The sequence below is a fragment of the Microplitis mediator genome, chromosome 9 (assembly GCF_029852145.1).
Source record: "Microplitis mediator isolate UGA2020A chromosome 9, iyMicMedi2.1, whole genome shotgun sequence".
In the NCBI taxonomy this organism is placed as follows: domain Eukaryota; kingdom Metazoa; phylum Arthropoda; class Insecta; order Hymenoptera; family Braconidae; genus Microplitis; species Microplitis mediator.
Genome location: NC_079977.1, coordinates 643,856 through 900,331, shown reverse-complemented (window position 1 = coordinate 900,331; position 256,476 = coordinate 643,856). Strand labels below are relative to the sequence as shown.

Below are 256,476 nucleotides of genomic sequence, written 5' to 3'. Positions count from 1 at the left end.
GACACCGTGGTGGGGGAAATTTTTTTGTTGCTCCACAAAAATGCTTATAACTTTGTAACAACATGATATTTTTAAATGAAAATTTATGAGAATTATCTTCAATGTATACTTTATAAAACAAAAAAAACCCGATCCCCAAATTCCTTTATTATTCCAGTCAAAAAAATTCCCGAAAATCACCTATTTTTTCGATCCTCAGTGGCTATCCCCCTCTACTGACCTTTTAATTTTAATTGACAAATTTTCTAATTTTTATATCGAAATTTAATAATCGATTCATTGATTTTGATAATTGGTATTCGATAATTCGATATACTGAATTTTTTTTATTAATCAAAAATATGAGCAGAAATAAAATGACATTTAAATTTAGAAAAATAACAAGCGCATTGTACCTGACATATTTGCCGCATAATTGTCCCAGATTTAAGTCCAGCCTATAGGACATACTTGTATATGTGTATATAAATTTATATGTATGTACATACCTCATACCTTGAACATTGCAATACTCGAGCAAGAATGGATCGAAGCAGCTGTTTGCACTACTCACCTCTTATTTACGTGACCTTGCATGACCTATAGGCGCATCCAACTTCCAAGTTCCTGTCGATTATTTTCCCAATGACGTATATATTTTTTATTACTCATTGCTGAAATATTTCGTCACTCATATGACGTATTAAAATCATACATCAGTAGTACCATCGATAATTGGCGGTATCAGAAATTCAAATTTGAATATTTGAATTTTTTTGAAGCTCCGTAAAATGGGAAAAATTAAAGTCTTGTCGGTAGAATGGATTTCTTTGCCGGTAATAAACACTCTATAGTTACGCGAAAACTCAAATAGATATTTAAGTTTTCGAGTTTTCCAAGTCCGCGGTGGCCGAGCGGTCTAAGGCGTCAAGACAGTGACGGTTTCCGTGGTCTTCAAACCTCATATAGAAGTCATCTTTGGAAGGAAAGCTTCCAAAGATTGTCCAATGGTATGATTACGTTTGCTATAGTATATATATACATAAAATATTAATTTATTTAAAGCCGTAAGATGGACGGTGGAGAATACGGTCCGCCAAGGTCACGGAAGTCACCGGCAACTTGAAGGTCCCTGGTTCGAATCCAGGCCGCGGTATTTTTTTTTTTTTAAATTAAATTTTTCTAAGCGTTTTCCTGGTGGAAATTTTTCGGAATTTAAAATCCACCGGGGTTGGATTCTATAACATACATAAATTTAATTTTACAATAGAGCGCGCGCATTAAATTATTACAATTAAATTTGAAATGCTAATTTTTATTAACGTCAATGGCCACTCGGTGATTTTAAAAGGAAGTATTAAATCCGTATGTATAATTCCCTTGTTATATTAATTCAAGTCTTAGCTTCTATATACATATATGTATACATATAAATATTAGACTGATTCAAAGAAATCGACTAATTTTTTTTTCTTCATTATATCGAAAATATTGTTGGAAATGACGAAAAAAAAATACTGCGAAAGTTTGAGCTCTTAATATTAATATTAACAACTGCCGCATCGCGATTTTCTATTTCCCGTTTAAATAACGTGGGAAAATTTATTTTTTAAGCTTTGGAATTTTGTAGCTCTCGGTGGAACCAATACTTTTGAATGTTCAAGACATAATCTTATGGGAAATTTGACGCTCTACAAAAAAAGTCTCTTATAATTTTTCGATATTTTTATTTCTTCAAAAGTAATTCGAAGTTAAAATTAGATTGACGATAAATTTTCACATTTTTTAAATTTTTTGACGCAACCATCAACTTTATACGAAAATTTTAGAGGACATTTTTTGTAGAGCATTTTATTTCCTACAACTTATCTCAGAGAAAATTTTCGATATTTCACTTAAGTCGTATGTTATTTGCAATTAACTGAAAATTTTCTTAAATAATCTAAATTTTGTTGCTTAAAATTAATTATATTAAATTTTCAGTTAATTGCGAATAACTTACGACTTATGAGAAATATCGAAAATTTTCTCTGAGATAAGTTGTAGGAAATAAAATGCTCTACAAAAAATGTCCTCTAAAATTTTCGGATAAAGTTGATGGTTGCGTCAAAAAATTTAAAAAATGTGAAAATTTCGATATAATGAAGAAAAAAAAAATTAGTCGATTTTTTTGAATCAGTCTAATATACATATATGTATACATGTAAATATATATATTTTCATAGATTCCACTAAAAACTTTTACTCGCTCCATGAAATTTTTTGAACTACGAATTAAATTTTTTTTGGCGCGAAAAAAAATTTTTTTCAAATAAGGATTTTTTTTTTTGATTTTTTCTGTCTAATTTCTCATCATGCCCTACCCTAAAAAATAAATGTATTAAAAAAGGTAAATAATTAACAAAGAATTGATTTATAGATGAATTTTTATTACTCATCAATAGTTTACTTTTTTTTTCATTTTTTTAGTGGCTTACAATAATTATTAAATCACTCATACAATTTTATTCAATAAACGAATCAACACACGTCACTTTTGGAATCTCAAAATTTTTTTTCTTCATATTATATATATTATATATATTACATAATACATTGTTACTTATTACACCTATCAATTATTATTATTATCGTAATAATAGTAATATTTTTTTTTTTTACATAGCATTCAGCATCAGGTGTCATATTTTCATATCATTCATATTTATTCATTTTTTTTTATTTTTTATTTAACTATAATAACGAGTTTTACCATGAACACAAATTAAAACTTATTATCACAGACACGTATGCGAACGTTTTATTTTTTATTTTTTTTTTTTTTTTTATTATTATTACATATTTTTTTGTTTTATGAGATATTGCAAAGCTACAGTCAGAACCTTTTTTTATTATTTTTATTAATATAAATTTTTTTATTTAATTACAAGTCAATTTTTATATGATTGTGAAGTTAGCAGACAATTCTAAAATTTTAGAATTTTTTTTTTTTCAACGAATTTGCAAAAAAAATAAAACTAAAAAAATGCACATGTAGGAAATTTAAAAATCTACAAGTGCAATTTTTCCAAATTTTTTTTTTTTTAAATTTATCGTCTAAAAGAAAATCCAAAAATTATTAGTCGATTAATTTCCGTATCTCGAATTAGTAGACTTAAAAATTTTGGATTTCTGTTTTCAGCAAATCGATTGCAAAAAAAAAAAAACTAAAAAAATGCACATGTAGGAAATTTTCCAAACTACAGGTGCAATTTTTCCAAATTTTTTTTTTTTTTAAATTTACCATCTAAAAGAAAATCCAAAAATTATTAGTCGGTTAATTTCAGTATCTCGAATTAGTAGACTTAAAAATTTTGGATTTCTGTTTTCTACAAATCAATTGCAAAAAAAAAAAAAATAAAAAAATGCACATGTAGGAAATTTTCCAAACTACAGGTGCAATTTTTCCAATTTTTTTTTTTTTAAATTTACCGTGTAAAAAAAAATCCAAAAATTATTAGTCGATTAATTTCAGTATCTCGAATTAGTAGACTTAAAAATTTTGAATTTCTGTTTTTAGCAAATCTATTGCAAAAAAAAAAAAACTAAAAAAATGCACATGTAGGAAATTTTCCAAACTACAGGTGCAACTTTCCCAATTTTTTTTTTTTTAAATTTACCGTGTAAAAAAAAATCCAAAAATTATTAGTCGATTAATTTCAGTATCTCGAATTAGTAGACTTAAAAATTTTGGATTTCTGTTTTCAGCAAATCTATTGCAAAAAAAAAAAAACTAAAAAAATGCACATGTAGGAAATTTTCCAAACTACAGGTGCAATTTTTCCAATTTTTTTTTTTTTAAATTTACCGTGTAAAAAAAAATCCAAAAATTATTAGTCGATTAATTTCAGTATCTCGAATTAGTAGACTTAAAAATTTTGAATTTCTGTTTTTAGCAAATCTATTGCAAAAAAAAAAAAACTAAAAAAATGCACATGTAGGAAATTTTCCAAACTACAGGTGCAATTTTTTCAAATTTTTTTTTTTTTAAATTTACCATCTAAAAGAACATCCAAAAATTATTAGTCGGCTAACTTCAGTATCGTATTTTTATTTACTAAAAATAACAATTTTTTTTTTAAGAAAAAATAAATTTGATAATAAATTGACCCAGATAAATTTAAGTTGAATTATTTCTGTAGCAAAATAAATATATACATATATACTTTGATAAAAAATAAAATTAAAATTAAATTATAAATTACTAATCACTTGTAAGTAAAAAAAAAATCTTTACCAGTAATGATTTACAAAATAACCAGATAAAAATGTTTGCACAATTTTTTTTTTTTTTTTTCAAACTACAATAAAAATTAAACAAACCGATAAGATTTATTTAACGTTCGTTAAATTATCTGATTAAATATATTTTTTTATGATAAAAAAAAGTTTTAATTATTTTTGTAATGGAGTGTATTTATGAGGAGCAATAATATGGAATGCACAGAAAATATTTTTATCACACTAGTAAAGTAGTTTTGTATTTTTTAAATGCAAAAATTTTAAATTTACGTAACATTCAAAATTTTTTTTGTGATTTAAATTTACCCCTTGCTCGCTTTGATTTAAATAAATAAGCAAAATTTTAAATTCATGGAATTAAATTTAAAAAAAAATTACATTACATAATTGAGAGATCAATTATTGACCTTGCAAGTCATTGCTCTAGAAAAAAATAATAAAAAATTAATTTGTTTTTTTTTTTTCATACACAAAAAAAAATAATTTTTTGGCACAAGAAATTTTTTGCATTTTGAATTGAATGCAAAAATTTTCTTGCATTAAGAAAATTTTTTATCATCTCAAGAAAATTTTTCTTATCAATTTATGATGCAAAAAATTTCTTAGGTCAAGTAAAAATTTTTTTGGAGCGAATGAATTTTTTTTGCACCAAGAAATTCGATGATACCAAAGTCAGCCGGTCTAATAATTTTTGGATTCTCTTTAAAACGATAAATTATAAAAAAAAAAATATTTGAAAAAATTGCACTTGTAGTTTTTTGAATTTTCTACATGTGCATTTAAAAAAATTTTTTTTTTTTTGTAATTTATCTGTTGAAAAAAAAATTCCAAACTTTTTAATCGTCTGCTAACTTCAGGATCATCAATTACCCGACTAATAATTTTTGAATTCTTTTTCTTAAGATAAATTCAAAAAAAAAAATATTCAAAAAAATTGCACTTGTAGTTTTTAAAATTTTCTACAAGTGTATTTTTTTAATTTTTTTTTTTTCGTAATTGATCTGTTTAAAAAAAAATTCCAAACTTTTTAATCGTCTGCTAACTTCAGGATCATCAGTTAGCCGACTAATAATTTTTGAATTCTTTTTCTCAAGATAAATTCAAAAAAAAAATATTCAAAAAAATTGCACTTGTAGTTTTTTAAATTTTCTACATGTGCATTTTTTTTTTTTTTTTTTTTTTCGTAATTAATCTATTGAAAAAAATTCCAAAAACTTAATCTGCTCACTAGAGGACCGCAAAATTCTTTATATTCCAGTGTGTATTCATTTATTCAATATATGATTTAATGTTTAGTTCCAAAGGTTTATCCAGGCCATCAAATAAAATATTTCATACGACACGCTATGACTCGATTCATACTCTTCTCTATATACATATACCCATATATGTATATTATATATTTATCCTCCCTGACTACTGTTATTGATCAACCGAAACACTTAATTTTTAAAAAATAAAACATCAACCCACGGCAAATAAATCCTTTAGTTAATAAATTATTTGGCCCCACGGTAAAAGTACTTTAATTTAATTAAAAAAAAAAAATATTTAATTAAGGCTCGAGTACTTAAACCTTTAGTCAGTCTTACCATCGTAAATTTATTGAAAAAAAAAAAAATAATAAAAGTTCCCTGAACTTGTGAGTCATTTTGAACTGAAATTACAACAAAGAAATTTAATCTTTACTCCAGACTATCAGTGACAATATTTGTCACGTGTAATCGCGACATGTAATGTATAGAAAAAAAATAAATAAAAGTAAAAGGTGTCAAGTGTTTAAGATAAATGGCTAAAAGGTTTGTAAAGTTAAAAATACACATGTAATGTACGAGTGGAGTAGAGTAGATTTAAGTATGACTAATACCACTTAACTTAACAATCCATTTAAACCTTATTCATATGAATATCACATATGTTGACATAACGTTTACTTTTCAAATCGATCAAGTGTTGCAGTTGTTTCCACGTATATATTATTTTATGTTATACGCAAACTTAACTCGGATTTAAACTACACCGTGTGTGGTTCGTTATCGGTGCAATCTGACGGCTGATAAAATCTAAGCTTTATTGTCATGTCATTATTTAACATCGGCGTTACTTTTTTTTTCACCTAATCAGATAATCAGATGTGATAATGGATTCTTATCTATCGGCTAATCCGTTTTTTTGAAATCATTTTTTAGAAGTTAAAAAAAAATTAATTTCTGGATTTTTGGTTCAAGTTCTCAGTTTTTAATTTACTTATGATTTAATGCAATTGGATTTTTGTATGCAGGAAAAAAATTAACGAAGTAGGGAATTTTTTTTTTATTTGGGAAATTCAGTTTTTTTTTTTAATTAAAAAAAATTTTTTGGCCGAGAATTTTATGTCTAAAAAGTTTTTTTTTGGGGAATAAAATTATTCAAATTTTTAATTTTTTGCCGCGAATTTTAAAACTTAAATTTTAAATTCTTGTACTGAGAAAAATTTCAGAATTTAGAAAAAAGAAATCGAATTTCGCGCCACTTAATTTTACGGCAACTTCACTAACTCAGAAAAAAATTAACGAAGTGGAGAAATTTTTTTTTTGGGGAATGAAATTATTCAAATTTTAAATTTTTTGCCGCGAATTTTAAAACTAAAATTTTTAATTCTTGTACTGAGAAAAATTTCAGAATTTAGAAAAAAAAAATCGAATTTCGCGCCACTTAATTTTACAGCAACTTCACTAACTCAGAAAAAAATCAACGAAGTAGGAAAATTTTTTTTTTTATCTGAAATATTCCGATTTTTTTAGTTAGTAAAATTATTCAAATTTTAAATTTTTTGCCGCGAATTTTAAAACTAAAATTTTAACTTCTTGTACTGAGAAAAATTTCAGCATTTAGAAAAAAATAATTGAATTTCGCGCCACTTAATTTCACTGCAAGTTCACTAACTCAGAAAAAAATTAACGAAGTGGGAATTTTTTATTTAATTTAAAAAAATTATTTGGCCAAGAGTTTAATTTTTAAAAAAATTTGATTTAATGACAAATTAATTTTCTTGGATCAATAAAAATTAATTAATTTTTTGTACAGTAAAATTATTCAAATAAATTTTTTTACCGCGAATTTTAAATCCAAAATTTAAAATTCTTGTACTGAAATAAAAATTTCAATATTTAAAAAAAATTTACCAATTTCGCGCCACTTAATTTCACTGCAAGTTCACTGACAAAAAAAAATTTTCATATAAACTAAAATAGTTTGAATGCCAAGTGTATGAGTATATTTTCCCACGTTTATATATTTCCTTTGTCCTACTTGGCTACTTATTTTATATTCTCTATATTCAGCCTCATCTTTATTTCATATGTTTATTTAATAGTATAACATTTGATTCATACAAAAAAAAAAAAAACTACAATTTTCATTTCCGCAATAAATAATAAAAATAAAAATAAATATTTATAATAATGACCTTGATTACATCGTTCTTAATTCAAATAAAGGTCACTGTCTTAGCCAAAAATTTTAAATAAACTTTATTACCCTCATTTTATTTCACACCTCATTTAATTAATTAAATTTTTTTAAAAATAAATTTTCATTCCAATAATAAAACAAAAAAAAATAATTTCCATGTAAAAAAAAAATCACATTTATTAAATCAGAACATATTTTATAATTGAACGTAATACACACATGTAATGTAACGAGTAATTGGTCATGCACATATTCCTACATATATAACATATATATATATATATCTATTACTACATTATGCAATTGATATTACGACCTTCTATATCATATAATTTAATTTTTTTATTATTTAAAATTCAAATTTAAATTTTCGCGCCAAAGATAAAAAATAAATTTGAATTTAAATTTCCGCGGCAAAGATAAAAAATTAATTAAAATTAAAAATAATGCGAATAAATAAATAAATAAATGATTATGATTATTATATATATGTAAAAATTGACTTGTAATTATTTACAAATTAATAATAATTAATTAATAAAAAAAGGTAACATACGCATACATTGATATTTCGTGTGTTCAATTTAATCTGTCGTACACAGGCCACAATAATCAATACCTCTTGTCTCTGAGGCACTAGATTCTAAATTAAACGACATATATATAATACATATATATATATATATGTAGATGTTAAATATAGCCAAGTTATTATTAGTTGTATTTTTTTAAATAATGATTTATTTTTATTTAAATTTTTATTATTTTGTACACGAGTGATTCGCAGGTGATATATTTACATTATGCTATTATTCGTTTTTATTAAATAGTAATCTTATTAGTCTTACGAAGTAATTAACATTAAGTACTTCGCATATGCACTACATGATTATGCGTTAATACAATAAATGAAAGATATTTATACAGATGAATTATAATTTAAAAAAAAATAAAGTATGTTATTGATAATAAATTAATTGATATTTTTTTTGAGATTCAATTTTTTATAAGCGTAAAAAAAAATTATGCAACAGTCTATGTGCGCATATTTGTAATTACTAGTTATTATATTTTTTTTTTTGTTTTAATTCTAATACTTAATTTTTCCTAATTATTTTTACTTAATGTCTAAGCGATTAAGCGCTTTATTGGCCATACAATACTTATATATTTAATTAACACGTTAAATTAAATGTGAGAAATATAAAATAATTGATTTTTTTTATTAAAAAAAATTTATTTATTTTTTAAATTAAACAAATTCGGAATTCTGAAGTTAGAAGGCAATTATAAAATTTTAGGATTTTTTTTTTCAATGAAATTGCAAAAAAAAAAAAAAATAAAAAAATGCACATGTAGGAAATTTAAAAAACTATATGTGCAATTTTTTTAAATATTTTTTTTTTTTTAATTTATCGTTTGAAAAAAAATCCAAAAATTATTAGTCGGTTAATTTCAGTCTCAAATTAGTACTTAAAAATTTTTGGATTTCTGTTTTCGACCAATCAATTTCGAAAAAAAAAAAACTAAAAAAATGCACATGTAGGAAATTTAAAAAACTATAAGTGCAATTTTTCAAAATATTTTTTTTTTTTAATTTATCGTTTGTAAAAAAATCCAAAAGTTATCAGACGGTTAATTTCAGTGTAAAATTAGTAGACTTTAAAATTTTAGGATTTTTTTTTTTTAAGAAATTGCAAAGAAAAAAAAAAAATAAAAAAATGCACATGTAGGAAATTTTAAAAACTATATGTGCAATTTTTTTAAATATTTTTTTTTTTTAATTTATCGTTTGAAAAAAAATCCAAAAGTTATCGGAGGGTAATTTCAGTCTCAAATTAGTAGACTTAAAAATTTTTGAATTTTTTTTTTTCAACGAAATTGCAACAAAAAAAAAAACTAAAAAAATGCACATGTAGGAAATTTGAAAATCTACAGGTGCAATTTTTCAAAATATTTTTTTTTTTTTAGTTTAACGTTTTTAAAAAAATCCAAAAGTTATCAGACGGTTAATTTCAGTTTCAAATTAGTACTTAAACATTTTTGGATTTTTTTTTTCAACGAAATTGCAACAAAAAAAAAAAACTAAAAAAATGCACATGTAGGAAATTTAAAAATCTATATGTGCAATTTTTTGAAATATTTTTTTTTTTTAGTTTAAGGTTTTTAAAAAAATCCAAAAGTTATCAGACGATTAATTTCAGTCTCAAATTAGTAGACTTAAAAATTTTTGGAATTTTTTTTTTCAACGAAATTGCAACAAAAAAAAAAAACTAAAAAAATGCACATGTAGGAAATTAAAAAAACTATATGTGCATTTTTTTATTTTATTTTTTTTTAAAGTTGTTTTTAACAAATTTCAAAATTATTGAACGCCCGCTAACTTTAGTATCATAAATTTAAATATTTAAAAAATTGAAAAATAAAATAAAATAAAGTTATAGACCTTGAATTTGATTTTTATATTAAAACAGGTTTTTATAACAAACTTTAAGCCTTGAATATGTTTTGTCAAGTACAACTTAATCTATCCTAGTAAATAATACTTTTGTCAATATTATTTTATTTTATTATTTAGCAATTAAATTATTTATTATTATTTTTCTTAGCCTTACTCACAATTGCTTTATTTTTATTTTTTTTTTCTTTAATTAGTCGTCTTATAAATAATATTTTATTTTTAATTATTGCAACATTAATTAGTAATACTTTTAATTGTTGATTTTTATTTTCGACTAAACAATTATCGCATTAAAAATAAAATTATAGACAAATTTAAAAATTTCCTTAATTAAGAAATCAAATTTTTTTTTTTTAATTTTCATAAAAAAGTGCGCGAATTTTAATTGAAATTTTCAATTTTTCTTTTATACAAAAATTATCAGTAATTTTTAATTATACGCAGACTACTCAAAAAAAAAAAAAAAATTGAATTGCCATGAAAAAATAATTATTTCTCACATTAAATATAAGGGTGTAAAGACAAAAAAAAGTAATACCCGTGACCGTATTTTCTCATTTCTTTTACCCCGTTACCTTGGAACGAGGATTTTATTGCTATCGTAAGTCCACCAAGACCAAGACTGCTATTTTCACTCTCGTTGACATTATCAACCAACGAGGACAGACAATATATATGTACACATACATTTTCTATCCTTATTTATTTAGTTACTACCTCCCACTCTTTACAACTTCTTACTCTAGACATTTTTACTCACTAGATTATACAATACAACAATGGAGTAATACATGTCAAAGTAACACTCGCATATATATAGATATATGTATATATATATACAGAAATTTATGATAGAGCTAGAAATTTTTGGCATCACGAATTGAAAACAAAAATTTTTTTATAGAGAAAATTTCTTCCGTCAAGAATTTTAATCGAGGGCGAAGAAAATTTTTTACGAGAAAATTTCTTGCGCAGATTTTTTTATCACGAATTGAAAATAAAAATTTTCTGATTTCAATTCATAATACAAAAAATTTTCTCTCGCCCTAAAAACTTTTCTTGACTCAAGAAAAAATTTTTTTTTTTCAATTTGTTGTACAAAATTTTACTTGAGTCAAGAAATTTTTGGTTCGTGAATTGAAATAAAAAATTTCTTTGAATCAAGAAAAGTTTTTTTACCGCGAGAGAAAATTTTTTGTATTATGAATTGAAAAAAAAAATTTTCTTGAGTCAAGAAAAAATTTTTTTTGGGCAAGAGAAAATTTTTTGGGCAGATTTTTTTCATCATGAATTGAAAATAAAAATTTTCTGTTTTCAATTCATAATACAAAAAATTTTCTTTCGCCCTGAAAAACTTTTCTTGACTCAAGAAAAAAATTTTTTTTCAATTCATTATACAAAATTTTACTTGAGTCAAGAAATTTTTAGTTCATGAATTGAAATAAAAAATTTTCTTGAGTCAAGAAAAGTTTCTAAAGCGAGAGAAAATTTTTTTGTCATACGAATTGAAAACAAAAATTTTCTTGAGTCAAGAAAAAATTTTTTGAGCCAAAATTTTTTTATTTAATTCATAATACAAAAACTTTGCGTTAAAAATTTTCTCTCGCCCTAAAAAAACTTTTCTCGACAAGAAAATTTTTTTTAATTCATTATACAAAATTTTACTTGTGTCAAGAAATTTTTGATTTATGAATTGAAATAAAAAATTTTCTTGAGTCAATAAAAGTTATTTTTAGGCGAGAGAAAATTTTTTGTAATACGAATTGAAAACAAAAATTTTCTTAAGTCAAGAAAAGTTTTTTTAGAACGAGAGAAAATTTTGAACCCAAATTTTTTTCATCATGAATTGAAAATAAAAATTTTCTTGAGTCAAGAAAAGTTTTTTTTAGGCGAGAGAAAATTTTTTGTATAATGAATTGAAAAAAAAAAATTTTCTTGAATCAAAAAAAAATTTCTTGCTGCAATTAGTCAGAAAAATAATTGTTTTCAATTCATAATTAAAAATTAAACTTGCGTCAAGAAATTTTTTGTTTCTGTATTCTCATATATATGCATACATATATATATTTATTAATTAGTAGTATGAGAAAATATTAATCACCGTGTTAATTAAATATTAATGATAAATGAAATAAACGTGTTTATTTGGATTCATAAATTTTAAAAATCGAAAAAAATCGTTAATTAAACTATTAATTAATCTAATATAAATATACTTAATTATTATAAATTAACTAATCATCAATTTAATTATTTATAAATTACACTAATAACTGGTTGTACTGCGTATGAAGACATTATGCGAGTTAATTGTATAAATCAGTCATAATATATATTTATATTTATTTATATATATATATTACAATTAGCGTCTAAAATTTAATGCAATTAGCTGCGAGGAAATAAATTATTTGGTAGCAAGACATTAATACTTTAGTTTATTATTATTAATTTGTTCATTTAATTGATCGATTTAAATTATTCATTATTTTTATCTTAAATAATTAAATGCAGTAAAAAAAAATTTGTCATTTTTATAAACATTTTTGTTCTGCAATAGAGTAATTAAAAGTCTAATAGCTCAATAATTTATTACTCATGTAGAAGCTATTAAACTTCAAATTACTTTTTTTTTTTTTGAGGACTCGATTTATTTTTGGTCATAAAAAATTTAAAAATAATTTTTTTTTTTATGGAAACGAAAATAAAAAAAATATGAGGAATTTTTTTTTGAATTTGAATTTAAAAAAAAAAAAAATACTAGAGTACTTTCACTTGACGTCAAATTTTTAACGCCGGACAATTTTGAACTAAAAAAAATAATTGTCCGTTTTTTTATGACCAACAAACCCAGCCCACATCCAAATTACTGAGTAATTATCAGTAAAAATAGGCGGAGTAACTGAAAAATAGATAAATTTTTATCACAACAGTTAATTACAAGTCTTGCTACCCAATGAACTTGAGTAATTAAATCAATGATCCTGAAGTTAGTAGACAATTAGCAGCTTTGTTCAAAATCAACTCCAAAAAAAAAACTAAAAATATGCACGTAGAAAATTAAAAAACAAGTGCAATTTTTAATTTTTTTTCAAAATTCAAAAATTATCTCCAACTTCAGTATCATTAAAAAAAAATTTTTGTGAATGCAGCAGATGTCAAAATAAAAAATGCGCACTGAAATTCCCAAATTTCCATGCGCACTTTTATTTTTTTTTTTTTTATAATCAAAAATTTTTCTCATGCACAAAAAATTTTAATTCTCCCAATTTTTCGTTAAAAAATTTTTTTTTCTCTGCTGCATTCCCACTAAAAAAAATGATCCTGGTTAGCAGACATCAAAAATTTTTGAATTTTCGTTTTTCAATAAATCAACTGCAAAAAAAAAATATAAAAATATGCACATGTAGAAAATTTAAAAAACTACAGGTGCAATTTTTCAAAATATTTTTTTAAATTTTTTATCGTCTAAAAAAAAATCAAAAATTATTAAACGTCTGCTAACTTCAGTATCATAAAAAAAAATGATCCTGAAGTTAGAAGACAATTAAAAGTTTTCGAATTTTTTTTAACAAATGAATTTCCGAAATTAAAAATATGCACTCGTAGAAACTTTAAAAAACTACAGGTGCAATTTTTCAAAATATTTTTTTTAAATTTTTTATCATCTAAAAAAAAATCAAAAATTATTAGACGTCTGCTAACTTCAGTATCATAAAAAAAAATGATCCTGAAGTTAGAAGACAATTAAAAGTTTTCGAATTTTTTTTACCAAATGAATTACAGAAATTAAAAATATGCACTCGTAGAAAATTTAAAAAACTACAGGTGCAATTTTTCAAATATTTTTTTTAAATTTTTTATCGTCTAAAAAAAAATCCAAAATTATTAAACGTCTGCTAACTTCAGTATCATAAAAAAAAATGATCCTGAAGTTAGAAGACAATTAAAAGTTTTCGAATTTTTTTTAACAAATGAATTTCCGAAATTAAAAATATGCACTCGTAGAAAATTTAAAAAACTACAGGTGCAATTTTTCAAATATTTTTTTTAAATTTTTTATCATCTAAAAAAAAATCAAAAATTATTAGACGGCTGCTAACTTCAGTATCATAAAAAAAAACACAATTAATAAATAAAATAAAACTATAGTCTAGTATTTAACCTTAGCCTTGACTTCCTCAGCCAATCCTCCCCATTTAAGCTTGTAGACCCTCGACCTCCACTGAATAAGCGGGTCCAAGACCGCCTGTACGAACAAGTAGGGTCTTATGGTCTCATTGAGGAACCACCCGAACAAAAACTCCAATTTGTTAAGCGGCAACGGACTATTCTGCACGACACACAACAACGTCCAGTCCAACATGAACCACATGAGGATGTGAATGAGATAAAAAACCAGCGAGTCCCATTCAAACAGTACAGCCGCGGCCCATGACGCACATGCCCCCAAAATGAAGCACTCACTCAAGGGTTCAAGAATGATCGTCGTCGGCAGCATCGCGACCCTCAGCTTCGCCCATCGCCGCAGTCTCTCTTGGAACAGATTCAGCTCGCACTGTCCGCTGTTCTGCATCGCGGGCTGGGAGCAGACCGTGATCTTCCACCCGCGGTCCACCAGGGACTTGGCGTAGAAAAAATCCTCCGCCAAGTAGACTCCGAAGGTCTTCAGTCCGCCGACTTCGTCCAGCGGCGACTTCCTTATCAGCGCAGACATCCCAGTGTGACAGTTTATGTTCAGCAAATCCGCGGCCAAGTACATGCGCGACTGGACGGTCCCGAAGTAAATTTTCTCGTAGGCAGCAGCGAATCCTTCGCGCTGCTCGTAAGTGAACGGCAGCTGGTGGACCAGAGCCACATTGTCGCTCATGTACCTGACCATGTCCAGCAACGTGTCCTCCTTCATTCTGATCCCGCTGTCGCTTATCAGTATCAGCTCGTACTTGGCAGCCTCGTACGCCGGGTACATGTTATTTATTTTCGGGTTCACCCCGACCCTGCATCCCCCGATGAACAGACGCGTCTCGATCTGCGGGTACTTGTCTATCAGTTTACGAATGAGGACCAGGACCGGGTCCTGCTTGTCCTCGACGCAGAACAGCAGCTCGTAGATCGGGTAGTCCAGGGTAAAAAAAGTCTCCAGATTGTTGTAGAGATTTGAGTCGACTCCCATCAAAGGTTTTATTATCGACACCCCCATCAGCGGGACCTCGTAGCTCGAGGGCAGCTGGACCGCAGTCGGCTTACGGTGAAGTTTGCACCGGGCGGTTATCAGCGCCAGTATGTGGACGCACCACATCCCCAACCAGAAGACCATGAAAAATATTGCGAACCCATAGAGGGTGTAGATCATAGAGCTCATTTTTTTTATACACTTATTATAGATTTTTTTTTGCTGTCGGTTTTTTTATTGATCACCACCAGCACCAGCAACACTCGACGTCTAGTCCACGGTTACTTTTAGATCCTTTTAAGCGAACTGGGTTTAATCTGGACATAACCATTTTAGTACTTGGTCCACTTTTTAAATAAACATATCTATACATACGTTAATATATATATTTTATAAATAAATATATATATATATATTGTTGATGGTTAATTAACAAAACTATATATTTTTATCACGTACCCGCCTTTTTCTAAAACGTTGATGTCTCCGCGTGTTTGTAACAAACACCGGGTAATGGCTACTGATGCTACTGATGATGTTGAGCTGATGATGATGATGATCTGATCGATGGATTTTATTTTTAAATCCACTATTTCGTTCCATGGGCAACGAAATTTAATCACTTGGTTATTTATTATTATTGATATTTATTATACTGATATTTTTAATTATTATTTTAATTATTGGATTTGAAAAATACTTTTATTTATTAGCGGAAAGTTGGAGCTATCAGTTGGTTGGATTGATTTTTATTGAGGTATATGAGTGGTTATTTTATAAATAAATTCCATGGTTGATGGAATTACCGAGTATTTTGAGTTTGTTGTTTTAATTGAGATTTTAAGTAACATTGAGCGAAAATAATGATATGACTTTTTAATTTGTGCTGTGGGCACACGCCGATCAACACGGAACTTACACGACGACGCTTAACTGAGAAAGAAACTGGCGTATGACAGCTTCGGGGGCTACAATATACTCCTATACTACACGGATTTCATTATTTTTGCATAGGCGCCACTTTCCGAGCAGATATTGAGTTTAAAAGACTAAATTGACATCGCCATCTACCGCCGAACTGACGCAAGTCGATAACTTTTCCTTACAATGGAAATTTAACTTTCGGATGACAAGATTTTCGGGTCAGAAAATTGCTGTTAATTTGCGGTCAATTGACAATTTTAGCCTTTGGAACTGATAACAACAATTTGTTGCCAATTTCTTAGAAAATTACTGTCAATTTGCGATCAATTGACATCAACTTCAGCTTCTGGGACTAATGACTACAATTTGTTGTCAATTTTTTGAGAAAATTACTGTCAATTTGCGATCAATTGACATCAACTTCAGCTTCTGGGACTAATGACTACAATTTGTTGCCAATTTTCTGAGAAAATTACTGTCAATTTGTGATCAATTGATATCAACTTCAGTCTCTGGGACTAATGACTACAATTTGTTGTCAATTTTTTGAGAAAATTGCTGTCAATTTGCAACAATTTGAGCCTTTGTAAACTGATGCTGCAAGCTGTTGTTAACTTTCTCAGAAAGTTGGCATCCAGTTGCCGTCAACTTTTGCAAATAACATAATTGACGGCAATTGTTTAGAAGAGTAAGAAGTTGTCAACAACTTGACGGGAACTTTATAAAATTGTCTTCATATTGTCTGAAAATTTCTAAGAAAGTTGAAGTCCTGTAGCCACCCGATTCCCAGATTTTGTTAGAAATCAGATGTCAATTATTTGCGATTAAATTGACAACACCTTCAGCTTTTTTAATTGTTGACTGCAAGTTGTCAATTTTTCTAAGAAAATCGAAGTCAACAATTTAATGCCAATTCTAACATTCGTCTGCAATTTTCAACTGGGATTTGATGTCAAAATTCCTACAACTTCGTGACAATTGATAGCAATTTAAATGTAATAAGTCCAGTAATAAGTTGACATCAACTTGATGGGAACTTTGTCTGTCATTGTCTTCATATTGCAGCTGCAAATTGTAAGAAACTTTCTTAGAAAATTGACGTCAACTTATAAAAATCCCAACTCTTGTCTAAATTGACAACAAATTGCAGGATAAAATAAAAATTGAACCATGTGATTAATTTAAACTATTTATTCATTCCAATATATATTTATTGTTTATACATTTTTACTTAAACAATCAAATGAAAAAATAAATGATATCTTGTCCTGTAGATTTGGAATCTTTGACCCGTAAAGAAAAAAATAAGATTAGTGTTAAACAACAAAACGAAAGTAAACAACCTAAATTTGGCCTCTGATATGTTTCAAAAACATAATTATAATTCACTGGGTATATTTTAATTTATCATAAATAAATTAAACCAAATTAAAAATAACAGATTACAATCTACATGTAACACACACTGGTGATTTGTTCGACTTATCATTAAATAGTCACGGCATAAGAACCTGGTGGGCTTCAGCCCGTTCTTCTTCCAGCTCCTTGGAAGTGATGTCTAATTTAGACCTTGCAAACTCGCTTATCTCCAATCCCTGAACGATTTCAAACTTCTTGCCCTTGACATTAACCGGGAATGAGAAGACGATGTCCTTCGGGATTCCATAGCTGCCGTCAGAGACAACGCCCATGGAAACCCACTGCCCGGGTTTTGTTCCGAACCACCAGTCCCTCATGTGGTCCCCGGCGGCCTTGGCAGCAGACATCGCTGATGACATTTTACGCGCGGCGATCACCGCGGCCCCGCGTTTCTGGATCGTCTCCAGGAATTCCCCATTGAGCCACCCGCTGTCATTAACCGCAGCGCTGACACTCACTGACCCCTTTCCTGGCAATTCAGCGACAGCGTGCGCAGCATCCGGGTACTGAGTCGAGCTGTGGTTGCCCCAGATGATGACGTTCTTGACCTTGTCGACCTAGTTCACATCATAATTTAATTAACGGTTCGATAATTCGTCCAAGACGAAGACCTTGAGCTCTAATTTAACTGACCTGGACACCAAGACGTGAAGCCAGAGCTGCCTGTGCTCGATTCTGGTCCAATCGGGTCATAGCAGTGAAGTTTTCCTTGGGAATACTCGGGGCGTAGTGGGAACAGATCAAGGCATTGGTATTTGCCGGGTTACCGACCACCAGGACCTTGATGTCCTTGCGCGCGAACTTGTCCAGAGCCTCGCCCTGGTCTTTGAATATTTTGACATTCGCTGCCAGAAGATCTTTGCGTTCCATTCCCTGTTTCCGTGGCATCGCCCCGACCAGAAATGCTGCCGCGGCATCTTTGAATGCCGCCCCAGCATCAGCGGTCGGTAGGACATCTGGAACAATTATCAGTAAAACCAAAGGCCGAGGTTTCATTGCTACAAATCTATTGGAAAATTTCTACCTCGCAAAAGAGGAAGCGCCAGATCTTCGAGTTCCATAACGACGCCCTGCAGGACATCCATCATTGGCTTAATGTCCAGCAGACGTAAATTTATTGGCTGATCCGGACCAAATACTGATCCCGCTGCTAATTGGTACAGTAGCGAGTAGGCAATTTGACCCGCAGCTCCGGTTACTACGACGTTTATCGGTTCCGCCTGTTGATGTTCAATAAAAATCAGAGATTTTGCGGGTCACGTTGGTCAGGTCGACCACTAGATTCATTTTCTTTAGCGTGTCAGGTTCGTTAGATATAATTAGATGGAAATTCGTTGGACGTAAGCCAGCAAATGGGTCAAAGTCACAAGTCAAGGTCAAGTTAAGGTCATTTTAATGAACTGTTTAATCAATGATCGGACTCGGTGATGTAAGATGGTCGTACTGAGGTTCAGTTTTTGGCTTCTCCATTTTTTAAAATTATTCTAGTATTTATTTAAATATTTTGGGAAATTATCAAATGGATGCTTACCATTTTCAGCTGCCAAAGAGACTTCTTGCTCGACTTTTATTGGACGTTTATCTGTGGAATGTTTGATCCAAGTCCGAGGAGAGACAGTTGACGAATGGAGAATTAAGCAGGAAGTTGTCGAGTGACGAATGATGGCACTGCTGGAAAAATGACGTTTTTTTTTTGGTAGGCAGTTCCTGTTTGCTCGACATTTTGATGGGCTCATTGGCTACGTAGTTGGGATTTTCATTACAAGATGGCGGTCGGTGCACGAACTTTAGGTTATGCTGATCATGCCTGCGTTTGGACGCTACTATTATTCGAGTCATTGCTTATTTTTTTATTTTGAATGAAGCCGCGGAATTATTTTTATTTTTTTTCTTAGGGTGTAGAAAATTATTGAGAGAAAATGACTTCCGGTCGGCAGAATATCAAAAATTGTGAGAAAAAAATTTTCGCTATGATCCGAGTCCTGGATTTTTCGGAATTGATGATATAAAATTTGGCGGGTTTAATTTAAATTTTTGAATTTTTGAATTTATGATGAATTTGAATTATTTAAAAAATTGATTTTTTTTAATTTCTTGTGAAAATGAATAAAGAACGATAAGTAGTCGGTCGAAACAATTAAAAATAAATTACAGGTTTAGTTATCTTTTGAAAACTGTTATCACCAGTCCGCATTTTCGCAGTAAGGAAAAATAATATCAGTCATAAGTTAATAGATATTTAAATAATGCGTTGTTGGTTAATAGTCTACTGAAAAAAATAGAAAATCGAAATAAAAAAACCGAAAAAATGGGCGATAATGGTATTCACTGAAAAAAAAAATGGACGAGACTATTCGATTGTCATTGATCACGGTAATAATTTTGAAATTAAATAAAAATTTTGAATTAGTTAAGTATTAGTCGGAATTTAAATCGTAGGTTGAACGAACTAGACGTTAAAAATGTGAATTCAATTTTTAAAAACGTAAATTACCGCAAAAACGTAAATAAGACTAGTGTAATCGTAGATATAACTTTTCAAAACTTGCCATAAAAAAAAAAATTAACTATTTTGGAAAGGTTTTATTGCCAAAAAAAAACGTCTAGCAACCGGTAACACGACTTAATCTCTCTGGACAAAATTTCCCCACGGCAAAATCTCTCCAGGATAAAATTTCTAAAATTATTTTTATCAGTCCAATCCCTGATGGCCATACAATCACTTCAAAAATTTAACCTTCAGTGATTTTGATTAATTTCACAGTAAGTTTACATCAAATTCTTGCAATTGACGATGATGTCAAATTTGAACTGGGAATTTCCCATGATTTCATACATGTATGTGTAACACATTATATTTATTTACGATATACACAAACTGTGAAAAAAAACCTGAATACGCCCGAGTCAAAAAAAAAATCTTAAATTTGACTTGATTTAACTTAATTTCCTTTGAAGTCGTCGATATGCCGACAACTGTATTCCACATTTTAACTTTTTAAACTTTTTTTGACTTTTTTGCCTTAGATTAGACTTTTTTTGACTTAAATTGTTTAGTTTCCTTTAATTTAACTTTTTTTGGCTTAAATTATTTCATTGCCTTAAATTTGACTTATTTTGTCTTAAAAAAACAACTGGTTATCGATTCGAAATCTAGTTCTATATTTGACTTAATTTTAATTTAAAAATTAAGTCAAATCGAATGTGGTTTATATATTTATTTATTAATTAAACTAATCTAAAATTAAAACTCAATTTTAATTATAGAAAATTTTTTAAAAATGATTTCTGATTAAATTAAAATTACTATTAAATAAATTTTTATTGCAATTATTTTTTTTTATTCTGTTCCTGAAGAATATAACAATTATTTACATTTTCGTACCTCAACTACGTCTAAATACGTTTTTTCGGCAATTTACGTCTTCAAAAGTTGAATTTACGTTTTCAACAGTACGTTCAATCTACGATTCAAATTTCGATTCGGGTAATTTTCCCGCTGTTTTAAAATTAATATGACGATAAATGAATTGTAGATGATAAAATTGAGATAACAAGAAGACTTGGGTTTAAAATAATTTATAAAATCCTCGAGGATCGCGAATCCAAGTGGATCCTGTGCTTAATTACTTACAACATTATAATTATCTACTATCTCAGTAGCTGGGTAACGTCGACCAACAGTGTAGGTCAGTCTCCATCTTTACTCCAGTATTTCTCATACATGTGATACTAATATATATGTGTAACTATTACTATGTGTACATTATTATATGAAAGTTGGCTCATATCAGTAAATCCCCGGAAGCTTATCTCATCTAGCTAACGAGCTGTCCTTTACCTTAAAAGTTACTGACATCTAATTATCTTTTACTGCATTATCCTTATTGTTAATTTATAATCTTTAGTACCAACATTTTACTTTTATTACTTTCATTGGTCTGATATTAACTTTTATTATAATTATAAGTAATACTATTTATCATTTTTCAAATTAACTTTCGGGTAGTCTAGAACTTCAGAGGTTCGGAATATTTAATGTTTGTTATTAAAACTAATTATTTAAACTACGGGATTATGATAATAAATTTTTGCTCATGAATAATCAAGGAGGTTAAGTATAGAATCAATTTTTTTATTTATATTTATAGGGAAGGCTTTAGAAAAAAGTATGGGGTAAGTTAGTCATCGAGTAATGCGACTATTTTAGAATTACAACAAAAAAAAAATTTAATTTCTGAAAAATTCATTAAAACAAAAAATAGTTCATCTTTTTGGTCAAAATTTTGAATAGTCGGACAATTTGGAGTGATCGAATGACCCATGTTTTTTTTCTAGAGGCTGGAGTTGAACATTTATAAGAACACTTTGCCTTTTTGTTAAAAAGTAGTGTCCCATTTTTTTCCACATTTTTCTACACAAAATATTCAAGTTAACTCAGACGGTGGATTGCGAATTAATTTAAAAATTATCTGTAGCCAAAGTATTAAAAAAAAATTTTTTAAATCGCTTATTAATTGCAGAAATTGGCGTAATTTATGTGCATTGATTTTGTACATCAATGCAGTGCTTTTTATTATTTTTCTAATAGTAGTAATAAAGTAATTAATTTTTTTTCAAACCGACTATTAGTCAATTCAATAGTCGCAATCTACACAGCATTGACTACGAGTGTCAATACAGTGTTTATTGTTTTTAACCAGCAGTAAATAGATTCAAAAATTAAAAAAAATTGATAACTAATTACCGAAGTAGCTATACTTTGTATCTGCATTGATTTCACAAGTCAATGCAGTACTTTTTTGTATTTTCTACTACTAGTAACATAATAAACTTTTTTTTTAAACTATTAATGGTTTATTTAAAAATTATAATTTTTTTCAGCATTGAATGCGTATGTCAATACAATAATCTTCAATATATTTGTACTAGTTGTCTGTTTTATATCGATATGCATATCACGCAATAGTTTATTGACCTCTAGTTATCCTAAGAATGAGAATAATTATCGTTCGGGTTCTAGTTGTTTTGTAGACTCGGCGGTTATTAAATTTGTTAATGTGAATTCCAATGCAACCAACAATAACAACAACAACAACAACAACACTCATAATAATAATAGTAATAATGATAATAATGATAATTCAAAAATATCATTGACTTTTGAACAAAAATATGAAGTCCTTGCACTTCTAATATCGACATGCGTCCTTCTAATTCTCCAGGCGTTTGTTTCTATTGAAATAATTATTCGTATTGGTAATCAGCCTCGAATTAATGCGTAAGTTATTTCATATATATTTTGATTTATTTTTAATAAATCATTAAAATTTATATTATTTAAATAAATAAATAAATAAACTTTCTAAAATATATTAAAAATTTCCTTGGTTGATAATAAGTAATAAAGAGCCTCGCGTTAACGAGGGGAAATGAGCATAGTTGATAAATTATAATTACTAAGTCTAAGGTCATCTATTATTCCTTGACTTTAACGTATCAATATATCACGTGGCTATTATTTTTTATCAGCTTCATATTTATTTAGTTAAATATTATGTATTTTATATTTTATATTCAATTATACAGTAGCATTAAATTTGACTTTTATTAATTATATTAATTTTATATATACATAAATATAAATATATCATAATTTTTCAAAACGATTTTTTAGAAATCGATTTCTTGTAAATCTGATTATGGAGAACAAAATTTATTGTAATGAAAAATTTATTTGAAAACAGATAATTTGATCTTTTGAAAAAATTTTGTTATCCAAATTTTGAGTAGAAAATCGCGAATCATTGACAACAGATATATATATATATATATATATATATATATATATATATATATATATATATATATATATTTATTGAATTAATGATTTATGATGATAATAAAAAAGGAGAATGTAAATTTATATTGTTAATTTAATTCAAGTGGGAGAATAGGCTTTGGAGCAATACTCGGATTTTTGGCTCACATTGGAACGATTGTTGCGTATCCAGATGCTGGGTTAAATCACGTTATTTATTGTATACCATGTCCTACTTTCAAAGGATGTAATCCCATTGTTTCTGGGAATATAATCAGTACAATTATCCTTTGTGCTACGCATTTCATTATACATTTTTGGTATGACTGATTTATCTATTTTAATTAAAAAAAAAAAAAAAAAAATTTCAGCAAAATGAGTAGTGCTATGGGATTTGTGGGTAAATTTCCTCTGATTTGAGTACCCACATCGTTATGTTTCCGAAAAAAAAAAAAAATCCAAAATATTAATTTTTTTTTCTTTTTTCAAAAATCAATAATTTCACCGTTCAAATAACGCGGCCGCGAGTCAAATGAGTAGTCACATCAATATTTGTACAGAAAAAAAATCTGAAAGAAAAATTTCCAATTTTCAAAAAAAAAAAAACAATTTTTGACTTTTTCAAAACCTATTGATGTGGGTACTCATCTAACAGGGAATTTCCTTAGCAACCCGAATATGATATAGATTTATTTCTAAAAAATTTATAGAGTTCCCAAAAAATCTGAAATAGCCTCCGCGATATTTAAAACGAGATAAAAATTACTTATCCCTTTAATTAAACTACTCATATTAGTCTATATTATCAAGTGTTAATTAATAATTGGTAATAACAATTAAAGGGAAATTCATATAATCGATACAGCAGCAGCTTTCATTTTAATTGGCCTGACCACTCGGACAATATTACCACTAGGATTTTATACATTAAATGTAATATTACAGGTAATTAAATAATTTGAAATATTTAAATAATTAAAAGCTAAATAATCTAGTATAATTATAGAAAGTCCCTGATTACATTATTGATGAACTAGATAAATGTTTGAAAGAAGCCTTAAACATTGACGGTGTTTTAGAATTTCGAAATGAAAAATTTTGGATTCAGTCCTTTGGTAAATTAGTAAGTAAACAACAGATAAGGTTTTAATTTATAAATTTAATTAATTAGTTTATTAGAATATTTAATTTCAGGCAGGAAGTTTGTCAGTGCGTATTAGACGCAACGCTAATGAGAGCTACGTAATTAATAAAGTGACAAAACATCTTTCTAAAATAGTTTCGTCACTAAAAGTCGAAGAATTTAACGACACGAGATTTGGTAACGCGGCAAACTTTAATGCTGATCATAATAATTCTCTTGATTATTATATAGATGAGATTTTACGTGATAGTAAAATTGACGAGGACGTGAGAGAATGGACCGCTGATGGGAACGTGAAAGTTATGAAGATCAATGAGTTGTTGGGAAATGGATTCAACCTTAATTTTGGGGTGAAGGTCAATTTCGAAAATAATTCCGGCGATGGAAATAATTCAATTAGTAATTCGAGGTCACTCAGAGACGGGACTAGACCTAGGATACGTGACGAAAATTGTTGTTTAGGTCATGAGAAAAGTTTCTTTAATAATAATCATAATGATGATAATAATGATGGACTGATGAGTTTGTATCGAAATGAAAATGTGAAAGTTATCGATCACTTGCATCGTGATAGAAAAGGTAACGTTTTGTTGACGGGATTGAAAGATACTGAAAATTTTTATTATTTTTTTGATAAATAATTTTTGTTAATTTAATTATTTTGTTAATTAAAAATAAATAAAATTTTTTTATTAATTTTTGGTCGATTTTATTCTCGTGTGAAAAAAATTCGTTCTGAAAAGTTTCATAATGAAGTTTAAAATTTAAGACAATTTTGAACTTTGAGTTTATAATTTTTTAAGAAAAAATAATCGAAAATTTTTTTGGTTTAAAGAAAATTAAAGAAAAAAAGAAAAACTGACTTTTCTAAGAACTTTTGAAAAACGAGCTCTGGAAATTAAAAATTTTCCTACAGTGGGTCTTAATTTTAAGTTTTAAAAATGACGATGCAGTAATTTTTTTTTTTTTCTAGTGAAAATAAAAATAAATTTGAAAATTATTTTGACAAAATTTAATTACGAAGAAGAGTAGAATTATTAAATATAAATAATAAATTTTATTATTTACAATTAAAACTAATAACAGTAATTATTTAAATTTAATTAATTGTTAAACAAATTACGTAATTAATTGTCACGTCTGAAAGTACTTAGTCTCGATCTAATGTCATTGTCCGGGGAGAAAGTGTATAAAGCAATTGTTCTGTCGTGCGAATAATTAAATCCCAGACTTTTTCTTCAGTTACAATAAAAATTTCACCTGATCAACACTCGCCAAAAAATATATTAAATAAAACACATTGTAAGTAATCACAATTACTTAATTACGTTAAGAAACGTTGAATAATCTCTCAGAAATGAAGTTACTGCATAAATAATTTCGAAAGAGTCGGACTGAAATCTTGTGTTCATTCATATGCATGAGATTACACCTCACGTTGTACATGTTTATCAACATGCATTGACGATCGATTCCCTTCGTCAATACAATTCGAGAGCTAACTGCGTCCACTCTAAGCTCAAGTGCTTGACCACCAGCTCTGAATACCTAATAAGTACTTCACCCTTCAAAATTGATTGATTTTTTGTTTCAATTAATCAATAGTACAACCACAACTATCACTAATTATTTCAAATTCAATTAGTGAGGTCAGAAGACGTAAAAAATTAACATTCGTTAATTTAATTATTCTAGTCACAGCAAAATTATCAAATTTTTCTTGTCTGCGTTTTTTGACTGAAAAAATACTTATTATTTAGTACGGCATTGATTCTGCCTATCGATGCAGTAATTTCTCAAAATTTAACTCTCTAGCAGCAGTGATATAATTTTTTTAACTGTTTGAATTTTTATAATTGACAGAAGTCGCGTAATTATCATTTATTGCTGCATTGACGTTGGAAATGAATACATTGATTTTAATAATTTAATTCAAGTGAGTTTAGAAGTCGCAAAAAATTAACATTCGTTATTCTAGTCACAGCAAAATTATCAAATTTTTCATCGTTAAGTTTTTTTTATTGAAAAAAGAAATATTATTTAGTACGGCATTGATTCTGCTTATCAATGCAGTAATTTTTTTAAATTTAATTCTGGTAGCAGTGAAATAATTTTTTTAACTGTTTGAATTTTTATAATTGACTGAAGTCAAGTAATTATCATTTATTGCTGCATTGACGATGGATATCAATGCATTGATTTTTCATAATTTAACTCGAGTACTAATAAAATTGTTAGAAATTTTTCTTAATTGTTTATTAAATATTCAAATAATTATCATATATCACTGCATTGGTTCCGCGAGTCAATGCAGTAATTTTAAAATTCGCACCGAGTGGCAGAAAAATAATTAAAAATTTTTTATTGATTATTCAAATAATTATATTCTTTCACAACATTGACTTTGTCCGTCAATGCAGAACTTTTTATGAATTTCCAGCTGTTGGCGGTAATTATTGAAATAGAAACGAAAGCGTACCAATAAAATTTTTAATTTCACGTTCGAGGCGCAAAATAAACTTGAAAAAAAAAAATGTAGAGAAGTGAATCGAGAAAAGTAATATCGCGAAATAGGAGCTACGGGCCGTGCATATATTAAATCTGATCCATCGAATCGACGGCGATTCCTATCAGTTCAATATTCGCCGTCGTGTTCGATGTGTATGAATACACTCGCAGTTTGTTGGTTCCGTTTGTTGTGCTGCCTCCAGCACGGACGTTATACATGATAGATACATCATCGGCATGACAAACAAATAAAAAATAAAAATAAAATTCTAACAAGAGGAATATTTCGCGATAAAACGTGCGTTTATTTACCCGCGTTCATTTTGTGAATATTTGATTTAATGAATTCGAGTTTATATGACAATATGACAATTACGGTTAATAAATATTATTTTTAGCTCATGCTCCGTATACTGAAAATATTTATTCAAATTTCCAAGTGTCAAATTATCATTTTTTGTTTTAACAGGCGTATCAAGTAAATAGTAAGACATAAGACTCGAGATAAAAAGTAATTTGATGGTTGGTTTAGTTTTCTGGTAAAATTAGCCAGGTACTTGTTCTCTCTTTTACTCTTGTCCCCAACGGCAATTCGTTCACAAACCAGCTAAGAGAGACATGATCGAAATCTCATCCTGCTATTTTATATACATATATATCTTCATATATATATGTACATATAATGGTTGGTTACGCATTTCCTCTGGGGAACTGCTGTGATGAGAGTTTGCGAACTAAATTATCTTGTGTTATCCATCTGTCGACTCTTTGAATGGCTCCGGGCATTTCACTTTACGCTTGACTTACTTTTCGATTCACTTTACTTTTTTTTCCTTCAAAAAAAACCACAAACAATTTTCTTTTTTTTTCCTTAATCCTGAATATGAAAATTTTTGGAAAAAAAAAAATTATTCACTTTTGGTAGATTTTGTAGAAATTTTACGACTGCGCATGTCCCCTGCTACAAATTTTGACATCATTTTGTGTCGAGTAAGTTCAAAAGTTCATATATATATAAATATATACCCAATTTATCTCAGAATCAAATCAGCTGATTATTTAAAAAATGGCGGGAATTTAAAATTTCAAAAATTCTTGTTAATTTTATTAATTTTTCTTGAGAAATTAATTTTCCACCACAGATTCAAAGCCATTTTCATTTTCATTAAAGGGCATTTCACTTTACGCTTGACTTACTTTTCGATTCACTTTACTTTTTTTTCCTTAAAAAAAAACCACAAACAATTTTCTTTTTTTTTTCCTTAATCCTGAATATGAATATTTTTGGAAAAAAAAAAAAATTATTCACTTTCGGTAGATTTTATAGAAATTTTACTTCTGCGCATGTCCCCTGCTACAAATTTTGAAAATTTTGACATGTTTTTGTGTCGAGTAAGTTCAAAAGTTCATATATATATAAATATATACCCAATTTATCTCAGAATCAAATCAGCTGATTATTTAAAAAATGGCGGGAATTTAAAATTTCAAAAATTCTTGTTAATTTTATTAAATTTTTCTTGAGAAATTAATTTTCCACCAGAGATTCAAAGCCATTTTTATTTTCATTCCCTAAATTTTCCCTTAAATTTTTTTTTTCATTCCCTGAATTATTTTTTGTTCCAAATATTCACCAAAATAATTTTTCAAACTTTCTATTTACCGCCAAAAATCTAATAGAATTTAAAAAATAAATAATTTAAAAGTCTTAATTTCACGCCCTTCGGGTCACTCCGTTAAAATTCGTGATTTTCCGTCAGCGCCCGGAAGTCTTCAGTTATCCCCGGATGGGTTCGTTCGCACTCGTACTAGTTCGTAAGCTTCCGCTGGGCTTCGTATTGATGCCCGAAGCGTCACCTGCAATGTTACGCGCGCACGACATTCTCACGATCATTTAAATCAGTAGTCAGTAGGGCTTCGGCTGCCGGCTGGTATTCGTCGGTAGTCAGACCACAATAATAAAAATAAATAAACTACAATATTTACTATCACGTTTGTTTATAAATTGCGTGTTGTGTGTGCATGTTAGTGGTCTATCGTGTAGCAAAAACAATTTAAAACTCAACCTCAGTACCAGGTACTAAAAATAAGTGCCCGATAATTCGCGTGTTTGTCATAAGGGTTTGTCGTTCGCGTTCTACGTGGGGAAACGTCAGTTTTACTGGTGGCTACGGTCGATAAACGAGAGAAGAGCTCGCTGGGATTCGCGATTCACTCAGATAAACTACAGATATTTTAAAATACATACGTCTATACATTTTTTAAAATATCAAACAACTATGAGGCGAAATGTTAAAATTGTGCTCCTGCTTTCCTGTGCCTGGATGTTTGTTTTCGTTTATTACTACCACAGCTCCAGAGACAACAAGGTGAGTCAAATTTTCCCGCTTTATTTTTTTATTATTTGAATTTTATTTTCAATTTACTGATAAGTCAATCGAAATATTGTTAGTGCACGCATTTAAATTTAAAATTTTAAAATTTAAAATTTTCCCGCTTTATTTTTTCATTATTTGAATTTTATTGTCAATTCATTAATAAGTCAATCAGAATATCGTCAGTGCACGAATTAAAATTTAAAATTTTTAAATTATAAATTTTCCCGCGAAAATTCAAATTCTGCTGGATAATTTCTTTTTCATTTAAGAAAGCGAATTAATCATGGGGTTTATTATGAGTATTTATGTTTTTTATCATTTGTTTGATATGTTGAGGTTTATTAGGTTGAAAATTCACTTGACAGTTTCTGTTTTCAAGTTGCTGGAGGTTAAAACTTAAACTATTTTCTAATTCAAGTTTGTGTCTGTTTGGAGCTCGTGGATTACTTTAGTGTAGAAGGATATTTAATTGTCTACATATATATATATATATCTTGGCGCAAAAAAAATTTTGCTTACCCTAAGAAATTTTTTGCATTATAAATTAAAAACAAAAATTTCTTGGAGCAAAAAAAAATTTTGATACTGAAGTTAGCCGACGTCTAAAAATTTTTGACTTTTTTTAAAAACGATAAATAAAAAAAAAAACAAATTTGAAAAAATTGCACATATAGATTTTTTAATTTTCTACATGCGCATATTTTTAGTTTTTTTTTTTTTTTTGTTATTGATTTGTTTAAAAAAAATCGAAAAATTGTTGATCGTCTGTTAACTTCAGGATCATAAAAAATTTACTGGAGTAAAAAAAAAATTTTGGGTTTCAATTCATAATGAAAAATTTTTACTGCGTCCAGAAATTATTTTTTTCTGTGTATAAATTTATATATATGTATATATAAATGTATGTCATCAAAAAAAAAAAGTTTGAATTTTTTATGCGGCTACTGTTTAATTTAGTTCGCGACTTCGCGAATGAAATTTTCTGTTGCCAAGTTCGAGACTTCGTACACGTTTTACCCATGTGTTACGTTGCTATTTTTGCAGATGTCATAATGACATAACTAGCCCATCAACAACATGTTTACGGTTATGTTTATTTTTATTTTAATTTTGTTTTATAAAAAAATTTTTGCACGACAGTTTCATTTCCAGTAAATTCTGAAAAAAAAAATTAATTTTTTTTTGTTTGCTTGCAGTTTTTTTGTTCTATTGTTTACAATTATTCAGTGTACAATAAAACTTTCATTCGAGCCTTTAATTAGAAATTCTGATGGTCGACCAAAAAACTTTCAATAGTTTTTTATTTTAAATTTCAAATTTATCAATTCGCGCCATTATACTTTTTTGTTGGCCGTAAAATTATGTATTTAATCCAGCAAAAAAAATATAAAAAAATCAAAAATTTTATAACCGCGAAAAAAAAATTCAGTTAAAATATTGAAGATTAATGAGCTTCAGTTTATTCATAAAGTTCTGAATAATTTTTAAAACTAACCGGAAGTCTCTGGCTGCTCTAGTTTCCGTAAAAAAGGACCGTAAGATTGATTAAAAAAAAAAAATCTCAATTGCCATAAAGTCGGAGCAATTAGCGCCGAACCGCAGTTTGAATAACGCGGAAACGTGAGTCAACGTTCGAGTAATTGATTATTTAATAATTTGAATTATGAAAGGGGTGGCGGGAGTTTTGAACAACGACAATTTAAATTTATTATAGTAATTGTTATTTGTGCGGTTTAAAAGAATTTAAAATTTTCAACAAACAATTAATGTTGAAGAGAATTTACAAAATGTACCAATGAGAGAGAGTTATTTACTTTTGTTGATATTTTCCTTTGTAGAACAGACTCTTTCTCTTTTTTCAACGGCCGCAACCCATCCATATCATCCAGTTGTTTCCTTCTCTGTTCGCTCCTATCTGTCATCTTTTTCCCTCGAGGATACCCGCGGACTTTGACAATGAGATCCGGAAATTTAAAACAATACATTCTCGTGCAGTGAAATTTTATTCACTCTCCCTTTACTCTTTCATTACCGAGCACATTTTCGTGTCGATGGCTCCTGTAACTGAATGTAATCAAGATCTGCTATGCAGTCTTGCCGGTAATTAGTCAGCTCTGGTTCCATAGAAAAATATATATGTTTTTTTTCAACATTCTTAATTTATCTGTCGATAAAAATATTTTATTGTCGCGCATTGACGCACGTATTGTCGCGCTAGACGCCGTTACTTGCGCGCCATTACCATCAAGTTCAATCCAACATACGGCGTTTTAAACTACTCGAGTAATTTTACTTTTTTATTTATGACTTTTTCCAACCAATATAACTTGACTTATGTCTTTTTTACTATTTATTGCTTATAAATAAATAAATATATGAATATATGTTTTTATATTTTAGGAGTATGTCAATAGTATAGCGTTCAAATCGAATATTTATATTTGGTACGAAATTTTTATCAAATTATTAGGGAATTTGAATTATTTGTAAGTTTTCAAATTATTTGGAAATTTTCGAATTATTCGAATTATTTTCAGCATTCGAACTATCTGTAGATTTTCCAATTATTCGAATGATTCATGTATTCAAATTATTTGTAAATTTGAAAATTATTTAAACTATTCGAATTATTTATGAATATTCGAATTATTCGTAAATTTTATAATTATTCGAATTATTCATGTGTTGAAATTATTTGTAAATTTTCAAATTACTCGAACTATTCGAATTATTCGTAAGTGTTCGAATTATTTGCAAATTTTCGAATTATTCATAAGTTTTATAATCATTTGAACTATTCGAATTTTCCAAAGTATTCGTAAGTGTTCGAGTTATTCGTCAGTTTTCGAATTATTTTAAATGTTCGAATGATTCCTCGATTTCTCAATTATTTGAACTATTCGAATTAATCGAGTTATTTGTAAATCTTTGAAGTATTCTTCAATTCTGTATTCAAATTATTCACCTGGTCAAATTACTCAAACGATTAGAATTATTCGAATGATTTGTGTTCGAATAACTCGTAAATTTTCCAATTATTAATATTATTCATGTGTTCAAATCATTTGTAAATTTTATAATTATTTGAACTATTCGAATTATTTATAAATATTCGAATTATTCGTAAGTGTTCGAATTATTAGCAAATGTTCGAATTATTTGTAAATTTTCGAATTGTTCATAAGTTTTATAATCATTTGAACTATTCGAATTATTCAAAGTATTCGTAAGTGTTCGAGTTATTCGTCGGTTTTCGAATTATTTTTAAATGTTCGAACGATTCGTCGATTTCTTAATTATTTGAACTACTCGAATTATTCGAGTTACTTGTAAATCTTTGAGGTATTCTTCAATTCTATAATTATTCGAATTATTTGTGTTCGAATAATTCGTAAATTTTTCAATTATTCGAATTGTTCATGTGTTCAAATCATTCGTAAACTTGAAAATTATTCGAACTATTCGCATTATTAAAATTATTCGTAAATATTCGAATTATTCATGTGTTCAAATCATTTGTAAATTTGATAATTATTTGAACTTTTCGAATTATTTATAAATATTCGAATTATTCGTAAGTGTTCGAATTATTTGCAAATGTTCGAATTATTCGTTAATTCTGTAATTATTCGAATTATTTGTAAATTTGCGAATTGTTCATAAGTTTTATAATCATTTGAACTATTCGAATTATTCAAATTATTCGTAAGTGTTCGAGTTATTCGTCGATTTTCGAATTATTTTTAAATGTTCGAATGATTCGTCGATTTCTCAATTATTCGAATTACTCGAATTATTTGTAAATCCTTCAATTCTATAATTATTCGAATTATTTGTATTCGAATAATTCAAAAATTTTTAAATTATTCGAATTGTTCATGTGTTCAAATCATTCGTAAACTTGAAAATTATTCGAACTATTCGCATTATTAAAATTATTCGTAAATATTCGAATTATTCATGTGTTCAAATCATTCGTTAATTTATTCGAATTATTTGTATTCGAATAATTCAAAAATTTTTTAATTATTCGAATTGTTCATGTGTTCAAATCATTCGTAAACTTGAAAATTATTCGAACTATTCGCATTATTAAAATTATTCGTAAATATTCGAATTATTCATGTGTTTAAATCATTCGTAAATTTGATAATTATTCAACTATTCGAATTATTCATGTGTTAAAATAATTTGTAAGTATTGGAATAATAAGAAAATTTAAAAATAATTACAGTCCATTGAAGTATAAAGTCAGATAATAAAAGTACATTTAATTTTAAACCGCATAAATAATAGCTATGCGTAATAATAAATATTGGAGTACTTGATACAAAGGGGGGAGGGTGGGGAAGAGAGGGGAGAATGGGATGAGAGCAGATGAACCAATATGTAGATATATAAAATTGGATGCATGTGTTTTGTATCAATGCTTGGGTGAATTTGTATTTTATTGAGTTGACATTTTCGTCTCTCACTCCACAACACTTTAACTACTCTCTCGTTTTGTATATTTATTTATATACATGTGTACATATATATACAGATGAATATTTACTCAGTATACTAACACATCTGATAGTGATATAGATTTGAATTCGCGTTTCAACTGATCCAATTCCAAATGTCCGATAATGAATCTTGTAAATTATTAAATACCGTTTTATTTATATTTTTTTTATGTCAATTCGCTAATTAATAACAGTTTTAATTAATTACCGACACGAGCCATTTATTTAAAGACTTCCCATAATTAAATACATTTTTTTCTCTATTTTATTTATTGGAAATCAGCTATAAAAATTTATCATAATTATTAATAATCATCGTGTTGACAATCTCATTACCGGTAATTAATTACATAATTAATTTATAAAAAAAAATTGCATTTATTAAAAATTAATTTTTTACTTAAAATAAATCCTGCAATTTGGTCACTGAATTTGACATCTGGTGAATTTTTCCCGCGCTTCTAATATTCAAAATAAAAAAAGAATTAATGAAATTCAAATATTTGAAAATATGATATATATTTATTAAGGAGTTTCATATTAATATTACTGAGAGAATCGGATATTAAAATATGAAAAAAAAAAAAAATGGAAAAGTAAAGGGCGGGTCGTGAGAATAGATCGATTTATGAGGGTTTAACGTCTCGAGCTCGAGCTGGGTGCACGATACTTGGGGTAGTAGTCTACTAGGGTCAAAGGCTTTGTCACTAGGGAGTGTAGACTAGCAGACTAGGGTATAAGGGTGTCTATATCAGCATTTATGTGCGTTACGTGCGTTGGTTCTCGTTCGACACAAGTTTACGTACCGTGGCATCTATTTCTATCCCTACATTATTGCACACACTACAGAACTCTACTCTCTGTACACTACACACCCAGGGGTAAGGCGGGAAAAACAGACCTTCCAAAAATTTGGTAAAATTTTTTTTTGTCTTTTAGGGGAGGGTGGGGCAGAGCGGCCCCCCTAAGCCAATTATTACTTTTGTGGCTTTCAACTATAAGATCACTTTACTTTTGTCCTATTTCGAACAAATTTATGGACATTTTGCCGAAATTCTAAAAAAAAAAAATTTTTTTGTGGGGCAGAGCGGCCCCCCTCCAAAAAATGATAAAAATTTTTCTTTTCGTTTTTTTTTTTTTTTAAATTGTTTTCATCATTAAGAATGTATTTCTTTCTCTTGACAACTATTTTTGGTTTTATATTACTCGAAAAAAATTTTTAAGGTGTAATAAATCGTTCACTCTCGATTACCTTAATTACTAATTGTTATTTAATAAAAAAAAAAAAAAATAATTCTATAGTTTTACTTTATTTCAAAAATTTGTCAACTAAAAAAAAAAAATTTTATTTTTATAAATTTTTAGTGACCGAATTTGCCTCTTACATCGAGAAACGGCCGAAAAATATGAAAAAATAATTTTTTCGGAAGTTTCGGCTGGTCCATTTTGCCCCAGGTGTTATGCGTAGGGCTAGAAATGTGGAATTATAATAATTTTTTTTTAATTTCACGATAAAAATATGAAAAAATCACTTTTTCAAAATTTTTGGCTTGTTCATTTTGCCCCAAATGTCATGCGTGGGGTAAAAATGCGCAAACACATCGGATTTATAGTAATTAGTCAAAAAAAAATTTTTTTTGATCAAAATTTCAGGGGGGCCGCTCTGCCCCACCCTCCCCTATGACTCTCGTCATTTTTGTAAATTTTTTTACTTTTTGGGAGATGGCCCGTTTTGCCCACGTCAAAAAATTTTTCTATGGCTCTGGAAATTTTGTTCGATTTTTAAATTCAAGTAGAAAAAAAGAAAATTTACCGCATTTCCATGCAGAAAAATCCATTATTTCCTTAGCTGTCCCATTTTGCCCGACTTCCCCCATGTATTTATCTTCAGTAGTTGGTACTCTATCGTTATATACTGGAAAAGGTACTCCAGTACCCTTTACATTTACACATAACACATACCTCAAGAGCTGCTAGCTGTTTGAAGTAACTTTAGTTTTACTGTTAAATCATTAGATCTATTGCGATAGAAACGCGCTCGATACTTTTCCTCCCTGTCCTATTTCTCCTCTGAGGTAAAATAAATTTGTACGACAAACTTTGCTTTTATTGCACTAAGAATTTTATTTTTAAATAATACACATCTTGTTTTTTGTTCGGATTACGGTAAATAATTTTTTGTTTATTAATAAAAAAACACTGGGGTTAAATATTTAAAAAATATCGCGGCTTTGTAAATTTTAACGGATGAATATTTATTATTATTTTTTTATATGAATATTATTTATTCATGTCACTAAATATGAGATAAATTTATTTTATATAAAAAAAGTCGCGTGTTATCCGTGTGTAATCGTGATTAACGCGTGTGTAGAGCATAAAAATAATAAAAATATTTTTTTGGAGATAAAGGAAAGCTGTGAAATAAAATTTAAACGAATAAATACGACGCACTGCGGTATTTTGAATCCTATATTCGAGATACACATGACGGTAACTAAATTCGCTAACGTTACACTGGAGACAAGGAAGGCCGAGGAGTGGGGGGAGGTCCAGAGGGTGGAAAAAAAAAAATAACTGAGTCAACCACTCGTTTACCCCGGATATCAGACAGGTATTTCGTTTGAAAAATCTGGTGGAAACTGAGCGTTAAATTCCCCCAGGTCCAAGTCCTGCTTTCGGACAAATTTTTTTTCCAAATAATTATTTTACTTTTTTTAAATATTTGCTATTTTTTACCCACAATAAATATTTTTATTTATTTAGTTTTCATTTTTAAATCCAATACACGGAAAGAAAATTATGGGAAGTTTTGCTATGCATTATGGGAATGGTTCCCATAATGGTATGGGAATAGTACCTATACTACTATACGGATGGTTCCTATATATTATGGGAACCATCCCCATAATAGTATGAGAATAGTTCCCATACCATTATGAGAATGGTTCCCATACCATTATGGGAATGGTTCCCATACCATTATGGGAATGGTTCCCATACCATTATGGGAATGGTTCCCATAACATTATGGTAATGGTTCCATCATGATAATATGGGAACCATTCCCATAATATTATAGGAATGGTTCCTATAATTATGGGAATGGTTCGTATAATTATAGGAATGGTTCCTATAATTTATAGGAATACTTTCTATAATAGTATGGGAACTATTCCCATAATGGTATACGAACCATTCCAATTGCATTATGGGAATCATTCCCATAATATTATGGGAATAGTTTCCATACTATTATAAGAACCATTCCTATAATATTATGGGAATGGTTCCTATAATATTATAAAAAGTATTCCTATAAATTATAGGAACCATTCCTATAATTATAGGAACCATTCCCATAATTATAGGAACTATTCCTATAATTATGGGAACCATCCCCATAATAGTATGAGAATAGTTTCCGTACCATCATGGGAATGGTTCCCATACCATTATGGGAATGGTTCCATCATGATAATATGGGAACCATTCCCATAATATTATAGGAATGGTTCCTATAATTTATAGGAATACTTTTTATAATAGTATGGGAACTATTCCCATAATGGTATACGAACCATTCCAATTGCATTATGGGAATCATTCCCATAATATTATGGGAATAGTTCCCATACTATTATAAGAACCATTCCTATAATATTATGGGAATGGTTCCTATAATTTATGGAAATGGTTCCTATAAATTATAGGAACCATTCCCATAAATTATAGGAATGATTCCCATAATATTATAGAAAGTATTCCTATAAATTATAGGAACCATTCCTATAATTATAGGAACCATTCCCATAATTATAGGAACTATTCCTATAATTATGGGAATCATTCCTATAATTATAGGAATCGCTCCCATAATTTATGGTCGTAATTCCTATGATGGTATAGGAAAAATTTTCACAAAATTATGGGAACCGCTGCCATAATTTTCTTTCCGTGTAGATTTTTTTTTGCAACAAAAAAAATTTTAAATTAAACCGCGAAAATTTCCCGCGTTAATTGAGAATGCAAACGTCCCTTCCAATTATATTTTTACATGAATTTTTAATTCTCATATCACATTTACGAAAAAAAAATTTATCCCAAAAATTAACTGTGTAATTAAAAAAAAATTTTTTTTTACTTTTATTTAAAATAGCGAGTGGGTAAACAAAAGTAAAATTTTTTCATGCAAATGAATTTATTTTCCCGCAATTCTTGATATAACAATGCATGTTTACTTGTTTTTAATATAAAACCCTCTTCTATTTATTTAAAATTTAATTATTACAAATAAAATTACATTTATATATTTATTACAATCCTCACAAATAATAATAATAATAATAATAATAATAATAATAATAATAATAATAATAATAATAATAATAATAATAATAATAATAAATTTTAAAGCAACATTAAAACCACTCACACCAAAAATTTATTTTCGCATTTATGAAAGCTCAAATATTTATTAGTAGAGACTGAAATAACTTTTTTATGATTTAATAATAATTTTAATTTAAATATTTAATATTTAATTTGCTTGAGGTCATAAATTTTATTATTTTTTTTTTTTTTTGGAAATTAAAAATTAAGTTCCAGACGATTTTATAATAAGTTATGTAATTAATTACAGTCGCATTGTTTTCCAACTTGCAGTGTTAGGAACATAATATACATATACATATATATATATATATATATATATATATATATATATATATATATATATATATATATATATATATATATATAATATATATATAAAGTGAAGCATTAGTAAAGTCGACCAGTGAGAGATAATATTGATGGCGGTACTTTTCGTCTAGGCAATGCTAATGTTCAAATATATATTTATATATATATATATATATATATATATATATATATATATATATATATATATATATATATATATATAGAAACTTTTATATACTGAGCTTTAAGTTGGCATCGTCAGCAATTTAAAAAATCTTTTCAACTATATTATGTTATTAAGTTTTTTATTATTATTTTTCAAAAGATGTCTAAAGATCCCGATCTTTCAAAAAAGAAAAAAATTTTAGTAGGTCAAAAATCATAAAAATTTTTATTGCAAATTGGGCAGGATATAAATTACAAAAATATTTAAATAAATATTTAAAATCTATAATTTAAATTTTTTTAAAAATAATATTAAATTTTTTTAATTAAAAATAAAATGAGCTGACAATGGTAGTTAATTTTTGACCTCGTGGCAAGTGAAAAAATATAGCGAAGGTAGTGAACAAAAAAAAAGAGAGAGGTAAAGAGTGGGAGGAAGAAGAGTAAAGTTCGAGTGAGATTTATTGCAGTGAAATCCTTTGTTAAGCTTTGCCGTATATATATTATATATATATATGTATATATATGTCGTTTTATGCCAGTCTAGTGTCACGGGAAATGTCACGGAATCTCCAAGTTCCACCACAAAAACCCTTTTCATTTTGTTCATAATCCAAATAAATATATACTTATTCATTTACACATATATTTAATAAATATACGGGAGTTCATACTAATTTGGAGAAAAAGAGTGGGGCAGTATCTAATTATGAATTTTATTTTAAAAAACATTTTGACGGAAATAAATCATCAGTATTAATTAAGGGAGGGTGGGGCAGAGCGACCCCCCTGAAATTTTGATCAAAAAAAAATTTTTTGTTTTTTTGAGTAATTACTATAAATCTGATGTGTTTGCGCATTTTTACCCCTACGCATGACATTTGGGGCAAAATGAACAAGCCCAAAATTTTGAAAAAGTGATTTTTTCATATTTTTATTGTCAAATTAAAAAAAAATTATTATAATTCCACATTTCTAGCCCTACGCATAACACCTGGGGCAAAATGGACCAGCCGAAACTTCCGAAAAAATTATTTTTTCATATTTTTCGGCCGTTTCTCGATGTAAGAGGCAAATATGGTCACTAAAAATTTATAAAAATAAAATTTTTTTTTTTAGTTGATAAATTTTTGAAATAAAGTAAAACTATAGAATTGTTTTTTTTTTTTATTAAATAACAATTAGTAATTAAGGTAATCGAGAGTGAACGATTTATTACACCTTAAAAAATTTTTTTCGAGTAACATAAAACCAAAAATAGTTGTCAAGAGAAAGAAATACATTCTTAATGATGAAAACAATTAAAAAAAAAAAAAACGAAAAAAAAAATTTTTTATCATTTTTTGGAGGGGCGGCCGCTCTGCCCCACAAAAAAAAATTTTTTTTCAGAATTTCGGCAAAATGTCCATAAATTTGTTCAAAATAGGACAAAAGTAAAGTGATCTTATGGTTGAATGCCACAAAAAGTAATAATTGGCTTAGGGGGGCCGCTCTGCCCCACCCTCCCTATTAATTATAGGGGAGAGGGTGAAAATATTTAAAAAGTCATGATTCATTTTACGGGATAGAAATCGGTGAAGAAAAGCGCGAGTCATGTTAACTCGATTAGCGTCTTTATTTTATATTTTTTTTATTCGTTAAATGCAAATTTTTTTTTCTTCATTCTACTTATTCTCTTTTCCTTGCATCCTTTGTACTGTGTACTGGTGTAGTGTACACCACACCCGCAGTCTAATTACGTTGGATTAGTCGAGCCCGCTAAAAAGAAGCAATGACGAGCCAGCGGCCATGAAACCAAACGAGATGGTATAGCCGCCGTAAAGTAAAAAAAAATAAATAAAATAAAATAAAAAAAAAAAAGTAGATATAAAAAAGATTCTACTATCGTGCCCTCAACGTGCTTTGCACTCACGATGTTACCGAGACTGATTAACTTACGGTTTCATAGGCAAAAAATACAGACACGCCATTGTTCAGTACTCATTTTTTTTTTTTTTTAATAGATAAAAATAATTGATTTTTTTTAATTAATTTATAATAGAAATTTTTATTTTCTCCTGTCATTAAAATCATTTTTTTAATTTTAAGTCAAAATCCTTCTCTTAAAAAAAAAATTTCATTTCTTTCTCAAATAATTTTTCCACTCCATCAAAACTCAGATCTAAAAAAAAAAAAATTCCGGCTCCGTTAAGTATAACGTCAAGTAGAAATTGAGTAATTAAATAAATTGAATTTAACAATAAAACAAAATAATTACCCGCTTTTGGCATAAAACAAAAAAAAAATAAAAAAGCGATTTATATATTACCGCATCAATAACGTACGATAATGATGATAAAGCGCGCACTAAATGTCAGGGATTATTGCAGCCAGTGCATGAAATCCGTGATGAAAGATGTTCCATAAGATTAGACACTAGACCAGACTGCTCTTACACCTTCCACCTAACCGGGAGTGATAAAGATAAAAAATCAAAGAGTGAAAGAAAGGTCTCGTTCCCATTCTCCACTCGTCCTTGACGATCTGGAATTTATATGTTGACTCTTCCTATCTCTTTCTTTCACTTATCCACATTTAATGTCCGTGAATATTTTTTTTTTATCATACATTCGTATATTACGTTATAGCGATCGTGATTACGGTAAAAGTTTATTTTTCAATTTTATTTCGACCAGAAGTTAAATCTACGTCATGAGACCTAACTCACCTGTAATTTTATTTATTTCATAAATTATTTAATTAAAAATAATGTTTCGCTCCATTTTGCCCCGCGTAGTCAAGCAAAAATTTTTTCGCTCAATTTTGTCCCACGTATCTATGTAACAAATTGTTTTCGCTCTATTTTGCCCCGCATATTTAAACAATAATTTGTCCACTCCATTTTGCCCCACGCATTTATTTAAAAAATTGTTTTCGCTCCATTTTGCCCCGCGTAGTTGAGCAATAATTTTTTCGCTTAATTTTGGCCCACGTATTTATTTAAAAAATTGTTTTCGCTCTATTTTGCCCCGCATATTTAAACAATAATTTGTCCACTCCATTTTGCCCCACGCATTTATTTAAAAAATTGTTTTCGCTCCATTTTGCCCCGCGTAGTTAAGCAATAATTTTTTCGCTTAATTTTGGCCCACGTATTTATTTAAAAAATTGTTTTCACTCCATTTTGCCCCACGCATTTATTTAAAAAATTTTTTTCGCTCCATTTTGCCACGCGTAGTCAAGCAATAATTTTTTCGCTTAATTTTGGCCCACGTATTTATTTAAAAAATTTTTTTCGCTCCATTTTGCCCCACGCATTTATTTAAAAAATTTTTTTCGCTCCATTTTGCCCCGCATAGTCAAACAAAAATTTGTCCGCTCCATTTTGCCTCGCGTAGTCAAACAAAAATTTGTCCGCTCAATTTTGCCCCACGTATTTATTAAAAAAATTGTTTTCGCTCCATTTTGCTCAGCGTATTTAAACAAAAATTTTTTTTTAACTCGCGATAAATGATTAGATTTTGTTAAACTGTCCAACTTGGAACATTAACCGCTTAACGCATCCGCATACCCAATCTGCTATTATATAAAAATTTATATTTACTCACTTTTATTTACAATACCGCGCTCACAAGTTATAAAATATAAATTAAAATTCAAGTAATTATCAAGTATTTATTATTATATTGACTTGTCTTAATCTCCGGTATCTATACCTGTCTACTTAAATTTTTATTTAGTCATATCAAATATTTAAAAGTAATTATTTAAATTACGAATTTGCAGTAACGAGTGAATAAATATTTATGAGTATGCATATTATTAATATATTATTTTATCAAGAGCTATTTATAAATTTAAAAATAATAAAATAAAAAAACTATAAATGGGTATGGGTGGACGGGTGTTGAGATCACTAGTTTGTAACGGTACTAAATGCTACGTGATTTTTATTGCCGACGGCTGGTTGCTCCAAATTCGTCGAAACCGGTCTGCGGAAATTTCTTATTATTATATATAAATAATATCCTACTAGCATTCACCAGTTTCTGATGCTTGATGTACGTTAATTTGAAGTCATCATGCGTATCGCCTCCTTTGCCCATATGGACTTTCTTTTAGTCCCGCACAATCTACCTCCACAAATTTACATCATTATCATCATTATTATCATTGGGCTGTATTGTACAGCCTCAGTGACCTTTAACACTTGAGTCTTCATTGTTTTAATCTGCCCGCCCTCAATATCTGCCTTTTCCTATTGCCTGCCTTTTTACGGAATTTTCCTAACCCCTGCCTATCCGGCTCGAAGGACCAAAATGTAAAATGAGCGAATAAAAGAGGATCTGGTTTAGGCGTGAGGATTTTTAAACAATTAACAATTACACAGATTTTATCAATAAATAATTTGGTTATTTACTCAAACTAATTACACTTAAAATTGTAAGAACTTAATAGTTATAGCGAATGCGACTTAATTGATACGCGATAGCGATTAGACGGATAGCTGTTTTTGTACATACAAAAAAAAAAGAATCGGCCCATTACTGGGTCGTGAATGGCTGCCAATTTTCAAGCATCGGCCGAAGATCGGCTAAATCGTGGCAATCAATCATCAGCCAAAGCTTGGTATCAAGAGCACTCGATTAAACCGTTGGCCAACAAACGGCGGTTAATTGTGCGCCGTTTTTATAAGCAAAAAGACGACTGCCAATCATTGACCATGCACGGGCCAGTAGTTATATTTAAATATAGTGGAAACCTAAACATGCAAATAACCTTTTCAATAAGACAATTTATAGATAAATTGAGAAAAATATAGATAGCCCGAACTGGGAATCGAACCCAGACCAATTCGGTATCGCGCCGAGTGCTCTACCAGTTGAGCTATCCGGCACTATACTATATTCCGTTCAATTTGATCTATAACTTATTGTTAGCCATTTATTGGCCAATCATTGCAAACCAGGCATCGGCCGATCTATGGAAAAATTTCGAAGCTCGGTGACTTTGTATGGATAGACAAGGACAAGAAAAACCCTAGAAAACCTGGTAGTGTACAGACCGCCTCCTGTGGCCACTTCCTGAAGCAGAGACCTGGGACATGGGGGTAAAAATTCTGTTCTTGGGACTCGAACCCACGTACTCTGCGTCCAAAGCATCAATGAGTCGGTTATTATTGATATTATCACTGCTATTGATACTTACACTGGTTTCAAAAAGTTTTCCTTTTACTTTGACTAAAAAAATATTATCCCGTAGAATTTACCCTGATTTAGCAGCAGTATCGAGGTTAGAAAGTAAGGATCAGAAAATGATAGCCAAGGAAATCCTGTAGAATGAGGGATAAAGAAAGAGAGGCTGCCAATTGAGCTTAAACTCTGGTGTAGTCTGAGACTGGGTTTAGGTCTAGGTCCGGGTCTGTAAGGTCTAGGCGCTGATGCTTTTGTAGTTTGTATAGAGTAGCTCGGCAGCTTACTCTAGGGGTAGTTTCTAGTTGAGTAAAGGGTATAAAGTTGAGAATGAAGGGAGGGTAAGAAGGGTTACCCAGGATTTCGTAAGCTAGTTCGTCTATGAGCAACTCAACGTTGCGCTTTTGTGAAGGCTCCTTTGACCAAACTCTCTCCTTGTCCTTTAAAACTCAACTTCGCTTCCGTTATTCGTTCAATTTATGTTTAGAGTCATCCCTTTTATACTTACCCGTATATATATAAATATATAGAGGATAGATAGCAATGAAAATAGTTTGGCACGATTTCTCGTGGGCAGAGTATTGGCAGATCCGTGATGTCGAAATAAAGAGAAATCTTTCGAGGCGTTTGGATAAAATTCTTTTATTGCCATACGTGCACTTTTTCTGCTAGAATTCAATTTGTTTTTTTGCTACAATTTTTTTTGGTCGGTGGATTCGAAGCTGTGGTCGTTTTTAAAAATGTTTGAGAGTTTGTTTGATTGTTTGGATGTTGCGATAGGGTGGGATAGGGGGAAATGGGTTGAGCTGGGCTGGGTTGGGTTTTTATTTTGAGCTGTTTTATAAATAAAGTGGATGAAAAGTCATTGAGATTGAGGGAGTTGGAGTCGGTGAGTGTAAAATATGACAAAGCGATGTGCTGCAGCTTCTATTGGTGGGCAACGTGCCGTTAAAAAACGTAAGACAACTTGGAGATGACGGAGTTGTGGAAATGGGGTGGGATAGTTGGTAAGAAAAGAAGAGAAAAGGATTGTGGGTTGAAACGCGTGGAAAATCAAATCAAAGGATTTTTATTGAACACTGCATTACGTGGTTTTACGCTACAGTACATTTATTGTTGAATCGGTTTATCTATTTATTTATTTATTTTTTAACTTTTATTCGTGACAAAATAAATCTAATAGAATTCTTAACTTGGAATCCTTCTTACAATTTATTTTTATTTATTTTTCCTTATTGTTAATTCAGAAATAAGTTGAAAAATTATTTTTGGCAATTTTTTGACTCCAGAGTATAGAAAGTTTTTTCTTTGTTGTTTATTTAGAGTGGAAATCCTTTGATAAAAATTTCTTTTGATATTTTGATAGGGAAATATTTTGAAAATTTAAATTTATTGAGATTTTCACTGAAAAACCGTCCGGGATTTTTTTTTAAACTTTTGCGTGGGAAATATTTGAAAAATCAATTTCTGATCCGTTTTTTTAGCAGTAAATCTTCAAAATTTCTTTTTTTTTTGTGATTTTCATTCGAAAAACTTTCGGAAAATCTTAAATTATCATTTTCTCTTCATGAAAATATTAATTTTTAAAATATTTCTACTTGAAAACTATAGAAAATTCATTTCTATCTATTTTCCACCTCGAAAACTTTTGGAAAATGAAATTTATTGAGATTTTCACTGCAAAACCGTCCGGAATTTTTTTGTTAAACTTTTGCGTGGGTAATATTTGAAAAATCAATTTTTGATCCGTTTTTTCAGCAACAAATCTTCGAAATTTTTTTTTTTTTTGTAATTTTCGTCCGAAAAACTTTCAGAAAATCTTAAATTATCATTTTCTCTTCATAAAGATATTACTTATTAAAATATTTGTTCTTGAAAACTATAGAAAATTCATTTATATAAATTTTCCACCTCGAAAACTTTTGGAAAATGAAATTTATTGAGATTTTCACGGAAAAACCGTGCGAAAATTTTTTTTAAACTTTTGCGCGGGAAATATTTGAAAAATCAATTTCTGATTCGTTTTTTTATCAGTAAATCTTCGAAATTTTTGTTTTTTGTAATTTTCGTTCGAAAAACTTTCAGAAAATCTAAAATTATCATTTTCTCTTCATGAAAATATTACCTTTTAAAATATTTCTACTTGAAAACTATAGAAAATTCATTTCTATAAATTTTCCACCTCGAAAACTTTTGGAAAATGAAATTCTTATTAATATCGTGATAAAAAAAGTTTTTAAAAAAAATTTCAAATACTTTTCCGTGTTGAAACTTGAAATTTTTATTAACCGGTTCCATATTAAAAAATAACGAATTTAAATAAAAATAAAATGAATTTATTGAAATTGAAATGAGGTATTTTTTGAATAAAATTATTCAACTCTCGTGATACCCGATCGCAAAGTGACGAGGGAAATTTAAAACTCATAATCTTCTAGTTCGTGTCATCATATCTATATCAATACCTATATCTATATATATCTATATATATTCAAAGACTTTAGATGAAAAGAGCTTGAGGGTGAGAAGTTTCTTACTGATCTCCCATTGGCCCTCCTCCTTAAGTACTCATCTCATCTCGTCTATCAATCACCCGCAAGTTTTCCCTCAGACTCCGTCAGTCTTGGGGAAGACGTCGCTTCCAAAGACTAGACATAAAAAATATGAGGGGAATAAACATGAGAAAGCGGAAGGAGAGAAAAAAAATACGTAACGGAGTAAAAATGATTTTTTATTAAAGTTATGATATTGCCCTGAACTCGGTGGTCCATTCATGAGCTCGATGATTGATAACGCGACTGACCTGGATGAACTTCCTACGTTCCTCACATCGCTATTGCATACTTGTCATATATATAACTCCATATATAGTGTGTATATCAATCTATATCAATTATGTTCATGTTCATCACTATTTGTACTACCTCCAGCTTTGTCTCTAGTGTTTGCTTATGATTGGAATGTAATTACTCGAGTATTATCACTCATATCAATTCTCTTCTATTCATTATTTAATAAATAAATAATTAATTAACACCCATCAGATTTATCTTCAAAATACCAAATTTTTAATTATCAATATCTCGGTAGCTATTCGAAATAAACAGACATCATAGGTGGTTTCTGGAAAGGAAATCCAATTTCCTACAACTTTGGTCTTTATAAAAAAAATTCTAGGACCACTGGTTCAAAAGTTACAGCCACGTAAAGTCTGACCACATAAATTTTTGGAAAAACAAAATTTTCCTATTGTTCAAATGGCTGTATCTTGAAAAATATTGATCCTAGAGTATTTTTTGTCAGGACCAAAGTTGTAGATAACTAAATTTCCTTTCCAAAAACCACCCATGAAGTCCATTTATTTTGAACGGTTACCGTAATAAGGCTGGGTTAAATCAATAGTGAGGATTTTTGAAATAATTTAAAAATCCGAGATTAAAATCTAACAAAGGGAGCCATTGTCATGGACTGGTCATAACGCCGTAATGACACGGTCAGTATAATGCGGGGATTAACTACGTATGTCTGTGGGAATAGTGTGAAACGATAAAAGTACATTGAGTTTAATTTTACACCGTCCTCACGTAGAAACTGCTCTCGTTCATGGTCTTTTAATCGGATTTAAAAATTTCTTCACGTTTATTACTCTATATAATTTAAATTACCGATTTTTTTTATTTATTTAAACTGTATTCAGTTCTATTGTTACTGTTATTATCATCAGTGCGCTAATAATAATAGTAATTTAAATTTATTAACAGAAATAATCGATAATATTGCCGCTAAAATGCCAGCACTTCCGGTTTCAGTTTACCCAGCATTAGTTCCTAAGTCATGACATCTTTGTTTGCCGAATAATTGCCAAACCTAAAGTGACTTTACCCACTTGGCTTTACCTCAACGTTCATTACATCTTCGCCTTAAATTTCCGGTTTTACTGAAAATTGAACTCTGGTTCGTTAGTCGATTACAATTTAAACACAAAACATAAATGAAAACTCTTTTATTTCAATTACTCGGCTAACAATAAATTAAAATTTATAAACTCTGATTACAATGGAAATTTAAAAAATTTATTTATCAGCACTTTCGTGTGCCATTGACACCTGATACTATTAATATCTTACGTCAACATTTATATTTATTTTTACTTTCCATTCATTACTATTTACTACTAAATAGCACAAGTTCATTAGCGTGACATAATCTCTGCATTATTATTAATTATTGTAAATATTAATATTAATATTAATGAATCGTCACCTTCACTTTTTTTGAAATAATTAACATTAATATAAAATAATGACAATAATTTACAATTACTGTCACATCTTAACGTCACGAAAAGAAAGTTTTTCTTTATATATTTTATATTTTTTTCATATAAAAGTTATATTTATAATTTGTTTGTGTCTTCTCGAGTGTTAATGGACGGGCTAGTCCTCTTGGTCATTTTTTATTCATGTCACGAAATCGTCGTTGTAATTTATGACTCAGCAAATATATATGTAGAGGAAAGCCGGGACAAAACGGGCCACTCAAAAAATTTCGTAAAGAATTTTAATTCCCAAATGTCATCATTTTTGGAAATTTCGTGTCCCAAAATTTTTTTTCAGCGATTTTTTAGTGGACTCAATGTATTGATGGCCATAAAAATTATAGGGGAGGGTGGGCAGAGCGGCCCCCCTAAGCCAATTATTACTTTTTGTGGCTTTCAACCATAAGATCACTTTACTTTTGTCCTATTTCGAACAAATTTATGGACATTTTGCCAAAATTCTGAAAAAAAAAAATTTTTTTTGTGGGGCAGAGCGGCCCCCCTCTAAAAAGTGATAAAAAATTTTTTTTTTCGTTTTTTTTTTTTTTTAAATTGTTTTCATCATTAAGAATGTATTTCTTTCTCTTGACAACTATTTTTGGTTTTATATTACTCGAAAAAAATTTTTTAAGGTGTAATAAATCGTTCACTCTCGATTACCTTAATTACTAATTGTTATTTAATAAAAAAAAAAAAAACAATTCTATAGTTTTACTTTATTTCAAAAATTTATCAACTAAAAAAAAAAATTTCATTTTTATAAATTTTTAGTGACCAAATTTGCCTCTTACATCGAGAAACGGCCGAAAAATATGAAAAAATAATTTTTTCGGAAGTTTCGGCTGGTCCATTTTGCCCCAGGTATTGTGCGTAGGGCTAGAAATGTGGAATTATAATAATTTTTTTTTAATTTGACGATAAAAATATGAAAAAATCACTTTTTCAAAATTTTTGGCTTGTTCATTTTGCCCCAAATTTCATGCGTAGGGGTAAAAATACGCAAACATATCGGATTTATAGTAATTACTCAAAAAAACAAAAAATTTTTTTTTGATCAAAATTTCAGGGGGGCCGCTCTGCCCCACCCTCCCCTAAGATATAAATAATTTTTTAGTCAGGTTTTTTTTGGGTGGTCCGTTTTCCCCACAGAAAAAAAGGATTTCTTGCCCCAAAATTTTTTCCGCCATAAATTGGCAACAAATATTTTCTCAGGACTACAATAAATTTTGTTTCCAATTCATAATACAAAAATTTCTCGGGACAAATAGAAATTTTTTCGCGCGCTTTTTAAAAAAATTTAAATGATTATTATTTGAAATAAAATAAAAAGATTAAGTGAGAGTAATTAAAAGTGTATTTAACAGATTTAAAGTCTCGAGATATTTTAAGTGACGTGTATAATAACAATATTAGGTTCCGCTTGACATTACATTTGCGTAGTTGTCGTACTGGTGACACTTGATGCAGTACAGGAGCAGTAAGTTGAGTTGAGCTAACAGCTCTCAGGCGGTCCATGGACTGCAGAGAAACTCTAGTGTATGCTAACAGAGTCTCCTTAGCTTTAAACTAACGTGTAACCGGAACTTTTTGAGTGATAAGTACTATTGTTGTTGTCTAATTGTTGGGTGTTTAATTATCTCTGGTATAAACTATCCTGGTACTTAGACTTGAATATTTATTTAATTACTAAACTTATTAATTGACAAATTTATTCGTCAATTGACTAACTTTACTTGCGTCATAAATTTCCGCAAGTTCGCTGCGAAAGTAATTAAATATTCCGCGGTATTCATTATTTAGTTCTGAAATGTCCGCTAGATGGCTTCGACGCGAAATCTTCTCGCTTCCTAAATTATAATTAATAGATTTATAAACGTTGCAGCTGATTTATCTTTTTTTGAGCGTTCGTAGATAAATTTACGACAAAGTTCATCATTGTCTCTCAAGATTAATGTCCGTACACGAGACTACCGAAGGAATTAATCATAAACTTTTATTTTTATACGGCGCTTTTTAAATCACATCTCATTCATTCGTTCATCAGACAGAAATAATTTGAAAAAATCCTATTATTAATTATAAACTTAATTAATTAAGTATAAATATTCAAATCATCTGAGATTTACATTTTATGACACCAGACTAATGGACTAAACTCCGCTTTCATTAATAATGCGACTTTTTCTCCTTCTTGATCATGAATAATCAATTATAAGTTTGAACTGAACATTAGTCTTGTCATTGGAAGCTGCAAGAACTCTGTGTCAGGTCAAGAGCTCGATAAACTGTAGTATATTGAGTACACGGAAAGAAAATTATGGGGTTTTGCAATGTATTATGGGAATGGTTCCCATAATGGTATGGGAATAGTATCGATACTACTATAGGGATGGTTCCCATATATTATGGGAACCATCCCCATAATAGTATGAAAATAGTTCCCATACCATTATGGGAATGGTTCCCATAATATATGGGAACCATCTCTATAGTAGTATAGGTACTATTCCCATACCATTATGGGAACCATTCCCATAATGGTATGGGAACTATTTTCATACTATTATGGGGATGGTTCCCATAATGATATGGGAATGGTTCCCATACCATTATGGGAATAGTACCTATACTACTATAGAGATGGTTCCCATATATTATGGGAACCATCCCCGTAATAGTATGAAAATAGTTCCCATACCATTATGGGAACCATTCCCATAATGGTATGGGAATAGTACCTATACTACTATAGAGATGGTTCCCATATATTATGGGAACCATCCTCATAATAGTATGAAAATAATTCCCATACCATTATGGGAATGGTTCCCATAATGATATGGGAATGGTTCCTATATTGGTATAGGAACTATTCCTATAATATTATGGGAACTATTCCCATAATGTTATGGGAACCATCCCTATAATATCATTAAATTTTTTTTTTTGCACAATAGTGTAGAAATTTTCCAAAATTTGAATTTTCTTGAATGTTTTGTGCTGACAAAAAATTCTTGTTAAAAATTTTAATGTTTTTTTGCCAAATACGATTTTTTTTTTCAATGTTTGAATTTTTGTTTTTATGTTTAATAATATTTATGTGTTTTGTAGAAGTGATTACCGCACTTCTTTAAATTAATTTTTTCATGATAATATGGGAACCATTCCCATAATATTATGGGAATGGTTCCTATAATAGTATGGGAACTATTCCCGTAATATTATGGGAATGATTCCCATAATGGTATAGGAACCATTCCAATTTCATTATGGGAATCATTCCCATAATATTATGGGAATAGTTCCCATACTATTATAGGAACCATTCCCATAATATTATAGGAATGGTTCCTTTAATTTATGGGAGTGGTTCCTATAAATTATAGGAAACATTCCCATAAATTATAGGAATGATTCCCATAATATTATAGAAAGTATTCCTATGAATTATAGGAACCATTCCTATAATTATAGGAACTATTCCTATAATTATGGGAAACATTCCTATAATTATAGGAACCGCTCCCATAATTTATGGTCGTAATTCCTATGATGGTATAGGAAAAAATTTCACAAAATTATGGGAACCGCTGCCATAATTTTCTTTCCGTGTAGGTTATTCACTTATCAGAGTTCAATGTTCGTCAGTTGCCTAATTTTTAGTTGCGACCTGTCAGGCTGTGTAAAATTTTACTTATTTCCGTTGCTATGAATGACTTAAAATTCATTAGCGATCGCACCCCAGTCCCAACTTCCCTTCAATCAATCAAAAGGCAGAACACGGATTGTCATAAAAAATTGGTAGCTGATTAAATCAGCTTAAGAATTGACCTAATTTCGTAATTTTAAAATATTAATCATCCTTCATTAATATAGTAGGGTCGGAAAAGTCCAGGAATGTCGATATTAATTTATAATCTTGCGGTGGCAACTGACCAGCTCGTAAACAACTAATGCAGCAACTAGTGTCGTTCAAAATTCGATAAACCAATTGTTTATCATCCACAGCGTAATTTCGAATTCTTATATATATATATTCATATTTATGTGCTTCCAGCTTTACAATCTGCAATTTACAACCTACAGTCCACGGCCATATATTAATAACACCCAAAGAGCTATACGACCGAATATTGCGCTGGCACTAAATAGCGTCGAAATTAGTTCATTTGTTAATTTGTCCCCGACAAGTCTTCTAATATAACATCTATATTAGACTGATTCAAAAAAATCGACTAATTTTTATTTTCTTCATTATATCGAAAATATTGTTGGAAATGACGAAAAAAAATACTGTGAAAGTTTGAGCTCTTAATATTAATATTAACAGCTGCCGCATCGCGATTTTCTATTTCCCGTTTAAATAACATGGGAAAATTTATTTTTTAAGCTTTGGAATTTTGTAGCTCTCGGTGGGACCAATACTTTTAAATGTTCAAGACATATTCTTATGGGAAATTTGACGCTCTACAAAAAAGGTCTCTGATAATTTTTCGATATTTTTATTTTTTCAAAAGTTATTTGAAGTTAAAGTTAGATTGACGATAAATTTTCACATTTTTTAAATTTTTTGACGCAACCATCAACTTTATCCGAAAATTTTAGAGGACATTTTTTGTAGAGCATTTTATTTCCTACAACTTATCTCAGAGAAAATTTTCGATATTTCACTTAAGTCGTATGTTATTTGTAATTAACTGAAAATTTTCTTAAATAATCTAAATTTTGTTGCTCAAAATTAATTATATTGAATTTTCAGTTAATTGCGAATAACTTACGACTTATGAGAAATTTCGAAAATTTTCTCCGAGATAAGTTGTAGGAAATAAAATGCTCTACAAAAAATTTCCTCTAAAATTTTCGGATAAAGTTGATGGTTGCGTCAAAAAATTTAAAAAATGTAAAAATTTATCGTCAATCTAATTTTAACTTCGAATTACTTTTGAAGAAATAAAAATATCGAAAAATTATAAGAGACCTTTTTTGTAGAGCGTCAAATTTCCCATAAGAATATGTCTTGAAGATTCAAAAGTATTGGTCCCACCGTGAGCTACAAAATTCCAAAGCTTAAAAAATAAATTTTCCCACGTTATTTAAACGGGAAATAGAAAATCGCGATGCGGCAGTTGTTAATATTAATATTAAGAGCTCAAACTTTCACAGTATTTTTTTTCGTCATTTCCAACAATATTTTCGATATAATGAAGAAAAAAAAAATTAGTCGATTTTTTTGAATCAGTCTAATCTATATCATATTTATTTCTCAATATCCGATGTACTCGTGATCACTATTAGTCACTTATATATTTCTACTTATTTATCAGCTTATCAATATTGCGGCCAGTTTACCGAAATTTGTTTCCGTTTTCCATTAACTTCGGGAAATTGGCTTCTGATGAGTTTCCTCAGATCAAAGTTGCTCAATTACTGAAAACCAGCATATTATATATATGATATATGACTAAGTTTGTGTGTATGAATTTGACATGTTGTCCACGACTTGGATTAAGAGAATTCCCGCAGTGAGTTGACCGTAGGACAATCAGTTATCCTCAACTATAACTATGGCTCCTGGAGCAGTGTGTTGTATGAAGTAGAATGGAATAGACTAGAGTAGGCTAGAGTTGAATAGATTCAGGACTAACAGTAGCAGAGCTCCATCAAAAGCACTAACCAGTTTTGGGTTAACCGATAATTGTGGTTTAAACATTTCCACTGTAAACTTGGTTAATTAATATGAAATACATTAAATCCATAAAGTATGCTTCCGTCTCTCATACTTGGATATCTGTTATTTAATCTCGATTTGCGGTCTTATGATATGTCAGCTCTGGGTACTGCATTGACGTTCGTTTTCAAAACAATCCTATTTTATGGATTATCAAACTCTTGACAGTCAATACCGCTTACAAACTTTGTCGGTACTAAAACCTGCTCTCTATTCACTAACTTTGTTACATCACGAACAAGAACAAGTTTACGTGGTTCATATGTTGTTGAATACACCCGACTTTTTATACTTTATAGGGGAGCTGAAAAGTTTTAGCTGCTACCCCTTTAGCATTTTTCTTTAAAAGGCTTTGGTGGTTTTCGATACTTTTTATATACACGGAGAAAAAAATATAGTAAATTTTACTAAAAAATATGAGAATAATTACTAAATTTGGATAGCAATCTTGAAACGCTTATGATTTATATGAAAAATTCATAAACAGATTATCATATTTTACAAGTCGTTTAGTAAATTTTACTATCCCGTTTAGTAAATTTTACTATATTCTCTCTAAACATGAATTAGTGGAAATTTCATTAATTACGTTAGTGAAGCAGTATTCACTTCATAATCAGTGTATTTAAATAACAAAGTAGTGAATTCTCACTAATAAATTTAGTACTATAATTTTCACTAGCAAATTAGTGATTTTCACTATTGAACTAGCGATATTTTCATAATTTCTACAAGTCAAACTGTTATTCACTTCTTAATTTATGAATTTCACAATTTCACTAGTAACTTTAACTAGCAAATAATTAAACATTTTACTAGATATAAATATAATTAATAATTATGCTGCTATTATTAAAAATTTTAATAAAAAACTTTCAAAATAAACAAAAAATAGAAGTACAGAACAATAATATATTTATATGAAGAGTACGTCAATCATAACATCACGGATTTTTTATTTCTTCATCAGTTATTGTTTGGTATCATAACGAATATACTATTTACACTCACGCGATCACATGCGTAGGCCAGCGCAGTGGATAGCATCAAAGACTTTGAATCGGAAGGATGCAGGTTCGAGCCCAGCAGTCACCGGGATTTTTTCATCAATCAAAATCATGTATACTTCCTCTAAGTAATGATTCTAATACATTAATCACATTTCGGATCTAATTACAAGTGTCTTATATTTTTTTTCGCAATATAATATTTTTTTTTACCGATGAAATCATTGGATTCCCATATTCACTTTCCAATTTAGTGGATTCTCATATTCACTTATCAAATCAGTGAATTCCAATATTCACATATTCATTTAGTGAATATTCACTAATTCTGCGTGGTACGATTGTAGCATTGACAATTAGTGAATATTCACTTGAAATTAGTGAAAAATCACTAATTCATATTTAGAGAGTTAGAATGGAAAAAAATTAAATTAAATTTTTAATAGTTTTTCAACTTTTTATTATTATTATTATTTCTGTCATCTGTATTAATATTGGTGTGGATTTTTGTTTTTTAAAAAATCACTTGATTCAACCGAGATTCGAACCCTGATCTCCCGCGTGCGAGTCCTTTCCAATGTCTGACGACCCGATGTGTCCTTTGAACAAAAGTTTCAGAACTTGTAATACATCTTTGTATATGCTATCCCCACCAACTTTTAATCTTATCTATACATAGTAGAATTTACTATACAGATAGTAAAAAAATATAATCGTGTTAGCAAAAAATACATTGCGTATAGTAATTTTTAATATTTTGTATAGTAACAAATCCTATATTGTATTAGAAAATTTACTTTCTTAAATTTGTATTTATTAATAGTACTTGATAGTAAAATTTACTATACAAATAGTAAAGAATATAATCGTCTTAGCAAAAAATACATTACGTATAGTAATTTTTAATATCTTATTATGTAATTATTACTAACTAGTAAATTTTACTAAACGTTTAGTAATAATTACAATACAGAATGTATTTTTTCATATCTGTTAGTAAATTTTACTATAATATTGTAATTTTTACTATACTTTTTTCTCCGTGTACTTTTCAAAGTTGCATTTGCCAACACAATATCATAAAATGATTCAGCGCAAGTTTTACTTTTTGCTAAAATATGCAAAGCATTTTATTAATTTTCCTGGCTTGTAACACAACAACCAACTTATTTACATGACAAACGTATTGTTGAGTGTATTTATCTTAGTTTCAGAAGTTTCTTACCCACTCGCGGTAGTATTGCGGTTGGTATTTTGGAACTAGGTTCCGTTCCAGGTACCGCTGATTCGGGTCTAGATTGAATCGAGGACGGAAAGAAAAACATTAGGACGAACATTTCTTAAAAGTTTTAAGATTAAGTGAGAAAAATAAGGGTACGATGGGCAAGTTACGGCCAAAACCTCCTACCAACAAAACAACTTAAACTTTTTACATTTACTTCCTCGGCTTGTTCATTGTCTATTTTTATTTAATACTCTAGTCTTTTTTCTTCATCTCGTTCTTATATTCCGTTTTCCGATTGTTAAATTCGGCTTTAAATTTAAAATAAAAAATAACCAATGAATTATCGATAACTTGGTGTTGTTAGTTTGCCAAATTATCGATTTCGTAACAATTTATAAGCTCTTAATGTTTGTTTTCGTTAGCGAGTCTTGTTCCTTGTTTTATTTTTAAACTCTTCCTAATTCCGCTTTTATTTCAACAGATCCTGAATCGGAAGTTGGATTACGTTCCTCGGGCTTTTAATTTCTTTCATTCGTCTTTCTTAGTACACTAGCAACAGTACACTCGTCCTGATTACTATATACTATATATATATATATATATATCTCACCACATCTTTTGGTTCTTTAGCAGTTGATTCCACCCCTCAAACAACTAACTTTTCTCGAGAGTTTTTCATCTCAATTTAACACATAACTAGCTCATTTATCCAACTTTACTTATTTTTTTATTACTCTATTTATATTTCAAGTCGAAATTTTTTTTTTTCATCATAAAATTTCGACTTGTTTTCACAAAAATATATATATATTTTAACATTGACAATTTAAAGCAGAAAACGACATAACATTCCGTCTTGTTTTACTGCTCACAAAATGTACGATCGTAAGAACCATAAAATAAAAAGGGTGATAAATTTTTCTTTTATTTATAACATTTTCAATTTTCTTTTTTTTGTCAATCCATAAAACAGTGAAAATAAAACAACAAAAAGTCCAATGATAAATATAATTAAAACAAGCCCTTTGAGCTTCAAATAGACGCTTTTTATATCCCGTTCGTTAAACTCGGTCAGTAAAAGCAGACGTATAATTGGCAAGTCGTTCGTCGTCGCAGTATTTTCATTTATTAAATGTCTTTCTTTCATTAAAAATACACGGTAAGAAATATTTTGCGGATATCACTATGCCAGTATGGGCGTAAACGCCATACTGTATTCTATCGAAGATTGTTATAGGTTATAAAATTGTATGCATGGATGATTCGACCATTGCGGGAATGTTAACATTGTCAATAGTTGTCGCGGATGCCGCAATGTCAGTATAGCCGTCAGGCCCTTACTACGTTGCCGTATCCACAATGCTTCTGGCAGATAAACCTAGTCTAATGACATATATAGAGTTTTGGTGGTAATACGATAGTATACATATTGGCAATAGTTGTCACAAATGCCGCAATGTCAGTATGGCCGTCAGGCCCTTACTACGTTGCCGTATCCACAATGCTTCTGGCAGATAAACCTGGTTTAACGACATCTATATAGTTTTGGTGGTAATACGATAGTATACACATTGGCAAAACTTGTCAAGGACGCCACAATGTCAGTATGGCCGTCAGGCCCTTACTGCGTTGCTGTATCCACAATGCTTCTGGCCGATAAACCTTGTCTAACGACATTTATATAGTTTTGGTGGTAATACGATAGTATACACATTGTCAATAGTTGTCACAAATGCCGCAATGTCAGTATGGCCGTCAGGCCCTTACTAAGTTGCCGTATCCACAATGATTCTGGTCAATAAACCTAGTCTAATGACATATATAGAGTTTTGGCGATAATACGATAGTATACACATTGGCAATACTTGTCACAAATACCGCAATGTCAGTATGGCCGTCAGGCCCTTACTGCGTTGCCGTATCCACATAGCTACTGGCCGATAAACCTTGTCTAACGACATCTATATAGTTTTGGTGGTAATACGATAGTATACACATTGTCAATAGTTGTCGCGAATGCCGCAATGATCAGTATGGCCGTCAGGCCCTTACTACATTGCCGTATCCACATTGCTTCTGGCAGATAATTCTTGTCTTACGACATCTTTATAGTTTTGGCGGTAATACGATAGTATACATTGATTATACTAGTAGCATTGTGCCCTCGGCATTGTAGTATGGGTCTCAGGGCCATGCTGTTTCGCCGTGTCTGCTATGCATACGTGAGCAATACAATAGCTCCAGTACTATACAGTATAGTAAATAACGCCATACTTTTGGGACTCGTTACAATACTATCTTGGAATATTTCACATACTGTTTTAGTATCTGTCTTGAGAGCATACCAGCATGCACGGAAAAAAATTTTTTGTGACCACAAGATAAGATAACTTACGGTAACAAAATTCTGCCTCAATATACGAATAACGATGTATTCGTTGGGATTACAATGTTTTTGTAATGCTAGCAAATTTTTCGTTGGGCCAAGCAATGGTTTGTAACTGTAACAAAACTGTTGTGTTTCAATAAAAAAACTGATTTGTTAAAGTAACGGAATGAATTTGTAGCATGAACAAAAATCTTTGTAATCATAAGCTAAGATTACTTACAGTAGCAAATGCCGGCTTTAAAATACGACGATATTATTATAATAAACATCATATGTTCTCATAACAAATCGACTTCTTAATTACAACACAAATTCAATTGTTACTATAATAAATTGATTTGTTACTAAGCTAATCATGTTTGTCATTATAAAAAAATCTTTCGATATCCCATCTTTTGTTATCAGGACGAAATTAGTTTTTTCCGTGTGGTGCTGAACGCAATGCATTTCTTACCGAGTAGTAATAAAACATCGCTTATTTCTATTGTTACTCGCTCATTTATCGAATTTGTTGACGCATAACTTAGAATGCCCTCATTTACCGCTGCTCCTTGAAACCGATCAGTGGGGGTCTGTTACGTTTGAACGCAGCCTGGGGAGGTCTGTTACGTGCTGGCGATGGTGACTGTGAGACTTATTGTGGTTATGGTTTTTTTTTCTTTCTTTTGAGAAGACAAGATCCAATTAGGCAAATTGAATAGAGTGAGACAAAATAAGACGAGACAGATATTCAGTATTCACTATTATGCCACTCGCGGATCTTTTTAAGATTCTACAAAAGACTCACTTCCTTTCTATTCTATTTATAAATTATATTAACTCATCTACATTTCCTTACGCTTCGCATTTCGTTACGTATTCCTACACTCTTTCTTTCACCTCAATAAAATATAATAACAATAATAATATTAATTTGTTGCATAAAAAAATTCCTTTCACTGTATTAACTTACATAATTAACTCTGAAATGTTATTTAATTATATTCGTTAATTGAAGGTCATTAAGAATCCTCATTATTAATTTTAATACAAAAGACTGTTAATTATTTTTGCAAAGACGGTAATTGATTAAATATTACTACTGCTATTGTTACTTTTACGATAAAAAAATTAGGTGTAGTTTTTACGTCTTTTCCAATAGAGGGAGCATTTTGTCGCGCATTTTGTCCGCGTTATGTTCCTCGTGAAGCAGATATGAGAGAGATCGTAGTGTTAACGATAATGGGACGAAATGAGGGCCCCAAGAAGCTACTAAGTAAAGAGAAGACTTGGGATCCTGCAGTGCCAGCGCTCGGTACTTACCTTACAGTCTATAGTCTGTAGTCGTATTACACCGAGTTTCAGTTAATATTGTCCTTATCGCAAGCAATATAATTGTGTCTCTTGCTATCTCCAGCTTCTCATATTCCGCAAGAATATTGCTTGTAATTTAATACCCATTTTATAACGTTTTCAAACCCATTACATCCTATAATTATTTTTAGTATTTTTATTTCAAAAGTAATAATACAAATTTTTTTATTTATTATTTTTTTTTTTCGTCTTTAATAATCTTCTGCATTAATTTATTTTTTAATAATTAGAGAAAGTTCTTGCAATCTTTATGTTTTATTTAAAATATCAATTGAAAGTAATGGAACATAAAAGTTGTTTAATTAAATTCCCAGTAAAAAAAAATTTAATCGGTTCCTCAATTTAGTCAGAGCCCGGGGCAAAATGGGACATCTTTTTTTAAACAAAAAAAAATTCTTAGATATTATTTGCAAAAAAAATCACGGGGTAAGTTGACTATCCCCATGAAAAAATTTATAAAAAAAATATATGTTAAATATAAAAAAAGTATATTTTTCATATAAAAAAAATATATTAAAATACATAAAAAATATATAATATATATATAAAATATATATTAAATAGCTAACTTTTGGCCGATTTTTGTATATATTTTATATGTTTTAAATATATTAAAAATATATCTTAGAATATATAAAAAATATATGTATAAAAATATACAAAAAATATATTTTTTTTATATTTAAAAATATAAAAAAATTATATTTTTTATAGATTAAAAATATATTACTAATATATTTTTTTTTAATTTTTAAATATAAGAAAAATATATTTTTATACATTCTAGGATATATTTTTAATATATTTGAAATATATTCGAAAATCGGCCAAAAGTTAGCTATTCAAAATATATTTTTTATACATATTTTATATATATTTATATATTTTTTATGTATTTTTTTTATATGAAAAATATATTTTTGATATATTCTAGGATATATTTTTAATATATTTGAAATATATTCGAAAATCGGCCAAAAGTTAGCTATTCAAAATATATTTTTTATACATATTTTGTATATATTTATATATTTTTTATGTATTTTTTTTATATGAAAATTATATTTTTTTTATAAATTTTTTTCATGGGAGATATCCTCGAAAATTAAAAATTTTGAATTGATTTTACTGTCAGCTGACCAACTTGCTCCATTATTTTTAAAAAAATGGCGCCTAAAATTTCTTTAGACTTTTGAATAAAAAATTTTTTTACGGCGTAATTTTGCGGAAAAAAAAATATTAATAATAAATTTATATACAAACTGGTATTTTAATAAAAAAAAAAAAAACGAAATGGGGGTGGAATTGATTTTATACTGAAAAGTACATATCGTTCACGGCGTAGGATCTAAAGAAGAGCCAACACAAGAAAGTGGGCCGATTGCACGCGAACTCACGTTTGTTTTAATGGAGCACGTGTCAGTATGCGCTCTTTACAGCTTTCTAAAACAAAAAAAATGCTCAGGTAAAAGGGAAGATTGAGTGGAAGAGGGTAACAAAAAAATGATAATGATTAGCGATGATCCGTCGAGCCATTTCCGGAAGTAAATAAAATAAATAATAAATTATTATATTAATAATAGTGATGATGATCATGATGATCATGATGTAGACTGTATCAAGACCGAGTTAACTGATGTGCTCTCCTTGTACACTTGATTATTCGAAAGTTGTCAGAATTATCTCGTAAATTTTTTTTTTACGCTCATTTTACTCACCTTTCACTTCACTTATTCCGTTGAATTATTTAATTATTTTATTTTTAATAAACCTCCTTTATAATAAAATATACGAACATTAAATTTGAAAAATATTTAAAAGTTCGTGAAATATTCAATTTTTTATTAACTCGGGAGTTAATTAAAAAATTATTTAATAAAATGATAAGTTGGGAAGATAAGAAGCAAGAGAGTCATGGTAGTTTGAAAAGTTAGTAAAACTGCTTATTTACTTCGCGAGTTGTTTTCCGAAAATTTTCCAAGAGTTTAAGTTCAAAGAAAACAGAAAAAAAAAAAAACAAATTATTTTCTGGATGAAAATAGACGTCGAAGAGAATGGATCTTGGAAAGTTTTATCACGATTTTTGTAGAGAAGTCACTAATGTAGGTTTTTCGCGGGGGAGGGTAGGGGGGTTAGAGGCGCACTCAATTTTCCGAGGCTTAACTGCTCAAGAGATACCGTTCGTTCAGACACGCGAAGCCACAAAGTCCATTCCACTGTAGGTTTTCTTTATTTCCTATGTCTCGTTTAGAAATCTGACACCCTCTATCTAATTTTCTCCCTCTTCGTTCTCCATTTTTTTATTTAAAATTTAAAAAAAAAAATCACAAGTACTCTCTAAACATGAATTAGTGGAAATTTCATTAATTACGTTAGTGAAGCAGTATTCACTTCATAATCAGTGTATTTAAATAACAAATTAGTGAATTCTCACTAATAAATTTAGTACTATAATTTTCACTAGCAAATTAGTGATTTTCACTACTGAACTACCGATATTTTCATAATTTCTACAAGTCAAACTGTTATTCACTTCTTAATTTATGAATTTCACAATTTCACTAGTAACTTTAACTAGCAAATAATTAAATATTTTACTAGATATAAATATAATTAATAATTATGGTACTATTTTTAATAAAAAACTTTCAAAATAAAAAAAAATAGAAGTACAGAACAATAATATATTTATATGAAGAGTACGTCAATCATAACATCACGGATTTTTTATTTCTTCATCAGTTATTGTTTGGTATCATAACGAATATACTATTTACACTCACGCAATCACATGCGTAGGTCAGCGCAGTGGATCGCATCAAAGACTTTGAATCGGAAGGACGCAGGTTCGAGCCCAGCAGTCACCGGGATTTTTTCATCAATCAAAATCATGTATATTTCCTCTAAGTAATGATTCTAATACATTGATCACATTTCGGATCTAATTACAAGTGTCTTATATTTTTTTTCGCAATATAATATTTTTTTTCACCGATGAAATCAGTGGATTCCCATATTCACTTTTCAATTTAGTGGATTCTCATATTCACTTATCAAATCAGCGAATTCCAATATTCACATATTCATTTAGTGAATATTCACTAATTCTGCGTAGTACGATTGTAGCATTGACAATTAGTGAATATTCACTTGAAATTAGTGAAAAATCACTAATTCATATTTAGAGAGTAAACGAATAAAAAATAAAAAGTAATAAAAATAACTTGCAAAATTAATGCAGCGAAAAAAATGTTTTTTTTTCAATTTATCTATTAAATTAGCATTTATAAAAAAATATATACTATTTTATGATATAAATTCCAATGCTGATAATTTATAATCAAGTTTTAAAAATATAAAAAATAAATTTAAGGAATTTTGTTGACTCAATATTATTAACTTTATATAATATTGTTTAAATAAAATTACATAATTTATAATAAATTAAGTGAGGAGGTTAAAGTGAGAGGATAGAGGATCCGAGTGAATAATCGTAGTATGCTAAATCGTGTATATGTCTACATCGATAAACCTCAACCACGGAGACGGGAGATAAGGAAAGAGAAAACGATTAATCGACGGCTACTAAACTCTCAATCCTCTAAATATATGTATACATATATATCCACACCTACACCACCGACATATATATTTATACGACATATATCGATAGTCGATAGCAGATAGGATTTTGCTGCTCGATCAAGCATAAGTCATTCTACGCATCTATACGACCGTTAGTATGCACAAAGAAAAATATTTTCGGAACTTCAATAATATGAATATCGGGTAAAATTATTAAAATTAATATTACGTACTTGGCTGAAATTACTCCGAAATCATAGAATTTTATTTAAAGAGGCCGAAAACACGCCGAAATTTTATTATTCTTAATAAACAGGCCTACAAACTCAGTCGGCATTTTGTAAGTCTCGTTTTCGGCAAAATTTCGGCCATAGTTTTCGGTCTTGTCCATTATCTGGGCCATTTATCGGCCACTTTTCTAATCATTCAGCAGCAAGTTTGACAGTTTAAAACCTAATTTCGACTAAACTTAAAGTAAAATCTTGAAATTTTATTTGAAGCTGTAATTTTTCCTGTTTTTTTTCCATTTACTCGTGAAATTTTATAATTTTCACTGTTTTGCTCGGCGATAGTAACTAGGGTAAAAATATTTGGCCGAAAATACGCCGAAAAGATAAAACTTGTCTGAAGTCACTCCGAAATTATAGAATTTTATTAAGCGAGGCCTAAATTTGGCTGAAATCGCGCTAAAGCCGAAGAATTTGATTGAAAAAAGTTGAAAACACGCCGAAATTTTGATATTCTTAATAAACAGGCCTACAAATTCAGTCGGCATTTTGTAAGCCTCGTTTTCGGCAAAATTTCAGTCTTGTCTACTATTTGGGCCTTTTATCGGCCACTTTTCTAAACATTCTTTCGGCAGTAAGTTTTAAAGTCTAAGACCTAATTTCGACTAAATTTCAAGTAAAATCCTGAAATTTTATTTGAAGCTGTGATTTTTCCTGTGACCCGGACTCTTGTGTTTCTATATGTCGTCCGATTATAAGAAAAAAAACCAAATTTCGAAAAATCACTTTTATTTACCATTCGCTGCTCGCGTCTCAGCTGAACAAACGTAAAATAATTCCAGTGAAGTAAAAAATTTAAAAAATTAATATTTCGAAGGCCAAGTATTTTCCGCATACCGAAGTACTAGAATGAATCAGTAGACAGAAAAAAAAACATGGACAACGAGGGCAAGATACATGTGTTCGCGCTTGCCTCGTCGATTATGCACGAGCCTTTACACATATACTGCATAGTTTTTATTTTTCTCTTCCTATCCACATCTCGAGCATTCGTACCGTTGATGTGTCCGTGTAGAATTTTCCCTTTCCCGCGAATTGGCGACATGCCAAAAAGTCTCGCCACAGTTTTCCCAGGGCTTTTCGCTCGCGTACGCGGCATTGTTCACCGCGGCAATTACGACCTGTTTCCCCAAAATGCCTACAGTATCTATATATATATATACCTGTACATATATTATTATTTACTTCTTTTTTCTGTCCGTTCGTTTCGCGCCAACCTAAAAAAATTAACGCCAGCGACAAAGAAAACGTTGGGAAAAATTTTTCCATAACAATATTATTTATCAAAGGGCTTTTTTCTGATCATCTTCGGAAAATATTCACACAACGGATATCTACTCTCTAAACATGAATTAGTGGAAATTTCATTAATTACGTTAGTGAAGCAGTATTCACTTCATAATCAGTGTATTTAAATAACAAATTAGTGAATTCTCGCTAATAAATTTAGTACTATAATTTTCACTAGCAAATTAGTGATTTTCACTACTGAACTACCGATATTTTCATAATTTCTACAAGTGAAACTGTTATTCACTTCTTAAGTTATGAATTTCACAATTTCACTAGTAACTTTAACTAGCAAATAATTAAAAATTTTACTAGATATAAATATAATTAATAATTATGGTGCTATTTTTAAAAATTTTAATAAAAAACTTTCAAAATAAAAAAAAATAGAAGTACAGAACAATAATATATTTATATGAAGAATACGTCAATCATAACATCACGGATTTTTTATTTCTTCATCAGTTATTGTTTGGTATCATAACGAATATACTATTTACACTCACGCGATCAAATGCGTAGGTCAGCGCAGTGGATAGCATCAAAGACTTTGAATCGGAAGGACGCAGGTTCGAGCCCAGCAGCCACCGGGATTTTTTCATCAATCAAAATCATGTATACTTCCTCTAAGTAATGATTCTAATACATTAATCACATTTCGGATCTAATTACAAGTGTCTTATATTTTTTTTCGCAATATAATATTTTTTTTCACCGATGAAATCAGTGGATTCCCATATTCACTTTTCAATTTAGTGGATTCTCATATTCACTTATCAAATCAGTGAATTCCAATATTCACATATTCATTTAGTGAATATTCACTAATTCTGCGTGGTACGATTGTAGCATTGACAATTAGTGAATATTCACTTGAAATTAGTGAAAAATCACTAATTCATATTTAGAGAGTAATCCAACACTGACTATATCCCCAAGTTCAAACATAACTCAAGTGATATAGCAGTGACACATGTGAAATTCAAACGTAATTGGCTTCTGAGGGGGGGCAGTTGAAATTATCCGCACAAAGTTATCCAGATTCAAGTAGTCCAGTTGTATTTAGTAGCAGAAACTCAACTCTAGTATAAATGGGAACAGGAGTAGAGCAACTAGCTAGTAGATTTGATTATATACCATCCAACTAGACTTTGTCAGAGCCACTGGAACTAGTTCTGTTACCACTGGCTGTTCAATTGACACAAACCTACGTCTATTAATTGATAATTGGTGAGGTGTAAACCACCCGAGAATTCTCACAACTCCAGCCAACACAATACTCACCTCTATACATATTTAAACTTCGGTAAAGTTATGATTAAAAGGGTTACAATCAACGACTACACCACAGAAATACGATACATAACATGACTTAATTATAACATTCTGAACTAGTTTCCAGCAAATAGAATTCAGAGATGCCATATATATTTATTAAATGAGATTGACATTACCCAGATCGACTAACAACATAGTGCACTACCGTATTACTCATGGGAACACTTAAAATATCAACTGATCGTTAAATCCCGTCCGCGTATCTACGCGACCTTGTCCTACACTAGTTTAATCTTTTAAATTATTGGAATTGGAACGTTGCTTTCCCGAAGGAGATGCTCTCGATATGTCAATTATTTATTTATGGGACAACTTAACAAACTTTAGATTTTTTTTTTAGAAAAAATATGTCATGGCAAAAAAGGGGAAAAAGTTTATTTTTCATGAAAATCACTAATTTCGTTAACTTTTAACTTAATCTCGTGGCAAATTATTGGAAACTACATGGACTTTGATCTGCAATCAATGAAAAAATTGAACCTTCAAAAAAGTAGATTTATTTTATTAAATAAAGTTTAAAATTTTCTATTGGAAATTTGAAAATTGCCCAAAAAAAAAAGTGTGATTGGTTTTTTGAAAATATTTCTGTAAATATTGGGTTATTTGAAAAATTGCAAGAGAGCTTTTTTGTAGCAATTCAAATTCTCTACAAAAAAAGTATCTTATACTTTTTTCAAAAATTCAATAGTTACTAAGATATTTTGAGTTTTTAGTTTCCAGAATTAGATTTAAGGAATTTCGGGTTCAAAATTGTCTGCGACCTCTTGGATCCCAAATGACTATTTAGGGTTTTAAAAAAACGCATTAATCTGGGCGATAAAACGAAACCGGTGATTTTCCAATTCGATTTTTATTTTTTTTGTTTATTAAACGATTAAAGCCGGATTTACTTCGGATTACAAAGTTATACTCTGAACTTGTGTGTGTGTGTTTGTAAATGTATCTAAATATATATATGAATATACGTGTTTATAGAACGGCAAATAGAGGCAATGCAACGATACCACCCCGTCGCCATAACGTAAAATTTTGTTCCTCGTTATCTTTCCGGTTGATCAGTTTCCATCGAGGAAATAGAATCGTTCTGTTCATCGAGCACAAACGCCACGAGAGCGAAACCACTCGCCCGTTGCTTTTGCGCTTCGATTTATCAATGTTCGATCCTTCCAACCTATCCTCGCTTATATTATTTTTTAAGCTTCATTCACCGCTAACTTTTATTATATATGAATTTTTCCAAATTTCGGCCTCCAAATTTTCCATGCATTTTTTTTTCCAAAATTCAATCTCTTCACAAATAGTCCATCGGCTTTATTCCCCAAACGATTTGCGAAATAGTTTAAAATTTTCGTCCATCGCTGAATAGAGGAAAAAATTTATCGAAATTCTGCCGCTCTCAAATCGCATTATTTTTTTTTCTGTTTACAAATTTGTTAAATAATTTAACGCAGCATTGTTTCGATTGAAGTAAAAATATTTCCAACATTTTTATTTTATTTTTCTGTACAGAGTAATTGCGTTTTTTTTTTTTTAATTAATTTTCGAAAGTTTGGAAGCGGAGTATAAAGCAAACAATTTCTTTAGTATCTCTCTTATCATAATTACGGTCGAGTAATACCGTGTAGAGTAACGTATGTTTACGCAACAAACATAAATCAGGTATAATTGCGGGTGTGCGGTGAGAATAGAGGGTGAATTGGTGCAGAGAAAGATAGAAATAGAGATGAAAAGGGGTTGTCACTAGTTTGTGTACAAATGTGACTATCTGTTGGTATGTATAAATATATATAAATATATAGACAGGCAAACGCGCGTGTTCGTACTTACAAATTGTTGGAATGAAATTTTTCATTTACGTCATTATATTTATTGTTAAAAAAATATTATTCAATTATTACAATTGGTCGAGTTTAAATATGAAGGCTTGAACGATATATATGCATAATTGTATATATTTTAAATATATAATATAATAAAATGTAAATTACTCAACCATGACCTTTTATAAAGTGTATATATTTGACTTATAAATATATATCCATATATATGTGAGGTAGAAAATAAAATTTTTGAATTATCTTGATTCACTTAACTGGATGTTTGTATAGGTCATATGCAAATTACCAGCATAAATTTAGTGCATTCTTTTAAAATATTTATTTTATCTTCTATAAATAACTTTAATGTTTTCGTATTTTTAATTTAGCAATCTTGTTGTTTATGATTTTTTTTCAAGCATTTATAGTTTAAATTCACGAGAAAAAGGTTGGAATTGAGTTAAAAATTTTTTTTTAATACTTAGTTGTGGTGTCTGCCGCTAGGTGGCTATTTCTGTAGAGTTATCTCGTAGCTGGATTGGAGTCTCGAGTTAATAAGTTCATTTTCAATGTTGAGAAATAGTTTGGAAATTCTATTAGGTTTCTTTTTTTCTTTTCCTTAAAATATAAAGAACTTTTATTTTATTCATCGTTAAGATTATGGAGGTGTTTCTTGTGATCACAAATCAACGGGAATACAAAATTGCATTTTTTTTTAGAAAAATTAAACATTTTTACAAAGAAGTATATTAATATTCAAGCCACCAAAACCAGACTAAAAATTAATGGAAAGAATTCGAAAGATAAACGGACAAAACCCAATGTGAATCGTTGATTTTAAGATTGATTAAAATAGAAATTAAAAGTAAAATGCAATGAGAATAAAATACGATTGATTTTTTTCAAAACAGATCAAATTTTCCGATGTAATTGATTATTACTCTCTAAACATGAAATAGTAGAAATTTCATTAATTACGTTAGTGAAACAGTACTCACTTCATAATCAGTGTATTTAAATAACAAAGTAGTGAATTCTTGCTAATAAATTTAGTACTATAATTTTTACTAGCAAATTAGTGATTTTCACTACTGAACTACCGATATTTTCATAATTTCTACAAGTCGAACTGTTATTCACTTCTTAATTTGTGAATTTCACAATTTCACTAGTAACTTTAACTAGCAAATAATTAAATATTTTACTAGATATAAATATAATTAATAATTATGGTACTATTTTTAAAAATTTTAATAAAAAACTTTCAAAATAAAAAAAAATAGAAGTACAGAACAATAATATATTTATATGAAGAGTACGTCAATCATAACATCACGGATTTTTTATTTCTTCATCAGTTATTGTTTGGTATCATAACGACTATACTATTTACACCCGCGCGATCACATGCGTAGGTCAGCGCAGTGGATAGCATCAAAGACTTTGAATCGGAAGGACGCAGGTTCGAGCCCAGCAGTCGCCGGGATTTTTTCATCAATCAAAATCATGTATACTTCCTCTAAGTAATGATTCTGATACATTAAACACATTTCGGATCTAATTACAAGTGTCTTATATTTTTTTTCGCAATATAATATTTTTTTTCACCGATGAAATCAGTGGATTCCCATATTCACTTTTAAATTTAGTGGATTCTCATATTCACTTATCAAATCAGTGAATTCCAATATTCACATATTCATTTAGTGAATATTCACTAATTCTGCGTGGTACGATTGTAGCATTAACAATTAGTGAATATTCACTTGAAATTAGTGAAAAATCACTAATTTATATTTAGAGAGTAGATAACTAATTGCTCTAAATTTATTTTTCAAATGTGACACAAATCATTACATGTGTCGATGGATAGTGATTGTTAAATTAGAAATAATAATTCATATTAAACAAGGTTCTTTTTTCCATTTTAAACCTCAAGTATGTTATGCGCGTGTATATTTACACCCGTAAATTATTCATACATTCGTGTTGACGTTATAACGTTATTAAATTTTAAAAATTCATGAATATGTTTCTACGTTCCCTTTTTTTGTTACATTAGCTATTTAATATATTAACGCTATTCTATTTGAATTTCATTTAAGCAAAAATTACCCATAAATTTTTATACATTGATTTTTTTTTCGTTTAAAAATTTCTCACCCCCTAATTTGCAGTTTAGTTTCGTAACCTTCGTTAGATGGCTTCTGAATAAAAGTATCTCGAATACGCAATGTGTGAAATCACTTGCATTCTAATTTTGAATGAAAATTAACATGATATCAATAATAATTTCAGTTAATTAAATTGAGACATTCTCATATTATATTATATTATTGTACTAGTGTATCATTTAATAACATAGTCGACAGTGGAGCGAATATCGCGGATGTGATAATGATAAACCTGCATCACGTTTATTGTCCGATCCAAACACACATAATATTGAATTGACTGATTCACACATTTCTGCTAAATAAATTTGGTAATTAGTCCGAGCTCCCGGTGTATAGGCACTTGAATGCATGGATAAATACGTGATTACTCAATTTTAATGCTTATATATTTCACTAAACAGAGTGTTTATATTTAATTATGCTGATAACTCATGCATTTTTAAATTTAAATATCCTAGTTATTTTACAGGTATATTTTATCAACAGCCAGAGCTTTGTTTTATTGTCGATAGCTTGAGGTAAATTGTGATCGATGTACCACTTAACGATGCTGTCGATTGCACAAACTCTATCCAATACTTCCGACAGTATATTATTTTGTTGGACAGTCTAATTTTAAAAAATAATTATATCGCTTTACTTTTCCTGTTGTCAAACTTTTTTTAAATTTGAATCACAATTAAAATTTTTACGGTTTTCAATGAAATTTTCTAAGAAATTTTAAGTTTAAATTCTAGAAAAATGATCAATTTTATTAAAAATTTTTTCTAATTTTTACACACAGAAAAAAGTGATTTCTTGCTCTTTAAATATAAATTAGTGATTTTTCACTAATTTCAAGTGAATATTCACTAATTGTCAATGCTACAATCGTACCACGCAAAATTAGTGAATATTCACTAAATGAATATGTGAATATTGGAATTCACTGATTTGATAAGTGAATATGAGAATCCACTAAATTGAAAAGTGAATATGGGAATCCACTGATTTCATCGGTGAAAAAAAATATTATATTGCGAAAAAAAATATAAGACACTTGTAATTAGATCCGAAATGTGACTAATGTATTAGAATCATTATTTAGAGGAAGTATACATGATTTTTATTGATGAAAAAATCCCGGCGACTGCTGGGCTCGAACCTGCATCCTTCCGATTCAAAGTCTTTGATGCTATCCACTGCGCTGACCTACGCATGTGATCGCGTGAGTGTAAATAGTATATTCGTTATGATACCAAACAATAACTGATGAAGAAATAAAAAATCCGTGATGTTATGATTGACGTACTCTTCATATAAATATATTATTGTTCTGTACTTCTATTTTTTTTTATTTTGAAAGTTTTTTATTAAAATTTTTAAAAATAGTACCATAATTATTAATTATATTTATATCTAGTAAAATATTTAATTATTTGCTAGTTCAAGTTACTAGTGAAATTGTGAAATTCATAAATTAAGAAGTGAATAACAGTTTGACTTGTAGAAATTATGAAAATATCGATAGTTCAGTAGTGAAAATCACTAATTTGCTGGTAAAAATTATAGTACTAAATTTATTAGTGAGAATTCACTAATTTGTTTTTTAAATACACTGATTATGAAGTGAATACTGCTTCACTAACGTAATTAATGAAATTTCCACTAATTCATGTTTAGAGAGTGGTGCAAAAAATTTTTACTCACCCCAAGAAATTTTTTATCTTGCAGAATATGCTTTCAATTTTACGGTCTATCTAATAATTGATAAAGACAACATGATAAATAATTATCTCGAGTAATCAAAATGACAATAACACAAGTCAGAATTGTCTCATATTACTGTTGAGATTCCCAGTGGCGAAATTGCGCGGTGCAAACTCAATTCCACGGATCAGAGAACACGCTAGCAGCAAGATGAGAATAATTGACTAAATTAACCAAACGATTCGGTTCCATCCTACAATAACGATGAATGTTAACAATCACCATAACAACACTACCAACAAAAATAAAAATACTTGTAATTATAATTAGGGAACACAATTGTGGGGGAAACTCCAACCCGATCGAAGTGTGAATGAATTTTTCACCCACAGTTCACATGGAAATTTTTTATCCTGCACTTTCTCGTATGCAAGTGAAAGGACATTTGCATAGCAATGACTTTTTATTCGTGACTTAATTATTCTTCTTTGAATACACAATTTTAAAAAATCAATTAACACAGCCGTGTGAGAAAGTTCTTTTTAATTACTGATATGTATCCACAGTTTATTTTAATTATTTTTGTGGATAAAAAAAATAATGAGTAATGAGATTGTTAATTTTTTTTTTCATAAAAATAACGAAATTTAAGTTGCAGTAACGACCTCATTATTTTTGAGGCAATAAAATTTCGGAAGTTGAAGATAAACTTGTTAAATTGCTTGTAAAATTTTTTTTTTGCGGTTTTCTTTTTAAGTTTCATAAATCAATAGATACACAGTAAATTTGTTTCGGAAAATTATTACTGTTCAATATATATTAGCAGAAACTTTTAATGCCGGTCAATAAATCCTAATTTTTGACCCCATTTTCCTTTAAGAAAATGCACTTTAAAACATTGAATCTCGTAGGAAATTTCTCAAGAAATAAACTGGTACAATTTTCTTTTATTATCAGGCCCATGATTGGCTGGAAAATAATGAAAATTTCAATTTCACAATAAAAATTAGAAACTGTTCACTAAGTCCTAATTTTGGACTGAATTTTCCCAAGAAATCTAATGACGAAACATTGAATCTCGTAGAGAATTTTTCAAGAAATATGCTGGTGAAATTTTCTTTCACTATCAAGTTCATAGTTTGCTGGAAAATATTGAAAATTCTAATTTCACAATAAAAATTAGAAACTGTCCATTCAGTCCTAATTTCGGGCTGAATTTTCCCAGGAAATTCAACTCGAAGCATTGGATTTCGTAGAGAATTTCCCGTAAATATTCTAGTGAAATTTTCTTTTATTATCAAGTCCAAAATTTGCTGGAAAATATTGAAAATTCCAATTTCGTAATAAAAATTAGAAACTGTACTCAGTCCTAATTTTGAGCTGATTTTTCTCAGGAAATCCAACTTCGAAGCATTGAATTTCGTAGAGAATTTCCCAAGAAATATGCTGGTGAAATTTTCTTTCACTATCAAGCCCAAAATTTGCTAGAAAATAATGAAAATTTCAATTTCACAATAAAAATTAGAAACTGTACTCAGTCCTAATTTCGGGCTGAATTTTCCCAGGAAATCCAACTTCGAAGCATTGAATTTCGTAGAGAATTTTCCAAGAAATATGCTGGTGAAATTTTCTTTCACTATCAAGTCCACAATTTGCTCGAAAACATCGAAAATTTCAATTTCACAATAAAAAGTAGAAACTGCTCACTCAGTCCTAATTTCGGGCTAAATTTTCCCAGGAAATCCAACTTCGAAACATTGAAATTCGTAGAGAATTTCCCCAGAAATATGCTGGTGAAATTTACTTTCAATATCAAGTCCATAATTTGCTAGAAAATATTAAAAATCCCAATTTCACTCTAAAAATTAGAACGCAATTCTATTTTTGAACCAAATTTTTCACGGAAATGCGCCTCCAAAACACTCAGTCTAGTAGGAAATTTCCTCAGAACAAACCGGCTGAATTATTCATATCCACCAGGCATTATGGACAATTTTTTCTTCGTGTGAGTAAATGGATGTCGACAGAAATCTCAAGTAAAAGTTTAAAAATTCAAAATTTCGTCACAATCTTGACTCATAGTTCCACTGAAATACTCTTAGCCGAAATTTCCAAAGTAATGTCTCCATTTAGCAGTTGTAAATGCATTCTATAAATTAGTAACAATACAATCAGAAATTATCAACGCACGAAATTATTCAAGACTCCGAAGTGATCGGATTAATCCCAGCAGGGATGTTCAATTACTGAAATACCAGCGAATCTCTCTGACCTGTTCAATCTCTTTCTCTCTCCATCTGTCGTCGTTCTACGGCCACCTGTATATATAGGTATATATATACCTATATATACCTAACATCAGCATATAAATACTTGTTCTCGCATGCACACCCTTTTACAAATGCACAAATTCTATTACCATTCTCCACGTGCTTTGAAATTTCTGATCCTTTGATCCTTAACTAAAACTACATCATTGCTTTCTACTATCCAGTTTATGAACTTGACTTTATGCTTTATTATATATCCTATTAAACATATATTACTCAACCTTTCAAAATTTACGCTCAATTTGAACCTTCATTGAGAAATTTTCCGACTTCTAATCCAAAATACGAAAATTTTACGCTAAGAAATTTATTATCGAATGTTTACTCAACTATTCACTACATATATTAGAAATTTTCATTATTTAATGCATCTAACACTTTTTTCTCATATATATATATGAATTTAATTTTATCGACTTTGGTCCCCACATCTCCGTCAATTCCATTTGCTTATTTCCCATCTACGCTTTTTATTCCACTCGGTTCGTTCTTCCGCTTTTTATTCCCCGTCAAATTTTTTTCTATTTTTCTCAGCACGACGCAAAAAAATTTAAACTCAATGTTGTTTCACAAGAAGGTAAATAAACAAAAAAATTTACCATTTTCACACGAAAACAAAATACGTCAGCATGATTTGTAACATCAGCAGATTATCGACAGCGCTGCTGTTATTTCAACACAACTCGTTACACTTTTTGTCATCATTATTATTACGTATAGAAATTTTTTTATCCAAAAATTCTAGCCCAAACTTTTATTTATACACGGAGAAAAAAATATAGTAAATTTTACTAAAAAATATGAGAATAATTACTAAATTTGGATGGTAATCTTGAAACGCTTATGATTTATATGAAAAATTCATAAACAGATTAGCATATTTTACAAGTCGTTTAGTAAATTTTACTATCCCAGTTTAGTAAATTTTACTACATTAGAATGGAAAAAAGTAAAATTAAATTTTTAATAGTTTTTCAACTTTTTATTATTATTGATTATTATTATTATTATTTCTGTCATCTGTATTAATGTTGGTGTGGATTTTTGTTTTTTAAAAAATCACTTGATTCAACCGAGATTCGAACCCTGATCTCCCGCGCGCGAGACCTTTCCAATGTCTGACGACCCGATGTGTCCTTTGAACAAAAGTTTCAGAACTTGTAATACATCTTTGTATATGCTATCCCCACCAACTTTTAATTTTATCTATACATAGTAGAATTTACTATACAGATAGTAAAAAAATATAATCGTGTTGGCAAAAAATACATTGCGTATAGTAATTTTTAATATTTTGTATAGTAACAAATCCTATATTGTATTAGAAAATTTACTTTCTTAAATTTGTATTTATTAATAGTACTCGATAGTAAAATTTACTATACAAATAGTAAAAAATATAATCGTCTTAGCAAAAAATACATTACGTATAGTAATTTTTAATATCTTATTATGTAATTATTACTAACTAGTAAATTTTACTAAACGTTTAGTAATAATTACAATACAGAATGTATTTTTTCATATCTGTTAGTAAATTTTACTATAATATTGTAATTTTTACTATACTTTTTTCTCCGTGTATAAATTCGAAGTGGTGGATGAGGACTCGAAAGGTTTTGATGGTTCATTTAATTGTTCACTTGTTCAGTCTCTTTTCGTTCTATTTTTGGTAAACAATGGCGCCTATTTGCTGACCCTTGGGAGCTTTTGAAGCCTCGGTATTTACACCGGCATTCACTCGGATAATTTGTCGGGCAATTCATGAATTGTCTGTACTATTTTTCTTTCTATTTACGTTTGTTTATTTGTTTATGTATTCATTTGTTCGACGGCGTTTGAGACGAAAAAATTTATTTATTTAATATTCAAAAGCTAACCGGGTGCTAGGGGGCGTTGGGAGGTGGCAGGGGGTGGCGCGCTCGTTAATCTCCTCAGTCATGATGAGGATGAGAGGCTTTACAGTGCACTCTTCACCCTACAGATAAATTGAATTACGAGGCCCAGAAGTGTAATTCGTTATGCACCGAGTCGTACGAGTCAGAGTTGTAGTCATGACTCGTTATGTTATACCGGTATTATAATATCATTTTTATCGCTACATGTCTCCTGCATTCATTTCGTTCTATACATATACTAATTTTTTTTTTTTTTAATAACAATTTTATTATTATCTTCTAATAAAATCACAAGAGCTTGTAATATTTTTTACCCACTTGTAAAGTTAATGAAAATTCAAAAAAAATTATTAATTTTTCCGGCCATATTGACTTGATGTGATTTATAATTTAATTTTGTACGTAAAAGGAACCGACTTCAATAAATTTATTTTCGCCTTGAAAATTTTCTACGCTTCGCGTTTCTTATTAGTCGACTTAATTGTTTTTATACTGCACTAATATGAAATAAAGGGGATATAAAATATCTTGGTATTGGTAGCAAACAAACCCCAAGTAGTTTCGAGTAATTTTATTTTCACTATCGTGATAAAAAATGAAATTAAATTTAAAAAACCATCGATCTGGGTCAAATCTCAATTTAAAATTTTCATTAAAAATAGAAAAAAAATTTATATAGAATGTGAAGTTAAATTGTCGCAATACTTCGATAAAGTGGATAAATTTTCCGGTATTTAAAGTCAACATTTTTACTTTGAAATTGAATATACTGCATACTGAACTAAATTGCCAATTCAATGGAATGTTCACTTATATAAATTTAATTTAATAAATAAATTAATCTCAACTAAAATGTATTTAAAGCATCCACTCAATGACAAAAAAATCGCATTGCAATTATCTCGGGCTTAATTTACATATATCTATATATTATGGTATTTGTTCAATTAAAATATTTTCAGAGCTGGGTAATATAAAAAGGGCCAATAAATCATCGCTAATTACTATTGACAGCTATCGGAATTTAATTACTATTTAAAATTAAAATGAAATTTAAAAATAACCGCTTCAGTTAATTATTTTCCTGATCAAATAATAATAATAATAAAAGTGTCAATTGAACCGACACTTGATGACAGAGTGGACTCGATGCCCGCGTGACACTCCGTAGGCCCGGGTTCGAATCCTGGCTTGGGTACTTCCCTAATCAACGGACGGTCAATAATAAAGTGACCGACTTTACCGACTAGATTTTCTCACTACACTGCGATCGCACCTTTGCAGGCAAATAAAAACGCGAAAGACAAAAATAAATTAGGAGCCGAAGATAAAAAACCAAAAACCGAAAAATTCAACAGTAAAATCCTGATTTATTCCTTAATAATCCCAATTATCGGTTAAAATATTTAAAACCCTGGGATGGTTGTAAAAGTGAAGCTTCAATTTCTGATACGGTAAATTACTTTTTGAGTTCGGTATACATATACATAATCCTCGGGAGAGTGCAGAGCTTAAGATCCCTTTGTGTCAGGGAAGTAAAGCCTAATCGCCAAAAGATATCTGAACTTTATCACTTAGACGAGGGGCTCTATTAATACCGTGCTTATAATTTAAAGTAAAGCGGGACTTTTGTCTTACCTTCCTCAAGTTCCTTCAAAACTATATCGTCTATACAACTCGCTTTACTTTACTTGTCCCCTTTTCTCAGTTAAACTATGCGTACCTTTTATTCAAACTCTTTAGAATACTTCCTTAGGAAATTAACGCCGGGCAATATTCGACCCGGCATTTCGCGTCATAAAATAACTTAATTAATTAGCGCTTACTCTGTAAATATGAATTAGAGATTTTTCACTAATTTCAAGTGAATATTCACTAATTGTCAATGCTACAATCGTACCACGCAGAATTAGTGAATATTCACTAAATGAATATGTCAATATTGGAATTCACTGATTTGATAAGTGAATATGAGAATCCACTAAATTGGAAAGTGAATATGGGAATCCACTGATTTCATCGGTGAAAAAAAATATTATATTGCGAAAAAAAATATAAGACACTTGTAATTAGATCCGAAATGTGATTAATGTATTAGAATCATTACTTAGAGGAAGTATACATGATTTTGATTGATGAAAAAATCCCGGTGACTGCTGGGCTCGAACCTGCGTCCTTCCGATTCAAAGTCTTTGATGCTATCCACTGCGCTGACCTACGCATGTGATCGCGTGAGTGTGAATAGTATATTCGTTATGATACCAAACAATAACTGATGAAGAAATAAAAAATCCGTGATGTTATGATTGACGTACTCTTCATATAAATATATTTTTGTTCTGTACTTCTATTTTTTTTTATTTTGAAAGTTTTTTATTAAAATTTTTAAAAATAGCACCATAATTATTAATTATATTTATATCTAGTAAAATATTTAATTATTTGCTAGTTGAAGTTACTAGTGAAATTGTGAAATTCATAAATTAAGAAGTGAATAACAGTTTCACTTGTATAAATTATGGAAATATCGGTAGTTCAGTAGTGAAAATCACTAATTTGCTAGTGAAAATTATAGTACTAAATTTATTAGTGAGAATTCACTAATTTGTTATTTAAATACACTGATTATGAAGTGAATACTGCTTCACTAACGTAATTAATGAAATTTCCACTAATTCATGTTTAGAGAGTACAATTAACTATTTTTGATATTTATTGGAATTGTTCTTTGAAAAGAAACTTTACCAGCCAACAAAATGAAGTCAATTTTGTTTTTTTCGAATTCCTGTTGTGCTACAGACTTTTCTATCTCCATTTAAATTTTTCGCCAGCATATTTTTTGCATTGACGCAATGCTCTACTTTATATCGTGGCGTCAAAGACAAAATATAAGACAGTAACACAACTGTAACTGTGAGATAAAATGAAAGAAAACCAGCCGAGTAGCCAAAAGTAGTAAGATCTGAAAAAAAAATAAAATAAAACTCAGACCAGCTACTCACAAAAAAGTCTTTGCATGTGTCCTATTTTTCATCCCTTTGATCATCCAGTCGATTTGATTCAACTCAACGCATTCGCCAAAAAATATTTCAATTTATAAAAACCCAGCGTTTATTTATCCCAAATTTTTTCTTATTTTTCTTTAACTTTTTATTTTAAAAAAAAATTTACTTCTTAATCAACAGTTTCTTTATGAATCTTTTTCATTTGTATTCGTCGGATGAAAAGGTAGCGATAAAGAAAAAATCAAAGCTCCTTTTTTTAGTAATAAAATTCTAACGAGAACAAAGCAGCATTCGTTAAGTTTCAAAAGTCTGGATTAAATTGAACGTAAGTAATTTGTCCAAGGCTATAATATTTTTATTTTATTTTTTGTCAGTATCTTCGTCTTGATTGAATTTCTTCAATCAATATTTTATTCCTCGCTTTTTCTTTGTCGCTACTTTAGTTCGTTATAATGACATACAAAGCTTAATATTACTGACGTTAAAAGAGTAAAAATTGCGATGAAAAATTTCTTACACTATATACTAGACCGGTTCAAAAAAATCGACTATTTTTTTTTTTCGAAACCCGCAGTGAAATATCTTCCTAGTCATGAAAAAAGAAGCCTGTGAAAATGGGAGCTCTTAATATCAATTTTGAAAGGTCGCTCATCGTACATTTCTATTTTACGTTTAAATAACATGGAAAAAAAAATTTTTTAACTTTGGAATTTTACAACTCATTTTTGAATTAACATGTCGGAGTGAGAGATACATATTTTTGAAGGAAATTGAACGCTCTAAATAAATTGTCTCTTATGTTTTTTCTCTAAGTCTACCCCTTTAAAAGTTATTCGAGTTTAAAGTTCAACATGTGATTAATTTAACCTTTTTTTCTGAATTTTTCTTAAATATTTCATAATTATTATTGAAAAAAAAAAATTTGTCTTAAAATATTGAATTATCAAGTTTAACGAAGTTGACAAAGTAGATCTTTATTGTTCTACTATGAGGAATGAATTACTTTTCAATTTAAAAAATCTAAAATTAATTTTCTCTTTGAAGTTTAAAAAAATTGAATTGTATGTATATAATTTTTTGGAAAAACGACCAACTGTGGTTTGTAGGAAATGTGCAATTTTTTACCGGTTGGTCGTTTTTCCGAAAAATTATGTACATACAATTCAATTTTTTTAAACTTCAAAGAGAAAATTAATTTCAGATTTTTTAAATTGAAAAATCACATGTTGAACTTTAAACTCGAATAACTTTTAAAGGAGTAGACTTAGAGAAAAAACACAAAAGACAATTTATTTAGAGCGTTCAATTTCCTTCAAAAATATGTATCTCTCACCCCGACATTTTAATTCCAAAATGAGTTGTAAAATTCCAAAGTTAAAAAATTTTTTTTTCCATGTTATTTAAACGTAAAATAGAAATGTACGATGAGCGACCTTCTAAAATTGATATTAGGAGCTCTCGTTTTCACAGGCTTCTTTTTTCATGACTAGGAAAATATTTCACTGCGGGTTTTGAAAAAAAAAAAATAGTCGATTTTTTTTGAACCGGTCTACTATATACAGTAAGCGAGATCGGTCCAGATTCGAATCTTGGGAAGGATAAAATTATTTATTTATAAAAAAAACTTTTGTTGAGGGACGAAAATATTCAGATCATCATTAGATAAAAAAAAACGTGTCTAATAATATTTTTTTGACAAAATAGTCGAAATTTAAGGCATACTTTGAACCTAAATAAGCATTGAAACCCTACATGAGACTTTTCAGAACATGATTATTGTAAAATCCCATACAAAAAAAAGAATCGGCCCATTACTGGGCCGTGAATGGCTGCCAATTTTGAAGCATCGGCCGAAGATCGGCTAAATCGTGGCAATCAATCATCGGTCAAAGCTTGGTATCAAAAGCACTCGATCAAACCGTTGGCCAACGAACGGCGGTTAATTGTGCGCCGTTTTTATAAGCAAAAAGACGGCTGCCAATGATTCACCATGCACGGGCCAGTAGTTAACCATTTATTGGCCAATCATTGCAAACCAGGCATCGGCCGATCTATGGGAAAATTTCGAAGCTCGGCGACTTTGTATGGGAAGCTTGAAATGGATCTACTTAGGCTTGAATTAAACTTACTTCGACTTATGGAGGCATGAATCAGACTAATACAGACATAAATCGTGAAACGGACGTTCCTAGATTTAACAGAAGGAATAACGCAAGAAAAACTACAAGAATGATGAATTGTTAAATTCGCGGACTACTGGAGAATTGATGCAAGTGATCCAGTTATTTCTCCCGTAGGCTCATGATACCCAAGGGAGGATTGGGCCCTACAGGCAGCCTGGGACTAACAGCTGGTCGATTTAAAAAATTCCAAGTTCGTTCGTTTTATGATACATGTCTTTGTATGTCTAATTCATGCCTTTGTAAGTCTAAGTTGGTTCATTTCGAGCTTTTACAATGATTATGTCCTAAAAAGTCTATTGTAGGTTTTCAATGCTCATTTAGGTTCAAAGTATGCCTTAGATTTCGACTCAAGTAAACAAAATACTTGGCACTATTCAAGTAAGTTAAATCAAGTATTTTTTCTTAACAATATACATTTTTTTCTCTCACTGTACTTACATATATTACTTAAGATGGATTATTTTTATTCATTAATATCTTGAGAAAATAATTTATTCCACAAGCGATCCGCTCAGTAGTGACAAAAGAGGGATAAATTTAAGCCGGGTTTATTAAAATATTTTTATTAATACTCTGTACTATAAATAATTTTTTTTTTTAAATACTTTACTGATCAGAATAATAAATTATTTTTAAAAGTAATAATTAACAAATGAAATTTCGAAAATTATTCGAGCGCTCGGTTAATTTTATGAATAACTTATAAATTTATTAAAGTTCATTATTAATAAAAATATTAAAAGTACTTCAATAAAGTTAATTTAACTCTCAAGAGAAACAAAGCTTTCGAACTTTGAAAGCCGATTTTAATTTAAATATTAACTTTATATAATAGTTTATTATTATGAAAATTTCCAATAAAAAAAAGTTCTTAATTTGTACGAGCGACTGATAAGAAGGTAACAAGAATGAGTGAGAATATTTGTTTGGTTACTGGATGCAAATATTGAAATAGCTGTCAAGGATCTGGAGTCTACGAGATGATTAATGGGATACATAATGCAGAATTTCGTATTTATTGAAGCAAACTGCTACGAATTTTTAAATTGTATAGATAAATTACGTTAGCGGGAAATATAAATCAAATTTGTTTTTCATTATCGGAAAGAAACAATTGAAGATTTTTATTTTTTAAGTTTTCGGTTTGGAAAAATTTTTTAATACTTCGATACACAAATCAACGGAAATTGGGTTGAGAAATTAAGATTATAATAATAATAATAATAATAAAGATTGAGAATTGAGGAAACCGCAGATCTAAATTATGCTAAGCCGTGTTTACGCAGCTGCAAATTATGTTGGCACTTATTACTTAGCGAAAACTAAACATTTGGAATTTCCTGTCTTAGCACTGGAATATATAATTAATCATAACTTATTAATATTCCATCTTAGAAACATGTATTTATGGATTAAGATTAACTGCAGTTGTTTCAACTTTTGATAGAAACATTTTATGACAAAATTCTAACCTCACTTTTCAAAAAAATTCATTTTCGTGCTTAATAAATTTCTTTGGGCGTCAGATTAAATTTATCTGTAATTTTTTACTATAGTTCACTTTCGTAGAAGCCAGAAAAAAATATACGAAATTAATTGGTCACTTATTTTAGGCGTCAGACGCTCGTGAAAATTCGAGGTGACGAAAAAATGGCGGCGACTATTTTAACCCGTATATAAAGTTGACTTTTGTGTCTGCAGTTGTATCAACTTTTAATAGAAAAATTTTACTACAAAATTCTAACCGCACATTTCAAAAAAATTCATTTTCGTGCTTAATAAATTTATTTATGCGTCAAATTCAATTTGTTTGTAATTTTTTACTATAGTTCACTTTCGTAGAAGCCAGAAAAAAATACACGGAATTAATTGGTCACATATTTTAGGCGTCAGAAGCTCGTGAAAATTCGAGGTGACGAAAAAATGGCGGCGACTATTTTAGCCCGTTTATAAAGTTGACTTTTGTGTCTGCAGTTGTATCAACTTTAAATAGAAAAATTTTACTACAAAATTCTAACCTCACTTTTCAAAAAAATTCATTTTCGTGCTTAATAAAATTATTTAGGCGTCAGATTAAATTTGTCTGTAATTTTTTACCATAGTTCACTTTCGTAGAAGCCAGAAAAAAATACACGGAATTAATTGGTCACTTATTTTAGGCGTCAGACGCTCGTGAAAATTCGAGGTGACGAAAAAATGGCGGCGACTATTTGAGCCCGTGTATAAAGTTGACTTTTGTGTTTATTATTTAATCACAGGCTTTGTGAAGATTAATGAGAGGTAGAAAATAAGTTTTACGTTGAAGATGAATAAAACTTGAGACGTTTTTATAAAAAAATTTTTAATTACTCCAATGGCAATCTGTTTGACAATTAAATTCCGTTTTTTTTTTAACGTTAACTTTCATAAAAATAGTCTACTTTCTTTTACATTTTTAACAGTATAACAATACATACATTTACATAACTCTATTAAAACAGCTTTTTTTAATATAATGAAAAAAATAACGTAGTTTTGAGTGCCTGGCAAATACCTTTAGTTCAATAAACTCTGATTGCCGTACTCGAGTTAAATAAATTTTATACATAAAATCTCTCAATTCTTTTAAATTCTCTAAAAATAAAGCGTTTTTTTTTTTTTTTAACTAAATAACTTTAATTACCCGTGAATTTTTTTTTTCATAAAAAAACTTGAATAACTTCGTACCCGATTAAATTAATTATTTATTTACTAACAAACAATAGCCATTTAAATATGAAAGTGAAATATTATCAGTCGTTATAATTTTTTATTGTAATTGAGTTATTGACAATTAAACAAATAATTGTCGTGAAGTCGTTAGAATTTATAGTGGCCTTTTTTATATCATAATAGTTATTACCTGTTTTATTATTATCAACAATACAGATTATATTTATTTCACGCCCGTTTAACTTTTATTACGGATTTATTTATTAATTAATTAATCTGGGTTAGAAAAAAAAATTATCTTTTTATTTTCTACATTTCGCGCCCGTGTTCTCACGTTTTTATAATTTAACTTTTCATGTCCGGCATTGAGTTGACTTTTTTGTTGTTGCCATGTAAAGAAAGTTAAAGACGACATTTGTAAACCAGTATAATTATTATTATTATTTTTCATATATTTTTTTATAAATTTTCTTATTTGATGTTTTCGTCGCTTTCCAACCTCTGAAGCGATATTTCAAAGCAGTAAGTGGCAAAAAGGATAAAATATCAATGGAAAAAAATTTGGCACACGTTCATTTTATTTTACGAACCCTTCTTTTTTTTAACTTGCGAGTCATTTTTTCCCGCGGCTATTAACTGTCGCTAGTTACCCTTTTTACCTTTGCTTCATATATTTATTTTTCAGTCTTTATATATTTTATTCAGCTCTTGGGTAAAATAAAATTATATTGGACGAAGAACGCGGATTGATAGAAAGAGGAAAATAAATAATTCCGATAGTTTTCATTTTATTGGCCTCTGCTACCAATGCCAGGAATTTTAAATATTCGATTTTGAACCTTGCGAATATTTAAATTACCCTCTATCATTTATGTTTTATTATATTTTAGATTTTTTTTACAATTATCAACTTATTTTTAGCCCAATAATTTATATATATATATAAATAATTATAATTGTAATTCATAAAGAAATAGTAACGACAATGGCAATTTTCCAAGAACGTGACTGCCATAATTATAAATTTCAAACCTCCTAGAGCTTATATATACTCTATATTTTCTATATATATAGGTATATACTTTAGAAGATAAATTTGTAGCAAATAAGATGTCACGAACGTGATGCGTTTCTGTACAATTCATGTAAGTCTACTAGTGACGTTCGTAACTTCTTGAACACGTCGAATATCTGACAGTACATTGTGACATTTTTTTTCATTTCCGTCTATATATTTATATTTATAAAAAAAATTTATATGTATAAATATAAATTTGATTGATTATTTGATGTAAAAAATTTCGAATATTTACAGAAAATTACTCTCTAAATATGAATTAGTGATTTTTCACTAATTTCAAGTGAATATTCACTAATCGTCAATGCTACAATCGTACCACGCAGAATTAGTAAATATTCACTAAATGAATATGTGAATATTGGAATTCACTGATTTGATAAGTGAATATGAGAATCCACTAAATTGAAAAGTGAATATGGGAATCCACTGATTTCATCGGTGAAAAAAAATATTATATTGCGAAAAAAAATATAAGACACTTGTAATTAGATCCGAAATGTGATTAATGTATTAGAATCATTACTTAGAGGAAGTATACATGATTTTGATTGATGAAAAAATCCCGGTGACTGCTGGGCTCGAACCTGCATCCTTTCGATTCAAAGTCTTTGATGCTATCCACTGCGCTGGTCTACGCAAGTGATCGCGTGAGTGTAAATAGTATATTCGTTATGATACCAAACAATAACTGATGAAGAAATAAAAAATCCGTGATGTTATGATCAACGTACTCTTCATATAAATATATTATTGTTCTGTACTTCTATTTTTTTTTATTTTGAAAGTTTTTTATTAAAATTTTTAAAAATAGCACCGTAATTATTAATTATATTTATATCTAGTAAAATGTTTAATCATTTGCTAGTTAACGTTACTAGTGAAATTGTGAAATTCATAAATTAAGAAGTGAATAACAGTTTTAATTGTAGAAATTATGAAAATATCGGTAGTTCAGTAGTGAAAATCACTAATTTGCTAGTGAAAATTATAGTACTAAATTTATTAGTGAGAATTCACTAATTTGTTATTTAAATACACTGATTATGAAGTGAATACTGCTTCACTAACGTAATTAATGAAATTTCCACTAATTCATGTTTAGAGAGTAAAATCGAGAGAAATTAAATTTTTTATGACGAAGATCTATGATCTATATAGATTTATGCAGATCAAAATGTATCACAATTAGATATCACACGGAAAATATCAGATAAAAAATACTGTAGGTAAAAATTCATTAAGATCATTATAGATCATTATAGATCTTAAAGTCATTAAGATCATTAAGATCATTATAGATCTTAAAGTCAAAAAAATAGACTCGTTATCTCTAAATTATCTTTTTAGGTCAAATTTTGTTGAAATATAAAGAGCAAATATTTTTACAACTTTTGTTTGTATTTTAATCTTCTCGCTTATTACAAAAACAATAAAAAAAAAGTTTAATAGAAAATTACGAGCTTTTAGTGTTATGAGTTTTCATATCCTTTTACTATTCTATACAGACAATTTACGATTTTAACACTCGTATTTTTTATTTCTATTTGTTAAAAAAGTTTATAACTGATACTATCGAGTTCTTTTATCGCCATAAACGTATATCTAGCTTTGGTACAAAACTATAAACAACATAAATGACATTTTGACACTCACTGGCAATAACTTTTAATCAACTATGACATCAATACCTTCTGTAATTATTGTCCTTTTTTTCTCAAAATTTTGTTTCACCCATTCTCAAAAATTGACATCAATATTTAACATCAATCAATTTTTCCAAAAATTACTTTCATCCTTTTCAATTTTTTCTCGACCCCGTCAAAAACATTTTCTCACTTAAATCTATCAATTTTCCAAATCCAAATTTTCCAAAATTTCTTTAACAAAAAAGAAATTCAGTTTTCCAATCCCATCCGTGGTGGAAATTTTTCGAAATTTTCTTTCAAAAACTCAGTTCTAAAGTTCTAAAGACTTTTTCAGAGAAAAGTCCAAAAAATTTCCACCTGCGATGTCAATAATTTTGTTCCCATTCCAGAAAATTCGACTCCCGATTATTCTAAAAAAAAACCTAATGCCTAATTTTGATTATTAGTAAACTTTGTTTGTATAATAATTCAATTCTTAGATAATTTTGGAAACTTGTACTTGAAAACTCAACTAATTCGTAACCGATAGTTTAGTTTTTCAAACGACAAATCTAGATATGCTACCGAGTCTAAGATATCCAATGGAATGGGTTTCGAACGCTCCATTTATTTTGAATAAAGTATATAAAATTATCCATTATCTACATAATACATTAAATAAAATTCACTCGGTTAAACCGCATTCCATTTAATTTAATTTATCAAAATACCTCGTCGTCATTTTGAATTAAACTTATCATTATTACGAATATTAAATTAAATTTAAATGTCATGTTGTGTCAAAATGTCACTCAAACTTGATAAGGATAAGTAATTTTATTAAGATGAAATTTAAAAACCGCCTGTTATTTATATCCTATATATACATATACATATATATGAAATTCTATTCTATTCAGTTAACATTCCTATATATCACTTCATTAAATTCCTCATTTTAATTAATATTATTAAGTGAAATTATTTCAAAATAATTCAAATTCCTCAATGTGAATTTATTTTAAGAATAATGAGAAAAAAAAATTAAAGTCGATTAATTATTTTTATTGTTTTCGTAAATACTCAAAATACGTAGGGTAGAATTATAATTTGTGGCTACTGCTCCATTTTTGAACATTTTTTTGGATTTTATTTTAATGATCGAAAAAGGGTAAAATAAAATTTTGATTTTAATAGTGGGGTAAAAGTATCTCTGACGGAATTCAAAAAATTATGTACCTGAAGAACGGAACGTTTTTTTGCGCAACGAAAATGAAAAATTTAAGTACTTTGAATAAGGGGTAGTTAAAAGTGGCGTGCAATTTTCAGCTGACATACTAACGCGCATACCAGACATTTCAAAAATTTAAATCCAGTAGATTGTTTACTTTTCGTTTTGGTTTTTATTTTTGTCCCGCCAAAAACGTTCCGATCTTCAGGTAGACAAAAAATTACTTATGTTACTGCGTATTTTACAAATTATTTTATTTAAATTTTTCAGGTATCCAAAACTGGTTCTAAAGTGGCCAAAAACGGTACCGCTACCCTAATTTTTACTAAAATATTTTTCCGATTTCATACTCAGGATGATTTTTAATTTATCTTTTTTTAAGACTTTCATATAAATCTGACTAGTGAATTTGCTCTGATAATCCAACTTTTAAATTAACGAAATCCGCCGATTAATTTAAATAATGGCGGGAAATTCAAATTTTGAAAATAATAACTTCTAGTTCTATTTTTTTCGCTTCAAGATAATTTTTATTTTCAATTGATAATGGAAAATATTTTTCGAGGCGAGTAGAAATTTATTGAGCCAAGAAATCATTTTTTTCTGTGCAGAAGTTATCGAAAAATATTTTATTGTAAAAGAGGAAGTAAATTTTTTTTTTCCGATTTCATGTTTCCTTTTCATTTTGGTTTTTATTTTTGTCTCACCAAAAATGTTCCGATCTTCAGGTAGACAAAAAATCACTTATGTTACTGCGTATTTTACAAATTATTTTATTAAAATTTTTCAAGTGTCCAAAACTGGCTCTAAAGTGGCCAAAAACGGTACCGCTACCCTAATTTTTACTAAAATATTTTTCCGATTTCATACTCAGGATGATTTTTAATTTATCTTTTTTTAAGACTTTCATATAAATCTGACTAGTGAATTTGCTCTGATAATCCAACTTTTTGATTAACGAAATCCGCCGATTAATTTAAATAATGGCGGGAAATTCAAATTTTGAAAATAATAACTTCTAGTTCTATTTTTTTCGCTTCAAGATAATTTTTATTTTCAATTGATAATGGAAAATATTTTTCGAGGCGAGTAGAAATTTATTGAGCCAAGAAATCATTTTTTTCTGTGCAGAAGTTATCGAAAAATATTTTATTGTAAAAGAGGAAGTAAATTTTTTTTTTCCGATTTCATGTTTACTTTTCATTTTGGTTTTTATTTTTGTCTCACCAAAAATGTTCCGATCTTCAGGTCGACAAAAAATTACTTATGTTACTGCGTATTTTACAAATTATTTTATTAAAATTTTTCAAGTGTCCAAAACTGGTTCTAAAGTGGCCAAAAACGGTACCACTACCCTAATTTTTACTAAAATAATTACTTGGCACTATTCAAATAAATAAAATACTTGAATCAATTTTTTTTCTTTCTACTGAGGAAGAAATTTATTGAATACTGCAGTTGTAGTAATAGTAGTAGTAGTAGTAGTAGTAGTATATATTGAGGTTAGGTTTAAACTGGAAGCCACTAATTTGATGGCATTATCTGGCGACTAGCAGAGTATCAGAGAAATAGGGATGGAGTAAAAGAAGACGAGGGCAACCTCAGCACCCAGGAGACTGAGCGAAATGAAAGCATTAACACACCCAGAAATCTTAACACCACTGTCCGAGTCATGTATCCCGGATACCCATGTCCTAGTGGTACTGGAGTGTAAGATAACCACTCTAATGCCCGACCGATTTGGTCGGTTTTACTCTAAATGTTATCCATTAGGACAATATCTATTTCGGGGTTGATAAAAGTGCTCGGTCTGTCGAAAAAAAAATTACTCTACTTACTTTTCGGAATATTTTTACAGTTTAAAAATATAAAATTTATCATAGAGACAGGCGAGAAAATTTATTATAAAGAATGAGGTATGTCGAGGTGGATATATACCAAGGTATTGCGGGAAGAAAATAAATGATAAAAATAGCTGTCTATGATATAGCAATGGAAAAATTTTTCCATTTTCTTATTCTCATTCTAAATGGAGTTGGATCGAGTTCTTGAAGAATTCATTTATCAGTTGATCCATTTTTTATCCTATTGAGTCGCTGAAAAATTAAACATAAATATTTTTTTCAGGTTATAGAATTATTAGCTCTGCTATTATTTAAATATTTTTTTAAATTTACTTGGAATAAATTCCATCTGACGCCATTTTTTGCTCACCTGCTATTTTTATTTATTTTTCACTTACAAAACAAGAAAAATTTTCAAATTTAGCGCGGGAAAAAAATGATAATGGCGATAATTAATTTTTTTGTAACTTTGACGCCATTTTTCGTCACCTGACGTTTTTGCAAACGTCTCACACTAAAAATACAGTGAAATAAATTTTTATTTATTTTTTTTCCTGCTTAACAAAAGTGAACAAACAAAAAAAGTCATAAATTTTTCAAATCTGGCGCGGCAAAAAAATAAATAAAGACGAGAATTAATTTTTTTGAAAAGTGAGGTTAGAAAAGTTTGAAAAAATACTTTGTATAAATATGTTTGTAGATTTTAGAGTCTAAAATATTGCAAATATGTCAACAATAGGTATTACAGTATTTTTATTGGGTAATCGTATAAATTGATCAATAAATCGCTTGAAATAAACGGTTCAGTAGAATCTGTTTGGGATACATCATAACGTTGGGTGGGTGATAAATTTAGTTATATCTAGAGTTTACTACACCTGGAGCGAAATAGCTTTGCTCAAATCTAAGCTTAGAGTAATACCCCAGAGGTAGCTTTCATGTGCGCGTACATCAGTAGTAATAGAAACAGCTCAGTAAAGACGCACCAGTGCACATTCACACAGTGTGCACTTTAGATTATGCCAAACCCATCTGTTAATAATCTGTTAAATACATTTCTAGTGTACGTCCTTACAACTCTGAGAAAATTACTCCCGAAAATAAGCCACCCTCTGAAAGAAAAAAAAAACCTAATTTCGATAACAAAAGCGCGGAATACTTTTTACCTATAGGGCAATTATAATGTGCGATGTAATATAATTTTGTGATATTTGTCAAGTAGATAGAGGGCCATTTAAAGTGTAAAATTGAAAAATAAGAGGTGAAAATGAAAGCTGTCATGAAAAGTTAATATCAGGACACACGTACCCAGCCAAAGGATACTTTAAAGTGATTTATAGATGAGGTTGCATAAGTTTATATCTGATCCTAAGTTGCCAACTAGACTGGTTATACTCTCTTCTAAGAGTTCCATTACTATCCTATACTGAGACCAAGGATCCTCATATATTTAATATCTTGTACGAGTTTCACGACTTATATTATAAGACTTTGGGAGGTTCTTTGAAAACTATTAGCTCAAAGTTATTATTTAGGACAATCTGATACTTAGCATAACTTTAATTTAAGCCTTTACTTTTATTTTTGGTTATGGGGTGAAATGGCCCGTGTATAAATTACATCTCTTTACTCTCTAAACATGAATTAGTGGAAATTTCATTAATTACGTTAGTGAAACAGTATTCACTCCATAATGTTTTTAAATAACAAATTAGTGAATTCTTGCTAATAAATTTAGTACTATAATTTTCACTAGCAAATTAGTGATTTTCACTACTGAACTAGCGATATTTTCATAATTTCTACAAGTCAAACTGTTATTCACTTCTTAATTTATGAATTTCACAATTTCACTAGTAACTTTAACTAGCAAATAATTAAAAATTTTACTAGATATAAATACAATTAATAATTACGGTGCTATTTTTAAAAATTTTAATAAAAAACTTTCAAAGTAAAAAAATAGAAGTACAGAACAATAATATATTTATATGAAGAGTACGTCAATCATAACATCACGGATTTTTTATTTCTTCATCGGTTATTGTTTGGTATCATAACGAATATACTATTTACACTCACGGGATCACATGCGTAGGTCAGCGCAGTGGATAGCATCAAAGACTTTGAATCGGAAGGATGCAGGTTCGAGCCCAGCAGTCACCGGGATTTTTTCATCAATCAAAATCATGTATACTTCCTCTAAGTAATGATTCTAATACATTAATCACATTTCGGATCTAATTACAAGTGTCTTATATTTTTTTCGCAATATAATATTTTTTTTCACCGATGAAATCAGTGGATTCCCATATTCACTTTTCAATTTAGTGGATTCTCATATTCACTTATCAAATCAGTGAATTCCAATATTCACATATTCATTTAGTGAATATTCACTAATTCTGCATGGTACGATTGTAGCATTGACAATTAGTAATATTCACTTGAAATTAGTAAAAAATCACTAATTCATATTTAGAGAGTAGCCGGCTCATTTAAATTAATGCCCGGGAAAAAAATAATTTAGATCTTTCTCGATCAATATCAAAAAAAGGAAAATTATCAAGCTAAAAATTTTGAATTTTGAAAGAGATTTCAGGACATTGTAAAAAACTATTTTATGAATTTCAAATGTAGGCGAACAATTTAAATTTATTTTATTACTTGTCATTTATATATGAGACGGACTGGGAAAGATGGGACTCGTTTTTCCATTTCCTAGACCACAATATCTGGCCTCAAATGTTTCGCATCAATCTCTGAACCAACTGGTGCAACGTTTGCTTTCGGTTTGGGGAAGAAAAATTAAGCTTTCAGCGTCAGCACCAGAGCACCGTAACGAAAACACCGCAATGGTGAACCTAAAACCTTGACACGACATGCCATTTCTGTTTTTAAACGGCTGCAATTTTTAACTCAACTGACATTTGTTTACTGTAAAATCAAAAAAATAAATTGGCTGTTTTTTATTTTTACCCGCACTATCAACTTGTGACATTCGTACTCTTGGTTCAAAGTTGTCACTCAACAGCTTTGACATTTTAGTCGAGTTTTTTTCTGTTTGACAGCTCGTTACATTTTTTTTATTCAACTGTCTCGAGAAAAAGATTCTAAATTGGATAGATCTGAATGTTTAATCTGAAAGTTGATACAAAAAAGCGTAAATATCCAAGGATTAAAAAAAAACCAGTCCATCCAATCACTATTTATCAAAATCAATCCTTTCAGTTTATCCAAGCGCGAAAATGAAAAAACGTATAAATTCTTATCAAGACAATTTATTTTTACTAAATATATCAATCATTGTTATTTATTGAGATTATCTCTACTAAATCTATCGGAAATTGATTTTTTATTTGCATAAATAGACCTCCAGATGCAAGTGGAAGGGGGGTAACTACACAGTAGTTTTTTCAAATTAAAACTACTCTCTAAATACGAATTAGTGATTTTTCACTAATTTCAAGTGAATATTCACTAATTGTCAATGCTACAATCGTACCACGCAGAATTAGTGAATATTCACTAAATTCATATGTCAATATTGGAATTCACTGATTTGATAAGTGAATATGAGAATCCACTAAATTTAAAAGTGAATATGGAAATCCACTGATTTCATCGGTGAAAAAAAATATTATATTGCCAAAAAAAATATAAGACACTTGTAATTAGATCCGAAATGTGATTAATGTATTAGAATCATTACTTAGAGGAAGTATACATGATTTTGATTGATGGAAAAATCCCGGTGACTGCTGGGCTCGAACCTGCATCCTTCCGATTCAAAGTCTTTAATGCTATCCACTGCGCTGGCCTACGTATGTGATCGCGTGAGTGTAAATAGTATATTCGTTATGATACCTAACAATAACTGATGAAGAAATAAAAAATCCGTGATGTTATGATTGACGTACTCTTCATATAAATATATTATTGTTCTGTACTTCTATTTTTTTTTTATTTTGAAAGTTTTTTATTAAAATTTTTAAAAATAGCACCATAATTATTAATTATATTTATATCTAGTAAAATGTTTAATTATTTGCTAGTTAAAGTTACTAGTGAAATTGTGAAATTCATAAATTAAGAAGTGAATAACAGTTTTACTTGTAGAAATTATGAAAATGTCGCTAGTTCAGTAGTGAAAATCACTAATTTGCTAGTGAAAATTATAGTACTAAATTTATTAGTGAGAATTCACTAATTTGTTATTTAATACACTGATTATGAAGTGAATACTGCTTCATTAACGTAATTAATGAAATTTCCACTAATTCATGTTTAGAGAGATACGAAGCAAAATTTCACCCCACTTTTAAATATGCCAGTAAATGAACGCTTATTCTGGCGGCAAATTTAAAAATTCAAAAAATATTCAAATAGAGTGAACCGGAAATTTTATTTTATATAAATTTTTTTTAAAAATAAAATTATTTTTATACTCGGACATGGTCTGAAACTAGTGCACTTACCTTATATATGTATATATGTATAGATATATAATCCTCGTAGTTTCGTAGGATTGAAAGTTTGTAACAAAAAAAAAAGATAACGGAGTCATAAAACGAAAACGTGTATACTTACTCATGAATACACACAGTATCGATGCTTTTTACCAAACTTGACTATTTGAATTTTCTATACTTCCTTGCTCTCAATATCGGTAGTTCAGTTTATGCTAAAAAATATATAAATGTAAATAAAAACAAAGATCTGCGCATAAAAACGATATGTATTTTTTATTAAAAAAAATCCGAAACATTCAATAAAAAATTTTAGATCAAAGTTTCAGTTACAAGTTCTCCTTTCTTTGATGTTTAATTAGAATATTTAATAAAATGATGTAAATACAGATCGCGAATATACTGATGAACATTTTAGAGCTGATTGATGTTTATCCAGGACCTTTTCCAGTTTATTTTATGAGAAAAACAACCCGGGGGTGTACGACGTTCGTTATAAATTTTATAGCTCATTTGATCAGACGGATCTTTTATTAACTTCTATCCGGACATAAAAATATAAATCGATGTACATAAATATATATATAAATTTATGTACTGCATAAAAAGTAATGCCATTGAACTGCGCTTTTATTTCGTCATAAAGCTCTTAATATATACAATATATATGTGTATATGTTTTTAAGCTTTAATACGAAATGTCTTTGTACCTCAGAATAGTTCGTTGTCATATATATATGTAAATACATATGACATGCAAAGTTAAACATTTTATGATCAAAGGACAAAATATTTAAGAAAATATGTTCTGAATTTTTTTTTTTTATGAATAAATTTTATAAATGAAAAGTGAATATTTGCATGCTTTCATTTGCTTTTAATTTATCATCGATATCAATTTAAATATCTACAGTTAATAGTATGGGTGATCTCTAAAGCTCTCCAAGGATCTCTATAGATCTCCAATGATCTCTGAAGATTTTTAAAGATCCTGAGCCCGATGATTTTAGATCAATGAAAGATCTCCTGATCTCACTAGATCTTCCAAATATCTTAATAATATCAATGAAGATCTATTCAAATTTAAAAAGATCTACTCAGATCGACAAGTTATAAACATTAATTTTTCTTATCAGAGCTCACCGGAGTCGACGTTTTTCCCGAATTTTTGTAGATCACGAAAAAAATTCATGACATCTAGAGATCTATCGTAATCATAGATCTGCTAATATAGATCTCCAATGATCTCTGAAGATTTTCAAAGATTCTGAGCCCGATGATTTTAGATCAATAAAAGATCTCCTGTTCTCACTAGATCTTCCAAGTATCTCAATAATCTCAATGAAGATCTATTCAAATTTAAAAAGATCTACTCAGATCGACAAGTTGTAAACATTATTTTTTTTCATCAAAGCTCACCGAAGATCGACGGTTTTCCCGAATTTTTATAGATCACGAAAAAAATCCATGACATCTAGAGATCTATCGTAATCATAGATCTGCTAATATAGATCTCCAATGATCTCTGAAGATTTTCAAAGATTCTGAGCCCAATAATTTTAGATCAATAAAAGATCTCCTGATCTCACTAGATTTTCCAAGTATTACAATAATATCAATGAAGATCTATCCAAATTTAAAAAGATCTACTAAGATCGACAAGTTATAAAAATTAATTTTTCTCATCAAAGCTCGCCGAAGATCGACATTTTTCCCGAATTTTTGTAGATCTTGAAAAAAATCCATGACTAGAGATCTATCGTAATCATAGATCTGCTAATATAGATCTCTAATGATCTCTTAAGATTTTCAAAGATTCTGAGCCCGATGATTTTAGATCAATAAAAGATCTCCTGATCTCACTAGATTTTCCAAGTATTACAATAATATCAATGAAGATCTATTCAAATTTAAAAAGATCTACTCAGATCGACAAGTTATAAAAATTAATTTTTCTCATCAAAGCTCGCCGAAGATCGACATTTTTCCCGAATTTTTGTAGATCTCGAAAAAAATCCATGACATCTAGAGATCTATCGCGATCATAGATCTGCTTGAAATACCGTAGATCTAATTTTCGAAAAAATCAGATCTCTGTATAGATCTACGGAGATCTAAATTATTTTTTCCCAGGATATCAAGGATATATTTGTATTGTTTTCGTTTTCAAACAAAGAAAAAAAAATGAAATTAGTGTTGTGTCACTGAAGCCGTTAGGAAACTAAGAAACAAGAACTTTCTGACGCTTCCCCAGGCTTTCTGGTTGGTTACTCCAGTAGCAGTTTCATAGCAGAGCTAGAGCATAAAGAAGAACCCAGAGAAGTCGATCGAATGGGTATTGTTGCTGGTTAATTAAGAGAATTGATAGAAGATTAAGAAACCCGTCATTCTCCTTCACCTCGTTTCCTCCCCCAGCTGGCTTACTTTCTTCCTCTTCTTTGTTTTCTTTTCTCGCTGTTTTGTTTCCACTCTGTACACTATCTCTATCAATAGTCAATATGGCATTGTCTTGAGAAAATACGCTCTCTATACATCTTGAACTGTTTCATTTTTCGAATTATTTTTATAAAATTCAAATCCCACTTAACATTTAAATAAATTTATTTTTTTAAGAGTAAGTGCAGTCGACTCGGTCTAGTAATCAAAGGGTAAAAGTTTTCTCTCAGGGGAAATTAAACCGAATGGATACATGCATGTACAAGTGGCTTAATAATCGGGTTTTTACATTTCATAAGTTTTGAAATTACGTTAAAATTTTTTTTTCCGATTTCATACTCAGGATAATTTTTAATCGCCTTTTTTTAAGGCTTTCATATAAATCTAACTAGTGAATTTGCTCTTATAATCCAACTTTTTGATTAACGAAATCAGGTGATTAATTTAAATAATGGCGGGAAATTCAAATTTTGAAAATAATAAATTCTAGTTCTATTTTTGTCGCTTCAAGATAATTTCCATTTTCGATTCATAATGGAAAATATTTTTCGAAGCGAGTAGAAATTTATTGGGCCAAGAAATCATTTTTTTCTGTTCAGACGTTATCGAAAAAAATTTTATTGTAAAAGAGGAAGTAAATTTTTTTTTCCGATTTCATACTCAGGATAATTTTTAATCGCCTTTTTTTAAAGATTTCATAGAAATCTAACTCGTAAATTTGCTTATAATCCAACTTTTGAATTAACGAAATCCGCCGATTAATTTAAATAATGGCGGGAAATTCAAATTTTGAAAATAACAAATTCTAGTTCTTTTTGTCGCTTCAAGATAATTTTCATTTTCGATTCACAATAGAAAATATTTTTCGAGACAAGTAAAAATTTATTGCGCCAAGAAATCATTTTTTTCTGTGCAGACGTTATCGAAAAATATTTTATTGTAAAAGAAGAAGTAAATTTTTTTTTTTCAATTTCATACTCAGGATAATTTTTAATCGCTTTTTTTTAAGACTTTCATATAAATCTGACTAGTAAATTTTCTCTTTTAATCCAACTTTTTAATTAACGAAATCCGCCGATTAATTTAAATAATGGCGGGAAATTCAAATTTTGAAAATAACAAATTCTAGTTCTATTTTTTTCGGCTCAAGATAATTTTCATTTTCGATTCACAATAGAAAATATTTTTCAAAACAAGTAAAAATTTATTGCGCCAAGAAATCATTTTTTCTGTGCAGACGTTATCGAAAAAAATTTTATTGTAAAACAGGAAGTAAATTTTTTCTAGCAAATATTTAAAATGTAAATATAAGAACGACAATATAAAATATGTAAGTAAATTCAAAGGATTGAATAATATAATAATTCTTAAATTATATTGATAGAGCAAATCGATATCGATATGGATGTAGATTTGGTATTTCTGTACATATATTTTCTATGCATTTAATATCTGAGAGCTTGATATTCGATTTAAACATCGAGATATTGGCGGAAAGAAAATGTACGCTCTTGCTTAACTTATTCTCTCGATTTATTATTATTATTATTTTTTTTTTTTTTACGTCTTCTTTCACAAGGATATTATTCCATTTGCATATTTATTGAGACTCGTCTCAAGTCTTTTCTTACAACAAACTTTTCTTCCATCTTTATGAATTCACAAAAATTTAAACAATTTTCCATCCAGCTGTAGGTCCTTGAGAAAAAATATATAATTTAGGTTAAAAATAGTATTTTTAGTCGCGTAATTTGAAATGCAACATCAGCTGTCCACTTTTCCCTTGTAAGCTGGTCTATGTAAATCTACTCATAACTCTTTTCCAACTAAAAGAGATAAAGAGAGACCGTGGGTTTAAAAAAACAAAATGAGATAGGAATAAAATTCACAAAAAAGGGTAAAAATAAAATCTTGCAAGTTTGTCCTTATCGTGAAATGGGAATCGCGAAACTGGAAACGGGGACGGGAGTGGGGATAAGTCTTGAAGGGTAGAAATAACGAGGAGTAAAACGGGTAAAGTGCAAGGGGGAATGAGAGAGAAAAGGGTACGAAAATAAGGACCAGAAATGTTTCTGTCAAGTTTTCTCATACATATCACGTCAAGAAGTACCAACACACTCAGCACGTTCACTCAATTTTTCTTTTTCCTTAAACTTCGCCATTATTTTTTATGTCCCTTTTTTTTATTTTTCATTATTCTTAACATTTTTCATGAGAAATACAAGTCGAGTTGTATTAGTGGAGGTTTCGCTGCACAGTTAATGTTCTAAGTTTAACAATTCAATGCACTCCGGGGAATATTTATTTTGAGTTACAGATCACGTAAGGGCGTATGCCAGCAAAAGATATCATTGAGAGGGCGTAATTTTTTTTGACGATGTATTTATCATATAGAAGAAAAAAAATTAAAAAATGTTCATTTTTAATTTTTTTCGCGCCCTTAAGGTCTCTGGGGTAGGTCCAGAATAAGGGCGGAAAAAAAATTCACGGTTAACATTTTTTTTACTGTTAGATGAAAAATGTATCAATTACTAGTAAAAAAAATTTGATGCAGCCCTTATGCTTCCCGGCACCTATCGCAGGAAACATAAGGGCGGATAAAAAATTCAAAATTTTTATTTTATTTTTTAATTTTGATTATTTTGAATAATAAATATCTTGATTAGTAAGAATAATTTTTATACGGCCCTTATGATTTTCGGTATCAATTTTGGACCTTAAGGGCGGATAAAAAAATTAGCAATTTACATTTTTTTAACTTTTAAACGTAAAATTTATTGAAAACCAGTAAAAAAATTTGAATACGGCCCTTGTGGTTCCCGATAAATCCCAGGAACCATAAGGGCCAATAAAAGAGAAACGAAATTTGTATTTTTTAATTTTGATTATTTTCAATGATAAATATCTCGATTAAAGAAACAAATTTTATACGGCCCTTATGATTTTCGGTATCAATTTTGGACCTTAAGGGCGGATAAAAAATTAAAAATTTGCGTATTGTTATTTTTATTGAAAAAAAAAATACATTTTGAAGCAGGAAATTTTCACTACGCCCTTAAGGTTTCTTGCCATAAGGGCGGAAAAAATATATAGGCCCTTATGGGTCCTGTAATGCAATTTTTCGCGTAGAAAAATAATTAAATAACCCGTCAGTAGTAAACATATTTGCGCAAAGTAAATTAAAACTAAAAAATGAATATTTATTTAAAAAAGTTTGCCCATAAAATAAATAATAAAATTTTCACTAGTGAATTTAATTGAAAGCAGATGAAGAGTAATGAGGAAGAAGCGAAATACACGTAAGATTAACGTAACCGTGAAATATTAAATCGCTAGTGCAGAAGCGAGCCGGAAGTTCGGATCGTCAGAAGCTTTAAGCGCAGAATGGAGCCGCGGCGTGAGAACGTCGAGCTGCAAGCTGTTACATCCTGACTCCCTCTGGCAAAACTATCTCCAGAGATCATTCCGTTAATTTTTATGAATATTCACGAAAAAATATATTTTTCATAATAATTTTAATTATAATTTACATTTCTGATATTGCGAATTGATTAGTAAAGTTTGTGTGTACGGTTTAATATAAGGAATGCAGGAAATTAACCGCGATAAATTAAATTCTAACCAGTCATCAAGATTACCAACAATCAGAAAGAGCAATTAGTCATCAGTAGACGATTAGTTTCAGAAAATCAATTAATTTAAATCGCAACTGATATACAATCGGAAATTAATTAGTTTATTAATTTATTTTTTAATTAAACTCGGCGCTCATTTCATACAAAAAATAATTATTAATATTAATTTATTATATATTTTTATTTATAAACGTTAATTTTATTCCTCTGAAAATTGACAAATTTTTGAAAAAAAAATTTTTTAGGGTGGTCTATTGTACCCACCCTGTTCCGTATTCCCTCACTTTCCCTACCAAAATAAACGTTTGGGCAGAGAACAAAAAATGTTATATAAATTTTCAATTTTTCCATGCATGTCAATTTGTTTTTCCAAAAAAAATGCATTACCAATTTTCAATTTTCCCATGTGTGTCAATTTATTTTTCCAAAAAAAAATGCATTACAAATTTTTAATTTTCCATGCATGTCAATTTATTTTTCCAAAAAAAATGCATTACCAATTCTCAATTTTTCCATGCATGTCAATTTGTTTTTCCAAAAAAAATGCACTACAAATTTTCAATTTTTCCATGCGTGTCAATGTTATTTTCCAAAAAAAAGGCATTATAAATTTTGAATTTTTCCATGCGTGTCAATTTATTTTTCCAAAAAAAATGCATTATAAATTTTCAATTTTTCCATGCGTGTCAATGTATTTTTTCAAAAAGAACTTTATATATATTCTCAATTTTTTCATGCGTGTCAATGTAATTTTCCAAAAAAAATGCAGTATAAATTTTCAGTTTTTCCATGCATGTCAATTTATTTTTCCAAAAAAAATGCATTTCATAAAAAATCTTACAAAAATAACCGACTAATTTGCAATATAAATTAAAATTACCTCATCAAAGTATCAATGAGTTTACAAATCCAATAATTAAATAAATATATATATATATATATATGTATTGTTGGTATATAGCACAAGTTATAAAGTAACCGATGCACATATTGATCTTATGATTAAACGAGACGTTCCACATACTTGGAAAACCCTAGCTCTTCAATCTTGGCATCTACAATCGACAAAAGCTCCTTGAGATAAGAACCATCTCTCGCAGTCTCGACTCCTTTTCCTTCCACCACCTCCAGCCCACTTCCACCCCCACCCCCACCTCCATCTCCATCTTCATCTCGAACCTCCTCTGCCTGCTACTCGTCTTTTTATTGATTCAGTATCGATGTTCTGTACAATATAATACTCAATATCGTATTTTGTTGTCTCGTGGGTTTACCTCGTCGTGATTTCTATTTCTTGTGCTTCTTTGCACGCTTGTCACTTATGTCCTACTATTGAACATAATTCGACATCTAAGATGTGATAAATTATTTGAATCCAATAACAAATAATTAAAATAATTTATTAACTTCTGTTGCAGAACGAAAATCGGGCGCTGAGACTGAAAGAATCAGCTCTGGGATTATCAAGCAGCGGAGGTGGAAGTTCTGGTTCGTATGCTGATGCTGATGGTACTGCGATGGTCATGTCATCAGAAATACTGTCGCCTCCAACTCCGGATCCTCAAGTCACTTGGAATTACTTTGACGAACAGGGGTAAGTTAATGGGTTCTACATGTTAACGGGCTGGATGTTAACGAGCAAATGTACTGCCACTGAACACTAGAGCACTAGTTAACTTTATAAATTATTAATGCTGAGCATAAGCAAGTTTATCACTGGTACTTTTAATTTAATTAATTTACTTTTTCAGATATGTATCAAGAGGCGGACTTAGAGCGGGCGAAGATCCTTATGCACGTAATAAATTTAATCAAGAAGCTTCCGACGGTTTACCCAGTAATCGCGATATTCCGGATACACGCAGCGCCATGTAAGTTCTGTTTTTTTGTTTTAACTTTCCGCTTGGAAAATTAGAGATTTTCAAAAAAAGGGAGCTCGGTTTCGGTCCGATTTTCGAAAACCGAATTTTCAATAGGTCTTCACGTTTCGACGTTCTATAGAGAGTTATTCGGACTAATTTCAAAGTAATGTCCGAGTGTTATGTATGTGAATATTCTGTAACTTTTGAACGGATGAACCAATTTTGATCTCCAAGGTGGCATTCGACGCGGCTTCTTAATTCTTACAAGCTGTGAAAAATCGAGATATTCTAGTGCAGGAGGTCGTACTAAAGGTACCTAAGCAGTTTTCGCCCTATAACTTCATAATTTGAAATTTTTTTCTAAGATTATGTGGTCGAAATCGGAATTTTGGCCGTTTTTCGGATCCCGGAAAAAATATACCCGGAAAAAATAGATCCGGAATACCTTTTTTCCACGGAAAAAATTAACAAGATCGTTAAACAGTTGAAAAATCGATTTTCCGAGCCTAGTTTATCCGGGTCTATTTTTTCCGAGGCTATTTTTTCCGGGTCTATTTTTTCCGGATCTATTTTTTCCAAGTCTATTTTTTCCGGGTCTATTTTTTCCGGGTCTATTTTTTCCGGAACTATTTTTTCCGGATCTATTTTTTCCGGGGCTATTTTTTCGGGGTCTATTTTTTCCGGGTCTATTTTTTCCGGTCTATTTTTTCCGGGTCTATTTTTTCCGGATCTATTTTTTCCGGCTCTATTTTTTCCGGAACTATTTTTCCGGATCTATTTTTTCCAAGTCTATTTTTTCTGGTCTATTTTTTCCGGGTCTATTTTTTCCGATTACCTTCCTAGTAAAGGGGGTCGTATTTGATTCACCTGAGCAGTTGTCGCCCTGTAACTTCTGATTTTCCTAAAATGTAAAAAAATTATTTGCGTTCGAATTTTCCTGATCAAAGAAATTTTTTCCAAAACCATCTTGTGCTGTTCTGATTTCTCTGAATATATAAAAAAAATATAAAAACTATTCAATCAAATTAAAAAATATCCGATTTTACATCAAAAACTTCTTTTCTTCGCAAATGTCACAAAAACTGAAATTTGTTTTTCCGCGAAATTTAATTTTCAAAGCCTTGACTTTTCCCATCCTCCCGGTACTCAAACAAGTAAATAAATAAATTTATTTCAAAAAATGTATCAAAACATTGAAGTGAAAAATTTAACAACCGCATTAGAGCGCATTGAGCCACAAAGACAAGTAAAATGGGTCTTCATTTTCCCCAGATCCTTATGGCTGGAGCAAAGTACTTTCTTTAAGGACTTGCTATTCCATTCAAACGTCAGCGGGTAAAGTAATAAAAATAAAAAAAGTAGCATGTAGGAAATCTGGGCAGATAGCGTGGGGTCATTACAAGGTTTTCTTACAGATATTTACGATCTCGTCGTTAAAATCCATTTTACTCCTCCATCACCAGTGAGCTAAAATTTATCTCGCCAGTGATATCACACGTGACAAAGAAAAAATTTATTACTACAATGGATTTATAAAAGTATTACAAATTTAGCTGAGGGTTCTCGGTGTTTTTAACTAAAATATTACTCCACATATCTCGATCTCTGAACTCAATCGAAAAGCATCGTCTCAGCTTTCGCGAAATCCAGCTTAGTAAAGCATTTTATAAAGTTTCTTAAAGTGTCTGGTTGGGATTGTCATTTTCCTGGGGTTGGATCCACTGGTTTTAAAAAGAGATCCAACAGTAAACTTTTTATTAAAAAATTCTAACGCCGCTGAAACTTTTTTCCGTACGATAAATCACCCGAACATTTTTTCAGCTCCGTTGTTTTTACTTTTATTTCGATTAATCCTTTTGCGGGTTAGAAATTTCATTTCTTACCCCGGACTCTCGATTTATGGCCAATATTTCTTACCCTCAAAATCAAATTCGATTTTTTCAAAAAATCTTTATTTATTGGCGCAACTTTTGAATATTTAAAAATTTTTTTATTTCCCGCGTAAAAAAAAAAATTTCAAAAATTCTGAACTTTAAGATCTGAGATAATGACCAACTTTTACAAATTTTTTCCAAATTTTCCAAACAGAATTTTCAAAAAATTAAACTAGAATATTTTTCAAATTTTTTAAAATTTTCCCGCCAACTTTTCAAATCAAACTTGCAAAGAAAAATTCTAAATTATTATTTTCCTGCACAAAATTTCCCAATCGGCCGACGGATTTCTTTATTCTGATTTTTTTTCCATTTTATAAAATTTCATTTCCGAAGATTTTCCATCACAGAAAAATTATCAAAGTAAGTGCTCATTAATATGCAATGTCGGTTCAAAAAAAAAAAAACAATTTTAATTTATCACAATAATAGAGCTCTTGAATATCTTTTGACACTAAAGTGTTACATTTTAGTCTCTTCATAATAAAAAATTACAAAAACGTTAACAACAATAATGAAAAAAAAAAAAAAAAAAAAAAAGTATCCAATCTCCGAGAATGACAAAAAGGCGTGTACACAAGCCTGAAGGCAACAGCCAGAGCAATAAGAGAGGAAAGTGAATACAAGAGTATATTCGACATTTCAACTCACTCTAGCAACACGTTCACACATCACCCACGTCGCAGCATCATCCTTATCCTCCCCCATACCTCAACATCCTCCTTCATCTCATCCACAACCACCTCATGCTTCTTATATCTCACACTATGTTTAATGCAACGTACCAGACCCGGAATTGCATTTGAGCCAGAGAAATTTCTGGTGGTAAAGCTTCTTCTAGGGTTTAGCTTCAAGCGTACTTTAATAACTTGTTCAAAATAACCCCACCCTTACATCTGAGTGCCGAAATTTACCATCGCATGTCATACATAATGTCCATAATTTTACATTCTGATTATACTCTCTAAATATGAATTAGTGATTTTTCACTAATTTCAAGTGAATATTCACTAATTGTCAATGCTACAATCGTACCACGCAGAATTAGTGAATATTCACTAAATGAATATGTGAATATTGGAATTCACTGATTTGATAAGTGAATATGAGAATCCACTAAATTGAAAAGTGAATATGGGAATCCACTGATTTCATCGGTGAAAAAAAATATTATATTGCGAAAAAAATATAAGACACTTGTAATTAGATCCGAAATGTGATAAATGTATTAGAATCATTACTTAGAGGAAGTATACATGATTTTGATTGATGAAAAAATCCCGGTGACTGCTGGGCTCGAACCTGCATCCTTCCGATTCAAAGTCTTTGATGCTATCCACTGCGCTGGCCTACGCATGTGGTCGCGTGAGTGTAAATAGTATATTCGTTATGATACCAAACAATAACTGATGAAGAAATAAAAAATCCGTGATGTTATGATTGACGTACTCTTCATATAAATATATTATTGTTCTGTACTTCTATTTTTTTTTATTTTGAAAGTTTTTTATTAAAATTTTTAAAAATAGCACCATAATTATTAATTATATTTATATCTAGTAAAATATTTAATTATTTGCTAGTTAAAGTTACTAGTGAAATTGTGAAATTCATAAATTAAGAAGTGAATAACAGTTTGACTTGTAGAAATTATGAAAATATCGGTAGTTCAGTAGTGAAAATCACTAATTTGCTAGTGAAAGTTATAGTATCAAATTTATTAGTGAGAATTCACTAACTTGTTATTTAAATACACTGATTATGAAGTGAATACTGCTTCACTAAAGTAATCAATAAACATTCCACTAATTCATGTTTAGAGACTATGTTTAATGCAACGTACCAGACCCGGAATTGCATTTGAGCCAGAGAAATTTCTCGTGGTAGAGCTTCTTCTAGGGTTTAGCTTCAAGCGGATTTTTAATAACTTGTTCAAAATAACCCCACCCTTACATCTGAGTGCCGAAATTTACCATCACATGTCATACATAATGTCCATAATTTTACATTTTGAATTATAATCACAATTCCCCACTCAAATTATTCTCGACTGATAAATCTAAAAATCAAATCCGGCACTCGGCTCCTTCAAAAGGACCCAATCTCACGGCTATAATTTATTCTTCTCTCTTAATTTATTTATTTATATTTATTTATATAGATACACATACATAAATTTTGTACGTGATGTCTTTAGTATTCAGAGCAGTTTTGCAATTTTTCTTCCTGCAATATTCGGAACTGGATTTTTCATCCAAACCCCTAGTGATATTCAATACGTAAAAATATTAACATAATAAAGTTATCAGTAGGGGAGGGTGGGGCAGAGCGGCCCCCCTGAAATTTTGATCAAGAAAAAAATTTTTTTTTTTCGACTAATTACTATAAATCCGATATGTTTGCGCATTTTTACCCCTACGCATGACATTTGGGGTAAAATGAACAAGCCCCAAATTTTGAAAAAGTGATTTTTTCATATTTTTATCGTCAAATTAAAAAAAAAAGATTATAATTCCACATTTCTAGCCCTACGCATAAAATCTGGGGCAAAAAGGACCAGCCGAAACTTCCGAAAAAATTATTTTTTCATATTTTTCGGCCGTTTCTCGATGTAAGAGGCAAATTTGGTCACTAAAAATTTATAAAAATAAAAGTTTTTTTTTAGTTGATAAATTTTTGAAATAAAGTAAAACTATAGAATTGTTTTTTTTTTTTTATTAAATAACAATTAGTAATTGAGGTAATCGAGAGTGAACGATTTATTACACCTTAAAAAATTTTTTTCGAGTAATATAAAACCAAAAATAGTTGTCAAGAGAAAGAAATACATTCTTAACGATGAAAACAATTTAAAAAAAAAAAAACGAAAAAAAAATTTTTTTTATCTTTTTTTGGAGGGGGGCCGCTCTGCCCCACAAAAAAATTTTTATTTTTCAGAATTTTGACAAAATATCCATAAATTTGTTCGAAATAGGACAAAAGTAAAGTGATCTTATGGTTGAAAGCCACAAAAAGTAATAATTGGCTTAGGGGGGCCGCTCTGCCCCACCCTCCCCTACGTCAATAAATATAAGTTTCTTTCTTCATTTATTAAATTTTAATTAACAAAAGTAGTGAGCAAAATTTTTATCTCAATTGCAATTGTAAAAAATTATGACCGGCCCATATTACCCCTTGCAAATTAAAAAGAAATAGGCTCTAGCTTTGTCTCTTCTTTTTTCCGCAAGATTTAGAAGTGACCCATCGTACCCCGTAATAATATCGCTCTGCTAAAAGCAAAAATAAAATTTTCGTAATTTCCCGCCATAGTGAATTTTTTTGAATCAAAAAAATTTAAATAAATTTTCGCGGTCTTGAATTCGGGTAAAAAATTTAAAAGAACTTAACTCCGGTTATTAAATTTAAAATTAAAAATTTAAAGTAAAAGTTAAAAAAGCAAAGATGTTAAATTAAGTTGGGGAACTTCTGTAAAGTCAGAGGTAAGTACTAGAGGATTTTTATTGACCGGATTGGTGGGATCCTATATATATACATATTTATATATAGGGAAAGAAGATTCGAAGCAGGCAATGCCATTAAGTATCAAATTCTCTAAAACTTTACAAACTTAATCCTATCGTTTCCGGCGGTTCCTTTTTCCTCTTAAAGTAACTTACACATCCTTAGGTTGACTTATCATATATAAAACATGTAGTCATACATATATGTAGTATAGCTGGCTCAGAGGATTCACTCATTCCATTAAGATGTATAGTGAGGGAGCTTCACTCCTCGTCCTTTATCCTGACCTTAACTCCTTCTCAAGAGCTTCTATTCCATCTCAGCTTCCATTCCATCCCATGGAAGAACTCAACTCTAAGCTATCGGATGACGATGGGTTCGATTTCATTCTCTGTTCTCTGATACCGCTTCTATGCTTGGCTAAGAGAACTGAAAGCTATACTTTGATGAGATATTGACTGAACAAATATATATATAGATGTATATATATATTAGGGTGATCCAAAAAATAACAATTTTTTTTTTCTCGGAAACAGGTTCAAAAGTTTCATTTAGATTAAAAAAGACGCCTGTGAAAATTAGAGCTCTTAATATTAACATTAAGAGGTTCCTCATCGCACTTTTCTATTTTCCATAAGAAAATAACATGGAAAAAATTTTTTTTACGTCTTCTGATTTTTATAAGTAGCTAACTATGCGTCATAGGAATAATTGGCAGGCATACTTTTGTAGGGAATTGAATGCTCTACAAAAAAAGATTTTTATCATTTTTTGAGGAATCTATTTGTTCAAAAGTTATTTGAGGTTGAAGTCGAATTCATATTAAATTTTGAGATTTTCTTACTTTTCCGGCGAAACTATCAGACCTATTACAAAATATCATGGGACTTTTTTTGTAGACAATTTTATTCCCTAGAAGTTATTTCTTATAAAGTTTTTTCGAATTCCGCATTGTTTTCTATTTATTTTAATTTTAATGTCAAGCTCTTAAAATCGATCAGAAGACTATTTTTTTTATGAGCATGACATTAAAATAAAAATAACTAGAAAACAATGCGGAATTCGAAAAAACTTTATTCAAAATAACTTCTAGAGAATAAAATTGTCTACAAAAAAGGGCAATGATATTTTGTAATAGGTCTGATAGTTTCGCCGGAAAAGTAAGAAAATTTCAAAATTTAATATGAATTCGACTTCAACCTCAAATAACTTTTGAACAAATAGATTCCTCAAAAAATGATAAGAATCTTTTTTTGTAGAGCATTCAATTCCCTACAAAAATATGCCTGCCAATTATTCCTATGACGCATCGTTAGCTACTTGTAAAAATCAGAAGACGTAAAAAAAATTTTTTCCATGTTATTCTTATGGAAAATAGAAAAGTGCGATGAGGAACCTCTTAATGTCAATATTCCGAGCTCTAATTTTCACAGGTATATTTTTTTATCTAAATGAAACTTTTGAACCTGTTTCCGAGAAAACAAAAAATTGTTATTTTTTGGATCACCCTAATATATATATATATATATATTAGGGAGCTTCATTTGAAATGAACATTTTTTTTTTTTAGCGGACACAAGAAAATTTTGTTGCTTATGTTGAGAGAAAAATTCCCTGAAAACTTCAGCTATTAATTTTAATTTTAAATACTTTCTATCGAGCATCAAAGTTTTCCCATTTAAAAAGCATGTAAATCGAATAATTTTTTTTTTAAATTACTATAACTTAGCCCGATTTTAGGCTATCGTTTTGAAACCAGTTTTTATTTGTAGAGTAATTGTTGCTTTTCAAAAGTGTATGAAACGGTTTTGGTCTAACTTGATCCATGTCGATTGTATCAGCTCCAAAAGTCAATTTTTCACTTTTTTCATTTATTTTTGTTAATAGTGAAGAAACGGCTCATCTTACAAAAAATATGCATAGAACAAATCTTTTAGGAAATTTTGTCCTCTACAAAATTGCTCATGACATTGATATTGCTAAAGTGCACTGTTCATGAGATACATGCATTTTAACATTTTACAGTAAAAAAAATTGTAAGCTTACTATAGTACTTTTTTTTTTACTGTAAAATGTTAAAATGCATATATCTCATGAACAGTGCACTTTAGCAATATAAGTGTCATGAGCAATTTTGTAGAGGACAAAATTTCCTAAAAGATTGGTCCTATGCATATTTTTTGTAAGATGAGCCGTTTCTTCACTATAAACAAAAATAAATGAAAAAAGTGAAAAATTGACTTTCGGAGCTGACACAATTGACATGGGTCGAGTTAGACCAAAACCGTTTCATACACTTTTAAAAAGCAACAATTACTCTACAAATAAAAACTGGTTTCAAAACGATAGCTTAAAATCGGGCTAAGTTATAGTAATTTAAAAAAAAAGTTATTCGATTTACATGCTTTTTAAATGGGAAAACTTTGATGCTCGATAGAAAGTATTTAAAATTAAAATTAAGAGCTGAAATTTTCAGGGAATTTTTCTCTCAACATAAACAACAAAATTTTCTTGTGTCCTCTAAAAAAAAAAAATGTTCGTTTCAAATGAAGCACCCTAATATATATATATATATATTTTGACAATGTTACTCTTATAAATTTTAAACATTTGATTTATATATTTATTAACTCAAGTCATTTAAATTAATTAGGAGAACAATTAGACTGGAAAAGTTGGTTCTGAGGTAAAATGGACCATGATAGCGTAAAAAAAAATTTTTTAATAAAATTTTGTCCCGTTTTGACTTGAGCGCCGGTTTTTAAATAATTAAATTAATATTTATTGGAGTATAAATAATTAACCCCATAAATATAGATATATATGACGTAATTTATATTTAAATGAAAATAAAAAAGTAATTTGGTCATAAGTTATGGCCACGATCTCGATTTTATTATTTTTATTCTTAAACTCTTGATATTTTTTTTATCTACTCTTTCACTCTCGTTAGCCGTTGAAAACTACGGGTAATTATAAGGGCGCTCATAAATACTTCTCCTTCTTTTTCACCACTTTGCACTTGTCCGTAATAAAGAACCAACAGTGAACTCTACTGAACTATTTAACAAAAATCAACTTAAAAAAACACCTATTATTTATTTATTTTTTCAATTACACAACTATTTAAACTAATTACCATCTACAAATTCATTTGTATTTTTTAAAAATCACTAATTTAAAAACTACCATCCATTTGCCGCCCTCATTAAGTTTCCGTACCAAAATTCACTAGGAGCTCGCGAGGTGAAAAATTTTATGTGAAATAAAATTTCCCTCAATTTTTTTTTGAAAATTTTGCATTACAATTCTTATATTTATATAGAAAATTTCTTATCTACAAACTAAAAAAAAAGACCTAATTTCGATAAATAATTTTTTTCGTTCATTGCTCAATTTACTAAAAAAATTAAATTAGTATGCAGTTAATTAACATAAAACACCAAGTACTAGGTACTCAATTGTTGTACAACCCACAGTATTTCAACACTTCCTTTGTCACACCTCAAAACTCTCGAGTAAATTCTCTCTACAAAATTCTTCATTCCTCTGTATCACTGCGCTCATCTTTCTTTGATCTTTACGAATAAACAATTAAAAAAAAAAATTTACCCAAAGCATGTGAACTTCAACATGAATAACAAAATTTACCGCGCACTCTCTAAATATGAATTAGTGATTTTTCACTAATTTCAAGTGGATATTCACTAATTGTCAATGCTACAATCGTACCACGCAGAATTAGTGAATATTCACTAAATGAATATGTGAATATTGGAATTCACTGATTTGATAAGTGAATATGAGAATACACTAAATTTAAAAGTGAATATGGGAATCCACTGATTTCAACGGTGAAAAAAAATATTATATTGCGAAAAAAAATATAAGACACTTGTAATTAGATCCAAAATGTGATTAATGTATTAGAATCATTACTTAGAGGAAGTATACATGATTTTGATTGATGAAAAAATCCCGGTGACTGCTGGGCTCGAACCTGCATCCTTTCGATTCAAAGTCTTTGATGCTATCCACTGCGCTGACCTACGCATGTGATCGCGTGAGTGTAAATAGTATATTCGTTATGATACCAAACAATAACTGATGAAGAAATAAAAAATCCGTGATGTTATGATTGACGTACTCTTCATATAAATATATTATTGTTCTGTACTTCTATTTTTTTTTATTTTGAAAGTTTTTTATTAAAATTTTTAAAAATAGCACCACAATTATTAATTATATTTATATCTAGTAAAATATTTAATTATTTGCTAGTTAAAGTTACTAGTGAAATTGTGAAATTCATAAATTAAGAAGTGAATAACAGTTTGACTTGTAGAAATTATGAAAATATCGGTAGTTCAGTAGTGAAAATCACTAATTTGCTAGTGAAAATTATAGCACTAAATTTATTAGCGAGAATTCACTAATTTGTTATTTAAATACACTGATTATAAAGTGAATACTGCTTCACTAATCTAATCAATGAAATTTCCACTAATTCATGTTTAGAGAGCAAATTTCTGATATAGATGTTACATAAGAATTTTGGCGCAAATATTTAGTCCTGTCACCTGTAAAAAATTATCTAAGTGTGTGCGATAGTTGGTAAGTTGGGGGTAAAAATAGCAGAAGGATGTCGAGTTCAAATCGGGCAGAGATGAACCAAATGGTCGACGGATGGTTGGACGGACGAGCAACGAAGGAATAGATACTCGTAACGTGTAATCGTCACTAGAGTACCAGTACCAGACGAGGATCAATTGTAACACTGAAGCTTTTCGCTAATCGACCAGGCGTGTCTCGTTTTCTATCACCAGATCGATCTATTTCGCTTTTAAAAGGGATTTATTTAAATTAAATTGCCATGCTGATGATTTCGGTTTTATATTTTCCCGGGTTTAAATTTTTTTTCTTAATTTTCAATTAAAAAGACAAAATATTAAAATTATTTTAATTTTATCTACCCCGCGAATCTGAGTCCATTTGAATTTTAAAAAAGTATAAATTTAAATTACGACTCGTACATCTAATTATTCTCTTTAATTTAACCCCAGGTATGTAAATTACCATGAATGTATTTAGATAATTAAAATAATTCAAGTCTCCATTAATAAAAATTTTTTAAAAAATACGGAAACGAGAAAGTTGCAAAGTTTGCCCGATATAAAAAAGTAATATAAATATAAAATTTTTTTTAGATTTAATCAGATTGAGTATGGGTATGAGTATAAATCTTGTAAAAGGGAAAGTGCATAGTTACACATACCTTCCTTGCTCCTCTTCATTGGCATCTTTAATGCCTCTCTATTTAAATATTCCCTCTCACTTACAGTCTGCATTGCATTTCAATTGCACTTCACTGTCTATCTTTCCATATAAATATTAAATTCAATTAAATGAAAAAAAAAAAAAAAGTAATTCATGTCGTTCACTTTAATTACAGTTTTACTCGATTGCTAATATCGATTGAAGTGATGTAAGAGAAATTGTCTGACAATTGACATCCCGGGTCGGAAAGTTTCATCCAATTTTGGACTGTATTTGGTCTGTGTAAATTTTTATCAAAATTTTGAGCTGTTTTTTATCTAAAGACGATTAAATACTGACTAAAAATAGAAAATGGCGGATTTTGGTCTGGATAAAAACAAAAATAGACAAAATATTTTGGGTAAAAAGTCTGATTTTGATCTACAGACGAGCAAAACCAGACTCAAAATTATGGAAAATTGTAGATTTTCTGAGATCTATTCAAGATTATAGATCTTCTGAGATTTTCTAGGATTTATTCAAAATTGTAGATCTTCTGTTCTGTTCAAAATTATAGATCTTCTGAGATTTTCTAGGATTTATTAAAAATTGTAGATCTTCTGTTCTATTCAAAATTATAGATCTTCTGAGATTTTCTAGGATTTATTAAAAACTGTAGATCTTCTGTTCTATTCAAAATTATAGATCTTCTGAGGTCTTCTAGGATTTATTGAAAATTTTTGATCTTCTGAGATCTAGTCAAAATTATAGATCTTCTGAGATTTTCTAGGATTTATTAAAAACTGTAGATCTTCTGTTCTATTCAAAATTATAGATCTTCTGAGGTCTTCTAGGATTTATTGAAAATTTTTTATCTTCTGAGATCTATTCAAAATTATAGATCTTCTGAGATCTTCTAGAATTTATTGAAAATTTTTGATCTTCTGAGATCGATTCAAAGTTATAGATCTTCTGAAATTTTCTAGGATTTATTCAAATTTTTGATTTTCTGAGATCTATTTAAAATTGTTGATCTTTGGAGATCTTCTTAGATTTATTAAAAAATTTGAACTTTCTGGAATCTATTCCAAAATTTAAATCCAGACTCAAAATTATGGAAAACGAGAAAAAAATTTGAAAAACGGTTGACTCTGTGAGAAAACCCCAAAACTTCTTGTTGTTTTGGAACTCAAGGAGCTGAGTGTAGATTTTCTATCGATTTTTTATAGAATATCTTGGCGATCCTGATCAATTTTCAAAAATTGGACCGAAACCAATAATCCTTTTTTCAATTTTCATAGAAAGAAGTTAAAAATTTGGTCTGTTTTGAATCAAAAAAAAAAAATGTAATAAATGAAAGTGGGAAAATAAGAATGAAAGCAGGTTGCAATGCAAGTCGTTGTAAAATTACGATCCCGTGGTGGCGAACACGACAGTCGTGAGTAGACCACAGGGTATGGGATAAAATGAGACAGGCTTTGAATACCAAGGGTAGAAAGTACTGGGGTTGAGGGTTGAGGGTTGAGGGTTGAGGGTTGAAGTAGTGATAGAAGTTGTAGTAGTGGTAGTGGTGTTACACGAGAGCAGAGGCTTCGCAAAACTTATGTGAAATTAGATTTTAAATTCCATTGGGTCTCGTGTGCCGTCCGCTTACTTATACTTATACTTATACTGTTACTGCTACTGCTACTGCTACGAGAAGTTAAAATTGTGGAAAATAGAAATGCCAAACGATATACTGACTACTATATTTTTCATAGCCATTTTATTAAAAAATTATTTTTATCTTTTGGCTTTTATAATAAGTGAGAATTTTTTTTCTGAGGATAAATTATATTATTTTAATAGAAATTTATCAGAGCGATGGCTTTTTAAATTCCTGTAGGAACAATTTAATTTCATTCAATTGTTGGTTATATTTTTTTAAAGATCGTGCAGATTTACTTTCAATAACAAGAGCTGAACAATTCGTATAAATATTCAATTGAAAATAAAAAAAATCTGTCTATCGGTTGACCCTGCGGGCCAGCCCCGAAACTTCCCGCTGTTTTTGAGCTCATTGAGCTTGAAAAAATTTTTGTGAATATTTTTCGAGCTCAACAATTGAGAAAAAATTTGTAGAAATTCACCGAAAATCTTCGGAGATCTTTGGCGAGTTTTGTAGCTCTGAGATCTATAGAAAATTTCAGATCCTCTGAGATTTTCTAATATTTATACAGAATTGTAGATCTTCTAAGAGTGATTCAAAATTGTAGATTTTCTGAGATTTATTCAAAATTATAGATCTGAGATTTTCTAGGGTTTATTGAAAATTTTTGATCTTCTGAGATCTATTCAAAATTTTTGATCTTCTGAGATCTTCTAGAATTTATTGAAAATTTTTGATCTTCTATCGATTCAAAATTATAGATCTTCTAGAATTTATTGAAAATTTTTGATCGTCTGAGATCGATTCAAAATTATAGATCTTCTGAGATCTTCTAGGATTTATTAAAACCTGTAGATCTTGTTCTATTCAAAATTATAGATCTTCTGAGATCTTCTAGGATTTATTCAAAATTGTAGATCTTCTGTTTTATTCAAAATTATAGATCTTCTGAGATCTTCTAGGATTTATTGAAAATTTTTGATCTTCTGAGATCTATTCAAAATTATAGATCTTCTGAGATCTTCTAGGATTTATTCAAAATTGTAGATCTTCTGTTTTATTCAAAATTATAGATCTTCTGAGATCTTCTAGGATTTATTGAAAATTTTTGATCTTCTGAGATCTATTCAAAATTATAGATCTTCTGAGATCTTCTAGGATTTATTCAAATTTTTGATTTTCTGAGATCTATTTAAAATTGTAGATCTTCTGAGATCTATTTAAAATTGTTGATCTTCGTAGATCTTCTTAGATTTATTAAAAAATTTGAACTTTCTGGAATCTATTCCAAAACTTAGATCTGTGATTTATTCAAAATTGTATATCTTTTGAGATCTACTCAAAATTTATGATCTACATATCCCTCAACTATTTTTTCGTGGGATAAAATTATGAAAGTATTTATTAAAAATGATAACAAAAAGTTTCATGGTAACCCGACTGTATGTAAATTAGCAAAAACTAAGAACCCTTCGGTCTTGAGTCTCGTGTAGTCGTGTGTATATAGTGCACTGTGTAATGTAACTATTTCTTGTCTGCACCCTCACCTCACCTTAACTAAACTATTATACGTCTTAGTTCTTATACAACGTTTACTCTTGTCTTTAGTCTTTAGACTCTTAATTACCATCCGCGATTACGAGCGTCAAAGTTATCGTGAGCTTTTGCAATCAAGTTTAATCTTAGAAAAAAATTTCAAAAAAATTAAAATCTTAAAAACGCTGGGATTATTAATGCTGAGCTAATTAAGCAGCATGAAAAATAAAAAGGCTGAATATTTAATGAAAAAAAGTTTTTCCAATAATATTAATTTGGGTCTTAAGAAAATTGGAAGCATTCTTCTGCACCCTCGATACTCTCACTGGCTTTCTCTTACTTTATATTATACTGGTGTTCTTTATATTATGCTACGCTACGCTACTTTCTCAATCTTTGGATAATGTCGAGTAGAGCGTGTCTCGAGTAAGATAACGCCAGTAAAGGGTAATCAAGTAGTCCATTGTGTCCTTTGTGTCAAAGTGAAAACGTCAAATGAAAAATTTATTTTCAATTTTATTAACTTATTACCTATGCAATTTATGGGAAAATCACAAAGGACCATTTTTATAGAAAATTTTTTTTTCTACAAAAAAGGTATTATTAATTTTTTTTGTAAATCCAATATTTTCATCAGAATTTTCATTTTTAAAAAATAATCAATGGAAGATATAAAAATTTGATGATTAATTTTAAAAATTTAAATAACTCATTAATTATTGGATTTAGATGAAAATTGACAGAGATCATTTTCACAGGAAATTTAATTTCCTACAAAAAAGGTATCATTGATTTTTTTTGTAAATCCAATATTTTTATCAGAATTTTCATTTTTTACTAAATAATCAATGGAAGAAATAAAATTTTGATGATTAATTTTAAAAAGTTAGATAACTCATTAATTATTGGATTTAGATGAAAATTACCAGAGATCATTTTTACAGGAAATTTAATTTCCTACAAAAAAGGTATCATTAATTTTTTTTGTAAATCCAATATTTTCATCAGAATTTTCATTTTTTATAAAATAATCAATGGAAGATATAAAAATTTGATGATTAATTTAAAAAAATTAAAATAACTCATTAATTATTTGATTTAGATGAAAATTACCAGAAATCATTTTTACAGGAAATTTAATTTCCTACAAAAAAGGTATCATTGATTTTTTTTGTAAATCCAATATTTTCATTAGAATTTTCATTTTTAAAAAATAATCAATGGAATAAATAAAAATTTGATGATTAATTTAAAAAATTTTAATAACTCATTAATTATTAGATTTAGATGAAAATTACCGGAGATCATTTTTACAGGAAATTTAATTTCCTACAAAAAAGGTATCATTGATTTTTTTTGTAAATCCAATATTTTCATCAGAATTTTCATTTTTAAAAAATAATCAATGGAAGAAATAAAACTTTGATGATTAATTTAAAAAATTTTAATAACTCATTAATTATTAGATTTAGATGAAAATTACCGGAGATCATTTTTACAGGAAATTTAATTTCCTACAAAAAAGGTATCATTAATTTTTTTTGTAAATCCAATATTTTCATCAGAATTTTCATTTTTAAAAATAATCAATGAAAGAAATAAAAATTTGATGATTAATTTTAAAAATTAAAATAACTCATTAATTATTGGATTTAGATGAAAATTACCAGAGATCATTTTTACAGGAAATTCAATTTCCTACAAAAAAGTTATCATTGATTTTTTTTGTAAATCCAATATTTCAATCAGAATTTTCATTTTTCTAAAATAATCAGTGAAATTGATAAAAATTTAATTAATTAATTAAAAAAATTAAAATAACTCTTTAATTATGAGGTTTAGATGAAAATTACTGAAGACCATTTTTACAGGAAATTCAATTTCCTACAAAAAAGGTATCATTGATTTTTTTTGTAAACCCAATAGTTCAATCAGAATTTTAATTTGAAGTATTTAAGTTACGAGAAGTAAAAATAAATAGAATTGAAGATTCTGATATTTAATTTATGGAAGTTTTATACATGTTTACCGAGTCTTGAATAAATAGGATAAAATATAGTCACGACTTGCGCGTACACAAGAAGTGTATGCACATTATGGATGCATATATATATATAGAATCTTGTCTTTAAATGGTAAATCTTATCCCCTTTATGCTTGAGCATCTCCTTGTCTGATTGTGAAGCATAGAGACCGTATTTCATTGTACTCTATCGAAGTGCATGAAGAAGCTCCAACACAAGTACTAGAAGCAATTTATATGTATAAATTACTTAGCAGCAAGTATGGCAATGCATTTGCATCAGTCGCAAGAATAAAAAAAATTTTTTAAAAACTTGGACACTAAAATGCCAGATAAGGAAAGTGATGAGTTGCTAAGTCGGCGATAAAAATTCTCCAACTTTATTTTCTATTATATATTTTAAAACATGTTAACTGGAAGCAATTTAACTTTTCAATTAAAATAAAATTACAAAGATAATTATTTTATTTTTTCATCGCAACTGCAACTCCAGCGAGACATTTTTTTTTTAAAAGCACTTTTGTACATCAAATTGTTGTCCTAGGAGAAAATGTCAAGAATACTTTTTTGTAGGAAATTTAATTCTCTATAAAAATTGTCCTTATCAATTTTTCTCTATCTCCATAAATTATCGCGAAAAACGGGCTACAAAATTTTCCGTAATTATCAGAGATAAAATGGACGGGGAAATTTGGGTTTAAAAAATCAAAAAGTCGATGGATCGGTTCAAAAATTGGCTGGGGTGTAAATTTCGATCTGCTGCATTGAAAAAAAAAATTATATCAAGATTTCAATTGCGTAGAATCCTCAGCAGTGGCCTCAAATTTTGAAAAAAGGAAAAAAACCGAAAATTTTTTCCATGGGTTCATTTTGCCCAAAAAAATTTTTTATGACGGTCATATTTTTCCAAAATATTTAACGGCTGAAATTAGATAAAAAATAATGAAATTTTTTTAGCGGCTAATTTTTTCGGCATTTGAAAATTTATTTTCTTTATGGTTGGGTTTTATTGGCACTGAATATTTATTTAGGATCTGAAAAAAGTATAATCAGATAGAGATGATTACTATTTTATTTGAAATATTTGTAAAAGCGTTGAGATATAAAATAAAATGTAAATTTAATTTGCCCTAGTAAAGAAAATAAATGGATTAAGGTCATAGTGCTTGAGGCATGTTTTCCTGTTGCGATTTCATCTCGGTACTCTCTTAATACTTATTCACCTCTTCGCTCATTCTCGGGTCTCTCAGTATAGTATGGGTTTTATGTTGACGTTAGAAATCGTGCAATATCTGAGTAATATAACATGTATGCCAGAATGTGAACTGCTCTCTCACATCCTTTCTAATTGCACCGTATGCAATACGAGCACTGACTCAGGATCATATCCATAGTGCATACACATTCATTAATAGGAGAGTCTTCTTTATAGGACAGCGGCGCTTATTAAAATACAACTTCTGTTAATTATTTTTAAAATATTCACAAGTTATTTCAAAATCGTCCTGCTTTATTTTTCCGGTCTGTAAATTTAAATTTTGCGGGAAAAATAATGAAAATATGAAAAAATTCATAGAGACCTTTTTTATAGATAATTGAATTCTCTACAAAAAAGGTCTCTTTATATTTTTACCTAAAACTCATATTTGAGCCACAAAATTAATTTTCAAAAATTTATCGACTTTTTGGAAAATTAATATTATGACTGAATTTATAAATGGAATTTCCGGGGAAAATAATGAAAATACGGGAAAATTCAAAGAGACCTTTTTTATAGAAAATTAAATTCCCTACAAAAAAGGTCTTCTTATATTTTCAGCTTAAACGGATATTTGAGCCTCAAAATTAATTTTCAAAAATTGATCGACTTTTTGGAAAATTAATATTATGACTGAATTTATAAATGGAATTTCCGGGGAAAATAATGAAAATATGGGAAAATTTATAGAGACCTTTCTTATAGAAAATTAAATTCCCTACAAAATAAGTCTTCTTATATTTTTAGCTCAAACGGATATTTGAGCCACAAAATTAATTTTCAAAAATTGATCGACTTTTTGGAAAATTAATATTATGACTGGATTTATAAATTGAATTTCCGGAGAAAATAATGAAAATACATAAAAATTCAAAGAGACCTTTTTTATAGAAAATTAAATTCCCTAAAAAAAAGGTTTCTATATATTTTTCCATACACGCATTATTTAAGCCGGAAAATGATTTCAAAAATAAACATTGCCTAGTAATCTGTCGAAATAGAAGCGAAACCTCATTTCCTGACATTATCGAGTACCTCAACCTCACCTCAAATAAACTACGATATAAAAATAAGCCAATAAATAGTTAATTAAATTACGATACTTTCCCAAGTACCCAAACAAACAAACAAAATAAATTTAAATCATCAACCAAAAACGGAACTTAATATTTCACTATAAACGTCCTCGAATCGCGACCTCGTTTTATACGTTTCCTATATAATTCCCGGCTTCCAGAGTATCCAATAAGAATTCCTCGTATTTCATCCCCAACCCCCTTTTCCTCCCACAACGACATTACCCACACACCGCGTACTCACTCAGAATGAAAATTTCCCTTAAAATAAAAAAATAAAAAAAAAAAATCAAGTAGACAAAGTCTCGTTCTACTTTTCAACAAATCCACGCACGGCTATTTTTAAATCTACAATCTCTCGTCCAATTTCCCAATCGATCTCATCTCTCGGTAATCTCGACCCACTTCCCGCTGCGTAACATTTTCATTTTTTACTCGGCTATTAATTGATGCGAAAAAAAATTTTTTTTATTCTAAGATTTAACATATTAATCAGTGACGCAACTGAATGGATTTTCATGTGAACGAAGAGAAAAGTATAGAGTACAGAGTACACAGTACTCATCGATGCACCAACAGGTATTTGGTCCACTCGATCGTTCAGTGGCCTCTTACATTTTGTGTACGTTCTAGATGCGAAAGTAAAACATGTACTCACTTCAATTACACATACAACTCCTATATGCATATATTTGCTACAAATGTGTACATATGAAACATAAGTGTGTATTTGCAGTACTTGTAAAATTTTTTACCTCACTTTTTTAATTTTGAGCTCTAAATAAATTTAATTTTTGCCTTACAAATAACTATTGTTCGAATTCTCATTGCATATTAAATAGGGGAGGGCAAACTAACCCGGGAAATTTTTTTTTCAAAATGGAGTACAAAGTTTATAAATTAAATTTCGCGGGAAAATACTAGTAATTTGGAAAAATTTATAGAGACCTTTTCGATAGGAAATCAAATTTTCTACCAAAAAGGTCTCTTTATATTTTTACCTAGAACTCATGTTTGGGCCTCAAATTTAATTTTCAAAAATTTATCAACGGAAAAATAAATATTATTGTGGCTAAATTTATAAATTGAATTTCCGGGGAAAATAATGAAAATATGGAAAAATTCACAGAGACCTTTTCGATAGAAAATTGAATTTCCTACCAAAAAGGTCTCTGTGTATTTTCACCTAAAACTTATTTTTGGGCCTCAAATTTAATTTTCAAAAATTCATCAACTAGGAAAATCAAGTATTACTGTGGCTAAGTTTATAAATTGAATTTCCGGGGAAAATATTGAAAATATAGGAAAATTCATAGAGACCTTTTCGATAGAAAATTGAATTTCCTACCAAAAAGGTTTCTTTGTATTTTCACCTAAAACTCATTTTTGGGCCTCAAATTTAATTTTCAAAAATTTATCAACTAGGAAAATCGAATATTACTGTGGCTAAGTTTATATACTGAATTTCCGGGGAAAATAATGAAAATATAGGAAAATTCACAGAAACCTTTTCGATAGATAATTAAATTCCCTACAAAAAAGGTCCTTATAAATTTTTCCATACAACCAATATTTAAGCTGTTTTCAAATAATTTTCCTAATGTCAAATATTTCTCCGTTCAAAAATTATTAATTAAATTTTTTACTACGTCAGGCCGGAAGTCGACTTCTGTTAAAAAAAATCCATATCAGCTTTCAAATTTATACTTGATCTAGTGACAATAAATTTAATTAATAACCTTCAATTAAATAATAAAAAAATTTCTCCATAAAGTAGAATAAATTTTTTTTTGGTGACAAAAAAAAAAATAATAATGTATAGAAAGGATAATTCAACGCACGTTTCGTGAGTTTATCTTGAGGATAAGATGAAAAAAGCAAAAAAATCTTAAGCTGACATATTGGGGATCGTTTTACCGTCTCGCCGCATTTATGTAGCTCGTGACATTCTGACGCGGACCTTTTATGCCATATTACTTTTATTTTATTTTTTAATCTTACCCATCCATCCATCCATCCATCTATATATTTATTTATAAGAAAATACTTTCTAATCTAATAAATTTAACAAGAGCCAGTACAGTCTAAAATCCGATAGAATTTCTCTCCAACAAAATAAATAAATTAATAAATTAAATGCCAGCTGTAATTGGATATAATTGTTTTCGCGACGAGACTGAGTAGTATTTGGTAATTAGACGAGTATGTTCGTGTAAATAGTTTAAATAGTTGTCGAGTTTCAGACCCGAGGAGTGAGAAATTGATGGGAAACAAACCCGCGAATGAACGGAGGCTGCGTTGATATCCAACGCGAGCGTAAGAGCCGACCAATTTTTTTTCCTGTCGCGGCGCGGTGGTTATTCGCGATCATACGTGTCGCAGTGGGTTTAAATTTTCACGATTGTTATCTTAATCATCCATCATTTTGTGTCCATTCATATTTCATTTTTATTTACTTGCCATTGATTTTAATTTTTTATTTAAATTCTCGCGTCGAAATTCGATTTTATAAAATATATGAGATGAACTTGCAGTGACGGTGGAAATTTTTTTTTTATTTTCCCAGATTTTGGAGGAAAATTTATTTTCGAGCAGAGGAAACTCGAAGTTTCGTCCAGTTTCGCCTCTTGTTTTTTTTTTTTTTCAAATTTTTTATTTAAAAAAAAAAAATTTTTATATTTTTCAGGTGTCGTCTAAAACAATGGAGACGTGATCTGCCACCTACTTCCGTAATTATAACTTTTCATAACGAGGCAAGATCAACATTACTGCGAACTGTAGTCAGGTAAAGAAATAATTGATAAAAAAAAAGAAAATTTAATTTAAAAATATATTTCATATTAAAAAGTAGGAAATGTAAATACAGAAATAAACCGGTTTCTATTTAAACACCGGAAATGGATAAAAATTTTCCAATAGCAAATGTCGTTTTCCGTTTACTCTTTCGGGATAAAAAAAAAATAATTTAAGAAATATAAAATAAGAGAGAAGTTTCAATGGATTGAGGGAATGGAAACTGATGGAATTTTCTAATCGCAATTCCGCAGTCGATATCCATTTTATTTGCACGCACGAAGTGTTCGCCGGAAGGGAGTGGGGGAAGTGAATTAAAACCCTTTATAAGTCATCTACATTTTATCTTTACTTATACAGTTTGTTCCTCGTATATAAAAAAGTTCAAACCGTAACCGCGGCATTAATTAAGACATTTTTCACTCTACGCGTCATATTTTTAAATTTGTTGGCGACTGGGTAAAATGCGCCGTCTGGGATTATTATTATTATTCCAAGATGGGAAAAATAAAATTATGTTTAAGTTTCAAAATTATTTTAATGCTTGGCAATGACTTCAATTTAATGACCTCGTTAATTAGACTTGTGGAAAATTAATAAAAATTCAAATTTTTAATTAAAAATTTTTCTTAAAATAGATTCGGGTAAAAATAAAAAAAAAAAATTATCTTAATATTTTTCAAAATCAATTTTTTAAAATTTCAAATTCAAATTTTTTCGCGCGCAAATAAATTTTAAATTCAAAAGTTTTCTTCGCGCGAAAATTTATCGACGGCAATGAAAAAATATTTGAATGGTTTGCAAAAAAAAATTTGAAAAATTACCAAACTCCCCCACTAATATCTCGATATTTTGAAAATTAATTGATAGTAATTAATTTTAATTACAGTGTCCTAAATAGAAGCCCAGAGCATCTGATCAAAGAAATAATTCTCGTAGATGATTTTAGTGATCACCGTAAGTAGAATTTTTTTTTTTTTCAAATTTTGAAAACAAACAAAAAATTTAATTAATTTTTTTGAATTTCAAAATAAACAGCCGAAGACGGAGAAGAATTATCGAAAATTCATAAAGTGAGAGTGATAAGAAATGAAAAACGTGAAGGTCTGATGAGATCGCGGGTACGTGGTGCTGACGCTGCGATAGCCAACGTACTGACGTTTCTCGACTCTCATTGCGAGTGTAACGCCGATTGGCTCGAGCCATTACTCGAAAGAGTTGCCGAAGATCCTAGTCGCGTTGTCTGTCCAGTTATCGATGTAATCAGCATGGATACATTTCAATATATCGGTAAGAAAATAATAAATTTGAAAAAAAAAAAAACAATAATCAAGTATTCAAATTAAAAATTTTTGAATGAAGGCGCATCAGCAGATTTGAGAGGCGGATTTGATTGGAGCTTAGTATTCAAATGGGAATATTTGAGTCAAACTGAAAGAACCGCCAGACAAAAAGATCCAACACAAGCGATAAGGACACCGATGATTGCTGGGGGTTTGTTTGTCATCGACAAAGCTTACTTTGAACAGCTGGGGAAATATGACACACAAATGGATGTTTGGGGCGGAGAAAATTTGGGTAATTACTTATTAATTTTTTTGAAATTTTTTTTACCATCATAGGAATTACGACCATAAATTATGGGAGCGGTTCCTATAATTATAAGAATGTTTCCCATAATTATAGGAATAGTTCCTATAATTATGGGAATGATACCCATAACACTATAGGAATGATTCCTATAATTATAGGAATGGTTCCTATAATTTATAGGAATACTTTCTATAATATTATGGGAATCATTCCTATAATTTATGGTAATGGTTCCTATAATTTATAGGAACCATTCCCATAAATTATAGGAACCATTCCCATAATATTATGGGAATGATTCCTATAATAGTATGGGAACTATCCCCATAATATTATGGGAATGATTCCCATAATGCAATTGGAATGGTTCCTATACCATTATGGGAATCATTTCCATAATATTATGGGAATAGTTCCCATACTATTATAGGAACCATTCCTATAATATTATGGGAATGGTTCCCATATTATCATAAAAAAATTATTTTAAATAAGTGTGGTAATCACTTCTACAATACACAGAAATATTATTAAACATAAAAACAAAAATTCAAACATTGAAAAAAAAAAATCGTATTTGGCAAAAAAAACATTAAAATTTTTAACAAGAATTTTTTGTCAGCACAAAACATTCAAGAAAATTCAAATTTTGGAAAATTTCTACACTATTGTGCAAAAAAAAATTTTATGATATTATAGGGATGGTTCCCATAATATTATAGGAATAGTTCCTATACCAATATGGGAACCATTCCCATAATAGTATGGGAATGGTTTCCATAATGATATGGGAATGGTTCCCATAATATTATAGGAACAGTTCCTATACCAATATGGGAACCATTCCCATATGATTATGGGAACCATTCCCATATGATTATGGGAACCATTCCCATAATGGTATGGGAACCATTCCCATAATGGTATGGGAACTATTCTCATATTATTATGGGAACCATCCCTATAGTAGTATAGGTACTATTCCCATACCATTATGGGAACCATTCCCATATGATTATGGGAACCATTCCCATAATCATATGGGAACCATTCCCATAATGGTATGGGAACTATTCTCATACTATTATGGGGATGGTTCCCATAATATATGGGAACCATCCCTATAGTAGTATAGGTACTATTCCCATACCATTATGGGAACCATTCCCATAATGTCATAGCAAAACTTCCCATAATTTTCTTTCCGTGTAATTGGCGGGAAAAATTTTTTTTTAAATTTACAAACAATCGCAATTATTAAATCTGAGACAAATTCTAAAAAAAATGAATTATTACAGAAATATCCTTCCGTGTATGGCAGTGCGGTGGAAGTTTGGAGATAATACCTTGCTCGCGAGTCGGCCACGTATTTCGCAAACGTCACCCGTACTCGTTTCCCGGCGGAAGTGGAAACGTGTTTGCCAGAAATACCCGACGTGCCGCTGAAGTCTGGATGGATGACTATAAGCACTTCTATTACAACGCGGTCCCTCTTGCACGGAACATACCCTACGGAAAGTACGTTTTCATTTCTCATCCTCATCCTCATTCTCATTCTCAACCTCTTCCACTTGCTCTTTCAACCCCCAAGTCCCCAAACAAATACAACTTGTACTCAAAACTTGATCCTCACCCCATCCTCGCCCACTTCCACCTCCACCCGATCATTCAACCCAACAAATCTTGACTAAAATTTTATTTAAATTTCTAGCATCGCAGACAGACTTGAATTGAAGAAAAAATTGCATTGCAAACCATTCAGTTGGTATTTGAAAAATGTATATCCAGAATTAGTGATACCGACTAGCGAAGGAGGTCCTGGTGGTTCACTAAAACAAGGGCACTCTTGTCTCGATAGTATGGGACACCTATTAGATGGCAACGTCGGTCTCTATCCCTGTCACGACACTGGCGGGAATCAGGTAATTGATAATTTGAATCCTTATTTACTGATAATTTAAATTACCGCCAGAAGTTACGAAAATGAAAATAAAATTCTAGGAATGGAGTCTGACCAAAGACGGACTGATAAAACACCACGAGCTGTGTCTGACTCTTCCAATGTACGCGAAAGGTACGACCCTGCTGATGCAGGTCTGCGACGGAAGTGAAAACCAGAAGTGGAGGTACCTCGAGGGCGGGTTGATAAGACACTCGAGGATCCCCGTCTGCATGGACTCAAAGTATCACGCGCAGCGCGGAATCACTGCCGAGAAATGCGACTCCAGTGTCGAGTCACAGCGGTGGCACCTTTACAACCACGGTCATTAGCTTTTTACTTTACGAAATTAATATATAAGTAGACTCTAACGTAATTTAAAATGAATATATCGGTAAGCTAGCTGGTAATTTATATTTAATAATTATATTATTATTAAATTTATTGTAAGAGGACAATTGTAAACTCGTGTAAATTACTTTTGGGTGAGTGACTTTTTTTAAAAACATACGTATAATTGAAAAAAAAAAACAAAGGGTCTGTATATGCGCTTAATTGGTTTTATTTTTAATTATATATATTAGACTGATTCAAAAAAATCGACTAATTTTTTTTTCTTCATTATATCGAAAATATTGTTAGAAATGACGTAAAAAAATGGTGTGAAAGTTTGAGCTCTTAATATTAATATTAACAACTGCCGCATCGCGATTTTCTATTTCCCGTTTAATTAACATGGGAAAATTTATTTTTTAAGCTTTGGAATTTTGTAGCTCTCGGTGGGACCAATACTTTTGAATGTTCAAGACATATTCTTATGGGAAATTTGACGCTCTACAGAAAAGGTCTCTTATAATTTTTCGATATTTTTATTCCTTCAAAAGTTATTCGAAGTTAAAATTAGATTGACGATAAATTTTTACATTTTTTAAATTTTTTGACGCAACCATCAACTTTATCCGAAAATTTTAGAGGACATTTTTTGTAGAGCATTTTATTTCCTACAACTTATCTCAGAGAAAATTTTCGATATTTCACTTAAGTCGTATGTTATCTGCAATTAACTGAAAATTTTCTTAAATAATCTAAATTTTGTTGCTTAAAATTAATTATATTAAATTTTCAGTTAATTGCGAATAACTTACGACTTATGAGAATTATCGAAAATTTTCTCTGAGATAAGTTGTAGGAAATAAAATGCTCTACAAAAAATGTCCTCTAAAATTTTCGGATAAAGTTGATGGTTGCGTCAAAAAATTTAAAAAATGTAAAAATTTATCGTCAATCTAATTTTAACTTCGAATTACTTTTGAAGAAATAAAAATATCGAAAAATTATAAGAGACCTTTTTTGTAGAGCGTCAAATTTCCCATAAGAATATGTCTTGAACATTTAAAAGTATTGGTCCCACCGAGAGCTACAAAATTCCAAAGCTGAAAAAATAAATTTTCCCATGTTATTTAAACGGAAAATAGAAAATCGCGATGCGGCAGTTGTTAATATTAATATTAAGAGCTCAAACTTTCACAGTATTTTTTTTTCGTCATTTCCAACAATATTTTCGATATAATATAGAAAAAAAAAATTAGTCGATTTTTTTGAATCAGTCTAATATATATTGTGGACTTAGAAAAATAAAATCAAAAAATTATTTTTTAACAAATTGACATTCAAATACAAATAACTAAAGAGCTTTCAGGAATTTTGAAAAATTTATGAGACATAAATTGTAGGGAATGAACTGGTCTACAAAAAAGGTCCTGAGACATTTTGTGATAACTCTAATAGTTTCGCGGGAAAAGTCAAATATTATAAAAATTTACCAGGAATTCAACTTTTACTTGGAGTAATTTTTTAAAAATCGAATTTATCAAAAAATTATAAGAGACCTTTTTTGTAGAGCCTTCAATTTACAATAAAAATATCCATTGATTTTTCCGTTCCACTGATTTGCTGATGAGTTACAAAATTCCAAACTTAAAAAAAAAGTTTTCCATAAATAATTTCCGTATAATTTTTGATAAAAAAAAAAATAGTCGATTTTTATCACACAGTCATATATATATATACATATATATTACTGTAAATTTTTTTTCAAATTTAATAAATACTCCGAAAAATAAGACTACGTAATAAAAATTTTGTTTTCCATAAAAAAAAAAGTCAGGAATTATTTTAAAAAGATTTAATTAAAAAAATAAGTTTATAATCCGATCAAGTGTTCCATTAAAATACAGTAATTAATTTTATTAAAAAAAAAAATGTCAAGATGTTTTAATAATTTAAGTATTTAATACTACGGCAATTAATGATAAATGATAACGTAAATTCACGTGATTGCATTTAACTTTAATTATTCCAGTAACATTTTGCTGAGCAAAACTCTGATTATTAAAATTATCAAATGATTGACTAATTAATTAATTAATAAAAATATTTTTTTTATGTATCTAGTCTTCTATACATAATATGTAAATATAAAATAAAATCTTCCATTTATAAATTTTATAATTGATATGAAAGTTCTCTTTACTTGATCACTGATTAAAATACTCAATTATTATTATTATTAATAATTAATTGTTTAACGTACGTAAAATTAAGTGAGTAAATTCGACATTAAATGATTTGTGTTCATTAAAAATTTTCATAAGATATCTAATTAATATATAGTTAATAATAATTAAATTAAATGCATAATTTAATAAATAAATTTGTAAAATTAAATCCAGAGATTTATTTTTTTAATAATTATTATAAATTTATTAAGTAATTTCACTTGGTTGTGCTAAAAAATTATTATTAATTATAAATTAAAAAAAAAATTAACAAATACTCTAAAAAAAAATTTTTTGAAAAAAAAAATAAAATTGTAATTAAAAAAAATTTTTATTTTTAACGAAATGCATTTAATTTTTTTTTATAACTGTGATTATTTCGTCAATCAAAGCGCCAGTGATTTTTAAATTCAAATTTGAAAAAAAAAAAATTACGAAGGCTTTGAGATACGAAATATTAAAATTGTATGATCCTGAAGTTAGCAGAGTTAACAATTTTTGAATTTTTTTTTCAACAGATCGATAACAAAAAAAAAAAACTAAAAAAATACACATGTAGAAAATTTGAAAAACTACAAGTGCAATTTTTTCAAATATTTTTTTTTGATAATTTATCGATTTTAAAAGAATCAAAAAATTATTAGTCGGCTAACTTATGATCTTGAAGTTGACAGAGTTACAAATTTTTGAATTTTTTTTTCAACAGATTAATTACAAAAAAAAAAAAACTAAAAAAATGCACATGTAGAAAATTCAAAAAACTATAGGTGCAATTTTTTAAAATATTTTTTTTTTCATAATTTATCGTTTTTAGAAAACCCAAAAAATTAATAGACGTCGGCTAACTCATGATCCTGAAGTTAGGAGACAATTAACAATTTTTGAATTTTTTTTTCTACAGATCAATTACGAAAAAATAAAAACTAAAAAAATACACATGTAGAAAATTAAAAAAACTACATGTGCAATTTTTTCAAATATTTTTTTTTTGATAATTTATCTGTTGAAAAATAATCAAAAATTTATTAGTCGGCTAACTTATGATTCTGAAGTTAGCGGACAATTAACAATTTTTGAATTTTTTTTCTAACAGATCAATTACAAAAAAAAAAAAAAAAAAAAATGCACATGTAGAAAATTTAAAAAACTACAAGTGCAATTTTTTCAAATATTTTTTTTTTCATAATTTATCGTTTTTAAAAGGATCAAAAAATTATTAGTCGGCTAACTTCAGTATCATAAAATTATATGTAAATATCGCAATTTATTTTTATTATTATCATAATTAAAATTCGGATACTTAATTAATAATTATAATGTAATATAGTAAATTAAGTAATTAATTTGTTTTTATAAATTTTGCCGGCTGGCAAAAAAAAATAAATTAGTAATTAAGAAGTTGAATGTATGAATGCCGGAATATGATAAATCGAATGTAATTAATTTGTGTGTTAACGTTAATCAATAACTGATAGTCTCATTAAGTAGATTAATTATTACTGTAATTGACTAATTAATAAATTAGGTAAAGTGTTTTTGTAAAAAAAAAAGTAACAAAATAAAAATTTAATTGTTTTGTTAATATTCCTCTTGATTTTTCTAATGATAATTAATTACGCTCGCAAATATAATTAATAACTAGTTTTCACTTAATTACTTCCAATTATCGGTTGGTAATTTCCTGGAATTTAATTTAATAAATTTGGCGCGAAAAAAATTAATTTAAACAATTATTTTTTTTAATAAGAAAATTTATAAAAAATCAATAAAATTTTAAATTAATTTTTATTATTAATTACAATAAATTCTAAAAAAATTTATTTAAATTTACGTTTTTTTTTTAAACTCTTATTGATCTTGTCCTTGAGTTTGTCAACATCAAGAGCACCAGCATCGACATCTTTCCGTTTCTTGTCATCACTAGACTCTTCCGGTGGAACGAAAGCCTGCTGGCGCCTGTCCTGTCTCTTCTTCTCAGCCTCCTGGTGCTTCTCGTCGATCTCCTTCTTCTGCTTGGCCCTCTTCTGCTCCTTAGTCAGGAAGTACTCGCCACTGGCCAGCTGCTTGTCCATTTTACTCTCAGCCTGCGGGGGCGGGAACGGAGTGTACTCTTTCTTCTCCTTCTTCTTCAGCGGCTGCTTCCTCTTTGAAATATTCTTGCTCTTAAACTTGGGGAGGAACCTGTCCCAGTTCTCGTTCTTTAGCTTCGGGTCTTTGGCCAGCTCGCGCTTTATCATCAGCGCCTTGATGTTGTAAATTGGGTGGATGTTATTCATCGTGTCCTCGACTATTTTCCGCACCTGCTGCAGTCCCTTGTAGGGACCGACTGCGGACACGGTCTGGCCCTGGACCAGGACATAGCAATTGGTCAGCAGCTCGATTGACTTCAACGTCGCACCATTCGGCCCGATAATTCTCTGTCGTCTCTTTATAAATTTGTCTTTATTTCGCACTAAACTACCGATTTTTATTATGTCCGCGTCAATGTCGTCCTGCAGGACTCTGACCGCCTGTTCAAACGGCACCGACCGCGACAGTAATTTTATAAACTGCTTGGCTTTGATAATAACATACGGGTCCCAGGTTTTCCTGGTGGTTTTTACTCTCATGCTGCCCTCCATCAAATCTAACTCGGGTTTTATTCCGTATTTATCGAAGGCCTTTTGCACCAGAGGCCAGCATTCCTTTAAATAATTTTCACGGTACCTGGGAAACAAAGTTGCAAATGAACTCTCTTCTAGCAGACGATTCGGATTGTCCTCGGGCTTGAACTCGGGGATTTTTAATGCCCAGGCATTTTCTACTGGTCCACTGGGTCCTGCATCTTCTGACTCTGAGTCACTCATATTTTTATTCGATTTTTTTTTCATGGCAATTTTTTATTTTAAAAATTTGAATTTTTTATTTTTCCCGCGATAATTTAAACTGCAAGAAAAATTGTAAAGAATTAAATTTTTAATTAATTTATGACAAATATCAAAGATATGACAGAAATTACTTACATTTTTTTTTAAATTAAATAATTTTTTTTTTCCGTCAAAATTCAAAATTTTTTTTATTACTGTCATAAATGTTTAGTTTATTATTACAAACATAATTTAACGTTCGTAATTAGTAATTTTAAGTTAATTAATGAGATAAAAATTACAATCACAGGTTAGAAAAAATTTTTACAAATAAACTTGGACATTAAACTTCAACTTTTAAACTCAAATTTAATTTACGCGTAATTATTGTTATGATTAATTAGTAATTTGTTATAATTGTCAATTGTTAATTAATTAATATACTTAATTATTATTATTTTAATAACAAACACACGTGTGTCACGTGAAATTACTGATAAATTATGGAGTAGAAGAGAGAGGTCGCTTAGTTGTCATTTAAATTTCGCGCATGCGCGCCAAATTGCACGGGCGGCAAATTCAAAAACTTGAATTTTTTATTTTAAAAAATTAATTATTTATTCTTAAAAAATTAATTATTTTTATTTTTATTCTTATAATTAATAATTTTTTGTAATTATAATTCAAAATTCAAAATTCAAAAGAAAAATTCACACCGTGGCCATTTCTATGAAGTTCAGAGACGACAATCTTGCACGTGTAAGATTATTTTTATTTATTTCAAATTATTATTAAAAAATAATCCAGATATTAATTATATATTTGATATATATAAAATATATCAAAATGTTCAAATTCTGCTTTTCTGAAGATGAAAAAAAACCAGGTAATTAATAATCAATAGTTTATCTAAAATAATATTTATTAAATGAGAGGTTAAGTTTTAAAAAACACGCGGGAAATTTGAATTCATTTTTAAGACGACAAGCAGCAGAGTAACTTGACGTGGTTCCCTGCTACGAAGATTGATGTAACTGATGAGCAAATTAAAATTACTGATGACTGTGTATCGATTGATGTCACCGAAGATGTCAATTTGAAAGTGATAAATGTTGACAATCTTGTGCTAGATCTCAACAATGACAAGTACGAAAATATTATTAAAGCTGAGTCGCAACATTCTGATTTACTTCCTGCTGTTTATGAAGGTATGAAATTTATTAATTAATTATTTTGTACATCAATTAGTCAATTTAATTAATGCAATATTTTATTTTTAATTTTGAAGGCGGGTTAAAAATATGGGAGTGCAGTTTTGATTTGATAAAATATTTAAATCATCAAGACATTGATTTTAAAAATCTAAAAGTCCTTGATCTAGGATGTGGCGCAGGAATCGTTGGTATTTTTTTATTATTAAAAGGATCTACTGTTCATTTTCAAGACTACGTGAGTAATTTTTTTAAAAAACGCGGGATTATTTCAAAAATTTAAAAATTAATAATTTTTTAAAAATTGCGGGATTATTTTTAAAATTTAAAAATTAATAATTTTTTAAAAATTGCGGGATTATTTTTAAAATTTAAAAATTAATAATTTTATAAAACGCGCGGAATTATTTTTAAAATTTAAAAATTAATAATTTTTTAAAAATTGCGGGATTATTTTTAAAATTTAAAAATTAATAATTTTTTAAAAATTGCAGGATTATTTTAAAAATTTAAAAATTAATAATTTTATAAAAATTGCGGGATTATTTTTAAAATTTAAAAATTAATAATTTTATAAAAAGCGCGGGATTATTTTTAAAATTAAAAAATTAATAATTTTTTAAAAAGCGCGGGATAGTTTTTAAATTTTAAAATTAAAAATTTTATAAAAAGCGCCGGATTATTTTTAAAATTTAAAAATTAATAATTTTATAAAAAGCGCGGGATGGATTTAAAATTAAAAATTTAATTTTTTACAGAATAATGAAGTCATTCAATTAGTGACGATACCGAACGTCGCTTTAAATATTCAAAGCTCTGACGACATAAATAAAATATCAGAATTTTACTCCGGTGACTGGGAATCTTTCGACGAATTATTAACAAGAGAAAATAATTACTATGATCTAATTCTGAGTTGCGAGACAATTTACAATACAGACAATCATAAAAAATTATACGAAATATTCAAGAGACATCTGAAGCCTACAGGAGTTGGGTAAAATCATTATCACTAATTAATAATTAATAAATTAATTAATTGAACTTAAATTGCAGATACGTAGCAGGTAAAAGTTATTACTTTGGCGTCGGCGGTAACATGAGAGAATTTGAAAATTTAATAAAACAAGACAGTAAATTAAGTGTAAAAAACGTGTGGAAAAGTGAGCAAGGTAATTAAATTTAATTCATTAATTACAGCTTCTAAAAAAAATATGTTATTTATTTTCTAGGACTGCAGCGGGAAATTTTAAAACTGACCCAGTAGTTTTTCTGTAAGCGGCTTTATAAATTTTTTGAACAAAATAATAAACAACAAATGCATTAATTTGATGTTATTTTACTTAATTAATTAATTAATTAATTAAGGCGACAGCCGTTCATAGACCCAACCATTGTCTCCTTGATGCACCAGAATGTTGTCAATTTTTTCATGAGGACCCGGACGACGGAATCGAATGCGATCATGCAACCGGTCGCTCTGCCCCTGCCAAAATTCGACTGTTTTTGGAATTACAATAAAACCTCCCCTGTAAAAAAAAATATTCATACATATATTTGATATATTTTCCATAAGTATCACCGCTGGCTGCATTGCGCGTGAATTGAAGTAAATAATTTTTTTTAAACTTTAAAATATAAATTACCAGCATGGAGGACGCGGTACTTTTCCATCAGGAAACTGCGCCAACAATTCGCGTTCTTTAATCATCAGCGATTCTCTCCCCGCGATAACAGAACTCTGTTTACTCGCGTGAGCTCCAACTTGACTCGCAAATGGCCGTGATAAAAAATAATTATCTGAGTCTTCAGCAGATGTCTTTTCTACGCTGCCTTCAATTCGTACCTTAATTAAAAAAATTTAATTACCACAAAATTAATTAATAAATAAATAAATTCATTAAAATTTACAGTTCGTCGTAAGGGTTCCCAGAAAAATGTCAATGCAGCCACTGGATTTTCAGCCTGAAAAATTAAATCACTTAATAAATAAATAAATCAATTAATAAATTAATTAATTAATTAATTAACTTACTAATTCACGTCCTTTGCGGCTTTCATAATTAGTATAGAATTTGAAACCTTTATCACTGAATCCTTTTAGCAAAACTGGTCGTACTGACGGTAGGCCATCTCTTAAATAAATTGATAGATTTATTAATTACTAAGTACACTGAGTAATTAATTAGGGAATGGTAATTATCAATTACTTTGTAGCCGTTCCAACGCACATGGCATTGGGCTCCTGGATACCTGGAGTTTTACTGGCGACTTCGAACCATGTTTTGAATTGTCCTATTGGTTCTTTACAATCTAATTGATCTTCAGTAAATGTTTCACTTTTATCTTTATATTTTATTCTCATACCTAAAAAAAAATTTGATTCATTAATAATTTTAATTGTCGTTGATTTTTTAATTAATAAATTTACTGGATATGCTGTCAAATGATCCCAACAATTTCATACCACAAGTGATTCCTACAAATTCTACCGACATCTGATCCCATCAACAATTGATCAATTGATTTTTATCAACTAATTAACAGTGAATTTTAATTACTCATGTCATAGTAATTAATTAATAATTAATTATTTTATAAATTTGTCAGTGGGATCAATTGTGTGATTATTTGCCGGGGATCAATTGTCTGGGATCAGTTGTCATGGAATCAATTTACTGTCTAATTAAATAAATTATGATCCTGAAGTGGAGTAAAAATTTTTGGATTTTTTTTTTCAACAAATAAATTACAAAAAAAAAAAACTAAAAATATGCACGTGTAGAAAATTCAAAAAACTAAAGGCGCGATTTTTAAAAATGATTTATTATTTAAAAAAAAATTCAAAATATGCACGTGTAGAAAATTTAAAAAACTAAAGGCGCGATTTTTAAAAATAATTTATTTAAAAAAAAATTCAAAAATTATTAAACGTCAGTTGAGTGTCAAAAAATTAATTTTTCAAATCTCTGCTACTCGGGCTGTCAAAAATAAAATTATTTAAATATTTTTATATATTTTTTATATTAAGAAAATTGTTTGTAAAAATTTACGAGTGTTTGTAAAAAAAATTACCTCCCAGATCGACATTTATTGAGCTGCCAGATGAGATCGACATTTTTTTAAATATTTTATTACTCCGTTCAATAAATTCTGTGATAAATCTTAACCTAGTACTAAATACTGCCATATATATATTGTATACTATTTACTATATGCGTACTATATATTTATGTGACTGAAAAAAAGTACCGACAATTAGAACCTTGACAAAAAAAACAATAAACAAAAACAAAAACAAAAACAAAAGATACTTGGACTTGTTGCAGTAATTTCAATTACGTAAGTAAGAAAAAAATTCATACTTTTTATGTAAATACATATATATATACATATTTATGTTTCTGTACCAATAATCTAATCTATTGTCCAGAGATTGCGACGTCACGCAAAAAAAAAGTTTAAATATATAAAAAAATATAATGAAAATTTATGTAATTTATAAGGTTACAATTTAAAAAGTGATTACTGAGTATTCAAAAATTTTTTGTGATTTTTTAGTGAAGATGAAAAAAATAAATTTACATTTTTTGAAAATAAACGAGTATTGATATTTCGTAAATCAGCTGATAAAATATATGAGTGATATTTATTTGTGATTTAAATTTAAAAGTAATTCAAATTTTCATTTCATATATTTCTATATTTAATTAATATAAAAATTAATTTCTTATTTTTTTTAGAAAAATTAATTGATAAATTTCTAATTAATTTTAGTGACAGCGAAATTAAGACAAAAAAATTAAATTATTTAATTAATAATTAAAATGTAAATTTTACCAATTTATTTTTTTTTTTAAATAACGAGCGAATTTTTTTTAATTGATAAAAAAATTATGATACTGAAGTTAGCCGACGTCTAATAATTTTTGAACTCAATTTGAAACGATAAATAATAAAAAAAAAAATATTTAAAAAAATTGCACATATAGTTTTTTAAATTTTCTACATGTGCATTTTTTTAGTTTTTTTTTTTTTTTAAATTAAACCGTTGAAAAAAAAATCCGAAAATTATCAATTATCTGTTAACTTCAGGATCATAAAAAAATTACTGATTTATTTATTAAAATAATTAATTAAGAGGGAGATTAATTAATAAAAAATTATCTAAGGAAATATTATATTTTATTAATAAAATAAATGAGCATTAAGTATATAAAAAAAATATGACAAGACATTGATAATAGTAATTAAAATTTCAAGTAATTAAGCAATTTTTTCAAGCCAATCATTAACTTTTACAATATCAGCAGAAGTATCGGATTCCTTATCAAAAGCACTGGATTCAGCGAATTCAATTTTGGTATTCAAATGAGAAAATTCAAAATCTTTTCCCTGTATTCCGATGAAAGATGATGCTGTTGTAGCGTCAGTTGCTTCTAATTGATTGGATTTAGTAACGCGAACTAGATTCATTTCTTTTTCAATCATCGTTTTAATGACAGCACTGCCTTTGGCCATAGTTTGGTCTTGTTTGTTGCAGAGAATTAACACGGGAATCTTTTGAATTTTTGAATCTGTCAGTATGTTGTATAAAAATCTATAAGAAAAAATAAAATTAATTTTTGTAATTTATCATTTCACTGCAAAAAATCGGAAGTGAATTCGGAGTGATTGCGGATTTTATTTAAATTCAAATTTACTCCATCACTCGAAGTTTTAAAAAAAAACAATCCGCATATGGAGTCAAAAAGAAGTTTGTTTTTTTTAGTAAAATTTCGGAGTGATCTGGATTTTATTTAAATCCGGAGTTTTAATATTCAAATAAATTCCCCTTCGGAGTTGATTTTACTCAGGGAATTAAATAATTACAGTCATCTGCTCCGACTTGACGGAGATAATCCGCATTCACTGCAAATTTTTTGCAGTATAGATAATTAGTAATTTATATGAATTTTTTTAATTACTCAGTAACATCACGTATATCTTTTTGTATAGAAACCGAATCTATCACATAAATTAAACCAATAGCCTGTGTCTTATATTTATCAATAAATTTGTATCGTAAACGTTCATGACCAGGGATATCGACTACTTGTAGACTTTTCTGAAAAAAAAATATAAATAACAATTAATTGACTTAATTAAAAATTAAACTGCACATAAATTTAAATATTGCCAGTATAGTTTATAAATAAAAATATAAATTACCTCTGAGTAACTCTGACCCGCCAAAGTAAAATTTAAAAATTTTGAATTTTTATGATTCAGTCAGCAGACAATTAGAAATTTTCGGAATTTTTTCAACGAATCAATTATAAAAAAACAAAAACTAAAAATATGCACATGTAGAAAATTTTAAAAACTACAGGTGCAATTTTTTCAAATTCTTTTTTTTATAATTTATTATTTTTTCAAATTTTTATGACGTTTATGGAAATTTAAAGTCATGTAAAAATAAAAGTAATTTTTGGATTTATTTAAAAATCACAAGTTATAAAAAAAGAAATTTTTTTAAAAATTGCACTTATAGTTTTTTAAATTTTCTTCATGTGCATATTTTTAGTTTTTTTTTTTCTTCAAATTAATTGTGGAAAACAATCCGAAAATTTTAAGTTGTCTGCTAATTCAGGATCATAATTTTTTATGATCCTGAAGTTAGCAGACAGTTAGTAATTTTTGGATTTTTTTTTTCAAGTCAATTACAAAAAAAAAAAAAATCTAAAAATATGCACATATAGAAAATTTAAAAAACTACAGGTGCAATTTTTTCAAATATTTTTTTTTTTACAGATTATCGTCTAAAAAAAAAATTCAAAAATTATTAGACGTCTGCTAATTTCAGTACCATATTTTTTTAATGATCCTGAAGTTAACAGACAATTTAAAATTTTTGGATTTCTTTTTTCAACAAACAAATTACAAAAAACAAAAAATAAAAAAATGCACACAGAAAATTTAAAAAACCACAGGTGCAATTTTTTCAAATATTTTTTGTTTTATATTTTACCGTTTAAAAAAAAATCAGAAAATTATTAGACGGCGGCTAACTTCAGTATCATATTTTTTTATGATACTGAAGTTAACCGGCGATTAATAATTTTTGGATTTATTTTAAAATGACAAATTATAAAAAATTGCACTTATAGTTTTTAAAATTTTATTCATGTGCATATTTTTAGTTTTTTTTTTTTCTTCGAATTAATTGTGAAAAACAATCCGAAAATTTTAAGGATCATAATTTTTTAAAAATTAAAACCAAAAATTCAAAAGTGACTCCAATTTTTTCCAGTATTCAAATTCTTATGACAGTCAAAGTTACTCGAGTAAAAAAATTAAAATTTTATTGTAATTAAAATAAAAAACTCACATCATTGACATCAATATCACCGATATTTTCTTTTGCAGATGTATAGGTTTCAATAAATTTATCATGGACTAAACGCGCGTACAGAAGAGTTTTTCCAGCATCACTCAAGCCCGTGACCAGAATACTGCGTCCTGCAGATTTTCTTTTCCGCCATGTGAAGAAAACTGAAAATAATTTTTTATATTAATTCAAAAACCAAAAATATGTGGACATGGAAATTTAAAATTAATCAGCACAAAATAAATTATAAGACTCGCAAGTGTCAAATGCATAAATTTCTAGTATGATTTTATTATTATAAGCAACAGTAATAACTTTTTTTAACTGAAACTGATAAAAAAATTGATATGTACTCGTTTTTGTATTACATGTATTATTACAATGTATTGTGTGCGTATTTTTTATTTATAATACTACTGATGTTTTATAATTATTGTAAATACTATGAAATACGTTTGTCTTAAATAAATTTTTATAATTTTTATTTTTCGGTTTATTTATTTATGGTTAAATTTATGATCATTGATAAAAATAATTACCTAGAGTTAGAAGAATCACAAAGACAGCAATTATTATTCCAATGTACTGGGAAAAAACATTTGTTTCACTCAAAAATTCGTTTGTTTGCTCCATGTTTATATTTATAGCAAAATAGATTTCAAATTCTAATTTACAATAATGAAACAGCTGTATTTTTTTTTTTAAATAATAATAATAAAAATGTCCATGTGTCTGTTTTGCGGGCTGCCAAAATTATAAAAAAAATGTCACTAAATATATGAGGCGGTAAAACAAAACGAAAAGTATGGAACTAGATGCTAGTGACAGGAATTTCTTTATGATCCTGAAGTTAAAAGACTATTAAATTTTTTTGAATTTTTTTTTTATACAAATAAAATAAAAAAAAAAAAACTAAAAATATGCATGTGTAGAAAATTTACAAAACTACATGTGCATTTTTTTAAATATATTTTTTTTTAATGTATCGATTTTTAAAAAAATTCAAACATTATTAGACGGCTTCAGTATCATATTTTCTTTTCCCGACTGTCAGTTGGGATATTTGTTATTTAGAAGGAATATTTTAAATAAATTACAATATTTAAATTTAAAAAAATGCGCGTACGGATCTTGCATTTATTGAAATGCGCATTTTTTAATTTTTACTCCACTTACATTTTATTCATTTATTATAAAATTTGAAAAAACTGACAACTGTCAGCTATTTCACTCATTAGTAAAATATTTAAAATATATAATTATTTTTAATTAACAAAGTAAATACTGAACTGACAGACAAAAATTTTGTAAGATGCATGAAAAGAATTTTAAAAAATTTAAAAATCGAGATTTCTATTTTTAAATCATGATCCTGGAGTGAGCAGACGATTAAAAAGTTTGGATTTTTTTTTGAACAAGTAAATTTGAAAAAAAAAAAAAAAAATCAAAAATTGCACCTATAGCTTTTTTAATTTTCTACATGTGCATTTTTTTGGTTTAGTTTTTTTTTAAATTGATTTGTTGAAAAAAGAATCCAAAAATTGTTATACTGAAGTCCGCGGACGTCTAATAGTTTTTAGATTTTTTCTAAAAACGATAAATTTCAAAAAAAAAATATTTAAAAAAATTTCACTTGTAGTTTTTTAAATTTTCTACCTGTGCATATTTTTTTTTAAATTCTATTATTGAAAAAAAAAATTCAAAAATTGCACCTATAGCTTTTTTAATTTTCTACATGTGCATTTTTTTGGTTTAGTTTTTTTTTTAAATTTATTTGTTGAAAAAAAAATCCAAAAATTGTTAGACGTCGGCTTATTGTGATACTGAAGTCCGCGGACGTCTAATAGTTTTTGGATTTTTCTAAAAACGATAAATTTCAAAAAAAAAATATTTTAAAAAATTGCACTTGTAGTTTTTTAAATTTTCTACCTGTGCATATTTTTTTTTTAAATTCTATTATTGAAAAATAAATTCAAAAATTTTAATTGCCTGTCAACTTCAGGATCATGATACTGAAGTTAGCAGACGTCTAATAATTTTTGGATTTTTTATTAGACGATAGAAGATAAAAAAAAAATATTTGAAAAAATTGCACCTGTAGTTTTTTAAATTTTCTACATGTGCATATTTTTATTTTTTTTTTTTACAATTGATTTATTGAAATACGAAAATTCAAAAATTTTTAAATGTCTGCTAACTTCAGGATCATGATCCTGAAGTTACTAGACAATTTATAATTTTAGGATTTTTCTTTACAACAAATTTATAAGAAAAAAAAAAAACTAAAAAAATGCACATGTAGAAAACTGAAAAAACTATATATGCAATTTTTCAAAATACTTTTTTTTTTATTATTTATATTTAAAAAACAAAAATCCAAAAATTATTTGACGTCGGCTAACTTCAGTATCATTCAGGATCATGGCTAATTTCAGTGTCATTTTAAAATCTCCATTTCTATGTAACTACAACACACCATATCTACATGTCATACAAAATATAACCATTTATAGTTTTGTTTGCTTTCAAATTTATTTTTTGTTTACTCATCACCAATTAATCATCCGCTATGTATTATTTATAATTAAAAACCTCAGTACCTATAAAAAAAAATACTCAACTGAAAACTCCGCAAATAATTGAAAGTCTGCTCAATGGAATTAAATCATCTCGACAAGGAATCGAATCTTCATATGAGAAAACTGTAATTATTTATAAAAATATTTTTTATCCTGGACACAATTATTATCTAGTATTTTTAAAAAAGTAGATCACAAGAACATGATCCAAGTGACAACTGTGAACTTGATGGAGTTTTTCCCATACCAAACTTCAATGCTGATGTTACTGATGTACCAGACAACAAAGCACTTGTCACTCGATTTGACATTTTCTTGATATTCGTATCAATAATAACTCATATCGTTGATTTGTGTACTGATTTAAATTTATCATGGAGATATTACGAGAAAGGACAATTTACATATTTTTTTATCACCACCGCATTCTTATTTATTCCGTCTTTCATTAATATTATTGTCAGTATCAGAATGTATGAGCAGGACTCAGAGGTAAATTTATTTTTTTTTAATATTTATTAGGGTGACCCAAAAAAACCAACTATTTTTTTTTTCGAGTCTCTTATGAAAATTTGGTGGCTTACAATTTTTTAAGAAGCCTCTCCAAAAATCAGCTCGATAAAAAATTTTCAAGAGGTCGCTCAAGAATTTTGAAAATATCAAAAATGATTGGAATTTTTTGTTTCTGAATTTTTTCTTCCTCGTGGCAGCAATATTTTATATCTGTAAAATTATGACTATACTGAAATTTCAGCCCAATATTTAAATATTTAAACGGCGCTCAAGAATTTTGAATATTAACTGATAATATGTAACTAATACTTTGAATTAGTTTTTGTATTTTTTTATAACTCAATTACTGTCATTTCACTTAAATATAACTTTTGCATAACCGAAAATATACAGGACAGTCTTAAACAATAAAATTGGGTAAGTTTTGAATCAGCTAAAAAAACCTAAAAATTGAATTAAAAAATAAAAAAGTATGTAAATAACTTATTATTTCTATTTCTCGGATTGTATTTTTATTCATTATGATACAAATTGATGGTAAAAAAATTGAGAAGGTTTATTATTAATATTCAAGGGTCGCTCGAAAACATCCAAGAGACAGTACTCGGAAACATTCAAAATTCTTGAGCGACATTTAAATATTTTAATTTTGAGCTGAAATTTTCAGGGTAGTCATGATTTCATAAATATAAACTATAGCTGCCACGAGAAAGAAGAAATTTAGAACAAAAAAATCCTAATTTCGATGATTTTTTATATTTTCAAAATTCGTGAGCGACCTCTTGAAAATTTTTTATCGAGCTGATTTTTGGAGAGTCGTCTTGAAACATCTTAAACCAACAAATTTTCAGAAGAGACTCGAAAAAAAAAATAGTCTGTTTTTTTGGGTCACCCTATTATTTATAAAATTAATTGTTTATAATTAATAATTATTATTATTGACAGTCGAAGGCAGAGGGAGTAAAAAAGCAAACGCTGGCAAAACGGATCCTAAAACTAAAACTCTGCTGTCCATTTATTCTCGTGTTCCAATTAGCGCCGGTGCTGCGTTATTTTGACTGTCTTAAATACGCCTGCCAGTCGTATCAGTGCCGTAAAGATAAAGACAATTATGGACAAAAAAAATATTATGTTAAAATGTTAAAAGAGGAGCAAGATATCTCACTACTGAGAGTCTTTGAATGTTTTTTGGAAGCTGCTCCTCATCTGGTACTTCAGTTGACTCTTATTATTTACAGTTATGATGGCAATGTTACTGTTGACTCTATTTGTGAGTATTATTTATTATCTGTAATAATGTGTGATGATAATGATCAATTATTATTTTTTTTGTTACTTAGTTTTCCACCAATTAATCAGTATTATAAGTTCTCTGGGCAGCATGGGCTGGGCGATGTCCAGTTATCACAGGATAATTAGATTAGCACAAGGTGATAAAGAGAATATTAATTGTGCTGGTCAAGCAATACAATTTCTTTGGCATTTTTTTATTACTGGTATGTATTTACTTCGCTGACAATAATTAATTATTGTAATGAGTATTTTTTAATTTGTCTCTATGAGGGTGGGGAAAAAATTTATTTGAACTATGGGTTGTGGGTACTCTTTCCATAGGAAATTTGATGAGGAATTCAAAATAATGAGTCATTTTAGTGGTTTTTAAAAGTAATTTTTTTGTAAACTCTATTTATGAGTATTTTAAAAATTTATTTGAGCTATGGGTTGTGGGTACTCTTTCCACAGGAAATTTAATGAGGAATTCCAAAAATGAGTTATTTTGGTAGTTTTTGAAAATAATTTTTTTTTAAGCTCTATTTATAAGTATTTTAAAAATTTATTTGAGCTATGGGTTGTGGGTACTCTTTCCACAGGAAATTTAATGAGGAATTCAAAAAATGAGTTATTTTAGTAGTTTTTAAAAATAATTTTTTTTAATCTCTAGTTTTAAGTTTTTCAAAAATTTATTTGAACTATGGGTTGTGGGTACTCTTTCCACAGGAAATTTAATGAGGAATTCAAAAAATTGAGTTATTTTAGTGGTTTTTAAAAGTAATTTTTTTGTAAACTCTATTTATGAGTATTTTAAAAATTTATTCGAGCTATGGGTTGTGGGTACTCTTTCCACAGGAAATTTAATGAGGAATTCAAAATAATGAGTTATTTTGGTGGTTTTTAAAAATAAATTTTTTTTAAACTGTAGTTTGAAGTTTTTTAGAAATTTATTTGAGCTATGGGTTGTGGGTACTCATTTAAAATAATTTCTATCATAGAATAATAATAAACTATAATTAAAGTTTTAATTTTAATTGTAATAAATGAATTTCAGTATCAAGAATAGTATCAATAAGTGCAGCAGCAGCAATATTTACCATCTACACAACAATATTTTGTTTCATCCACTGGTTTATAATGACACTGTGGATCCTAAGTAAACCAGCAGGAGTAATACAATTCTGCCGGAATCAAAGCAGAGATCCACACACACCAATAACTATTTACGAGCGAATTGGCTACCATTTATTTTCCGCAATACTCGGCGTAGTTTACGTCTTCACTTACTTGAAACCAGCAGAGGGTGCGACATTTTACAAGCACATATTTTATTACACAATATGCGGAATCGAGAACGTGTCCGCGTGCATCGTCTGGGCGATCGCCGACTACAAGACTGTATTATTTTTACGCTACTACATACTCGTTATTTGTTTATGTATTGTGCCATTCGTGCTGGGGATCATCTGTATGATTGTTTATTACAAATTTTTCCACCCTACTCTCTCTAAAAACTCGCAAGTGCCTCAGGCGACTAGACAGTCTGATTCATTAAATATTTAAATGTATTTTACATTCTATTAATAATTAAAATTTTTATACTAACATTTAAAGTTGCATTTATGATACGTAAACTCATGCATTTACATTTTACATACAAATATTTTTATATTTTTATATATAAAATAAATATACACAGTAGACTGATTCAAAAAAATCGACTAATTTTTTTTTTCTTTATTATATCGAAAATATTGTTGGAAATGACGTAAAAAAAATACTGTGGAAGTTTGAGCTCTTAATATTAATATTAACAACTGCCGCATCGCGATTTTCTATTTCCCGTTTAAATAACGTGGGAAAATTTATTTTTTAAGCTTTGGAATTTTGTAGCTCTCGGTGGGACCAATACTTTTGAATGTTCAAGACATATTCTTATGGGAAATTTGACGCTCTACAAAAAAGGTCTCTTATAATTTTTCGATATTTTTATTTCTTCAAAAGTAATTCGAAGTTAAAATTAGATTGACGATAAATTTTTACATTTTTTAAATTTTTTGACGCAACCATCAACTTTATCCGAAAATTTTAGAGGACATTTTTTGTAGAGCATTTTATTTCCTACAACTTATCTCAGAGAAAATTTTCGATATTTCACTTAAGTCGTGTGTTATCCGCAATTAACTGAAAATTTTCTTAAATAATCTAAATTTTGTTGCTTAAAATTAATTACATTAAATTTTCAGTTAATTGCGAATAACTTACGACTTATGAGAAATATCGAAAATTTTCTCCGAGATAAGTTGTAGGAAATAAAATGCTCTACAAAAAATGTCCTCTAAAATTTTCGGATAAAGTTGATGGTTGCGTCAAAAAATTTAAAAAATGTAAAAATTTATCGTCAATCTAATTTTAACTTCGAATTACTTTTGAAGAAATAAAAATATCGAAAAATTATAAGAGACTTTTTTTGTAGAGCGTCAAATTTCCCATAAGAATATGTCTTGAACATTTGAAAGTATTGGTCCCACCGAGAGCTACAAAATTCCAAAGCTTAAAAAATAAATTTTCCCATGTTATTTAAACGGGAAATAGAAAATCGCGATGCTGCAGTTGTTAATTTTAATATTAAGAGCTCAAACTTTCACAGTATTTTTTTTTTTGTCATTTCCAACAATATTTTCGATATAATGAAGAAAAAAAAAAAATAGTCGATTTTTTTGAATCAGTCTAATACGCAATATAACTGACGCAGTGCGACGAAGTACAAAAAACGCAGGTCTGATACTTGAAGGAACTCGGGTTCGAATCCCGGCCTCGGTTTAAATTCATGTCAGACGACTAAACTATAAAAATAAATTCAATTCCCTATTGATTTTAAATATACAACATATATATGTGATATTTACTACCGGAATTAATGGCCAAACTTTTGATAAATAAATAAGTCTGAAAAATCCATGACCCCTCTGATTTTTTTTTAACTTAAAAAAATGAATGTAATAAATTTAAATGAAATAAATAACAATTATTAATTTTAGTAATTAATTAGTTTATTTTATTTAATGATAATTATGGTGAAGATAAATTATTTATTATTATTATTATTCTAACAATAAATATAATTGCTTACATTAAAAATTTAAATAATAGAATAACAAAAAAAAATTATTGCAAGATAAATTTGATACTCGATAATTTTGGTTTACTCTCATGTGCAATAAACTGCACAGCTGAATAAAAATAATGAAAATTTTTTAAATAATTTTTAATAGTGAATATTTTTTTTTTTTTCAAAGTGATGGTTGCTAATTTTTCACGATCCTGAAGTTAACAGATTAAAAATTTTTGAATTTTTTTTGAACAGTTAAATTTGAAGAAAAAAAATACTAAAAATATGCACGTGTAGAAAATTTTAAAAACTACAAGTGCAATTTTTTTTTTTCATAATTTATCGTTTTTTAAAAAATCCAAAAATTATTAGACGGCTAATTTCAGTATCATAATATTTCATGATACTGAAGTTAGCAGACGTCTAATAATTTTTTGATTTTTTTTTAGACCATAAACCAGAAGAAAAAAAATATTTGAAAAAATTGCACCTGTAGTTTTTTTAAATTTTCTACATGTGTATATTTTTAGTTTTTTTTTTCTTGAAATTTAATTGTCCAAAAAAAAATCCCGAAATTTTGAATTTGAATTGTCTGCGGACTTAAGGATCATTAATATTTCATGATACTGAATTTGGCCGACATCTACTAATTTTTGAATTTTTAAAAGACGACAAATTATAAAAAGAAAAAATATTTAAAAAAATTGCACTTTTAGTTTTTTAAATTTTCTACACGTGCATTTTTTAAGTTTTTTTTTTTTTTCGTAATTAATTGTAGAAAAAAAAATTCAAAAATTTTAAATTGTCTGGCAATTTCAGATCATAATTTTTCAGTGTAAAATTTGTGAATTATTTTTTTTGTTTTTATATTTAATTTGGAATAATAAATAAACTACAAGGCGATGGTTAATCAACTGGATTTTGCACGACAATTAATATAAATTCTTTGTCAGGTGCAACCATTACTTCATGTTTTTTACTCCGAATACGTAAAAATGTCAGATCGTTTGTTGGATCTAGATCACGGACGACAGAACGCGCTTTGTCTGATAGCTGGCTTATCAATCCCGCATATTGTACTGTCGTGGTGTTGTCAAGGGTTGATTTTATTGGAATACCTATACATTGACAAAATAAATAAATAAATAAATTAATTGTTAATTTAACCAAATGATTTGCTGACTAATAAAAAGTACCTTCGGAATTAACAACAATTGTACCCACAACACCTTTGTGAGACTGGATTCGTTTCATGGTTTCTTCAACTTCTTGAGCCTGCGAATGATAATTATTTTTTTGGTGACAACATTAATAATGTATTAGAAATAGAAATATATTTACCATGTCGAGTTATTTCGTTGATTAAGAAGTGACAGGTGAATGATGATTAATAAGAATGTTTGTTGAATATAAATTTATATCAGTCAAGACAAATGACAGTACAGGTTAGATATAAATTTACAGTGGCAGCTGGTGGCAGCTAAAAAATCAAAGAGTTCTCTACCAACGTTCAAAGATCGAGCCACTGGATAAAGTTTACAGTTTTGGCAATGCGCGTGCGCGAATTTTTGAATTTTTAGCGTCAGCGTTTAAAAAAATCGATAGAAAATCCATAGTAAATTGATAGAAAATAAAGATTTGTTGGCTGTCATAGAAAATCCATAGAAAATCGATAGAAAATCCATAGAAAATTGATAGAAAACAAAAATTTGTTGGCTGTCATAGAAAATCCATAGAAAATCCATAAAAAATTGATAGAAAATATAAATTTGTTGGTGTCATAGAAAATCGATAGAAAATCCATAGAAAATTGATAGAAAATATAAATTTGTTGGTGTCATAGAAAATCGATAGAAAATCCATAGAAAATCCATAGAAAATTGATAGAAAATATAAATTTGTTGGTGTCATAGAAAATCGATAGAAAATCCATAGAAAATTGACAGAAAACAAAAATTTGTTGGCTGTCATAGAAAATCGATAGAAAATCCATAGAAAATTGACAGAAAACATAAATTTGTTGCTGTCATAGAAAATCGATAGAAAATCCATAGAAAACTAAAACTTGTATGATATTGAAGTTAGCAGACGTCTGACAGTTTTTACATTTTTTTAAACGATAAATTATTAAAAAAAAAATATTTTGAAAAGTTGCACCTATAGTTTATTAAATTTTCTCCATGTGTATATTTTCAGTTTTTTTTTGCAATTCATTTGTTGAAAAAAAAATTCGAAAATTCGTAACCGTCTGCCAGCTTCAGGATCGTAAAACTTGTTACTGTCTAAGAAAATCCATCGGAAATCTTGATCAACATTTTCCTTTCCATTCAAGATTTATGGTCCGTAAGTATGACAGTAAGTTGGGCAGACACCGACAATTTTTAAATTTTAAAATCAAAGTAAAATTCTTTCACCAAAAAAATTTAAAAATAGACTTTTAGAAAATTTGAAAATCACTTCATACATTTTTTTCATTTTATCAATTTAATTGTTTAATTTTTTTAAATCCAATTCAAAAATTGTCTTATGTCTGCTACATTTTCACTCATTCTGTAAGAAAGTCAATTTTTGACACCGGGATCTGGGTGACTGATTATTTGTATCATCAGGAATCTCTGTGATGGAAGTCTGGACCCAGGATTTGAATTATCAGGATCATCAATTCATCAGTGTCATCATAATCTGTGTATCAGACATCCACCCACATATCTACCAAAATGCAACGCATGCGCTTTAAAATCCCCATGCTGGTTATCATTTTTAACCTCTACTATCCAAAGACGGCAAAGTCAGCAGTTGTTATGCCATCAGATGACATCTTTATTTACCAAAATATTTAATCATCTGTCAAATTTATAAAATAATAATATCGTAAGTAAACAATTTTCTAGTCCACTTATTTAAATATATATGAACTAATTAAATGTAATCATCAGATAAAAATGATTTCAACGACAAATATGACGGATCTCCAGAAGCTGGAAGAGCAGGCGAAAGCAACAGCAACCAAGCACGTGATCAACATGCTCCAGCGTCCAGGTCAGTTGGAAAAAGTTGAGCAATACAAGCGCCGCATCACTCGCAAAAAAGCATCAGTTGAAACCATGCTCAAGACGGCGATGCAGAGTCAGTTGGATGGAGTCCGTGTGGGATTTCATCAGCTGGAAACCTCCTTGTCGACTATCGCATCCATAAAAGAAGAGCTGGATCTCATAGGCCAGTCCTTTGGTTCTGCGCTTGAACTCAACACCAAGTTACAGCCGGTTCAAGAGGAGAACATGCGTCACTCCCAGTATGTCACAGCAAAAGAAAATCTCAAGCACATATTCACCGTGCCCGAGTCCGTTGAAAAAACAAAGCAGTGGATAAACGAGGGCAAGCTCTTGCACGCTCACCAGAGTCTCATGGACTTGGAGAATTCCCGAGACGATTTACTCTACGAGTTACACAAGCTGCCCAACCAGTCGCTACCTGACAAAGTGATGCTCAAAGCCTACTTCGAGGACGTGGAGACCCTGTCCCAGTTGATGGAGAAGCAAATAAAACTTGTGCTGAGTCGTACCTTGAATACTGTACGGAAAGAGCCGACAGTTATTGTGACAGCGCTACGGATAATTGAACGCGAGGAAAAAGCTGATCAGTTCGCGATCCAGCGTCAGCGGCAATCGGGATTCATTCCACCAGGACGTCCCAAGAAGTGGAAGGAAATGGCGATGCAGACTCTGGAGAAGTCTGTTGCGAACCGAATCGAAGGGACTCAAGTTGACGAACGGGCTGACAACAAAATGTGGCTTGTCCGGTATCTGGAACTCACTCGCCAATTGATCCTGGAAGATCTGCGGGTCGTAAAAACACTTTGCGGTCCTTGTTTCCCGCCTTCTTACGACATAGTAAATAAATTCGTGCGCATGTACCACGACAGTTTGTCTCAGCACCTGAAAGACATAATTGCCAATGGGCTTGAAGGCAACGAGTACGTGTCCCTGCTTGCTTGGATCATGAACACTTATCCTGGTACCGAGCTGATGATGCACCCGGAGTTGAATATAAATATTTCCGAAATCGGGGATCTGCTGGCTGTCGAAATCCTCGATGAGCTGCAGGAAAAATATCTGAGGAACATGTGCCAGAATTATGAAGACTGGATGAAGAAGACGTTGGAGACGGAGAAAGTTGACTGGTGGAGCGGAAAAGCGCCAGAGTCTTCAGCTCAGGACACGTATTATCATACCGCAGCACCAGTTATAATTTTCCAAATGATTGATCAGAACTTGCAGGTCACCAAGACCATCAGCACTGACCTGACCGCCAAGGCTCTGGTTGTCTGCATCGAGCAGGTCAACAAATATGGTCTGATGTATCGGCAGGCTATAATGGAGTTCAAAGCAAAACATTTTGATGACCGTAGCCAGGTGCCGTATTTTACCCACCATATGATCACGGTAGTGAATAATTGTCTCCAGTATGTCGAGTTGGCGCAGCAGATGAAACAATTGTACTGGGTGACCAACGCCACCACTGATGCGGCAGTTAAATTTGAAAACTTGCTTGCTAACTATCAGCAGCTGCGTAATGAAACGGTTGCTATTTTACTAGAAGAGTCGCTGCTGGATTTAGAACCTCAGTTCCAGGATTTGTTGACACCCAAGTGGTTGAATACTTCAATTGCCGTCGAAACAATTTGCGTTACGTTGGAAGATTATTTCCAGGACTACGGACACCTGAGGGTTAAAAATTTCGAGTATGTAATAAATGAGGCGCAGAATCTGATTGCCAAGAGATACATCTCGGCGATGTTGTCACGAAAAATATCACTGAAGAATTACGACGAGTGCTTGACCTGCACTTCCAAGATCATGAGCGAAGCAGACAAACTAAAAAATTTTTTTGTGCGCATCGCACCCAAGGTGGGGAACTTTGATTCCCCTTTTGAGATCATCAAGAGACTGGCGGAGGTTCTCAGGTGCGAGGATGCCGAAATTCTGACCCTGGATCTCCACTCGCTGGTGGAAAAGTATCCGGACATGACTGATGATCACTTGGTAAGACTGCTGAGTTTGCGAGGTGACATTCCTAGGAGTGAAGCCAAGGAGAAGGTCGCGTATATTTTGGAGGCACAAAAAAATAGAAAAACTACTCCGAGTACCAGCAATAGTATTTTTAAACAGATTGTACTTCAAGACAGTTTTTTGAGCTGGAAACCCTAAAGATTTTAATTATTTATTAGGGTAAATACACCAATAGATGGACGAATATTATTTTAATAACCGATTAAATAAAATTTAGGGATGAAAATGTAACATAAAAATTTTTAGGCAATTAAAAAAAAAATTCTTTTAACCATAAAACAATGAGTGTAGAAGGAATTTTTTTGAATGGCCAGCATCTGTCCAAAAATGGCCCAAACGAAAACTTTTTTTTTTCATTTTTTTCGTTGTTAAATGTAGTTTTCAGAAAAAAATACAAAAAAATTATTCAGAAGGTCCTTCTATTTTTAAACTTGATTTTTCGGACAAAATTCAAATTATTTCGAACATTACCATTTAAATTTATTGTTTTTATTTTTTTTTCCAAATTTGAAAATTTTCTGAGCACTCTTAAAAATTTTAAGCATGGTGTTATGAGAAATAAGGCTAGTTGTAAATAATTTTTTTTTTCAATTGGAAAAAAAAAATATAAATCGAAAAAACATCACTCTGAAAAAATTTGAGGATCTGCAGAAAATGTCAAAGTTTCATATAAAAAAAAAAAATCAAAAACCAAAAATGGTAAACATCGAAAAATTTTTGATTTTTTCTAAAAATCTACAAAAAACAATGAAAATAGGTTGCAATAATTTTTTTGTATTTTTTTTCAAAAAGTACATTTAAAAACAAAAATTTTGAAAAAAAAAAACGTTCCAATCAGTCGAATTTTGAAAAAGTTATAGCTATTTAAAATAAAAAAAGCCATTTTTTTCAAAAATTTATAACTTTTTTTCGGTTGGGTGAAAAAATTTGAAAAAATTATGAGAAACGTTTTTGATAGGGTAGAAAAAGAAAAAAAATTTTCAGCCAAATTAAAGGTGTCGAATTCAAAAGTGGTTGATTTGGCGTGGAATGCCCCATATATAAGAAGACGAAAATATCATTTGCAAGAAGTGTCCATCTACTGGTATTGGCTGTCCATCTATTGGAGATTTCGTCCATCTACTGGGGATTTTGACTTTTTCTTAAATTTTCCTTTTCTGTAATCAACCACTACGTTATAAAAAGTTTTAATTATTTTTTTCTAGTTAATTAAACATTTTTGCTTAAGTATAATTCATTTTATTATAATTTATTTATATTTTATTGCTTCATTTCGATTAAAAAACATGAGAGTCTGCTTAACCGTCAACCTATTGGTGCGTTTACCCTATTCAGAAATTATATTTAATATTTTTAAATTATTTATAATTTATTTGTTAATTAATACAGCATACAATTAATATTAATATTCATTTATTTTTAAATTTAACGATGACTAAGCCAACTTCAAACAGGAAATATCAGTAGCATCCCCTTTGTATCTGTTCATTTGCCTCAGAAGCTGGAGCTTCGACTGCTTGCAGTGAGTGGTGTGGAGTTCAAAGAGCGTGCTGATGTTCAACAGAACAGTTTCCTGCAGACTCTTTATCGGGTTCCGCATGACAGCTGTCTCGAGAAGCTGGACCGCGGATTTCAACTGCCCGCTGTAGAGCAGACAGACCGCCATGTTGTTGATCAGCATGACATTCGAAGGGTCCGAGGCGGAAGCGATCTTGAAACAGTTGTACGCATCCTGAAAGGAGTTCTGGGCCACGGCCATGAGTCCCCTGTCAATAAGTTCCCTCATCGTCGGGGATTTTCCATTGCCGCTGGCTACATCTCTGGCCTCTTTTATTCCCGCGAATATTTTTTCCGCGGCGGTAACGTCACCCAGAAATAAGTAAACTCGCCCGCAAGAAGACTTGAGTATCTCCAGCTGCTCTGCTGTCCAGCTGGGCATCAAGCAGAGGTCCTCGAGCACGTCGATGGCCAGGGAAAAATTTTTGATGCTCAATGAGCAATTCACTATGGAAATCAATACTCTAGACTTTCTGCCAGTCCACAGTCTGATCGAATCATTCCGTTCATTGTCACTGAATTTAGCATGTCCGCCTTCTTCTGCCAGTCCGTCGTTTAAATTCCTCAGGATCTGGTCAATAGTCGCCAGCAGTTTGTACAAATTGTCAATGGCTTCCTTGGAGTCGCCCCAGTAGTTCGGTAACTCGGCCAGCAGCAATCTGAAGGCAAATGAAGCCATCGATCCATGTCTGGTTCCATACAATTCCGGGTAATAAATAAAATACATATCCGGTTTATCTAAATTACCAAAAGGCTGAGACTCAGCTTTCAGAACATCAACTTGCCGTAATTTTGACAGCAAAGCCAGACGCGTGTACCACAGTTGCAATGAATGAGGTGTATGTTTACTTGGATAATTTATTTTACCGTAACCTTGACCGTAAATTGCCAGCAATCGTCCTGTCAAATTGACAGCTGCGCGGTAGCATTCAGATTGAATTAAATTACGAAGACCCCGTTCGTCCTGAGTGACATCGGAAGCTGTTGATATATTCCGGTGAATTATTTCATCAATACCCAGGTAGTGGATCGTCGCGTCCTTTATGGGATCAGTCATGTCATTCTGCAAAGTCAGACCAGGCATAGTTAGATTTTCGCGGTCATGATTGTTGTTACCTGATGCTGCTATCGTGCGTAGAATTTTACGCGTCTTGTCACAGGGGATCCAGGCATCGCGATGATAGTCCACGGCGCTGGATTCTATGGACCTCTCGTTGTTGAAAAGATCATTTTGTTTAAATAAATCACTCGCTGGAAGCAACTCAGTGGTTACTGATGTCAGCATTGATGGTGCGGGTGCTGGTGCTGGTGCTGATGTTGCTCCGGGTGGCAGATTACTTGAAACTATTTCATCAAATATTGTGTGCGAGCTGTCAAAGTAACGGCCGAGATTATTGTCACTTGTCTGATTGCTTTCTTCAGCCATTTTTATTTTTTTAAACAATTGCTGAGGTTATTTTTCATTATCAATGACAACTGACAACTGGATCTGGTGGTAAAATGTTGTCATGTTGGTTTGCTGAGCTTTGGAAATTTTAAACAGGTGGCGCGCTAGTTTGTTCTTGGGTCAAATTTCAAATTATTGTTAATTTGTATGACAATTTATTTAACGCTACATGTTATGAGTGTGAATGCAGCATGACACTGAAAAAAAAAAACTAAAAAAATGCACATGTAGAAAATAAAAAAATCTACAAGTGCAATTTTTCAAAATATTTTTTTTTTTATAATTTATCATTTTTTTTTTAATTTCAAAAATTATTTGACGTTTGCTAACTTCAGTATCATAAGTTCATTTTTTCACCAAATCAATTGCAAAAAAAAAAAAAAACTAAAAAAATGCACATGTAGAAAATAAGAAAATCTACAAGTGCAATTTTTCAAAATATTTTTTTTTTATAATTTATCATTTTTTTTAAATTTCAAAAATTATTTGACGTTTGCTAACTTTAGCATCACAAGTTCATGATCCAGGAGTTAGCAGGCAGTCAACAATTTTTGGATTTTTTTTCACCAAATCAGTTGCAAAAAAAAAAAAACTAAAAAAATGCACATGTAGAAAATAAAAAAATCTACAAGTGCAATTTTTCAAAATATTTTTTTTTTTATAATTTATCATTTTTTTTAAATTCCAAAAATTATTTGACGTTTGCTAACTTCAGTATCATTGAAGTTCGCCACCGTCTGATAATTTTTGAATTTTTTTAAAAAATGACATTATAAAAAAAAATGTATTTAAAAAATTGCACCTGTAGTTTTTTAAATTTTCTACATGTGCATATTTTTAATTTTTTTTTTTTGATTCAATCAAATTGAGGAAAAAAAAATTCAAAAATTGGTAATTGTCTGCTAGCTTCAGTATCATTAATCTACCAGACATCAGACAAATTTAAAATTATTAATAAATAGAACAAATAATTAAGAAAATAAAATTAAAAAAAAAATGCGCATTTAAAAAATTTAAAAATTAATAAATGCATTTTTAAAAATATTATTTTATTATTTATATATAATTTTAAATTTTTATGATACTGAAGTTAGCAAACGTCAAATAATTTTTGGAATTTAAAAAAAATGATAAATTATAAAAAAAAAAATATTTTGAAAAATTGCACTTGTAGATTTTCTTATTTTCTACATGTGCATTTTTTTAGTTTTTTTTTTTTTTTGCAATTGATTTGGTGAAAAAAAAATCCAAAAATTGTTGATTGCCTGCTAACTTCTGGATCATAAATTTTTCTGATGTCTGGTACATTCACACTCATTACATGTTGATACAAAAATTTATTAATATTAATAAATTATTGTACAGGTACCAAAAGCTCATCGAAAAAGTACGAGGACATGAAAAAATTTTTGAAATTAAAAATCTAAATAAATTTTCTTTTAGGTCTTATAGCCCAGGATGATGATCTTTCTTGATGATGTCATGTTACACCTTATAGTAAATTAACTGATAAGTATGCGGGTACAACAATACATTTATCCTGAAAATAAAACAAATAAATCATCAGATTTATGATGACGTAGTTCCAGGTACTAAAGCTATTGTGGACCAGCTCCTGAGGTCATTAAAATGGACAACAAATAAGAGGGGATAAGTAATTAAAATTTTATATACTCAGTAATTTATCATCCAGGATCCAGTTGCTGCCAGTACTTAAGTAGACTCGGAAGTAAACGGAAATAAATTAAATTTTCCAAGCGCAGTTTGCTTAAATAAATTACATTAAAAATAAATAATGAATAAATTAGTAGCATTAATTTTAATTACTATTTTTTGCACATGTGAGTCAAAACTTAAATCTCTAGAGGACCTGGACTACAAAACTCTTAATAGTGAATATGTGTTGGAACTAATGGGCTTACCGAAGAAGCCAGAGAATATTGTGAAGCCTAGAATAGAAAGACGATCAGCTCCTGTCTACTTGATGAACATTTACTCGAAGACTGTTAACAAAATTAACGCTAATTACACGTCGTATGACCCGACTAATTACGATTATCACAAAGTTAATCAGAGCGACACGTCAATAAGTTATATTGCTCAGCACCACACCGAGAAGAAAGTAATCCGGCGAATGTGGTTTGATGTCTTTCTAAACCACACCCAAGAATTGTCATCCGCTGATCTACGTCTTTATCGTGACAATTCTCAGAAATTGGATCGTTACCAGGGTCTGCCATTCAACATCACAGTCTACAGAGTTTTCATAAATGACAGCATCTATAAAACGAAATATATTTATGCTAACTCGCAAATCGTCGAGGCTGACTATCAAGGATGGATTGTTACCAACATCACCAGTTGCTTCCAGTGGTGGATGGACAACCCGGCACTAAACAATGGCTTGAAAATCGTGACAATGCCGGTCTATGACAACCAATCTGATGGATCTGGGCCCAGTTCCAGTCACAGAGTCAAGCCAGAGGCAATCGGCATCGCTGGATTTTATGGAGAGCCGGATAAATTTGCTTTCGCTGTTGGTTATTATAAAGATTCGAACACCGGATCGACTACTTGCCGGGATTGTAGTCCAGTAATGAGTCTGAGATATAAAAGAAGTTTTTATAGTGACGAATTGAATGACAAAGAAAAGCAGGTGGTCAAAGATCGGGCAGAGCGGTGCCAGTTACGGGACTTGTATATTGACTTCAAAGAAATCGGGTACCAGGACTGGGTCATTGCGCCGAATGGAATCGATGCTCGGGATTGTATTGGCAAGTGCGAGTATCCTTTGGATAGTTCTATGAATGCTACTGTACATGGTCAGCTTAAGTCTTTGATGAAGATCAACCGATTTTCGTCTATTTCCCCGCTATGCGCGCCGATAAAATACTCAGCATCCAGCGTTTTATTTTGGTTGGCTGAAGATAAGGCTGCACATAAAATAATTAAAGAAGTGAGCGCTTCTATGTGCGGATGCCGCTAATTATTATATTTTATTTTAAATATTAGTATAATTATTTATACTAAGTCGATTTTACTTTGGTTTTAATTTCGTAAATGATAAAATATTTTATGATAAAATAAAAAAATGATATGACGATAAATAAAATTTTTGTGTTGTTTAAGTGATTTAATTATTAATTTTGTATTTATAAAATAATTTTTATTCAAATTGGTGTATAGATATCAAAATAATTATAAAGTTTAACTCCTAGGACATAATTATTATTTAGCGAAGATTAATATTTTGTATCAAATTTATATTACTTATTATAAATATTTATGTAGTGGTAACAGTAATTACTGCGATAATTATATGACATGTCCTGGAATTTATAAAAAAAAAAAAAATAATAATAAATTTTACTTACACACAATTTTTCTCTTTTTTTTTCTATTAAAAATAAAAAAAATAAATGAATTAACTTTGTACAAATTATTTAGTATAAATAATATTATACAGGAATATTATTATTGAAATTAGCTGAGAGTTTATTCTTGGACTTTTGTTTTATTAAAAAAAAAATTTTTTTTCGATGCTAAATGATTTATTATAGCCAACAGGTAGACTTAAATTAAATCAGCGACGTTCATTGGCATTTCATCGATGTGGGTGTTGTAGAACTGCTCGATGTCGCTCAGAGTACGTTTATCATCTTCAGTAATAAAATTAATGGCCACTCCTTTACGTCCAAAACGACCACCACGTCCGATTCTGTGGATGTAATTCTCACGGTTTGATGGAAGATCAAAGTTTATGACAAGTGATACTTGCTGGACATCAATACCACGTGCCAAAATATCTGTCGTGATGAGAACACGAGAAGATCCAGTACGGAATTGTCTCATAATCATGTCACGCTCTTTCTGCTCCATTTCTCCGTGGATGGCTGAGACAGTAAAGTCGCGGCTGTGCAAGTTATCAGTGAGCCAGTCGACCTTGCGACGAGTATTGCAGAAAATTACAGCCTGAGTGATACTCAAAGTATCGTACAAGTCGCACAAAGTCTCCAACTTCCAGTCTTCCTTCTCAACGAAGACGTAAAATTGCTTGATACCTTCAAGTGTCAGTTGTTCCTTTTTGACAAGAATGTTAATCGGGTTGCGCATAAAACATTTCGATACTTCCAATACATCAGTCGGCATGGTAGCAGACAGCAAGTTAACTTGTACTTCTGTCGGAAGTAACTTGAAGACATCGTGAATTTGATCCTTGAATCCACGAGACAACATCTCGTCAGCTTCATCCAAAATAAACATCTTGATGTTGTTGGTACGCAGGGCACGTCGATTTATCATATCGTAAACTCTACCAGGAGTTCCCACGACAACATGAACTCCCTGTTCCAATTTGCGCATGTCATCACGCACGTTAGTTCCTCCGATGCAAGCATGACACTTGGCATTCATGAAATCTCCAAGAGCAATGACTACCTTCTGAATCTGCTGGGCGAGCTCACGAGTTGGAGCGAGAATAAGTGCCTGGCACTCATTGATCGACGTATCGATTTGTTGCAAAATGGAGATTGAGAATGTTGCGGTTTTACCAGTACCAGACTGGGCTTGGGCTATCACGTCGTGTCCCTTGATGCACGGGAGAATAGCGCGAGCTTGAATAGCCGAAGGTTTTTCAAAACCATAAGCGTAGATACCGCGAAGAAGTTCATCCTTCAAGTTCAAGTCATCGAAGCTCTCGACAATCTGATCCCAGTTAGACTCAATGACACCTTCTGGCTCCATTCCGGATGGTCCGTTTTCCCCAATACCATTTCTGGATGCATCATCAATTATGCGCTCCGTATTTGACATTTTTACTGAAAATTTATTCAAATAATAGTAAATATTTATTCAAGTGATACTGAAGTTAGCAGACGTCTAATAATTTTTTGATTTTTTTTTAGACGATAGAAGATAAAAAAAAAATATTTGAAAAAATTGCACCTGTAGTTTTTTAAATTTTCTACATGTGCATATTTTTATTTTATTTTTTTACAATTGATTTTTTGAAATACGAAAATTAAAAAATTTTTGAATGTCTGCTAACTTCAGGATCATTTATTAAATTGTTTATTTAAATTTATTTTAGGGTTCAAAACTCTAGGAATTTATCAGCGTCGTAACTCGGTAGCCAGAGGCTATGAATTGTCCAAGAATCAGAAAAATCATTAAATTTTCGAGGCTCGGCTGTACATTTACTGGAGGTAATTTTGAGCGAATGGCTTTCTATTGTCAAGTTTATGGAAAATATCCCAAGGGTCAGATGAGTAAGCGAAAAATCAGCAGGTATAAATTTTTCGGTATTTCTGTCTCTCTTTTACGTGCGTCAAAGTATTCCAAGTACTATAGTACGTAATTGCTAAATAATTATTTTTCTTTAATCGGTTTAAATAAAATTCATTTATAATTTACACGACAACTTAAAGCCATAAGACCCCTAATTACTTATACGGTTATAAAATAAAATAAAAAAAATAATTGTCGCTATTGAAATTTATATAAAATAAAAATAAATAATTTTTTGCTTATCATGACTTTTACTTTCGCGACTAAAAATAAATTTAATAGGAGTAATTTTAATAAATTTAAAAATTTGTTGGTTAGAATTTTCGCTGATGGAAGTATTGTAAAAAAACTCACCTTAAAATGATGTGGCGTTTAAATTTCAAGCAAAGCAAGTTTATATTCCGTATGATGGAGACTTGCGGCGAATATTTAGTGAAAAAGATTTTGGTTTGCGAAAAAATGAAGCAAATGGTCACTGTACGACTACTCAAGTTAGTCAGAGTTTTAGGAATAATAAAATATGGGATAGTTAAGTGAGTACAGGTTTTGAAATACACCTGGTCCCGCTCCCCACCACTTGAAAAATGAGCATGACTCAAAATGACTGCTCTGAAACTAACTATAGATATATAAGTATACTATTGCTGTTTAAGTATATATAGTATGATACTTTTTAGGCTCGCAGAAAACAACCTTGAGAAATTTGAAAACCTATGCAAGAATCTGGTAGGTCAGGTACTGAAAATTTAGGAGGATTCTGAAATTAGCAGACATTTAAAAATTTTGAATTTTTTTTCTAACAATTTGGTTAAGAAAAAAAAAAAAATAAAAAAATGCACATGGAGAAAATTTTAAAAACTATCTATGCAATTTTTTCAAATTTACGGTCTAAAAGAAAATCCAAAAATTATTAGACGTCTGCTGACTTCAGTATCATTCCTGAAAGCAGACAATTCAAAATTTTCGAATTTTTTTTCTAAAAATTTAATTAGGAAAAAAAAAAACTAAAAAAATGACGATCCAGAAGTTAGCAGGCAATCAACAATTTTTGGATTTTTTTTTTCACCAAATCAATTGCAAAAAAAAAAAAAAAAACTAAAAAAATGCACATGTAGAAAATAAGAAAATCTACAAGTGCAATTTTTCAAAATATTTTTTTTTTTTATAATTTATTATTTTTTTTTAAATTCCGAAAATTATTTGACGTTTGCTAACTTCAGTATCATAAAAAAATGCACATGTAGAAAATTAAAAAAACGACATGTGCAATTTTTCCTAATTTTTTTTTTTTGCAAATTTACGGTCTAAAAGAAAATTCAAAAATTGTTAGACGTCTGCTGACTTCAGTATCATTCCTCAAGTTAGCAGAGAGTTAAAAATTTTTGGAATTTTTTTTAACATTCAAATTTGAATAAAAAAAAAAAACTAAAAAAATGCACATGTAGAAAATTTAAAAAAACTACAAGTGTAATTTTTCCAATTTTTTTTTTTCCGAATTTACGATCTAAAAGAAAATCCAAAAATTATTTGACGTCTGCTGACTTCAGTATCATTCCTGGAGTTAGCAGACAATTCAACATTTTCGGATTTTTTTTCTAAAAATTTAATTAAGAAAAAAAAAACTAAAAAAATGCACATGTAGAAAATTTAAAAAACTACAAGTGTAATTTTTCTAAATTTTTTTTTTTCCAAATTTACGGTCTAAAAGAAAATTCAAAAATTATTAAACGTCTGCTGACTTCAGTATCATTCCTGGAGTTAGCAGACAATTCAACATTTTCGGATTTTTTTTCTAACAATTTTATTAAGAAAAAAAAAAACTACAAAAATGCACATGTAGAAAATTTAAAAAACTATCTATGCAATTTTTTCAAATTTTTTTTCTTATTATTTACGGTCTAAAAAAAATCCGAAAATTATTAGATGTCTCTCAACTTGTGATACTGAAATTAGCCAACGTCTAATAATTTTTGAATTAAAAAAAAAGATAAATTATAAAAAAAAATATTTTTAAAAAATGCACTTGTAGTCTTTTAAATTTTCTACATATGCATATTTTAAGTTTTTAAAAATTAACTTTAAAATTTATGGGTGTGAATGTAGCAGACATCAGACAAATTTTAAATTAATCATAAATAATTAATAAAATTAAATTTTTAAAAAATGCAGATTTAAAATATTTTTAATTTAATAAGTGCATTTTGTAGAAATATTATTTTTTAAATTATTTACTCTACTTATTTATAATTTTAAATTTGTCTGATGTCTTACATCCACACTCGTTAAAATTTAGACTGCAAGTTTGATTGGAATAAAATCCGGTAAAAATAATTCTTGGCGCTAATTATTTAAAAAATTATAAATTTACAGGGAGTCATTCAGCTGACGATTTATAATAAATAAAAAAAAAATATTTTTAATCACTACTTAATATTATTGTTATTATTAATAATTATTAAAATTTCACAATTAAAATCATAATTTTTTTTTTATTGGTATTACATTGAATACTTGAATTGATTTATAAAAAAAAGTGAATTATTGTTATATAAACAATTAAAGTTAATTACTTCCGGCTGATAAAAATATTGTAGACCACCCGCTCTAATAAAATAAAGACCAAAGTTACGAATGCAATAAATGCTAATGATAAATTTTCATTATTATTATTATTATTATAAATTATGAATAATAAATAATAATTATTATTATTATTTTTTATTTTTACAAAAAAAAAAAAAAAGATGACAATCATTTTACATTATTGAGCCACACAATGTCGTTGAAAATTTTTTACAAACTGTATAGGATCTGTAACTCTAAGTCAATTATTTGAAAAAATTTCGATAATATTAAATGGTTTTTACTGCAAGTAAATTATTTAATAATATTGGTCACATGAAAGTTATATTTCCATCCCATCCTTCACTGATAACTTATTCCTCGAACGTCTAATTAACTGAATAATTAGTAGGGCATGTAGTAACCGCGTCTATAACTGGTTGGACGCCGCATAGGTCTCGACCTGAAGTAAGCGCTACCGCGACTTAGTCCTCGAGCAGCTCCGCGATATCCCCGAGCTCCTCTGGGTCCTCTGTTGGTCGTCGAGATCCCCGGTTTGTTTGTTCTCTTGGGCATGACCTTTATCTGACGGCCCCTGAAGAGAGACTCGTCTAGAGCCATGGCCGTCTCGACGGCGTCGCGCTCTGCGAACTCGATGTAAGCAAATCCCTTTGGATGACCATCAAATTTGTTGCACTGAATAGTGACCTTGTTGACGCTGCCGCATCCGTGGAAATGTTGCTCCAGCTCTTCGGCAGTCGCTCCGTAGTCGACGTTACCAACGTAGATAGATCTGTTGTCTATCTCTATTTTATCCTCCATTGAGGTATTTAGTGATATAACACCTGGCAAAGTACCCATGTTCATTTGTTTGTCAACTTCAGACTGCAGTTGTTTCAATTTTTCAGCTTCTTCTTCCATTTCACGTACTCGTGCCTTGATAGCTTCTAATTCAGGATCATTATTTGTTTCAGTTACTTCTTCTTTTGGATCATCTGACTGCAGCATTGACTCTTCATCTTGACGAGAATCTCCATTTTCAAAGTCGTCAAGACAATCAATCTGATCAGTGTTCAGTAGATCTGACTCAGACATCGTTCAAGCTGAAAATAAATATTTTATTTTATTTTATTTATTAGTTCCCATGGGTTTCAACTCCCAGCAGCCATCGAACATACAATTTATGAAAAAAGTGTAACCATTAATATAAATATATACATTAGACTGATTCAAAAAAATCTGACTGAAAAAAAAATACTGTGAAAGTTTGAGCTCTTAATATTAATATTAACAACTGCCGCATCGCGATTTTCTATTTCCCGTTTAAATAACATGGGAAAATTTATTTTTTAAGCTTTGGAATTTTGTAGCTCACGGTGGGACCAATACTTTTGAATGTTCAAGACATATTCTTATGGGAAATTTGACGCTCTACAAAAAAGGTCTCTTATAATTTTTCGATATTTTTATTTCTTCAAAAGTAATTCGAAGTTAATATTAGATTGACGATAAATTTTTACATTTTTTAAATTTTTTGACGCAACCATCAACTTTATCCGAAAATTTTAGAGGACATTTTTTGTAGAGCATTTTATTTCCTACAACTTATCTCAGAGAAAATTTTCGATATTTCTCATAAGTCGTAAGTTATTCGCAATTAACTGAAAATTTAATATAATTAATTTTAAGCAACAAAATTTAGATTATTTAAGAAAATTTTCAGTTAATTGCAAATAACATACGACTTAAGTGAAATATCGAAAATTTTCTCTGAGATAAGTTGTAGGAAATAAAATGCTCGACAAAAAATGTCCTCTAAAATTTTCGGATAAAGTTGATGGTTGCGTCAAAAAATTTAAAAAATGTGAAAATTAATCGTTAATCTAACTTTAACTTCGAATTACTTTTGAAGAAATAAAAATATCGAAAAATTATAAGAGACCTTTTTTGTAGAGCGTCAAATTTCCCATAAGAATATGTCTTGAACATTCAAAAGTATTGGTCCCACCGAGAGCTACAAAATTCCAAAGCTAAAAAAATAAATTTTCCCATGTTATTTAAACGGGAAATAGAAAATCGCGATGCGGCAGTTGTTAATATTAATATTAAAAGCTCAAACTTTCACAGTATTTTTTTCTCGTCATTTCCAACAATATTTTCGATATAATGTAGAAAAAAAAAATTAGTCGATTTTTTTGAATCAGTCTAATATACATGTTAGTTTTTATCTTTTTATTTAAATTTAAAAGCCCGCGGATTTTTAAAAATAAAACTACTGATTAAAAAAAATTAATTACTTCTACAGTTTGTTAACTACTGAGTATGAAACCTAATCCTAGTTCTAAATGACTCCTTAATGACTTAATAAATTCACCATCCAAACGGGCCACGTGTCTAGCGACTGAAATTTTCCTGATTAAATTTAAAATTTATATACAAAAAAATAATAAGAAATCAATGCATGCAATTTAAAATTTATCACCAGGTACCCAATGCATGATCAGATGCAGAAATTTATGCAGATGTCCAATAAAATCTGAGTTACTCCAATTACCAAAATATTTTAATTGATAAATTTGATTTATTTTTAATTAACTCAATTAAATTTAATAATTTTTTTACTTTTCAATTTTATAGACTGGACAATTAATATACACGCATACATGCATATATACATATATATGCACATGCATGTATGTGTATATATATGAGTTTTACAAATTGTCGAAAATGAAAGTAAAAAAAAAATAAAAGTTAATAAACAAAATGGAAATTTGAAAATTTTGAATGTTAGTTTAAATAAATGTGAAGAAAATTTGAAAATTTGTTATATTTTTAGCAGGAAGCCGGGATTCAGACAATGAGACAAGTCAACTTGTGTTGCAATGTGTACGACAATATTGTACTTTTAAAATAATATATATGAGTAATTTAATAAAAATAATGAACTTTAATTGTTTTTAAAACTTACCAGATACTTATTTAGTTATCGATTTCTTTTTTCGATAGGTTATTATTGCTAGGAATAAATATTCTTTGAGGAAAAACTTAACCTATTCGTAATAAACATATAAGAGTATATATATTATATATATTATGATATATATTATAAGTTTGGTGCGCGCGCATGCAGCGTTGTCAAACAGCTGACGGTTTTAAATTTATAAAAATTTTTTTTAATTTTATAAAATAACAAATGAATTTTATTTTACTTTTATTTTTATTAATTTTTAAAATTTTTTGATCTTTTTTTCAAGTCGAGTCACAAAATTAATTTTATAAAATTTCTGTCAAAATTATAAAAAATTTTTTAAACAAATGAATTTATTAAATTATTTTAAAAAATTAATTTGTTTAATGGTTTTTAAAAATGATAACTTTCTATAGGAAAAATTTAAAACCGAGTTGCTGTTGCTGTTATTGATTTTGCTGAACAAAGATGGCAAAAAAATTCAATACAGTTACTGTAATATATATATAATTATTTAATATGACGTCGATATACTTTTTAAAATTATGCACTGAATATTTAATTATTAATAAAATTCATTTTTTCATTTAAAAATTAATTTTTTAAAATATTTATTTTCGCGGGCTTTTAAAATTTTTATTTAAAAAATTCATTTTACTGCATTTTTAAATAAATTATTATTAATAATTAATATTAATTTTTAAAAATTGGTACCAAGAACTCAAATTTTTTTTTTTTTTTAATAAATATCAAAATATATGCGAATGTTATTTAAAAACTGCAGACTAGAATTTATTGATTTTTATTTTTAATAGTTTATTTATTATTTATTAATTTATATACATATATACTGAAAGTCAATTGGTCATATTTATTATATATATATATATATAAAATTTACATGTGAATGAGACTTTGATAAATTTTCCTCAAGTTTTAACTGCGATTTTTACCCAATTAAAAAAACGCCGTGATAAATAAATTGTAGATTTCATATTTTTTCACCCCAGAAAATACTTTTCAAAAAACAAGTAATCAAATTTATCATTTATCACATAAATTTTTCTAATATAAATAATTAAAGTTAAGGTTAAGAATTACGAGCGTAAGCGCGTCTAGTAAAATTTAAAAAATTTAACATTCGCGGTTTTATTTTAATAATTTTATCTTGCATATTTATAATTAGTTATCATTAATTTTTACAGCCAAAGTAACATCACAGTTGCGCAATTACTTGATAAGAGTTAAAAAGTCATAATTATATTTGATGGTCTATTTAATTTCTAGTCTAGTTTGAAAATAAATTTTCTTTGGCTATGGACTTCTATGATAAAAATTATGACAAGGTAATTAGTTGGCTATTAATTACATATTTTTTTAAATTATTTATTAAACTGTTAATATTTTTTTTGACAGGAACATCCGCGTAATCTTATACCAGAGTTATGCAGACAATTTTATCATCTTGGATGGGTTACAGGAACTGGGGGTGGAATATCTATCAAAAATAAGTAATTATTACAGCCCTGATTAAAAAAGTGAATTGAAAAGTATTGAAAATTATTTCAATTCTTTTCAATCCCTCGGCGGTTTTGGAAAGTATTGAATGGAATTTAAATTTCGATCGTTTGAATACTTTACAATTCCAAAGTGGAATTCGAAAGTATTGAAAAGAATTCAATCTTTCATCATTTCAATACCTTCCAATATAGAATTATTTAGGTATTGAGAAGGATTCAGAAAGATTCAAAAATTTCAATTCATTTCAATCTTTTTCAATCCCACACTTGATCCGAAATGTGATATTATTTAGGTATTGAGAAGGATTCAGAAAGATTCAAAAATTTCAATTCATTTCAATCTTTTTCAATCCCACACTTGATCCGAAATGTGAAATTATTTAGGTATTGAGAAGGATTCAGAAAGATTCAAAAATTTCAATTCATTTGAATCTTTTTCAATTCCTCGGAAGTTCAGAAATTCTTTTATTATTTTGGGATTGAAAAGTATTCATTTTATGTCAAAATTAAAACCTTGGGGTATAGAAAGTATTCGAAAGGATTCATTTCTCATCTTTTTCAATACTTTTCAATTCACTTTTTTAATCAGGGAGTTTTTAATTATGAAAATAATTGGAGTCAAGTTGCGAGTTTGAGTATTTAATTTTAGAGATGAAATTTATATCGCGCCATCAGGAGTTCAAAAAGAACGAATAGCACCAGAAGATATGTTTGTCCAAACAATTGATGGTGTTGATTTGTCATCACCACCAGCTGATAAAAAATTCAAAAAATCACAGTGCACTCCATTGTTCATGTGCGCATACACAGAACGTAATGCTGGAGCTGTAATTCATACTCATTCAAAATTTGCTGTCATGGTGACATTGCTTTGGCCTGGTCGTGAATTTCGTGTCACTCATTTGGAAATGATCAAAGGTTTAATTTTTTTAATTGTGATTTTTATTGCAATTGTAAGTAATTTTTTATTTTAGGTATCAGGAATCAAAAATTAAATAGAGCTTATAGATTTGATGAAGAATTAGTTGTACCGATTATTGAAAATACTCCATTTGAAGAAGATCTTAAAGACAGGATGGCTGAAGTGATAAAGGAGTATCCGGAAACTTGTGCTGTACTAGTACGCAGACATGGCGTTTATGTTTGGGGTGACAATTGGCAACAAGCTAAAACAATGTAATTTATTTTTACTTTAATTGTTATTATTGTTAATTGCTTATGATTTTTTTAATTGCAGGACAGAATGCTATGATTATTTATTTGACATTGGAGTTCAAATGAAACAAGCTGGTATTGATCCATTATTGACTCCAGAACAACACGAGTTAAAATACCAGCAATCTCATAAATAAATACATATATTTTTTATTTTTAAATAATTACTAGGGTAGAAGTATTATTTTGGCCACTGCTCCATTTTTGGCCATTTAATACTTTATTTTAATTAAAGAAAATTACTATTTTGATAGTGAGATAAAAGTATCTTCTTACACATTTAAAAAATTGATTATGTCAGAGCGTATTTTACAAATTATTTTATTTTAATTTTTTAAGTGTCCAAAACTGGCACTAAAGTAGAAACCGGTACCTCTACTCTATATTTAAAATTTTAAATTTATAATGATACTGAAGTTAGCAGACGTCTAATAATTTTTAGATTTTCTCTTAGACCGTAAATTTGGAAAAAAAAAATTGGAAAAATTACACTTGTAGTTTTTTTAATTTTCTACATGTTCATTTTTTTAGTTTTTTTTTTTATTCAAATTTGAATGTTAAAAAAAAAATCCAAAAATTTTTAATTGTTTGCTAACTTGAGGAATGAAATTTAGAGCCAGTTTTTCAAACCGGGTTTGAAAAACTTGCCCTTGAATAAAAAGATTTTTAAATTTATGACATGAGCATATAGCTCAATATAGGAAACGTCTTGGCTGGCTGATGACGATTCAGAGTAGATGACAATTTTTTATTGCCTGTATTATTTACGAAATGCTGTAGTAGAACTGACGAAAAGTCATTTTTACAAACGTCTATCAGAATTTTGAATCAATTACTCATTATCCCTGGAAATTGATCATGGATAAATGTAAATTTATTACTACAAAATATTTTTTACGCTGATTAAATAACTGAATTCGATCGAATTAAACAGAATTAAATTTTTAATTTTATTTAATTCAGATAAATTCTGTTAATTCGGTACCTAACTTAAAAATTAATTTTGTCTAATTCGGCAGGAAAACCAGAATTTGTCCAAATTAAAACGAATTAAAATAATTCTATTCGGTTTAATTCTGATTAATTCGAAAATAATTCTCCAATTTCTGGTTCTGAATCCGAATTAAACTGAATTAAAACGAATTTGAAATTTTTAAATCGGTTTTATTCTGTTTAATTCAAATTCAAATTTTCAATTCAGTTGAATTATGTTTTGCAGAATTCGACAGAATTTAACAGAATTAAAATTTTTAATTCTATTTAATTCAGATGAATTTTGTTAATTCGGTACCTAACTTAAAAATGAATTCTGTATAATTCGGCAGGAAAACCAGAATTTATCCAAATTAAAAGGAATTTAAATAATTCTATTCGGTTTAATTCTGATTAATTCGAAAACAATTCTCCAATTTCTGGTTCTGAATCCGAATTAAACTGAATTAAAACGAATTTGAAATTTTTAAATCGGTTTTATTCTGTTTAATTCAAATTCAAATTTTCAATTCAGTTGAATTCTGTTTTGCAGAATTTAACAGAATTAAAATTTTTAATTTGCTCGAATTCAGTTGTTTAATCAGAGTATATTTTATATAATTTGTATAGAATCAACATATAATTAAATTTTTATCATTTATATACTTTTGTATTTATGGCCCAGTAAAATTATTAAATAAATAATAAATTTAATTGAGGATGTGAGATTTTTGAAAAAATAAAAATTTAAATTTTTAAATAAATCCATTCATTTTATTTTTTTTCCAACTCCGACATCTTGTTTGTTGATGATTTCTTTCGCCGAAATTTTAAATACATGAGTACTGTACTTAATGTTTATAAAAACAGACATCACGTGTTTGATAGGTTATATTATTTATTTTACAATTTTTGTGGTAAAAAAAAGGAGTAACAAATAAAAATGGATACTGATCAATTACAAGATCAAGGTGGATTGAGAGTCGATGGAAGAAGACCCTTAGAATTACGTCAAATAAAAGTAAGACTAGGTGTCTTTGGTCAAGCTGATGGAAGCGCTTACCTAGAACAAGGGAAAACCAAAGTACTGGCTGCTGTCTATGGACCCCATCAGGTATTCATCAATTTGTCTCCTAGAATTTAAAAATTACTGGTGATTTTAATTGTCATTTAAATTGCAGCCAAGAGGTGCATTGGCACGTAGTACAGCAAACAAGTCAACGAAAGGTTTGATAAATTGCCAGTACAGTATGGCGGTATTTTGTCTCAGTTCTGGCGAGCGTAAAAAACGTCCGCGAGGTGACAGAAAAACCCAGGAACGTTCGATAGATCTTCGTCATGCCATGGAGTCGATAATAAATCTCGAGCAGTTTTCGCGCTCGCAAATTGAAATATTTGTCGAGGTGCTGCAGGCTGATGGCAGCGACTTTTGTTGCGCTGTAAATGCATCAACTTTGGCGCTAATTGACGCCGGGATACCGATAAAAGATTACGCTATTGGATGCACGGTTACGCTACCGGACTCGAACAGCAGCTACGAGGACGCAGACACTCAGGGCATTGGGGTGTTGGACGCAAATAATTTAGAAGAAAATGGACCCGGGGTTACTTTGTCCATCGTCGCGTTGCCAGAGACCACGTGCGAGCTGACCAAGGAACCGGGTTTGATAATCGCCGCTCAAGGGTCCGGTCGGCTGCACTTGTCGAGGCTGGAGGCTATGAAAGTTCGCGCGCTCATTGGCTGCAAAAATATTAAAAGTATTTTAGATCAAGCTGTCAGGCAGCATCTTACTGTCAATTCATTACCTTCTTTGTACAATACACCAACTGTTGAATGATTTTTTTTTAAGGCCATTCTTAGACAGTGCCCCCCACTTTTTAAAAATTTTCAATGACTTTCAACTGTCATAAGCGTATCCAATTTTTATCAATTAATTAAAAAAAAATTAAAGCATTAATTGAAAAAAGGACAACGTAGAAGTAATTTCGCAGATGTATAGATTAAAAAAAAAATTATTTACACTTGATATCAATTAGGAGTTAAGCAAAATTCGTTAAATAAATTTCAGTAAAATCGTCATGTCAATTTTATAATTCGAATTTTTAAATTTTGGCGGCTAAAATTTATTCAACAAATTTCGTTTAACTCCCAACTGATATCAATTGTAAGTAATTTTTTTCAAATTCTATATCTCAACGAAATTACTTCTACGTTGTCCTTTTTTCAATTAAGGTTTTAATTTTTTTTTAATTAAGTAATAAAATTTTAATACGGTTATGACAGTTGAAAGTTATTGCATATTTTTAAAAAGTGGGGGGCACTGTCTGAGAATGCCCTTAAGTACTACTATTATTTTTTATAATTAAAAAAAATAAAACGAAATTTTTAATAATATATGTATTTATATTTATTTAGTTGTATCAAATTTATTTATATTTTTATTAAAAATATATACTTGCGTAATTTAAACTCCTAATTATAATTTCTTTTTGTAAATTTAACAATAATTAAAATTCAAATTTAAATATAAAAATATAAAATTTTAATATTTTTATAACTTAGCATCTGGATGTCTCTCTAGAAGCATCCCGACTCCCTGGAAAAATTTAATTATTAATTAAGTAATTAGGTGATAAAAATTTTAAGGGGGATAGCCACTGTGAGGATCGAAAAAATAGGTGGTTTTCGGGAAATTTTTTGACTGGAATAATAAAGGAATTTGGGGATCGGGTTTTTTTTGTTTTATAAAGTATACATTGAAGATAATTCTCATAAATTTTCATCAAAAAATATCATGTTATTACAAAGTTATAAGCATTTTTGTGGAGCAACAAAAAAATTTCCCCCACCACGGTGTCATCTCTAACTCAAAAACGGATTATCAGAAACAAAAAAACCAAACGGCGTTGTAATCTGTATGCATGTGGTTATCGTTGCACATAGGGGATTTTGAAAATTTGGATTTGAAAATAAATGGCGACATATTAAAAATTTTTTCGTTATTTTTTCTCATTTTTTTGGATTCAAACAGCCCTAAAAAATCTTAAAAATCAAAATTTTCAAAATCCCCTACGTGCAACTTTAGCTACTGAATAGACGAATACGGCAAAAAAAAAAGTTGCGAATCGGTTGATATTTATGCAAATTACAGATGCCACCAGTTCAAAAAAAGTAGTTTCGAGAAAAATGCGTTCAAAGTTTTTAGTCGATCTATCGGTCAGTTGACGCGCTGTCACAAAAATGACTATTACTTTAAAAACATTTTAAATTTTCATATAAAACTCTAGATACATATTTTTGAACATAAACACTTTGATTTAATAAAAAAAAAAAATTTTTTTTTTTGAAATTTCACAGTTGCTATCCCCTTTAATTTAAATGATTAAATTACCTGGCCACCGGCAGCACAAGCGGCGATTATTCCAAACTGCTGGTCCTCTTTGATCAAACGGTTTGCGGTGTGCGTCGCTAATCTGATGCCAGTAGCAGCAAACGGGTGTCCAATGGACAACGACCCACCCCAGGCGTTCCATTTTTTCAAATCTGGAACTCCGACTTTGCCTTGACGCTGCAAATATTCTTTTGCAAACGAATCAGAGTCCATGGCTTTCAGATTTGCGAGAATCTGACCAGCAAACGCTTCATGGACTTCCCAGACTCCGATGTCGTTCAATGATAGTCTGGATTTATCAAGTACCTGGTAAATTATTTATCATTATCAATATCAATTGCGTTACATGTAAATTAATAGCAATAAGTACAAATTTTTTTTTACTTTTGGAATAGCGTAAGTGGGCCCAAGTAGCAGCTGATCAACAGGATCCTGTGATACATAAGTAAAGTGTCTCAAATAAGCTTTGGGTCTCAGTCCAAGCTGACGGGCTTTTTCTTCAGTCATAATCAGACCAGCAGATGCGCCGTCAGTTAAAAATGACGCATTGGCTGCCGTGACTGTACCGTAAGGTTTAACGAACGCTGGTTTCAATTTAGCCAAGCTCTCGATTGGAGACACGCGGATCCCGTTGTCCTTATCGACAACTTTTTCAACATTCGGGACTTTTATCGGTACCAAGTCAGACAAATGTCCTTGCTGCTGAGCTTGTTGAGCTAGAGTATGAGACCTCAGTGCATACTCGTCTTGTTCAGCTCGCGAGACTCCAAACGCTGCTGCTAGACGATCTCCACTGTGTCCCATTGTCTCGCCAGTTGAAAATTCAGCCACAGCTGGCAACTAAATTTTTTAATTTTAAATTTTTTAGCTGCTTTTACTTGAAGAGATCGACCAGATGATACTTACGTCAGGAGCAAAATGACTGGGACGTATCTGAGCAAGCAGACCAAGTGTCTGAGGTAAACTTTTAGCTTTGGATGCTTTGACCATAAGGTTACGCATCGAGCGGCTATGACGGATCGGGATGTCCGACATGAACTCAACACCTCCAGCGACGATTGTGTCAAAAACTCCAGCAGATATCAAACCAATACCAGTTGTCATTGCAGCGTTACTGCTGATACACGCCATGGTGACAGTGTGTGCTGGTGTTTTGTTGCTGTAACCAGCAGCCAGTGCTGCTTCTCGTGCTATATTTGATGTTCTTACTTCTTGCATCACTGTACCATAGATAACATAATCGATTAGTTCTTTCGGTATATTTGTTTTACGTTGCAGTGACCTAGAATTATAATTTTTTTAGGAAGAACTCAAAAATTATATTTTTTTCAGCGCAAAAATTTAAAAGTAAAATACTTACACCAAAGTATGTGTTGCTAAATCAAGTGCCATCAGTTTGCTATAGTGGGTACCAGATAATAAAAATGGTGTTCTTACACCATCAATAAAAACAATGTTTTTATTTGATGGGTTGTCAAGTTTTGTTGCATATGTTCTACACATGTTAACACTTGTTGCCAATGCATATGTCCCTATTAATAAATAAATAATTAATTAATTAATTAATTAAATAATTAAGTTGTTTATCAGCGATAATTAATAATTAGTATCAATTTTATTTTTTACTCCATTTAAAATAATTGCAGTCATGTAAAAAATTTTAAGTTCTATTAAAAATAAAATAAAAAACAAGTTTCAAATATTGTTCTATTTTCTGCGAGTGAACTTTGGACATTTGGAGTTTGTTTAGTTTAATAATTAGTGTAAAAATAAATGGAAATATGAAAATGTATTACCGGAAGGAAATATTCCCTGGTTGAGACGAGCAACATTTTTCAGCATAAATAACGACATTTTTATAAATATTTGACCCTTTTAAAATAATAATTAATTACAAAAATACTGCACTGCCTTTATTTAGAACTGCTCTGGATAAATAAGTGCCCTGTAATTTTTAGTTACAATTACAGAAGAGAAAGGGAATAATTTGCGATACCAACCTCGTAAAAATGTCACTAATTTTTTTGTTTTTTACTAAAAACTAAAATTTGTTGGTAAAGAAGAAATTTTTATTTTTAAATTTCAAATTTCTCGCGCCTTTTATAACTTCATTTTACGGAGGGTCTACAGTAATTTTTTTACAACCAAATCCTCTAAAGACAAAATTAAAAACGAGGCTCGATGCTTTACTTTATAAGTTAGTAATCTACGATTTCATTTTTTAAAATTTCTCATTTGTTTAAAAGAAAAACGCGGAGTTTCCATTCACTGCGCAAGTGCGACAAGGATGGCATCGTTTGTCGACTTGAGTGATAGAGAAAAAAGTTTAGACCCCTCCTAAATACATTAAAAATTAATTATTAATTATTTTATTTTTTTAAATTTTATAATAAAAATTGCCGCGAAAACTTTTTTTTTTAAATTCAAAATTTAAAAATAAGTCTGCAGGATTAGTTCGGCTGCGCAATTTCAAACCACAGTAAGTGATAATTTTTCAAAATCGATTTTTTAGTTTCAATGGAGTCTTGTGAACATGATTCGATGCATATTTCAAAAATTTTATTTTTTTCACACTGTAAAAAAAATTGTTTGAATTTTCAAAGATTGTATATAACGCAATAAACACATACATTTGTGCTTGAAATTTCATTACTAATTTCATGTAGAATTTAAAATAGGGGAGGGTGGGGCAGAGCGCTCTGCCCCCCCCCCCCCCCCCTTAAGCCAATTATTTCTTTTTGTGGCTTTCAACCATAATTTCCCTTTACTTTTGTCCTATTTCGAACAAATTTATGGACATTTTGCCAAAATTCTGAAAAAAAAAAATTTTTTTTTTGTGGGGCAGAAGCCCCCCTCCAAAAAATGATAAAAAATTTTTTTTTTTCGTTTCTTTTTTTTTTAAATTGTTTTCATCATTAAGAATGTATTTCTTTCTCTTGACAACTATTTTTGGTTTTATATTACTCGAAAAAAATTTTTTAAGGTGTAATAAATCGTTGACTCTCGATTACCTTAATTACTAATTGTTATTTAATAAAAAAAAAAAACAATTCTATATTTTTACTTTATTTCAAAAATTTATCAACTAAAAAAAAAAAATTTTATTTTTATAAATTTTTAGTGACCAAATTTGCCTCTTACATCGAGAAACTCCCGAAAAATATGAAAAAATAATTTTTTCGGAAGTTTCGGCTGGTCCATTTTGCCCCAGGTGTTATGCGTAGGGCTAGAAATGTGGAATTATAATAATTTTTTTTTAATTTGACGATAAAAATATGAAAAAATCACTTTTTCAAAATTTTTGGCTTGTTCATTTTGCCCCAAATGTCATGCGTAGGGGTAAAAATGCGCAAACATATCAAATTTATAGTAATTAGTCGAAAAAAAAAATATTTTTTTTTATCAAAATTTCAGGGGGGCCGCTCTGCCCCACCCTCCCCTACGTTTATTAAAATTCATATTTTTTTTCTTAATTTTGAACACCAGCTTGATTATAAAATTACGTATATTAAATTTAAATCTTTTTTCATTGAAAATACAATTCAAATATCTAGTTATCAAAATTAAATTCCTTTTGTATTGTAATTTTCAAATTATTTTTAACAGTGCACTTACTGTGTTTTAAAATTGGGCAGCTGAGTTTATGTCACTGATGTTTTTAAATTTTAAAAAATGATAAATAATTGATGACACAAATTAATCATCATATGCTTAATAAATATATCTAAAGACAATAAGTAGTAATTGCGATGGTGATATGACATAATTTAAAGAATATATTAAATTAGTAGGCGGAAGCAACAACAAATCCTACGATCTTACGATTTCTAATCGGTAATGTCTGATGTTATATAGCAATAAGTTATTGTTGCACGTTGCACTGTGCAGCAAAAAAATAAAAATAGATAAAAAATAAATAGTATGCAAATAAACAATGTTTGCCGACTGTATAATTGCGACACGTAACGTAAATGCAAAACTCTCAGCCGATCAAGATATACATATTTTGCCTGTGTCGCATACCAATACTATATATATTTATTTACATATTAATACATATCGACTACGCACGGTTATTCTTTATCCATTTTTGACATACGTACTACTTTTTGTCTATGTGCATACTGGCTTGCATACATCCATCATTTAATTATAATTACCGCCATTTTTTAAATAATTACCCTGATTAAACAACTGAATTAGAGCGAATTAAAAATTTTAATTCTGTTATATTCTGTTGAATTCTGCAAAACAGAATTTAACTGAATTGAAAATTTGAATTTGAATTAAACAGAATAAAACCGATTGAAAAATTTCAAATTCGTTTTAATTCAGTTTAATTCGGATTCAGAACCAGAAATTAGAGAATTATTTTCGAATTAATCAGAATTAAAACGAATTTGAAATTTTTAAATCGGTTTTATTCTGTTTAATTCAAATTCAAATTTTTAATTCGGTCGAATTCAGATGTTTAATCAGGGTAGTTTATGATCATTTGCTTTTTGATAAATTGTTAAATAAATATATTAGTTAGAGTCTATAAGAAAATTATATATAAGTATTCATATATATTAACGTCAACAAGCTCTCTCTTTGTCATTAATAAGTATTTGTATATAAAAACGATACACTCGAGTGCTAAAACACAAAACAATGATAACGATATGGTAATAATGAAAAAAAAAATTTGATTATCAATTGGTAAACATTTTTATTTACTGATTTTGTAATTGAGAAAAACATGCGTTAAATATTATCAGCGTTTTATTAAAGGGGGATAGCCACTGTGTAATTTCAAAAAAAAATTTTTTTTTTTTTTATTAAATCAAAGTGTATGTGTTCAAAAATATGTATCTAAAGTTTTATATGAAAATTCCGAATATTTTTAAAGTTATAGTCATTTTTGTGACAGCGCGTCAACTGACCGCTGCATCGACTAAAAACTTTGAACGCATTTTTCTCGAAACTACTTTTTTTGAACTGGTGGCATCTGTAATTTGCATAAATATCAACCGATTCGCAACTTTTTTTTTTGCCGTATTCGTCTATTCAGTAGCTAAAGTTGCACGTAGGGGATTTTGAAAATTTTGATTTTTAAGATTTTTTAGAGCTGTTTGAATCCAAAAAAATGAGAAAAAATAACGAAAAAATTTTTAATATGTCGCCGTTTTTTTTCAAATCCAAATTTTCAAAATCCTCTACGTGGAACGATAACCACATGCATACAGATTACAACGCCGTTTGGTTTTTTTGTTTCTGATAATCCGTTTTTGAGTTAGAGATGACACCGTGGTGGGGGAAATTTTTTTGTTGCTCCACAAAAATGCTTATAACTTTGTAACAACATGATATTTTTAAATGAAAATTTATGAGAATTATCTTCAATGTATACTTTATAAAACAAAAAAAACCCGATCCCCAAATTCCTTTATTATTCCAGTCAAAAAATTTCCCGAAAATCTCCTATTTTTTCGATCCTCACAGTGGCTATCCCCCTTAAATGTTTTTTTGATATTAAAAGTGTAAATAAAATTTTGAATGAATAATAAAATAAATGAAATAAATTACCAAAGTCAACAAGAATATTTATATACAATTGAAGATTAAAGACGTAATGTTTTAGTCTGAATGAGTCACATTGAGTGTAGTGTGACAATTTTAGGTAGAGAATTTGCAGCTTCGATATGACTTGGGGTTCACCCGATGTCACTCTCTTAACTTAACATTTAACTTGTTGGTGTTAGTCTTGGTTTCTTAAACTTGCTAACTATCTACTATGATGTGTGTATATTTATATACACACATCATTCTACTCTATGTATAAAATCCAAACTCCGAAGACGGTCACGACGACGAATCGTTTGCTTATAAACCATACGCACTTACCAGAATAAGAAACATGCTTTATCTTATACCTTATACTCATCTACATCTGTCTCTGGTTATATTTTACCGCAAGAGTTTGCCAAAAGTTCAACAAAAAATATAAATAATAATAATAGTCAGTCATCCCTTGTGAAAATTTTTATCTGACATTTTAAATAATTCCTACAGATTTTAAATATTATTTTCTCTTAAAAACTATTATATCAAGTCAACATAAATTTATATTAAGTCCAGAGAAGTCTAATTTTATAGAAAAATTATCAAGATTTTTTAAAACTTTGAGCCGAAAATTTTCACAGCAACAAAAATCATTTCTTCCTAAAACGCGATAATTTTATTTTAATTTTCTAAATAACTTTAAAAAGCGATTTTTTATTCCCATGAAAATTTCCTGCCTAAAATTATAAGTCAATAATTTTTATATAAAACCTGATAAATTTGACTTCTCAGGACTTGATATATTTTTTTGACTTGATAATAATCTCTTAGCTTTTAAGAGATATAAAATTTTAAAAACTTTTGCAGATAATAATTTCAAGGCACACATATATGTATACTAGGGTGGTCGTTAAAAATTAAATTTTCTCAGACGCCCCATAAAAATTTTTTTTTTAGTGAAAAATTCGTGGAGAGTTTGATTTTTTCGTTTTAAGTAAAAAGAACACGCGGTTTTTTTTAAATATCTCATGAAATATGCAGATTAAAGGAAAAAATCATAGGTACAATTTTGTAGGAAATTAAATTCTTGACAAAAAAGGTCATGTTCATTTTTTTTATAAAATGTGTATTTATGAAGATATTTTAAAAAAACTTTTTTAGATCTGATGAATTGAGCATTTTAAGGATAACGAATGTTAAAAATAAAGTTTTTTCTTAAATATAGACAGCTTCGTAACTCGTAACATATCAACCATTAATGCCTATTATAGTTTCTATATACTTAGAAAAATAACATTTTCAAAATTTGTAATCCTTAAAATGCTCCATTCATAAGATCTAAAAAAGTTTTTTTAAAATATCTTCATAAATACACATCTTATAAAAAAAATGAATATGACCTTTTTTGTCAAGAATTTAATTTCCTACAAAATTGTTCCTATGATTTTTTCCTTTAATCTGCAAATTTCATGAGATATTTAAAAAAAACGCGATTGTATCGAAAAATGAACTCTGATCGTCCCGCGGCGCGAGTTCTTTTTACTTAAAAAAAAAAAAAAAAAACTCCCCAGGTATTTTTTCACTAAAAAGAAGCTTTTTATGAGGCGCCTGAGAAAATTTAATTTTTAACGACCACTAGTATCCATATTTTTGTCCATTTAAAAAATATAAAACGCGTTATTTGTAAATCTAGTTTCTAAAATGATACACGTGCTCGTTTGTATCCTAACAATGTTTCAAATAACATGTTAGTTTTTTTTTCTTTTTATTTTGCTCAGGTGTTTGATATACGAAACATCAAATAATCTAATTAAATATTAACACCTATTATTTTATAAACTATTTTTTATTAAATATACGCAATAATTGAATTATTTTAATAAATAATAAATAAAATGAATACTGATTATTTAAATAAAATAAAATGATTATTATTATTTATTTATACTCCGAGTAATTTAAAGATATATTTGTATATATGTAATATTCATTGATAAAAATTTATTAAAAGACGCAATCGATAATTTTAAAATTGACATTATTAATAATTCTTATCACACTATTTGCATATCTAATCTGACTTGTATTTAAATAATAAACTATACACATTTTACCAGTACCATTATTATTATTACTGCAGGTATAATTTCACATATATCTGTCTATATATATGTTCATTTTCTATCGACTAATTGTACGTTTAAAAAATAATAAATCAATCTAACGGCTAAATAATTTAATCACTTAAATAATTAACCAGTAATTTGAGGCCATTGGCTTAAATATTATTATATTAATATATATATGACAGTTTCATACATGTGTAAAATGTATAAACACAAATTGAAATAACAATTACGCATTTAAATGTTATCATATTTACAATATTATCAATTATGGGGTAATGACCTCGGCCTCTATTTTTTATTAACTAATAAAAATTTTTTTTTCATTTTATTTATCAACTCGACGTTCTATTTAAATAAATCTTAAAACTAAATCACATTGACCACTCGGAGCGGAGGGGGATCGAAAAATATTTTCAGTTAAAAAAAAAAATCGTATTCTTATTTTTTATTCATTATCTTTATTGCAGTTCCATTATACATTACGACATATGAATATATAAAATATTACAAACGTCAGTAAAATACGTAAATGTAATTAAAAATACTTTTTTGTCTCTCATTACTTATCACCCATTAGCTGAACGATGTGAATTAAAAATTATTGAACCTTTTATAAATATTTAAAAATATTTTATTTGAAACTCGATGAATTACTAATAGTAAAATCAATACACCAGCAAAATTAATTTTTTATTTGTCTATTATAAACTCAATACTGCAGATTTTAAATATTTTATATACATTAGACTGATTCAAAAAAATCGACTAATTTTTTTTTCTTCATTATATCGAAAATATTTTTGGAAATGACGAAAAAAAAATACTGTGAAAGTTTGAGCTCTTAATATTAATATTAACAACTGCCGCATCGCGATTTTCTATTTCCCGTTTAAATAACATGGGAAAATTTATTTTTTAAGCTTTGGAATTTTGTAGCTCACGGTGGGACCAATTCTTTTGAATGTTCAAGACTTATTCTTATGGAAAATTTGACGCTCTACAAAAAAGGTCTCTTATAATTTTTCGATATTTTTATTTCTTCAAAAGTAATTCGAAGTTAAAGTTATATTGACGATAAATTTTCACATTTTTTAAATTTTTTGACGCAACCATAAACTTTATCCGAAAATTTTAGAGGACATTTTTTGTAGAGCATTTTATTTCCTACAACTTATCTCAGAGAAAATTTTCGATATTTCACTTAAGTCGTATGTTATTTGCAATTAACTGAAAATTTTCTTAAATAATCTAAATTTTGTTGTTTAAAATTAATTATATTAAATTTTCAGTTAATTGCGAATAACTTACGACTCATGAGAAATATCGAAAATTTTCTCAGAGATAAGTTGTAGGAAATAAAATGCTCTACAAAAAATGTCCTCTAAAATTTTCGGATAAAGTTGATGGTTGCGTCAAAAAATTTCAAAAATGTGAAAATTTATCGTCAATATAACTTTAACTTCGAATTACTTTTGAAGAAATAAAAATATCGAAAAATTATAAGAGACCTTTTTTGTAGAGCGTCAAATTTCCCATAAGAATATGTCTTGAATATTCAAAAGTATTGGTCCCACCGTGAGCTACAAAATTCCAAAGCTCAAAAAATAAATTTTCCCACGTTATTTAAACGGGAAATAGAAAATCGCGATGCGGCAGTTGTTAATATTAATATTAAGAGCTCAAACTTTTACAGTATTTTTTTTACGTCATTTCCAAAAATATTTTCGATATAATGAAGAAAAAAAAAATTAGTCGATTTTTTTGAATCAGTCTAATATACATATTATATTATTTTTACTATTTAATAGTTTATATTTTATCATCGTAAAAAATATGTGTAGTAAAAGCATCTGCAGAGGCGTATGAAGAGAAAAAAAAAATAATTACGCGTATATATTAAAAAAAAAAAATTATGACAAGGGAAGTACAGAAGTGAGAGAACAATGTGCATTCCATGACGATCGTAAAATTGCGCGCGTTGCATTCGTGATATTTTGCATCCAGCGTCGGGTTTGCTCGTCGGGGCTCAACTCTTTTCTACTTGTATATCCACCGGCTCTGTACTCTACTCAGCTGCCTTGACTACTCTTACTAGCAACCGAGTGCTTTAAAGTGCCGCTGCCAGTAAGCTAAATGCAAGTTAAAGTTAAGTAAAGTAAAGGTATTGAAACTAAGCGTACAGTTCTTTTACATCTTCTCCTTCTCTACTCCTCTCTACTCCCATCCTCTTTGCTCCAGTACTTTATACACCAACTCAACTTAGTATCGCAATACCCTAGACCCCTCAGCTTCAGCTCCCTACTCCCCAATGTAACTTTATCACCGAGCCTCGTATCAAGACCCAGTAATATTTCAAATTAAAATACCACCTCAACATATCATAACAGATCAATAATTAAATCCACCCTTATTCATTTTTTATAAATATTTTCCCTTCAATTATAATAACCAAGCCTCGGCTCCCTATTTAAGTGCACATACTTACAGACCCACACACACGCGATACTCGTGCGTGTCAGTGGTCGCGGCGTGTGGGTACGCAGGCTATTTTGACGGGAAGGTCACATGACTAGACGTTCGACCGACGACGACGTCGACGTACACAGACATACACATGGAAAAAAAAAATATATGACCCCTCTTGTCGCGCCTATAGCATCCTATCCCATTTCCCCGTTGCTGTTACTGTCCCTAGTATTGGAGTTTTCATCCATACATGCATAGATATTCCTCTATATATATGTATATATATGTGGATATGTATGTAGATGATTAGGGTAGACGCGTTGGTGCGGGAGGAGGCGTCGTCGCGACGACTGGGACGTATACATTGAACGAGGTCGCGAAACACATACACAGATAAGCCCGAGGGCTCGACTACTAGTGCGCGCGTGCGTCCTGTTGTAGATTACGGTACATAAGTGGTAGTTGTCTGCGCAAGGTATCAACCTCGTAGATGGCGCACATACATGTAGGATAGTGTGAGTCTGTGAGTGGATTTCAAGTACAGTTTGAACGATGATATGCGCGCGCGTAGTGCGTTTTATAACTCACAACCACAACATATTTTAGCATTACATCGTAGCATCGGCACACTAGCTCAGCTAGAAGATACTCAAGTCAAGACTACAGACTAGTACTAGTGTAGTCGCGCTTTAGCTGACTGTAGCTATCGGGTGTGCGTCGACGGTGTCGCGTACAGCCAGCACTAGCTCCTACACTCCACAGCTTAACTTTGTTGTTTTTTTTATTTGTTACATCCACCAGTTCCTACTCCTGTCTGTTCAACGTTTATTAAACTTATCAACTCTTCGTTATTCTCTCGGCATTAAAACTCTGTTACTCAGTACAGAACACTCTCTTTTATCCTTTATTTCTCACAATCGGACAAAATATGCGTGGAGGAGCCACGAGTAGTGGTTTAGTGTGTCGTCATGCGTACACGATCGATACGCCATTCCGGCGCGGCATGTCATGTAAACGGTCTGGCTCAAAAGTCGTGCTAATCTGATATCACCAGTGATTCTGGTTTGTTTTATCTGTCAAAAAAAAAACAAATTTAGGTATAAAATTAAGTTGTTGAAAAGTTTTTGTGTTTACAACGCCAGACAACCAAGAAAAATACATTAACATAATGGTTAAAAATCAATTTTTGTGATAAAAACATTAATTAATCAACTTGAAATTACTTTTAATTAATTCCGTAATAATTTTTTTATCTGACAGAGTGATTATTTTTACATTTTAACGAATATTCAGACTGTAAGATTAAATTTAACGTGACGAAATTGGGATTTTCATTTTCAAGCAACAGTAAACCATACCTACGCGCATTCGCGCTTAAGGCATGCAATATACTTATTTAATAAATATTATATTTTTTTAAACGGGCTACGTACGCGTAAGTGTTTCCCTCAAAGACAATTGTCATTTTTTAGACAGACTCAGTTGCGTCTCATGTGAATCTGAAATAAAATAAATATTATTATTATAATAAATATAAAAATGGAATGATATAATTAGAGATGGTAATGGGCAGGAGCCCATGTCAATGTAATTACTGTTATTGTTATTATTGTGTCAGTTGATAGAGTTAATAGTTGTCAATGAGTGATGTAGCAGAAGCAAAAGGAAAAGGTTATTGCGAAGGCGAATGCAGAGAAGTTAATAATCAGACTGAGAACCTAAAGGAGTAAATCCAATAGGAATAAGTAAAGAAGCTAAAAGAAGAAGAAGAAGAAGAAGAAGAAGAAGAAGAAGAAGAAGCGTACAGGCCACCGACCTGTACCCATGACCGAGCCTTGTGTTGTGGCACTGGTGTAGCCTCAAAAGAGCCACCAAGAGGCGGGGGCCTTACCTCTGCTCTCTCATTTTATACATCCTCAAGAGCTATCTGCCTCTGCCTCCGACTCTGTCTCTGCTCTCTCATACTCAACAACACACGAGGTTATAACTAACAACCAACACATATTTAACTCAACACTTACGAGGACATACACAAGTTGCTGAAGCTCTGCTCTCAACTCACCAGCTCTGTCTCTCCCTCTGTCTCTCCCTCAGTTTCTGTCTCTCCTCTTAGCTGTAGGCTGTGGCTACATCGCTAGGTACTGCCACTGCTACTGATATATACAACAAAAGCAAAAAAATAGCGGAATAGGTTTTTTGGTGATAGTTATATGCGGTGCGCAACGGGGTTTTATTTGGCTGGTGCGCCGTTTCATCTTGGACCCGAACTAAATATTTGATGCCTGAAAAACATAAAAGTGTCGCGGGTGGATATTATTATTTTATTTATAAAAATATATTTTACCAGTTTGAGGTGATTTTAATACGATGATGGACCGGGTTCATCTGGATGTTATTATTTATTTAAAAAGATATTTCTGTTGGTCAATGTGCTGATAGATTTTAACCTAAAAAGTGAATTGTTTATTTGTTTATTTATTTGAATTTTAATTTTAATTTAAATTTAAATAAAATAACAGTCATAATGGAGACATTATTGCCAGGTCACAACAACCAGTCGTACAGTCCCCAGTTGAAGACAGTGTTGAAGACATATCAGTTATCTGCTGTTAAAAGTCTGCAGGGTCCTAGTTCAGCCCTGCTGGGGATGGACTGCAAGGGTCTGCTACAAGAACAGTTTAATTTTTCCTCCCTACGTACTAATTGTATTATCGATACTTGCAGTGATCATGATAAAGACAAAGGCAAAGAGTTGCCGATAATACGGGAACCTATTGAGCGGCTCCAGCACGACGACTCCGACGAGGATCCCCAGATAGACAGAGGCAAGATAATAAATGACAAGCGAGAGCTCGAGTTCCAGATACCGATTCTCACAGCTCCTGACCAGAGCTGCTCTGAAAGATGCGAAACTCTGCTGGAGAATGAGAGAATTTCGTGTTTTGTCGTTGGCGGGGAACGCAGGCTCTGTTTGCCCCAGATACTGAACACGGTGCTGCAGGATTTTTCCCTGCAGCAGATAAACCAGGTATGTGATGAGTTGCAGATTTACTGCTCGAGGTGCACCCACGATCAGCTGGAGGAGCTGAAACTATCGGGAATTTTGCCCAGGAATGCACCATCCTGCGGACTTATTACGCAGACAGATGCTGAGCGGCTGGTGAGTGCGCTGCTGCTGCGCACTGAAACACGGGAACTGGGACTGATTCATCCGGATGACATCCAGCATCTGAAGCACCAGCATCGGGATGACAAGGATTTGCTGAAGAAGGAAGAACTGATGCTGGATGACTCGATAGTTAGATTTAAAGTTTACCACGAGTGCTTTGGTAAGTGCAAGGGAATATTTGACGCAGACTTATTTGACTCTGAAGACTCGGCGTGTATTGAGTGTCTTGAGTGTGGCTGTCAGTTTTCACCACAGAGATTTGTTAGACATGCACACCGGCCTTTGGAAAATCGCACGTGTCACTGGGGATTTGACTCAACTAACTGGCGTTCTTATTTATTGTTATCACGTGATCAGCCGCATTACACTAAAGTTGTTAGTTTGTTTCGAAATTTGAAGGATAGATATCCGGTGCCAAATTATAACAAGAGAAAAGCACCTGAGGTAATTATCTTTTTTTTATAAGATTTCGTTGGCTTGTAGAATTTTGTGGCTGATTTAAACTTTTGATTGAGAAATTTTTATTGATAACAAGTTTTATGACTTTAAAAATTTCTAACGACTAAACTAGTGGGTTTTTTTTAAAATTTATGAGGACATTTTTTGTAGAGAATTTAATTTCCGATAAAAAGTTATTGATTGATTTTTTTTGTATCTGTGATAATTAAGCCGGAATTTTAATTTATTTGATTAGTGACTGATGAAAATTTTAGATGAAATGGAGTTCGGAATTAAAATTAAAATTCTGGGTAAACTATTGGATTTATGAGAAAATTTATAAGGACTTTTTTTGTAGAGAATTTAATTTCCTACAAAAATTTATTGATTAATTTTTTTTGTATCTGTGATAATTAAGAAAGAATTTTAATTTATTTAATTAGTGACTGAAAAAATTTTTTAGATGAAATGAAGTTCGGAGTTAAAATTAAATTTTTGTTTAATGTATTAGATTTATGAGAAAATTGACAGAGACCATTTTTGTAGAGAATTCAATTTCCTATAAAAATTTATTGATTGATTTTTTTTGAATCTTTGATAATTAAGCCAGAATTTTAATTTATTCAATTAATGACTGAAAAAAAGTTTTAGATGAAATGGAGCTCGGAGTTAAAATTAAAATTCTGTTAAAAGTATTGGAAAATTGAAAGAGACCTTTTTTGTAGAAAATTAAATTTCCTACAAAAATTTATTGATTGATTTTTTTTTTATCTTTGATAATTAAGCCAGAATTTTGATTAATTTAATTAATGGCTGAAAAAATTTTTCGATGAAATGGAGCTCGGAGTTAAAATTAAAATTCTGTTAAAAGTATTGGATTTATAAGAAAATTGATAGATATCATTTTTGTAGAGAATTTAATTTCCTACAAAAATTTATTGATTGATTTTTTTTGTATCTTTGATATTTAAGCCGGAATTCAAAGTTTTAATCAAAGTAATGGATTAAAAAAAAATTATGTTTGATTTTTTTAAGTAAAAAAATTAATCGACTGCACTTTCCGATATATTTAGTAATTCTAAAAAAAACAAATAATGAATCATTAAATTTTTCTTTAATTATTATGAAACAATTTCTTGGCACGAGTTTCAAGTCAACTATTTTTTCAAGCTCTAAACTAGAATCCGACTTAAAATCAATAAGTCACCAGTAAATTCACCGCAAAAAATTAATTGTCAAATTCCACAGGACTCCAAGTTAATAATAACTCGTCCCTTTAATTTTCCTTCTTCAATAAATATATAAATTATTTATTATCATAAATATCCAGTTTCTGTTTAAAAAATTTTTTACTTTACGCCCGTAATTTAAAAAATCTATAAATATCAGAGTATGTAATTAGTATGCCGATATATTATCAGTAAAAGAATGAAATATTACTATTATTATTAATACATATACCTGAATGAATTACCTAGAGTCAAAGCATAAAAATATTCGTTGCCAAATTGCCAATTTTACTTTTTTATAAATAGATTTCTCCAAAGAGCTTATTCAAGTGTAATATATAGTTGAGGTTGAGTAAAGTAGTAGTATGTGCAGAGCCACATTCCGTACTATATTTTCTACGAAAATTTTCTGTATCACCGATGATTAATATAATAAATTATTTATAATAAATAAATAAATTTAAATTAAATATTTCAGATAAGGCATGAAATCGAAAAATTGCCTAAACGTATGAAGAAAGAATTGAATCGTGAGGATTGTACTGGAATATATGCCAGCAATAATGCTCTGATGTATCCAGTAACAGCAGCTGGTGCTGATGGTGATCCCTATTTAATGCAGTGGGCTGTTTTTGAATTAGCAGCACGTGGTGCATCGGCATTTAGACCTTGGAATGCTGCTGCTGCTGCTTCATGTAAACACAGAGATAAGTAAGTTTTTTATCAATCTATTTATTTATATTTCAATTATCCACCTATTCATTTTTTTTCTTACTAATGTAAATACAATAAATTAATTTTATCAGCTCACCGCTGGTGCCTGCGTATTTAAGTCGCGGTCCTCCAGTTCTACAGCATCCAGAGCGAGTGGTTCCATTATCCGATTGCGAGCGATTCGAGCCGCATTATCAGCCGAACGTTGCCTTGGCACCTGTACCAACCCCATCAATAACACCCGTGCCTCCGGGATTATCATCAGCAGTGGGACCTCGTCGTTACCATGAAAAGAGCAGACACCAACGATCTCTTAGTCCGGATGTTAAACTGGACACTGTGGTAATTAAATTAGAAAAACCCTCGTCGCCGTTACCTGACCAAGATGTTGATTATCAGTCACGTTCGTCTACACCAGACCCACTTGATACTGATGACAATGTCGTTGTCAATGTCAGTGCTAACGCTAATGATAACGTTGCTGTTAATAACGACGATGACAATCGTGATGGTGATGCTGATGATGATGACAAAGCTGAAGAATGCAAAAAAATAGACGAAGAAGAAACTAGTGCCGTAACATCATCAACAGTAAACGTCGATCCGCAAAATGAATCACCAGATCCTGTGGAATATTCATCAGCTTCGAGTTTGTCGCTGTCGCCATCGGATGATTTCGATCCAGCAAATGCTCTCATTGATTTGGAAGAACGTTTGATGATTCTAAAAGTACCTCAAGATGTTATAGCATTGACTAAAAAATTAAATGATGAGTTTAAAAAATTATTAATACAGCGACGTAATGATCTAAGAGAAATAAAACGTTTGAAAGATGAATTAAATAATCAGAATCACAGTAATAAATCAACGGTTGATGATTGTAATGATATTAATAATAAATTAGATAATAATAATGAGGGTAATAATGTTGTTGTCGACAGTACTGATAATAATCCAGATGCTAATGAATTAATTGATAAGGAGCCTGAATCTGGTGTAATTACGGATAATAATTGTCCGTCAAAGGATTAATAATAATAATAATAATAGTAGTGGTAATAAATAATAATAAATTTGTAAATAATTATGATAATTAACTCGAATTAAAAATGAACAACTGCTCATTACATTGTTACGCTTATCATTTGGCCAGATAAGCTAGCACTGATAATAAATATATTTTAAGTAATAATTATTATTAATTATATTACTGTTTTATTTATTTAAATAATTGTATTGGTTAATGTGATAATTAAAATAGTAAACGCCTTTGAAAAAAAATTTTAAAGAAAAATTAATTAATTAATTAATGCAGTTTGTGGTAATTTTTTATTTCGAGTTTAAAAAAATTTTGTAGATACTGTATGATAATTAGATTTTTAGAAATATTATTATTATTATTATAAATTATTAAGATTTAATTAATGACACTGATGTGTCACTAGAGTAATTGATTATTAAATGCGTAAGTGTTTTAAATTTTTATTTGTATATTTTAAATATATATACATATATATATGTAATGGAGTTTAGTTGGTAGAGTAGTTTTAATTGCTTTTGATTTATTAATTATTTTTTATTTTGTATATAAAAAAATTTTTTCTTGTCAATTTTTATTGTAAATTATCGTAATTGGTAATTATCCGAGTAATTTATAGATTTAATTTATGGTTTTTTTTATTTTATAATGCAAAGTTAATGCAAAAGTACAAATACCCTAGGTGCTATGTTGTTACACTAGGTCATTTATATATATATATATATATATATATATATATATATATATATAAATATATGAGTAACAAGTGTAGTAATAATTGGTTGAAATTTTTTAATTACAAAGACAATGTTGGTAATTTAAATGCATAATATTTTTTGTGATAGTGGATAACTACTTAAAGATTAGGGTGGCCCAAAAAAACCGACTATTTTTTTTTTTCGAGTCTCTAATGAAAATTTGATGGTTTAAGATGTTCCAAGACGCCTCTCCAAAAATCAGCTCGATAAAAAATTTTCAAGAGGTCGCTCACGAATTTTGAAAATATCAAAAATCATCGAAATTAGGATTTTTTTGTTCTAAATCTCTTCTTTCTCGTGGCAGCTATAGTTTATATTTATGAAATCATGACTACGCTGAAAATTTCAGCTCAAAATTAAAATATTTAAACGTCGCTCAAGAATTTTGAATGTTTCCGAGTACTGTCTCTTGGACGTTTTCGAGCGACCCTTGAATGTTAATAATAAACCTTCTCAATTTTTTTACCATCAATTTGTATCATAATGAATAAAAATACAACCCGAGAAATATAAATAATAAGTTATTTACATACTTTTTTATTTTTTAATTCAATTTTTGGGTTTTTTTGCTGATTCAAAACTTACCCAATTTTATTGTTTAAGACTGCCCTGTATATTTTCGGTTATGCAAAAGTTATATTTAAGTGAAATGACAGTAATTGAGTTATAAAAAAATACAAAAACTAATTCAAAGTATTAGTTACACATTATCAGTTAATATTCAAAATTTTTGAGCGCCGTTTAAATATTTAAATATTGGGCTGAAATTTTCAGCATAGTCATAATTTTACAGATATAAAATATTGCTGCCACGAGGAAGAAAAAATTCAGAAACAAAAAATCCTAATTCCAATCATTTTTGATATTTTCAAAATTTGTGAGCGACCTCTTGAAAAATTTTTATCGAGCTGATTTTTGGAGAGGCTTCTTACAACATCTTAAACCAAAAAATTTTCGTTAGAGACTCGAAAAAAAAAAATAGTCGGTTTTTTTGGGCCACCCTATTAAAGATACTGCCAATTTTATGTGAACAAATTTTTATTTTTTGGAAACTGTTTTTTTTTTAGGAATTTTTAAAATTTATTTTATTCTATTGGGAATTTTTATTTTTGTTGCCAGTAAAATATGAAATTATTTTAAAATTAAATGGCAACATCAGAAAATAAAATAAAAATTGTAAATATTTTATTTTTAAAAATTGTAATTTAAAAAAAAAATTTTTAAACATTACTCTCATTTTATTTTAATAATTTAAATTATTTTAGGCGCGAGTTTTTAAAAATTAATTTAATATTTAAATTTAAAAAATTATCAAGTCTTGTCTTTGTAATGAACGCAATTGATATTGAGAGACGTCCACGGAATAAAAATAATAATAATTATCTCTCTATCAAGTCAACAATCCGTACTCTAGTAAATCTATATATTATTGAATAAGTAAAGTCTACATAAATATAAATAATAAATATACACAACAATAATTATTAGTCCAAAATTTATTAGAATTTTTAAACTGATCAGTGTTTTTTTTTTAACTGCCGGAGTCTACTATTCATTAGTTTGAGTCTGAAGCAGTTCTCGATATTATTTTGAAACGTCAAAATTTTCAAATTTATTTATTTAATTTTTTTTTACTGAGCATAAATATGACAGTGGGTAAAACGGACCTCCAGTAGAATTTTAATAGATAATTATTTTTTTTTTTTTTGAATAAAAAAATAAAAATCCCACCTAAGAAAATAAAATTTTCATAGTCTACATTTCTCATATACTCATTTAAAATATATATTAATTCGAATTTATAACAAATATATATATATTAATATAGTGTACTAATTTCACGTACTCGAAAATTTTTTTTAGATTTCGCGTCTTGAAATAAAAAAATGAATGATTTGAAATTCAAAAATTTTTGTATGGATGTAAAAAAAAAAAAAATTAAATTGTGTAAATGAGTGAATGCAGAAAGGATGGATGATAATTAAAATGAAAAATGAAAATTAAGTTTTTGTAAATAATTATTTTATAAAAACTAAACATCACTGACTGGCTGATGAAAAAATAAATTAATTTTAAATTTATTTATTGTATTTTTTTTATTTTTAATTTTTTAAAATATAATTTACTGATATTTAGTTATAACGAGATATTTATGTAAATTTTTTTTTAATTATATAAACAAATATATGAAAAATAATTATAAATTATTTAATTTAAATAAATGCATATCCTTTCTGCATTCCTATTTGAAGAAATAATAAAATGTCTGTTATTTGTTTATCGTTCGACTGCCGATAAATTTAAATGTATTTGAATTTTGAAATTTTTTGAGGGAAAAATTAAATAAATAGATAAAATTAATTAATATTTAAATAAACGTGAGGCGTCTGTTTTTGTTACGTTTTATACACAGAGACATGCCATATTTAAAAATAAATATAAACATCAAATGTATATAAAAATATATATATATATATAAATGTAGTCGTATTTAAAATTTTTTAATTTATTTATTTAAGATTGATCTCAAATAGTTTTTTTAGTTGATAGTGGAAATTATTTTTTAAATACAGCCCGTAATGAATCTTATACGATATATGACTTATCTGGCTCGTATTTATTTTACGTCAGGCAGGAGAATAATATCTGATGTATCTGGTTCGGTATAATTTTTTTTATATGAATCGGATAAATAGAAATTCTGTAAAGTTATCTGATTCATATAATAATTATATCTGAACAATATGACTCTAGGAATTGGTCAGATAAAAATCATATATGATTTATCAGATATAATCTACATCTGATTCATATAAAAAACAGATTTGCAGAACAAAATTAAAATGTGAAATTTATCAGATACAAACAATATATGACTAATCAGATATAAACAATATATGACTAATCAGATATAAAAAATATATGATGTATCAGATATAAACAATATATGATTTATCAGATATAAACCATATATGATTCATTTAAAAAAATTTATCAGATACAAACAATATATGATTTATCAGATATTAACTACATCTGATTCATATAAAAAAAAATTTATCAGATACAAACAATATATGACTAATCAGATATAAACAACATATGATTTATCAGATATAAACTACATCTGATTCATTTAAAAAAATTTATCAGATACAAACAGTATATGACTTATCAGATATAAACAATATATGACTAATCAGATATAAACAATATATGATTTATCAGATATTAACTACATCTGATTCATATAAAAAAAATTTATCAGATACAAACAATATATGACTCATCAGATATAAACAATATATGACTTATCAGATATAAACTACACCTGATTCATATAAAAAAAAAATTTATCAGATACAAACAATATATGACTAATCAGATATAAACAATATATGATTTATCAGATATTAACTACATCTGATTCGTATAAAAAAAATTTATCAGATACAAACAATATATGACTAATCAGATATAAACAGTATATGTTTTATCAGATATAAACAATATATGATTTATATGTTGAATGAAATCTGGATCAGATAAAAAAAATTTATCGGGTTAATCATATGCACCATATCTGATATGTATATGGTTCAGATATATATCGTATAAGATTTAATGACTAGAAAAAGTAAATAAATGTTTTTTTTTTAATAACTATTGTTTTATTGAGATCAAATTTATTTTTTCCTTTAAATTGTAGCCTAAATATTCGGAAAAAATATAAATACTGCGATTTATATAGTAGATAAATGAAAAATTGTTAAAAAAATAAACTATTGGGTATTATACAATTATATAATAAATAAAATGATGATATTAATTATTTATAATTAAGACAATTATTGCAATAATGTAAAAAATATATAAATATTAAATTAATAAAAAATGAAAAAAATCATCTCGAAGTTTTAAATAATAAATCAGGTGATTTTTTAGCTCAATCGATTTTAGAAACTAGATGCGATTTTAAATTGAATCGATATTCAGACCATTGTTTTTTTTTTTAATTACATTTTTTTTTAAATTAACTATTATTTAAAAACTAGTACCTGCAATTGGCTACAGCCTAAATATAAATTTGTGATTACATTTCAATACAAAATATATATATAAATATATGTAATTTACGTATTGAAATTTAGTGCAAATTACGGTCGATTAATTTATTTAATTTTCTTTAAAATTTAAAATCCAGTGATTTAATTATTTAATTATTATTATAAATAATTTTATATTAAAAATATATAAAAATTAATTGTATATGTATTGATATCTTTCGATTATTGATTTATTAATTAATAATAATAATTAATAATATTGTTACTAATTGGTATTTAAAATAAATAATAGAATAATCGATAGTTTATTTTTTTTATTTTTATTTATTTTCATTTGCCTGATAATGGATTCGTGTTAATTAACATAACGTGAAATTAAGTTAATTGTTATAATTAACAATTATTTTAATCGTTTATTTTATTACTTATATTTTTTATTTTAAAAATATCGAATTAAATGTCAAGCGCAGGATTCGAACCCGCGCTCATAATTTGAAATTTTGCAGAATTCAAACATTTAAATTTTCCCGGGAAAAATAATTTTGATTATTTAAAAAATATCGAATTAAATGTCGAGCGCAGGATTCGAACCCGCGCTCATAATTTGAAATTTTTCAGAATTCAAAAATTTAAATTTTCCCGGGAAAAATAATTTTGATTATTTAAAAAATATCAAATTAAATGTCGAGCGCAAGATTCGAACCCGCGCTCATAATTTGAAATTTTTCAGAATTCAAAAATTTAAATTTTCCCGGGAAAAATAATTTTGATTATTTAAAAAATATCGAATTAAATGTCGAGCGCAAGATCCGAACCCGCGCTCATGATTTGAAATTTTCCAGAATTCAAAAATTTAAATTTCCCCAGAAAAAAGTAATTTTGATTATTTTAAAAATATCGAATCGAATGTCGAGTGCAGGATTCGAACCCGCGCTCATAATTTTAAATTTGCCAGAATTCAAAAATTTAAATTTCCCCGGGAAAAAATAATTTTGATTATTCAAAAAATATTAAATTAAATGTCGAGCGCAAGATTCGAACCCGCGCTCATGATTTGAAATTTTCCAGAATTCAAAAATTTAAATTTCCCCAGAAAAAAGTAATTTTGATTATTTTAAAAATATCGAATCGAATGTCGAGTGCAGGATTCGAACCCGCGCTCATAATTTTAAATTTGCCAGAATTCAAAAATTTAAATTTCCCCGGGAAAAAATAATTTTGATTGCAAGCTAACGAGATCTAAAGATCAATTGATTTACATTTTTCAAATACTAGATCTAAATAACTTTTTTTCAAATTTGAATAAAAAATAAAATAAACGATTAAAAATATTAATCATAAAAAAAATATTCTAACAGATAAAGTACAAAATTTGATCTCTGACTTGGGCTTTAAATTGCATGTAAATTTATTTCTATTATTTTTAGATTAATTAACTTTTTAAATTAACAATTTTAAAGATTTAATGTCATGTCATATTTATATATACTCAGTAAGTAAAATAAATAAGAAATCCAAGATCTTGAAGACGCATTTCGCGGGAAATAAAAAACGTTATTGTTAAGCTAGTTAATTATTTTAATTAAATTAATTAATATATTTAAATTAATATAATGTGTTTTACGTTTTGATGATATTTGAAATTGTAATAAATATAGACAATTATATTTAACATATAAATATAACATTGCAATATATATGAAACATATTTTAATTATATTAAGTAATTAAATAATTCTTTTAAACCCGTAATAAGTAATCCGATAAATTTTAATAGAATAAAATTATTCAAATATTTAAATTTTAATTTATAATAATAATAATAATAATAATAATAATAATAATAATAATAATAATAATAATAATAATAATAATAATAATAATAATAGAATAATTTATAAATAAATAAAATAAATTGGACCCTTGTACCCTCGATAGTCTTAAGATACGAATAGAGGAAGACAATCTTCGCATTATTTAATAAAAATATATGTAAACTAATTTATTATAAATAAATATAGCATTTGTTTATATAAAAAATGTATATCCATATTTAATAATTCATTTTTTAATTTATTTATTTATTAGATTTACCTGCCAAGGCATAGGCCGAGCGGCAAAAGTACAAAATATGTTTAGAGTGTAAGTACACGTAAGTACAGAGTAAAATAATAATTATAATTATCTATAAATGTATGGTGCAGGAATATTACTAGGATTTACATTACTAGCAAAATTAATTATTTTATTAATTAGACTTAAATTAGTTATGTCGGTAAGTCTTTTTAGAATTTGAGAAGATTCTTCCAGGATTCCCTGATTAAACAACTGAATTCGGTCGAATTAAACAGAATTAAATTTTTAAAAAATGAATTCTGTCTAATTCGGCAAAAAAAAAAAGAATTTGTCCAAATTAAAACGAATTTAAATAATTCTATTCGGTGTAATTTTGTTTAATTTGAAAATAATCCTCGATTTTCTAAATCTGACTCCGAATTAAACTGAATTTGAACGAATTTCAAATTTTTAAATCGGTTTGATTCTGTTTAATTTGAAAACAGTCGTCGAATTTCAGGTTCTGACTCCGAATTAAAACGAATTCAAAATTTTTAAATCGGTTTTATTCTGTTTAATTTGAAAATAGTCGTCGAATTTCTGGTTCTGACTCCGAATTAAAACGAATTAAAAATTTTTAAATCGGTTTTAGTCTGTTCAATTTGAAAATACTCGTCGAATTTTTTGTTCTGACTCCGAATTAAACTAAATTTGAACGAATTCGAAATTTTTAAATCGGTTTTATTGTGTTTAATTCGAAAATAATCATCGAATTTCTGGTTCTGACTCCGAATTAAACTGAATTTGAACGAATTCGAAATTTTTAAATCGGTTTAATTCTGTTTAATTTGAAAATAATCCTCGAATTTCTGGTTCTGACTCCGAATTAAAACGAATTAAAAATTTTTAAATCGGTTTTATTCTGTTTAATTCGAAAATAGTCGTCGAATTTTTTGTTCTGACTCCGAATTGAAACCAATTCAAAAATTTTAAATCGGTTTTATTTTGTTTAATTCAAAAATAATCCTTGAATTTTTTTAAATTCTGCATTACCGAATTCAACAGAATTGAAATTTTCAATTCAGTTGAATTCTGTTTTGCAGAATTCGACAGAATATAACAGAATTAAAATTTTTAATTCAGTCGTTTAATCAGGGTTTCCAGCTGACAGTTTTCCTTCTATCTATTTCATTCCAATTAATCATTTAAAAATAAAAAAAACGATACCGAAATTAGCCGGCGTCTAATAATTTTTGAATTTTTTTCAAAACTTAAAATTATAAAAAAAAAATAAATCAAAAAATTGCACCTGTAGTTTTTCAATTTTCTACATGTGCATATTTTTAATTTCCGTAATTAATTTGTTGAAAAAAAATCGAAAATTTTCAATGGTTCAACTCTGGGTTTCTAAAAAAAATTATATAACTTTCAGTTCACTTGTTCCTTTTAAAAAAATAATTTATCATGATTATTATTTTTTCATCGGCTCTCTTCATATTCCAGTTATTCAAAAATTTTTTCTTCACCTGGGCAATTTTTCTCCATCCACTTCCGTGGGCAAAAGTATCCGCTGTATTAATAAAATTTCTTGTTACCGCAATCACTTAAATTTTCAGTGAGCCAAAAATAAACCAGCGAAATTTAAAAACTTTTTGATAAAAATAAAAATCAGATCTAAGGCAGGTAATAAAATAATTTCGAGTAATTGTATGTTGGCATAATTATTATCATTATTAAGATAAAAAAGTAAATAAAATGTATGTTTAAAGAGCGCCGTCTATCCAACAGGTCAATGACTAAAAAAGTATTAAAAAGTGGGCATTTGAAATGTTAAAATCTCTTTAACAAGGACAGAGTTAGCGAATAGTATTGAGTTAAGAGAGCAAAAGTAAGAGAGCAACTTGGGGACTTGGGGTAGAGGTAACAGTGGTTTGACAGCCCACCGCCACCACTCTTTAAACCTGTGTCCAGGTCGTCCAGGTGTATATCGGCTTATATATATTTTACCTTAAAAGTAATCTTGGTATACTCTAGCCTTTGGATCTACAGCTAACAGCTCTACAGTAATTCAGTGATCAAACTGATCTACAGTCTAGACCTTACGTATTCTTCTACGCTAATATTTTATCTCCATTTCATATTTATTTAAATAATATAGACATATATACATACATTTATGATAATAATTATCGGCACTGCCCGCTGTTTAAATAACTCCGATAATTTATTGAGTGTTTGATTGTTCAAATTATTGAAATGTTATTTTTTTGGATACTGTGATATTTATATATATATATATATATATATTTATATTTATAATTGTTATTAAAATTTTGAATATAAATAATGGCCTTTTTATGCCCGGTGAGAATGCGCCGTGGGAAGAAAAAGAAACGTATGTGATATTTATTATATTTATGTTTGTTTATTTATTGGTTTTTTTTTTTGGAAAATTAATTGGTGGTGGTAATTTTTGGGTGATGAGTTAAACAATTGATGATTAATTTTATAACTTTTTTTTTTATATGAACTTGCAGCGGGCGCACATAATTTTAATTTGGAAAAAGACGGTCTGGGATCAAATGTTGGTTTAGGATCAAATCGTGTTTCATTACCGCCAGGACGGATAACAGGTAGTGCAAGTATTGAAACACTTGTAAGAGTTGGTATTGAAAAAGAAAATGGTCTTTCACCGGACAGTAAAATGGTTATTATACACGACTTTACACCCTGTGTTGATGATGAATTGCAAGTTAAACGTGGACAGGTTTGGATTTTTTCTTATTTTGTTTTGGTTTTTTGGTTGTGGGAAATCTAAAACTCCATGGATATTTTTTGGATGGAAAAATAATCGAGGCCAAAAAATTGTATTTGGAGTAACTGAGTTGGAAAATTTTAAAATGGAAATTCTGAGTAAACTATCAAAGTTACGAAAAAAATGGCCCAGTAAAATTTTATAGGAAATTAAATTCTCTTCAAAAAAGGTCTCTTTTAATTTCCTCGTAACTTCAGTAGTTTAATCAGAATTTGAATTTTAAATTTTCAGAAGCTCTATTCTATCTACTACTTTTTTTTTAATTCCATAAATTTATAAATTTAAATTCTGACTAAACTATCAAAGATACGGGAAAAATGACCCAGTAAAATTTTATAGGAAATTAAATTCTCTTCAAAAAAGGTCTCTTTCAATTTCCTCGTAACTTCAATGGTTTATTCAAAATTTGAATTTAAAATTTTCAGCTCGATTCTACTTGATAATTTTTTTTGAATTCCATAAATTTATAAATTATAATTCTGACTAATCTATCAAAGATACGGGAAAAATGACTCAGTAAAATTTTATAAGAAATTGAATTCTCTACAAAAAAGGTCTCTTTCAATTTTCTTGTAACTTCAATAGTTTAATCAAAATTTGAATTTAAAATTTTCAACTCTATTCTACCTGATAATTTTTTTTTAAATTCCATAAATCTATAAATTAAAATTCTGACTAAACTATCAAATTTATGAAAAAATGATCTAGTAAAATTTTGTGGGAAATTAAATTCTCTACAAAAAAGATCTCTTTAAATTTCCTCGTAACTTCAATAGTTTAATCAAAATTTTAATTTAAAATTTTTAGCTCTATTCAACCTGATAATTTTTTTTAAATTCCATAAATCTATAAACCAAAATTCTGACTAAACTATCAAAGTTATGAAGAAAATGATTCAATAAAATTTTGTAGGAAATTAAATTCTCTACAAAAAAGGTCCTCATCATTTTTCCATAAACTCGATAGTTTAGACGCTAGAGTCAATATTAACTTGAAAACCATAAAATCTTAATTTTCGCGCCATTAATATTCAAACTAATTGCATAAAATAAAATTTCCAGGTAGTTAATATATTGTACAGAGAAAATGACTGGGTGTATGTAATAGCCGCCGACACACGTATGGAAGGATTCGTACCACACTCATACTGTGCACCTTACACATCACAACTTGCCGAGCAAACACTGGCAAGTTTGATGAATAACGTTAAAAAAAAATTACCACGTTCAAATGACGGTGATAATGACAACATAACATCCGCTACGTCAACAGCTACTGGAACAACATTAAATAATAATAATAATAATAGTAATAGTAATAGTAATAATAATAGTAATAGTAATAACAATAATAATACAGCCCGTTCACAAATATTAGACTCACAACATACAGATACCGGCTCGGCATCTGATTGTGAGAGCTACGCTAGAAATATAACAACCGCTGATATTAATATCAATCGTAACATTGCCCAATCACAGAATTCGATACAAACAATCTTGTCGCAGCCTGATGTTCATCCATTTTTCAAGGTTACTTTTTTTACTCAGATTAAGGCCATTCTCAGACAATGCCCCCCACTTTTTAAAAATTTTCAATGATTTTCAACTGTCATAAGCGTATCAAATTTTTATCAATTAATTAAAAAAAAATTAAAGCATTAATTGAAAAAAGGACAACGTAGTCGTAATTTCGGCGATATATCGATTTTAAAAAAAATTATTTACACTTGATATCAATTAGGAGTTAAACAAAATTCGTTAAATAAATTTCAGTAAAATCGTCATGTCAATTTTATAATTCGAATTTTTAAATTTTGGCGGCTAAAATTTATTCAACAAATTTCGTTTAACTCCCAACTGATATCAATTGTAAGTAATTTTTTACAAATTCTATATCTCAACGAAATTACTTCTACGTTGTCCTTTTTTCAATTAAGGTTTTAATTTTTTTTTAATTAATTAATAAAATTTTAATACAGTTATAATAATTGAAAGTAATTGCACATTTTTAATAAGTGGGGGGCACTTTCTGAGAATGCCCTTAATCATCCAACCAAACAAAGTTCCTTTGTTCCATAAAATTATCAAAAATTCAAATTGTTTGCAGGATCCATCAGCAGGAAGATATATTGTCTTGTATACATTCGTCGCACGAGACGAAAACGACGTGAGCGTCGAACGGGGGGAGTTTGTAACAGTTCTGAACCGTGATGATCCTGACTGGTTTTGGGTACTACGTCACTGTGACGGAAACGAAGGATTTGTACCATCGGGATTCGTTTATCCTGGTCATGTATTACATTCTTATCAAACAACCGCCAATACAACCACGACAACCACATCCCCGGTGACGACTACAGCCGATCATAATTTAGGTTATTACTCTTGTATTTTATTGTTTCATAAATTAGGTGAATAAAATGATAATGTTTGATTTGAATCAACAGGAATAAGAAATACTACAGCTCAAAATGATCAACTGCAACCGCAGCAACAAAAAGATCTTAGAGATCTGCGTGACGAAACAACAGGAACAGAATTGGTGGTATTGTACGATTACAAGGCGCAGGCGCCTGATGATTTATCAGTACGAAGAGCAGATTGGATTTATGCTGATCTTGGTAATCAAACCGTGGACGGTTGGCTCTGGGCATACGCGCCCAAGACACGCAAGTACGGATTTATTCCCAAGGCCTACGCGCGTCCTCCTGCGATGACTAGCTTGTAATTTTATTATTATTATTATTATTACATAATTTGCCATCGTTTTTTTATACATATATTTTTTATTAAACTATATCAATTATATTAAATAAAATAAAATACGTACTTTATTTTACCACAGCCTGTTTTATTTTATTGTGCATTGTTTCAATTAACAATCACGTTTATATTGAGGTTACCCGCTGCCGTTAATTGATTAACCAATCCCTGGTGTATGATTAAACAATCGCCATTTTGAAATACTTCCCGCGGACGCTGCGCTATCCTTAATGAGGTTATCGGCCCAGAGTATGCTAATGACCGTACATTGTCTTCTAAATCATCAACTGCCTGTTTTATCAATTAATTTGTCTAGTAATTTACGTATTCTAATTACTGGTCGGTTAATTAGGGAGATTGTTTCCATACTTCAATTGTATAGCGAAGTGTCCCGATACTGGCGACATCTAGTCCTGCGATCCACGCAATAATCACTTGAGTTTCATGTCTCTGGGGGTTGTTTGGATCTGGACAAAGATGATTGGAGTGCAATCGCGCTGCCAGGACGGGTAGGGGCAGACGATTACGATATTTTGGGTGAATCTGACTTCCGTTAAACAAACGAGTTACTGGAGCTCTATAATTATTTTACTGGTTAGGTTTTGGTTAAGAAAAATTGGCGGGTAAATACGTACGTCAGTTTACCAGAAATGAGAAGAATAGCGAGACAGAGACTAGAATCACGAGATAAACTTGATGCGTTAATGATCAGCGTGCTTTTAACACCCGGTTCGATACTCATTATCGGTACTTCTGGATGATCGAACACAAAATGATGAACGAGAGATGAAAATGTTATATTTATGGCACAATCTAGCCGAGGGCAATGGATTGGACGCCGCGAACAATCGGTTATTTGACTTGAGCCTACACCTAGTCTTTCTGATGACGTCAGTGACGTGTATGACAGCTCCAAGTCTGCTTGTCTGGTTGTTTTATCACGAGCTTCCGGCTCATTACGACTGTTGGCAATGAAAGGGTCTGGATTTACTCGAGGTTTTGATTGATTATTTTTGTTGTTTGAAGAGCTAGAGTTTGGTGAATTTAAATTCAAATTTAAATTATTATTTTCGAGGTCGTAAACCGGGAACGTGTCTTCGTAGACCAGGTTACTGTCATTACTGCAGTGGGAATTTTTTTCAGAGTCAACACAAAGCAGACAATCTTCATCTGAAATTTTATTAATAATATTTTAGGTATAAATTATGAAATTGAAGTTATGGTGGACAATTGATGTACAGTAGACTGATTCAAAAAAATCGACTAATTTTTTTTTTCTTCATTATATCGAAAATATTGTTGGAAATGACGAAAAAAAATACTGTGAAAGTTTGAGCTCTTAATATTAATATTAACAACTGCCGCATCGCGATTTTCTATTTCCCGTTTAAATAACATGGGAAAATTTATTTTTTAAGCTTTGGAATTTTGTAGCTCTCGGTGGGACCAATACTTTTGAATGTTCAAAACATATTCTTATGGGAAATTTGACGCTCTACAAAAAAAGTCTCTTATAATTTTTCGATATTTTTATTTCTTCAAAAGTAATTCGAAGTTAAAATTAGAGTGACGATAAATTTTTACATTTTTTAGACTTTTTGACGCAACCATCAACTTTATCCGAAAATTTTAGAGGACATTTTTTGTAGAGCATTTTATTTCCTACAACTTATCTCAGAGAAAATTTTCGATATTTCTCATAAGTCGTAAGTTATTCGCAATTAACTGAAAATTTAATATAATTAATTTTAAGCAACAAAATTTAGATTATTTAAGAAAATTTTCAGTTAATTGCAAATAACATACGACTTGAGTGAAATATCGAAAATTTTCTCTGAGATAAGTTGTAGGAAATAAAATGCTCTACAAAAAATGTCCTCTAAAATTTTCGGATAAAGTTGACGGTTGCGTCAAAAAATTTAAAAAATGTGAAAATTTATCGTCAATCTAACTTTAACTTCGAATTACTTTCGAAGAAATGAAAATATCGAAAAATTATAAGAGACCTTTTTTGTAGAGCGTCAAATTTCCCATAAGAATATGTCTTGAACATTCGAAAGTATTGGTCCCACCGAGAGCTACAAAATTCCAAAGCTTAAAAAATAAATTTTTCCATGTTATTTAAACAGGAAATAGAAAATCGCGATGCGGCAGTTGTTTATATGAATATTAAGAGCTCAAACTTTCCCAGTATTTTTTTTTCGTCATTTCCAACAATATTTTCGATATAACGAAGAAAAAGAAAATTAGTCGATTTTTTTGAATCAGTCTAATGTACAGTGAGTGTCATTAACCAATCAGATGAACAGAAAAGTAATTCCACGTACTATAGAATTATTTTCAGTAGAAAAATGGTCAAGTTCAAGTAAATTTACCTGGATCTAGTGAATAATGTCTGATACATCGCTGGCATACGACATGACCTTCATTACACAGTAATGATTTATTGTAACCTCTGTTAATTGTATCAACGGTCAAATGACATGCAGCGCACAGCCCTAACCTAGATGATTTTTTTTCAAAATAATTGTCTTCTTTATCATCATCTTCTTCTTCGCGATCGTACTCCTGGTACTCGTCGTCTGTATTACAAAAATCATTAACAAGATTGCAACTGATTGCACTTTTACCGCCATCAGATTCATTGTCATCAGAATGATTTTTCAAAGACTGACACTTATCAGCAGTCTCTGATTTACTTTTAATTAATCGAGGGACGAGTGACCTGTAATTTTTTTTTTTTAACTTTTTAATTTTTTCTGTCTGGATCATTGTCAATTTAATTACTGTAATAAATAATTAAATTTAATAGAATAATTAATTAATTAATGAAATAAAATTTCTTACCTAAAAATCTTTGTAATTAAAAAAAATTAAATGCTAAAATATATATATAAAAATAATATAAAACAAAAGAAATAAGTTTATAATTTATTTGTAATTAAAAATAAAAAAGAATTTTTATAAAAATACAATTAATTGTTTTTTGATTAATGAAAAATTTTTAAAATTAAAATGCGGTATAAATTTGAAAAAAAAAGTTAAATAAAATTAATTTGTACATTTGATGGTTTAATAATTAAAATTAATGGAATCTCAGTTATGATTTTCTTTTAATTGGCAAGAGAATTTACAATTTTTAACGCAATCATTTTCTATATAATTTTATAAACAATATCAACTTGTAAAATTCAATTTCAAATTAATGTATTATCTGTATTATTTAACATTTACATATATTTTTTTTCAATATAAAATTTTATTTGTTTTTTGTAATAAAAAAACTATTAATTATTAACATTAGTAACGTAGATTGTACATATTAATTACGAGTATCAAATGGCAATTATAATTTACTAATAAAACTCGACTAGTTTCATCTACATGAGAATAAATTTTTTAAAATATCATTTAATTAATTTATTAATCGATATTAATTTGTTAGTAATTTTTTTATTAAAAATTTATCGCCATTTTGGAGTAGGAAATAATTTTTTTTTTATTTTAGTGACGTCATACCCGCGCTAGGATTCAATCTTTACTCTGGAGTCCGAGACTTTGTCATACTGCGTCACTTATTTTTAAATTTAATTACAAGTCAATTAATTTTAAAAAATTTTTTAATTAATTCCTGTTTTTACGGCGAAAAATTAATTTTTAAATTTATTTGCATAACCTCTGAAAAAGTTAATGAACTTCTCCCAGAGAGAGAATGAACTTCGAATCGCCCCCACTACCGAGCAATTCCAATCTGCGCGTGCGCAGAAAAAAGTGGGGGAACATTCCGTAACAGAAGACCTAGAGTGGGAGTAAAAACCGAACACACCCGAATACTCCTGCTTGAACAATTTACAAAATGAATAAAATAAAAATAATTAACCGGAAATAAATATCAATTAAAATTAATTACAATAATATTGAGCATTAAATTAACTCACTCGAATTATTACCGTTATTGATAATAAATAATAATAGTAATTGTAAATATAAAAAAAACAATCCATTTTTTAATATAAAAAATTAACTAAGCTATTTATCTTCTAATTAATTACCACACTAATCATTAATTATTAATTAATAAATTATTTATCAGCTATTAAAATATTACGAGCGCAAGCTAATCTCTCGACACTAACAGCCTGTATATTTTTTAAATCCGTATTATCCAACACCGATTTTATTGTATTTTTATCGTCTAAATTAATCATACTGCAACTACGGTCACGTGACATTCGAAGCGAATTAGATCTATCGAACATCGACAGTAATGGTAATTCTTTAACACTCGATATTTTTGACGACGGCTGTCTCAATTGCGGATTATCGACAAATTTAACATCAGGATTTTCGTTATTGTTTATATTATTAATGGGCATTAATTTAACTGGACTGGCATCAGCACTCGTTGATATAAAATTATTATTATTATTTATTACTTTAAATTCTCCGTCATTACTTGGCACAGTATTTATGTTAAATTCATTGTTTAGACCATTTGAATTATTGTCAAAATAATTTTTTTTATTATCAGACAACTCATTCGTTGATTCATTACTTTTATTATTATTATCAGTTGATAATTTAACCTGATTATCTTTTAATTTAGTAAAACTAAAAGCAGCATTAACTGGACTACTGGTTAATGATTTTGAAAAATTATTAATCGCCAGTTTTGATTTATTTAAAATTGAATTTATTGGGCTCTGAGACAGTGATTGCCACCCGGTTGGTTTTTTAAGTAATTCTATACTATCAATTGGCAGTTTTGATGCTTGTGAACCTGAGGATACTGATAACGATGACGTTTTATCAATACTACAGTCTAATTTATCTATAGGAACTTTTGATTCGGTTAAAGTTTCGGGCAAATCGTAAGAGTTAAATTTTTTTAATGATAGAATATTTAATTTTTCCATACTGGCTTGAAGTTCTAACTCCCATTGATTTGATGTCGACTCACTGCCGTCTACCGACCGTCCAGACAAATTTTCCATACGATCCTTCAGTTCGTTAACGTCCTAAATAAATAAATAAATTTATTATTCATGTAATTTTTATTAGCATATTAAATAGTTACCTCAATGTCACGTGTCCTCTCGTCAGAATCCGCTTCGCTGTTAGTCAAGGAACTCAATCTACCGGCAGTAACTCTATTCAATTCGTCTTTGTAATCTAGACTAGCGTCGGGAGTAATTAATTCGGCCCCAACACCGGGCTCACGTGGACCATTGACCATAATACTCAATTCCCGTCTCTGCTGATGGATTTCATTGCTTATTTCTTCTAATGCACGAAAGCTTTCAGCGTAGGTCCGCTTCGCCAGCTTGACCGCTTTCTCCAGACACTGGACTTTTTCCTTTTGCTGGGCCAATTTCTGCTCGCATTGCGCCAGAACATCAAAGTATGGACGCGCCTTGATTATCGCTCGCCGGTACTTTTCCTCAAGCTGCTGGGCTTTTTTATCCGCGTCATGAAATAAAACGGCTTTACGGTGATGCTCTCTTCCGCACTCGGCCTTCTGGTTCTCTGCGTCCATTACCTGGTAAAAAATAAATCCTCTGTATAATTAAAATATTTATTTTATGACTAAATATTTAAATTAATTATTTACTTGTATAGTCGCGTGATTCAGCGTATCCTGCCATGCTTGATCGAAATTCCATTCGTGTTTGTGTGATATAAATCTGGCTTCTGCTAACGCGACTGTTTCTTTAGCTGCCGCGTGAATTTCACTTGCACGTTGATATAAATGCGCTTGATGTTGGCATTGTATCTAAAAAAAAAAATTTATATAAAACATTCCGGGATTTTTAATAGAGTTAAAATAATTTAGTACCTGGGCTTGTCGCGAGACCTCGATTGCTTCATAATAACACCGGGATTTTTCAATACAACTATGCCCTATTTTATTAACGAGCTCCTGTAATTGTTTTGTTGAGTCCGAGAGTAATTGTTTGAATGTACTATTGGCTTCCTAAAATAATAATTCATTTTATTTAAATTAATAAATACTTTATCTACCCGTGTAAAAAAAAATTTTGTTCCTAATGAATTTAGGTCTGAATTTCATAACGAAACTCAGATCGTGACACAAATATGACTTTCATCATAAATTTGCTCCCACAATTTTTCGTCTAGTAAATCCGTATCACTTATAAAAATTTATTATTATGTCTTTGAATTGGACTTGGGATGACTTCGATAGAAACTTGACTGAATTAAACCTTTTGTCAAATTTATCGACTCAGAAATTACCAATCAATTTCTTCTATCAAGTACTCGATTATCGTAAATTAGTTTCGATTGTAAAATTAATTTAGTGAATGAACTTCGGATCACTTGGGTAAAAATTTGACTGAGTCATTATTTTGTCGTGATTGAAATTGTTGATACAAATTCATGATGAAAGTCATATTTGTGTCACGATCTGAATTTCGTGATGAAATTTAGATCTAAATTCATTATGAATAAAAAATTTTTTACACGGGTAGTCAACCATTTTGATCGCAAGTTGAAGGAAATCTACGATCGAAATAAGATGTCAAGTTTACTGTTAAAACTTGACGGTAACTTGCAATCAATTGGAAGTTAAATTTCGCTGATTCAAATTTTTTTCTCACAACTTTCTGTAAAATGTTACGTCAACTTGTAGTTTATGCTACACATTAATATTTTTAGAAAATTTATTTACTTCAAGTATGAATTTTGTATTTTCATATTGCAGCGAAAACTTGAAATAGAAGACGTAAAAATTGAACATCAAGTTTTTTTAAGAGAAACTTTGGCTATCAGCTCTGATTAAAAACTCCGATTGAAACTCAATTGGATTTTTATCAGATTCAATGGAAAAATAAGGTTCCATGACAACTGATCCCCGACAAATAATCACACGATAATTGATCCCACAGACAACTGATCCCACTGACAAATTTATAAAATAATTAATTATTAATTAATTACTATGACATGAGTAATTAAAACTCACTGATGTAAATATAAAAAGTTAAGGGGGATAGCCACTGAGTAATTTCAAAAAAAAAAATTTTTTTTGTTTTATTAAATCAAAGTGTATATGTTCAAAAATGTGTATCTAGAGTTTTATATGAAAATTCCGAATATTTTTAAAGTTATAGTCATTTTTGTGACAGCGCGTCAACTGACCGCTGCATCGACTAAAAACTTTAAACGCATTTTTCTCGAAACTACTTTTTTTGAACTGGTGGCATCTGTAATTTGCATAAATATCAACCGATTCGCAACTTTTTTTTTTGCCGTATTCGTCTATTCAGTAGCTAAAGTTTCACGAAGGGGATTTTGAAAATTTTGATTTTTAATATTTTTTAGGGCTGTTTGAATCCAAAAAAATGAGAAAAAATAACGAAAAAATTTTTAATATGTCGCCATTTTTTTTCAAATCCAAATTTTCAAAATCCCCTGTGTGCAACGATAACCACATGCATACAGATTACAACGCCGTTTGGTTTTTTTGTTTCTGATAATCCGTTTTTGAGTTAGAGATGACACCGTGGTGGGGGAAATTTTTTTGTTGCTCCACAAAAATGCTTATAACTTTGTAACAACATGATATTTTTAAATGAAAATTTATGAGAATTATCTTCAATGTATACTTTATAAAACAAAAAAAACCCGATCCCCAAATTCCTATATTATTCCAGTCAAAAAAATTCCCGAAAATCACCTATTTTTTCGATCCTCACAGTGGCTATCCCCCTTAAATTATGTAAATTAGTTGTTGATAAAAATCAATTGACCACCAATTGTTGATGGGATCAATTTGTAGGGATCACTTGTCGTTGTATAAAATTCTTGGGATCAGTTGACGGCACACCGAAAAAAAATAATAATTTTTCCAATTAACTTTCAATCGGAGTTTTCAATCAGGGAGGGTATAATTACTCCATTATCATGTTGATAACCGTCTAATTAAATTATCAGTGACATTGACCTTCATTACGCTTCTAAATATATGTCATTATTGATTCGATCTTATCTATTATCAATTAAAAATTCATAAACGTATATTTATATATATAAATATGAGACTTACATCGAGTTCAATCTCAAGTTTGTTAATGTCATCAGTAGCGCTATTCAAATTTTCCAATTCAATCTGAAAAAAATTAATATTAATAATCCATTTTCAATAATGACAACAATTGTATTCATATTACATATATATGAATCATCTGTCATTTGTTTATCAACATGCAATATATTACATATTAATTATTATGTAAAAATTAATTAATTAATTAATAAAAAAATGAATAAGTGGGACATGGTACTGGTCGGTGTCAGGTGTCACGAATTTCCGTAAATAAATTTAACAATAATAAATAACCTATTGTATGATGACTTGATGACTACCAATGGGATGGAGGTGATAAAAAAATAAATGGAAAGTATATATATATATATATAATAATTTGTAATGACATTTGAGTTAATGGAAGTAGCGGAAAATTTAAATAAATAAATTACCTGGATCCGTGGATCTAGAGGACCGTCAGCGTCATCCGTATCCGCCATTCTTAGCTTATTATTATTTTCTTTTTTTTAAATTTATTCATTATTCACGTAATGATTAAATTACTAATCCATTGTGTGCTAAGTGTATTGTCGACGCGAGTATGACTGTCAGTAGTGAATGTTATGTAAACATAAACAGTAAGTTTAAAAAAGTATCAAGGTACTGTTTGATATCAGGGTATTTGTCTTATATATTTATATTTACTTTTGTCTTTTTTTTTTTTTAGTTTTTATTTACAAGATTTTTTTACACACACGCTCTCCCTCGCGTCAATCACCTGCGGCCATCTTTAAAAACTCACGTTCTAGTTGTTTGAATTTACGCGCGAGGCGCTCGGAGATTTAAAAACTCCCGGGAAATATTTTGAATTTTTTTTAATTGTGTTTTACTTTTTTTAGTTAATTGTCAACTCAGTGAACTTTTGACAGTTTAAAAAATTGACAGCTGTCAGTTTTATGAAATAAATTTAATTATTTTTGATATTATAAATTATAAATTCACATATATTTTAAGCTTCCGGAAATTAATGTCAGGTGATATATCGGTGAGGAAATAACAATGAATATTAATGACGGCTATCGTTAATCATAACTAATTACAAATTTATTATTATTAATTAATATTATAATTTTCAAATTTTTTACTTTTCATGAAATATAAAAGGATTTGAAATCTGAGTCATGTTTTTCTTTATAATTAATAATTATTAATGATATTTTACAAAGTGGATTTATGGCGCGTAATTTTTTTTTTTAAATTGTAGATGACATTTCTTTGATAAAAAATTAAATTAAATAGAAAAATATTATTCTGGTTCATGATATCGGTTATAGATTTTTTTTTCATGTGTGTATTTTTTTTTTATGTGGGCATGAGTGTATTTTATTTTTAATCAAAAAGAATTTTCCTGTACCATATGTTAGTTTGACATTTTTCAATATTGTCGAGAACGCCAAGGCCGCAGAACGAACGGATAATTTTTTTTTATATATATGTATATGTATATATATATTTCACGCTTTATATCTCGATGACAATCTAAAGGCGATAGGAGCGGAAGAGTGGAAAAAACATGAGGAAGAGACAGAGAAGAGGGCAGAGATATAATAGCACGTGGCGGGATACAGAGAAAGTTAAAAAATAAAAACCCGGGGGTGGAAAAATAAAAAAGAGTAATCAAAAGCTCCATGATCCATTGGCGATCAAGGGGAAAACAATTTTCCCGGGAGCAGTATTATTTTCAGCTATCGTTTCGAAAAAAGGGTGTGTTTTTATATCATATCCTGGGTATAATTTTTTAACTTTCCGCTTGGGAAATTGAAAATTTAATTTTTTTTATTTGTTTTGTATCGACTTTTTTTAAATTTAATTTAATATTTGACATTTTACAGTCTAATGGCCGATTTCTTCATGAGAGAGATAAACTAGAGTTTGATATTCGGCAGATAAACTTATTCCGGGGTTTAAATTTCGATGGCTGTTTTCAAAAAACCGACGGGTTAGCTATCCTATGGTCATTAGGGTGGGCCGAAAATCCGCATTTTTTAAATTTTTATTATTAATACCAAAAATATTTTTCTTTGTACAAAAAAAAAATTTTAGGTCCATCTTAGGCTCAACAAATCCCGCTAAAGTTAGAAGTTGTTTAAAATTTTTTTTCCAACATATTTTGATCGGAAATTTAATTCTCTACAAAAAAGGTCCTATAATAAATTTACGTAAAGTTGATAGTTACTGAGATAATTGCAATTTTGTTATAAAAAATATAATTTTTCAAAATATTGTCACATTTTCAGGATAAAATATGAATTCTATCAGCTAAATATAATGGAAAATCAAATTTCTTACAAAATTGGCCTTGTGGGAAAAACTTGAAATTTATAGTTATTCATAAACTGGCAGTTTTATGTTTAGATAGTCAATTTATCGTTATTTTGTGGCTTTTACCAAAAATCGCTATTATTTTTGTAACTATCAACTTTGAATAAATTTTTATTAAGTCTGTTTTGTAGAAAATTGAATTTCCTATTAAATTTTTATGATAAAATTTATTTTTCAACCTGAAAAAGTAATAATATCTTGAAAAATTTCATTTTTTAGAGCGAAATTGCAATTATCTCGGTAACTATTAACTTTACGTAATTTAATTATAGGACATTTTTTGTAGAGAATTAAATTTCCGATCAAAATGTGTTGGAAAAAAAATTTTCAACTTCTAACTTCAGCGGGATTTGGCGAGCCTAAGATCGACCTAAAATTTTTTTTGTACAAAGAAAAATATTTTTGGAATTAATAATGAAAAAATTAAAAAAGCGGATTTTCGGCCCACCCTAATGGTTATGTACACGGAAAGAAAATTATAGGAAGTTTTGCTATGCAAATGGGAATGGGAATAGTACCTATACTACTATAGGGATGGTTCCCATATATTATGGGAACCATTCCCATAATAGTATGAGAATAGTTCCCATACCATTATGGGAATGGTTCCCATACTATTATGGGAATGGTTCCCATATTGGTATAGGAACTATTCCTATAATATTATGGGAACTATTCCCATAATGTTATGGGAACCATCCCTATAATATCATAAAATTTTTTTTTTGCACAATAGTGTAGAAATTTCCCAAAATTTGAATTTTTTTGAATGTTTTGTGCTGACAAAAAATTCTTGTTGAAAATTTTAATGTTTTTTTGCCAAATACGATTTTTTTTTTCAATGTTTGAATTTTTGTTTTTATGTTTAATAATATTTCTGTGTATTGTAGAAGTGATTACCACACTTCTTTAAATTAATTTTTTCATGATAATATGGGAACCATTCCCATAATATTATAGAAAGTATTCCTATAAATTATAGGAACCATTCCTATAATTATAGGAACCATTCCTATAGTGTTATGGGTATCATTCCCATAATTATAGGAACTATTCCTATAATTATGGGAAACATTCCTATAATTATAGGAACCGCTTCCATAATTTATGGTCGTAATTCCTATGATGGTATAGGAAAAAATTTCACAAAATTATGGGAACCGCTGCCATAATTTTCTTTCCGTGTATGTGTGACTGTGAGCTATAGTACTTACTCTAGGGGTCCTCTAGGTCCAAATTTTATGTATGTACTTGAAAAATCTTTACTACCTACTTCTGTTCTAAAAAAAATTTGTTACTTATTATTTATTTTTGCTAAATTATCTAAAGAAAATGCGAACTATTTTAATGATATTCTTAATTGCATCTGAGATTAAAGTGTCGAATTTTTAAAAATTAATAAAAAATATTTTTCGAATGAATGAATTCCTGTTTTTTTTTTTTTGTAGTTGTAAATAATAGGGATTTGATACAAACTACTAAGGAAATTATCATAATCTCGAAATTACGTCCGCGTATTTTTTTTTTTACTCAAAATTAAAACAAAATATTTAATAAGTCAACACACTTTTAAAATTTAATTGTCATTTATTATATACAGAAATAAATTATCAACAAATAAATTACATCAACTCAATTTATAAAACAAAAAAAAATAATTAACAATAAATTGCGTAATTGCAACAAAAATTTAATCGATTTCCTCAGTAAAAAATTTTGCAATTCCATTTTTTTTAAATTTACTTTTAAAGGCGCGAAAATTTTTATGATATTGGAACTTATAAATTTTTGAATTTTGAAATGAAAATTTGTGTGAATTTTATTACTAAAATTTGAAATAAACGCGCGCTACAAATAAATTTAATTCTACGGTCTATGGATTTTTTTTACTGAGGATGATAACTGATTTGATCAACCCAATGACTCGTAATATTAAATTCTCTTATATACATTATTTATTTAAATAATAATTAATGTAACATATATTTATATATATTATTTATTCACATTTAGTATACAAAGAGATACTATTCCATTAAAATGCCAGTAAAAATAAATTATATAATATATTTTTAACACACACACACACAAAAGGTACACTTTAGAATGATATAAACATTTTTTTATAACTATTATTAATTGATTTTTATTTTTATTATAATATATATATTTTTTTTTTAAATTAATAATTCGTTTTATTTATTTATTATTTTTTACGAATTTAAATATTATGACATTTCCTTATTTATTGCCATCGATTTAATCTAGATTATTATTAATTCCTGAAGCAGGTTAAATATATTTATATATTTATTTGATATATATTTTATATTTATTATTAAACTCCACATATTTTTTTTTTTATAACAAGATAGCGTCGAATGTCAGAGGTAAGTTCAAACTCGAGACATTTAACAGACGTAGATTTTTAATATTTTTAGTAAAGGAAAATACAACGAAACATATATTTGTATATATATATATATACACTGTATAAAATCGAGAGTGAATTCAGAGGGGTCGCGGATTTTATTTCATTCGAATCCATTTCTCTCATTCAGAGTTCTCGAGTTTAAAAAAAATCACTCCTCTTTCGGAGTAAATACGGGGTTTCTTTTTTCAGTGGAGAGATTTTGGAATTGTCAGAATTTTATTTAAATCCACATTCACTTCAATTCAAAGTTTTAATTTTAAAATAAACTCCGAATCGGACTTTCAATATTAAATAAAATTCCCCTTCGAAGTGAATTTTGACTCCGGTGTTAAATAAATAGACAGTCACCCGCTCTACATTTACTCCGCTGATTTTTCGAGTGAACGCGGAATGAATCCGGAGTGAAATCGGAACAGATGACTGTGTATTTATTTGATTATCGTGGAGTAAAATTTACTCCGAAGGGGAGTTTATTTTAATATTAAAACTTCGAATCGGAGAAAATCCAGATCTCTCCATTGGAAAAATAATTTCCCGATTAACTCCATATGCGGAATTTTTTTTTCTAAAACTCCGGAACTCCGAGTGACGGAGTAAGTTCGGATGTAAATAAAACCCGCATTCACTTTAGATTTTTTACAGTGTAAAGAATCTTTTATATTTATCGAATATTTTGATAACGTGCCGTGCGGCGAATAAAATACTTAATAATATATGTTATTATTTCTCACCCTTCGTTCTCATTTCGACTATTGTTTATTCACGGGACATATATCTATATTTGTATATATGAAACGTTTAGTCTCGTTTAATAGGCACGTTTCTTTTGTCGCTTGATATTTCCCAGGATCATTACGCTATTGAACGGATTTTACAAATTAAATTCTTAAGGTTCATTAGTCATTAGAGATAATTATTTAATTATATAAGCGTTTTAAAACAGATTTTTTTAGAATCTTTGGGGATTTTTTTCATATCTTTGATTCAGTGTTTGATTGTTTATTTACAAACATTTTTTTTGGTCCTTAGATTAATGGGTACAGATGATTTTGTTACAATTTATCGTTGATATTTTAAATATGTGGAATTAAGATTTATGTGGGTTTTAGGGTGGCCCAAAAAAACCGACTATTTTTTTTTTCGAGTCTCCAATGAAAATTTGTTAGTTTAAGATGTTTTAAGAAGCCTCTCCAAAAATCAGCTCGATAAAAAATTTTCAAGAGGTCGCTCACAAATTTTGAAAATATCAAAAATGATTGGAATTAGGATTTTTTGTTTCGGAATTTTTTCTTCCTCGTGGCAGCAATATTTTATATCTGTAAAATTATGACTATGCTGAAAATTTCAGCCCAATATTTAAATATTTAAACGGCGCTCAAGAATTTTGAATATTAACTGATAATATGTAACTCATACTTTGAATTAGTTTTTGTATTTTTTTATAACTCAATTACTGTCATTTCACTTAAATATAACTTTTGCATAACCGAAAATATACAGGACAGTCTTAAACAATAAAATTGGGTAAGTTTTGAATCAGCGAAAAAACCTAAAAATTGAATTAAAAAATAAAAAAGTATGTAAATAACTTATTATTTATATTTCTCGGGTTGTATTTTTATTCATTATGATACAAATTGATGGTAAAAAAATTGAGAAGGTTTATTATTAATATTCAAGGGTCGCTCAAAAACGTCCAAGAGACAGTACTCGGAAACATTCAAAATTCTTGAGCGCTGTTTAAATATTTTAATTTTGAGCTGAAATTTTCAGCGTAGTCATGATTTCATAAATATAAACTACAGCTGCCACGAGAAAGAAGAAATTTATGACAAAAAAATCCTAATTTCGATGATTTTTGATATTTTCAAAATTCGTGAGCGACCTCTTGAAAATTTTTTATCGAGCTGATTATTGGAGAGGCGTCTTGAAACATCTTAAACCAACAAATTTTCATTAGAGACTTGAAAAAAAAAATAGTCGGTTTTTTTGGGCCACCCTAGTGGGTTTTCATTTCGATAATTTATTCAATTAATTTTTTTTTTACAATTAAGAGATGAGTAGAACACGTGCCGAAAAATAATTTTGATTTTTTTATTTAAATTCTTTTCCCACAAAAAAAAATTCATATTTATTTCCACATTTCTTATTAATTGTCATATATATTTTACATATTTACAATCTTTTTATTTATTTTCTTTAAATAATAACATAATTATTTTCATTTACTGAAAGACTTTTTTTTTGTGAATTAAAAAAAAAAAAAGAGTTAATAAACTGTAAGTTGAATGATTCAGCGCATATTTTATAAAAAATATCATTGAATATTTGCGAGAAAACAAAATTTTTATGTCAACTTGTTTATTTATTTATGAGTGTGACCTTTATAGTGATACTTAGACAAGTGACCCTACTCTAGACAAAGTAAATAGGGTAAGTATACATATAGGTAAATGCGTTTCGCGATTAAATTTTCCACTGACAGTTCTCTGACGTAAATAACAAGTCAGCGGATTTTATTCTCCGTGGCCGTTGCAGTCAAGCGAAAAAAAAAAAAAAAAGTTAAAAAAAATTAGACAATACCCAACAAAAGAAGACAAGAGTAAGAAAAAATTAAATGAAATGGAAAAATAATAAAAATAAGTTTTTTAAAGTAACAGCAGTTTCTAAACTATAAGAAAACTCAAGAAAAAAAAGTTACAACCACTTGCTACCAACACTCTGACGTTGATTGCTGTTGTACTTACAATTACTGGTTCATATTTTTTTTTAATATCTCTCCGGTGTCAAGATAAAATTTTTGTTTCCTTTTTTATAAAAACGATCTACTAATTTAATTTAATTGTTGCGGTAAAACAAAAATTTTTAATAAAAAATAAATACTGAGGTCAGTCTGGTTTCAAATATTTAATTTCATACATCAGATATATTTATAGATTTTGTATACATCTAGGGAGTAAAATTGTCCAAACAAGAGAGGATACTTCGGGTGTTTTCGGTTTTTACCCCCACTATAGGCGAGAATGTTCCCCCACTTTTACTTGCGCATGCGCAGTTTATAAATGTTCGGTAGTGGGAGGGGTTTCCGAAGTTCATTCCCTCTGTAGGACAAGTTTAGGTGTAATCAGCGATAAATAACCTCGACATTAATCTATATTTCATTGAAGTATGTTCGTTTGCGTGGTATGTTATCTCAATATCGTACCAGAGGAATGAGATGTACCCGAAGACAAGATTTATCGATAATTATGCTGCATAAATAACGGGCATTTGTTATCAAATGCTATCCGACCATACTGACCTCTCAATATTTAAATAAATAAATAATAAATTCCCACGTGGCCCATTTTCCCATAGATAAAATTAATGGCAGTGTTGTGCTTATTTAAACCGCACTCACCTGAGTTATAAATTAAAATAAACTTCTCTATATTAATTGACATCATTCCGAAAAATATTATTAGCTTTGGCAATTAATTTATTAAATTAATTAGCATCAGTTAGATAAATTAATTTGTTTTAGTATTAGAAAGTCTGCGCTAAATCAATATATTAAATTATATTGCACGAGTAGATATAAAACAATATATTTAATATATACATGATTTTTAAAAAAATTAAATTCAACAAAATATAATTATTTTGTCGCATTTATTTTATTTACAGATTTTAGTCAGTCATTTAAAACATTATAGATTTTTTTTTTATATATTGCGATACGTCAATACTTATATTATTATATACGAGCACCAATGAAATATAAATACAGTAATGGGAACAATGAAAATGAAAATGTTATTAGATTGTTTAGTATTAACTTTGGTGTTAAATTAGTTTGTACAAAGTACAAGTTGGACGTAAGCGTAAAATAAAGCCATAGGTTAGGATATTACGTCATTTTCGTTACAAAGGTATACTCTATACGTATATATTTATATAGATGTGGATATGGGGTAGGGTAGGAAGCCACAACTTTGTGCAACAGTTGTACTGCACATACTATAGCTACGTCACGTGTCTTACAGACTCTCGTTGTTCATAGTGCTTAATAAATAATATATGTATATATATATATAACATCAAATAATCATTATTATTTATTATTACTCATATACTTCTGTTATAAAAATATTGTATACTTATTAAACTTGATATTCTTTATGGTTCGTGATTGGTTATTATTTTTCCGGTGATTAAAATATTAATTAATGTACTATTGCTTTTATATTTATTTTAGGTTAGGGTGGAAAAGTTGCGCACTAGTTTTTAAATTTATTTTCAAGAATACGGAAACAATATTTTTTGTACCCAGGTGTAAATATTTGGCCGAAATTACGCCGAAACTGTAAAATTTTATTGAAAGAGTCCGAAAACATGCCGCAGAATTTTTATTCTTTTCAAAGAGGCCGAAAATTGGCCGACAAATGAATCGGCCTTTTTTCGGCCAGAATATATTTTTTTTTTTTCAATAAAATTATCGCAAGTAAAAATCCGACAGTTGAATCGAGTTTCGGCCTCGTGTTTACTACCTGGGCCTCCCTGATTAAACAACTGAATTCGAGCGAATTAAAAATTTTAATTCTGTTATATTCTGTCGAATTATGCAAAACAGAATTCAACTGAATTGAAAATTTGAATTTGAATTAAACAGAATAAAACCGATTTAAAAATTTCAAATTCGTTTTAATTCAGTTTAATTCGGATTCAGAACCGGAAATTGGATAATTATTTTCGAATTAATCAGAATTAATACGAATAGAATTATTTAAATTCGTTTTAATTCGGACAAATTCTGGTTTTCCTGCCGAATTAGACAGAATTCATTTTTAAGTTAGGTACCGAATTAATAGAATTTATCTGAATTAAATAGAATTAAAAATTTTAATTCTGTTAAATTCTGTCGAATTTCGCAAAACAGAATTCAACTGAATTGAAAATTTGAATTTGAATTAAACAGAATAAAACCGATTTAAAAATTTCAAATTCGTTTTAATTCGGATTCAGAACCAGAAATTGGAGAATTATTTTCGAATTAATCAGAATTAAACCGAATAGAATTATTTAAATTCGTTTTAATTTGAACAAATTCTGGTTTTCCAGCCGAATTAGACAGAATTCATTTTTAAGTTCGGTACCGCATTAACAGAATTTATCTGAATTAAATAGAATTAAAAATTTAATTCGGTCGAATTCAGTTGTTTAATCAGGACTTTTTTTGGACGAGAAAAAAAATGATTTTTTTTTCAGTTTGAAATATTTTCACCCGGTTAATGACGCGTTCGACTATTCTGAGCAAGCAAGAAAATTTTCTAAAGAAATTTTCCGAACACTATATATTCATATAATTTAAACAGTTTCCTATGGAATAATATGCGGACTGACATATTTATCAAAATCATAAATTGTTTAGTTAAACATATGACATTCTTTAGAAAATTAATTTCAAAAATAAGTTATTGACTAGAAGTTTTGTTGTAGAAAAAATAAGGTTAGTTAATTTCTCAATCATTAGGACAGAGGGCGCTTTGAATAAAATGGCGGAACCTCTAAGCTATTTTTCTACATATTGATAAATTATAAGAAAACTGTTGTTTGTATTTTTAAAAATAAAAACCGTATTTTTTTAAGTGCAGCATCTTTTCCATTATAATTTTTTGAAATGTTTAAAAAAAAAATTTGTAAATAATAATAATGAATTAAAAAATAACAGTAGAACGTGTTAATGCAAATGATACAGTGGGAGGATCGGATCTGTAAAGCACGCGAGAGCTATTGCCTCCACCCTACACCCAATCCTACATGTAGTGTCGCACACCCATTCGCCTGCCGACAGCTCTGCGTCTTCGGCAAAGTAATTTCTTAAAAGCACTTCGAAACTCTGGCGAAAATACTGTGTAGATTGCTGGATTTAACGTTGAATTGAAGTACCTGTAAAGTTATTGTTACCTTTATAAACTTATTTCATTTTTATTATTTTTTAACATGAGTTTACTGTTATTTTTGTCCAGGTTTTTCTCTCAAACAAAAAGGCTAAACGGAAAATAAAGATGGCGGCTTAGTGAAATACTTTATAATCTAGCAATCTACGTTATTATTTTTAGAAAATTTTATTTGTTCAAGAGAGTAAACGTGGACAAAGTTTTCATTCAGTGCGCAAATCCAATGAGGATCGTACTGAGTGCGAAAGATAAAAAAATGATAACTCCTAAGAAACTTAAATAAATATATTATGAAAAACACGTTTTATTTATTTAAGTTCATATTTAGTACTCTGCTAAGCACTGGAACTATGCTACATTTATGATTATTGTTACAAGTCACGTTCTAATGGGTTTTTCTTGTTTAATAAAAAATATATACCACGTATAACATTACACGAGTTACTAAACTACTGATTGCAACTACCAAGTAATTTCATATTTTATTATTTATATCAAATAATTAAATATTCAAAGTTTATACTATTTCCCGCCTATTTAGTATTTTTTTCACAGTACAGAGAATAGATTGAAAAATATTTAATATTAAATAACATGAATGCCGCGTACCAATATGGCCCCTGCTTAAAAAATCCGATAGATTCCTATAGCTGTATATACATTAGGGTGGCCCAAAAAAACCGACTATTTTTTTTTTCAAGTCTCTAATGAAAATTTGTTGGTTTAAGATGTTCCAAGACGCCTCTCCAATAATCAGCTCGATAAAAAATTTTTAAGAGGTCGCTCACGAGTTTTGAAAATATCAAAAATCATCGAAATTAGGATTTTTTTGTTCTAAATCTCTTCTTTCTCGTGGCAGCTATAGTTTATATTTATGAAATCATGACCACCCTGAAAATTTCAGCTCAAAATTAAAATATTTAAACGTCGCTCAAGAATTTTGAATGTTTCCGAGTACTGTCTCTTGGACGTTTTCGAGTGACCCTTGAATATTAATAATAAACCTTCTCAATTTTTTTACCATCAATTTGTATCATAATGAATAAAAATATAACCCGAGAAATAGAAATAATAAGTTATTTACATACTTTTTTATTTTTTAATTCAATTTTTGGGTTTTTTTGCTGATTCAAAACTTATCCAATTTTATTGTTTAAGACTGTCCTGTATATTTTCGGTTATGCAAAAGTTATATTTAAGTGAAATGACAGTAATGGGGTTATAAAAAAATACAAAAACTAATTCAAAGTATTAGTTACACATTATCAGTTAATATTCAAAATTCTTGAGCGCCGTTTAAATATTTAAATATTGGACTGAAATTTTCAGCATAGTCATAATTTTACAGATATAAAATATTGCTGCCACGAGGAAGAAAAAATTCAGAAACAAAAAATCCGAATTTCGATTATTTTTTATATTTTCAAAATTCGTGAGCGACCTCTTGAAAATTTTTTATCGAGCTGATTTTTGGAGAGGCTTCTTAAAACATCTTAAACTAACAAATTTTCATTGGAGACTCGAAAAAAAAAATAGTCGGTTTTTTTGGGCCACCCTAATATACATATGTATAAGGCTCTATACTTAACTATAGCACTTCTCATAAAACTCATTCATTCTTATAAAATCTCTATCGAAATTTATGAGAAACTATTGGATTCTATGAGATTTTCTAAACAAGGACGTCTTTGAGACACTAGTTCGTTAAGCTAAATATTATTTATCATTCCAAATTTATAAAAAGACATGAAGAATTTTTTCTAATACTACACAGAAAAAAGAATGTCTTGGCGCGAAAAATTTTTTCTCGCTCCAAGAAAATTTTAATTGACTGAAGAAATTTTTCGCATTATGAATTGAAAACAAAAATTTTCTTAGGGTGACAAAGAATTTTTTGAGCCAAGAAATTATTTCTAGTCCTAAGAAAAATTTTGTTTTCATTTTTTAATGCTAAATTTTTCTTGCGCCAAGAAATCCTTCTTTTCTGTGTAATTATACTTTTAATATACGGAATAATAAAATTTAAAAAACAGCTTTCGGTAATTTTCGATTTATTTGACAGCGCGCTGGCATCGGTTTTGTCTCCCCCCCACTAGAAGATAACGTGGCAGTGTACGGCTACCGTAGGGTTAATTCAAATTCCGCGTGCCACTACTATCTGTACTTAGACATAAATAACTGAAAAATGAATTATAAGTACGTACCCAAGCCATTGGAAGAATGCAATAAGATAGACGTTGATATTGCACGTTTGACAGACAGGTAAAAGAATTGCTATCACAAAAAATGGTAGCCAACAAACAATAAAAGCCCCAGTAATAATAGATAGTGTTTTAGCAGCTTTACGCTCTCGTTTAGATTCAGCAGCTTTTTTTTTTTTACGTATCACAACTGCTGGTTTTGCTGGCGACGCATCCATAGTTGATGGCTCTGGTTCCAAACCATTATGATATGAAGTTTTTTCCGGTGATGTATTATTTGAGCTTACTGTTGTGAAAGCCGTTGTTGTTGTTTCTATAACCACACATACAACGTATACGTAAATACATACATATATTGTAACGGCATATCTTATCGTGCAGAATATATATTAAGTATCTAGATTTGAGCATGTGACAGCATATTACTGAAGATAAGGTTTCCTGAAATTTGATGCCGGAAGATATTTTTTCATTGCTTGTTTTTTATATAAAGAGATTCGGGTAAATTATCAATTGATTGCTTTACGTAATGGTGATACTAGATAAGATTTTTTGCGGTTAACAAAAACGGACCAAGTTGACCACTTTACGGAAATTGAATTAATAAGAATAATGTAAAGCTACACGGGCAAAAAAATTTGTCATTATGAAATGAAGACAAAAATTTTCTCAGGACAACTAAAATTTTTTTGCGCCAAGAAATCCTTTTGTCCCTGATTAAACAACTGAATTCGAGCGAATTAAAAATTTTAATTCTGTTATATTCTGTCGAATTCTGCAAAACAGAATTCAACTGAATTGAAAATTAGAATTTGAATTAAACAGAATAAACCCGATTTAAAAATTTAAAATTCAGTTTAATTCGGATTTAGAACCAGAAATTGGAGAATTATTTTCGAATTAATCAGAATTAAACCGAATAGAATTATTTAAATTCCTTTTAATTTGGAAAAATTCTGGTTTTCCTGCCGAATTAGACAGAATTCATTTTTAAGTTACGTACCGAATTAACAGAATTTATCTGAATTAAATAGAATTAAAAATTTTAATTCTGTTAAATTCTGTCGAATTTTGCAAAACAGAATTCAACTGAATTGAAAATTTGAATTTGAATTAAACAGAATAAAACCGATTTAAAAATTTCAAATTCGTTTTAATTCGGATTCAAAACCAGAAATTGGAGAACTATTTTCGAATTAATCAGAATTAAACCGAATAGAATTATTTAAATTCGTTTTAATTTGGACAAATTCTGGTTTTCCTGTCGAATTAGACAGAATTCATTTTTAAGTTACGTACCGAATTAACAGAATTTATCTGAATTAAATAGAATTAAAAATTTTAATTCTGTTAAATTCTGTCGAATTTTGCAAAACAGAATTCAACTGAATTGAAAATTTGAATTTGAATTAAACAGAATAAAACCGATTTAAAAATTTCAAATTCGTTTTAATTCGGATTCAAAACCAGAAATTGGAGAACTATTTTCGAATTAATCAGAATTAAACCGAATAGAATTATTTAAATTCGTTTTAATTTGGACAAATTCTGGTTTTCCTGTCGAATTAGACAGAATTCATTTTTAAGTTACGTACCGAATTAACAGAATTTATCTGAATTAAATAGAATTAAAAATTTTAATTCTGTTAAATTCTGTCGAATTTTGCAAAACAGAATTCAACCGAATTGAAAATTTGAATTTGAATTAAACAGAATAAAACCGATTTTAAAATTTCAAATTCGTTATAATTCAGTTTAATTCGGATTCAGAACCAGAAATTGGAGAATTATTTTCGAATTAATCAGAATTAAACCGAATAGAATTATTTAAATTCGTTTTAATTTGGACAAATTCTGGTTTTCCTGCCGAATTAGACAGAATTCATTTTTAAGTTACGTACCGAATTAACAGAATTTATCTGAATTAAATAGAATTAAGAATTTAATTCTGTTTAATTCGATCGAATTCAGTTGTTTAATCAGGGGTAATTTTGTAATTTTTTGACTTGATAATCTTTAGGAAGCTGCGGCTCTAGAATCAAATATAAATATCATCCATCTGTATATTCACATATTTATATATGTTATTAAAATGTTAAGTATTATAAATGGATTTTATGTAGTTGTCGGGTGTCGATCGAGGCATCTTTGGTCGAGGATCAGTATCCTACATTGCATGGATCATGAATCATGAATAATAGATATGAATGTACCGCATCAAGTATGTCGATGGTATATAAATGAAGAAATATTGCAATATGTATAGTATTAGTGGTATGTTTGCTGACATTCGAATGTCGAATGTCATCGCTTCGCCACGTACGCTTCTGCTACACTCGGTCCGATACATATTCTCCTGGTTATTTCGTATATTTATACTATTTTGATGGAATATACCATGCGCAAGTTGATGGAAAATTTATATGAATATAAATGTTTTAACAATATTTATACGAATACAAAAAATAGATTAATGAAAAATATTTGCTGTACTTTAAAACAGGAAATTGCAAATCTATAAACACAAAGCGAAGTAGATTGAAAATTATTCAAAAATGCTGCGGTCGCAAAAAAATTAAGTTTTTTTAAATTTATTGAAAAGTTTTCTCTCTGTATAGTTATTTTTTTTTCACCGGAAAAATCTTTGGATTCGTTCCAATTGTTCGTGTTAATAAGACATAAACTTTTATGAAAATAAATTTTTGAGACCCCGAAGAAAAGCGCAATTGAAATCTACTTGATAGATAACTTTGTCCAATAAATAAAGTACCCAGTGTCACTTACCGGAAATCGTTGGGAGTGGTCTTCCGATAACAGTTACAACCGCTGCCGCGATTCCACCAGATACTTGGGCTTGTGCCAAAGCATCCCCGACTGCGTGACCACTGTCCATTGACTTAGTTTTGCATTCCATAGTCTTGGTCGCGCCTGGTATCCAAGAAAAAAACATTCAAATTTTTTAAAAATTTTTTTGTTACATTTTAAATTATATATTTATTTATTTTTTGACACGTGTCATATATACATTGAATATTTGAGAGTACCTTGGGCATTGATCGGTTGCCCGACTCTTCTGCGAATGCGCTTTCGCGCTGTCTGGAGTATCCTCCAGTACAGAATGAGAATGACCAAAAGTGGAAGATAAAATGATGATACTGTTGCGAATATCTGCGGACATATATACATACATATATACATTAATATTTTTTATCACCCCATTATACTTTTTTTTAGGCGCCTTTATTTTTTTTATCATTACTTGGGTCACTTTTGCATAAAAAAATTTAATGACAATTATCGTTAATTAGTCGCGCTACCGATTTGCGGATTATTTTTCCAACTGCGCAAATTAGTATGGTACAATAAATGTATATATATTTTTTTTACCGGTAATTGTTGAGTTTAATTGCCATAAATAAAATATTGTAGTAAATTTATGAGTTGACTGTTGTATTGAATGGGAAATAAAAGTTTTAAAACAACGGATTACTCTACTCAATAACGATAAATTTGAAATGTATATGAATAAATAATAGACTGATGAAATAAATATATTTTTAATTGATAAATTTAGTATATATATATATATTTTTTAATCGTTTTATTGAATACTCTAGAGTATCGTTGAATTGAAAATTAAAACTAAAGTATTTGCATACAAAAGATAAAACGTTAAAATGAATAAAAAAATTTAATTCAAAGTGTGTTAAATTTTTTTTTATAAATAAAACTCAAAAAAAAAAAAATTATGCCGTGCGAATTTTTTTAGCTTCGAATTAAAAAGTATTGGAAAAGTTTACGATGTTAATTTATTTTTTTCGGTTTATTTAAATTGTAAAAGAGTAGAATAATGGAGAATTTTATTTATATTTTTTTAAGCCAGACCCAACAACCGATCGGGTTTCACGTAAAATTTTTATCTTGCACGTTTTTATTAAGTCTCGGTGAGTAAATTAATGAATCATTAAATAAGGAAGACTAGATTTGAATAAACCGAGGGATTAAATATTTAAATGGCTAAAAAAGTATGAGTATAAATCTTTTTAACGATTTTGATTGACAGGTAGCTTCACTGAACGCGTGTCAGTGTCACCGGCTTCATAAATTTGAACACTTGTCAGTTTATTTTCAAGCCACTCAATTATAAACAAGTCTAAAGTAATAAAGTCATACATTTGATCGTAATTACAGAAATTTGTCTGTTCAAATTGATCGACCTGATTCAAATCGACGGCAAATTATGGCGGGAGTCTTTGAAATTTAAAAAAAAATTTGAAAATCCAAAAGTGCACGACTCGTAATGCTCATTTATTATGAAATAATACCCTAGCGGATCCGAATTACGGTAAATACAGTGATTTACCGTAATTTGCCGTAATTTACGGTGCCTAGCAGAATTACCGTAAATTACGGTGATTTACCGTAAATTATGGTAATCTACGGTAAATTACGGTAATCTACGGCAAATTGCCGTAATTTACCGTAATTTTACGGCGCCTAGCAGAATTATCGTAAATTACGGCAATTTGCCGTAGATTACCGTAATTTACCGTAGATTACCGAAATTTACGGTAAATTACCGTAATTTACGGTAATTCTGATAGGCACCGTAAATTAGGCAAATTACGGTAAATCACTGTATTTACCGTAATTCGGATCCGCTAGGGTAAATAACAATAAAAAAATGGCGGGAAGTGCAAATAAATTTAAAATATATACAATTCTCTTTAATTAAAATTTGTTATGTTTTTTTTTTTTTTTATTATATTAGTATTTCTTTATAATTATAAAAGAACTTATTCAAAATATCTCGATTAATAACAAAAAAAAATATATGTAAATATAAAAAAAAATTGAATTGAAGAAATTCAGGCTTACCAATTAGCAAAAAAAAAACAGCTGTACTAAGACGGTAATGCGCAAGCGCCCCTGATGGAATAAATGTACGTATAATGTATAGATATATCACCATCCATGTTAATTTTACATCGATATATATAGATATAGTTATACAGCCTTTTTTATTCTTTTATTAATTGTAATTAAACGACACTGAGTTACCTAGTCATTCGTAATAGGGGACCTACAAATCGTTCAAAGAATTTAAAAAAAAAAATTTGATTCAATTACTGGATTTTTACTTAAGTTATCATGTATACGGGATCCGTATTGACGGACAGGAAATTTTTTTAAACTATTTTGATGTTTTTTCCGTTTTTATTGAACTAAATAAATTTTTGAAAAGTATGGAACTAATCTTCATTAAATTATCTTTGAAGTAGTATGCAAAATATCTTAATTCCGTGAACTAACAAGGGTATAATAATTGAAATAGTCGCCGAAGTGAGGCGAAAAAATTTTTTCGATCGTAAAGCACGAGTCGTGCAAAATAAGATAATTTTTATGAGCCGATTTAACTTGGGTGGGAAATAGGGATGAGGAATCAGATCAATCAGATGTTTTTTTATATTTATCGGGAATATAAGGGTATAGGGTAGTTAGCATACCTGATAACCGATATCTTGACTGACGAGACACGTTTTATCCACCTCAATTCTCGTATTCCAGTGAGGATCTTTCCAGCCAAGAAGCGGAGCTATGCAAACTAGAAATGCAACGAACCAAACCACGGCAATCATTATTCCAATTCGTTTTGCCGTTCTGTGATGTATGTAGTCGACATTTGTTACCGACCAGTATCTGTAATAAAATCATGTAGTATTTGTATTAACAAATCTAGTCTACCTCAAGTCGGATTTAACATTTTAGGGCGGTACAAGTTATACTACGCAGATTTTCATGTTATTATAGTTAATTACATCTGTTGAGGTTTATAATTAATTGTCGGGTTTTGGAATTGAGGCGGAATTTAGCAGGATGAAGATGGAATCGTTAGGTGTGTTTGCGATAAAGATAATAGATGCATTGTTATGGAGATTAAGCGAATTCAAGTTTGTGTATAAACGTTTTCATTGCCAAGTATTGACTTTATTTATCTTAGAAATTTTGGAGATGTTTTTCTTTGGAGAGAACTTGATGAGTAATTTTGGGATAGAAGATAGGATCGATAACGATCTCGAGTGGTACTTTTGGAGAAATTTTATTTTTATAGTTTTTCGGAAACATCTAAAACTGGCAGATTGTTATCCATTCAAGATTTAAGACTGAATATGGTCAACCTGAACTCTTTACAGAGTTCTTTATAACATTTGGTACACTTAGAAAATTAAATGATAGGAATTATCATCTAGTGATGGTAAAATTTTAACTATCAATCCGATAGTACTGAATATTATCTAGATCGTAACGTTTACCATATGGATGATAATTGTTACGATCATGTATGTTAATTAGAGTTAATTACTATTATTATTCTAAATAGTTATATTTATAATTTCTGGTGGTAACAGTTACCATCAAAAATTATAATAGTTACACTAAAAAATTGGGAGTGAATTCGGATTTAATTTAAACCCGAATTCACTCCGGTTTCTCTAGGATTCAGAGAAATCCTAGAGAAAAAATGCTAGCACACAAAAGTTAAAGAAGAACATTTCTCTAGAATTTCTCTAGGATTCAGAGAAGTCTCTAGGAAAAACGCTAGCACATAAAAGTTAAAGAAAAACATTTCTCTACACTCAGAAAATTAAATGATAGGAATTATCATCTAGTGATGGTAAAATTTTTACTATCAATCCGATAGTAGTGAATATTATCTAGATGATTGTATAAATCATCTAGATCGTAATAATATTAATTACAATCCCTGATAGTAACTGTTATCATCCTGATGGTAATTTTTACCATCCTGATAATAACCGTTATCATCCTGATATTATTATCTCTATTAAAAAAAATTATCACTAACTATCTTGGCATTTGAAAACTTTCGAATCATTCTAGATGATTGGAATTAAAAATTTAGGATAATAAACACAATTACTTAATTTTCTGTGTATAGTTTTTAGTCAGTACATTGATAAATCGTGACAATGCACTCACTATTATTCATTTTCTGGGAGAAATGCCTCAGTTACCCCCCAAAATCGTGATTTAATATAAAATTGACGTTAAATAAATCTTTGTCGATTGAATTTGTCAAGACAAGTATATTAAATATTCCATATTTTATGAAATAACGCCGTGAGTTGGCAGATAGGAATATTATGTACAATATACAAAACATATACTGTACATATGTATGTCTTGATGTACTTTCAATTGGAATCGTTTGATTCATTGACTTAGTTTGCGCTCTAGTTTCGTTGGCTTTTGAGTATCAGCAGAAACGTCTTTCGGACGAGAAACTTGATTTGAATACTGAGTGATCCTTGCTTTTGAGCTGATGAAAGGGATATCTAAGAGACGCAGGAATAAAGTTTACCGCTTTCCTTTTTAGTTTTTTTGCCTACGCTTTTTTTTTTGTTCTAGAGAAGGGTTGTAAGTGAGCAGGATATAAAAAGAATGTGATGTGAAAGTTCAACTCGTGGAATCGACAGTTTGATTGCATTTACTTGTACCCAGTCTTGTTGCCTCGACTCTCCTCTGTACTGAGATAGAAAGACCGTCATGTTCTTTTAAATTATTCTCTTTTTTCATCTCGTCCTCGCTGCTCATGACAACTAATTGCTTTTTAAATATATCTTTTTTTTTTATTCTATTTATTCCTAATTTGCTGCTCGTTATTTGCTACCGAACACCATGATGTTGTTATTATTATTATTATTATTATTATTATTATTATTATTATTATTATTATTTTAAATGGCGTTATAATATAAGGTATTAATCAAATCGTGGCCTTTGCTTTTATAAATTTTATTTTACACTTCAGTTAAACCTGTACATAAGATTTATGATGAGATTTATGTGCCGGCTACTCCAAGTGCCGCAGTAATTTATCAAGATTTTTATTTTACTGGGATCATAACTTTAATTAATATAAAATTACCGAATTATTTGTTTTTAACTACTCATTAAATTATAACTCGACAACGATTCGAAATAAATACAGTTTTTTTTGTTCATTGAAAATTTCAAAAATGAAAGAAAGGCTTAGAATTTTTTTTTCATCTCCATTTTATTAAATGATGGAGTGAAAATATTACTCGCATTAAAAGTTATAATTTGGTTAAGACATTTAGTAAACTTTTTAACTTGATTTTTTGCGAAATTTTTAACTTTCCACGACTAAGTGATTCGAGCGTTTCCTCGTGAATGGACTGAAATAAAATCTTATAATTGACAACAATCTGTTACTTTTTATCTGAAGCTTTGTAGACTAGACAATAAAAAAATTCGGCCTTAAAAATTACGTTTTCAGCCCTGATTAAACAACTGAATTCGAGCGAATTAAAAATTTTAATTCTGTTATATTCTGTCGAATTCTGCAAACAGAATTCAACTGAATTGAAAATTTGAATTTGAATTAAACAGAATAAAACCGATTCAAAAATTTCAAATTCGTTTTAATTCAGTTTAATTCGGATTCCGAGCCAGAAATTGGAGAATTATTTTCGAATTAATCAGAATTAAACCGAATAGAATTATTTAAATTCCTTTTAATTTGGACAAATTCTGGTTTTCCTGCCGAATTAAACAGAATTCGTTTCTAAGTTACGTACCGAATTAACAGAATTTATCTGAATTAAATAGAATTAAAAATTTAATTCGGTCGAATTCTGTCGAATTTTGCAACACAAAATTCTACTGAATTGAAAATTTAAATTTGAATTAAACAGAATAAAACCGATTTAAAAATTTCAAATTCGTTTTAATTCAGTTTAATTCGGATTCAGAACCAGAGATTGGAGAATTATTTTCGAATTAATCAAAATTAAACCGAATAGAATTATTTAAATTCGTTTTAATTCGGACAAATTCTGGTTTTCCTGCCGAATTAGACAGAATTCATTTTTAAGTTAGCTACCGAATTAACAGAATTTATCTGAATTAAATAGAATTAAAATTTTAATTCTGTTATATTCTGTCGAATTTTGCAAAACAGAATTCAACTGAATTGAAAATTTGAATTTGAATTAAGCAGAATAAAACCGATTTAAAAATTTCAAATTCGTTTTAATTCAGTTTAATTCGGATTCAGAACCAGAAATTGGAGAATTATTTTCGAATTAATCAGAATTAAACCGAATAGAATTATTTAAATTCGTATTAATTCGGACAAATTCTGGTTTTCCTGCCGAATTAGACAGAATTCATTTTTAAGTTAGGTACCGAATTAACAGAATTTATCTGAATTAAATAGAATTAAAAATTTAATTCGATCGAATTCAGTTGTTTAATCAGGGAGGAGTAAAAAAAAATTTAATGGATCCTGTGGCAAAAATTTCCAGTGACTAAAATCTATTAGGAAATTAATAAAATCATAATAATAATGGTTTATTAAAAAACAAAAATTTTTAGACTGGAACTAACGTCGAACCACAAATCATAAAATATGAATAATGCAACAGTAATTCAAAACCGAAGCAACAACATTGTCATGCACACTGAGTATCCAACATAAAGCACATCCTAGATCGTTCAAGAACGATCACCGTGATTCAAAGTAACAATAGATGTGCTGTACCAAGCGCTTTATCTTCGATCAATCTTCGACGTGCTATAACTTTGCACCAACTTGCTCGTAAAATTTATTACTATACACACACACACACACACAGCGCACTTTGTCTGCTCGTATATTGATTTACCTCCCGAGCTATCGTCTAAATTAATAATCTTGGATCTCCAATAAATTTTTTATTTATTGTTCCATCGGTTAAATTGCTTATTAGAACCTCGATTATTTATCAATTTATAATGGCACATTAATTGTTGCATAATGTGTGTTGGTATGAATTATGGATGGAGAAATTAACGTGAGTAAAATTTACACCCTTGACAGATCTTCAGCAAGTGAAGTATCAATATTTGAGCAAGAAGAGCATTAGCCCTTTATGTGTTGGGTTTATTGAATTATTTGTTGGTAGATGTTGGTCTGTGTTTATGGGGATAGAAAGGGCTTTTGGTCCTTGCGAACCCGTCAATGTTGCTTTCAATGGTATTTGTGTAAATATATACATATATTGGATGCAGAGCAGAGTAAAACACATTAATGGAACAGACATCGTTCACGTCGTACAGATAATTCTAGCCGCGTGTTTGCAAAGCGCCCGTGGTGGATTATACATCATTGGCCAAAGGGACATACGAAGAGAGAGAAAGAGGGGAAGATTAAGCTAGTAAGAGAGGGAGGTTTAATATGTAGTCTTGTATAGAGGGAGTGAATGTATTTCGTTAAAATTGCTAAAGCAAATGGAATAAGTTAATAAAGCTGACCTAGTTCTTGATAATCCTCATTATTAATGACTACTTTTTTTACGCGATAGGTTTTTTAAGATTTTACTTTATTTTTATTTATTTTATTGGATTTATTGACTGATGATTATTGATATCTATTTTTGATTTGTCTAGACATTCCCGATGAAAAAAGATTTTATACAATTGTATAAAATTATATACAAAAAATGGCCCGATCCAATTGTATACAACTGTATAGAAATTGTATACAATTCTATACAAATTGTATACAAGTCTATATAATTTTATACAATATTATACAAATTATATACAATTCTATATAATTATATACAATTCTATATAATTGCAATATATAGAATTGTGTATAATTATATAGAATTGTATACAATTTGTATAGAATTATATACAATTTCTATACAAATTGTATACAATTGGATCGGGCCATTTTTTCTATCCAATTATATATAGTCTATATATAATTATATATAGTCCATATATAATTGATATATAATTCTATATAATTGTATAAAATCTTTTTTCATCGGGTTATCGATTTTAAACTTCCCGCTATGAAAATTGAAAATCTATGAGCTTCCAAGTCGAAATATTGAACTTACATTTAACTTACGTTAACTTATAAAACTTACATCTAACTTAAATAACTTGTTGGGCTTGATTATAACTTGAATCGGCTTAAATAAAAATTTTGACTTAATTATAACTTACCTGGAATAAAATTAACCCAAAGTGAACTTGAATGTACTCCCGAGTCGAAATTTGAATAGTTAGTCGGAAGTATTGGACATTGAAATCGTCATCTAGATATTCAATGTTAAGAAAGATGGGCAAAATCAATTCCTGTGGAAGATTTTTGTGGGTTGAACGATAAAAACACTCCCGTTTTGAATTATCCGGCTTACAGACTTGAATTTTGGAACAAATATTCCCAACAATCTTACGAATCACCCAGCATCGAAACTTTCGAAAAAAATACCGATCACTTTGGGTTAATTTTATTCCAGGTAAGTTATAATCAAGCCCAATAAGTTATTTTAGATGTAAGTTCTATAAGTTAACGTAAGTTTAATGTAAGTTCAATATTTCGACCCGGGCTAGTGCTCTTTTGGAAAACTTATCTGATACTCTTGAGTCCTTCAAGCATCCATCGGACGTCTTAATTATTAATTTTGATCATAATCGTCGTCTAAGAAGCTCTACAGAATTTGAATACTTAGGTGTCTTTATTACCCGCTGGATTGTATATAGGGGAGGGAGGGGCAAAAGGGGTACTTAAGGAAATACCAAGTTTTCGAGGACTCAAATACGCTAAATCTTTTTTTTTTTAATGATATTCAAAGTAAATAGAAGAAATTTTCAGTTACCGTTGAAAAAAAAAATTTTTCATTTCTGCGGGCAAAGTGGGGTACCCCCTAAAAAAGGTAAAAAAAAAAAATTTCTGGATTTTAAACGAATTTTATTAAGTTGAATTTTTTTTAAAGTAATTTACATGAAGAAAAATTATATTTTACATGTTTATTGGATACAAAAGAAGAAAAAAAATTTTTAATAGTTTTTATCATAAAACAAACGTCATTAATATTTTTAAACTGACAATTGATTTTTGAAAAAGTTTGTCAAAAAAAATTCAAAGTAACGCTTAATTATATTTACAGAAGTGATTTTGGAATCTTTAAAAACCATTTAAACTATTAAATTTTTTTTTATCAAATTTTGGGGGTACCCCGTTTTGCCCCCCTAATATTTTAGCTGCGAACTACAGGCATTTAATTGCGCAAACTTCGAGTATGTGTTAAAAAATAAAACAAAACTAATTTCGATTCGGAAACAGGTATTGCTATAAAAAAATGTCTTTAAACAGAGAAAAATAAAAAAATGAAGCTATTAAAATTTACATATCTCCATTACTTTCAAGTGCACAATTTAAAAAAAATTTATAGTGACTTTTAGATTGTTATAAATTTAATATTTAAATCTAATCAGATTAAATGGGGATTACAAATAATAGTTTGCAGAGTAATCGACAATGAATTGTAATGAACAAGAATTTTTAATCAGACATATATAGGCAATAGGTTAACCAATAGAAATACATTGTTAAGTGAATGTAAATTTTACTATAGTTAATTCAATGGCCTATTGAATGGCTTAATACCATTTACTGAATCCCTTTTATGTAAAAAAAAAAATTTCAGCTCTGTTTTGGTTTTGTAAAATGTATGAATAGAAAATACTCAAATAAATTAGTTCGGCCATTATATATTTCTCTATTAAGGAGTTAGAAAAAAGTGCGAAAGTATGGACATGTCAGAAAATATTTATTATTATATGAGAAGTCACGGAAACTAATTTAGATATTTTTTGAAAATTAATTTTTAAGTTTTACGGGATCGCAGTTGACTATTTTGAATTAACATAAAATAATAAATAAATTAAAGTGGAAAAAAATGGTTAAGTTGACATAGACCAAGAATGGAGAAACAACAAATGGCTTTTACGATTCCCGCAGCCTTAAGTGTTTCATCGAGTCCTTTTGTTCTCACTTTACGAGTTATTTTTCTCTCCAGAAACGTTTTTCGGTTGAAATTCTTTATGATTTATGGCCGCGGGATAACAACTTGTACTAAATATTACTAATGTTATCGTTTAAATATTTAACACATATATTTTTAATCTTTTCGTTAATGCGAACGTTAAAAGTGTTTTCTATTTTTGTCCCGCTTATCAATCCTGTAAATTTATTTAATTGCCTGACTATCGCATGCCTTAAGCGCGAAGCGTTTCTACTTTCGCTTTGAAATTTTTCACTGATTCACGCGGATTAAATCTCATGTCTAGTAGATATAAAACTTAAGTTTGGTGTTATAAGCAGACTTTTTAAAGAGGGCAGTCTAATAAACAAGTCTCACACTATTTAAGTTCATTTGAATTAAATTTACAGCAAAATAAAGTTGTTTTTATTTTTATTTTCACTGACTTCGGTTGCTCTGTTCGATACACGTCGACACCACAGTGGAAAAATACTCAGAATCAACCGATTTTCGTGACATAGTTTTTAAATTTTCATAGAATACAAGCCCATAAATTTTGAAAAAATTTTAGTACCGACAATCAAAAATATCTTTGAAAAGTTGAATTTTTGAATAATTTAGTAGTTTTTTCATGAATTAATAAAACCTCTGAAGCTGTTTTTAGTCACAATAATAAAAAAGTTACGTCAAAGCAACAAGTTCATGTTTTAGAATATGATCCCAGATACGAAATGACTTCGGTGAAGTTATGGGTCAGAAAATTGCAGTTCACTGTGAGATGAATTCGGAATATGAAACTTTTCGCTGTAAAATAGACTAGCAAACTTTCAATAATTTTTTTTTATTTAGATCAATTTTATTTTTTATTTGACAAAATGGACACAAATTGAAGTGGATAAATTAAACAAGTTAAGCTAGGAAATTTTTTTCCATTTAAATCTGTCTAGTAACGGGTATTATATTTTTTTTTCATGTGGAAATCGATAACTCAATAAAAAAAAAGGTGACGATGACTAACCCATAGGTCAGACCTAGAAGTTTCCAGATCGTCAACAAAAGAAAATATTTCTTTAACAAATTAACCAATTAGAGCTTCCGTATAGCAGTTCAAATAATAAATCAAGATTGTATTTGTAAATTAGAAAGTGGAAGGGGATCAATGTAATTAAGTATTGAGTATTTTTTGAAATCATACTCTCTTAACATGAATTAGTGAAAATTTCATTAATTACGTTAGTGAAGCTATATTCACTTCATAATCAGTGTATTTAAATAACAAATTAGTGAATTCTCACTAATAAATTTATTACTATAATTTTCACTAGCAAATTGGTGATTTTCACTACTGAACTACCGATATTTTCATAATTTCTACAAGTAAAACTGTTATTCACTTCTTAATTTATGAATTTCACAATTTCACTAGTAACTTTAACTAGCAAATAATTAAATATTTTACTAGATATAAATATAATTAATAATTATGGTACTATTTTTAAAAATTTTAATAAAAAACTTTCAAAATAAAAAAAATAGAAGTACAGAACAATAACATATTTATATGAAGAGTACGTCAATCATAACATCACGGATTTTTTATTTCTTCATCAGTTATTGTTTGGTATCATAACGACTATACTATTTACACCCGCGCGATCACATGCGTAGGTCAGCGCAGTGGATAGCATCAAAGACTTTGAATCGGAAGGATGCAGGTTCGAGCCCAGCAGTCACCGGGATTTTTTCATCAATCAAAATCATGTATACTTCCTCTAAGTAATGATTCTAATACATTGATCACATTTCGGATCTAATTACAAGTGTCTTATATTTTTTTTCGCAATATAATATTTTTTTTCACCGATGAAATCAGTGGATTCCCATATTCACTTTTCAATTTAGTGGATTCTCATATTCACTTATCAAATCAGTGAATTCCAATATTCACATATTAATTTAGTGAATATTCACTAATTCTGCGTGGTACGATTGTAGCATTGACAATTAGTGAATATTCACTTGAAATTAGTGAAAAATCACTAATTCATATATAGAGAGTAAGTAAGTAAAAATAATTAAGCTGATGTTGAAAATAGTAAAAATTTGTGTGAATAATAAAAAGTGTGATGAATTTTCCGGAACGACTTTGATAAATTAGTTTGGTGTGTAGAGCAGAACAGTCAGTGAAAGAGAAAAAAAGTGAGAGAGCAGAGTAAATTGCATTTTACTTGCAAGCGTATATTTCAGAATTACACGCATTAGCTGAGCTTGACATGTACCTATACATGTTTGCAAGTACAAGCAACTAGAGCTTACGCTTCTATTTCTCTCTACTCTACTAAACTACTGGATCTATTCACTATAATGCCTGTACATTCATCTTTTTATTTACACCGACACAAGCCAGTGGAGTCCAAGGATTACACGAGAATTATGCACACGTCGTAAATTTGTCGATTTCAAAACAAATCTGTCTCAACATCTTTAACGACATGAAATCATTTTTGTTTGTACGCTCAACCCAGATATGGAAAAAATATCTAATCAAAATTATTTTTATTTGTAGGCGGTTTATAAAAATAAACTATTTTCGGAAAAAAAATTACTGCAATCGGTATTTTTTTTTTCATTCTGACTACTGATTATCATCCGACATTATTTTTTAGGCTTTCTCGGTGTAAATTAATATAAAATAGATGATCCACAGAACCATGTCGATGTCATCTTGATGCCTAACCTCCTCTGTGGGTCAATCGGTATTTACTTTTTTCATTTTTACATTCATTTTATCTCCTTTAGTGTAGGGTTTAAAACTTAAAACTGAGGATTAGTTATAGTTTGTGCCGCCATTTTTTTAACTTCCCGCTAAGAAAATTGTAAATTTTCAAAAATTCGGGAAGTTATTGGTTTCGGTCCGATTTACGAAAATCGAATTTTCATCAGATGTCGATGTTTTGAGGTCCTCAAAGAGCTCGAAAACAGCGAGAAGTTTTAGGGCTGGCCCGCAGGGTCAACCGATAAACAGATTTTTTTTTTATTATGATGCCCTTTAGTAGAAGAAATAAAAAAAAATCCTGCGGAAAATTTTACTTTCGAGTTAAAACCCATTCGAGAGTGGGTGAACATTGGTGAACATGGGGAACATGGAGGAACATGGGGGAACATGGGTGAATATTGATGAACATGAGGGAACATGGGAGAATATTGATGAACATTGGGGAACATGAGGGAACATGGGTGAACATTGGTGAACATGGGGAACATGGAGGAACATGGGGGAACATTGGTGAACATGGCTGAACATGGGAGAATATTGATGAACATTGGGGAACATGAGGGAACATGGGTGAACATTGGTGAACATGGGGAACATGGAGGAACATGGGGGAACATTGGTGAACATGGCTGAACATGGGAGAATATTGATGAACATTGGGGAACATGGGTGAACATTGGTGAACATGGAGGAACATGGGGGAACATGGGTGAATATTGATGAACATTGGGGAACATGGGTGAACATTGGTGAACATGGAGGAACATGGGGGAACATGGGGGAACATGGGTGAATATTGATGAACATGAGGGAACATGGGGGACCATTGGTGAACATGGAGGAACATGGGGGAACATGGAGGAACATGGGGGAACATGGGTGAATATTGATGAACATTGGGGAACATGAGGGAACATGGCTGAACATGGAGGAACATGGGGGAACATGGAGGAACATGGGGGAACATGGGTGAATATTGATGAACATGAGGGAACATGGGGGAACATTGGTGAACATGGCTGAACATGGGAGAATATTGATGAACATTGGGGAACATGAGGGAACATGGGTGAACATTGGTGAACATGGGGAACATGGAGGAACATGGGGGAACATTGGTGAACGTGGGTGAATATTGATGAACATGAGGGAACATTGGTGAACATGGGTGAATATTGATGAACATGGGGGAACATTGGTGAACACGGGGGAACATTGGTGAACATGGGTGAATATTGATGAACATGGGGGAACACGGGGGAACATTGGTGAATATGCGTGAACATAGGGGAACATGCATGCTTGAATAGCTCGAAAATGTATTCACGACAAAGTTTTCGAGCTCAAGGAGCTCGCAAACAGCGGGAAGTTTTAGGGCTGGCCCGCAGGGTCAACTGATAGACAGATTTTTTTTGACTGTGTCAGCTTCCTACTAAAAATATTAAATACACAGAATTTGATACCCGAGTCATTAAATAATAAATTATAAAGCTCCCATAATATAATTAAGTGAAAAAAAAATAATTCTATCAATAAGAAATAATTCCTCTCTCAAATATATCAAGAAAAAAAGCAACGTTAACTTTTTCTTCAAAAATAGTAAATTCTTAAGTACAGCGTAATTTGAAAATTTATATAATCACTTAGTACTTATAAATCTTGTTTGAATTAAACAAAAGTACTGCAACCAACAGAAAGCTACAAATCAATTATAAAAAGTAACAACTTCCTTAAGCCACTATTTTACGTATGTAAGCTATCTGCAGTACGACAGAACTACTAAATTAAACTCTCTCATTTGACTTTAAGCCAAACTTCGATCGTCGAAAAATTCAAATAAACTTGTCTCCTGTGTTGGTTACTTTGATTTAAACTTTTCAAAGTTATTTATCGAGTAATTCATCAGTTGTTACTCGAACCGTTAAGAAAATTTTATCAGTTTTTTCCTCCGAATCTAACATTTGTATAAAATAAATTTTTATCATTTCACAGCTGTGATAAATTATCAACTGTACAAATACAAATAAATCTTTTGAATTAAAATTATTAAAGTCATGATTAATAAATGGTTGATTAATGTTTCTACTTAAAAAAATATAGCGTAATGTTATTTTTGGTTGTATATATAGTTCGTTGAAACAAGGCTAGTATAATAACAGTATTTTTCATTTTATTGCTCATCAGGGAATCGTTTTCTGGGGCGATCCTTTCCGAGGATCCTTTTTACTCTACACTATCTCTTTTACTCATTACTTCTGTACACTTTCATGGCATACAGCTACAGCGATATGTAAAAAATAACGAAAATAAGTTTTTAAAGGTCCTTACAACTTTAAAGTATGATTGAAGCGATCAAACTTGCGATAACTTGAGTGTAAACCGATAAATGACTTAAATAAGTGCACGTTTTTTTAACGGCCAAAGTTATTTCACTCAAATAAATTTTACTATTTCTATTATTATTCATAAATTAGTCGTTTATATTATCGGTATTGATGCAGGGTAGAGTCGTTTGAAAATGGGTCGGCTGAAGAAATGACTCTTTAGTCGATAAATAATTATTTCGTAGTACAATGACCCAGTTATCATTTAGGGGAATTTAAAAACAGAAAAAACTGAATGATGATAAAATAGAATCCGGGGTAAAAATATTTGGCTGAAAATATGCGGAAAAAGCTGAATTTGGCCGAAATCGTGCGGAAACTGTAGAATTTTATTAAAAAAGGCCGAAATTTTGTCGAAATCACGATCAAGTCGAAGAATTTTATTGGAAAAGGCTGAAAGTTGACTGAAATCATGTAAATTTTTTTGAAAAAGTCGAAATGACGCTGAAATTTTATTATTCTTAATAAAGAGGCCGATTGATTTTTAAGGGGGATAGCCACTGTGAGGATCGAAAAAATAGGTGATTTTCGGGAATTTTTTTGGCTGGAATAATAAAGGAATTTGTGGATATGGTTTTTTTTGTTTCCTAAAGTATACATTGAAGATAATTCTCCTAAATTTTCATTTAAAAATATCATGTTGTTACAAAGTTATAAGCATTTTTGTGGAGCAACAAAAAAATTTCCCCCACCACGGTGTCATCTCTAACTCAAAAACGGATTATCAGAAACAAAAAAACCAAACGGCGTTGTAATCTGTATGCATGTGGTTATCGTTGCACACAGGGGATTTTGAAAATTTTGATTTGAAAAAAAATGGCGACATATTAAAAATTTTTCCGTTATTTTTTCTCATTTTTTTGGATTCAAACAGCCCTAAAAAATCTTAAAAATCAAAATTTTCAAAATCCCCTACGTGCAACTTTAGCTACTGAATAGACGAATACGGCAAGAAAAAAAGTTGCGAATCGGTTGATATTTATGCAAATTACAGATGCCACCAGTTCAAAAAAAGTAGTTTCGAGAAAAATGCGTTTAAAGTTTTTAGTTGATGCTGCGGTCAGTTGACGCGCTGTCACAAAAATGACTATAACTTAAAAAATATTTGGAATTTTCATATAAAACTTTAGATACATATTTTTGAACTTATACACTTTAATTTAATAGAAAAAAAAAATTTTTTTTTTTGAAATTTCACAGTAGCTATCCCCTTAAGCTAAATTTCGATTATTTTTCGGCTTATCTAGTTTTCGGCCGAGAAAAATTTTATCATGTATCATATTTTCATGTATGATAAAAATATATTTTTGTATATGATTGACATATATATTTTACATATGCTAAACATATACGGATTCGTATATGATGAATATTAAATTCTTTAATATAAAAAAAAATATATCAGAAAATATAGTTAAATTGGCCACATATATATTCTGATATTTATCATATATTTGGACCATATGTTATTTTCATACGGACTTTTACACGGAATGAGATATATTTGGCCTGAAGATAAATTATTAATCTTGATACTTGATGATGTAGCATAAGATGAAATATGAATAATTGTAATAATGATTATATATTTATTTTATATAAACTGCAGGAGTTTAATGTCTAACTTTATAACTCTATAATATAAATTTAGATAACGCAGAGTTTAATTTATGCGCGATAGAGATTTGAATATTACAAATCTACTTATATTTTAATGTCGTAATAAATGTACATTAAAGTACGAAATAGTGTTCAACAAAAATTTATTGTTCGGAAAATAAATGTATCCTAGTTTCAGAATATCTGCATTAAGATTTTAGAACTAAATAAATTAAAGCTCATGGTACCCTTGAGAATTTTAATTTTCAAACTCGTGTATTTTGAAATATATATAAGAAGCAGTATATATTTATGAAAATATATAATAATATATCATAATAAATGAAATTAAAAATTTTTGAATTTAGAAAATTGCCGATATAATTTTCGATTGAAATTTTAAAAAATGAAAATTTTCGAGTAAAAAAATTATATTTTTTTTTATATGAAAATTTGAATTAAATAATAAAGATTTTATTGTATTGTTATAATAATATACTTGTTAATTATAAGATGTGCTAAGTGTATATTATAGTGTAGTATATATTTATCGATGATAGCTACGCGAGGGAGTAAATGAATGTAAATTATATACTAGAGAGTAATAGTTAATCTTTCACTGGTGGTTATTTAGTAAATCGTAATCCCCTTTTTTTAGTCGGGATATATAGTTAACAGTTGATATAATACAATTCCTCTATATTGTATAACACACGCGATATTTACAGTCGGCGTGAAAATTTAGGGTTGTATAAGTTGAGTGAGATATGAGCAAGCAATCTCTGTTATTTCTGACTTTATCTATCTTTATAACAACTACGATTTATGTACATGTAGGGAGGGGCAAAATGGGGTCTTCCAAAATTTCATCGAAAAATTCGTTTTTGGAAAAATGTTTTTCAAATATCTCCAAATTACTTTTCTACATATAATTGAGCATTATTTTGAATTTTTTTGTTAAACTTTTTCAAAAATCGAGGTATCACGAAAAATGTCAATGACTTTTGTTTTATGATGAAAACTATCAAAATTTTTTTTTTTTTGCATTCAATAATTATGTGAAATGAATTTTTACTTTATGTTAATTACTTATGAGTGTGAATGTAGCAGACATCAGAAAAATTTTAAATTATTAATAAATAGAGTAAATAATTAATGAAATTAAATTTTGAAAAATCCGCGTTTAAAAAATTTAAAAATTCAGAAGTGCATTTTTTATAAATATTATTTTTTTAATTAGGGGAGGGTGGGGCAGAGCGGCCCCCTTGACATTTTGATCAAAAAAAAATTTTTTTTCTGTCGACTAATTACTATAAGTCCGATATGTTTGCGCATTTTTACCCCTACGCATGACATTTGGGGCAAAATGAACCAGCCCAAAATTTAAAAAAAGTGATTTTTTCATATTATTATTGTCAAATTAAAAAAAAAATTATTATAATTCCACATTTCTAGCCCTACGCATAACACCTGGGGCAAAATGGACCAGCCGAAACTTCAGAAAAAATTATATTTTCATATTTTTCGGCCGTTTCTCGATGTAAGAGGCAAATTTGGTCACTAAAAATTTATAAAAATAAAATTTTTTTTTTTAGTTGATAAATTTTTGAAATAAAGTAAAACTATAGAATTGTTTTTTTTTTTATTAAATGACAATTAGTAATTAAGGTAATCGAGAGTGAACGATTTATTACACCTTAAAAAATTTTTTTCGAATAATATAACACCAAAAATAGTTGTCAAGAGAAAGAAATACATTCTTAACGATGAAAACAATTTAAAAAAAAAAAAAACGAAAAAAAAAAATTTTTTATCATTTTTTGAAGGGGGCCGCACTGCCCCACAAAAAAATTTTTTTTTTTCAGAATTTCGGCAAAATGTCCACAAATTTGTTCGAAATAGGACAAAAGTAAAGTGACCTTATGGTTGAAAGCTACAAAAAGTAATAATTGGCTTAGGGAGGCCGCTCTGCCCCACCCTCCCCTATTTACTCTATTTACTTATAATTTCAAATTTATCCGATGTCTGCTACATTCACACTCATAATTACTTATAAGAAAATTTAATTTAATCAAATATATATTTTTTTTCACCTTTTTTGAGGTACTCCATTTTGTCGGCAAAAAATGAAAAGTGGGGACCGAAATTCCAAGAAAAACTTTATCTACGTAACGATAATATATAAGCAGCGATAATAATAATCGTTTATTACATTACACGGTAATTATATTTAGTTGATCCATATTTTATGAACTTTAACTCACGATTGTTAAATAATTAATTCTGTAATTTAACACATCTGCAAATACTGTTCGACAATACTGTTGAATTAACTTCCGCGATAAACAAGAATAGAATATAATTGTGAATGGTGTATTTACATATATATATATCTATATAGATTTATGTGAATAATTTATCTCTTTATTTTAGTGACTGGTATTTCTGTACTCACTTCCATTAAGCTTTGGATTTCTCGACACACATGATAACTTTCCGAAATAATGTCATCACTTTGCCATTAGCACTAATGTCACCTTAAAATTTATGGGATAGCTATTTACCTAAGTGCCGATTATTATTTCCAACATAATTGTTTGGCTTCATTGCTTCGATTATTCGGATATTCGCTTCTTTTTACTGAACAAAATTAGCCCGCGCATATTTATGGACGCATATATATGTGTTGGTAATAAAACATTTGTATTGATGTAAAATAATGAATTAAATTAATAATCCAGGATGTTTACTAGACGATAGGATTTCGAGGATAATGGGAAAGTTTACAAATATATTCATCATGTTAATGTGCGTTTACTAATTAATCATCATCGGCAGTAATGATAAAATTTATATCGCAATATATATATATATGAAATATGTTAAATCAGCGGGAATTATTTGCTTACAAACTAAACTGACGGATAAATTAAAAATGATTGTAATAAAAAAGATTAATGGGAATGATATTGAATGGTATTGATATTGAAAGCTCGCCAAGCTGACAATTTGATAATTACATTTCATTTTAATACGAAAAAAGTTAAATCAAGACTGATATTTCAGTAGACGTATGACAGATTAAATTTGATGCAAGTTTGATTAAAGTGTGTTGTGGAAAAATATTAAAAAAGATGTAAAAAAAATACATACCTGTCTAAAGCAATTGCTACGAGATGTAGAATTGATGCTGTGCAGCATAAAACATCAGTACTTGTCCATATGTCACATATATCGGGACCGAGTGTCCATTCATGGGATACCTCGTACACGGCTCCTGTCAACAATGACACACTAAAAAATTTGAAATGTTTGTTTCTAAAGTTAAGTACTATATTTATTTTACAAACTGTAGTTTGTTTTTAAATTTTTTTTAGTTTTTAAAATAAAATATTCAAGTCTTCAGGTAAAAATATTTGGCCGAAATTACGCGATACTATACGGAGAAAAAAATATAGTAAATTTTACTAAAAAATATGAGAATAATTACTAAATTTGGATAGTAATCTTGAAACGCTTATGACTTATATGAAAAATTCATAAACAGATTAGCATATTTTACAAGTCGTTTAGTAAATTTTACTATCCCAGTTTAGTAAATTTTACTATATTAGAAAGGAAAAAAATTAAATTAAATTTTTAATAGTTTTTCAACTTTTTATTATTATTGATTATTATTATTATTATTTCTGTCATCTGTATTGGTGTTGGTGTGGATTTTTGTTTTTTAAAAAATCACTTGATTTAACCGAGATTCGAACCCTGATCTCCCGCGCGCGAGTCCTTTCCACTGTCTGACGGCCCGATGTGTCCTTTGAACAAAACTTTCAGAACTTGTAATACATATTTGTATATGCTATCCCCACCAACTTTTAATTTTATCTATACATAGTAGAATTTACTATACAGATAGTAAAAAAATATAATCGTGTTAGCAAAAAATACATTGCGTATAGTAATTTTTAATATTTTGTATAGTAACAAATCCTATATTGTATTAGAAAATTTACTTTCTTAAATTTGTATTTATTAATAGTACTTGATAGTAAAATTTACTATACAAATAGTAAAAAATATAATCGTCTTAGCAAAAAATACATTACGTATAGTAATTTTTAATATCTTATTATGTAATTATTACTACCTAGTAAATTTTACTAAACGTTTAGTAATAATTACAATACAGAATGTATTTTTTCATATCTGTTAGTATATTTTACTATAGTATTATAATTTTTACTATACTTTTTTCTCCGTGTACAGAAGTTTATTCAAAGAGACCTAAATTTAGGCAAAATTACGCCCAAGCTGTAGAATTTTGTAGGAAGAGACTGAAAACTCACCGAAATTTTGTTATTTTTAATAAACAGCCCGAAATTTGAGTCAGGCTATTTTCGGTAACTTAGAAAAATTTTTAACAACTCAATATAGGAACGAAAATTTCCAAGTTTTCGGCCATCGGCTAAATTTCGGCCTCGTGTTCACTACCTGGATTTTTTGTCGGCCGAAAATAAAATTTTACTACTTTTCTGGCTTGAAATTTTTTTTCTGGGTCTTGTGATAGAAAATGAATTTTTTTTCATATCAACCGCGAAAGTTTGATTTTCAAGCAACATGCAGAGGGCGCAAACTATACGATTTCTGGCAATCTATAGTTTGGTTAACTTTCCTCGAACTTGTATCGAAAAGTGACTTCTCTTTCTCTATCTGTCTCTACATTCCTACACAACTTAAAACATTTTTGCTCAAAGGTAAGAACCCTGACAGACTTAAAGTGCAGGTACGCGTTTGAGGTTATGGAAACATTTTCATCAAGACCTCGTACTATATCCGGTCTTGATAAGAAAGCGCCCATAGCCTCAAACTCGTGACGTCACTTCAAGCCGTCAGAATCCTCACCGTTCCGCATACGTATCGAAAATAACTATTTTGAAGCTTCTACACCTAAAGTTAAGTTTAAATATTTTATGTATGAAGTAACAAATTAATAAAATACTTACCCAAAGGCATTACTAGACAAGCAACTAACAAATCAGCTACCGCTAATGACAGTATCAAATAATTCGCCACACTTTGAAGATGGCGCTCCAATAGAATAGCCGCAATCACGAAAACGTTTCCTTAAAAAGGATAAAAAAAATAAAATTAATGGCGTAAATTATTTTTAGCAGATTGAGTAGAAGCTGCCACGCGAAATTGACAAGGGTATGTTTATATATATATTTATATTCATCAAGGATCTATAAAACCTCAGACTCAACAGACTCTAAAAGGCAAGAGGAGAGATCGCTGGGGGTATTGATGCGACCTTATATGTGTCATGTATTTATTATCTCTCAAGTGAGAAATGTCGTATAGATATAAAGAGGATGAAATATCTGAAGCATCTGGAGCATATCTTGTCTATTTTATTAAAGATTTGTCAGCAGACTTATGTACACTCAAATAAATAAGAGAAGACGATAAAGTGAGCAAGACAAAGGATGCTACGTGATCCGAAAAGGAATTATGAAATCTTTGCTACTTCCTTTGGTTCATTCGTCTTAATAATGCTTTTATTCAAAGTTATTTCCTTTTTACGAGTGTCCTTAAATAAAAGCTATATTTTGTCTTGTTAGATTATAATGGATTACTATTAATAATTCTTTTAATGGACGAAATAAGAAAATATCGCGTGACTGTTGCAGTATCAACATTACGGAACCAAGTGAACTTTAAATTATTATTTATTATGTGTCATTTTTATAAATTTTTTCAACGACGAAAGTAAATACACGGAAAGAATTTTCGTATGAATATTGCCATGTTTTTTATTCTAAAAATTACTCTAAATCGAGTAATCTTGGGCCATTACGACTTTTTACTTTCGAATTACGAAATTTTACTCTTTCAGTGAGTAAAAATCAATCAGATTAATTTTTACTCACAATTACGAGTAAAAATTACATCTAGCGGCTGTCTAAATAAATTCTCTCTAATTCAATTTTTACTCGTAGGTTATGATAAAAAGTTGATGATTCAATTTATAAAATTTATATTGAATTACAATAAAAATTACAATTAATAGGCTGAAATTTTCATAAAAAATCTAAAAATCATCTAATTGCTTTAGAATATGACTTAAAATAAATATTTTGAAAAATAATAAAAAAAAAATTACTCTTATTGTGTTGAAGAAGAAAAGATACAAATTTTTTTTTAATTTTAAAATAAATATTAAGTTATAGAGAGATACAGAGATCGTCTTTTTTTCCAAGCCTACGTTTGTGTGCGTAACATGTAAGTTGTCGCGAGCAAAATAAAAGACATTTAATTGAAGCCGATATTAACCGATGATTAACGGAGACTACTGAAATATTACTCTGCAGTTTAGAGTAAAAATTACTTCCATAGATAGAAAATTTATTTGAGTTATAAGCAGTTTTTCATCAAAAAGTTAATGGGTTTAAAAGAATGGTATATTGGGGAGTAAATATTAATCGCATGGAGTAAAAATGAATAGATTAAGATGAGATATTCACAATAATCGATTGAATATGAGACTTTTAAAAAATTACTCAGTAGAAGAGTAAAACATAGTCTAGCAACGTTAATATTTAAACAAAACCCTAGCAGACCTGATTTACCGTAAATCTACCGTAGAATACCGTAAAATTCGAGTAGATTTACCGTAAATTTTGGTAAATCCACCGTAATTTACGGTAAATCGGTACTTTACGGTGGATTATCGTAAATTACGGCGGGTATACCGTAAATTTACCGTCGAATACGATAAATCTACCGTAAAAAATTCGGGTGGATTACCGAATTACCGTAATTTACGGTGGATTACCGTATTTCCGTAAATTACGGTAAAACCACCGCAAATTACGGTAGAACCACCGCAAATTACGGTAAATCCACCGTAATTTACGGTAAATCGGTACTTTACGGTGGATTACCGTAAATTACGGCGGGTATACCGCAAATTTACCGTCGAATACGATAAATCTACCGTAAAAAATTTGGGTGGATTACCGAATTACCGTAATTTACGGTGGATTACCGTATTTTACGGTAAATCCACCGTAAATTACGGTAAAACCACCGCAAATTACGGTAAATGCACAGTAATTTACGGTAAATCGGTACTTTACGGTGGATTACCGTAAATTACGGCAGGTATACCGTAAATTTACCGTCGAATACGATAAATCTATCGCAAAAAATTCGGGTGGATTACCGAATTACCGTAATTTATGGTGGATTACCGTATTTCCGTATTTTACGGTAAATCCACCGTAATTTACGGTAAATCGGTATTTTACGGTGGATTACCGTAATTTACGGTGGGTTTACCGTAATTTACCGTAATTTGGGTCCGTTAGGGAAAATATTAAATTTAAAACAAAAAATACCAATTTTTTGCAACGGCCCAGAATTACTCGAAATTACAGAGTAATTTTTATCAAAAAATTCTTTCTGTGTACTGCCCATTATTTGAAATCTTTCTTTCTATTTACGGTAACGAGACCCGTTGCGGGAAAATAATTATTTCTGTGGGTAAATTAAAATATTTTTTTAATTTCTTCATAAAAGCAGATGGGCAAAACGGACCACCCCAAAAATTTCATTATTTTATAACTAAATTATTCACTGAAACTTAAAAATTCCCTCAGCTGTCTCGCTATTGGTCACTTTGTTATCGAAATTTAAGTTTTTTTAATCATTAAATTAAAAAGTATTTATAAACCAGTTGTATATTTTATTCCCGAGGGTATTATTTTGTATGAAAGAATTAAACCTGCTTAATATAAGTAGACAATATAAAAAAAGTTTTGAGTAAATAAAAATAAATAAACAACAATCGTATGAATTTGTTTGATACACGTGAGTGGACACGGGAATCGAGCTCGTAAATTCATTCACAAAGGATATGTATTTTTTAAAAAGCTCTTTTCTCATCATTTCATTTCATTTTTATACCTCCCATTTCCCGTTATCTCTTTTCTTTTTATTTTTATTTTTTCTCTAAAACAATCGTTAATTAAAATTTAAACAGATTTAATTATTAAAGTATAGCGATAAATTATTTCGATAGTTCACTAAGTAGTCAAACTTTTAATTAAGCCGCCGTGATATTATGATTATAATTTCAAAAACTAAATAATTATAATATCTAGTTTAATTTTTTGAGACCTAAATTAAATTTTGTATGAAAGGGAAATGCAAATTTAATTAAAAATAAATACAAAAATATCAGTATCTTTCAACAAGATTTGAATTTAAAAAAAGATATACATTTTTTTTTAAATCGATGCTAAAAAAATTCTTTTCATCTGCAATAAAAATAAAAAAAACTTTTAATATTTCTCTGTACATCTGAAATGTCCCCTTTGAAGTTATCGGCTTGAAAAAAATAACGCGGGACAAATAATTTTAAAATTAAAAAATAAGATAATTTTAAAAAAATTAAGCGGTAAATAAAAAAAATTTGAAAAAATATTTTCTGGTACTTGAAATATTTACTCTAAGCCAAAGTAATCCGTATACTTTTTGTATAGAATTTAAAGGGCTAAAAAAAAAGTACATGTGAGTTTTTCGATACTTTTATTATTTAAGCCGTAATTTTTATTTTTATTTTTGTTTTTTCATTTTTATTAGAACTGCCGACTAAAAATTGTTAAACGAGCTTTCAAAGCCTCTAGAGCTTAAACTATCGATTTCGGGCATTAAGTCATTCCGACCTTTTTTGTAGACCGTTAAATTCTCAACAAAAAAGGTCTGAATAACTTTTTTTATTGAATAAATATTTAAAGCTCTAGCTTTGAGTCAATAGAATAAAATAGAATTCAATTGAATTGAATATCGAGTTTTTAAAATGAAACCAACTTTAAATTAAATATTATAATGCAAAAAAATTTTTTTCGGTTCATTTTATCAAACCACAAACGGCAAATCGAGTGTGGGTATAAAAAAGGTATATCGCCGAGCGTGATTCAATTACCAATTCCCAACTACGACGTTATTTGTTCTAGCTTGTTGCTCGTGATTTGTGAGCACCAGATCAGCTGTCAGATAATTCTCGAACAAAAATTTACTTTCCAATACTCAAACATATTACTTTTAAATTTATTTACCAGCATCATCAATCTCTCGGTCTTTTACGTCTTCTCCAAAAAAATAACTCGAAAAATAAAATTATTCTAAAACTTTATTTTACTCACTACAATAATTTATTGTAACATTTGTAATAAAAAAATATATCTTTAATATTTAATCATGAAAATAAATATAAGATCTATCGGAAAAGTTTCCGTAAGTCTTCGAGCGTCAACCGGTTGCCGGATCGATCTGCGCCAGGAGTCAAAATGGAGGAAGCCAACGCCAGCTTGTGATCCTGGAGTTCTTTTACCCTCTCCTCGATGGTGTCATTGGTAATAAATTTATAAACAAAGACCTTTTTAGTCTGTCCCATCCGATAAATCCGATCCTGCGCCTGGCACTCGAGCTGTGGATTCCAGTGAATGTCAACAAAAAATATGTGATTACCTCCAGTGAGATTCAATCCAACTCCACCGGCAGTCAATGACAGCAGCAGGATCCTCGTGTCACTGACGGGGTCATTGAAATCGTTAACGACCGACTGTCGGTCTCTGACGTTGACTGCTCCGGTGAACATCGCGTACCTAGCATCGCGTAAACCGCGAAAATTTTCAGCGATTACATTCAGAAATCCTGTCCACTGCGACACTATTATCATTTTATCCTTCGTCTTGAGGATTTCCACGACTCGTTCCATAACCGCCCGGACTTTTGAACTCTTGCGGCTGCGTTGGAACACTGGGTTGCTTGCAACCAAATCTTCGCTGTTTCCCAGCCCAACATTTTCATTATTTTCACCATCGACGTTGTTGATGTTCGTGATGTCTGATATTTTTTTTATGTCAATGTCTTTGCTGTCATCATTGTCAATACCAATGGTGTTGATGTCCGTCTCTTCAAGCAGTCCATGAATCAATGATGGATGACAACATAACTGACGCAGTCTCAAAATTAGGACAAGAATCCAAACCATCCTTGTGTGTTTTAAATCATGCGAATTTTCTGCTAAAAACTGTAAGTGATCAACAGTTATTGCTGATCCTGATCCTCTTCCTCTTCCTCTACCCCTTCCTCTGGCTCTGCCTCTAGGTCTTCCACGAGCTCTGGCCCCGGCATTTGCAGTACGCCGGCCATTTCCTCTACGACTGCTGTCATCATAAGCTCTATTATACTGCGAAGCAATAGAGTCGTAAGTAAAACTACCCAGCCCTTCACCTTTGTTGGCTCTCATAAATAAAAACGCCGCAAACAAGGACTTGGAATAAGCGAGTACTTTACTGTAAACAGATCGCTCATCAGGATCTAGTTCAATAATTATTGTTTCGGATGTGCGATCGGGTAGACGTTCCATGTCACCTTTATTCTGCAAGTCTTCTTTAGTGCGACGCAGCATAAAAGTTTTTATAAAAGTTGTCAGTCGCTGATTGCCGGAAGCGCTTTGACAGCCGACGGCGTTGCGGAATGTGTGGTGATCATCGAAGGGGGAGAGACGTAAAAATTTAATTATCGAGTAAAGGTCGTCGTGACGATTGTGAATCGGCGTGCCGGTCAATGCCCACCGATGCTCGGCCATGAGGTCGCAGACGGACTCGCAGTAACTGCTTTTGGGGTTACGTATTATGTGAGCCTCGTCTAGGATTATGCGCTGCCATTTAATACGAGAGAGTATGCCAGGTTGAAAGGGTGATTTTTGTGTAAACTCACGTGCTACGAGATTGTAAGTCGTTATGACGACATCGTAACGTGCTAAAAGACGACGATCGTTGGTACGCTGTGTTCCGTGATATATTTTAGTGAGCAAAACGTTTTCGTGACAGTGATGTTGGATTTCATTTTTCCACTGCTGTAGTAATGACGCGGGACAAATTACGAGGGTTTTACCTTTGACTTGGACCTTTGATCCACTTGATACCCGAGGATCTGGGACGGAGGTTGAAGTTGTTGATGCGTTATCGTCCGAGTCCGAGTCAAGATGATCCTCGTTTGATTTAACGATCAGGGAAATCATCGTCAGGGTTTTCCCCAGACCCATGTCGTCGGCTAAGATACCACTGGGTGGTTTTTTAGCCTCACGCCAGAGTAACCAGGCTAAGGCATGCTCCTGGTGAGGTTTCAATGCCGTCTTTAAACCATCGGGAGTTTTTTCACGCTGGTTCTCACTTGGACAGGACAGCAGAGTGCCATGGAGAACTTGGAGTTTGTTCATCGTGAATGGCCGAGATCCTGGCTGATGACTTTGGTTATTTACGCTCGCGCTTGAGAGAACTTGGTCGTACTCTTTGCGCAGACGAACTAATTCCGATTCGTTGAACTCGAGAATGTCCTTTTGACGCTCACCTTTGTCGGGAAGTTTTTCCAAGTTACAGCTCTCGATCAGTTGCTGAAAATTATTTAGACATTTTAAAATCACCGGGTTTTATTTTTTGTAGTAAAATTGAATTAGATAAACAACTCACTCGAGATCGTGCGACATCTTGTTCAACTTTTTCAATCTGTTTTAATAATTCTTCGGTTTTTTCAGTTATTGTTGGATCGAAAGTGTCTTCGAATGAATCGTATGGGATATTTACATTATTAATATCAAATCTTTGATTAAGTTCATCATCATCATCATCATCATTGTCCTCAAAGCTTCGATTAAGCTCATCTTCATCTTCATCATCATCATCATCATCATCATCATTATTTTCATCATTTTTGCGAATGTCTAAATAAAAATAATTTTAAGTCTTTTAGATTAAAAAAAATTTAATTTTAAATATAAAAAAAAAAAATGATCCTGAAGTTAGCAGACATTTAAAAATTTTTGAATTTTCGTATTTCAATAAATCAATTAAAAAAAAAAATAATAAAAATATGCACATGTAGAAAATTTAAAAAACTACAGGTGCAATTTTTTCAAATATTTTTTTTCTTCTGGTTTATCGTCTAAAAAAAAATCCAAAAATTATTAGACGTCTGCTAACTTCAGTATCATAAAAAAAAACTGTAATTAAAAATAAAATTAAAAAAAAAATTTCCCGATTGAATTATAAAAAATGATTTTACCGGAATTAAAATCCATTTCATTTTTAAATTCTTGATCTAGAACTTCGTAATCTTTCAAATCAGAATCTGAATCTAGAATAATTGATAATTAATTTTTTTTTTTAATAAATAAAATAAAAAAAATAATTTATTTACCGTAAAGATTATTAGAATCATTAGTATGAGTGAACGATGACGTACTCGGTTCAGGATTATCCTCAACCTCAATAGTCTCATCAGCATCAGCATCAAAATCAGATAATTCACTGTAGCAAAAAAATTCAACAATTTTTCAATAAAAAAAAAAACTGGCACTTGAATCTTGTCATAAATATATAAATAAATAATAAATACTTACACATGATCACTGACATCAGAATCACTATCAATAATATAACTGTTATTTAATAATTTTGAATAATCACGTCCATATTCATTGTAATTTTTATCGCGTCGTTTTTTATTTTTATTTTCCTCCACATTCTCAAGGTCATTTAATTTCCTTTTACTTCCGGTTAATAATATATCATCATTCATCGTGATATTTAATTCAATTTAATTATATTATAAATATAGATTTAAAATAAATATATTATTTTATATGTATAGATATATATATTTAAGTACAACACATGTTTGCTTTGACAACTTGTAAGCAAGACTGAACTTGTCATGTTCGTTACCCGGCTCAGCGCTGAGCTCTTTTGTCTCCCGACCTTAAAACCTTGATAATTTTTTTTAAAGGCTTGCAATTGGTTGGTTACATTTAAAATAAACCAATCAGCTCTACAGGAAGTAAGAACAAGACGAGTAAGAAAAATTGACGGACTTTTTTTGTTCGTTACTGCGATTGGACAATTCATTAAAATAATTCCCGCGCTTTTTTTTAAATTACAATTTTTCTAACTCATAATTTTGCTAGCGCGGTTGGTTAATTTATTTAAATAAT

At 29.3% G+C, this 256,476-nt stretch overlaps 22 protein-coding genes and 1 long non-coding RNA gene across 28 annotated transcripts; 9 read left to right on the top strand and 14 right to left on the bottom strand.

Moving 5' to 3' along the window:
* Positions 1 to 14,269: 14,269 nt before the first annotated feature.
* Positions 14,270 to 16,392, bottom strand: LOC130674911 (ceramide glucosyltransferase-B). Its single transcript, XM_057480362.1, has 2 exons — positions 15,807 to 16,392; positions 14,270 to 15,712 (listed from the first exon to the last, which is right to left on the bottom strand). Exon 2 carries the CDS (start codon positions 15,534 to 15,536, stop codon positions 14,328 to 14,330), a length of 1,209 nt encoding a protein of 402 aa, XP_057336345.1. The 5' UTR covers positions 15,537 to 15,712; positions 15,807 to 16,392; the 3' UTR covers positions 14,270 to 14,327.
* A 1,055-nt stretch (positions 16,393 to 17,447) lies between these two features.
* LOC130674714 (malate dehydrogenase, cytoplasmic) lies at positions 17,448 to 19,383 on the bottom strand. The gene is made up of 4 exons (XM_057480126.1): positions 19,222 to 19,383; positions 18,715 to 18,910; positions 18,324 to 18,646; positions 17,448 to 18,247 (listed from the first exon to the last, which is right to left on the bottom strand). The coding sequence occupies exons 1-4, from the start codon at positions 19,222 to 19,224 to the stop codon at positions 17,768 to 17,770; spliced, it is 1,002 nt and encodes a 333-aa protein (XP_057336109.1). The 5' UTR covers positions 19,225 to 19,383; the 3' UTR covers positions 17,448 to 17,767.
* Positions 19,384 to 29,062: 9,679 nt separating this feature from the next.
* On the top strand, positions 29,063 to 128,140 carry LOC130675187 (polypeptide N-acetylgalactosaminyltransferase 2). The gene is made up of 10 exons (XM_057480725.1): positions 29,063 to 29,532; positions 102,139 to 102,314; positions 102,472 to 102,591; positions 123,501 to 123,599; positions 124,497 to 124,564; positions 124,646 to 124,897; positions 124,970 to 125,185; positions 126,499 to 126,718; positions 126,912 to 127,122; positions 127,202 to 128,140. Exons 1-10 carry the CDS (start codon positions 29,443 to 29,445, stop codon positions 127,469 to 127,471), a joined length of 1,722 nt encoding a protein of 573 aa, XP_057336708.1. The 5' UTR covers positions 29,063 to 29,442; the 3' UTR covers positions 127,472 to 128,140.
* Positions 128,141 to 131,298: 3,158 nt separating this feature from the next.
* LOC130675189 (KRR1 small subunit processome component homolog) lies at positions 131,299 to 132,908 on the bottom strand. The gene is made up of 2 exons (XM_057480729.1): positions 132,700 to 132,908; positions 131,299 to 132,622 (listed from the first exon to the last, which is right to left on the bottom strand). The coding sequence occupies exon 2, from the start codon at positions 132,565 to 132,567 to the stop codon at positions 131,515 to 131,517; it is 1,053 nt and encodes a 350-aa protein (XP_057336712.1). The 5' UTR covers positions 132,568 to 132,622; positions 132,700 to 132,908; the 3' UTR covers positions 131,299 to 131,514.
* A 353-nt stretch (positions 132,909 to 133,261) lies between these two features.
* On the top strand, positions 133,262 to 135,125 carry LOC130675190 (histidine protein methyltransferase 1 homolog). Its single transcript, XM_057480730.1, has 6 exons — positions 133,262 to 133,429; positions 133,524 to 133,751; positions 133,832 to 133,992; positions 134,513 to 134,751; positions 134,811 to 134,926; positions 134,987 to 135,125. The coding sequence occupies exons 1-6, from the start codon at positions 133,390 to 133,392 to the stop codon at positions 135,019 to 135,021; spliced, it is 819 nt and encodes a 272-aa protein (XP_057336713.1). The 5' UTR covers positions 133,262 to 133,389; the 3' UTR covers positions 135,022 to 135,125.
* Positions 135,118 to 137,215, bottom strand: LOC130675191 (pyridoxine/pyridoxamine 5'-phosphate oxidase). Of its 2 annotated transcripts, XM_057480731.1 has the most exons (7): positions 137,069 to 137,215; positions 136,830 to 136,992; positions 135,965 to 136,121; positions 135,790 to 135,889; positions 135,666 to 135,719; positions 135,401 to 135,600; positions 135,118 to 135,283 (listed from the first exon to the last, which is right to left on the bottom strand). In XM_057480731.1, the coding sequence occupies exons 2-7, from the start codon at positions 136,942 to 136,944 to the stop codon at positions 135,118 to 135,120; spliced, it is 792 nt and encodes a 263-aa protein (XP_057336714.1). In that variant the 5' UTR covers positions 136,945 to 136,992; positions 137,069 to 137,215. The 2 variants fall into 2 exon arrangements, with proteins under 2 accessions (XP_057336714.1, XP_057336715.1); XM_057480732.1 differs by having other exon boundaries at positions 136,830 to 137,094.
* Positions 137,216 to 137,925: 710 nt separating this feature from the next.
* LOC130675192 (signal recognition particle receptor subunit beta) lies at positions 137,926 to 140,860 on the bottom strand. The gene is made up of 4 exons (XM_057480733.1): positions 140,664 to 140,860; positions 140,125 to 140,288; positions 138,722 to 138,861; positions 137,926 to 138,354 (listed from the first exon to the last, which is right to left on the bottom strand). Exons 1-4 carry the CDS (start codon positions 140,755 to 140,757, stop codon positions 138,021 to 138,023), a joined length of 732 nt encoding a protein of 243 aa, XP_057336716.1. The 5' UTR covers positions 140,758 to 140,860; the 3' UTR covers positions 137,926 to 138,020.
* A 1,740-nt stretch (positions 140,861 to 142,600) lies between these two features.
* LOC130675188 (XK-related protein 6) lies at positions 142,601 to 147,483 on the top strand. 2 transcript variants are annotated; one of them, XM_057480728.1, is made up of 5 exons: positions 142,601 to 142,828; positions 142,895 to 143,195; positions 144,162 to 144,486; positions 144,557 to 144,712; positions 145,543 to 147,483. In XM_057480728.1, exons 1-5 carry the CDS (start codon positions 142,779 to 142,781, stop codon positions 146,049 to 146,051), a joined length of 1,341 nt encoding a protein of 446 aa, XP_057336711.1. In that variant the 5' UTR covers positions 142,601 to 142,778; the 3' UTR covers positions 146,052 to 147,483. The 2 variants fall into 2 exon arrangements, with proteins under 2 accessions (XP_057336711.1, XP_057336709.1); XM_057480726.1 differs by having other exon boundaries at positions 142,892 to 143,195.
* Positions 147,484 to 147,537: 54 nt separating this feature from the next.
* LOC130675193 (dynein light chain roadblock-type 2) lies at positions 147,538 to 149,090 on the bottom strand. The gene is made up of 3 exons (XM_057480734.1): positions 148,942 to 149,090; positions 148,797 to 148,875; positions 147,538 to 148,718 (listed from the first exon to the last, which is right to left on the bottom strand). Exons 1-3 carry the CDS (start codon positions 148,942 to 148,944, stop codon positions 148,507 to 148,509), a joined length of 294 nt encoding a protein of 97 aa, XP_057336717.1. The 5' UTR covers positions 148,945 to 149,090; the 3' UTR covers positions 147,538 to 148,506.
* Positions 149,091 to 150,319: 1,229 nt separating this feature from the next.
* On the top strand, positions 150,320 to 154,082 carry LOC130675061 (exocyst complex component 3). Its single transcript, XM_057480523.1, has 2 exons — positions 150,320 to 150,471; positions 150,537 to 154,082. Exon 2 carries the CDS (start codon positions 150,543 to 150,545, stop codon positions 152,805 to 152,807), a length of 2,265 nt encoding a protein of 754 aa, XP_057336506.1. The 5' UTR covers positions 150,320 to 150,471; positions 150,537 to 150,542; the 3' UTR covers positions 152,808 to 154,082.
* LOC130675062 (trafficking protein particle complex subunit 12) lies at positions 153,521 to 155,739 on the bottom strand. Its single transcript, XM_057480524.1, has one exon. The coding sequence runs from the start codon at positions 155,650 to 155,652 to the stop codon at positions 154,105 to 154,107; it is 1,548 nt and encodes a 515-aa protein (XP_057336507.1). The 5' UTR covers positions 155,653 to 155,739; the 3' UTR covers positions 153,521 to 154,104.
* A 1,846-nt stretch (positions 155,740 to 157,585) lies between these two features.
* Positions 157,586 to 158,659, top strand: LOC130674969 (bone morphogenetic protein 7-like). The gene has a single exon (XM_057480424.1). It carries the CDS (start codon positions 157,586 to 157,588, stop codon positions 158,657 to 158,659), a length of 1,074 nt encoding a protein of 357 aa, XP_057336407.1.
* A 508-nt stretch (positions 158,660 to 159,167) lies between these two features.
* On the bottom strand, positions 159,168 to 161,552 carry LOC130675064 (eukaryotic initiation factor 4A-I-like). Its single transcript, XM_057480526.1, has 2 exons — positions 161,314 to 161,552; positions 159,168 to 160,490 (listed from the first exon to the last, which is right to left on the bottom strand). Exon 2 carries the CDS (start codon positions 160,483 to 160,485, stop codon positions 159,247 to 159,249), a length of 1,239 nt encoding a protein of 412 aa, XP_057336509.1. The 5' UTR covers positions 160,486 to 160,490; positions 161,314 to 161,552; the 3' UTR covers positions 159,168 to 159,246.
* A 2,059-nt stretch (positions 161,553 to 163,611) lies between these two features.
* On the bottom strand, positions 163,612 to 166,653 carry LOC130675067 (polyadenylate-binding protein 2). 2 transcript variants are annotated; one of them, XM_057480530.1, is made up of 2 exons: positions 166,493 to 166,653; positions 163,612 to 164,624 (listed from the first exon to the last, which is right to left on the bottom strand). In XM_057480530.1, the coding sequence occupies exon 2, from the start codon at positions 164,614 to 164,616 to the stop codon at positions 163,927 to 163,929; it is 690 nt and encodes a 229-aa protein (XP_057336513.1). In that variant the 5' UTR covers positions 164,617 to 164,624; positions 166,493 to 166,653; the 3' UTR covers positions 163,612 to 163,926. The 2 variants fall into 2 exon arrangements, with proteins under 2 accessions (XP_057336513.1, XP_057336514.1); XM_057480531.1 differs by lacking the exon at positions 166,493 to 166,653 and adding an exon at positions 165,819 to 165,837.
* Positions 166,654 to 167,365: 712 nt separating this feature from the next.
* On the top strand, positions 167,366 to 170,900 carry LOC130675066 (probable methylthioribulose-1-phosphate dehydratase). Its single transcript, XM_057480529.1, has 6 exons — positions 167,366 to 167,523; positions 167,698 to 167,838; positions 167,909 to 168,003; positions 168,662 to 168,930; positions 168,987 to 169,188; positions 169,250 to 170,900. The coding sequence occupies exons 2-6, from the start codon at positions 167,809 to 167,811 to the stop codon at positions 169,362 to 169,364; spliced, it is 711 nt and encodes a 236-aa protein (XP_057336512.1). The 5' UTR covers positions 167,366 to 167,523; positions 167,698 to 167,808; the 3' UTR covers positions 169,365 to 170,900.
* Positions 170,901 to 171,034: 134 nt separating this feature from the next.
* On the top strand, positions 171,035 to 172,594 carry LOC130675065 (exosome complex component RRP41). Its single transcript, XM_057480527.1, has 2 exons — positions 171,035 to 171,313; positions 171,381 to 172,594. The coding sequence occupies exons 1-2, from the start codon at positions 171,143 to 171,145 to the stop codon at positions 172,035 to 172,037; spliced, it is 828 nt and encodes a 275-aa protein (XP_057336510.1). The 5' UTR covers positions 171,035 to 171,142; the 3' UTR covers positions 172,038 to 172,594.
* An 11-nt stretch (positions 172,595 to 172,605) lies between these two features.
* On the bottom strand, positions 172,606 to 175,549 carry LOC130675063 (trifunctional enzyme subunit beta, mitochondrial). The gene is made up of 6 exons (XM_057480525.1): positions 175,388 to 175,549; positions 174,952 to 175,123; positions 174,498 to 174,873; positions 173,976 to 174,431; positions 173,592 to 173,897; positions 172,606 to 172,796 (listed from the first exon to the last, which is right to left on the bottom strand). Exons 1-6 carry the CDS (start codon positions 175,443 to 175,445, stop codon positions 172,752 to 172,754), a joined length of 1,413 nt encoding a protein of 470 aa, XP_057336508.1. The 5' UTR covers positions 175,446 to 175,549; the 3' UTR covers positions 172,606 to 172,751.
* Positions 175,550 to 181,732: 6,183 nt separating this feature from the next.
* Positions 181,733 to 185,460, bottom strand: LOC130674319 (uncharacterized). The gene is made up of 3 exons (XR_008991022.1): positions 185,326 to 185,460; positions 185,164 to 185,229; positions 181,733 to 184,803 (listed from the first exon to the last, which is right to left on the bottom strand). It is a non-coding gene; the product is annotated as an uncharacterized LOC130674319 (long non-coding RNA).
* Positions 185,461 to 186,029: 569 nt separating this feature from the next.
* LOC130674318 (ski oncogene) lies at positions 186,030 to 192,783 on the top strand. Its single transcript, XM_057479613.1, has 3 exons — positions 186,030 to 187,343; positions 189,045 to 189,277; positions 189,373 to 192,783. Exons 1-3 carry the CDS (start codon positions 186,255 to 186,257, stop codon positions 190,310 to 190,312), a joined length of 2,262 nt encoding a protein of 753 aa, XP_057335596.1. The 5' UTR covers positions 186,030 to 186,254; the 3' UTR covers positions 190,313 to 192,783.
* Positions 192,784 to 198,989: 6,206 nt separating this feature from the next.
* LOC130674477 (SH3 domain-containing protein Dlish) lies at positions 198,990 to 202,856 on the top strand. The gene is made up of 5 exons (XM_057479819.1): positions 198,990 to 199,594; positions 199,737 to 199,966; positions 201,076 to 201,546; positions 202,124 to 202,391; positions 202,464 to 202,856. Exons 1-5 carry the CDS (start codon positions 199,546 to 199,548, stop codon positions 202,742 to 202,744), a joined length of 1,299 nt encoding a protein of 432 aa, XP_057335802.1. The 5' UTR covers positions 198,990 to 199,545; the 3' UTR covers positions 202,745 to 202,856.
* On the bottom strand, positions 202,727 to 205,562 carry LOC130674476 (uncharacterized). Its single transcript, XM_057479818.1, has 4 exons — positions 205,155 to 205,562; positions 203,415 to 203,949; positions 203,149 to 203,356; positions 202,727 to 203,070 (listed from the first exon to the last, which is right to left on the bottom strand). Exons 1-4 carry the CDS (start codon positions 205,549 to 205,551, stop codon positions 202,888 to 202,890), a joined length of 1,323 nt encoding a protein of 440 aa, XP_057335801.1. The 5' UTR covers positions 205,552 to 205,562; the 3' UTR covers positions 202,727 to 202,887.
* A 320-nt stretch (positions 205,563 to 205,882) lies between these two features.
* LOC130674475 (SH3 domain-binding protein 5 homolog) lies at positions 205,883 to 211,622 on the bottom strand. Its single transcript, XM_057479817.1, has 6 exons — positions 211,282 to 211,622; positions 210,848 to 210,910; positions 208,616 to 208,753; positions 208,391 to 208,552; positions 207,857 to 208,318; positions 205,883 to 207,797 (listed from the first exon to the last, which is right to left on the bottom strand). The coding sequence occupies exons 1-6, from the start codon at positions 211,327 to 211,329 to the stop codon at positions 206,862 to 206,864; spliced, it is 1,809 nt and encodes a 602-aa protein (XP_057335800.1). The 5' UTR covers positions 211,330 to 211,622; the 3' UTR covers positions 205,883 to 206,861.
* Positions 211,623 to 220,758: 9,136 nt separating this feature from the next.
* Positions 220,759 to 256,207, bottom strand: LOC130674983 (transcription termination factor 2-like). Of its 3 annotated transcripts, none has more exons than XM_057480436.1 (12): positions 255,886 to 256,207; positions 255,684 to 255,793; positions 255,549 to 255,620; positions 254,957 to 255,207; positions 252,948 to 254,880; positions 248,417 to 248,536; positions 246,570 to 246,693; positions 229,293 to 229,485; positions 226,830 to 226,953; positions 226,570 to 226,713; positions 223,789 to 224,098; positions 220,759 to 221,573 (listed from the first exon to the last, which is right to left on the bottom strand). In XM_057480436.1, exons 1-12 carry the CDS (start codon positions 256,062 to 256,064, stop codon positions 221,441 to 221,443), a joined length of 3,693 nt encoding a protein of 1,230 aa, XP_057336419.1. In that variant the 5' UTR covers positions 256,065 to 256,207; the 3' UTR covers positions 220,759 to 221,440. The 3 variants fall into 3 exon arrangements, with proteins under 3 accessions (XP_057336419.1, XP_057336420.1, XP_057336421.1); XM_057480437.1 differs by having other exon boundaries at positions 246,570 to 246,690; XM_057480438.1 differs by lacking the exons at positions 220,759 to 221,573; positions 226,830 to 226,953 and having other exon boundaries at positions 223,944 to 224,098.
* Positions 256,208 to 256,476: the final 269 nt, after the last annotated feature.

Coding starts and splice junctions, on each gene's coding strand:
- LOC130675189 (XM_057480729.1), bottom strand. CDS start 132,567: ATGAAAAAAAAATCGAATAAAAATATGAGTGACTCAGAGTCAGAAGAT.
- LOC130675061 (XM_057480523.1), top strand. CDS start 150,543: ATGATTTCAACGACAAATATGACGGATCTCCAGAAGCTGGAAGAGCAG.
- LOC130675067 (XM_057480530.1), bottom strand. CDS start 164,616: ATGTCTGAGTCAGATCTACTGAACACTGATCAGATTGATTGTCTTGAC.
- LOC130675190 (XM_057480730.1), top strand. CDS start 133,390: ATGTTCAAATTCTGCTTTTCTGAAGATGAAAAAAAACCAG. Junction 133,430..133,523: donor TGAAGATGAAAAAAAACCAG/GTAATTAATAAT, acceptor TTCATTTTTAAG/ACGACAAGCAGCAGAGTAAC. Junction 133,752..133,831: donor ACTTCCTGCTGTTTATGAAG/GTATGAAATTTA, acceptor TTAATTTTGAAG/GCGGGTTAAAAATATGGGAG.
- LOC130675062 (XM_057480524.1), bottom strand. CDS start 155,652: ATGGCTGAAGAAAGCAATCAGACAAGTGACAATAATCTCGGCCGTTAC.
- LOC130674475 (XM_057479817.1), bottom strand. CDS start 211,329: ATGGCGGATACGGATGACGCTGACGGTCCTCTAGATCCACGGATCCAG. Junction 208,754..210,847: donor AACTTGAGATTGAACTCGAT/GTAAGTCTCATA, acceptor TTATTATTTTAG/GAAGCCAATAGTACATTCAA. Junction 207,798..207,856: donor AGAGGACACGTGACATTGAG/GTAACTATTTAA, acceptor TTATTTATTTAG/GACGTTAACGAACTGAAGGA.
- LOC130675191 (XM_057480731.1), bottom strand. CDS start 136,944: ATGGCAGTATTTAGTACTAGGTTAAGATTTATCACAGAATTTATTGAA. Junction 136,122..136,829: donor AATAAATGTCGATCTGGGAG/GTAATTTTTTTT, acceptor ATTTTTTTTTAG/GTATGAGAATAAAATATAAA. Junction 135,720..135,789: donor GCCGCAAAGGACGTGAATTA/GTAAGTTAATTA, acceptor TTAATTTTTCAG/GCTGAAAATCCAGTGGCTGC.
- LOC130675063 (XM_057480525.1), bottom strand. CDS start 175,445: ATGTCGTTATTTATGCTGAAAAATGTTGCTCGTCTCAACCAGGGAATA. Junction 174,432..174,497: donor CCAGTCATTTTGCTCCTGAC/GTAAGTATCATC, acceptor TAAAAAATTTAG/TTGCCAGCTGTGGCTGAATT. Junction 173,898..173,975: donor CCACTTACGCTATTCCAAAA/GTAAAAAAAAAT, acceptor ATAATTTACCAG/GTACTTGATAAATCCAGACT.
- LOC130674477 (XM_057479819.1), top strand. CDS start 199,546: ATGGCCTTTTTATGCCCGGTGAGAATGCGCCGTGGGAAGAAAAAGAAA. Junction 199,967..201,075: donor TGCAAGTTAAACGTGGACAG/GTTTGGATTTTT, acceptor TAAAATTTCCAG/GTAGTTAATATATTGTACAG. Junction 202,392..202,463: donor TACAGCCGATCATAATTTAG/GTTATTACTCTT, acceptor TTGAATCAACAG/GAATAAGAAATACTACAGCT.
- LOC130675066 (XM_057480529.1), top strand. CDS start 167,809: ATGGACTTCTATGATAAAAATTATGACAAG. Junction 167,839..167,908: donor ATGATAAAAATTATGACAAG/GTAATTAGTTGG, acceptor TTTTTTTGACAG/GAACATCCGCGTAATCTTAT. Junction 169,189..169,249: donor TGGCAACAAGCTAAAACAAT/GTAATTTATTTT, acceptor TTTTAATTGCAG/GACAGAATGCTATGATTATT.
- LOC130675187 (XM_057480725.1), top strand. CDS start 29,443: ATGAGGCGAAATGTTAAAATTGTGCTCCTGCTTTCCTGTGCCTGGATG. Junction 125,186..126,498: donor TTGGGGCGGAGAAAATTTGG/GTAATTACTTAT, acceptor GAATTATTACAG/AAATATCCTTCCGTGTATGG. Junction 126,719..126,911: donor CGGAACATACCCTACGGAAA/GTACGTTTTCAT, acceptor TTAAATTTCTAG/CATCGCAGACAGACTTGAAT.
- LOC130674476 (XM_057479818.1), bottom strand. CDS start 205,551: ATGATCCAGACAGAAAAAATTAAAAAGTTAAAAAAAAAAAATTACAGG. Junction 203,950..205,154: donor ACATTATTCACTAGATCCAG/GTAAATTTACTT, acceptor ATAAAATTTCAG/ATGAAGATTGTCTGCTTTGT. Junction 203,357..203,414: donor CTCATTTCTGGTAAACTGAC/GTACGTATTTAC, acceptor AAATAATTATAG/AGCTCCAGTAACTCGTTTGT.
- LOC130674983 (XM_057480436.1), bottom strand. CDS start 256,064: ATGAATGATGATATATTATTAACCGGAAGTAAAAGGAAATTAAATGAC. Junction 255,208..255,548: donor TGAAATGGATTTTAATTCCG/GTAAAATCATTT, acceptor ATTTTTATTTAG/ACATTCGCAAAAATGATGAA. Junction 224,099..226,569: donor ACCACTCCCAACGATTTCCG/GTAAGTGACACT, acceptor GTGTGGTTATAG/AAACAACAACAACGGCTTTC.
- LOC130675065 (XM_057480527.1), top strand. CDS start 171,143: ATGGATACTGATCAATTACAAGATCAAGGTGGATTGAGAGTCGATGGA. Junction 171,314..171,380: donor CTGTCTATGGACCCCATCAG/GTATTCATCAAT, acceptor TTTAAATTGCAG/CCAAGAGGTGCATTGGCACG.
- LOC130674969 (XM_057480424.1), top strand. CDS start 157,586: ATGGGCTTACCGAAGAAGCCAGAGAATATTGTGAAGCCTAGAATAGAA.
- LOC130674911 (XM_057480362.1), bottom strand. CDS start 15,536: ATGAGCTCTATGATCTACACCCTCTATGGGTTCGCAATATTTTTCATG.
- LOC130675064 (XM_057480526.1), bottom strand. CDS start 160,485: ATGTCAAATACGGAGCGCATAATTGATGATGCATCCAGAAATGGTATT.
- LOC130675188 (XM_057480726.1), top strand. CDS start 142,779: ATGGAATTAAATCATCTCGACAAGGAATCGAATCTTCATATGAGAAAA. Junction 143,196..144,161: donor TGTATGAGCAGGACTCAGAG/GTAAATTTATTT, acceptor TATTATTGACAG/TCGAAGGCAGAGGGAGTAAA. Junction 144,487..144,556: donor TGTTACTGTTGACTCTATTT/GTGAGTATTATT, acceptor TTTGTTACTTAG/TTTTCCACCAATTAATCAGT.
- LOC130675193 (XM_057480734.1), bottom strand. Junction 148,719..148,796: donor AATTGTTGTTAATTCCGAAG/GTACTTTTTATT, acceptor GTCAATGTATAG/GTATTCCAATAAAATCAACC.
- LOC130674714 (XM_057480126.1), bottom strand. Junction 18,647..18,714: donor GGCGCTTCCTCTTTTGCGAG/GTAGAAATTTTC, acceptor TAATTGTTCCAG/ATGTCCTACCGACCGCTGAT. Junction 18,248..18,323: donor CTTCACGTCTTGGTGTCCAG/GTCAGTTAAATT, acceptor GATGTGAACTAG/GTCGACAAGGTCAAGAACGT.
- LOC130674318 (XM_057479613.1), top strand. CDS start 186,255: ATGGAGACATTATTGCCAGGTCACAACAACCAGTCGTACAGTCCCCAG. Junction 187,344..189,044: donor ACAAGAGAAAAGCACCTGAG/GTAATTATCTTT, acceptor TAAATATTTCAG/ATAAGGCATGAAATCGAAAA. Junction 189,278..189,372: donor TCATGTAAACACAGAGATAA/GTAAGTTTTTTA, acceptor TAATTTTATCAG/CTCACCGCTGGTGCCTGCGT.
- LOC130675192 (XM_057480733.1), bottom strand. CDS start 140,757: ATGGAGCAAACAAACGAATTTTTGAGTGAAACAAATGTTTTTTCCCAG. Junction 140,289..140,663: donor TGTGATTCTTCTAACTCTAG/GTAATTATTTTT, acceptor AATTATTTTCAG/TTTTCTTCACATGGCGGAAA. Junction 138,355..138,721: donor GATATACGTGATGTTACTGA/GTAATTAAAAAA, acceptor TTTTTCTTATAG/ATTTTTATACAACATACTGA.